This window comes from Strix uralensis, chromosome 4 (genome assembly GCF_047716275.1).
Source record: "Strix uralensis isolate ZFMK-TIS-50842 chromosome 4, bStrUra1, whole genome shotgun sequence".
Classification (NCBI taxonomy): Eukaryota; Metazoa; Chordata; class Aves; order Strigiformes; family Strigidae; genus Strix; species Strix uralensis.
In genome coordinates, this window is record NC_133975.1 from 25,011,483 (window position 1) to 25,299,840 (window position 288,358).

Genomic DNA, 288,358 nt, shown 5'->3' on the forward strand with positions numbered 1-288,358 from the left:
TCAGGAGAATGCTAGAACAGGATCACTGTCTCAGGGAGGCTGAATGCATTAAACAAATACATGTGCCAGTATCCCATCCACCCCCTGACCTGGAGGCAAGCTTTACCCAGGTACTGTCTTGTGCTTTGAATTAGTGCAACCTACAAGCAGTACATATGGAAAACACAGCCCATGAGATCCAGATCCTTTCATATGCTCTTCACAGGTTGTTTAGATGAGATGCTGGGGGATATGGTGTAGGGGAGAACTTTGTAGAGTAGGGCTGATGGTTGGACTCAATGATCCCAAAGGTCTTTTCCAACCTAAATGATTCTATGATTCTATGATTCTAAATTGCAGAACGCATTAGCAGCCCACTGTGGGGATAACCAGCCTCAATCCTGTGCTGACTTGGGTAGTGGATTTCCTAGCAGTCTAATAATGCCTTAATAGATAGATATTAATAATAAGACACTAGGTGGGTAATTAACTGGATTGCAATTTTACAATAGTGCAGAAAGTGAAAAACAGCAGAAACACAAAGAAACTGACATTCAGTGGATGGTAGAGACAGACAAATCAAGCTTGTGAAACAGTGGTCTGACTAGATAAAAGACATCTGAAATTTTAAACAAAAACATTTCTGCTGGTTTTTGATTCCTGCTGTGTACAGAAAACCACAAATGTATACACTTTCATTGTATATGTACAGGTTTGCATCATTAATTTATCCTCTTAAATGAAATGACTAACACACCAGAAATTTTGGTAATTGGCACAAAAATATAATTACATCATATAAATATTAGCTCCCTAGCTAATCTTTGAGATCCATTATTTATACATTTATATCGATTCCTTGAATTTCCATTACTTCTTGTTTTGCTGATCATTTGCTTTCCATTGGAAATATGCTTTATTTTCCATTACCATTTTTAAAGTATCAGAATAGCTGCAGATTTCTCATGTAAATCAGACCTTTAGGTAACTCATTACTATTTTAAAAACAAAGCCCGGTTTCTCAAAAAGGCTTGGAAACATGTTCTTCTACCCTAGATAATAGCTTCATATTTACTGGGCAGTTCATTTCCAGCCATAATTTCTGAAGGAACTTTAGCATATTTTGGACCATTCTGTGTGATGGTTCAATGAAACCATAGTTAATGTCTTGACCATCTGATAAAGAACTTTGGTAAAGGAAACTGTTTCTATGGAAACGCTGGGGCTGTGCAGGTAATGGCAGGAAGACGCAGCAAGAGGAGGAGGTCCCATGGAGGTGGGACGACACTTTTCTTGGGCTGAACTTCCCTATCTTTAGCAACTCTGTAAAGAGGCAATAGAGAAGCCATTTTCATGATGCATATTCCAAAAGGAAAGGTCTTACAATAGTCATACCTGCAGGGAAGGGGGTAGTAACTCCCCAATGACCCCCAAGCCCACCGACCCATTTCCAGAAGAATCTGAAGGTACAAACTACACATGTACCAAAGCAAGGAGAACTCTAGAAGCATAAACTGCACAATGCCTAATTAGCCTAATGAGTCCATGTGCCAGAGGCAAGGCAAGGAATTATAAATGGACACAAGTCAAAGCCCCAGGTGGCTGCACCCCTCTGGAACTGGACCCCTAGGCTGGCTGGACCAACACTGGAACCAGGGCTGGTGAAATCTTGTCTTTCTCACTCTCCTCTTCTCTCTTTCTGTCCTATTCTTACTCTGTATGCACTCATATAAGGCAAGGCTCATCGGGGCATGTTACAAGATCTGCCGCTAGTTGGTGTATGCTATTGCAGAGGTTGCAAAGCTTACTGACAAAATTTCAAGCCAATATCTGTTGTGAACGAATAAAAATTTAGTTTTGTGAATTGCATAAAAATTGGTGTTGTTTCACCTTAATCCTAACCTGAGAATCAGCAAATCTGAGTCGTCATCCTGAGAAATTGGGACGTGACACTCTGTAAGAAAGTGATGATGACAAGAGAACCCTTGCCCTGCTTCTCACTTGTACTGTACCTTACTTCATAGGCCAGATTCTCCCATGAAGTACCTCTGCTTTGTGAAGGCAAGAAAGAAATCTACTTTCATTCTCTGTAGCAGATGAACATATCACAATAGTTAATTAGTTTGTCCTTATAACACCATTGTTTAATAGAGGACTGCTCCTGGAAACTAAAACATAAAGAGAATGTGTGACTTTCTCAAGGTTATCTGCAGAGCCAGTGACAAGGACAAGAACTGCCATCTCTAAGTCTCCTCTGTTACCGCTGTCTCCAAGATCTGTCACTTCTCCTCCTATATACTTCAGTGTTTCAGTCAGAACATGTTCTGTCACAGCTCTACCTGAGGTAACCTAAGAACCAGCAGTTCTTTTTATAAAGAAGCATTATTCCCTTTCTACACATTGGAGAAATTATTGAGGCGAACTGATTTGCCCAAGTTCACAAGGGAGCTCAGTGACAGAAGAGGAAAAATAACTTTTTTCTCCCCTTCTGGGTCCAACTCCAATACCCCACTCTCTCAGCCACAAAGCATAACTTGTTATAATGGTATTGGCTCTGTTCAAGGAAAAAAATCACCTGGAGGCATACACAGAGGCTTGTTTATAATCATCAGGGACTAGGAGGCAGACTGCTAAACCAGCTCTGTACACAGAAACCTGAAAGATAAGAGAGAACGCAGACAAATTTCATATCTGTTCTCAAGGCCACTTGGCTCTTTAGAGGTTTAATTTTGCAGATTACCAAGAGGGCATCTTGCAAGCTGGGGTCACTTCAATTTAGCTCCCAGCAGTGTGGTAAATCAGATCCTGCCCATGTAACTGCAATATAAGCTCTCATTTGGAAGAAAAATCTACACTTAGGAATCTATCGTAGTGAAGAAAACACTGCAAAAGAAAATGCACACCGTGGTGCCTGTGAGAGCTGACAGTTCCGCTAGCAACAAAAGTAGATCTAGGAGTGAAGTACGCAAGTCCTCCATTCATCTCCCTGAGTGATAATTCTAAAACCTATTTTGCCACCAGTGAGTGTTATTTCACACTGAGCAGAGAACAAAAGAAAAAAGGATGGTAACACTATAATAATCAGCAACTTGTTTCTCCCCATAAGAGGCAGAGACTGAACTTCAGGCAGAGTTTTTAAAAATGCTCCCGTTCTGCTGAGTGAAATCCTGACCACGCCGAAATCAAGAGTATTTTTGCCACTGAATTCAGCGGGGCAAAGATTTTATCCATGATTTACCCAGTTTAATCTGTACAACAAGCATTAGTATGTGTATTTTCAAGAGCTCAGTTCTCAATGCTGGTTCTCCTTAAAATATGGCACTTTATTACAGTGCTTAATGAGAAATTAAGCCATTTATAAAACCTAGCTAAAATAGCCCACATAGTTCATTTTGATAAAAGCCTTTTGGCATTTAGATTCGTAGTATGTTAGATTAGATTGCAAACTACTGGGGTAAGAAGTTAAAAATGTCAGGGTAAATTCAGTGACAAGTATCTTGTACCCAGTTTTTTGATACCTAAATATCTGTAAACAGTAATTAAGTATTAGAGTTCCTTACTTAACAGAGTTGTACATCTACAGGCCAGTGTCAGGATGCTGAATTCCCTGCTGGTCTGTGGAATTATCTGAAGGGAAGCTGATCTCTTCTGATCATCAAGTGAAGTGTATAAGCATTAGGATTTCTGGCATGTAAGGCAGGGGCTACAATTAAAAAAAGCATCAGCATCAACATATAATCATAAGTAATGTTCATAAACCTTTTAGGAAAGTTCTGCTATGCAAAGAATAACCAGTATTAGAAACAGACCCCTTATCTCTGGAAAACACATTTGTTAGGCTTATAAACAAGATATAAATTATGTATACCCTTGCTGCTGTGACAAAATACAACAAATACATTAAAAAAACATTTCATTAAATTTTAAATAAATTGCAGTTTTAACTCATGAGGAGATTGTTTATTTCAAGAGTTGATTTTTTTCTAACCTTTTTTTATCCTTATATGGCAAAAGTTTTGCCAACTCCTTCAGAAAAAAGAAAAATATTACCATCAATGCTGTGAAAAAGAAAAAATAATGACACATAGTTGCAGAAAAAAAATTATTTTTTCAGTGCACAAGATTAATGGCCCTGTCCCCTGGCCTGCTGGTGTTAGAGCAGCAAATTGCAATGGCAGTCACCAAAAATTTTGCCCACAAATTTGGAATGAAAAAAGTATTTCTCAATAGTCCTCAAAGACATTTCAGTCTTCATGATTTCACCAGATAGTTGAAAGTTTTTTTCCCTCAAAACACTTGAGTTTTCCTCATTGCTGCTGTGGCCTCTGCTAGCATAAACAACGGTTTCTCTCTGTATCATTTCAAGCTTCTATGACAGTGATATTCAGGTAGCACAATACTTTATGCTTGTTTTTTCTTTTGGTTGATCTTTCTGCACTTTCCCTTTTCTCCTCATGTTCATCACTTCTTTTCATCTCCCACATTCTGTACCACTCCCCCCACATCAGACAAAATTCTCCTCTCTGCCCACACTCATAGCCTCTGATTTTAGGTAAACAAAGACTTAAGAGGAGCATTACAAAATGCGGTAGTGGCAGAATATTCTCTCTAATGACATAGTTTTTGCAAAGAAACCTCAGACAGCATAGCTACCCATCGACAATATTGCTATTAATATATCCTACCTACAAAATCTGTTTAATTTAGGAGGAAAGCAGGCAATGAGTGGGTTTTGTGTGTTGCATCAATTAACAAATCATTCTACCAATCAATTAGGTGCATTTGTGAAAGGTCAGAGTTGACTGGGGTAGCAGCTGAGTGGATTATCAGTTTGTAGAATAGTATGGTTGGCAGTCTCAGCAAATTGAAGCCATTTAAATCTTTTGTTCTGATAGATACTCAGAAAGAAATTCTATAGCAGCTGAAGAAAAATAAGGTAACTGGTTTTGTTTGAAAAAGCATAGCTGATCTAAACTATGCTTTCAAATATACAGGAGCTTTATCCATTTAATCTTATTCACTCCAGAACAGAACCTTTTAAAGCAGGAAAAAATGCAGGACTATTCAATGGAGTCAAATGCTTCCTCTACATCAAAGTATAATAATGTTTAATGATTCTCATTGTTTCAGTGGTCACGTGTACAACTGAAGAAGGCTAAATACAGTGTTTGAAGCTGGTCTTTTAGAATAAAGCTGGATCGATCAGGTGGAATGAAATTCCCTTCAGAAGGGATTTTCAAAACCACTAAGCATTGGCCTAATACTGTTTTAACTGAAGACACTGCAGATAGAGCAAAGGCATATGGTCTCTCAGATAGTTTAGGCTGATAGGCTGAAGAGAAGCCCATGGGAGAATGAAGCACTTAGATTTCAGAAAAGTGGGGGATTTAATCTCAAGTGAATATTGAAATAAAGTCCCAGTGATTAAATTATAATTACTTATCTGACAGAAGCATATCTAAGCATTGTTGATATAGTTCAAAAGGAAAATGTCTTGACCTGGTCAGTGGGTGTTACTACACGTGAGCAAATGAGTTATGGGTAAAATAGGGTGTTCCCACATTAATTGCAGAAATCCCTGGTGATTGCTACAGGGTAGTGACTGAGAGACATTTTCTAAGGTGAGAGCATTGCCATGTTTCAGAATTTGGGAAAGAAGTGGCTCGTTTTTATTTCCCCTGTTAAACTTTAATTTCGGATAGAAGTAATTTGATACTTCATGCATTTGCTTGGGTTTGTTAAGAAAGATGGACTGCAATATGTCAATAGTTGAGTTTTGAACAGTTCAGTAGGTATTTTATACTAATATTCTGAACAGCTACTTTGAGAGTTTCACTGCCTAAGGTAAGGGAAGATTTTCTGACAGTTTTCTTGAAAGTAGAATCAGATTTGAGACTGAAGGAAATTCTGAGTTTGGAGATTTTGAAGAAGAGGAGATTTCAGCACAACCCATTTTGTGGAATAATAATTCCAACTTTCAGTTTGACCGGTGGTTTAAGATCCCTCATGCTTTGATTCATTTTGCTAGAGTTAAAGAAAAATCTTCATGTATAAATGAGAAACTGTAATTAGTACCAATGTTGACTCCCTAATAAATTGAAATCCCATAGAAGACTGGATGTTCCTTCTAATGTGAAACTCACATTAAAAATGTAATTCTTCTCCTGGCCATAAAAAATCTTATAGAACAATTCTAAATTTACAGAGTAGCTGAAATTTCTTCCTGTGACAGTATCCAGGCTGACCTTCCATCCCTTCTACACCCTTCAGGCATTACCTCTTACAGGTCTAACTAGCAAATCTATTTTGAACTGACATTGTGCAGTTCTCCTACACTCAAATGCAATACACTGGTTTTCACCAGAGCAATCTTGACTTAGAGTCACAACATGGAACAATGAATATTGCTTAAATTATTTATTTAGGACAAAAGCATATACCAACAGAACAGAAAGAAGCAGTCGACCAAATACACAACCAAATTCATAAAGCAAGCCTAATATGTCTGAAGTGGATGGATGGATCTTCTGTAAGATCTTATGTCATTCTCCTTGATTTAGAAACTATTTAACATCAACGAGAGAGAGGGAGTGCTCTTCAGAAACTGCCTTTTTGCTCATCCAACTTCTTAAAGGATCACATCACTTTTTCAACTTTTCCTGCCATATCGATACTCATTTTCTAGCAAAGATTTTAATATTATTGGAGACAAAAAAACAATCAAAAATCAGTGAGGCTTTCCATTGAAGGCCTATGGGTCTTCACCTGCAACCAACTTTATATCTGTACTGTGGAAATTTAGTGGCATAGGTTTTAACGAACATCTCGATTTATAAACTTGTATCAATGTACTTGCAATGTATTCATTATGTTTAAAAAAATGTGGAATTTGCAAAATTCTAACACTACAACACAGTTAAAAAGCAATTTTATATAATTCACAATGGCAAATAAAAGATTCATACAAATTTTAGGTTGCTATGTATCAACTGTATTACTAATACTGGGATGTTTTTATGAAGACACATGCAGAAAAATTGTTGAGGTGGTTTATTACTAACAGCAATGTAGATAAGAGCAGAATGTTTACATTTATTTGGGGTGGATTTTAAAGAGACTATCAAGACAGCAGCAGTGCTGCATTGTCCAGCTATTTGTTCCATGTGCACATCTTCCTCCCAATCAGAAAATCAATACATGTGCATAAAAGCAGAGTCTTATCAAACTTATTTTCCACCCAAAGAGAATATTGAAAATTTTCTAACTTACTTAGTAATTTGACAATTATTACAATTTTAACTTGCAGAAATACAGTAATTTTTTTTCTACTGTGAGAAAAAAACGTTTGCAGTGTATGTTTTCATGTGAGTTATTTTTTCACATTCTATAAAACCTCCTTTCCTTCACATCAGGTTAGGTATAGATCTTAGTTTTCATTAACACATAGCTTCTGGGACTGCTCAGATTGAAACTGTATCATTTACTTATCCCAAAGCCTCCTCCCAACCCCAATATTACAGAATCACAGAATCATCAAGGTTGGAAAAGACCTTGAAGATCACCTAGTCCAAACATTAACCTAACACTGACAGTTCCCAACTACACCATATATCTCAGTGCTATGTCAATCTGACCTCCAGGGATGGGGACTCCACCACCTCACTGGGCAGCCCATTCCAACACCTAACAACCCATTCTGTAAAGAAATACTTCCTAATATCCAGTCTAAACCTTCCCTGGCACAACTTGAGGCCATTCCCTCTTGTCCTGTCGCTTGTTGCTTCGTTAAAGAGGCTCATCCCCAGCTCTCTGCAACCTCCTTTCAGGTAGCTGTAGAGGGCGATGAGGTCTCCCCTCAGCCTCCTCTTCTCCAGACTAAACAACCCCAGTTCCCTCAGCCGCTCCTCGTACGACATGTGCTCCAGACCCTTCACCAGCTTCGTTGCCCTTCTCTGGACACACTTGAGTAATTCAATGTCCTTTTTGTAGTGAGGGGCCCAAAACTGAACACAGGAATCGAGGTGCGGCCTCACCAGTGCCGAGTACAGGGATAAGATCCCTTCCCTGTCCCTGCTGGCCACACTATTTCTGATACAGGCCAGGATGCCATTGGCCTTCTTGGCCACCTTGGCACACTGCTGGCTCATGTTCAGCCAGCTGTCAATCAACACCCCAGGTCCCTCTCTGACTGGCAGCTCTCCAGCCACTCCTCCCCAAGCCTGTAGCACTGCTGGGGGTTGTTGTGGCCGAAGTGCAGCACCCATCATTTGGCCTTATTGAAACTCATACAGTTTTATATTGATCTAGTTGCAGTGGTAAAATACTAAAATCTTGCATGATTTTAAATCTAATTTCTTCCACCATCCAATTAATCTGTAGGTACTCAGACAGAACATATTTCCAGTTACCAATTTCAAGGCTTTGAAAGTTTGTTGGGGTTTTTTTTGTCTGCTTAATATATTTTCCTGCATTTTAGCCCTTATCCTGCAATGTAAGTAGACAGGGAACTGGTAGACAAATAGAAAAGCATTATTTATTATTTGGCCATTGAAAAGAAGATAATCAAAAGGTATAGTTGAACACAATACTCTACTTGCAATTTTCATTAATTTTTTGCATTAAGATTTTTTTTTCCTGTTTCCAACAGCCTGATCAATTTAATATCTTGCCTAAGACATTGTGTGTGTGCATGAAGCATAGACCAAGAAACAATGAAGTAATTAAAATCTTAAAATATCATTGCTAAATTCTAATTCATACAGTCCAAACCCCAGAAAACTAACTTCATATGAAATAGGAATCGTATTTCTATCTGCTGTTGTGTCTCTGATATTCGAAGTGTCTAAGGAGAATAAAACTTTTTGCTCATTTTAAAGGCTGTTTAATTTCTTAAACCTAAAATAAAGGAATTAGAATCATAGAATCGTTTGGGTTGGAAGGGACCTGAAAGACCATCTAGTTCCAACCCCCCTGCCATGGGCAGGGACACCTTCCACTAGACCAGGTTGCTCAAAGCCCCGTCCAACCTGGCCTTGAACACTTCCAGGGGAGGGGGCATCCACAACTTCTCGGGGCAACCTGTTCCAGTGTCTCACCATCCTCACAGTAAACAATTTCTTCCATACATCTCATCTAAATCTACCCTCTTTCAGTTTAAAACCATTACCCCTTGTCCTATCACTACACTCCCTGATAAAGAGTCCCTTCCCATGTTTCCTGTAGCCCCCTTTAAGTACTGGAAGGCTGCTATAAAGTGTCCCTGGAGTCTTCTCTTCTCCAGACTGAAGAACCCCAACTCTCTCAGCCTGTCCTCATAGGGGAGGTGCTCCACCCCCTGATCATGTTCGTGGCCCTCCTCTGGACCCACTTGAGCAGGTCCATGTCCTTCTTATGTTGGGGGCCCCAGAGCTGAACACAGGTAGGGTTTCACGAGAGCGGAGTAGAAGGGGAGAATCACCTCCTTCCACCTGCTGGCCACACTTCTCTTGATGCAGAATATGGTTGGTTTCCTGGGCTGTGAGTGCTCGTTGCTGGCTCATAGTCAGTTTTCCATCCACTAATACCCCCTGGTCCTTCTCTGCAGGGCTGCTCTCAATCCACTCATTGCCCAGCCTGTATTTGTGCTTGGGATTGCCTTGACCCATGTGCAGGACCTTGCACTTGGCCTTGTTGAGCTTCATAAGATTTGCATGGGCCCACCTCTCAAACCTGTCAAGGTCCCTCTGAATGGCATTGCTTACCTTTAGAGTATCAACCACACCACTCAACTTGGTGTCATCTGCAAATTTTCTGAGGGTGCACTCAATCCCACTGTCCATGTCCCCAACAAAGCTGTCAAATAATACTGGTTCCAATAAGGACCCCTGAGGGACACCACTTGTCACTGGTCTCCACCCAGACATCGAGCCATTGACTACAACTCTTTGAGTGCAACCATCCAGCCAATTCCTTATCCACTGAGTGGGCCACCCACTAAATCCATGTCTCTCCAATTTAGAGACAAGGATGTTGTGCAGGACAGTATCACATGCTCATTTTAAAGGCTGTTTAATTTCTTAAACCTAAAATAAAGGAATTAGAATCATAGAATCGTTTGGGTTGGAAGGGACCTGAAAGACCATCTAGTTCCAACCCCCCTGCCATGGGCAGGGACACCTTCCACTAGACCAGGTTGCTCAAAGCCCCGTCCAACCTGGCCTTGAACACTTCCAGGGGAGGGGGCATCCACAACTTCTCGGGGCAACCTGTTCCAGTGTCTCACCATCCTCACAGTAAACAATTTCTTCCATACATCTCATCTAAATCTACCCTCTTTCAGTTTAAAACCATTACCCCTTGTCCTATCACTACACTCCCTGATAAAGAGTCCCTTCCCATGTTTCCTGTAGCCCCCTTTAAGTACTGGAAGGCTGCTATAAAGTCCATTGTCCACCAATGATGTAACCCTATTGTAGAAGGCCACCAGATTTGTCAGGCATGATTTGCCCTTAGTGAAGCCATGTTGGCTATCACCAGTCATCCCTCTCCTTTCCATCTGCCTTAGCATATTTTCCAGGAGGATCTGCTCCATGATCTTGCCAGGCACAGAGGTGAGACTGACTGGCCTGTACTTCCCCAGCTGTTTCTTTATTCCCTTTTTAAAAATGGGGGTTATGTTTCCCTTTTTCCAGTCACTGGGAACTTCACTGGACTGCCACAATTTTTCAAATATGATGGATAGCGGCTTAGCAACTTCAGCTGCCATAAAAACAACAATGACAGGTTGTCATTTGGAGTTCATGGCCTGGATGAATCAATCCACTCCTTTGGTTTCTGTCCTGTCCTGTCCTGTCACTACACAGGAATTACCATTGCAGCCCTTATTAACTTGTTGTCCTAGCAGATGTCAAGACAAGTACTTTAAAAAATAATATAAAAAAATATGATATACAATGTAATATTCAATCATATCATGCAGGGAGATTTTTCTCTGATCTCATATTTTAAGACAGAGGATTATTATTTTATACTTTATCCTACATCTTATATATCTTCTGCAATTTTAATAACCAGTAACAATGTTTCTGTTATCCTCACACATGCTCAATAATTTGCTCAAAAAAAGAATTTGATATTAAAGTTCAGATTTGATTTTTTTTTTTTTAATGACTTTCAGAAAGGAAGTTAACCTCTCTCTGCTAACTTTTCCCAAATCTATAGTGGGTTAAATCTACTTTTTGTTTTCAGCCAAAGAATACTGGATAATTGAGTACAAACTATGAATTACTATATTCTGCAGGAAAATCATTTTATGTGTTATATTTTCTGCTTTGTTGATATTGTACAACATATAACTAAAAGATAAAACTACACCTTAATGGTTGTATGTTATCCATTACTCCACAAAGTTTCTTCGTATCTGAAAAAACACACGAGTGTATAGAATACCTTCATCACTGAAGTACCTTGTTAATTTTACAGCTAGAGACATGAAACATACCAAAGATGAGAACTGTTCCCGTTCTCTCAAGAAAGTTGTGGCCAAGGAGTTGGAATTCCCCAGAGAGTAACTTCACTGTGTAACAATTCTTCCATCTTTAGATATTCTTTCACATTTCTATTTGGTCTTCCCTTTCCAAAATAAAATGAAAAACCACATTTAGAAACTGAGGTAGTAATAAGCAAAATAGTGACACCATATTATTTTCTAAGATCTGTAACTTCAGAAACATCTATCTCATACTGCTCCAGGTTTCAGCAGCAGCACTACACTTCTGTTAAATCCTAACTAACTCAGAAATCATCACTTTTTCCTGCAGATGTGAGCAACTTCTTTTTGAGCATTGCATTATCATAAATATGTTTATGTCTTTTTCATCTATCATCAGTTACCAAATTATCTACCTTTAATATTTCTTTCTAATATTTCCCAAAAATCTCCTTAGTCGCAGGCAAATTGTATAAATGATAATTTCAGTAAAATTTACTGGTTCATATTCACACCTCTTTTATCCCATTGGTACTGATTTCTAATAACTGTATTATTTCAGGCTTTTTCTGTGATGAAAATTCATTCATATCTTCCCAGTTAGCTTTAGGGGTTTTTACTTTGCATGTTCTTACCTCTTTGAACTCTCTCACCAGTAAATTAGTTTTCTTTTGAAACACTGTTAAACAAATATACTGCTTGAAAAACATTTTTTTATTTACTACTTCTGTTGTTTACTGGTGGCCATGATATTAAACTGTGCATTTTCAAAGAGTGGATATTTGATTTGTCTAAACAGAAGAAACTACGCTGTATAAAAATAAGTACATGGTCTTTTTGACTTCACAACTATCTCTGCATTTTTCAAAATATGCTAAAGACATGAAAAAGATCAATGAAAACAAAACTAATGATGGATCTCCAACAAAACACTGAAGGTAATTTTTGCATCGAAAGAACATTTTGATTACACCCTAGTTACACTTTAGAAATTCCACTTGGAGATACTGTACCCACAGCTCTCCTCTAAATAACATTACTGAAACTGACAAACCTTCAGAGTGAAAGCATTGGCAAAATGTGATGTTTGCATGGGTATGTCACTTTGCAGGAATATTTCTCTGAAAAATAGCTCACAAAACAATGCACCATATGGAAATGGTCAGTTTTAGCTTCATAACAGCTCATACTCTCTTGTAAAGGTCTACCTATTATTACAGAATCACATAATCACAGAATCATTCAGGTTGGCAAAGACCCTTCAGATCATCGAGCCCAACCATCAGCCCTACTCTACAAAGTTATTCATATTAAGAAGATGGGTTTGTGTTTGTAGAGATTATACAGTGCTGCAATCCCCTGGTGCTTCCAAAAATTAAGAAAAAGAGAGAAAGAAAGAAAAAGAATTAAAGAAAGAGTAAGAACAAATTAAAGAAATACTTCTGGTTTTAAAATCACATTTCAAATTGTATTGCTTATGCTTCCATATCTTTAAAAAAATTACACAGAATGTAAAGCAATAGATGATGTACAAACCTGGGATGCAGGTGGAGAATAGGAAAAGGGAAAAGAAAAAGAGTTCTATTAGACTCTAAAAATGTCAGTTGTACTATTTCTTCTTAGCAGTAAGTATGCTGCAAAAGAAATATAAGAGTTCATAAACTAGACCCAAAGTGTTGTCCAGTTCAGTCCACATTATCATGCTGAAAGGAACAGGACATGTATAAACAAATTGTCAGTTCAAAAAGTTGATGTATAGAGGTTTCTGAGATATGTCCTTTAGCTTTCTTAGTATTTAACAGTTACTTCATGGAAATCAGTCCTCTCTTCAGGTATGGTTTTAGCACCTTCTTGATCTGATCAAGCTAGCAGATCACTAGGTGCAAAAGGGGTAAGGACATCATTTGCTTGAATTGTTCCTAGATGTCAAATTTGTTGAATATTTATAACACTGGTTTATTGACCTTCTGAACATGCAACTTTTTTCTACTTGACATGAAATCTGGGCTCATCTGGAAAAGATTGTAGTATGCCTTGGTGAGGATTTTGAATGGAAAGCCCTAAATAAAGTGAATGCCACTGAATATTCAGTTGTTTGCTGTGTGTTCTTTTATGAATTTATGACATTTGAATTCCATAACAGAACCCTGAAAACCAACCTTCCAATTCACAGGAATATAAAAATCATTAACATTTTGAGTTATCCTGAGGACACAAACAGAAAACTTTAACTTGGAGAAAAATATGATACTTAACAAAGAAAATTTCCTAGAAGTCTGATTAAGGAGAAAATTACAAAGTCATTGAGAAAGATCAAAACAGGAAGTATATTTAACATCTGTCACTGAAGTAACTTCACAGTATTCATTCTGCTATTTCTTTTGTTTTCAGTCTTACAACAATAATTACTCATTCTGTTAAAAAAATCCAGGCAAAAAATAAGAGTGTATTTCTCCATTTTTACATAGTACTTTACATATTCAATGTTATTTCACATATGGGCAACTTCACTGTTCTCAGTTTCCTCTGCTGTTTGTGTATGCTACACTACAAACAGCAGCAGCAGAAAAAGTCTGGTAAAATTAGGGCATGTGTTTGCAATACCACAAAACTTAGCAAACACTGTTATCATAGGGTATAATACATAAAAATCTCTTTCCTTTTTAGCTTTGACTCTACTAGATTTGAAATTCAGCAGATCACCATTCATGCAACCTCGACACAAAAGAGCTAGTAACCTCAGTTTTAAACTCAGTTCCAGTTTTCCATTCTTGTATATGTCTTTGGTGAGGTTAACTAGCAGCAAAGGTGGGGAAGAGAGCTTTCACCAGAGAAACAAAAAAAAAAAAAAAAGAAAGAAAGAAAGAAAAAGGTCATTTTCCATAATCAGACACTCTCCTTCTCTATAGGGATGTTCAAAGTTAAGAGAGCACCTGCTGTTCACGGGACGAGAAACATTTGTACCGCCAAAGTAAGTAGTTTGTATAGAACTGCATGGATCCACAGTGACACCCAGTGGCCAATGCTTTTGCCACAGCGATGCGTTTACTACAGCTGCATTTCCCTGTTCTTTTGTCTAGTATGCTTTCTGCATGTCAAGAATAACTCTTGAGCAAGTCTGGTTTAATAGGGTTAAACCAAATATTGTTTGGTGGGTTTTTTTCTTTTACTAATGTCTTTTAATATTATGAACAGTATTGCATGTATGATGTTTGCAAATATCAGTTATATATAGGTTTAAGACAGACTTTTACTAATTAATGCTAAAAGTAATATATGCAGTCACTGTGAAAGAAAAATGAAGTCCATTAATAAAGACAAAATGGCATCTTGGCCTAATACTGTGAAAGCCTTTAAGTTTAAGGAGTGCTTATGTGTAACATACTAACTTTAATTAATATTATACTAATAATATCAATATTTTAGTAAGATTCCATTATCTAAAAATAAGCACACACATGACTTTTAGTAAGTAATTATCTATATGGTTGCACTCACATTTCTTCTCCTTAAGCCCTGATCTTGCCAGCGAATCAACACAAAAGGACTGCAAATTCTTCCAGGCACGAGCTGTGTCTTAAGGCTTGTCGATAGGATTAACTGAAATAGAAGAAAAAGGATCTATTTAAATCTTATACTTTTCTTTCAAAGTGCTAGGGTATGGCTAACTAAAGCGTGCTCCCATATGGTATATGAGGGAAGGAATAATATCTAAATTACTCTACCAGTGGTTATCAGGCTAATCATTTCTAGGATTTTTTCCTGCCTGTTGTGGATAGGACTTTCACTTTCTATATGACAACACAGACCATTTATTTCATTGAAGATGAAGTGAATCACTTCTTCACCACAGGACTAGTGATTCATATACAAATCACTATATAAATATATGTATAAACATACCTTACTCTCCTTGGATCATTTATTATCCAAAGAATGTAAACATGATCCTGCTCAGACTGATGAACAGTATTTGTTGAATCACTGCCCTCATATGCAATTAGGTAGTGCAGCATTGATGGTAAAGCATAAAAATCATAACTGAAAGTCTGGAGTGTGGAAAACCAGGACCCAAACTTTGAAATGAAAGTGAAAAAACACGTAAATCTACTACTGGAAGGACCAAAACTACAGAGCAGTTGGCCTAATCCACAGATAAATTAGGCTTTCTAAACAATACAGATGCATTTGAAAACTTAAAAAAAAAGTCTTGTTTTCATCTAACTGTAGCTTTGCTCATAATGTGATGCTAAGGAAAGCTTTCCAATAGGTTTTCTAACATTCTCCTACAAATACTCTCTTCCAGCAGGATTTTCAAGTTCAGTCACACAGTCTTGGTTTTTCATTGTCTAAATGAAGTATTAACTACTTAAAAAAGGCAGTTTTGAAATATGAAAAAAATACTGTCTGATTTTTCTTTTCTGCATCGGTCAGGTTTAGAGGTACCACTGCTTTCTGTGAAGCAGATTCTAGTGTTTTGGCTGAGATTCCTAAAAAGTAGGGTTGCCTGCGTATTTTGTATTCCTTCTTTTCAGAAGTGGGAACATCAATACAGCAAGGCAGGCTAAGAAAATATCCAGATTCTTCTGACCAAAAATGATTTGCAAGAGGTCAGAATCTATTACTGTTTGACAGATGGTAAGAACAGAATTTTATGGCATGGATATAAGATTAAATTCTATATGGTTTCTTAATAAAAACATCTAACAGTCTACAAATCTCTATTAAAAGGTATATATTCCAAAGTACTTTCTACAAACAGGCTAGTTGCTTTTATACTTAAAACTTTAAAAACAAAAGGGTTTATGATGTTACCATTCCAAGGAGATACTCTCCTCCAAGCATTCTCTCCACTGCCCTTCTACCTGCCAAGGATAGTCTGATTAACACTTCCCTCTGGGAAGCATTTCTGCTAGACCAACACTCTGCTTTATCAGCTCCTTTGTAGTTTAGAGAAACAGCATCCACGACCTTTCGAAACCTCCTTGACGTTATATTACAGTTTTCCATGGCTGAGAAATGTGATCACTTCTTCCAAAAGAATATTTGACAGCTATAGTCAGTCACCCCAGAAACACTGTTGTCCCAGTTATTACTGGCACATAAAAATCTAGCAGCTAGCTGGTGTTTGATATAAACAAAGGGTTTATCCATGGCAAATTTCCTCTGCAGACTAGAAAGGAGAATTTTACATGTTAGTTCATAGCCACTTACACTAGAAAAATTACACTTTATACAAATGCAAATGGGTAACAATGAATGGGGCTCATTATTAGCTATTAAGAGAAAGAAAGATGTAAAAGTAATAAAACAACCGCAGTGGGATAGTTCAAGATGAGTGGACCTTAAATCTTTCTTGCCATGTTTCAGCAAATGAAGGCCATCAGAGATTGAGGACCAGGTGAGGATTTTTTGCATAAATTTAGTAAGAAAACATTTATTTAAAAAATACAAAAGGAGAGCAGATCCTCAAAACAATGAATTGTTCATTACAGTACAATATTTTAATTACAATAAATTTAAATTGAAAATGGAGATTGAAGAAAACATTTTTAAAAAGAGCCAGAGAAATTCTTCTCTTTTGCAGAGTTTGCTTTATAACAAGAACATGAGTATTTTCCTATACGTTGTAATTTGTGCTATAGCTGTTACATATATAAAATTAGAAATAATTCATTTGTACATGTTATTTCTGTGCTTCAGACAAGTTTTTCATTAACTGAGAAACTTACTGCAATTAATACTGCTCCATACCAGTTATATGGGAGTAACATACTGCATGATTTGCTGGACCAAGGAACTGCAATTCACAATATCACTTAATGCAATCCTTGGGGAGACATTCTTACACACTCAGATACCTTGGTTTTGTCATCACCCACTTGACAAGTCTTCTTACCCACAATAGAAGACATTTTACCACTGATATTTAGTACGATTTAACTATGCCATTTTGATACAACAGAGCAAATTATATACTAGAATTTGTCTCAGTGACATGCATTAAGTAAAAACATGCAGGTTTTAATTGAAAAAAAGTATTTTGTTTTCAGTAATTCAAAACAATTTACATGGTCGATAGTGAAGTCTTAGTTTCTGGGCATAAACACACAAACAACCAAAATCTGTGTTACAATATTCTAACAAAATCTACTCTTTACAGTCATTTACTTGTGCCACTGGGAAGGCAACAAATGGGCTTTTTGCTCAGGATAACCTTCTTCTTTCTCAGATACTACAGAAGATGCTTAGTTTGAAGAGGGAGGATCTATGAGTGGGAAATAGGAAGTGTCTGCTCTCATTTTATAGCCCTGCAGCACTATCTCCTCTGTTGTCTTGTGTAGGGAGAATTTTAGAAAATGGTATTTTAGTAATCATGGTCTTCATACTTCTTTCCAAGAGCTTCTAAATTCTGTTCCCAGATCTTTTCTCTCATCTTATTCTGTTGCATAGATGTCAACCTCAAGTCCTTTTTCCATTTTCAAATGATGTACACAGGTTCCTTATCCACCAACTTTGCACATGGTAAGATAAGGAATTTCTAGTCCTCACCAAGAAATCACAGATCCAGCTGATTGTTTGCCAGATGACTGAGTCTTTTATAAAACACTATATGCTGTCTCCTCCTTTCAGGTGGTATCTCTGGGAGTAGAAACACTGGTGTTATCCAATGGGGTGTAAGTTTCACTGTGATCATTTCCCCCTTTGCCTGTCAGCCACTTAGTGAAACCTACAGTTCTGGTACTTGCATTACTATGAAATGTAATGCCCATCTATAAGAAGGGTCGGAAGGATGATCCAGGAAATTATAGGCCTGTCAGCTTGACTTCAGTACCTGGGAAGCTGATGGAGCAGCTCATCCAGTGTACCATCTTACAACACATGCAGGACAACCAGGGGATCAGGCCCAGTCAGCACGGGTTTATGAAAGGCAGGTCCTGCTTGACAAACCTGATCTCCTTCTACGACAGAGCGACCTGCTTATTGGATGAGGGAAAGGCTGTGGATGTAGTTTACCTTGACTTTAGCAAGGCCTTTGACACCGTTTCCCACAGCATTCTCCTGGCAAAACTGGCTGCTTGAGGCTTAAATGATCGCACGCTTTGCTGGGTAAAAAACTGGCTGGATGGCCGGGCCCAAAGAGTTGTGGTGAATGGAGTTAAATCCAGTTGGAGGCCGGTCACGAGTGGTGTCCCCCAGGGCTCGGTTTTGGGGCCACTCTTGTTTAACATCTTTATTGATGATCTAGACGAAGGAATCGAGTGCACCCTCAGTAAGTTTGCAGATGACACCAAGTTGGGTGGGAGTGTTGATCTGCTAGAGGGTAGGGAGGCTCTGCAGAGAGACCTGGACAGGCTGGAGCGATGGGCTAAGGACAACTGTATGAGGTTCAATAAGGCCAAATGCCGGGTGCTGCACTTGGGCCACAACAACCCCCAGAAATGCTACAGGCTTGGGGAGGAGTGGCTGGAGAGCTGCCAGTCAGAGAAGGACCTGGGGGTGTTGATTGACAGCCGGCTGAACATGAGCCAGCAGTGTGCCCAGGTGGCCAAGAAGGCCAGTGGCATCCTGACCTGTATCAGAAATAGTGTGGCCAGCAGGGACAGGGAAGGGATCTTACCCCTGTACTCAGCACTGGTGAGGCCACACCTCGATTCCTGTGTTCAGTTTTGGGCCCCTCACTACAAAAAGGACATTGAATTACTCAAGTGTGTCCAGAGAAGGGCAACGAAGCTGGTGAAGGGTCTGGAGCACATGTCGTACGAGGAGTGGCTGAGGGAACTGGGGTTGTTTAGTCTGGAGAAGAGGAGGCTGAGGGGAGACCTCATCGCCCTCTACAGCTACCTGAAAGGAGGTTGCAGAGAGCTGGGGATGAGCCTCTTTAACCAAGTAACAAGCGATAGGATAAGAGGGAATGGCCTCAAGTTGCGCCAGGGAAGGTTTAGACTAGATGTCAGGAAGTATTTCTTTACAGAACGGGTTATTAGGCAGTGGAATGGATTGCCCAGGGAGGTGGTGGAGTCCCCATCCCTGGAGGTGTTTAAGGGTAGGGTCGACATAGCACTGAGAGATATGGTGTAGATGGGAACTGGCAGTGTTAGGTTAATGGTTGGACTAGATCATCTTCAAGGTCCTTTCCAACCTAGTTGATTCTGTGATTCTGTGAAATAGAGTGCTGTACACTAAACCTTTCTTCTGCAACAAGTGAAGTGAGCATCAAAAAGGTGGCTACAGAGAATACTTCACAACTACAGTAATAACTGTGTATTCATTAGAGCAAGTACTTCCTCTTATGCCCTCTTGGTGAGTTGGACTCTTTCTCCAGTCCTCCATCCAGCCCAGTTAATCCATGTCCTGTTCATTAATCTATTAAAAAAAGTAGCTTTATGGCTGGAAATAAAGACTTAAATATTGTTACGAGACTCAAGTTTTTAAGGAAGTATTCAGTGTTTGGAAGGTGCTGTAATCATCACTAAATGATGGGCAAGATAGTAAACATACACAGAATAATGAATTGCTTCTCAAATATAATAGTCCTCATGCTTTGATCACAAGACACATAAACTCAGGAGACTGAGTGACCTCCTGGCAAATCAATGATAGTGCCAAGGAAGAACCCCAGGAGTTCACAATTGCATTCTTTTAGTCTTACCCAGAAAAACAGTAGGCTCAATATTTTTCATCCTTCATTAAATTTCAGAATAAATTGGAAGAGGGAAATATGATATTCTTCATGGAACAATAACTTATTCAAGCATACCAACATTTTGTTTCTACATAAGGCAAACTTTCCATGATGGCTTCAGCTCTGAATTTTTTATTTATATTTTTAATTTAGTTTACTGTAGGCTGGTTTGCATTGTCACATTGTGATTCAACTGAGCTCAAGTTCAGAGTGTTGAATAAGCCTCCGAAGCAAGCTAAAGAATTTTTATGTCTTAGATCCAGTTGAAAAGGTTGCTGCATTAAAACCATTGATGTGTGTGAGCTAAACCTTCCTTCAGTGTTGGTGTTGGAATAAAATATTCAAGACCATAAAAGCTGGCCTCAAAACCTCAGGAACCTGCTTTAGCATTAAAAGTAGTATCAGTACAATACCATAAGGTCAGTGACACTTTTCGAGTTTTATTATTACTGTATATAAGTATATTTATATATTTCATATAAATTCCTTACCAAAAAAAATTGAATCTGACAGTCTATATTGGCAACATAAAGGCAAAATATTCTTGAACATTACTATTACATATCAGATGAAAAAAACACACATTATGGAAGGACAAGAAATTTAAATATACAAAATGAAGTGTCGTCTGACAGTACAGAAATAAAGAACTAAGATACCTCTTTATTTTAGTATCACACCACATTAATATTTTACCTGGCATGCTAGTATAAAAGAAGTGTTTATAGAATAATTAGAATATATATGAAATATCAAGAGTATATCACAGCTGCTACACAGTGTCATACTGTTGTTTACTTACTCTCCAGCAGAAACAGTAATGTATAGGAATTGCCTTGCTTTACTAGTAGCAAAGTATTTGCTGCAATTAAAGGGCAGTATTCAGAAGAAAGACAGCAAAATAGAAATATTTGAGCTCCCATAACAACACCTCCAAAAATTCTTTAAAAGTTATTTTGTATGCTCTGTATTTTCACTTACAGATTTCAGTTTTGTTTATTTTCTGAAAATAATAATCCCATCCAAACTAATGCTAAACAAGGTAAATACCCTGGAACTCTAAAATTGCAGCAGAGAGGATTTCTGTACAAAACTTTCTTAATTTTTGGAGCCTAGTGAAGTCAAAGAGAGCATCTTCTCTTTTCATTGACAAGGATGAAATCTGACCTAGACTACTCTCAGTAGAAGAACAGCTGTTGATGTCAGCAGGGACAGAATTCATTCATCCTTTAGTATTCCAAGCTGCAAGGAGAGTTTTTCTACATATTTACACAAAATATAAATGAGTATTGTGTTTTAGACTTTTAAAGCAAGCTATGACTTACAGAAAACACCCTTGCAGTCACAGGAAATTTTAAAAGTTAAAATCAAAAAGGCTGAGAGAGATTAATATTTTTAATAACAGCACAGTCCTTGTTGGGCTATGCTACCACAAGAAGTTGGAGAACACTGATTTAAGGAAGGTCAATACATTACAGATAGCACCTGCTCTTTCCACATAAACATGCAATTTAATCAGCTCAGGTTCATATCTAAGTCTTCAGTTACATCATGTTCGTTCTGTCTAGTGGTATAATTTGTAGCAGTTGAAATAACACCACACTTTAAAAAAAGAGGAAAAAAAAGAATTATTTGCATGATTGCTTGCTATAAACATTAGGCTTCTACCCTCTGGAATCCTAAGGGAAGTGTTAGGTTCTTTTTCTTTCAGACATGATGAATTTAAGATGCGAAACAAATTTTAATCTTGATTCTCAGGGATCTGAACCCTATTCAGCACTAGTCCCAGAGGGATGGAAAGGTGTACATTTGAGGTGTATGCTTCCCAATTCCCACCTGAGCTTCATCAGCTTCATCCCTCTTCTACTACCTATCAGAGATCTTTATCTGTATTTTGATGTCAATCAAAATAATCGTGATCCCAAGGATGATTTTAAAAGATGACTAGAATGTCCAGGCTGGCAATGGATATTCCAGTTTATTCTCTTTCCTTCAGACAGCCAAGGGGCAAACTTTGGGAGAGACAGCTGGTTTTGCCTTTTCAAGTATTTCCTTTAAAAGGTTTCGGATTGCTGGGCCTGCTGATGTTGCAGCCTTTTTACAGCATGACAGCCACTGAAAGGAACAGAAAATTGTCGATATAGTGTTTTTCCACCAAGGTGTAAACAGCTGAGCGAAACTGAAATTCTATTATTTGCAGATAAAGTGAAATCTCTAACTTGACCAGGCATATGCACCTTTAATATCCCTGGTTTTTTAATTTTCCAATATACTTTGAGTTAAATATTAATTTGGGGGAAAAGGTAATGTGCTCCATAAAATAGAGCTTAAAAAAAAAGAGGAAAAAAAAAAAAAGCTATCATCAACTGTGACTGAGTAAAACTAAAGATTGTGCCAGAGAGCTTAATAGCAGTGCAGTGGTCACAGAAGCCTGGTGTTTAAAAATTAATTTCTAGTTTGAAGCTCTTACTGGCAGTGCCAAGAGCATACAAAGTACATTTGCTCATCACCAGAGCTAGTTTCAGAGTAGAAAATTCAAGAGGAAGACAATGAGGTCTGTCCAGTTTCTAAAATAGATCTGGGAAATATTTTAAATCTCCAGGCAGTGAAAAATAGTTTTCCATGGAAGAAGAGCTAAAGGGCAAATTAGAGAAATATCTCATCCCCACATTTTACAAGGCCATAAACGTGTCTACTTCACAAAGGATGACCTCCTATTAATTTGATAAAAAGCTAATCAGATGCAATTTAGGTTTCTCTAAAATAGGTATTTAGGGAACATCTTCTGTTCTCTCTGTTCCCACTTAAAAGGAAAAAGATGTTTATCAGACCATTGACTTCTTAAAACAGAAACAAATATTACACCACTTTTCATGCTGTAAATGGAAAGAGAAACAGATTTGCAAATTCAGTCACTGAGCTGTAAATATATTCCTGAAGCTACTCACAAGCGTAGCAGAAAGACTTTATTGTACCCATCAAAGATGTCACCATGTGCACCGATATCAAATAGTTTGTACTTTCATCTGTGAACTGAAAATTCCTGAACAAGTCTGAGCACTCCTGACCAGCAGTCCTAATATTTTAACAGAGATACTGAGAATGTGTTTTATGTATCCAAGCACTATTACCTGCACTACTGCCAGCACCTCAGTGAATGAAAACAATGACCTAAAGAGATAAGATTGCACACTGCAGGAGCACAGAAAGCAAGTCAACACCAAAATCTGAAAACCAAGACTGTTCTAAAGACCAGTTTTTGATCATTAATAGCATTCTTCCGGTATCAGAAGTGGATAAAAATAATTTTGTATTTTGGAACAACTGAGGAAATTATTCATAGCAAACAATTTCTGTAGTGAGTTCTGTTCAGTAAACAAAGATTTATTTCTGTGAAAATGCTTATTATTTACACTTACTTGACAGATAGCCAAAAAATCCGGAAACATTTTGTGGATTCAGCTGTTTGCCACTCTCTATTCAGGGCATGCCAACGGTCATCTAATAGAGCCTGTTTCTGTTCTCTGATTGGTTGGTTGAAGTGCTTTAAAATGGAAAAATACAAGGACTGAATAATCTTTTTATTGTGGAAATACTTATTTGCATGCTTATATGTCTCTATATGTAGAGAAGCTATTCACCAAACATCATTGGGAATAATAACACATTCACATGAATATTTGTAAATAGCAAATAAAAAGGGGCAGGAATATGGTCAGAGAAGACAGCTGTTCAGAACTGCAATTCATGCTTTCCAGCATCTAGACAAAACAATTTCAGTGGGTCTGATTTTCCACTGCATGTACTTCACTTAGTCATTTACACTTGTGCAAAGCATGAACAACATAGAAGTTACTCACTAGAAGACCAGACTCATCCATTCTCATTCTAGTTCCACTTTTTGTACATCCAGTTTTCCAAGTAAATGTTAGGGTAGAGTCACACCCCAAACGACTGGCTGCAGTGAATAATGTTTCACATGACTTTACAGCATAGTTAGAAATGCCAGTTAAGTGTTTAATCATGAAGCAGCACCAAAAGATCAATTAAATTGATAATGGTATTGATAGTGGGCTTTCAGCCTCGCAGCCAGCAGTATGACAAGATCCTATGGTTGGCAGCTGAAGTTAGACAAACTCAGCCTTTTAATCAGGTACACATTTTTAACTGTTAGGGGAAGTAATTACAACAGGTTACACAGGTTTCTGCTGGCAATTTAAAAATCAAGACTGACTATTTTCTAAAACGTATGCTTCATTGCAGGTGGAAAGTTGACGATGACCTATGGCCTGTACTCTGAAAAGCAGAAACTAAATGATCACAGTGTGAATGTACCTGATCACTTATTCAGAGACTCCATCAAATTAACTGCTACTGGTTTTGCCAGCCACTAACTACCATGGTTATTGAGGTTGTAATGCTGCTAGAGTTGTGAAAGCCTAAGACCCAAGAGAAAGCAAGGTTTAAAAGGATCTGAGATTTTTCTGAAAAGGTTAAATGAGAAGGGGAAATGGGAATAAGGAGACAAGATTAGGGTCACATACGTGATTCTACAGGTTGAAACAGAAGCCACAAATTCTGAGACTGAAGTTAGGAATAGTTATTCTGAGTTTAATTTATTATGCTATTCATTTGTATCGTTTGAAAGGAAAAAGGAGGTCAACACCTGTAGAACAGATAGGATTTTACCAAGTATCAGAAGAACAGAAAAAAAAGCATTAGGCCCAAGGCTGCATTTTCCCTACCGTGCATGACTATTAGATGAGCACTCTACAAAAAACAAAATCTGTTCCTGATGGGTCATGTGTTAAGCATGCAATAATGCCACAAATAAATAAAATAAGCGTCTTTTGTATTCATTAGTTAGAAAATAGCATCTTTATCTCAGTTTTAGCTGCACAACTTTAACATGAAGGGCAAAGCAGGACAAAGAAGTGCCAATTTTATTCTACACTGACTGCATCAAGGTTTAGTACGCATGCTGAGGAGAGTGCAGATACTTATTAAAGATGCTGACACTGGCATAAAAAGTAATTACAGTATTGTGCCTCCCTTTATAACAAACAACTTTACTTCCCAATCTTAGAGGTGACTCAAAGCCTTAAATTAGAATTCTCAGGGTTTCCCACATAGGCAAACAGTGCAGGATTTGAACAAGTGGATATGCTTCCTGCTCATATCACTTACTGCTAACTATAATTATAGTATTTATGAATTTAAACCTTAATGACAACAAACACAGTAGCTCCACTGCTCTTGTCCTAGAGATGTCACTTCTAGTTTTTCCATAAGCACTGTGTTAAAAATGGGGGAGCATTCAGAGGGTATTAGAAAGAACTTTTTTTTTTCCTTCCCCCCCTCCTTTTTTCCCCTTTTCACTTCAGATGTAGCAGTACTTTGAGAGACTTCCATGCAATACACAGAAACACTAATGTAAACCCTTAAATATTTGTTAAATCTTTCTTGAAAATTAAATAAATAAATAAATGGAAAGGAATGGTTTGCAGCAATTTTTCCTATCACAAGATCTGGATGAGGTTTCTGGGAACTATAAACTGGTGACTGACTACCATCTTTGGTAAAAGGGAGGAATCTATAATAAAGAAGAGCTCTAGAGTCAGTATGGATTTTGTGAAGAACAACACTGTCTCACTAACCTCCCAGCATTTTATGAGCATGTAAATACATGCATGGATAAAGAGGATTCAGTGTACATAAAGCATCAGGATTTTTCAGAAACATTTGTGAAGGTTCACACTAAAAGCTTTGATAGGAACAAAGCTGCCACGCTCATAGTCTTTAAATGTAGGAAAGGTAATTTTATGAGTTGAAAGCTGGCTAAAAGATAGGAAACAAAGGCTTAAGACTTAATACTTTCTGTCTGGGATAGAGAAGAGGCAGAAGTGACATCTCCTGGGGATGACTGCAGGTACTATCTTTGTTCTCTAAATAACACTACTTTTTTGCCACTGCAAGAGGCAGGCTAGGTGGGCCATTGGTCTGACTTAGTAGGCTGGTGTCCTGTACAGCTATGTTCTTATTGTTTATTACATTTTTTCCAATACTTTGGTTTTAGGCATATCTTGAAGGACAAAAAAAATCTGGAGTAAAAATTAAAAAAAAATTGTATGAAATGTTGTAACAAATTAAGGACAGATCTGAATCGGCAAAAAAACCCCTGTCCAAGTGTGGGCATGTGCAAGTTATGTGGCCTGACAGAGGGCACCCCATGCTCAGCCTACCTGACCTAGGATATCTCTGAACAGTTTACAGCATTGTTCATAACCTCTGCTATTTTAAGTTGGATTGGCTTTTGCTTTGCTTTACTCCTAATATTGTGTCTCTGAGAGAGGAATATCCATTTTCTGTTTGCTTTATTTTGGTCTGTTTTTTAAGCATCATCTCTTACCCACCAGTAGCGGTTTAGTAAGGCCTATTACATTCTGACAGTCTGAAACATGAAGCTGTGAAGATAAGATGCTGCTATAGTGAAAAGGGTCATTTCTAGCAATGGAACATCAATATATTCGAATAGTGAAAGAGAAAATATAGTACAATCCACTTTTATTTCCCCAGCTTTTGTTTTTGTGTTATCTCCTTTCTAATGAATTTATCCCTTCTTTCTCTTTTCATATTTTCACACAGCTTTCGGTCCTATTGAGCAAAGTAACTTAAGAATACGTGTTAACCCTGAGAACAGCCCCACACAGCACTAACATCAATGTGGGATGATTTGCTGTGATGCAGCACTACCTGAGGTAGTCGTCATAGAGGCAGCCCCAGTCTTGGGAGATGCAGAATCAGTATGCTTTAGTTAGCTTTATACCTTACAGAAAGCATCTCTTGACCAGATAAATTTCCAGTTTGTCTGAGATTATTACTCCAATGACAGTACAAGTTCACACATTTAACAGTATTCATAAAATATCTCAGGTCTCTTTATCTTGTAAACTTCCCTTATCTCTCACACTGCAGTGTTATTTAGCTAGGTTTTGGGGAGAGAGGGAGGTTGTTTCGTCCTTTTTTTTTATTGCCAAATAAGTACATAACGCTATTATTATGAAGTGGAATTTTAAAAAGTTCTGCAAACATTTTAATGGCTCCTTCTGGAGAATTTCTTTGCCATTTCTTTTCTCCATTCCTAGTTCCATGTTTGCCCAGGTATCACGGGCAGCTAGGTTCAGCCACCTGCAGTAGAAGGGACATACAATGCGATCCCTTCCCTGCACCGATGTGCAATGAGGTCCCCTCACAAGATCTTTTGCTATCAAGATCATTGAATCCAGGACTGCAGCCACAGCCTGAAGCCTACAGTGGATGTGAAGCACCTCCATACTGTGAAGGTTGCCTGTTCAGTGATGCTATCGTTCTTACATGAAACGTACCCAGCAGCTTGTTAATACTTCTATGGTTCTGGCAGGAATACCTCATCTGGAATATTTTCCAGTTGGAATTAATCTTTTTACTTAAAGGAAAATCTGATTTCCTGGAGATCTGAGATTGCCATTCTATAGCACTAAATATTCCTAAAGATCCTAAAAATCTTCTATTCCTAAAAGGTCTCAGAAATAGAAAAGTTAGATACAACACATGAAAAATAAATAGAAAAACAGTTTATTTTAGAATGTTTTAGTTATATCATTTGTATATACAATAGAGTTTGAATGCAAAAAATAAAGCATATTTATAAAGATAATTTTTCTGCAATTCCTTAGTTTTATAATTCCTTGTCTTTATTTTGTACTTCAACAGATTACTTTGCATTACCATTGACTATCAATGCATCAAAACTTTCTCATCCAACTTTTGCTAAAGTATTTTGATTAAAATGGGAATATTTACAGTTGTTGTATTAATATTCCAGTAGGCATAAAAGTTTCACTAAATAATATTGAATAATTAAGAAGGAATACATTATTGATCAGATAGGAACAGTTTCATACAATGTAAAATGCTATTGTGCTTTGTGTTTTTAATATCTGTTATTGAAACCTCCAGTTGATATTGGTAAATGGCTTTCTACCATATAGACTAAGCAAATTTTAAATGGGCATCACCTAGTGTTATAGAAATAGAGGGCATTACCTAGTGTTGTAAATACGAACATGAACATCAGTCTTGTTTATTTCTCCCCCAAAATAGGGGTTTAAAATACCTGAAGATAGTAAAAAGTTAATTTTCTACTTCCTGTACTATTTATTAGATTTTCTATTTACTGTATCATTTTATGATTCCCTTTGGGTCACTACGCCAAAGGAATACCTTATCAGGTAATTTATTATGCATGTATGTTATTCTTGGTTATGTGCCTTGTGATATTCTTCAGAAAAAGCCTGAAATTGGTATTATGGGGCAACGTGATAGTGATTATGAAAAGGAGATCACATTCAGGAATGAGAGTACACTGAGACATTTCTCTTCTTCTGAAAATAGTCTGTTGATGTAGAATTTCACAGTTTGAATCTTCTGTGCAGTCTCTTGGTTTCTCTTCATAAATGTTTAAGGGGTAGTCTTTGAAAGTGCTTTCACACAGAAACTTTTCAGCCCTACTTTTCATTTTTGACCAGTTTCATGAAAAGAAATCTTACAGAACATCAAGTAAATCTAATATAAAGGCAATGCACTGTCTATGTTTTAACCTTGTTTCCTCAGGAAATTAAGTTCTTGTGATATTAGTTTTTCTTTTCTTTCCCTCTCCTCTTCACACATTTTGCTCTTGCTTTCCAGGTCTGACTGCTTGACAGAGGAGACCCAAAGGCTTTAGCCAAACTAGAGGACCTATATATCTGAGCACAGCCCAGCTGCTCACTCACTGGTCACATGAAATCCAGCTTGCACACCATCCTCTTCCCCAAGGGCAAAGGAAAGCTCCTGTCCTTTGCACTGTAAGGAGCAGCAAGTGACTGGCTATTCAGTGAGATGGGACAAAGAACACAAGCAGGATCCAGAAATATTACCAGAGTGAGTCAATGAAGAAGATTAAATATATTGTGGGCCTGGAGAGAGCTGGCTATATCATGATGGGTGTTTGGTAAGTACAGAGAACACAAATTGTTAAGAAGCTGGGGTTTGCTAGTTTGGAATTGTTGAACTAATGGAATTGTTAGTTTTGACTCAGTTGTTGTTGACATTGGTTATTATTGCCTCATGGAACTTTTATTTAATGTCTACTATATTTGTTCGAGAGTTCACTTTGAAGCATAGTTTATATGTTAGCACTCACAGCTGATCATTGGAGAAGAGGCTCAGATGTGAACGGCTGTGTAGATGTACATCCAGCACATAAAATACTGGCTATGAGAAACCGTGACACTTAGATCTAAATAAAACCAGTCATTTTAATTCTACTCTCCCATAGGACCAGGGGATACTTTAAGGAACCATCATATTCACAGTCCCTAATTAAGCATTATAAAACCTAGAAAAATAATGATGTACATTAAAAAAGAAGCTTTTTCTGAAGCATATTAGCTGCTCCACTTCCACAGGCTTACTGAAGGACTGCAAGAACAGGGAATGGCAATCACGTCTGGTGGTATTTATATTCCTACTGACATACCCATGCTTTATTACCCCATTACCATACGCCATAGGCCATGCTCCGGAATGTGATCCTCTCCTAAATCGCCCTTTCCAAGCACAACAAACACCAAAAAAAATCTTCAGTTACTAATGAAAATCTATTAGGATTGAGTGTGTAAAAAAAGAAGGATGGTAGTTGGGATATGCTGGATCAACTCATCAAGCAGAGGCACCCAGAGAACAATCACTCGAGCAATACAAAATATTCTCAAAGGATAAAAAGAAGTCCTAAGCTTGTAAAGCTTGCAGAAATCCTTTATGGTTCTATACTTTCCCTTTACTATTTGCAGTGTTCACCAACCTTCTTGTATACAGAGCTTATACCACAGTGAACAATTTGTATTTTATATTTACTCACCATAGAACTCAGATCTCCCAAGTCCCTAACATACATGCACACCACTTCTAAAATACAACCACCTCTAGTCTATTTGCAAACTATTCAGATAAATTCTTTATATTAACCAGAGTAGGAAAGATTGGATGATTTTTTTTTCATCTGACAAAGAAGAGCAAAAATGGAGCTGTATGCTTCTATGTCTAAGACCTAATGGCCCACATCAGTTTATCCTACTAGCTCTCATAGATAAAAAAGGGTTTTGCCTTCTATTCCTCCTGTGCCACTTAAAAAAAATCCCATATGTTAGTCCAGTCGGAGTTAAGGTCTTGTAGAAAACAAACATGACTAACTGAGAGATATACAGTGTCATTACTGCAAAAACTAAAGAGCTGAGCTGAAAATGTTCTGTTATTGTCATTTGCTATCTCTTCCCCCATCACCTAGTCAAAAAGAGCAGTTCAGCTTTGAAAGCTTTGTCAGGTGCTGTGCACTCAGCTAAGTAACAGATCAGATCAATATTTTAATCATGTGACTATACTCAGAATGATCTCAAAGTGCAGAAACTACTATGCTAGGGGCCTATTTAAAATGTACACAGTGGGATGACTTGGCTGTTTTCACAGCTTATTATATCAATTATTATTTCACTTTAAAATTGATAGGACTCATCATCTTGGAAATCATTTGTTTACTTCTGTATTTCCCTAACTTTTATTCAGCACATAAAATTGCCATTTTTTATTGTTTTATTGGCTATGTACTTTTTCAGTCTGTAAGCCAAACTACTTGATTTTAGAATTGGTGAGTAATAACTTCCTCAAAGTGTTACTATTTTTCCTGCAAAGATTCTCCTCTACCAGTGCTGAGCTCTCCCTCTCCTTGTCTAAACAAGTATCTATTAAGTGGCTACTTTACTTAACAGTATGCTCAAGTCCACCAAGCAGCAGTCTCAGATTTGTCATTCAATTTTGGAATGACAAGGCTGTATGTAGAGCTATAGGCAATGGGAGAATTTTGTTGCTGTTTTTTAAAAAAGGAACCCCCGCATACATCCACAAATAACACATACAAAATGTGGTTTGTAGTTTTGAGTTCTCACTCTTAAAAATTCAGGTAGAAATCCTAACTCTGCCATAGTCTTGATATGGACAAGTGGCAGAGAGTTAGATGCATGAAATAACATAAATGTCAAAAAATTAGTCAGCACAGTATGTTACCAGCAGTCCAGCTCTAGGAGGACTCTAGGATCAAAACCCTGAGATGCATAAGGACAATCTGCAGTGCACAGGGAGAGTTAGGCTGCATCTACTCTTGTTTTCCAATGAGCACTTCAACACAGCAGTTTACAGATCATGCAGACTACCACTTCTGTAGAGCACAATACTGCTCCTGCTCTTCAGAGGCTTTTTGTGCAGAAGTAGAGAAGCAAGCAGCATAACCATGCCCAGGTCTCCTTCTGACAAGGAAATGTAATGAAGCTAAAAGACAGTGGCTGCACCTGGGCTTAGGAGATGGGGTATGATCCTTGCTACAGCAATATTCAGCATAACCTTGGACACCACAAATGGAATCTAAAGTGACACTGATAAACAGTACTTCTTGCTGGCCAAACTGGAAATGTTAGAAACAGCTGTTCATCTGAATTCCTAATGCTTCAGCACCATATGAAAGCAGCACAAAGGTACCTCAATTCAGGTCTGGAAGAATGGTGATTCAAATAACTTTGCCACTCATTTTTGCCTGAAAAGGGGGTAATCTGAACTGCTCTTCACCCTAGAGGGAGTCAGACCTTCTACCTAAAAGTAACTGACATCAACAACAATAACAAGCATACAGAGGTAATTATAATTCAATACAGAAATGTTAATATATTAGAATGAAGCTTTTAAAAGGAACATGGACTTCCTGGGTTTTGAATCACACAAGTACTTACATACTTACTCTCTCTGCACTAAAAAACCCCAGCAATTTTCATTAAATGAGACGGCAGATATCTTATTTTACAGCTACTAGGTTTCTCTGCTTTGTTAATGTTCCATTAGAGTTCCATTTTAAGCTCTACTACTTTTAGTAAAGTATTTGATTTGGCAGATACAGAGAAAATACTTTTGTACTATCTAAACTACACACAAGAAAACATTTTTGATCTGTACCTCATACAGTATTTTTTGTCTTTTTTTCCAAGTTAGTTAACCAGTTATGACATTCTGTTTTGAGACAGGTACTTTGTTTACACCATGAAATTTGTTTTAGCAGGAATTACATACCTACGCTAAGATTTATATTACAGAATTTTAGCACCTAGATCGATGGAGTATGTCTGTAGGGGAAAGGAATGACATCTCTGAATATGTTTTTTGGTTGGGTTTTTTTTTTCCACTTCTGTTTGTTGCCTTATCTGGTGGAAGCCAATAGACTTCAGTTTTCTTGCATTTAATGAAACACAAGTCAGATTTCTCAAGATGGCATCAAACATATGAAAAATATATCAGGAATCATGCAAATATTTGCACTATGATGGAAATAAATCTGATATAAACTATAATAAAAGGTTAAATTTGATCTACACTATCAAGTAAATCTATAGAAATAAGTCACATCTCTTTTCCTATTCATCTGAATTCTTATATTGCCATAGTATCATTAAATATGCATGACCTTTTCAAAAGCACAAAAGTAGGTGCAAATATAGCACCAGTCAAAATAAATACGTTCACTCTTGTTGAAAGAGATGGTGCCGTTTGTTAAATACACTTGGCAATATTATTTCCTACCATACCAATAACATAATTTTATTTTAATCCCTATATATGTTTTAAAACACAGAAAATCGAGGGCTATTTTGTTATACAAATGGGAATATTCTAGACAGATTGGGTTACATAGTGTAAAATTGACTGCAGAGAAAATCGTGAAGATTTTTGCTGCAAGTGAGTCTTGGTGCAGGGGTGCGGAGGAATCATGAAAGTGTTTCTAATAAGGCATTTGCAGGTGCTGAAATGTTATTACTAAGCTAGCAACTGCTTTGAGGAGTCAGATGTGAAAAATTCATTTCTAGTATCAGAGGAGCCACCACTGAAACAAGGTAAGGAAGGATTTATATGTGAGGGGCTTCAGTTTCTGCAGAAATCCTTTGCACATCACAAAACCTGAAAGGCTCCTCATTAGGATTCATTTGTAGTAAATGAACATGCTTTGCATGAAATCCAAACAGAAACTCAGTGAAAAACCTGCTTTTAAAGAGCCTGAAAATGATTTCGCAGACATTGCAATGCAGCACCTTCCAAATAATTTATTTAAATCTCTTACTGTAGTTCACATTCCCCTCTAATTATGAATTGGAAACACTAGTTTTCAGCATGTCCTGGTAATACTGTGCTGAACCTGTAAGCTATTCAGTATGAAATTATAATGAAACAATAGAATACTAAGTATAATCCCAATTCAACAGGAACAGAATAACCTCAGGTGTTGGAAAAGGACTCCACATCCTCTCATTTCTCAAGAGGCAGTCTACTCAGCCAGGCTGGTAGCAAGACATTTTAGCATCTAGCTAAGATTTGACCAGGGAACAACCTAGCAATCTGAAAGTGCAGAAGAAACCACACTGGTGAGGAAGCACCGCAGCCCTCTCACCTTTCCATGGCATTATACGGTATTGAGCAACAGATGAAAAAATGAAGGTCCCACCCTGAAATAATAAACATAATTTAACATTAAATATTTTTAAAACAGGGAATTACACAAGAATGAACTGTATGAATAAACATATCTGTGTTTATCTGTCCAACATGTAGGCATCACAGGCAACTGGGGATTTGTCATTTCAGAGCTTAAGGTTAGTGGGATGCACACTCACGGCTTCCTGGGAAGGATATCACTGTAGGTAGTGGCATTTCAGCCCAGACCACCGACGTTAGCCTTTGTGACTTCAGATGTACTTACCAGGTGTAGGTCCCCAGGCGCTGGCTGTGGAGGTAACCTCTGGGAAGAGAGGCCGGGGCTACCCTATGCCGCACACAACCGCTTCCAACAGACACCTCGCAGGGCACTGCTGAGCTCCACAGCCAAGATGGAACACCCCTGTGAAAACATATTTAAGAAAGGGCAAAAAAACAGCTGCAGGGCAGCTGTGAGAGAGGGGAGTGAGAAAAATGAGAAACATCCCTGAAAACACCCAGGTGAATTCCATGGGGAAGGACGGGGAGGAGGTGCTCCAGGCAGCCCGTGGTGCAGCCCATGGTGAGGCAGGCTGTGCCCTGCAGCCCGTGGGGGTTAACGGTGGAGCAGATCTCCACCTGCAGCCCGGGGAGGACACCAGGCCAGAGCAGGGGGACTGTAGCCTGTAGAAAGGACCCACACTGAAGCAGCTCTTGAAGAACTGCAACCCACAGGAAGGACCCATGTTGGAGCAGTTTGTGAAGAACTGTATCCTGGGGGAGGAACGCCATGGGGGGCAGGGGAACAGCATGAGGAGGAAGGAGCAGCAGAGACAGTTTATTTAGTTTCTCAGTATAAGCCTATGCTTACCTTGCCATCTTCTCTTCTGTTTTGCCATTTTGCAGGCAAACATGACACATAAAAATAAACCTCTCCTTGCTAGAAATAATAAAACTTCTAAAGGCAGGTTAGCCTATTCTGAAATTCTGAATTAATTTTGTTTCAAATCATCATGTTTTCTAGCAGTTTTGAAGTAATACATGAGAAGATCATGATCAGAAATTAGCATTTGTTCAAGAGGATCATCTGTGTAAATGGGTTAATAGTTTTACACCTCTAATGGGAAAAAGAGAAATTAGTTATACTCTATCCATTCCTCTGCTTGTTATATGATCCTTACTACTGCTCTGCCTTGTGGGTTTTGGGGTTTGGTTTTTTTTTTTAATTTAATCAGTACCATCACTGAACTCACGTCTGTTGGCTAGATCTTAAAAGGTATCTCATCTATCATTTCTGATGTTTGGTTCTTGGCAGATCTATTTGCAAGCACTCAGTGAATGAGATGATAAATGTGGTATAAATATTTAGAAAAGCAGATGTAAATATAGCTCTGTTTAAATTCATTACTTTCAACAGAGTACTAATCCTTACAAAATCATCTGGATGGTGTTTTATGAATGCTATTAACAAATTTGTTATTGTAGAAGCCAAAAACCCAAATTAAAATGAGAACTATCTCAAAGCAATAAAGTTATTTTATTCTAACTGAAAGCCAAGTTCAATTTTTTCAAGTGGAGCAAAGTTTAGCAAAAAAAAAAAAAAAATTCTTAAGGACTTTTTTATGAAAAAGTTTTCCTAAGAATTTTACTGAATAAATGTAAAATTTTCTTTAGTGGTAGCCTTGGCCCATATACTCAAGTTCACAACAGTAGTAGTTAAGGACAGGTAATTTTACACATAAATTAAAAGATCATGGACAAGAACAAATCTTGGCTTTGGCATGAATATTATGCTGAAAATTGCATTAAAAATGCCATGTAGGGCATGAAAATTATGCTGTTTCTTAAACTATCTAATTCAAAAGAAACGAAAATATATGCCCTACATACCCCACCAAAGCAAGCCAGAAACTCTGGAGTTTTGAATACTAGAAAAATGCTCACAAACAAACTTTACCTCATGAATTATATTATATAAATTTTAAAGGAATAATTTGAAATACAGGAGAAAATAATACACTACTTATTGTCAAATTACAAAACACAGTTTTTATCAATTTATTTTATTATGCATCTATTTTTGCTGGTATTCTATACCTAAAGCTAAATGTTTCCTTTGGCAATTCTCTTTACCTCATTCTTTTGCAGTGTTAAAAATAATATGGAAATGAGCCAAAAGTACAAGTAAATAGGCTTTTTTTTTTTTTTTTCTTTTGCTGCATGCTATGAGTATGCTTCCTTTTGGATTTGAGCACCACTGAATCCCTCTGTTCCTCTTTAGACCATGGTATATAATAGCAACATTATGTCCATACAGAGCAGCAGAATGGGGCTAGAAAGATAACCTAGTGCCTCTCTGATGCAGGATCACCCTCAGCTATTTCATTCCTTCAGATCATGTTAAATGTGTACTCAGACTCCATAAACTCCTAAGACAACATGTTGTGGTGCCTCATGAGATTATGTTAAATTTCCTGACCTCTGAACTGAATCATAGGTGCTTCAATTTAGCCCAATATTTCTTGTTCTGTCATAAATGGAAATAAGATATTTTCCTTTTTTACTTTGCAGTAGCTGTGTTGGTATTTTGAGACAGTTTATGTCCTGCTCAGTGCTCTTGTGAAGCTAAACAGCGACTGTGTTTTTAAATCTTTCACACCAAAGCGGGAAATGACAAACTAAAAAAACATCCGACCGAAAAGGATGGGGAAGTTGGATTGGATCATAAACTTAATATTGTCGCAGATGGAGTGATGCACTTCACTCATAAGAGAGAAGCAGCAATATGTTTCTTGATATAAAACAGCAATTTAACAAAGTTTGATAGTAAATATGACAGTGCCTTAACAAGATTCAATGGCCAAGGTACACATGATTATTACTGCATAGAGGGCAGGGTCAGACAAAACTGTCAGGGAGACTGTTGAGTCACAAGGTTCAGAATCAATGCCCTTGCTTTCTAAACTCCTTCTCAGAGAAGAGTCTAGGTGTGGTTGGATCCACTCTTAGTCCAAGACTTGGTCAATGCCTTATGTCTAAAGGATTATATGTGCACAATCAATCCCTTATATCACTTAGTTAGGATTTCAAAGTTTAGCATGCTATTAATCACTTACCGAGAATCTGTTGTGGGAAGGAATCTCTCAGCCTCAAGGAGTAACCTTGAGAGGTGTCCCTACTCAAGGGGAGATCGTGGCGTGCAGCCTGCTGCCATGCAGCAGAGCTCAACGGGCCCTGGGCTGTCTACTATGGAGTAAGATCATGTCATATTTACGTACTGACTATGTACTACTACTAAGTTAGTTTCTTTCAAATTTGGCTTCAGTTGGACATTGACCAGCACGGTGGTTAGGTGGGTGCATTGTTCAAATTAGCCTCCTGCTATTGTACTGTTATCTGTCTCCCCTGAATCCACATTGAGTAGGATGCAGCCATCACAACCACATGCATCTCTTAACAACTGGGGGTTATCACTTGAATAGGGTTACGGAAAATACAGGTCAGGTTGGGGAGAGGGGGGAGCACACCACCACAAATATGTGAGCGTCACATTTTGACAATGGAATGGCCTGTAGAAGGGGGAAACATCATACTGAAATGTACAGTCGCTGTACTATTCACATCATTCACTTGAAAGAATAATAGTAAACGTCTTTCACCTTGCCTTCTCTGTTGATTCAGTCTGCACTTTCATCTCTTAAAGCAAATGTGTATGCTCAAAAGAATTGTCTTGCTTTCAAAAAGCTGAAGATAAAAAAAAAAAAATTCATGTTTCCTTCAGATTAAGGCCATCTGGTTTAAACAAACGTGAGGTTAAAAATGACCAAATAAGCAATTTAGCTTTCAGTTCTTTCATGATGGGTTTTACCATGCCAGTATAACTGAACCATGTGTTTTGCTGTACAGAGATGACTTTGGCACCATAAGGGTTTTCTGGAATTTTTTTTTTTGGAGGGGTATGTGTGTGTGTATATATGTATGTATATGTATACATATGTATATACATGTGTATGTAAGTGTGTGTGTATATATATATAAAATATATATTAAGTTATTGCAAATGTACAATTGTGTTTAATGAACTTTAAGTTTGATTCAATTTTCTCATTATCAACATTCAATACTGCTGGCCAACTCGTCTGCCATGCACTTCATGTGCATACTGAAGAGGTTTCAGTAAAATCAAAAAGTACTGAAGAGGCTTCAGTAAAGATAAAGAAGAGGCTTCAGGAAGACATTTCCTTTGTTCTTAGGTATTTCCTTATGATACAGCTGAAGGAGAAATTGAAAAAGAGTTCTCTGTGGCCTTTTTTCATACCATACATAGATGTAAATTATATCATCATATTGCGCTGCTATGACACATGCCGCATTCATTAACTTATCCTACTGATTAGTCCTTTCACACTTTCTATTTGTGGTTTATTCCAGCTGCAGAAAATACAGTACACTTCCTGATGGCACAGATTAGACTGAAACTACTTTTTCACTCCTCACCTTACTCTTCCTGGACGTATATAGAGCAGAAGTCAAAATCAGGTCCCTGGTTAGGTCAATGCATAAACTTCAACCAGCTTCAGTAGAATCAGGGTTTCCTCCCAAAGGACCACATTCAGGGTTCAGTTGCCTTTCATCTCTGAAAACTGGCAGGTACAGACAAAGTAAACGAAAGTTTTTATTTAATTGTTTCTTGAGAGGAACACAGACACCACCTATATTTTCACAGTATGGTGTTCTGCCTACATGGTTGAATGTTGGTTACTACACACATGTGAAGTGGAATAGTGTTACAACTCACAGGAAAACAAAAAATATTCCTAGTTTGCATCAAATCAACCGTACATAACCTTTCTTCCCTCCCACAAACACATATGCACTTGCATGCCAGAACCAGGTATCAATTCCTTTAAAGTTTAAGTCTGAAGCACCAATTCCCACTGCACATTGACAACAGTGAGACAGTGGGAAAGAGCAAGGCAAGGCTCAAAAGCTATGATTTTGGAAACCTAAGGAAATACATACAAGGCGGCTTATAATTTAACTCACTGGACAGTATAAACCAGCCAGCAAAGAATAAGACATACGAAGAATGAGGCTATGTGTGAAACACTGCCTTTCTTGATGCTGATGGTTTAGGACTCAAGGGCAACCTTTTATTTATTCACAGCTTAAAGCTCTGTCCTGGAGCAGGACACCCCCACTGTTCTTCACACAGGAGCAAACAGACCTCAGATTTTGCTTTTAAGACAATGACAGTAGAGACTGAACAAAAGGAGTCAGAAAGAAAGCAAAAAAATAGAGGAGGAAATTTTAATGAAAAGTACATAAATAGGCATGGAAATATGTAATAAAAGAGATAAAAATGGTGGCGCTCAATAATAAAAAAAAATAAGGAAGGGAAATAAGAAACTCAGAATAAAAACACTGTAAGAGAAAAACAACCTTTTAAGGAGAAGTAATAGGGTCATAACTCTCTATCTCAGGAGCCCTCTAGAGGTACGTACTGCATGCTGTGCTTTTGAGGCTGTCAGTCGGCACCACAACACGTACGCAGCCAAGGCTCTAATGCTTGTATATTTTTACCAAGCACAATAATTTTGGGAGCCAGCTGTGCAATTATTGCATATTGTTGAAAGACCAACTGCATTGCAATAAGAGATAAAAATGCTGCTATTTGACAAAAACATACTATAGATAAAAGTGCAAACATGTCAGAGAACTTGAAACAGGAGACAGTTATATCTATACTGCTGAAGCTAATTGACCTTTGTGGTTTTTTGTTGGTTTTTTTTTTTGTTAAAACAACAATGAAAAGTATCATTTCTTGAATCTCTGAACTTTTTTTAATATAGCCTGCCATTTTTAGACTGGTATGCTGTCTTAATGTCTGATAAGTGTATGGGTTTCTGCAGGAAGAATTTGACTCAGAGAATAAAGCCAGCAGGTGAAAATTTCTGATTCTCATTTAATTGCTCTGTCATATCTGACCATCTTTGAAAAGCACAAGGAGATATTCCACAGTTATCACTACATTTGAAAACCACCAGTTTTATTTCCACAAGCCTTGGTTGTCATTTTGTTTCAGTGACAACTTTATGCTTCTGAAATACTTTCCTCTTCCCTTCTCTTCCGATCCTGTATTCTGTAATTCACTTTTCAGTTGTTATGTTGATCTTTCAGTGTTATCTGAGTGTTTAGAAAATGATCCATCAGACATTCAGGTTATCACTAAGCTTGTGCACCAGTTAAGTCTGCACAAGTATGATACTACATAAAATCCAGACTATAAACTAGTCAATGCCTATTACATGAAAAGCGGTGGTTAAGAAAGCAAGTGAATTTGCCACTGTTTAGTGTACTTTGTAAAAAGCTTAAATTATATCTCTCTATATCATTCTAAAAACATGAAAACTTGAGGAATCTTACACTGATGGCAACATCAACCCTTCCACTACTAAATGGGCCAAAACATATCAGAGAAAAAAAATGGTGAAGGTATTGTACTCAACAGCATAGTAGAGTTCCTGTGCTCTGGCAATGTAATAAGGCCATACATCTTACAAACCCTGCTCTCTCCTGTGAGTTTAGTTAACAACAGAAGGAACTTTCTTTGGGTTTACCTGCCACATATATGATCCATATTTCAGTGAATGGAATTTTTCTACCTCATTCTACGGTGGTGGCTTCAGAAGGAAGTATTACTTCTAATTCATCAGTCTTGTGGAGACAAGTCATAAGCAGCAAAATGTAAATCTCTTTATAACTAAATTAATCCAATCCTTTTTCAGTTGTCATCACAGTGACAAAGCTCTATTATCAGCTGAACAAATCTACTAAATGCTTGCCTCTTGCACGTGTTAGAAGAGCAACAACTAAAAAGAGATAATTTCTCCTGATTAATACATGTCAACACAGAAGAATTCTTTTTTTGTTTAGTAATTTGCTTGGGTGTTTTGTTTGCTTTACACCAGGTGTGAATTTGTAGTACTGCTGGTATATGGAGGAAGAACCACAGACATATTACACCTTTTCAAATTCTAGGAACCCAAAGCTCCTTTTATGCCTTCGTTCTATCTTTATAACAAAATGCATAGAGTTTATGATCTCATAATGAAAGAACACTTGCTGAAATACTCCTATTAACATGCAAATGTTGACCTTCCACCAAGCCTCAAGTTAGAAGTTCCTTCCCTTTAATTTTTCTAGAATAGACATACTTTGCAACAGGAGAACAATTTTGTTGGTATACCATGTTTCTTCTATTTTTCTAATGATTTAACATTCTTTAGAGGTTTTGTTGTTGGTTTTTTTTTTTTAGAAAAGTGGAATATAAAACTTTGAAACTGAAAAGAAAGCATTACATTTTATTATTAGAAAATCAAAGATGAATAGATTAAGTCACTACTATATTTCTCCTGTGGAAAAATAACATAAATGCAAAAATAATGTTACAATATAAAAGTAATAAAGATATTCAAGGATTATCCTTGAATCCTAGCTAAAACCTATTATTTTTGTATTCTATTCTTCTACCTTAATCATCTGCAGGCTGTTCTAATTCTGGAAGATGCACCATAAAGTACTGATTGCTGCCTTAGCTTTGTTCCCATTGAAATACAGTCAGAACGAAAAGTACATCATCCAAACTAAGATGCCTAAAATATGTGAAGATAATATTGGAAATAATAACAATACTTGTACTTGAGTAAAGGAACAATATTGTACATTTTGCAAACACTCTTCAGAGTTCCAGTAGAAAGAAAGGGAACTTATCTGTCCAGAGCTGTTACATCCAAATTGCAGCTTAGTTTAAGAGGTCCGTCAAGAATAGTTCCTAAGAAGGCATTTTCTAGCAAAGCATTCACTAAGTCAAGAAGAAGTGGGCATTAGGTCGAAATAACTGATATTTTCAAACGTCCTCTCTGAGAGTCTAAAGCCAATCTCATAGCCTGTTACCTTCAAGAAGAAATTGAGCATTAACACTTTTCCAGAATCTTACACAGGCTGTCTTCCTTACCTGTTGCAGGCTGGTAATCCCTGGACTCTTCTGGAAAAATAATGAGTAAAGGTACTTGTGTATTCAGCAAGATCTGTCTCAAAGAAGAAAGCAAATACTAATAATGTTGAAGAATAATTAGCATTTGGGGCACCAAATGAAACTGTAGCCTCTTCATTCCCACCCTGTGCAACCAGGCCTTCTTATAGCCAGAAAAAAAAGAAAAAAGAAAGTCAATCCTAGTTGCCACCAATAAAAAAAGATGAACAAGACACTGAACAAGAAATTAAGGCAAATCTCTGGACAAATTCTGGTTTGTTTTTTTTTTTTTTTTGGGGGGGGGGTGGTGGTGGTGGTGGTGGTGTTTATTTTCCACAAATGAAATACAGTTTCTGTAATTTATATAAAGAGTTCTATCAGATCTAGGAAAACAAAATCAAAGCTGTGCAAGCTGTACTTGAAGTTTGACCACAAACTTCTGTTTCCACAGTAATCTGCACACAGACATAAATCCCTGTACAAGCATATTTGAAAGGATGGGGGAAGGCTGAAATCAGCCAAGGAAAGTTATGCTATCTCATTTGTTCTTGCAGCATGAGGGTGAATCTCTTCTGTGCCATGCCAAAAGATAACTGCTTGCATTGCAGGAATGATTCCCCTCCTCTTCTTGCTCTCCTCCAAGAGAAAAGGTTCTTATGAAGCACTGGAGATTGCCTATAGCTAAAGGCAGGTCAAGATACATGGTGCTACCAGTGGTTTTAAGATCTCTAGGTCATTACTGAAATTTCTTGGTCATGTAAAATTTTATTCTGGAAAAATTCTTCCTCCACCTCAGAAAAAAAGGCATTTTAAATCTCTCTTGGCCAGACACGGTATATTATACCTCCCACAGTCATCTCAGCATGTGATCAATTGGTAACACATTTAATTTTCTTTCTCCTCCCTTTCCCATTAAATTGCTACTTTTGGTTAAGCAGCACTAGTCCTTGGTTTACCATATAGTGTGGCCAGTGTGTGACCTCTAGTGTGAGTGCAAGAGAAGAAGATATTTTGTTTTGGATTTTGTTTTTTTTTTTGTTGGGCTTTTTTGCAAGAGTAATTTTAGGACACTGGATACAGTAATGCAGGAGGCCCATTCCAGTTCTACCGTCCCTTGTTCGAGGTATTTAAATATCAGTATGAGTTAACTGTCTTAATACCAGTAAAGTGACTACATTTGACTTGACTAGTTTTCCCTCTATTAGAGAGCAACTTGGCACTTCTGTAATGTTGAATTCACCTTCTAATCATCACTACTGCTGATCTTTCCACCACCACCACCATCACCCTCTACCCCCATGCCATGTATTGGCACATATTCTAGAACACTAACATTTCTGGGTAAAGCCACAATGTAACTAGTAATAAAAACAAATTCTACTCCTAAGTAAGAACACTACCCATAAATAAAGTAACAAAATTAAACACTGGCTGTCAGAGGCAAACAAATGCACACTTTCAATCTTACATGGTCACTTTGGATAGACAGGAAAAAGAAAAGATAAATCAATTTTATTTGTAATCAAATAAGTCAACAATATACTGCAATATGTAATGCTTCTATGTTCTTTTTACCACCTATTCAAAGTGAAAGCATATAATGTGGATACAGTTTTAAACTTATTTTCATTTGGCTTAACAGAAGGAAAAGAAGAGGAACAAAATTAAATATTACTGGCAGACCATCCATAAAGTACACTAAGCTCATCAATTCTTTGAAAAAAATACAGGGAAATGGCCAAGTTATTTAACTTTGCAAAACAGCTGCTTAGCGTTCACAATACTCAGTACCACTAAGGCTACAAACATCTCACAGAAGCTCAGAATACTTTTATTTGGGTTAAAAAAAAAGTCATTTGCAAAAGCAGTCCAGAAAAGAATGCTGTCAAAACACCTTTGAGAAGCCTCAAACCTAGCTCTGATGAATATACCTTGATTTCAGCTTTAATCTAATCCTAACTTTGAGAAATATACATGCTAACTAGAAGTTCATTTTCACTGCAACTTCTCGCAGTTAGTGTAACACTGGGGTGCATGCTCCGTCATTAGTATCACCATCTCTGCTATCCCAGATTCATGGAAACAATTTAAAGCACAAATGGAAAACTATACTCCCAGTTTTCTACCAGAGTGGTTGTTGTTTTGGGGGGTTTGGGGTTTTTTGGGGTTTTTTTTGTTTGTTTTTGATTTTTTGTGGTTTTCTTCTTCATTCTGTTGTTATTGAACAAGGATTCAAGAAAACTCAGCAGCATAATCAAAGCTTGGGCTTTTAGTGGGGGTATAGGCTAAAATACCCGCCGGCTTTGTCAGTGTAAGGAATAGGGAATTGTTTGTAACCTAGTTCTCATACACAGCAAAAGAGAATCCTTGGTTCTAGGTGGTTTCCGAGCAGCACAAATGGAGTTATGCTGCTTGAGATTCTGTCACTTGGATCAAGACTAGCAGAAAGGGTGGGTAGAGCCGTGCAAAACTAACCATTCACACATGGCAGGAGCAGGGAGGAAATATTACAGCAGATGATCTTCAGTCTTCTTGAGCAAACTTAGGAGGAAGGAATGGATGTAGAGTGTGGTGTAAGATGATGGTAATCAGTGGTAAGAAGGGCATTTAGGTGAAAATCTGAGCCTGTGAAACTTGCCTGATCTCACACCTGTGACTGTGATTTTCATTACTAGCCCTGCAACTTTGTGACATTTCTTAATCCTGCCACTAGAATCTACAATTTCCAGTAAAAACACAGGACTATCTATATTGTTCTGCAGAGTAACTCAATTCTCTCTCTCCTTTGAAAACAAATGTTTTCATAGTTCATAAAAGCATCTATTCCTCCTAAAATCTTCATCTGAGCCAATCCTTTTGGCAGAGTTCTCATGTTGTTAAGAACTAGATACAAACTTTTTTTTTAAAAAAATGTAATTTCAAAACTTACTCTGTTGTATTTCTATCGCAAGATCTACTTTTCATTCCATGGGAATGAAGCTAACCTTTCTTCTCCTGTGCTGACAGACCTGCAAAGCCAGAACAGAGGCCGCCACAGGAACTGGCTATCATTTGTATAGGAAACTTTCTCTAACACCTGAAGTTGTCAGTCTGCTCTGAAAACATGACTAATTTCTCATCACTAAAACTATAATACAAATCTTCCTATATCAAGTCTACAGAAATTCTCTTGTTGTTCTTTCACACTTTCCTTCACTTGCTTTTTAATCTAGATAGCCCAAGACTTCTCATTGTCTGTTTCATGCTTGTAGAATGCTTGTACTCTTCCCTTAGCTCTGTTAATGATGCTTTTTTTCTCAGTATTAGTTAAGCAAGCACTAGATCCATGGAAAAGCTGTCGACTTCATTTTGTAGCTACTTATTTTTTCACTTTATTTTGACACATAGTAACATTTTTATATTTTTGAGCAAGGTTGTATATTAAATTGAAGCTTATTATTCTTATTGCAGTACCAAATCTGTTTCCTGAGTGGCCTAGAAGGTGGCTTGCTGCCATACATATGAAACATTCAAACTATTCCTTTCAGTATGAATCACCTTACATTTATCCAAAACTGTGCACCGGAACTTAACACTCAGCTTTATCTAGCTTTGGTTAACCTACGTGATTCTGTCATGTCCAGATTTCCTTCCCTTCTCCCATTGTCTCTGAGTAAATTCATAACTGTATGTGTATTTCAGAGTGATGAGTGAACAAAAGCAATCCAGACAATTTTCACAGATTTCTTTTTCATGGCTGCTGGTCCTAAAGAGTGCTGCAGTGATTACTTTTTAGAAACAAAGTCAAGACAATACATATATGGATTATTTACTTACTCCACAACACTAGGCAAAATGAATGGGCCACATTCATATGGACTGTACACTGCATGGAAAAACTAGACTTCAATCTGAAATAACAACATAATTTCTCTAAATATCATTAAGTAGCAGGAAGTTGCTGTAGGCAAACTGCTTTGCATTCAGGAAGTATATCTGGTTTTCTGCTCAGTAAACCTTTTCTAAAAAAAGTCTTTTAATTGCCAGTAAACTTAAAAAAATGTAGAAAGCCACAAGGTATTGCTTGCTGCCCTGAAAAAAAATAAGTGAACGTGATGTTAGATTTTTGTGCTAGTCTCAAGGAGGAGTATTCAGCAGAGTCAGTCAATATGACTAAAATGTGCATTTATAAAACAACTACAAAAAACACTCCCATGCCAGTGACAGGAGGTGATTCAACTAGCTGGCTGGCAGTAAAGGTTGTTTACCAGGTTCTGGATTCCTAATTGGGTGCCTATCTTGCTAAGTAGCATCTGGTCTTTAATTAGTTGAAAAATTATTATCACTAAAAGTTGCCATAAAAAGAAAGAGAACAATATAATTAAAGCATTAGAATCCATATGGTGGGATACATATCTTCACTTGTCAATAGCTGTTTTTCCTCTCTTTTCCACTCAGCATTAATAAGGCAAAACTGTTCATTTGCAAAAAAAAAAAAAGTCTCCTTTTTTAATTTGCATTGAAAGTAATATTAAAATGGAAGTGTGCTGAAAGACTGTACATAGTGTAATGTTTCTCTTTGACTGTGAAATTATCCAAGATGTTACCTTCTACAGGGGTGAGTTAGGATTGTTGAGTCACCCTTGCCAATACACTTAATCACGGTAGGACATCATTATCTCACCTTCATTCATTACTTATAAAGTGAAACTGGATTAAAACCTCTTTGTATATAAGACTTGGTAAAATACAAATTTTGTGCCTGTGATGTATTAAATAAGACCATAGCCTGAATGGACATTGCAATCTTTACCTGGAAATCTGCAAGCAGTTGCACTATGATTATCTGAAAATATTTTATGCACCACTATTTCTAGAGGTTCACAGACCTTCTCTGCACTTAAGGAATATTTGCCAATGTATGTGGAATGATGAGATTACATGTGAGGCAATACAGTGTTAACGTAAAAGAATCTAGGCATATTTTTCTAAAATATTTTAATCACCTGTGCTATCAATTTTAAAATTATAAAGCATTACACTATTTTTATACTTACTGTATTTACTGATTTGGTCAAGGGGAGAGGGAGAGGGATATTGTTACTTGGTTTTCTAACAGCTGAATCTCCTCCAGCTCAAAACCTGATAGAATCATCTCCTCCATTAACCCTTTTTGTGACAGAGAAATTCAGTAGTTGGGAAAGGTATTTACTTATGATAGTGGTAAAGAAAAAACAGAAATAAAATATTAACTCTGTTTAGTGTCCAGATTAGCTGTGGAAAATGTATAAACTTTACATTGCTCATATTAGCAGCAGGTGACCTCCAATTATCTGCATTTGTTATTGCTTATATTACAGCAGAGAAATCTAGGAAATAAAATTATCTTCTACTCTACAGGAGTAGATTGCTTGTGTTCCAAGTCTAGAAAAAGTCTATTAGCTGGAGTTAAAACCAGGACATTCAGTATAAGAGAAAGGAACTGTTTGAAAGCGTAAATTTCCAGTGTCTCAATTATCCTGAACCTTACCTCTGCACCTCAAAGTTGAGAAAATTAATTTTAAAATAACCCTTCACCATAAAATCAATTGATTCTTGGCAGTAACTACATACAGTGGAAACTGCCTCTGGTAATTTTACATAAGCCTTCCTTTAAGACTGGGAAGTTGCAGGCAAAGAAGAAAATATCAGATAAGCAGCACATAGCAATATGCATCCGCTTCAGCCCTTCACTATAAAGCCATCCAAAGGCTAAGTCATTATTTTTTTCCCTGCTGAAGTGCTGTTTCCTATCAAGATTGTTCTACATTCAGGCCTCAATCATATTAGGCCATTGTAAGGCACCAGAAGAGATGAATGTGCCCTAAGAAACTATAATGCAGTAAAAAAAATGTATCAACTTTCCAGCTTAAAATACATCATCACCCAGTCTTCAAATTACATTGCTGAGATGAAATAAAAAAGCTATATCTAGGAATTCCATTTAATTTTTCTCTTGAACTGATTTTAATAGAATGCTAGTATAATTTTCTGTAATTTAAGATACAAAGATTTTTTTGGTGAACACAAAATTATTTAACACTTGTATGTCTATAACAAAGACATGATCTCATTTTGGTAAATAAGAATAATATTGGACTTTCATTTAGATTTAAGATCTGATCTGTGCTGATTTACCTGTTTGAAGAAAACACTTTGAAAATGCATTTTTATCAAATTACTTTATTACTTGTTTCATTAAACTTTAATTATTAAATTATATTTCAGAAAATACTGACATAATTCTGTGTTCAACTACTAACGGATTAATGATTCTTCTATAACACTTTAAGACAGGACTTAACACTTATGGAGAATTGAGACCAAATTTCTGTAGAGCAAAATTTCTTTTAATGTATTTCACAAACAGCTACTGCTTTTTGCAGGCAAGGGAATTTGGGGCAGGGTGAATTTGGTTTAATACATTTAGTTCTTCTCCTGTTCTTAATTACAAAATAATCTATTAATGATGGTTAACACTTCTTCTATCTCACTGTCACACACAGGTCAACAAAAATCTCTATGAGACTAAAAACATGAGTTATATACTTGACTTACTGTATGTTGAAAAAATTCAACATACTATGAAAAGACAGTGAAGGCACTTGTAACTGATCCCTGCATTACTGTTTTAAAAATACCACTGCTAATGTTTGTCCTCTGTGATGTTCCCACCAATGTTTTGGTAACAGCTGTGTGACCACTTCCCAGTCTGAGTAGAATAGAGAGGTAGGTCCTCACTGACAGTAGAAACCGGTCAGTGGGACTGGAGGGACCTCTCTCCCTGTAGTTCCACGAAGTGTAGGAAGGTGGAGCCTGGAGAAAGGGAAAAATAGAGCCAGTACTGAAGATCAGATTGGCACTCCACAGGAATGCAATCCACTTGGCTTGGACAGCAAACCTGTCATCAGGTTAACCACAAGGTCATGACAGCAGCTTTGAAATATATTTAATACACACATACATACCAACTAACAGAAGCAGAAGAGGCATTAGCATTAGAGAGATACTTGATGAGCGGCAAAGGGAAGTGCAATAACTCACAAGTGTGCAAGTACTAGCACAAAGGTGTGTGTCACCAGTCTGGTAGACAACCATTTTCTTCAATTTTATAAAATACATATAACATCAGACTGCCATTTATTTACACTTACAGACTGCTTTGTTGTAGAGTCAGGACTCCATAAATTTTCCTTCAATTAAGTTGAAACCGTATTTATTTATTTCAGTTTTTCTCTATTTTAAAAATAATTTTTATTTGAATCAGTGTGGAAAATTGTATCAAAATAAGGCATCCTAGCTGCCAGATTGTTGCTTGGACCTCGATTCAACCTTCATGTAATTTCCAGTGGCAGGTGATAAATGAAGAGATGGAAAAAGAGAACTGTTACAGAATTCTGATGAGCAAGCCCTTTCTAACTTCAATGAGAAAAAATGAAGATGCTATCTGATTTCCAGACTGTATGTTACAAGCAGCAGCTGGAAAAAGAGCTTATTAAAAACATAACTGTTAAAAGACGACACTCTTATGGTATCTATTTACTGTGAGGGCTAAGCCTCCCTGACCTGCCTCACTGAAAGTTCTTTAAACTAACTTACAAGGAGAGCAGGATTAAACGCAAAATAATAGCAGCAAAATAAAAAGCTGAGAAAATCTTTTATTTCTCTAATCACAGTTATCAAATACAATAGTCTTAAGCCAGCATTCTGTACTGCAGAGTAAAGACTGGTAGAAAAGGCAAAAAAAGAAATTTTTGATTCTCTAATGATATTTCATTAGAAAAAACTGAAAAGAGTGTTTCCTGTTGGTAGAGTCCCTCAATATAATTTCAACAGGCTAAAGAACTTTTCATTATTTTTAATCTTATATCCTATACTTCATAATTTCATTACTTACAAGTACGGACAAGTTTTGCCTTGGTAAGTAGACATGAAGGCCATCTGCAAGACATTTAGATGTTAAAACATAATCAGTTTAGAGAGGTATATTTGTAAAACAGTCTAATACGTATCGGTTGAAATATCTGCAATCTATTATTCACCAGACTGCTTTGGTATGGCAAAAACAAACAAGAAGACCCTAGCTGATCTTTTTGCTCTTTAGAATTTTTTCATTGTTTCTGGGTTATATCCTTCAACAAGATGAGCTGCCTGGTACATTTCTCCCTCACAGCTCCATGTTAATGAAAAGTTCTGAGATCAAGAAACTATAAGGGGCAAATATAAGCAACTTACAATAGCTTGCTTACATTATTCAGCATGTGGTATATGAGAACAAAATATTTACAAGGTTCATTTTACATGCACATTAATTATGTAAAATTAGAGACACCAAGAGAGAGCCATAAGTGTCGATTAGACAATAAGATCAAGAATGCTGGCAGTGCTGGTAATAAGAAACCTAGAGTTTACTTCCAAAGGGAAGACAGTGCATTAACATTTTAATTTGTTTCTCAACAGTTCAATTATAACATGCCTAATGTACTGGACATTAACCTTTGGGGGCCTGAACAAAGCGTAGATCAGAGTAAAATGACCTTACTCTTTTCATGAAGATGCAGATGTGACTTTCTGGGGAAATTCTATTGCTGTCAAACCAGTTGATCACCTTATTCTGAAACCTCTTTTAAGAGGCACACTTTCTTCACCTGTAAACATTTAGGGCAACACCCAATAAACTGATGAGAAATTTTTCTTTTCCACTGGAATCTGGAGCTCTACAGCCGAAAATAAAGTGCATACAAGTGTCAGGGAACAAGAGCAAACATTTGGTCCTAAAAAGAAACATAAAAAGTGGCAACATGACACTTTTTTCAATAACATAAAATGTATGGCACACTGAATGTGTTAGGTATCTTAGACTGTGCGGTAAAGCTTTCTCATGATTCAGTCAACTGTCAATTACCTTGAATTAATTGATTGCAAAAGAACTTAAGTAAACAATTAATTTTAAAATATAAATGTAGATTTCAAAGTTCGTTCCAAGAAACCTACAGCAAAGAGTTCTGATTCTGGGAAAGAAAACAGATTCTGGTATACACAGTAGTTCAGAAGTTAATATTAAAAGCAGATAGTGACATGGACTCTGGCTTCTTAATAAAACTAAAGTTATTATTTGAAAATGGAGTATATACATAGTAATGTTAATGAGATTTTTTTTCTCAGAGTAAAGCCTATATAAATTTTCTTGCATTCAGAATTCTTCCTCCTGTTGGCCCAGTAGTCAATTTATCTTGATAATAATAAAAAAAAAATAGGAGAAAGTAAGTGATTTTTGCAATCAAAGTAGCCTATAAACTTGCCCTCTGTTTAAGATCTAATCATAAATACAGCTGCATAGGTAGTATCCTTTTACTGTGCAATTTCTTTTCACAGTTCATTAATTTTGAAGAGATAACTTGAAAGAAAAAAAAAAGTTTGTCATTTTATGATAGTTTACTGTATGGCCATGAAGATGGGCTATCTCAGTAATGATACATCAGGGATTACAAAGGTGGACATCAGTAGCTAAGAAGCTGAAAACATAAGAATGGGCGGCATACTGTTCTTTTGGAGGCAACAAGGTGTCTGGCCTGCCTTTAATTTTTACTACTTATTTTTCAGCTCTAAACAGCTGACAACAGGCAAGGTTAAAGAAGAGTCTCATCATAGGTGTTAAGTAAAAACAAGGGAGCATGAGTGTGTTACACTCATTCTGTTAGAACACCTTCTGTTCTGTTCTGTTCTGTTCTGTTAGAATACCATTTGACCACTCTTTATTCAATAAATAACAAAAATATACCTTCAAAGGTAGTGAGGAAGCAGGAACTGGAAAGGGTAAAATAAGGTATGATAGTTCATGTCTATCCATTGCTTTTGCTTAGGGTAGTCAGGAAAAAAATTGAGTGCTCTACTTGTCTATTAAAATGTCTGCTTAAAAAGCCAAAACAAAAGCTTGAAAGGAAAAAATATTAATTTGTAAAACATATTTGAATTATTTTTTTATTTGTAATGAAAGATTTACTATGAAAACCAAAGTGATTTAAGTGCATTATCAAAAAAGGTTACTGATCAGTGACAAATGTGTGGTACTACTGACAGCATGCTTTAACAACTTTTTTTCTTTTGTTACATACCTTCAAACATACCGGGTTATGTTTTACCAGAGATCCAATCTGCATGACCTCCACTGCTTGATTAGCCAAAAAAGCTGAGGCATATGAAACCTCTAGTACCTGTAAAGAGGAAGATTCTATTTAATGTAAACGTTCAAAAAGAGTACTCACCCCAATATTCTGTTACAGTTAACTAAAATCTGACTATAAATTTTGTCCATTAAAAGTGTGGCCACTCATTTCAGAATATACCAAGGAAAGAAATTAGGTTACTTCCACGAAAATGTTATTTGGCTATAGATTTCATTAGTCTCCACTAAAAAGTCCAGTGTGACAATAAACTCTAACAAAGATCATTTACAAATAAGATACTTTTTGATACCTCTCAGGAGTGCAACTCTCAGGTACAGGCCAGAGCATATGCTCAAAGGTGGAAAAACACTTTGTTGTTTATAGAGCAGAGTTCTTCACCTTTCTTGTCCTAGTTGTCTATGCTAGGCATGACAGAGAAATTGTAGAACTCTGTAGATCGTTTTAGTCCTAAAAATGAAATTTTCAAAAACTACATCAAAGAAGTAATGAGCCACAATCAGTAAATAATGCATGACCAGATGCATACCAACACGACCTAAGTCTGGACTACAGTGGCCACAAGCTGGAAGGGAATCAGAGAAACTCCTAAATTCCACTTCCTTGAGCTACATTTGATGCCTTTTGATAACAACTGAAAAAAAATTTGGTGAAACCAGGGAAAAAACATTCATCTTTGAAGTCCTCAGCAAGACACAGATGCAATTTCTTTCCAATGACTTCTGACCTTGATTTAAGCCATTTGAAATATTTGCTTGATCACCTTAACCCAAGAAAGAACTATTCTAAGGCAAACAGCATTCACCTATTGCAGAACTGATCTGTATTTCAGCATGGGTGTCATCCCTCTGTTTTGTTATATGCCACTCAAAAATAATTTAAACTTACGCAAACATATTAAGGGGAAGGGTTATTTTTTTGTAGGTCTTTTTTTTAAATAGAATTTTCAAGATAAATCTCTGGCTGTACATTTGGAATTCTAAACTAATGCCTTTTTTTGAAACCTAAGGAGTTTGGAGAAAGAGGAGATGGCCACAAGAGACTCAACTGGAGATAAATTAACTGCTAACTGCAGAAACGTCAGATTCCCTGTAACTACTTCGTCATCATTGGCCATAACAAATCAAGGTTGTATTAATCAAGTAAGCAACATATTCATGGCTGTTGAATTTCAATAGCAATATTTTGCCTAATGCTGTCAGGTTGTTTTGACAAATTCCAATAGAAAATGGTAAATATCCTAAATTTGCATTTTTTATTAATTCAGCCATATACTGGAATCTTTTGAATTTTTTTCATGACTGACATTAAAAAAGATGAATAAACATCACAGGATATGTATTTATCCCAGAACTACTGTTCAGAGAGAACTAAAACAATGCTGCTATGATGTAGCTAGTTGTGTAAAAAAGCAAACCTTTATAAAAGGTCTTTTAAAAATATTTTACATTTAGTAACTTCTCTCAGTCAAGATTTAAGTCTTGGAAGATAAGCTTTCTAAATGAAACTCAATTACTAATATTGAAAATTCATAGAAAGTTCAAGTTAGTGAGAACTTTTCTTTAAAAGCTGGGAGGAAAAAACAATGAATCTGAATTTACTTCTATTTCACTATTTAATGAGTAAAAAAGAAACTTTCTTAAGCTAATGGTAGAATTTATTGTTATTTTACAGATATTTCATACTTATTTTTCTGTATACTAGTTCTTAGAACAGATCCTACGCCAACATATTCAAACCCATCTACCCATCCAAGCTGTACTATAAAAGATCAAAAAGTGACAGAAAGAGAATTAAACCAACAATCTCCAGGATATGGATAAAATGTATTGTTGTTTCACTCAGCAATTTAACCAAGACTCCGAGACATATTCTCCTACATGAAAGTTGTGTAATCTCCCATGAAACCTGGTTTCTGCTGAAAGGAAAGCCTGTAAGGATCCTCATGTGAAAAATGTTCTACCTGTAACAGCCTGGGAAGACCTCAGGATTGTTACATGCAGTTTATGATATTTATCATCCAATGAGCTTAAACAGTTCCAATGTATAAGATGAATGAGTAAACACTGGAAAAAAATAAACCCTGACAACAAACTTAAGTGCTGGACACCAATCAAAGTGTAAACTACTAAGACACAATAAATTAAAGGCTAATGGCTAAAGCCTATTTGAAGAAATCATATTTCAATCATGCTATAATTTTAATAGCCATATAAAGCAAAACTAGTCAAATACAAACACTTTATTAGCTTTTAAATGGAACATATTGGAAACGTAGATAGGGGAGAAAATGACGAGTTATAAAACTCATACATACAGCAAACTCAATTTATTCAGACCTATTAGTTCTTAAGCAGTCTGCAGTACTGGACAAACCAATGCTAATTAAATTTTGAATGAAAACGCTTTACTGTTTATGTAACCAAAGTATAATTTGGAAGAAATTGCATTCTTTATTACCAGGCACAACAGGTATTATAGGATCATTAAGGCACTGAACTAAAATAATTTTAAAAGGCAAACAGAGTACATTGCTTTAGTTTGCTTTCTGATTTGCTGAGAACTACACACGTAAATATGTAGAAGACCTTCAGGGGCATTTATAGAAATGGGTTACAGAACTTTGTAACACCTATTCGTCAACATCTAAACCTCTATCTGTCTTGGTCAGCTCAGTGAAATCACTTTCTCTATAGGGAAACACTGAGAAGATCTCTACCAGGATTGAAGATAAAGGTTAAGGCAAGCTTCATATAATGGGCTTGACCATAATGCACATATCATCTGCAAACCAAGCCAAAGTCAATACTCAGAGATGTCATGGGATTTAAACAGAAAGCATGCCTAAAGTTTGAGTCACAAATTAGAAAAGCAGAGCCAAAACACATCAAGGCAATGAGCAGAATGGGAGTGCATAGAGAAGATAACCCAAAGATTAAGATGCTCCAGAGTCTATGACACAGAACAGGGTCTAGAACAAAAAGCAGGAAGGGCTCAAGTAAGGTCAGGTAGGCTAAACAAGTACTAAAGCACCCCAAAAACCTGAACTGCAATGCAAGAGTATAGGTATGTAGGAAGATACAATTGCCTACTGCAACTGTGGTATTAACATCCACATCTTTCTCTTCAGTATCACAGGTTGCCATGATTTTCTAGTAAAATACGAGCAGCAAAGTATAACAGGAATACTCTCAAAGAAATTTCAGCAAAGACAGTAACTAGACAGTTAAGCTACAGCAGTGGCAAGAACTAAAATAGTTTTTCCCCTTAACTGAGCTGCAGGTGGATCCCATTTGCAGTGGAGTTGCAAGTAAAGCAGTACCACATGCAAATCTAGTGTGCACCATGAAGAAAACTTTGCAAGGCTTCCTGCCTTTTTTACAGAGAACAAGCTAGCCTCGAAAAACAAGTTTGACAAATACTTCTTTTCTGACAGCACAGAGAATATTTCTGGCGGGTCAGAAGCAGGAATACTGTATAAAGAATATTTTTGGCAGGTCAGAAGCAGGAATACTGTATAGACCATATCCAAGCATTCTGAATCTTCCCAGTCAATTTTGCTGCAATAGGCTGTTTTGCAAGTTAGTACATATCTTTTCAAATGATTCAACTTGCAATACTTTCCATCCATCCATCAAGGTAATGTTTCTACCCCACACATACATAGCTCAGGTTTCCCAATGTAACTTACTGAAAGTGCAGATTTGCCTTAAGTAACCCAAATTGAATGTATTTTTTAGAGCATGCTATGCTCACAAGAACTTGAGTCAGTGCTTTTTTTTTTTTTTTTTTTTTTTTTAATTCGGTTTCCATTTGGACTCAGGCACAACTGAAGTTGTTCTAATTCGGATGCCAGCAACAGTCTGATAACTGCTCTCTCCCACTGAAACAGCTTGCACTGGAAAACAGGATTTAAAAATCAGAAAGGTGATATGATAGGGTAGACTCATAACAAAGTGTCTCAGCCAATAAGACATGTACCACTTACCTTCAGACTTCAGCAGGCACCACCACCATCCCCAGCAGAAAGCGTAAGTTTTTTCCCAGCCTCCTTAATTTGGAACTTGAGATGTGGAGCTGGTAGTACCCTGGCAGCCCTCATAAGAACACAGACTGTGCCAGCACTGTATCATGGGAGAGAAGAATCATAGCTTTGAGCTAAAATTCCCGTAACTTTTACTCTCTGATAAACCTGTATCTGCAGAGCAGTCCAAAACTACCCCCATATACAACAATGGAAGGCATCCCAGGGGTGCCTCTGGCAGAGAGCCAGTGGCATCCTAGCAACTGGCTGTAGGCACAACAGCCCAGAGCTCTTCACAAAGAAACAAAAATCAACGATATGGCCAAGCCCTCCTCGTTAACTGAAGAAATCTTTAGGGATATCCTTCCCCCACTGGACAGATTCCTGGATAACATTTGCAAAACCTTACAATGCAGAAATTCTGTCTTGAGTCACACAGTCAAGGCAAACTCTGCATGAACGTGCTCTGTAGATCTCAGCTGTTCAAATCGACCCCACACTAAAGCAGTCTCTGTTAATCAAACTGCTCTTTTGAACTGGTAGCCCAAAATAATATCTTGGAAAAAGATCTGTTTCAAAGAAAAATTCCAAAATAGTAGCCAATATTCAGCTCAACTAAAGGAAAAAAAGAAAACAAAGAGATTCCAGCTCGTATTTTTCTTTGAGTTTTGGGTTGCTTCCCTCCCCATCCTAATAAATGTGAAAAAACCCCACACAAACAGCAAACTGGCATTATGTTAAAACAATTAGTATAAACAATGCTTAAATGTCAGCTTTACACCTAGGATGGTTGCAGAAGCCTAACAAGGTAAAGATGAACCTGAGATTTACTGAGATTTTAATCCTAGTCTTCACACCATTATAAAACCATACATAAAATACCTGTGTGTCACTGAACTTAATTTTGCAGATCGTAAAGTAACACTTACCAGGTTATTCAATAACATTCATATGGAAAGACGTACAGAAATTTTTTTTTAAATATTTTTACTGATTTAATTCTTTTTCTGAACAAAATCCATTGCCAATTTTAGAGAAATAGCATTTATCCAAATAATTACATTTTATTCTCTGAAAACTACATCCTTTACCAATCCACAATGTGACACAGGAACAATAAAATATCAGCAGCCATTAAGGTATTTCAACAATACACATTTATTCTGCAGGTTTTAAATCAGCCTGAAATGTGTAGTGCAACAATGATATGTCAGATAATTGGTCCAAAACTTGTGATACCTATTTGAAATAATTAACTGCATATGTAATTTCTACTTTTCCAAATAAATTTTTCTTGGGTTAACTGTGTCACCATTCCGCGTGTCTCTGTGGATGTGCACATAACTGTATGCACATATACACACACACAGTGGAATATTTGTGTATATACACATACAAAACCATATTTAAACATGTTTTTAGTAAACATATTTTCTTCTTGATTTTTTGGGCCTTTTAACAGCAGCCATACAGATACTTTATCTGTGATATGCTTTTGAAACAGAACAAATGTTTCTGTAGTCCTTAGATCTAATAAAAATACACAAAACATCTTCTTTATGGACACACTCACTTCAGTGCACAAAACCCTTCCATTGCTCCATTTATTCCATTAGTGTAGGGCCTTAAATGATGCATGAGGCTTTCAGCAGTGAGGTGAATGTCATTTTTAAGAACCCAATAAAAAGATAAACAATACAGCAACCATAACTCAATAGTGAAAAATATTGCAAATAGAAGTACAACTGTAAACAGTACATTCAGGTCCAGCATCAGACAGAAAGTAATTTCTCCTGATGGCATTAGGCCCCGATTCAAATCAGCATTTAAGAATGTGCCTATTAACATCAAGCACCAACTTTAGTCAATACAATTTCAGTTCAGGCTTATATGCTTTCTTGAGCCAGGGCCTCAATGATTAGTAGAGGCTCCATTACAAATTAAAGGTAGCAAAACAGTCAATAGTGCACTGGGAAAATTAAAATTTACAAACTCATTTCAGTTTTAACAACTGGTCAAATATGGGAAGTGCAAAGTCTGAAAGAAGAAACTTGCCTGTCAGTGCTACATTCCAGAAGAATAAATACAAAACACTATTATTTGAGTTTGATCTCATTTTCCCCATACTTCCTAGCAGAGTTGCCAGTTACACTATTTGAGTAATTTGTTTAATTTCTTCAATCAAATTATTTTTCCAATTAAGCTGCTCAATGCAATCAAGAACAGAAGTGATGTGAGAAATGTTACGGCACCTGTGGCTACCAAAAATAGAAGAGAACTTAAGTAAGCATACTGCTTTTGCATGGGAAGAAATTCAGTAGCAACATAAAGCATCCTCAAGACTATCCATTAATAAAAATCAAACGTCATTGATGCTGATTAATTGAATTTTTCCTCTGAAATTTTAAGGAATTAAGAGACTATTTAGAACAATTTCCAATAAACAAGAAATAGCTTAAAATTCTCTCATCTACCCTAAGAAGTCTGGCCAATTCCAATCAAACTTGAGGATCACTAAAGTCGTCAGTAAGTTCTTAAAAGGCTGGTGAAAATCTGTGGCAAAGTAGTTAATCAGACCACAAAAGGGACAGCAGCAAAATAAAGCAGATTATGTTTTTAATATCTCCCCTGAAGCAAAGGTGTAGTGTGAGCTCATTAGCTCTCTGCTCTGTTGGTCCTGCTCTTAACCAGGTATCATCTGCAACACCTGGAAAAAGCCTCAGCACACCAGTGCCTTTTGCCCATCCAGTTGTTATGGGACAAAGTAAAAACTGGTATATGCCATGAGAGAGGAAGGAAGCAATCCCATGGGCTAAGTGAAGGCGAGATCCACAAAACAGCTGTAGAAAAACAAATCATTTCACCACTCTCATACATTTTGTTCTGAACCCAGATTCTGATTTTTAAATTTAAGGAACTTGGGGCTTAAAAAACAAAGTAGCTGCAGGGCAGTGCATCATGTCTTCAGGAACTGCGACCTTCATACTCAGAATGCAGCAAATGAGGCTGTTGTCTCAACCCTGGGACCTCTCCTCACACTGAGAAGAGCCATGCTACACTTGTAGCACAAGCATTTCCTAGTCCCTGCCAACTTGTCCTCATGGTAAAAGGAGGGGTTAATCTTCTTATCCATTTAGTAACTGGCACTTCTTAATTTACCCTTCTGACAGATATGTTTGCGTGTGGACCATTTGTTCTTAAGGAAATTCATTTCTCAGATGAGTATTAAATATTCATCAGATGAGAGCAACTTTGTCAGCACTAAGCAAGCTCTATCCAAACAGTGACAGAAAAGTCTGCCTTTGTCACTCTGAGCTAACCAAGGTCTGTTCATAAAATTACTTCAGCCTGTTGAGCAAAAAGAGATTGTGCTACTCGTCCAATTCATACACCCTTTTAAATTAGATGTTGCTTTGAAGACTTCTTTTTGCCATCCTCAGTATTCTCTCTCATTCTCTTAGATGTCATAATCCGATGGACTCCACTATAGACAGAGTTTAGAGATACAAGAACTAATATATTGTCTTATCTGCTACATTCCTCTCCTTTTTGATTCTTTCACATGCCGCTCTGTCAGAGGAAAAATCTTCTATGGAAGAAGACACTAATTTTATTCTTAAATTAAAAAAAAAAAAACATGCAAAAGTCACTTTTCAAAGCAGATGTTACTCATTTTTATGGTGTTAGATAATTAAAAATATTGCAGGCCAACAGTATGAATTTCACCGTATATTTTGGCTTCCTTCCAAAATATCTCTCCAGTACTTACAAGATGGTGCAGAATATAAACAGAGCAAAAGGTTTTGATAGTGCTTAGAATTATTATATCAAACAAAATCTACAACAAAAAATAATCGACAAAAATCTGGTGTCATTGCACTGCACAGGAAAACTTACAAATTTCTGGAGTTTTACATAATCAGTTCTCTCAGTTCAATCTTAAATTATGACATGTGGCATATGCATATACAAAATCAACAGCTGCATATAAACAAATTATATTTCTTCTGCACTGTACAAACGACACACATCAAAAAAGACTAATTTTGCCCAGAAAATACACACACATACATGTGTGTGTGTGTGTGTGTGTATATATATATATATAAAAAAACCTTCAGACTCAGGAAATCAGCTGGAGGTTTCATCATTAAGTGCTCTGTTCTTCTGCAGCACTGTATTTAGTTCCTGAATCACATTTGATGGTAATTTGTTATCCAGCGCCAAAGCAGTCTTGTTTGCTTTGTTCTTATTTTTCTTCAGTGCCTTACGTGATCTTTGGCATAGGTCAGTCATTCCTGCACCTACATCCTCAACAGAGATCAAGCTCTGATGTGTTTTTGCATGGCTTTTCACTTTCTCCTCCTTCCGTTCCAAACATTGTGCCACAATAGATGCTTTTTCTTTCAAGTTTTTTCTTTCTTCCAGAAAGTCATTTTCATGATGCTCACCGAATTTTGGGTTCCCAGATTGCAGTTCTATATTCTGAGCAAACAAGCAAAGAGAAATAAGATCATTCACATTCACACAATATTCAATAATATTTAGATTGCCATTTTTGCTCATTAGTTTCACGTAACAGCTTAAAAGAAAAATCAATTTTACTCAAGAGCTGAGACAGCACAGTTAATGGTTTCAAATTCCCACAATTTGTGCTATTATCATATAGTAAGCATTTTTAGTGAGCATATTTTCTCAATGAATGATACTTCTGAAAATTACATAAATCTTTCAATTAAATGCACCATGACAATGAAGGCATTCATTTTCATATATTCACAATTTGATTTTTCATTCTACCACAGTAGACTAAATTTTAATGTTTTACAGCAGATCCATATACTCTTAAAAACTCTTAAAAACTCTTCTTAAATTGAACAAATACAACTGAGAATGTTGCAATTTTGATAACTTAATGACTAAGCTACATGAATGTACAAAAGATAATTTTACATGATCACATAAATATTTTCAGCAGCTGTTCAGTACTACCTGATAAATTATAAAGAATGTCTGCTTTTTCAAATTTTGGCTAGCAATTTTAAGTAACATACTTGGAACTGAGATAAAACAACAAACTGATGGCAAGGTAACTGTTCCATATTGGGGGCTGTTTTCAAGTTCTTAAGCTGTAGGAAATGAAAGGTAAATCAAATGCTGCATCTGAATTTGCAACTGGTGCAGCTCATTAGGAGCACATCTGTACAGAGAAAGTGAAGTGCTGAGAACCCGACATCCACACTAACACTATTTCAGGTCTGTTGTCTTTTTTTTTTTTTTTTTTTTTTTAATACACTTCCAACTAGCTTTAGCCTTCTCCTACTGGAAGAAGGCTTATCTTTAGGTGCAGTGCATTAGATATGCTCCTGCAGAACATCTTCAACTTCAGTTTCATCTGAAAGCAGTCCAAATTCACATGCTCCAGAACCACTCCACTCCAGCAAAACACCGTAAATGGGAAGATTTGCTCCTAAAGTGCACTCCTGATCCTAACTAGAACACTCATCTATATGTATCTAAACTAGCTCCTCTCTAATGTTTGAATATTTTTTCATGTTTACTTTAACATATATAAGGTACCAAGATTCCATGAGACAACTTGCTCATATGCTATGGATAAATAACTCCATAAAAATGCAGCTGAACTGAACAAGTGCCACACAGGAAGACAAAAAGAACCAGTCTCCCTCAGCTTTGAATATCTTCAGGTAGCCAACAAAGATGCCATACATGAAAGAATAACTCCAAGACCTCATTGTCTTCGAGAAAGGCTCTTCCACAAAAGGAATGATCTGCCTACTACCACACCAACTGAGCAGACAGAATACAATAAAACCCTCCACCATTCTTATTTGCCTTATATGTTTTACAGTGACATGTCTTTCTTCATGAGGACAGCAAACATAAGCCCATTACAAAAAATGAGTGTTGACGCAGCAAATTAGTTGCTGTGTAGGAAGAAAACCAGTAAATATTAAATGAGTTTACATTGAAGAGATTTAAGCTATAAAACAAAGTCTAAATTTGTGCAGTCTCTTGAAATTTCACCTGAACTAGCATCTGTTCAATAGTAACAGAAACAAACATTTAGATGATATAAATCACAGTTTTTAAAAGAGCAGATAAAGGGGTTATTTATTAAGATAACTTTTAGCATTAAGGAGGCTGGTGTTTCTATTTTCATTCATCAATAATGAAAATTACTCATTAATCATGAAGCACCTGTGGCTACGATATGAAAAAAAAGAAAAAAATCAGTTCCAAAATATCAATGTACACAAGAGTTCATACTGCTACATGGGTTACCACTGGTGCGTGTTATGCAGCAGATTTTAGCTTGCCTGAAGACTTTTAAATTCTACTGCCATCAGTAACAACTGCTATCAGTTTAGAATCTCTGCTATCACCAAACATAGCAAGAAGAATCCTAATATTTAATGTGTTCAGCTATATTCAGTGAAAAAAAGTTCAAGGCAACTGAGGAACTGTCCCAATGACTCATGAATGTGGGGGTTCTGTTCTGCCAAATATTTGAAAAAGCTGTAATTTTCCGTTTAAAATAATTTCTTTCCATTTAAAATAATGTTCTTGCATGAACAAGAAAACAGTGAGATTATCACCAGCGATTCATGTTCAATTAATAAAATAACAATAAAAGGACTATCTGTGATAATATACACACAATATGTGAAATATAAATTGTCATGCAGTATCTTTCAGAAAACACAGCAACACATTCCAAGCTATTCACTATTACTCAGCAAACCAATATATTAATTACTTGTGATATTCAGTCAGGAACAACCATCTTCTATTTACAGAATTTTTACATGACGTTTCAGTCTTGCATCTTTTTAGAAGCAAAATATCAGCTACACTTCTGAAATCAGTATAGTTCTGCTAACATGAGTATAGCAGGAGCCCGTGTTATAATGAAAGTAGGAACAGATCAAATACAGCACTCAAATTTGAAGGCTGCCTACTTCTCTGAAACAATCTTGTATATTAGCATGTAGCCCCTTAACACAGACTACTACTCAACATTTTGAACTTTTAAAGTAGATTCAGTATATACAAGAATCCTGATTCCCAGACATTTGCATTATAAGAATATTCAACTGATGGAGCCAAATTCTGTGGTTCAAATTAGAGCACCAACAGTTACAGTTTCCCTTATAAATAACATATCACAAAATGATGTGTGAACAAAACTGCCACATCAAATTTCTTAATAATATTATTTCTTAGTATTTGATCCACTGCCCACTGTTAGTCATATGCTATAAATTACACTGCTGGACTCCATACTTTTCTCCCAATAAGTCCTAATGTAAAAAGCAACAATTTCATGTTAGAAACAGCTGTTTGCTTGTAAGTTTCAGCCCCATAATCAAGTAATCGGTGGATAAATTGATAATAATATGCATATCTAACTACATTTTTTCTTTTTTCTGCACATCACCAGCAAAAATATATGGAGCAACTCTATCTGTTTGCATCCTCCATTATCCCCATGACACACTATTCCTTTCAAAAAGCTACACAGGTATAATGTATTATAAGTCAGTATGGTATTTGACCATGGCTTGAAAGAAAGTTTTTCCTCATTTCTCAATCTTCCCATATTTTGAAATAAAATTACAGACTTACTGCAGATATGCAGCAATGTATTTCTATTTCAGTTAAATGATTCTATATGATAAATATGCATATTTTAAATGCACTATCCACGTATGCAACAAGTGGTGCAGAAATAATGGAAATCTTTTGATTCTATTTGTTGTTAGAAGGATTCTTAGTTACACAGTGTTTTCAAACTTTCTGTATTATATATTTATCTTATTAGTACAGAATAAAACTACTTCCAATAATGGGAAAAAAGAAGACATTCAATATAGCCTTTTTAGCACAGAACATTAATATTAAACTTACTGATTTCTGGGTATCTTTGACTTGTTTGTTGGGTTTTTTTCCCCCACTTATCTTCACACCACAAAGATGTCACTTTTTTCACTGTTTGGAAAATTTTCAGTCTCTTTTTCTGCCTACATGAAGATAACTTTGATGACATTTCTACTAGATGTTTACGCACTGATCTGTAAACAGATGTCCATTTTTCATAAACCAGCATCTTTCAGAAAATGCTTGCTCCTGTTATTACTCTCTAATGCTTTAACATGGAGATATTTTTGCTTGTTGTTGAAGTACTAGAAATCCATGAAAAGACTGAAGGTGCGGTTTCCAAATGGGTATCTATTGCTTTACTGACTACACTGCTGTACAATATTTCTCCTCAATAAACCATATCATACACTTACTTTCCACCACTATTTTACTGTTCATTCTATTTTTGGCTTTCCATGTAAAAAAAGTGTTAGTTTTCATTTTTCATTATATAATTTTGTGTTAACCTTCCTAAAGTACGCAAATACCCTTTGCATAAAACTTCTCTAGATCTAGTCATGGCATAAATAATGAAGACTGTAATCTTTTAACTATAAATGCAGACTTCCCCTAAGCTGCAGTGTACAAAACATTAGAATCCTTCCTAATGAAGCACATTATCAACTAAAATAATAAAAAAATAAATAATTTTAGTACTATAAGGTATGAAAGATTTTAAATCATGAAGCTCAAAATCCAATAAACCTTTATGCTAGAATGTCTGAATTCGTAGCCATCTCAAAAAACGTATGAGAGATCTCAACTCTACCTGCATAAAGGACTGGTAAGAGACATACCTAAGGGTTATGAAGTTTTTTGAATGACAAGACCTAAGTTTAAAAATGCGAACATTAGAAGGAACTTATCAAAGAATTGCCAAAATACTTCCTGAGAGAAGGTTAAAATGAAAGGACAAAATAAACAAAATAGAAAAAACATAATCGCATTCACACAGTATTATACTCATTTGGTAAGGCAGAACAGAAATGCCTGAAGAAAGTGTAACGAAAGATGGAGTTGCCTTTTAGATAAAGCATTACTTCCATCTATGTTTTGGTTTGCTATGGAATTGAGTCAGCTTCACCAATCTGTACCTGAACCACTGTCTCTCTAAGTGGTGATAACACATACCATATTACCCACCTCCCTTCAAAACCTTCTAAAACATGCAAGAAATAACACTGCATGCACTCAAAGGACCAAGCTGGTTTATTTCAACACTTATTCTCTGCATTCAGATTAGTTCCCAAGCAGAACAGTGCCTCCACTACCACTCAGCTGGAAGCAAGGCAAGTAAGTCCTCCCCACAGGCATCAGTATCTCTATGTGGATACCAGAAATTCATCTCAAGCTAATATGGTAATGTTGAGACATAATACTAGTGCATGTAATGCAGTGCACAGCTCAGTCTCTGCAAAGTGTTGTAACTAAACCCTCTTGTTCTTCTTTGAGACTAATAATATTACAACTTAAATGTATCACAGTTCCATCTGAGCTTTTCCGTTACATTCGCAGAGCAGGTAACTAAAACAGTTCAGTTCTTTTAGATTGAAGAAAAGATAGGGTAGAATATGCATGCAGGACAGTTTTCAAGGACCTTATCAGAACAGAACTGCCATAAAGTGCATTGTAATAATGTGCATTCTATTTCCAGGTAACACTCCTATTTACTTCCAATGAACGATCATTGCTCAAAAAAACCCCAAAACACAAATAAAAAGCCACTACTGATTTACTGAACAGACAAAGAGGTGACACAAGTTTAGGTTACAATGATTTTTTTACATTAAATTAACCTAACTGTTCCTTTATTGATAAAACATTGAAAAGGACACTGATAACAAAAGCATCTACATTTTATATTTATCCAGCTCTAGAGAGTTCATTATTACTGGACTATTTAAAAGTACAGCATTGTGGTTAGAAGTTCTACACCAAGTTTAAACCCCACTTACTTCAGTACTCCCTCCGATTTTACAAGTGTTCTTCTCCTGATGAATGGGAATTAGTGGTAAGCCTCCAATCTTTGGACTTTTAGTTATAGACTGTTTTCTTGCTTTTCCAACAGGTGGCCATATATCTGCATGCTGAAGAACAAAATGATTCCGTGTGGATTTTTGGTGTGGAATTTTGTAAAAACACAACATTCTTTTGTATGTAAAACTCTCTTTGAAAAAGCAGTCTACTGCACAACACCATATCCTCCTCTTGTGGGAGAAGGGTGAAAACACTATGGTGCTTAAAATTATGTTAACATTTTGTAAGCGCTGCACAATACTGAGTGAAGAGAACCAAAATGTCGCTATACCATTTTCATGTATCAAACATCTTCCCTCCATATTATTATTCCAATTAGCTTCTAAGAATAGAAAAAAACAAACAAGACACACACATTGACATGATTCACAATTTCAAAATTCCACAGGATTCTCAACAAAAGTTTCTGAAATAAAATAAAATTACCCCAATTTGCAAACAAGTGTTTCAAAATTTATATTAATCATTTAGGAGAAAATAATTGCTTAACTCACAACAAAGACATGTGTTATCCAAAAGGAAATGGATTGACATTCCGAATGCTCCAAACACACAATCTACAAATAAACAGATTTGGCTTCGATAATAGCCTTTGCTTTAGCTCTACTGAAGTAGGTCAATTTTGGGGAGACCTCCAAAGTATGAAGCTTTACTCTGAGTGAAAAACATGACTGGGAAGAAAAAAACAACATTATCTGAATATTTCCAATAAAATGTTAAAACCTCTTTCTGTAAGAGGTCTATAATGAACTTTCATTAGCAGATCATGTAGAATTTCACATGTAGAAATTCAAGCACATGTGCTTGAAGCTCACAGAGTCCTTTGGTGATGTTAACAGTAACCAGAAAGACAGCTCTGAGGACAAGGTAGTGTAAGAGTATTTTCCTGAAAAAGCTTCAACATGAGATTCTGTGAATCAAAGAGGATGTACGAGGCCTACAGAAGAATACTTTCTAAAGCTTGGAGATGAGTGCACAAAGCCAAATCAGCATAACTCTAAAGGAAATGGGCAAGCCAGAACTGCAAATGAACCCTAATGAAAGCTAAGAATGCTTTGTGTAAATACTGGCAAAATACTTATTCAAAGCATCAGTTATAATAAATAGGAAACAGGAAATTCTGTCTGAACTTAAGAAAAAAAACAACTCTTTTTTACCATGGGAGTGGTTAAACACTGGAAAAAAACTGCCCAGAGAGGTTGTGGAGTCTCCAGTTATTCAAACCTGACTGGACACAGTCCTGAGCAACTGGTCTAGCTGACCCTGCTTTGAACAGAGGGATCTGACTAGATGATTCCCAGAGGTCCCTTCCAACCTAAACAGTTCTGTGACACTGTCCAAATCTGTAAGATTTCTTTCCACAGATGTCAAGATCTTCAGTGTCCTTTCTTTTTTTTTTAAATGGTATTCAATCTTCCAAATCCATGAAGTAAGAAGTCTCTTCAAGACTATCTACAAAAATCCAGTTGTGGTGCTGTGACCATACTTGCAGATGGTCTCCAAGTAAGAACAGCGTTACTATTAAGAAGCCATCAGAATCAGTGATTATTAACTTAGAATAGCAGTCTAGAAATCAAAGCCCCAATTCCAAATTTAGAAAAAGTATCTTATAGATTCACATCTTTCTGGAGTAAAAAATTCTCACATGTGGTGCTGACCAGTGTGATGTAAAAGTCAGTTCTAAGAGCTCTCCTCAGTGAACGTTAAGAACATTTTCTTCCAATGAAACACTGAGAAGGTATTATCTGAAAGAGCAGGTCTTGCCAACCAAAATCAGTTTACTGTGGACCAAGATACAAGAAACAGATGCAATTCAGAAAGTGACTGAGAAACTTTAAGCCAGCTTGTGAAGCAAACTGCCTCCTTTAATTCTCAGCAAGCCTAAGGAAACTATCGCTGTCAGTTAAGCAGACTAATTTCCCTTTTGTGTCTGTAACATTTCTTAAAATAGAACTCTGGGAATGTACATCAGAAATACTAGCAACGTATTAGGCCACATAATAAATGCATTTATTCATAGTTTTGACCTATCTGCTCAACCGTACTTCATGGTAATAAAATGTGCCTCTCTAGTTGATCAAAAGCAATGGAACTGGAAGAATATTACTGTGTCCACCTTCATATCAATTAATTACTTCCAACTGTATGCTACATATGCTATTAAGTGATTTTGTACAAAACTATTATAGAATTCACGAAACAAGTTTCAGCCATGCTTTTCAGGATGATTTTGCATAGAACTGCAAGAAACAATGGTCCTCCTTCAAACCCTCTTAGTATTTACCAGCTTAAAGTATAAGATTAATAACCTCCGAGCTAACTTGATTTTCTGTATCAAAAGTATTCTTGTTACTAGATTACAGTGGTACCTACACTTTGCTATTTATATTCTCCACACCATTTATACTACAGGAATAAACATTATCAGAAAACAGGAGGAAAAAGATAACAATAGTACAACTATTCTACTGATATTCATTACCAATAAAGTCTTATTCTGCTCAAGCACTGACGAGCACAGTAACATTTATGTCCTTCCTAATTGCACTGGATCATTAAATGTCAATGTCTTAACGCTTCAAAACCTACTTTATTTTTCAATTTGTAATCTAAACTATTCCACTGACAAAATGTGTTGTCTGCAGTCTCTCTAACATAAAGGTGTTCAAACACTGTGATAGCAGATAAGGTAAAAGATAAGGTGTCTTCCTAAAGATGGCTTCAATTTGAAAATTCTAGCTAGAAGTAACCTCAGTTGACGTTTACAGTTTTCTGGTTTAGAAATGGGATAGTGTGATAATTGTCTGCTGCATGATACAAAACATTTGGAGATCTTATAGTAAGCTTTAGCAACATGAGCCATTGCATTTTCAAGGAGAATTTCACTGTAAATTATATTTAAAGCAGTAGCTTGTAATAAGAACAATACAGTAAATCTGCATCGTTAGCACTTAATGTAATTCAAAGATGGACAACTTTACTGACGTCCAGAATGCTGATTAAAAAAACCCCCAAAACCAACCAACAAATTCCACAAAAAAACCCAAAACCAAAACACAAAACCCTCCTAATGTACCTCATTAGTAATGCTAGTTCACTGTACTGTTCATTTATTGGAACGCAGGTTTTTTTAAAAAATAGTATTAATTCACAGCATTTTTTTCTAAAAAAAAATGCACATTAAATTTCTTGTTAGAAAAAATATCCTGAACATTGAGGAGTGTCTCTCAGTTTTTTTATCTGTATTGTCAGAGGAACGTTCTACATCCCACACTACCTGATCAGAATCCTAACAGATTGCCCTTATTGTGATTTTACATCAAAAGGATTTCAACAGTTACCAAGCCTGTATGAGTTATTTCTAAGTAGCCTATATCAATAACCTCTGAGCCTATTTGTTGTGACACCGCTCATGTTATGCCCATGAGATGTACGACACGACCAGTGGCTGTTTCCATAGAAACTACAGTAGTTACTTCAGTTAAGGGAGCTGAGTAAGACAAAAATTTGGAAGTCTTACTTACAAGGCATGCATTATACTTCTAGCACTACTATCTATGAAGGTCAGATTCTGTTTTAGAAAGCCTCTAAGAAGCATGTATTGCAACAGTCTTGTGCCTAGTCCACTTTATGTAATATGTAAAGCTCACAGGTAATCATAAAACTAGTGATGTTTATTCATGGTGATATTCTGCAAGGTTCCTTGAACAACACAGGAAAGAAGAAAAATTGGACACAAATACAAAATCCTTTTAAAACCTTAAACTATGTTTCAGTCTCCTGTCAGGTTGAATTCTTCCCATTTCTCCTACTCCCACTTCCTCCTATGTAAATTTTAAACTCTATTTGCAAGGATGTGTTGTTATATGGCACTCAAGCATACACCCTCTGTACTCACAATCTAGTAGCAAGCAGATTACTTAATTCAGGATAATGCCTATCCAACACAATAAAATGTCAGTGTTAACTAAACTAACCTAGGTACCAGAGAAATACAACTGTATTGGCACAGCTCTTCAACAGGGCTAGTTCACACCACTATGTTTTTAAACAGGACACCCTTCTTTCATGACTGCTTTGCATGCAGCATCCAAACTGCTGAGCAGAGAAACAGCACTCAGGCGTTGTGGCAAACAGACACACTCTGTAGGTCAATGGCCAGAATTTCACCCAGAAGAGGTTTACTACTGCAAAGGAAATGAGTTCTCTTTCTTTAACCAGCTTCTCTACAACACAGCAGGAAAAAAAAAAAAAAAATGCCAGAATGTAATGTTCTTCTCCCTTACTCTCAAAGCACTCAGCTTTCATATGAAAATGACATTATAAATAATAGTCTTCACAGATTAAGACCCATCTTCTTGCAGTTTTATTAAATTGAGTATTCCGGAAACTTTACTAGCATTGCAACTTTATCTGTAACATATTCATAATACATACATATAATTGTTTAGTAGGATTTTCATAACAGCAGTAAAAGTTACATTTCTTTGATCAGATTAGTACCTGTGCAGTAAAAATGCTGATCATCCACTCCATTTGTGCATCTTGTCCATCACAACATATATACCTACAACGTAATATATAGTTAACAAGAAACATAACAAAAACTCCTATTGCAGTTAAACTATTAACCAATAGGCTTCTAAACAACTTCAGTGCTTACATTCGTTTATGAATACTACTATATTTATTAACATTCCCATAAAAAGATAGGGAAATATAAATCCTTCAAATCATCACTTTACCCTACTTTGAAGACAAAGCATGTGCTTCATTTAAAGCATGTGCATAGGTTTAAAATCTATCATTCTAAATTTATGAAAATCATTTGCTTTATGGCCACAAAAGGGAGACAGACACCCAACCCCAAAGGATTACCAAATCATATGAATTAAGATTTTAGTTAATTAAGAAAAACATAGCAAAAAGTCAACATCCACGCAAAATAATGCCCATTAGTTTTCAAACATTCTTATTTTGAAATTGAACATTTCAACAAATATTAAACACTGAAGTTAAATCAATGGTGTTTCATGTTTACCTACCACTGGTGCTTTTCAGAAAATACTGCAAGTCCCCAGCTGAAACAAATAAAATTTTCAAAAATTAGTTCCAGAAACTCAAGACAGAGATATATTCCTCAAACTGCAGAGACTCATTAACTTTATATAGTGCTTTTAAGTGGAAAACAAAATTTACAAAGTTTAAATGTGTACTCCAAATCTAGAATGAAATTGTGGTTGAAATTGATGATCGATTTTGCTCATTTTCTCACAGTTGATTCAAAGATATTGAACATTCAGTTCTGGACAAAGGGTTATAGCCAAGTCCTGCAAATGATGGCTAACTTGCCTCATTTGGGCTGTGGCTATACTTTCTGAAAGCTGCTGGAAGTAAAACTAAGATGGTGCCCAGCAAAGAGTCCACTACAGTGTGGAAGTGACAGAGGGAAGTATGCTTGCACTATAAACAGAAGTAATCACAAGAGTTTACAAAGATTTAAAAATTGCTGAAAAAAAAAGGGAGTAAGTGCACAATGAAACCTCTGAGATCCAGAAGAGACTTTGCAAAGTCTGCTTTTGGAAGTAGACTGAAAATAAACCTTAAGGAAACAACCTACCTGCAAAGACTTGTTTACATAATTACTCCTGTTTTGGACTAATCTCCTAGTCATTCTGTGCTTAACTGAAAAAAAAAAAAGAAACCACACCAACTTTTTCTCTAACACAACCAAGCTTTGAAATTTACAGACCTATCTGAGGTGTTCTGATTCACCAACTGTAAAGGTAAAGTTCAAGCCGATCGGTTTAAAGGCTACAGCCAACTTAGAATCCTCTTGGGATAGGACCCTATGTACACTGTCTCAGTGTCTCAGAGCTTTGACTGAACAAGTACTGGAGACATCTGAGAAAAACAGGTGTCATTTTTCACTGCTCTTTTCCAGAGACATAGTCACTGATGTTTGTAAAGGACACTGCAGTCTTCAGCTAGAAGAAACATCAAAATAACAAGAATCCTGAAAAAGGAAAATCCTCTACTGAGCCACAGGATCTGTCACTTAAGGAAATGACTAGTTGGTTTTCTCTTTTCTCTTTTTTTCTTGGTGCAAAGAAGGTGCGCCCACCAATGAAATGCAGGACACATACTACAAAACTAAGCGAGCTAGCAGCAAACAAAGGCACATGAGATAATACACCTAAGACTAAGAAAAGCCAATCAATAAAGTAATTACCTAGCACAGAAGAGTTAACATGGAACACAGAAAATAGAGATAGAAACAGAACAATAACATTATAGAGGGTAATTTAATTCAGCATATTTTCAAGTGGCTTCTTGACTTTTCCTTGTTCCACAGTGTTTTATGTTCCTTTTTCTTGACGATACTACAAGTACCTTGCCACAGAGTGTTTAAATTATTTTCTTTTCTATTCTTACTTTGTTGGTGGCTTCATTTTCTTTTTCACTCCAAAATAAAGCTTCAGGGAATTGACAGGTAACACTTTTTCAGGTTTGCTAGCCTGACAAAAAAAAAAAAAAAAAGATTCTAATTATTGTATCAGAAATGTGCAAAAGAGAAAATGCCACATGACTGTCTTCACAGTTAGGCTTCTTTCATGGGCTGCATCCCCCTTTTCCAACAGACCTTTTTGGTTTTTCTCTCCTTCTTTCCCATTAACAAAGTGTGACAATCGCTACTACTGGAAGCAGAATAATTAAGAACTGGAGGTCCACGTGAAGTCACAAAACTGTAACACAATTGGAATAATGAAGATGTGGTAGTACAATTCACAAAATTGAAGTGCTGTAATACATGGACACAAGTGCTTTAAGAGAGTCAGTCAGGGAAGATGAGGAGTGGGGTTGCCCTCTGTTAAAAGAGATCTTCTATGGGAAGGACAGTATCATGGTGAGTATTTGCTTCAGAACACCCAATCAGGATGAAAAAAAGTGTATCAAGTCTTTAAATAACCCAAGGAAGTCTCTGGATAACAGATCCTGACTATATGGGGCAGGGGATGAGGAAGACATCTGCTCTCCCTGGCACCTGCTAGTGGAACACAAGCAATCCAGGGATAGCTTCTTGACAGCAGTACTGGATGGTCCAACACGGGGTCATGCACAGCTGGATCTGCTATTCACAGACAAGAACCTGTCATGGTTTGAACTTGGCCAGCAGCCAAACACCACGCAGTGGTCGCTCACCCCTCCCCTGCCTGGTGAATGGGGAAGGAGACACAAGGAAAAAACTTGTGGGCTGAGATAAAAAACAGTTTAGTGATGGTAATAAAACAACAGTAACAATAGAAAGTGCAGACAGGTAATGTACAATGCGATTGCTCACTGCTTGCTGACTGATATGCAGCCCGCTCCTGGCCAGCAATCCTGACAGAACAAAGATCCTGCCACGCGCACAGACCAGAAGCGAGAGAGAACCCGCCTTCTTTATATATTGAGCATAACCTTGCATGATATGGAATACTTGAATGGCCAATCCAGGCCCGGCACTCCAGCTGTGCCCCCTCTCAGCTCAAGGAAAATCAACTCTATCCTTGGCCAAAATCTGGGTCGGGGGCTCCAGCTATGCCCTCTCCCAGCTCAAGAAAATTAACTCTATCCCAGCTGAAACCAGGACAGAACTGGTCAGGGATGTAGTATTTACCATAATTACCATGAAATAACAGAGCTCAAGATCCTGAAGGCAAAAAAGATAACAAGTTAGCAGAGGGCAGACCACAAAGTTTAGAAGAGCCACATTTGGCTTATTCAAGGAACTGAATAGGTGGGTGTCCATGGGAGGAGGCAACTCTGAAAGGCAAAGGAGCTCAGGAAAGCTGGCAGGTCTTTAAGGACAGCATTCTCCAAGAACAAGAATGGTTCATCCCAATATTCAGAAAAACAAGTAGATTTATCAGAAGACAAGCCCAGGTAAATAGGTAGCTCACGGTGGAGCTCCACTGCAGACAAAGGCAGTATACAGGACGTGGAAGCAGGGAGAGACTATGAAGGAAAAATTTAGAAATACAGCCCAGGACATGTAGATATGGTGTTAAGGAAGCCAAAGGTCATTTGGAATTGAGACCTGCTATGGACATTAAGGGCAACATGAAGAGTTTCTACACCAGTACCTTAGTAGTAAAAGGCTGAACAAGGAAAATGTAGACCCAGTGCTCAACAGGGAGGGTGAATTAGCAACTGGACACAGGTAAGGCTAAGGTAACTCAGTATCTTCTTTGCATCGGTCTTCAAACCAGCAAGGTTTCCGAGGCCTCTACGCTTACAGACAGGGTCCAAGGAGGAAAACAACGACTGCATCAGAGGAGCACTGTATTGAGTCAGGAAAGACTTGAGAGAATTAAAGTCATTCAAGTCCGTTGGATCAGACAGGCTGCATGCAAGTGTTCTAAGTGTACTGGCTGACATCCCTGAAAGGCTGCTCTGTGTCATCTTGGAAGTGGCAACTGGTAACTGGAAAAAGGAAAACATTGCATCCATCCTCAATAAAGGCTGAAAAGACAACTTGAAGAACTGGTTGCCTGCCAGCCTCATTTCAGTCCCTGGGAAAATCGAGTTACTCAAGCGTGTCCAGAGAAGGGCAACGAAGTTGGTGCAGGGTCTGGAGCACATGTCATACGAGGAGCAGCTGAGGGAACTGGAGTTATTTAGCTTGGAGAAGAGGAGGCTGAGGGAAGACCTCATCGCCCTCTACAACTACCTGAAAGGAGGTTGCAGAGAGATGGGGATGAGTCTCTTTAACCAAGTAATAAGTGATAGGACAAGAGGTAATGGCCTCAAGTTGCACCAGGGAAGGTTTAGACTGGATATTGGGAAGCATTTCTTTACAGAACAGGTTGTTAGGCGTTGGAATGGGCTGCCCAGGGAGGTGGTGGAGTCCCCATCCCTGGAGGTGTTTAAGAGTCGAGTTGACATAGCACTTAGGGATATGGTGTAGTTGAGAACAGTCAGTGTTAGGTTAATGGTTGGACTAGATGATCTTCGAAGTCCTTTCCAACCTAGATGATTCTGTGATTCTGTGAAATGTCTGAATTTGTGGACAAGGGGGGAGTAGGGGATGTCTTGTACCTCAAGGCTTCTCACACTGTCTCCCACAATATTATTCTACTCAACTTGGGATGTTACGATCTGGATGTGTGGACATCTATACCAGTAAAAAGCTAGTTGCACCATCACACTCAGAGGGTGACGGTTAATCAGACGTACTGTAACTGTGGAGCTATGACAAGGGGAGTACTGCAGGGGTCTATCCTGGGACCTGTCCTTTTTAATATCTTTATCAATGACTTGGAGGAGTCAATCGTCAAGTTTACACAGTGACCCAGAGGACCAATCAATATGCTTGGGAGCAGGGCTGACTTCCAGAGGGACCTATACAGGACAAAGAAACAGGCCAACAGGAATCTCACAAAATTCAACAATAAATACCAAGTCCTGCACTAGGGAAGGAAAAAACCCCTGCAATGACACAGACTGGCGAGCAGCTCTGCTGAGAAGGACCTGAGGATGCTGGCAGATGGCATGCTTGGCATAAACCAGCAGTGTGTCCCGGAAGCAAAGAAGGACTCCTGGGCTGTGTTAACAGAAGCACGGCTGGTAGGTTAGGGAGAGTGATTTTCCCCTTCTCCTCAGCATTCGTGAGACTGCTTCTGCAGTCCTGCATCCAGTTTTGGGCCCTGCAGTATTAACAAGCAAATCAGTAATCTGGAGTGAGTTCAGCAGAGGCCCACCAAACTGGCTGGGGGCTGAAGCACTTGCCCTGTGAGGAGAGATGACCTAACAGCAGCCCCTCAGCACCTACAGGGAAGCTACCAAGAAGACTGAGTGAGGCTCTTCACATCATTAGAAGATGACTAGATATAAGGACAAACTTTTTCCCGAGACAACAGTCAGGTATGGTAACAAGCTGCCCAGAGAGGTTATGCAATCTCCATCCTCCAAAGTTTTCAAGACTTAACTGCATCAAGCCCTGGGCAACCTGTTCTCACTTCAGTTGCTAACCCTGCTGTGAACAGGAAGTTGGACTAGAGATCATCTGAGGTTCCTTCCTTCCTTGTTCCTTCTTGAACAAACTACCTTTAGCCAACCTACAACAGACATGTACCCACACTACATGCCCGGAGGATGAAATGCTAAAAGGAAACAATAAAATTGTCATGTACACTACGACTAACATCTAACACAAAACACAAACATCCCTTTAGTAACCCTTTAGGTCAAGTGTTTTAGCTTTCCATTTATTTTTAAAAATAAATTTATAATTTTATAATCCCAGTACATAAAGATACTCCATAGTGTTAACTGTCTTGGATTCTCAATTTCTCCCTCTACAGCTTTCAATCTCTAACACTACAGTGTGGAGAAAAAGACAGAATTTGAGACGGCATAAACATTTACAAAAACAAAACAAAAAACCACACAGCAGTTTCATGGTTGGTATTCTATAACTTCCCGCTCAAATCAAGGATACTGCCAGGATGAAAAAACACTCCTAGAAAACATACTATCTAGTTAAACAACAGTATTCTCACAAAAATGTACCTTAAGGAAGCCATTTGTCTGTGTGTGAGCTTATCACTTAACAACAGTACATTAAAGTGGCGTGTTATTTCAGTCAATTAGCACAATATTGTAATTTAACATACAGTATCATGGAAACTTCATTTTTTTGCTAATTGCTCTTGAGCAAAAGAAACACTTAACAGAATGTATCTCCACCTGCATATGCAAACTTAATTTGTTGTTAATGAGAATTTATAAATTAATTAGTACATGCAGTCTTATTAAATACAATTTTCCATCTGCAATGTCAAGCTTTCCTACTATTCATTTCTAAATATGACTAAAATTAAACCAAGATTATTAGTGGTAGATGAACACCTCTTGAAAGAAAATAAAACAAACTGATATACACTGTTTTGTCAGAATGGTATTTCCATTTGCTTTTTTATGAAAGAAATGTAAAGCCATTTAAAACTAACGTTGTTCAAAATTTGACCCAAATTGAGGAATTTAATGTTTTATAAATCAGAATGGCTTAAAAAAGCAGATTATAAAGTAGTACAACAATCCTATCATAAACTCTTTCCAAGATACTAATTAAGGTTTTACGGGCATATTAATTTATTCTCACATATGTGCCAATTTGAGTTTTAGCACTAAATTATGAGACACTATTTTTGACATTCTGGGGTCATTCTAATTACAATTAAAACCACAGTATCACAAGAAGACACAATATTTCTTTTGCATTAGCTCACTTGAGCAATGGATTTGTCTTTTTAAAAAAAAGTACTTTAAGAAGGTCAGCAAGTATACATCTGTATTTGCTGGATGGGCAAAACCAGCAGTTGGCAAAAATAAAAGCACTTTAAGAGATTATTTGTTTTAAACTAGAAATCATCAAAACTAAAATGAAAACATAGTTCACAATGCATATTATTTAGTTTTATACTTTAATACAAGCTGCATACATCTAAAAACACTCTTTAAAGAAAACTCCCATGAAATATTTAAAACTGAACCCACCACGCTATTAAGTATGTCTACATTTGCTTCTGTGGAAATCTGAAGTATATCTAATTATCAATATTAGTTTTTGGAGGACTGAGAATACATCCGAAAACTTTTTGGGAAGCAGGGGAAGATTCTGCTAGTGTACTGAGAGTTACTGTTTCCTATAAGGTCTTCTATCATGACACTTGTAAGTATAAGAACCCTGCTGTTGTAATTTCTAAAGGCTTTTTGTGAGATACCAAGAAAAAACGGCATGCAGCTCACTTAAGCTCCATATTACTTCTACTACTGCTCTCTACAGTAGATTTTCAAAAAATTTAGTCACAGCATAAGCCGTAGGCATTCCTAAATATTGTTTTATTTTTATTTTTTAAAGCTTATAGTAATGCATAATTACTATAATAGCTAAATGAGCAACTGACACAAACTCCTTTTACTAAGTGTCTGTGAAATAGTAAGATAAAAATCTTGTACTTCAACCCCATACTCTATAAGCTGCCATTTAATACCAGAAATGTTGATATGTGATCTGATTGCCTTGCATTTCTTTTGTAGGGGAAAGAAAGCTTAAGTGAGTGCTTTAAGAATTGGGTGAAGAGTTTGTCTGTTATACCTTCATATCCTTGTAAAGAAGCAAGTTTCCTTCCTGCAACACAAAATAACGCTCCTGAAATTTGTTTCCGGACAGTAGTTTTGATGGTTCTTCTTTGTACTTCAGATTGCCTGCTTTCACACTACCTTTCTCATTTTTCTCTATCAACAAAATAAAAAAGCATTTTGTTAGAAGATTTTACAACACTGGAAGCTGGTAGTTGTTAAGTGCCCCTAGTATTACTGATTATCAGAAGACCAGAATTACAATTCAACTCATTTGTTAATATGATATATATATTAAAACAATAGAAATAATTATATAGAATATACAGGTACATTATATATCGCATTTGAATACACATGCTATATTAATATACTATAAATTAATATAGTATACATTACTGTATTATATATTAATAAGGTATGTATTCTTAAATATTGACACTATTATGATTTTAATTACTGGGGAAAAAAGGTCTTTCTGTTTCACTTGTAAGATAACACGGAAAGAATCCATCGACACACTTTAATTAAAAGAATCTTTTCATAATAGAATGTGCAATCAAGTCAAAAGTATGACATGGATACTTTTAATCTCTCTGCTTCAGAGAGGCAAAAATTTTCCACAAAGATCTGATTTTGTAATGAGTCTGTCTACATTTTTCTGTCTGAGTCAAAATACACACAGAAACACACATATATTTAGTAAAATTAATAAAAAAAACCCAAAACAAACCCAAACCACAACTTTGCAGTCAGCTTTATAAAGCATTTAACTTTGTACTGAAAAAGCTTTTATTTTAAAAAAATACCAGAACCACTGAAGTTTTTCAATGTTACAGACTAGATTTTTCAGTACATTCTTAGCAATTTAAAATTCTAAATAAAATAATACAAAAAAGTATTACTAGTACATATAAACTACTGCACCACCACTTCTAGATGTTTTTGGTTTTCCTATTCTGCCCAATATAAGTTTGTTTGGCTTTTTGTACTAGTTTATCAGTTTTTCCCAGCAAGTCCACTTTCAAATAGCAAAAATTCCTGACCACTAATTACAGTAATTACCATGCTGATATGACTCATGTATACCAAATCAAACCAAAACACGTTAACAAAGTAAGGAACAACAAACGAAAAAAGAAGTAATTCCTACTTGCATCTTATCAAGTCTTTATGAAAGAGCAGAGAATTCAGCAGAATTATGAAGTATTCTTTTCTCCTCAAGTTAACTAGTGCTGGAAGCAGACTGCCAGCATGAAGAGATAGCAGCTAGGCAGGAGATGAACTCTTCTCCTCCATTCCAGTTAACACTATTTCACCTCAAAGAGGGAGCCACACTAAGAGGGCTAATAATTCATTTATCCCAAAACACTACAAGTCTACTACTTATGCCATATTTTGGCTTTTACCCCCTATCTTCTTTTACTAAATGTAGGTATTTCCTGTAAGTTATTCACTTATTTAGGAAATACCAAATAAACTTGTTTAGGAGTCCCAGAATGATACTAGTTTTTCTAATATATTAATTTCAAGATAGTAAATAAAACTCTTGTGTAAAAGGAGTATGTGGTGTATGGAGCATAGCAGCCTTACCCAACTACTCAATTGGCTTTTTTCATTAAAATTCCACTTAGGATTTGAGCATCTGTTATCAAAACTCTATTATTAAGCAGCAGCACACAATATAATCTAAAAAAATAGTAATAAAATAAATCAACAATAAAAAGTAACATAAAACATATTTTTATTTAGTCAGGAAAGACATGAATACAGAAAAAATTTATTGTTTGCATTATTTTTTTATTTCTGAAGAATGGTATTACACAGCCATGGCTAACTACACCAATAGTCATGGTTTGGAAGCAACACTTGCTGTAACATGTACTAATCAAAATCAGGTATTTTCTCCATCTTCATATATTCTGCTAAATGAGCAGTCAATATCTTCAAGTACTGCACGATTTGCACAAAGCAAGTATGAGAGGTGACAAGGGAGAATTAAGAATTTGCATGAAACGTCACTAATGACCACAACATGCAGGGTCTAATATAAATATACTGCACAGTACTGTTTTTTGTTCTTCTTTTAAAGAACCTGCAGACAGTTATTCCACACATGACTATCTAGGAAGAGCCCCAAGATTTTAATAGTGAAAAATATATTAATGCATTAGATGCATGGTTGTGCATGCACAAAAAGTACATGAGTGATATCCAGTCTCAAACGTGCATTTATGCAAATACACTTTAAAGTGCATACAAAAAACCCCAGCTAGGTTATATTTTAAAACTCAGAGTCAGATTCTACTATCATTTGTATGGTGTAGAGAGACTTTGGGACTCACTTGAAAAGTTGTATCTGAATCCCATCTTTCATACTGGCTGAAAAACTGCTGTTTAAAGAGTCAGAATTAAATTATTCCTCCTACTAACCCTAATTATTTGCAAAAAAGAAGATAATTAAAAATTGTGAATCTAATTCCCTCTTGCTTTATATCTTAATACAAACTGAAATTATGAAAAACATTAAAAAATATAATGGAAATTTTGAAGATAATAAAATCCTTTGATTTCATCAAATAAAACCAACTACATTCTAATCAGCATGCTTGCTGTGAAAGGAAAATCTTAAAGAAAAATTCCCAGTATTTAGAGTTTACAATAGAATCTAAAGTCATAATCAATACATTTCAACAATTAAAATCAGAAGTTACTTGGATTGCCTCAGTTATAAGTTCAAATATACATGCACAGTTAAAAAAAAGCGCTAACACGTTCCCTGTTTGCCAATAAGAATATTTATTTCATGTTCAGAACAGAATACGAATCCTTATCCATACAATCACAAGATTTTCTTTTAACGATACCAAATGAGAGTAGCAGGATACTTCCACGTCTGTACCAAATTGGAAGGTTTTAAATATCTGCATATAGCTCTTGATATGACAAAAACTCATTCTAAACTTCACAGCATTCCTACCATAGCAAATCTATCAAACACTTGACACTTACAAAGATCTTAGAAAAGCCTGAAGGAGTAAAAATAATAATCCTCTAAACTGATGATATTCTATAATCTTTATAAGCCAGCATTTCATAAAGTAAATCTAAAATGATCTGGATGTGTCTTAATAAGAATTATTTTTCAGATACAAACTTTACAGAACATGCAAAACCTTCTAGAACTTTACAACTGATAGGAACTAGAAGAACTCAATCCATTCAGGATTGATCCGCCTATGGTTTAGAAGTCTGCATTTCAAAGAGTATCTCTGAATAATAGCCCCTGTTCTCAGAAATCAATACTTCCCACTGAAATTATACAACTCTTTACTGGTAAAATTTTAAGGACCTAGATACACACACTTTGTAGTGAATCTATTCTCTCATGTTCTTCTAACAAGTAAAATTTAAATGTGGGAAATTTTCAGGTAAGGAGAAGAAAAAGAGTCTTGAAATACAACTAAGCTATACGGAGTATCTCTTATAACAAAATATAAACGCATACCTTGCCCTTCTGAACAGCACTTGAATGAGTGCTCCTGCAACAAGCATGAAAAGCTATGGAATAAACTGCCAAGAAAGAATAACTAAAGATCTGGATGAAAGTGGAAAACTCTCAACGAATTTACTGGAACATACCAATACAAATATACTAACACTTTTTTTCCTTGAAAAGTTGATTTCTATACAAAATATACATCTAGACCTCAAGACAATGTTTGATACTGTACAACATGAGAAATGAGTTTAAAATGGACAAAATGAGAATAATAACTATGAAAAAGGAGAATGTACTATGTGTCATGTGTACATGAGAAAATTTGCACTGACAGGGAAGACAGTGATAAGTTGTCAAGATGAAATGAAGCTAATAGCGTTGCTCCTTTAGGCTCACTATTGAACCAACACTATTTCAAACATCATTAAAGTCTCTGGAAGGAAAAGGAGAAAAGTACTGAGGACACAAAGCTCTGAAGTAACATTAATAGAAAAAAGGTCAGTAATATCATAGTTTAGTCTGTAAGATTCTAACATAAATCAGAGAACCAAGGGAAATTAATGGAATTCTGTTATAAACATAATATGATCACAGCCCTATTAATTTTACTGCAAAAGAGGAGGACATCTATCTACCGAGTTAAAATCTGTTAAAAAACATACTTCAGATAGTAGTGAATAGACATCTGGCCTCAGCCCTACTACTCAGCGAGGAGGAATTAACCACATAGCGTAAAAGACTGAAAGATTAATGTCTCCCCTTCTTCCTTCAATCCAGCAGTTACTTCTTGTGCACTCTGAGATGGAGAGCCCCAGAATAACCACAACTGCTGCTTCCTCTAGACACTGAGAGCATTCCTTCCCCAATGACCTCATCCTGTATATTTTCTCACTCTGACACTATCTAGCGATGGAAGTACAACATTTATCTAAAAAAACCCATAGCTTTTTGTCCCGAAATAGCTGCCTACTTGTTTTAACAGTGTGTACAGATGCAAAATTAGAAATAGAAACAATAAACATTCCTGCAACTACAAAATGTGGATGAATGGTGCAGACTTTCTATGCATCTTTGCCTACACTTAATATATACACTGCTTGGCTGAAGCTAATGAAGTTGCTCCTCCAGTATGCATAATGTTTCAGAGTAAATTTACAAGCTAAAAGTGGACTCAAAAACTCTAACAAGATGAAATTACTACAGAACTGTGTTTATTTTAAACATTATTTTATTATAACAAGATCCAGTTAGAAAAGGTAACGTTTTAGAAATTACAGTATGTTCACCATGTAAAGTTCCTTAAAATGGCAATTCCACTCTCAAGAAAAGATTTTGTAATACATGAGAGATTACTCTGTCATGTAGTTTGCAGAGATCAACACTGTAAGTCTGCAATATGGCAGAGATTTTTCCCTTCAAACCACTAAGAAAACCAATATAACTTATTAAGTAAGGTTTTAATTATTTTAACAAAAAAAAAAAAAAAAGAGACAGTAAATGAGTAAATGTAAACATTCAGTCAAAGGCCAGTATGTCTAGACTAAGGTCAAACTGAATAGAATTGATGCAAACAATTACTGTGATGGGTTGGTAGAACAAATGGATGTAGAAATTAGAAGACAAGAAGGAGGGCAAACAGCAGATCTCCCCTTTTAAGTAGTACTACATTTTGTAAGCTGACACTAGTCTGTGTTTCTCAGAGCAGTGGTTCACACAGTCCTTATGACTCATTCCCTTTTCTGATTATACCTCAGCACATACTGATTGAGATGATGGGAGTTCATATTTCAAGCTTTTAATGAAGTAGGCTATTTCTCTCTGTTCAGTATCTGCTATGCCATGTTTAGAGGTAGTGAAACTCAAACATAAGTCATGAATATCACACTTGTTAAGGTTGGTTCATATGTGTGGAATATGCTTTTACAGGAATAAAAGATGATGAGAGAAGACTATTACTTTCAGAAGAATAAGGAAAATAGCATAACTTCTTGAAATCAAGACAGAAGAGATATAGAGATGGAGAGATTAATAACTCTGTGTATGGGGAAGAGAGAAAAAGAAAATACTATGTATTGAATAAGTCAGTAGATAAAATCAGATGGTCATTAAACCAGGCATCATGTGTCACCATCACATGTTTTACAGTGACAGCATACAGGATTTCAACTGCTTGAAAACAGGGTAGTAATTTTTCGACATGTTTAACTTCTAAATTCCTGCTTCCCTCAAAGCAAATACTACATATTATTACACAGGAGACCTAAATCCAGGTATTATGTAAGAAAAAACAAAATAGAACTGGAGTAGCTTGTAAATCATATTTTTCCACTATTGAGTTGTATTTCCTTTCAAGTGTCAGATCTAAATTCCTCATCCTTTTTAAAGATCACATACTCTCCAAGTCATTCAGTTGCTTGAGTATGTCATTCAAATTAGCTTTGTAGTTTGGAGGCATTGGGTTACATAATAGAAATTATTAGTAGTACATAACATACTTATATAATTATATATAAATTATATGTTTCATATATAATGTAATCATTTTAAGCTATATGTATATATAGTCCATGGAGAGAGGGTATAGTGTGGTGTATATATGTGGATGGATTGTGTAGAACTGCACTGTGGATAAAAGAGTAGTCTCAAGCTTCACAGCAGAAGTTCACAAACTGTGAACCAAATGCAGAGTTTCTGTGTACTTTTACATTCAAATGGGAGAGCTTATAGTTTGTAGAAACAAGAACATCCATAATGTCTATGTTTAAAAGGAAGTCAGCACAACCGTCAGTAAATCAGTAACTTTTATAAAGTAATTCAGTAATTCAGACATTCTGGGACACTTTGCCCCAGTGAAACAGCTATAAAAGAATTGCCATCCTCATGTCTCACATGAAATATCCAAGTTTTAAAAAAGATACATACCACTGTAGAATTTTATCATGTCTGCTGTTAGAAATCTCTTTATTATCAGATATGCAGTGCCAGGCTCTGGCAGTGAACTCCAGTGAAGAACTTGCTCTAGTACATTCTCTGTATAATGCAGAGGACGTTCTAAAATGTCGGAGGAAAAAACAAAACACAATGTTGAAATAAAAAAAGAAAAACAAAACCAAGGTTGCAGACCTTTAGAAGTTACATGTGTCTATACACAACAGTGTCTCACTTTGAGCTACAGAAGAAAAACACTGCTTTCAAAATAACACAATTAGGCACTTCATTGGCTTTCTGCAGCAACACCTTCGTTGGCAGGGCCTGCACAGGTAATGAATATCAAATTAAACAAGCAGTAGTCAAATGTTCAGCAACTCTTTTGTATTTAGTTATGAATATTTTCTTATGTAAAGACACTAAGACACTGCTTTCGAACTAAATACAAAAGTTAGGAACTATCACAGGGCATACCTAAATATACCTAAACAGAACCGAGTCCTGCAGCTATACTGGGCCTCACTGGCCTAAGCTCAATACAAAATGTATCATCATAGCTACCAATTCTCTGCAATCAAAACCCAAAGAATTTGGTTACAGTGAAAAAAATTAACCCAGTATAGATTATATTGTCTGTTAACGATCAAAGCAGACTGAGACAGACTCTTGGTTTCATTATATTCCTTTTACTAGAAAGGAAAAGTATGTGGTCTTATTAGGTCTTCCCCCTGTTGCTGTGGCCAGGGAATTTCCAGACTTGCACTTTTATATTCCAACCTAATACAAGGAGTACAGCAAGATTAAAATACCAACCGATGAAGGCATGACTAGACTGTATGTGTGCAGTTCAGCACTTCAGTTGCTCAAACATACATTTGTTCATAGGTATCATCCATCCTAAAAGAGAAACGCTGAGACCCTTTCACAGGACTGAAAAACTGCAGTAATAAGAAAGTTCAGGCAGTATCCATACAAATCCCAGTTCATATACCAAATGAAAGTAGGGAAGAACTTGCAAATAGTCCCTAATCTGCATTACCCGATCCGGCAGAAATCGGTGTGATATGTACTGCAACACAGACTGAGGTATCATACAAGGCAACACTAATGTGCATGGAGGGAGACTGTACAGTTCCCCTCTCTATTAATCCTTCTTCCACACACACAACCCCCACCTGAAGGCTTTTACCTGCTCAGCAGTAAGCACCTACTATAATTCATGAAAGCATAAAAACCTTAACGATGGCTTTGTGGGCTACAACTTAAGAGCAGTGGATCCAAGGGTCATTTTACCTCCAAAGAGAGATTTTTCCAAAAGTTCTGAGTTTCCATTTGCATACCAATTTATGTGGGTCAGGCCTTGAAAAGAGCTGGGTACAGCTCCTGGAAAGTCACACCTGTGACACTGTCATGTTGGGTCAGACAGTCCAGCCCTGTGTCTCTTGAGTACTGAAGGGAGAAGTATGCCACCATAATCTCATTTTTCATTTCTGCTAGGGTAGATGAATATGAAATGTCAACAGCTGCTTTGGGACTGTCCAGCAGTACACTCTAGCAGAACATATTTTCCTAAGCACCAGAGCTTCAGAAAGCAGCAGCCACAAATAACACTTAAGCGACAGAAAAAACTACCGCTGTTTTGGGATGCAAAAAACTACCTTACCTGTAGACTTGTTATACCACTTATATAAAGATTTTATTATTCAGACATGACATCAAAGCAGCCTAACAAAAATACCATTCTGTAGACAGAAGTTCAATCGCATTTCTTCTGGCCCTTCCGTTTTAAATGGTCAAACTTTTAAAATTTCTTTGCAACTTTTGGGAAACTGTGGACTCTGATGTGATAAAAATTAAAACAACTTGCTGCCTTAGTACAAGAGAGAAAACCCCATTTTAAGAGAGGAACTTTACAAATCAAAGGCACGAAACACTAGCAAATCACCACATCTTCATAGAACACCAGCACTCCCAGAGTAAACACCTACTGTTTTATTTATAGTTACATTTAAGACCATCTGTCATCATGGATTACACGGTACATAAATCATCATGCTGAAATGCATTAGCTATTTTACTGGCAACACACCTCAATTACAAAGTATCCATCAAGCACAAATTACTAAAAAAAAAATATACAGCCTATTTTGTAAAAGCATATGGTATTGAACATTCTGCACTAGGCTAGATAAAATTATCAATTATTTCAACTTTTCTATATGCAAATAATTTAGTTGATTTTTAATATTGCAATTTTAGTATTTTGAACAGCAAGCAGTCAAAACATATGTCCAATTACCCTTTTACTTAGGTCATCATATGCTGGTAAATATCCCAAACCAGTCATTTTCATCTTAAACAACATTAACTATCAGGAGAAAATTACTTTTTAGAAAATATAAGATTCTAATTTTCTTGCCTTCTCAGGGTTCGTTTTCAGGGCAGTGTATCTTAAAAAGTAAAATAACTCTCATAAAACTTCAGGATTCAGTGTAACAAACAGAATACCAACACACACTGGACAGGAACCAGACCGCCGCAGGAATACAAGCAGAAAATTAATTTCTGTCAGAAAGACACTGTGATCATTAATGTACATTGAAACAAATAAGCAAACTTTGTTTCTGTCATGACATGTCAGAATCTCAATTTACTTGTAAATGCCTTAGATTACATAATGTTCAATGGTGTTTGTTAAATGATGCTAGTAAGATCAACTTGCAGCAGCAAAGACTCAAGTAGGTTTTTTTAGTTCTTTAGTGTCACATTTGGACCAAAGACTGCACAAGACTATTTTTCTCTGTTGTTTTCTCTGTGTTTCAGCCTTTTGAAAATCTGCTAGATTCAGCCGTAGCACCACAGGAATCTTCCTGAATAAGTGCCTCTTACTACATGCATTATTTTTATTTTTCAACATTATTAATTCAGTTCAGCTGTTCTGATGCACAGATTCTTCCAGAAAGGGGTCCATGAAGCAGACATTTCATCAACACAGTCTCTACTGATTGGAGCCAGGTGAGAAATCAGGACCTTACTTAGTTTGCTTTTTGCTTGTTTGGTTTGGTTTTATAACACTGGTATGCCATTTCTACTTTGCATTGTAAATTCGTTTCAATAGGATACACTCTAATCCCTTGCCAATATTTATTGTCCTATATAGGACCTGTAGTGTCTCGCTCTAAGCTTAACTTTGCCGATCTTCCACAGTCATTAGCTCAGATAACATTTCTAGCCCACACTAAAATACTAGTTGTTGCACCCAAACACCTCAAGAAGTTGCTGTGAGGTCTATCTTTTTTATTCACTTTTATGTTCTCTTGGCCATTATCTAGTTTAGTTTTCATTTGCCTGTGTTATATATCAAGTTTAAGAAAATAAAATTCCCTCTTCAAATTTTTCCATACTCAGTCAAAAGAAACCGGATTTCTAGAGTACTTGTAGGAGTTATCAGGACTCTTCTAATAACAATAGATGCTAGCATTCTTTGTCAGCTGACACCCACATCTATGAATCTGGAAATGAATTCTATGTTACAACTCTATACAGCCTCACCAGAAGACTGCAAGATGCAAAGAGGGATCAGGATCATTTATTTTAAGACAAATGGGAGAATGTATTTCCATTCTCATTATTGATAACACCAAGGTCAAGACTGAGTATATCAGGAATATTAGTAAATCTAAAGAGATTACTGTAAGCATGCCTAAAAATCAAGTAAAACAGAAATATTCAAACAATCTTGGAACATTTAGTAATCTTAGTTTTCTCCATTTTTTATATTTTTTTTCTTAACTTGAAAATAGTATCTTCACTACAGAAATTAGTCTGCAGTCCACTTCTGTAACATGAAAATAGCAAGAGCAGAAACTTACTATAAAGTGCAAATAGATGTTGCTTTTTACTGAAAGCATATTTCTGTCCCCCATGTATTCTTCAAAAATCAGATTACATTAGTGAGGATTCATCAAACTACAATGTTTTAATTTTAAAAATCTCCATTTCTTTATGTTATTTTAAGTATTTCTGATAATAACAGGCAAGCTCCAGCACACATAAAGCACTCCCAATGTTAAAACCTCTTTACAGTTCATGAATATTGTGACTGTGTGACATTTGCTCTTGTTGACAGGAGAACCATAATTAAAACAAATGTTTCAAGACTCTCCTGGATATGCCATAATGCCACTTGCCATAAACACAAGGTCACACACTTTATGCCTCTTTTTTCATCTACACACATAAAATAATTGTCTAAATAATAAAAAAGATCCTTCCCTTAGGTATTACATGTATTTTCTAATTTCATCTTCTGAAAAACATTATTCCTTATAAAATCAACTGCTGACATTCTAATGAAAATAAATTTCTTCTTTTAAACTTATTGGTAAGACCTACATTTCTATAGCTGATAACTAACAAACTGCAAAGCAGAGTAATATAAAGAACATTTTTCAGCCCCCAATTTATAAGGATTTTAAAACAATTCATCACATTATTTCTGGCAAAGTGTAGAAAGAAATCATGCAGATGTCCCAGCAACCAAATGTAAAACCAATGGCATGAAGGCTAAATTTGTTTTGTTTCTATAAACGTTTTAGTAACTATTTAAGCTTTTGATTATGTTAAGTATAGAAAAATAAAAATAATAAAGTTTGATGAACATGCATGAATTTAAGCGTCACTAACCTAGTTCTCCATTTTCAAGTACTTCAAAAGCAGTCCAGATATCATCTTTGTTGGGAATAATATTTTTGATTCCTAAAACATCACTAGTTAGTTCTTCTGCTTCCATCAAAGGTGATACCTGTAATACAAACTGAGTCAGTTTATAACATATTACAATTACTGATCTCTGATTTATTTGTTCAAAATCTTTCTGCCTGCAATTGACTTAAAAAACCCACACAAAACCGCCAGCATTATTTGTCAGACTCCAGCATGCTTTCCTTATTTTGTTCCATGAAATCAAAGTTGGAATTTTTAGCTGACTAATAACGTCTTAACTTGAATTCCCTTTTCTCTACTCTTGAAAAATTAGGTGAAAAAAAGGCATCTTGTTATGTTACGGGTATATGGTATGGGAAGGTAAATATTACAGAAGTACCATTTTCTTATTTTAGCAATGCATATTCCCATTTTTATTCCTATAAAAAAGCATGTCTTATGTACATAGATGTATGTGTGTATCTATGTATACCCCATACCACATACATGTACAAACAAAAGTGTCTGAGAGTCATATGCTGAACAGAACAAAAAGGAAACAGATACAGAGAGGTATAACATTTTAAAAAAAGAAAAAAAGAATTGTCCTAAAGTTTCTAGTTCCTTCTTAACAATATCTGTCCTTTGCCGTTACAGAAATGAAATTTTTTTCCTCAGCATCCAAACAACAGAGCACTACTACATAGAGATCAGTGTGTTTAAAATACACTATGGGATACAAGGCTGAAAAATCTCAATTATAGTAAGTAACAAGCTCTGGTTTCTTAGCACTCAAGGAAAGCAGACAGCCACTGGCAAAAAGAGAAATCAGGAGGAAGGTCATTTAAATGGCCTTGTACTATTAAATAAAACCAGCATTCACTATTTACTTGTTAATGTTCTTGTGTGCTGCACCCATAGAGCTGTGAGAATTTATACTACTGTATAGTGCAGTAAAACTAAAGGAAGACATCTCCCCTTTAAAATTGTATCAAAACATTCTCCTTAAAAATGCATAATACTCAGTCTTTACAAAATTTAGGCAACACCGCGATTTTAAAAAGAAATACTTAAAAAGAGTAGTGATAGATATAAAATCTTACCTTCATTATGTAATTACATAAAAACATGTATGAAAACAAATTTGGTATACTTCATGAGAAAGTGATTAGTATAAACACTGTATCACTGTTATACACTAACCCTGATTATAATACTACAGTCTGGCTCCTTTCTTTCCACATAAACTTCAATAAGCAAATCTCCAGCCTGGGAAACCTAAAACAGAACAATTAAAAAAAATAATTAGATTGTCTTTAAAAATATTTTAACTATCCTTTTAAATAGGGAAAGTATAATTATTATCTAGTGGACGTGCTAGAACCTACTGAACTCAAACTTTTTTTTCCACACACTTATCTACAAAAATAGTCCAAATGTTGACACTAGTGGGAAAACCTGCACTACATTCAATTTTGACTAGTTTAAGAAGAAAAACACCCTATTCACAGATTCAGGAGGAAAATCCAAACCCTGACTAAATCCAACAGAATCGTATCAGACAAAAAGAACACACTTTACAAATATACATTCAAGAGCAGGAAAACTAGGGGAGACATGAAATAAGTAGAAATTTTAAATTTATATTTAAGACTGCAGTCTAAGACATGAATATACCTTAGTATCTTAAACTGCCAGAACTGTAACTCTGATTTAGAGGTTAGCCAGGCTCACTTTAGAGCCAAAACAGATGAATAGTATTTAAAACCATGAAAAAGGACAAGATAGAAACCGCAAACTAAAATGAGTTAGTTAAAAACAAGAGGAAAAATTACAAACAACAGAATATTTCAGTCATATAGCCATAGTACATGTCCAAATAATCAAAGTTCCCTGCTACGAAGACTACATTTATGATCATTAATCACAATGAAAACTTGTCATGACATATTTAAAAAAGGAATCAAAACAAATGCTCTTAATATCAACCTCCTAAATATAGCTCTTGAAATTTGTTGGTGATATCTAAACTTTATGTACAATGCTAACATGGAATAATTAGATGATAAAGCAAATGTATGACATAATATGTAATAGTTTAATATACTCAATACCAACAAACATAATTTAAGAATGTCTAATGATATGAAACTTACAAAGAAATTGGAAAGTCAGTAAATCCAGCCTTTGATGATCAAGGAAAAAAATCTGATTCATGAGAAGGAATTTAGTATTTTCTATTGTTAGTAGGATTGCTCATCTATGGCAATAAAATTATGTTCGTGGATGAGAAATTACTTTACTTTTCTACAGTCTCACATTTTGCCTGCTCTAATTTCCTTGCAGCATAGTCATAAGCATCTTCAAAAGATCGTAATTCATTCCAGTACCAAAAATATTTTCTAAACTAAATACATGGTGATGATCAGAGTATAGGAAGAAAAAATAAGGCAGAAAACTGGACCTTTCAGGAGGTGTACCCTTTTACTAATAAGTCAATATAAAGAATAAAAAATCAAATTAAGAATAACAATTTGTGCCTTAATTTTGAGAACAGTATTCATAGTGACACTACTTATTTATATATTACTACAAACAAAGGGAGAGGTTAAAAGAAGTAAAAAAACTGCATCATATACAGAGTAAGACATGGAGAAAATGATAGAAACAGTCAAGCTTTGGGATACATTTTGACTAATTTACAGAAGCTAAAACTACATTTCTACAGAAAAATAAATGGCAGCACTCAATTTTAAAGAACATTAACATTCTGAAAAACGGTGACTTTAAAGTTAGTTTAGCCTCTGAGAATAGAAAACTAATGGAAACATTTGTGAGGAAAAACATTACAAAACTACTTTGAAGAAAGCTGCTTAATTATAGTGGCACTGACTCAAAAAAGCTCATTTAGTTGTAAAATTTGCTTTTCAGATGATATTACAGAAAAAGGTTGGAAATAAGAATGAAGCTGACATTTGATTTCCACTGGGCTCATATAAACAACCGTATGGAGAGAAAATGTGATGTAAATTACAGCAGCAAACAGAAACAGCTGGCATAAGTATATGGTGGACAGAAAATGAAGAGCAGCTAATGAAGTGCCACCTGGAACGGAACTTCAGTGACATTTCAGACATGAGAGCTTCCAGGCCTTCAGCAGAAATTTGGTTCAGATGTTCTCCTCTGAACACTCTGCCTCACCAGCCTGGAGATAATACTACTATAGCAACCTGTATACTCAAATGTATTAAGTATCCACATCACTGATTTTCCCACAAATATGTATATGTTTTGATGCAATACTGTCAGATTATCAGATGTTAAATGGAAAGGATTGTTACACACAATTCTTAATTGTAGCTGCTCGAGGCCTGAGTTGCCAATCACCCATGCTGTTACATCACTCGGTCTGCACCATGTCATCAGTCCTAACAGTAACTGGAAGCCCATCCAAAAAAGTTCCCAAAGAGCTACCTCTCCTGCACGAGCCTGAAGTCCAATCTGCATGCTACATAGTCTGAATATGCAAGTCTCCCATATCCATGGTCTTGCAAACTGCTTAAAGGCTGAATGATTGTAGCTACTGACAGAGGGAGTAGAGCAGCTGAAAATGAGTATGTTTCAGCATACCCCTTTCTTTCACTGGAATAATGAAAGATACCAAGTTAAAGCTAAACCGTTCCATCTAACCACTGTTTCTATTTTGAAAATGTTTATTCTATTTCATGTCTGTACTGGCAAATACAGCTCATGACAATTGGCTGGGGTCTGGCTATTCTTTATATAGTGTTAATGAAAGCATCAAATGCTAAGTTGGACTTAACAAGAGCAATTTAAAAGAGGTTTATATGTCCAAGCCTCATAAAATATAGTGTAGGCACCCATATAATCTAATCTTCCAAAATTGTGAGTAATATGCACTTTATACTCATGACAGAAGTTATAAATGTAAAATATAACGAAGAGGAAGGTCAACCTTTTTCAAAAGCGCTTATTGTTAGTCCAGGTCTGGCTCTGATGTATTCCCCCAGCAAAACCTACTGACAACACCGTGCATAGTTAAGGAAATGTTAAATTCTCCTAGAGATTTCTGGTGGCTCTTTTTTCTGGAAATGCCATAGAGAGCAAAGATATCAATGATTTGCTAAGATCCAGAACCATTTTCTAACTCAAACTCTGCATTTCATGATGTCTTCAGATACAATATTGACAGAGATTAATTAATAAAATGCAGCAGCACAGGTACTATTGTCCTTATAACAGGTTGTGAAAACATGTACTGAGTATTAAGAATTCATGTTTTCCAAGTAGGAAATCTGGAATCACTTCAGATACACAATTTTAAAACACCACAGTGACCAAGTTTGTTCTAGGAATTCTGCATTACTTATTTCCTTGATATGGAGAAGAACATTAACGACAGCTTTAAGTTGAGATCATTGTACTGTTTGGGAAACAGGGAAGTTGACAATTCTCTATACTATTTTCCATTTTATGCCATTCAAGTCTATATTAAAGAATAAAGCCATAAAACAATGTACACAATTTACAGCGCAAATCCATTTTGCCCACACAATACAAATAATACAGTATAAAGATCTGATTAGGTCTTAAGAGTAAAGTATTTCTAAAAGAGAGTGAAAAAGGTGGTACTTTACTAGAATAATTTTTCATTAGTAATCCTTTTCACATTGAGATTTTCAAACATACGGATATTTTTGATATATTTTTCCTTTGTTTATGTAACTGTTCATATGGAAATCCAAAGTGTTTGGTCACATAAGGTCTTGAGCAATGCAAAAAGAGACTAAAGAGATTTTTCTGTTTAATTTCACAATAGCAATCCTCAAAACAATCACTTATGCACACGGGTACCCAATGAATTAGCCTTTTCTATTAAAACATTCTTGGTACCTAAAGTTTCTTTTCTTACTTAAGACTGGTGCCATCTTGGTAAAGCTGAGGAGCTCAATCTGTCTAACCATTAAACTCATCCAGGATACACTCTGAGCGAGCTCACTGCCAAACCCAATTATTTGAATTCACATTTCCAAGACAAGGCCAAAACAGATAGGCTCTAAAATATTCTGGGTGATTGTAAAGTTGTGGAAGGATTGTGAAGGGGTGGAACCAGACACAAAGGAACTAATATACTCCACTGTAGCTAATAAAGCTGTACCACACTGTAACCACAGATACTCAAGACAAGATAAAAATGCATTCAGGTGAGCCCTTACCTTGCTCAAGGAAGTATTTAGCCTCCTCATTCCTCATCTGCACATTAAAGTGGAAGAAAATGCTCAAGTTCTCCTTCAGAAAGTACCTTAAGATGATGGTTTGGGTCTGTGAATCAGCATCTGACACACATATGTTCAGGCATGCAAGAGAGGCTCCTTCCTTCAGCATCCCAGCTACTCGGCTAGGTCAGAAGGCTTCCTATGCACCACGCTGTTAAGACTCCAAGTCTCCCTTCGCTACCCGTTTCGCAAGTAACTTAAGCGCTTAATCTGGGACAGAACAGTACATCTGGGATCCAAGAGCCTTGAACTAAATTCTTAAAATGGAAATACTGCTTCATACTCGACACAATGCCTGAGTTTTTACCACCATAAACCTAACAGCACAGGTCTGCAAAGAACGAGGGCACACTCTAGTCAGGCCTCTGCTCTGAGCAACTGGGGTCCCATAATCATAGAATGAGCCAGGGAGTGCTTCTGCACCTCAGCTAGGGTTAGCTCTTGTGTACCCAAAACGTGTGGATTTTCACCACTCTTTGTGGTACGCAAACACAAGACCTCTAGCCAGTTAAAAAAAAAAAAAAAAGAAAAGCAATGGAAATCATAGCTGTGGTGTAATAACTTACTCTAGAAATGATCTGAGAAAGCACTTAATGAATACAGCAAAAATTTACAGATAAACCCAGGTGATAACACCACTAAGTAAAATTTATTATCAGTGACATGTCATACCTAGGAGACTCAGAAGGCAGACTCCATAATCCAGCTGAGACTCTCTCATACATCAGATATTTATTTATCACATTCTTTGGAGAACTTCTTTTCCCCATGGGATGAAAAAAATAGATTTTCAAATGTATGCATTTAAATACAATTCCTAATGCATTTCTTTTTATCCCTTTCTCTTTCGTTAAACTGAAGTAGGATGTGCCATTTTCTTCCATTTTCTTCAAGTTATACTTGTACAAACATCCTCTCTGAAACTAAAAGTAGTCACTTCTAGTAATGTGTTAAAAATTAATGAGAACAAATTTGACAGTTGCATACCACCTAATAAAATGAGAAGCCCTTTCTCTGCTGCCTTCCAAATTTAAAGTACTATAAAGCACTGCAAATCATCCTTTTCTATTTATGAGGCCTTGATGGATGAGCAAAATGCTCCCGACTGAACTCAGATGTACAAATGAAGCATAGGAGATGGAAGCAGGGGCAGGTGACCCACAAAAAGCACAGAGCTACTGTCCCATTGTGCAGAGATGAGGTTAGAAACACCAAGGTCGACCCCAAATTGAAGCTTGCAAGCGATGAGAAGGGCAACAAGAAAAGATTCTACAAGTACATAAACAGCAAAAGGCAGACTAGGGAAAACACGGGCCCACTACTGAACAGGGCAGGGGACCAGGTGACAAATCACACAGAAGAGACCAAGGTACTCAATGCCTTTTTTGCCCCAGTCTTTGCTGATAAGACTGACCTTCAGGAATCCCAGGCCCCTGAAACCAGAGGGAAGGTCTGCAGCAAGGAAGATTACCCTCAGTGGAGGAGGACCAGGTTGAGAAGCACTTCAAGAAACTAGATGTACATTAAGTCCATGGGGCCTAAGAAGTAGGACCCATACGCGCTAAGGAATCTCACTGATGTCACTGTAAAGTCACTCTCACTTATCTTTGAAGAGTCATGACACCTAGGAGAGGTTCCTAAAGACTGGAAGAGCACAAGTATCAATCCCATCTTCAAGAAGGGCAAGAAGGAAGATTTAGGAAGCTACAGGCTGGTCAACCTCACCTCAGTCCCTGGGAAGGTGATGGAGAAAATCCTCCTGGAAAGCATTTACAAACACATGAATGAGAACAAGGCGATTGGGAATAGTCAGCATAGATTTACAAAGGGGAAATCATGCTTAACCAAACTGATAGCGCTCTACAATGAGGATACTAGTGGATGAAAGGATAGCAGCAGATGTTTTCAGTAAAGTCTTTGACAGTGTGTCCCATAACATCATCATCGACAAGCTGACAAAGTACAGGTTAGATAAACAGACTGTAAATGTGGATTGAAAACTGGCTGAACAGCCAGGAGATCATTAATCTTCATCAATGACCTGGATAATGAGACAGAGCACATCCTCAAGTTTGCAGATAGTACTAAACTGGGAGAGTGGCTGATACATTCAGAAGGACCTTGACAGACTGGAGAACTGGGCAGAGAGGAACCCCATGAAGTTCAACAAGGGAAAATTCAAGTCTTGCACCTTGGGAGGAGTAACCCAGGTACATGCTGGGGGATGACCAGCTGGAAAGCAGCTTTGCTAAGAAGGACCCTGATGTCCCAGCATACAACAAGCTGATCATGAGCCAACAATATGCCCTCACAGAAAAGCATGCCAACGGCCTCCTGGGCTACATTAGGCAAAGCACTGCCAGCAGGTTGAGAGAGGTGACTCTCCCTGCTATTCAGCACTGGTGAGGCCACACCTGGAGTACTGTGTCCAGTACTGGCCTCCTCAGTACAAGAAGGATATGGAACTAGTGGAGAGAGTCCAGGGAAGAATCACCAAGATGATGAAGGGACTGTAGCACCTTTCATATATGAAGAGGCTGAAAGAGTTGAGACTGTTCAGCCTGGAGAAGAGAAGGCTTGGGGGGAATCTTATCAACGTGTACAAATATCTAATGGGAAGGAATGAAGAAAACTGAGATACTCTTCTCAGTGACATGACAGGAGGCAATTGGCACAGATTAAAAACACACAAAATTCAATCTGAACACAAGAAAACAATAATTATACTGTGAGGGTGGGCAAACACTGGAAGAAGTTGCCCAGAGATCCTTGGAGATATTCAAAATCTGATAGGACAGCCCTAGGAAATCTGCTCTAAGAGGTCATGCTTCAGCAGCAGTGTAGTTAGACTAGATAATCTCGAGAGGCTCCTTCCAACCTAGACAACTGGAATAAAACTGCATCAGGGAAAGTTCCAATTGGACATAAGGAAAAAGGTTCTTCACCAAGAGGGTGGTCGCTCAGTGGAACAGGTCCCCAGGCAAGCTGTCACCAAGCCTGTCAGAGTTCAAGAAGCATCTGGATGATGCTCTTAGCTGTATGGTTTAGTTTTAGGTAGTCCTGCTAGGAGCAGGGAGTTGGGACTGGATGATCATTATGGGTCCCTTCCAACTTGAGATATTCTGTGATCCTATGATAAATCTGTGATTAGGTAGCAGATTTTGTTTCATTTTTAAGGTCAAAGTGATATTACTATTTGTTGTAAAGAACTTAAAACTTAGCCACGTGTGTTATGAGAATCAAGCCAGAGTCTACTCACACAGTAGGTGTAACCATCAATTCAGAAAGCTGACTATTAATGCTGGAGACTTTGCTGAGACCAAAATAAGTACAGTTAATATACTGGTTCAATCTTTCTACAACTCCACCTCCCAACAACCTACACTGGTTTAGGGAAACCAAGTCCACGCAGGCTCAATTATTCATGAAGGTTCCAATTTGATTACAAACTTTAAAATTTGGAATACTAGCTTTTCAGGTGCTGGAAGCTTTTTAATAAAAATCTTACCAATTTTAGAAAGCCTAGACTTTTATTTTAAAAAATCAAAAGCAAGTCTCTCTCTCTCAACAGGCAGTCTTCTAAATACAATACACCTCATAAAGGTGATTTTGTAGTGATACCTGGGGTGGAAAAAACACAGAACAAAACCACTTTATTTCGGTCTTCACAGCTTCAGTTTTAGACAAACCCACCTAGCCAGCAGTTGCTACTATATTATTCAATTCATCAACAGCCTTTCAGTTTCCTTTCTACTTTTCTTTCTCCCTATCTAATCAAAATGTCTCCACTATCTCTTCCTCTACTGATGAAACTCCTCTCGTATCTCCTTAATTTTTTCAGAAGATATTACAAACATTTAACCATTACAGCTTCCCAGAGTTGCTTGGAAAATGTTAATAGTGTAACAAACATTTTTTTGGTTCTAAAACCATAGAAAAGAATGTATTTAAAAGTCAATGCATTTTCACACTCTTAGGCTTGAATATTTTATTCTTTAATCTCAATAAGGTCCTTTTCATGGACTCCAGAATTAATAAGTTCCATTAAAGATACTTCAACCCCTGCCTTGAAGAATTCTCATAGGGATATCAGATTTGGGGGTTTTTTTGCCATTACTAAGGCATGTGTTTCCATTCGGCAAGACAGACACTAGAAGCAAACCTTAAATTGTTTCCCAGGGACTTGGTCACTCCCTACCAGGCACCAAAAGGAGGAAATAGGCATTCTCCCTTCTGTGTGCACATTTGCAGTAAGTTATGATTGTCAGAAAGCTTCATGCCACTCTGACCCAGACAATAAGGGAATATGAGACAAAAATAAGACTTCAGATAGCAATTCACAGAACATGTAATTTCAACATGTATTTGCAAGACCCTGTATTCTTAATGATGGCTTACAAGTACCACAAAACTGTTGCTGGAAGGGGGAAGGCAGTCAGAAGACAAAGTATTATAGATTTTTTTCTGCTAGCTTTCTGTTAGTTCCTAAAGCCCTATAAGCTCCAAAATCACTGAAAGTTTCTTCTCCACTACTTTAGATTTATGAAAAAGCTTTTAAGCTCCCTATGTTTCCTTTTACCTCTCTTAATTCAACCACCTTGGTAATGTTATGAAACTTACCAATTTTTTCTTCAGTTAGGACTGGACACAAATACCATTCAGACAGTGAAACATGCTATCACGTCCCTGTTTCTTACCACTCTGAGGTTATTCAAAAGTTATTACAGGCAAGACTGGAACTCAAGATGGTAATAAGTGGCATAAGATCTCCCATTTTTTTATATTGTATCCCGAACTTCAGTTTGACTGTTAGTATGTGTCTGAAGCTTCCCCAAATAATATTTGTGCTTTGGGATTCTAGAAATGGTCACAAAACAGGATGCAGCTAAAGATTCAGGTGCTTTAAACTCAAAGGGATGGTGAAACTCTAATGAAGAGAGACCATGTATACCCAAAGCTCATGAAATAATAGAAATATTAATATACTCACAAAGGTATTTAATATGCAAGTTTAAAACTAAAAAAAGACAGGTCACCAGTTTCACACTTGCAAATGTTGACCATTTTCTTCTAGTACAATTTATGAACCATAGTAAAAGCATGTAACAACCTGTAAGTTATCCCTGTGCTCAGGACAGAAATGTAATGCCACAGTATGCTTTACACAGAACTGTTTTGTTTTATAAGTTTATGTCTCCTCTTTTATTTCATTTTATTTCCCTCAGCTCTGTAGTTAACAACACTGGTCACAATACAAACTTAGAAATTTACATTTAGAAATCTAGGTATAAAAACCTGTAAACAATAAAACAGTCTTTGTTAAAATTGTTTTCGTACCAGTTGATATTTGCCACTTACCTGAGTGTCTCTCCACCTGGTAATAAAGCTGTTCTCTATATCCATTTGTTTGACCTGACCTTCGTTTATCTGTTTAAAACAGATCATCGTTAATCAATTAATAAGTATAAGGAAGCTTGTATAAAAATTACAACATAAACTAGCAAACACTAAATTAATATAATAAACTAAGAAAAATACAAACACAGAGGAATGCTTACATCTAACACTAGCAAATAATTAATAATAATGTAACAATAACAAACATTGTTATAATTAACAATACTGTTAATCATGTTCTTAAAGAAGTAGCTATGCAAAATATCCTATCAGTCAGAAAGAGCACTTCATTGATGGGATTTGTTATTATAAACTTTACCAAATAATATTAGAAGAACAAGGACTCCATGAAAAACTGCCAAACATACATACTGTGCCATTTATAGTGGTACAGTAAACTCTACACCAAAAAGACTAATACGAGTTGCTGCTAGTAGTATCTTTTCCATAGCTGGATTTAAAGTTCCTTCTAGGCCTAAGGAACCAAACACCTTCTCTAGTCTTTATTGTAACCACAGCTCAGAGACTAAGAACACAGAATTCTTCCATGCTTCAGTTTTGATCAGGCCCATAAAATTTGAATAGAAGTATTCTTTTTAATAGCCATGATCTTAAAATTCTCTTAAAATTGGTATGCTGGTGTCAGCAAGAAGAATATGCACCATTGTGGAAAACAGTAGCTCACAGCAATCCTATAAATACAGACTTTCCTACAAAGGCTAAGCTAGCTGGGAAATAAAACTTAAAGCAGACAAAGAACAATGTTAACTGAATTAGAGTTCAAAAGCCCTGCAAATCCTTAGACAGTGTAACTACTAGGAAGATCATCTTTAAGAATATTTCTATACTTTAGCATGTCTAACAGCTGAGCAATTAGGATATTTTTATATAAAAGATACCTACATCAAAAAGTTGTACATAATTTTTAATTAGATCTTCAATTACATTGACTTCTTCACTAGTTTGGCCTTTAGTTTGAAATAAGCATGAGGAAAACACCATGGCTAGATTGTGAGGGTTCATATGATTGATTTCAGAACACATCTGCACCCTGTTGAACGAAAAATAAACATATTAGAAGGTTTGATTGTTCCTTTAATTGTCTGAGGCTCCTCTACAAAATCTGGAGTGCATTTCAAAAGGAATAACTACATTAAATGCAATGAAAAAATCTTATATTGTTAGTTCTTTTTTGTATTTATTTCTTTATATTATCTCACATCTCATTACAGAAATGAAAAGTTATACTTTCTATCTGCATCTCTAGTGATATCAAAATTATTTAGAATAGAATAAAAACAGTATAGAATAGTTCAGTCAGAAGGGACTTACAATGATCATCTAGTCTGACTGCCTGATCACCTAAGGTCTGACCAAAAGTTAAAGCATGTTATTAAGGGCACTGTCCAAATGCCTCTTAAACACTGACAGGCTTGGGGCACTGGCTACCTCTCTAGGAAGCCGGATCCAGTGTTTGACCGCCCTCTCGGTAAAGAAATGTTTCCTCATGTTCAGTCTGAACCTCCCCTGACTCAGCTTTGAACCTTCCCACGTGTCCTATCACTGGATCCCAGGGAGAAGAGCTCAGCACCTCCTTCTCCACTTCCCCTCCTCAGGAAGCTGTAGAGGGCAATGAGGCCACCCCTCAGCCTCCTTTTCTCCAAATTAGACAAACCCGAAGTCCTCAGTCACTCCCCATAGGACATTCCTTCCAGCCCTTTCACCAGATTTGTTGCCCTCCTCTGGATGCATTCAAGGACCTTCACAATCATCTTAAATTCTGGGGCCCAGAACTGCACACAATACTCAAGGTGAGGCTGTATCAACACTAACACAGCTTCACTGCTTCACTATATTATGTTATGTAAGTATATCCTGCAAACGTATGATCTAAGATCAAACAAAATGTGGAAAGAAATGAGATCCTTCTCAGTTTCTATATTTACGGTAAAGTTCTCATGTCAGTTCTGTTGTTTACATAACATGCCCTCTTTTAGAAGCAAACACTTTAAAGTATCACAAAATTTTGGCTGTTAAACACATAAATTCAAACTACTTTCGGAACATATATGACAGCATATTAATATATCTGAACTGGATATGCTTAGAAATACCATTAAATACAATACTTTCTATAATCTTTATCCAAATAATGGCACCAAACAATTTAATAATCATATAAATAGTTTTTAAAGGACATCTGCTATGTACCTGGGTATGTAATATAATTTCTGAACACAATACCCTGTAAAGAAAAGGTTCTACGCATTCTCTACCCACTACAATTTACCAGGAATATAATTTCACTTGTTCAATACACAATGTAATAAAGGCCATTAATATTTAACCATGACACTGCAAAATCATCAAAGTCACACAATTTTATATATTTGCTGCTGTTTATCTAGGAATAAGACATGACCTTTGTGCTTAAACAAGTTTATATTTTGGATATTCTCTACTGCCACTTCAGTTGAAAAATGAAGCACTGACAAAAAACAGAAAGGGTAGCTAATTCACAAAGTTATTATGTGCAATACAGATTGTGGAGAAGGACATTTTCCCTGAAAAAAAATCTTTTAATTTCAAGAATGATTTGCAACAATCCCCTGGAAGAGTAGCAGACTGGGATAGAATGAGTTCATATAAAGAATCTACATCAAAAATTACCCTACTTGGACACATACACGAGGAGCCCTCTCTCTTGCTGTAAGGTTGTTCCAACCCATTGAAATTTATAGATACCTATTTATAGATACCTATTGCTAAATATAAAATCAAAGAAAAAACACACTATAAATTAAAGGGTATCAAATATATTTAATTGTCACAACTAGGTAAGCTTTTGATGCTTACTAATTAATGAAACAAGTCACATTTCATTTATGGTAGAGTTATACTGAGAAAACATTACAAGAATTTCTCTGCTACTGTGTATCATTTGCATTGACCTGTAAAGATGTTCAATTAAAGCAGCCAAAGTTGCCCTATTGACTGGTGGAAGCGTCCGAATAAAAGCTCCATACTTCCTCACACGTTCCTTTTCATTCTGTGTATCTGCCGGAAAATAATAATCATTGAGCATTAGTAAGAATGCATACTAAAAACCAACGGCAGTTCTCATTAACTATATTGGCATCATCTACTCATTTAAAATTAACAATTTACCCAATCAACCTCTTCATAAATGCAATACTGACAATCTACTGTTAACAAAGTTTATTATTGTACACCAGTTCAGGGAAACAATATCAGCAATAAGAGGGCCAGTTCTATATTCAAGCACCATTTGCTACAGTTTAAGGCTAAATCCCAGGACAGCAGTGACATTTCCTCTCAAGGGATATTTAATCTGTAGTTTGTGCCTGCACATGTGTGAGTGCACCTGTGTATGCACAAGTGCAAATGCACTTCTAAGAGTTCTCAGAGATAAGACCTTTTCATCTTTTTTGACTTTTATCCGAAAAGTGTTTCAAGGCCCAAAGTTTAAAGATCCAGCTATGTAAGACTGATAAAAGAAGAGCAACAGGGAAGGGGATGGTGAATAAGTTGTGCAAGTTACATAGCTCAACAGTGGCAGAGCTGATGATAGGAATTCCAGTCTTGGGAATTATAGTATCTGAGACACAGTCACAGCTCTCTACCTTCAAGTTAAGTCTGCCTCCCTGTACTGCATAGATACTACAGAGCATAATCCTGCTCGGGACATGAGCAAAGTTAATGTAAATTTTATTTATTTCTCTCATCTCTCCAGGTGGTTGCTAGCACTCTCCACTAACTACTGCACTATATTTTGATTTCTTCAGTAATTGGAAGAAAAAATAAACAAACAGCAAAAAAAGTTTAAACGCCTTCTACTCTATCTTTCTCAGTGTTTTAGTTCTCCCACAAGTACCTTCAGTGTCACTTAAATGTAACAGGACAGGATTCTCTGCTGTAAAGCTGAAGCAGAACTTTAACCCCATGTACAAATCAGGAAGTTAAATCACTATAACACCATTATGCACTTTCACAAAAGAGCTAACTTAAATCTAAACTGCTACAGATACAACTTTTTCTGATTTATGATGAGACTAACATGGTAAGTGAATGAATTCTTAATATTCTTCTAGCTTGTTCAAATTAAGGTTAAAGTCAAAAAGTGTAATATTCATACTTGAATTTCCCAAATTTCTAGTGGTTCATATTAAAGCAACCTCCATATGTTTGAACTTGAGAAAAATCAGAGAAATACGCTTTTAGTTATTTTTTTAAGACAAATCTTGCCACACAGTAAATAGTCCTATATGATTTCAATGCATTAATGTAGAAATTCATGTTCTATCTTAGCTTTTGCTATGCACCTATGTTACTGCTACACATCATCTGCAATTTTGGGAGGGAAATACTGCAATATAGAGACAAACAGAAATACAGCTGTCTTCTAAGAACACTATAAAAATCATCACAATTTATGTAATGAGTAACTAATTAATGTATTGGTAGTCTTATGGTTCTGTTTCCAGCCGTACAGGGACACACATCCTCATGTTTTAAATACATCACAAGTTACAGTCTGGGTTAAAGTTACTTACATTTTCTTTCAAATTAGATTAATATTTCTAAGGAAACAAAAAGCAAGTAACAGTTTTTAATAAGTTTACACTGTTAATATACATAACTGTGTGAACGTTCATAAAGGGTATTTGAAGAATTTAAGCAGCAAGACTATCATTTAACTATCATGCAGATGATAGCATCAACGTTTTGCCACTTTTGAAGTAAACTTCTATATATGGTCAAAAGATAGAGTACACGCTTTTTTCCTACTCTGAAGTTTGTCTACTTACTAAATTCTACCATCAATGCTTCCATAAAGCATTAAACATCACTTCTTACTTTGGCTGATCCAACTATGACACAGTGCAATATTGGTCTACCGTTTACAAATGTATTGTCAGGGAAACATTGCTATTTGTTATTATTATTATTCTGTTTCATTTAAAGGCAAATCATCTCTAATTAACTAAGTCTATTGCAGCCAAGCTCTGAACATTTTTTTCCTCGCTAAAATTGTTCTGATGATTATCAAATAACATAGGTTGACACATGGCAAGTAATTAACAACTCCCTCAAATTTGATACTGAAAATGCACATACAACCTTTCTTGTATTGAATGTTATTGAATACATTACCTAATGCAGAGATCCAGAATGGATAAAGTTCTTTAGTGAGAAGTGCATCATCTATTTGAGAAAGAAAACTCTTCAATACGTCAGTCACATCTTCAAGCTGATGTTTTCCTGCTCTTAGTTTAACACTCCTTGCATCTTTTTTGAAGCTTTCCAGCAGTTCAGCCACACTGGAAGAATCGCCATTCTTAAGATAGATCTGCTTGCTACCTAAACCTAAGTTACAGAAATACAGGACAGAAAAATAAGTAAATGTAAAATCAAGTATTTTTTTAAAAATTCTAAATGTTACTACATGAAAAGCATATCTGGCTGTCAAACACACTGTATTTCCTACTAAAACCTCTCTGACCTTCTGCATGTACTCACTTTGTTAGTAAAACACTGTCAAGTCTGCTTACACCCAACCAGACCTCTTTGCAAAAATACACATCATAATATTAAGCAAGCCTAGGATAACAATTTCAGGAATACTTTACAGGCAATTCAAATCCCCAGATCTCTTCAGGATTTCCTAAAATAAATTTCAAAAGGCACAATAAAGAAAAGAACTTTTGATGACTGGTGGTGTATTACACTTAAAACACAGCTGCTTTCATGAGCAAAACTCCCACTATTTTATTACTGTACTGATCAACTCAACTTAGGACACTGTTAAGTGTTATTGTATTATTCCAACCTGAAACTTTCACTCTTAAAATCCTCAAGATTACTAGAAAGTATTCCTTTTTTCTGATTTTTCTCACATTTGGGAAGATATCAGGCACTCACTATTCTTATATTTAACAACTAAAACCACCAACGCCCAAGGCGAACTTAAAAGAAAATTCATAGTCTAAAACACACTCAAGACTACCTTCAATTACTGCATATGAGAGTAGCCAAAACATTTTATTTTTTAAAAAAAACTTGTGGAAGTTTTGCATAGATGTGCAATCTCGCTGCTTCTCTTTGTAGAGGTGTTTCCCACATTCCCCACATTTCTTGAAAGAGAATCATATTTTATACAAAAACCCTGCTTTTCTTATGTACCCGTCAAATTAAGTACTCTGTCAAAACCTGTGAAATCATGTCTTATGTTCTTGCAATTCACCTTTCCTGTAATGCCCACAAGCGCTACCATTTGATACTGCCTTTGTGTTGTTACTGTCAGGAACAGCTGTGGGACCCAATAGTGTCTACAGAACCTTTACCATGATGACACAAAAACATGTATGCATACAAGTAATGCATACAAATAATTCCTTCAGCTTTCAGGTGAGTATTTTAACATCCAGTAATGCTGATCCTGAAAAAACTTATTTTTCAATAAAGATCTAACTTATTTAAAAACATTAGGAGATTTATTTTTAATTTAGAACACACATGAGCAATTGTTCTGAGTGGAGGACATGATCACCCTGTTTTAACAACATTTCAGTACATGAAACAGTGTAAACTATATTTAGAATAATTCCTATTGCTAATGATTAAAAAATAATCTAGCATAAACATTTTTTTTCTTGATTTTAGGCAATAGTTGTAATCCATTTACCAATTTACCATAACACAGTGCTGCCATATTTAAAAGTTATTTAGTTAAACTTATACCACTGAAATACATATTAAGGTCTCTCATACTGACAGAGGTTACAGACACATCTATCCTGAAGACAAGTTTTGTACAGGGTTGATATATATTCAGCATTTCACAAGAAAACTGATGAATTTGCAGTAGTAAAAAGGACACAGACATCATCTGCATATGATCTAATGCTATGGAAAGTTATGCTGGCAAAATTTACTTAAACAGTAGCTGACTATACATCCTTAGCCTATTATGCTGAAAAAACAGCAGCCTTAAGATTGAGCTGGGTTCGACAGTTAAATCAGTTTCACAGAAGATATGCTGACTGGTCCAGGCCACAGCCTTTCCTGGTTAACATAGCTTATTTTCAGGGCTGAGGTGTTCTGCACTGAGACACTGGACCCCAAGGCTGAGCTACATCAGGCAAACAAGTCAATTTTTAAAATAGGAAGGTGTCTATAAAGGGCATTTACCAAGTTGTATTTCCCCAAATTGCCCATTCTCAGATGTGTGGCAGTGTACTTCATAATCGCTTCAAAGTGGAGAGGCTAACGAGGGGTATTGTTTTACTTTACGTAATACATAAACTCATTCAATAAAATCTGATGGTGTGGGGGCTTAGATATTATACAAATGATCTTAGGTTGGATAAAATCCGCTATACTTACCATACTGTGTAACAAATGCTACACAGCTGTCCACTATAATAGGAACATCATTTTTGCTGAGCTGCTGATCTTGTAATGCATTACCATCTGTACCTGCTGCTTTTTCAATTGCAGCATACCAGACCATGAAATCCAGCTTCGTATGGCCATGGATGTATAGTGTTCTGAAAAGTATAAAAATATTTTGAATGCAGGAAAGAAATATAAAAGTGATGTTATTGTACTACAGCAACATAGCAGATGTCTGGAAAAAATAAGAACTACTTAGAATAAGACATCAAGGCACCTTCCACCACATAAAGCTGTGGTGGTAGCCTTTTGTTACGGCATCTTTTTTTTTTTTTTCCAACTACATTTGTACCTGCACTCTCACAATAAATGAAAGAATATCCACAAACACTGTCACGGGCCTTTGAAAGGACCTGACCAACATTTTAATTACTCTTCTTTAGTCTTGCTCCTATATTGTGCATTCATAAATCCAAGTCCACAGTTAAGCGGGAAACAGAGATTGAGAGACAACCTTCAATACTGGAAGAGGCTTTCCTTCTTATCTATTCCTCACCACTCCCCACACTTCTGTAGAGGAGCTGAAACAAACAGAACTTCCCTCCTTCACATGTATCAAAATGATCACCCTCAAGAAATCACAGAGCTAAGCAACATGTATGATAAAACTAAGAGTTGAGGTAAAGTAAGTTAAAGCAACACTTTAATTACCTGTTCATCTCAAAGCATGGCCCTGTCCTGGTTTTATTATTTAAACATGCTAAAATCACCTCCTTTGTTTACTCTGACAGGCTGGCTTCTAAGAGACAATGCCAAAATTGAAGTTTAAGAGTGTATGTCCACCCATATGCACGTATGTAATAAACAACTGGTTTAAGTGTTAAAAAGCAAACAAACTTTTCTACATACATACTCTTTGTCTCCCACTAAAGAAATGTAAGGGATTCATTTTCTTTAATGACAATTGCTAATTAGGAAAAGTTAAAATGTTCTATTAAACTTCTATGAAAATACTTTCATCAAAATATAAACACTAATTTTGATTATTTTATTTAGAAAAAAACATTTTATATAATGATGGAATATTTAATCACATTTTTTTTAATAACATCTTTCAATTTTGCTTTTATAAACATTTCCATTCTAGAATTCGTATCTTGATAGGAAGTGAGGATGCAATGTACACACACAGACCCAGGATCTGAAGTATTCTCAGGATCCACCATACAGACTTAGCCATTCAGCAGCAGAGTAGGAAACACACATACTTCATCTTACTGAAGCTGCTTTTTTAAAAAGCCTCTACTTCATGACTTCAAAAGTCCTATTAACCACCATACATGCCTGGCTAGTAGAAACACTCAGCCTCTCTTCCATTAAGAAAGAAAAATAATTTGCATAAAGCTCTCAAGTTTTTACAGCAAAATGAGTGTGCCCAATTCAATACTTTCAACCATTTTCTGGAGACCTGTCAGAACAGATATCCTACATAGGTGGTTCTCAGCCAATGGCTTCCAAGCAACACATCACTCCGACATCCTCCAGAATTGCTGTAGCCATAGAGAAGAGGATATGAAAAAGTCTGAACTGACTGGAAGAGAGTCTGACAGCGCATGTTACACTATTCCCTTAGAACTATTATTCGCAGATCAGCAGAGGTTAGGACTATGACTTATAAAAGATTTATGGTGCTTCCCAACACAAGAGATGCACACACGTATGCGTGTTACTGTGCCTTTATTTTCGCTGCAGAACAGCTGGATTTGCATTACAGTATTATGCAAAAGGATAAATGGAAGTCTCAACAGATTATTTTTTGTTATCTAAAGAATTATGACATGTACAGGAAGCAGCATACTGTAAAGTGAAAATATTATTACTTCTAAACAAGAAAAGGGCAACTCTGCTGTATATCAATGAATCGATACCAGAGAGGAAATATAGTAGTGTATTGAACTTCCAAGGTAATTTGAATTTATCTGTATTTTTCACAGAGATATGAAAGTCTACATCATGTGCCTGTCAATCAACTGTTGTGATATATGAATTACCTAAACTATGTGAAAAAGACCATCTTGTACTCTATGGATCTTCCCATCTTCCCCTCAGTGCATCACATTAGAAAAGAAGTATCAGAACTACCAAGAGATGATGCTCTCACTGTTTTCTAAAACTTGAAAAGCTGTTGAGTTAAACTCAAATTACAGAGGAAGAGGTTACTTAATAACTGACAAAGAAAATGGGATATCTGTTTAAGTAGCAGCCCTATAGCACCAACACAGTCATGAAAGATAAATTGCTAGTAAAAAAATATAAATGTGAAAGAACTTGCTGCTATTGTGGAACTCGGTTTGCTCATGGAAGGTAACTAATTACTTTCCAAAAAATTATTAATTTTGCTCAGTCAAGAATCTCAGTCACCTAAAGAAAGTCAGGTAAGTCAGAGAAGCAATTTTAGCATTTACTACAGCACCATAAAAGAGAAGAAGGGAGAAAAGGAAATGAAATCAGTACCAGACACAGTTCAGAATTCAGTCAGTTTACTGTGGAAGTGGCTTAGAAAGCTCATCTCAAACCACAGTATTTTTGGCAGAGGGCACAGCCAGGATACATTTAAATCATAAAAACATACAACAGTATAGGAATAAGAAGTTTAATAATTTCTTCTAATTCTAACACTTTCAGCCAAACTTAACAACTTTTTTTCCTACTTGGAAACCATTTGTTGATCTCCATGAACGTGGAAGGTGGTATGAAAACAGTTACCAGCAGAAAAGCAGAACTTTCCTCAAAGCACACCAGAAGTCTACAGAACTTCATGAAGTAATAGAGACAACTTTGCAGATCTAGCTTCTGCTTTTCATGTCAGTATCATCATCTCTTCCAGTTTTCAGAGACAGTAATAATAACAAATACATGTATTTCTCACTGAACTAATTGCTATTATTAAAATATAAAGTTATATTAAACGCAAGGCTTAAGACTAAGCATATAAACACAGGCTGAAGTGTCCCACATACCACAAAACTGAACAACGTAATGTCAAGAATACTTCTAAGCTTATAGAAGCAATCATGTTTGAAAGAAATTTTACTATAATGTTTACAAAGATCTACCTATCATGCAGACTAACAACTACTTTCCACACTCTGAACTGAAATGCATTCCTACAATATAAATTCAGTGCCTTCTACAGTATGTTTATGCGTGTGTTACTTCTTCCAGTTCAAAAAATTGATAAAGAGCAGACACTTCATATCAAACAGCTAGCAATAGTGACTACACAGTGAATAATGGCAGAGTTTTTGCTTTGTTAAGTGCGAAGCACATACAGTCCATACTCAAGAAATTAATAATTTAAGTACTCAAACAAACAAGAAGGCCCGCCAAGGTAGATTTCTGCCTTAGTGAATTGAGGCAACTGAATTGGCACAAATGAGCAGTCCAAGATCACCTAGTCGCAACATCAAGGAGGCTACTGTTAGCTTTTCAACTTTACTGTGGACTATCATCACATCCTTCCGCACCAGTAGTCAGACAAACAACATACGTGAGCACACTTTATCAACAACAGTGCAAAGGCTTATCTTTAACCCATCTTGCAAAGTCTACTACCTTTAGCTATGTCTGTATGCTTTGTTGCACAACTCTGCACTGGGAAAGCAGTGATGCTAAGTGATTCTGGGTAAGGGTTGGGAGAAGAAGGGTGAGAAACAGGCATCAGCAGAACTCAGTGCCCTCCAGCAATATTCAAGTGATTCTAATAATCTGAAAACAGAGGTACCAAGAAGGTATGCGAATGTTATGAAATGATATCGGAATAATGAAATTGCAAATAAAGCATGGAAATTCAGCTAATAATTACAGATATATAACAAAGGTCAGCAATATTTCTTCAAAGGATATTAAGGGTCTTATATCCAGCACATCATACTGGAAGCACAAGTCCTTTCATTCCTCTGAGTCTTATGTTTAGGTTATTTCCAGATTCTAGAATTTTTTGCTCATAACTGCATTTTACAAGAAATCTTACTGCTGTCATCAAAGGGTTAAGAAGAAAGCATTGTAATTAATGAACCATCAGCATAGGGAAATTGTGCCAGTATGTAGGGAAGGTTTATTATCTATAATAAGAAAGAGCTAACTACAAGAAAACTGTAGCAGGGAAAAAAAAGCACCAGCTGGATTACATTATGGTCTGAAAACATTCACCTAAGAGAGAGCTTAAATGATTACAGAAAAAAAGAAGAAACTTTTGAAACTGAATTGTCTGCACAACTCTTTTTCCTTAAAGTACGGCATTAGAGATTTTGCATTACGTTTTGTATTGAGAAGATATACTTTAAAATTACTGTACACAGTTGTTTTCAGACACCTTTCCTCTCTTCAGTGTACAGATCCCTCTGTTGACCTCTGTTGAACTACCCAGGAGTAGCTTCTTCCCCTATCTACTATGCAACTTCTGTTTGGATGGCAACAAGAGATCAAGTATCACCAGTCACTTAAGGAATTTTACAAATAGATAGGAGAGATCAAGGGGGAAAAAATCCAAACTGAATATGAAGCAAACCAGAGGACATCTCTGTGTGCCACAGAGAAGCATCAGAGGCAGAAATCTGGAAAATGGTTTGCCATTTCTAGCAAGAAGTCAAGAAGAATTTTAACTATGAAAGCAGAACGTAAGAGAGGGTGAATGACCATCTGATTATGGCATAAGAAAACAGTGTTGTGAGAAGTTAGGATTTCCAGCTGGGTTGGAGATAGTTCTAACAGATTGACAATATGTTCCAACAGAGATCAGAGTGCAGGAAAATTTCAACAGGTGCTACACAAGGGAGTGTGTTGCTCTCTAATTTACTTTAGCAAAGATACCCAAAGACAAACATGAAATAACTTTGAGATCTGAAAAAAAATAATCTAGAATTAGAGAAAGTTTAGGATTATCGTGAAAATTTAGGAGGTACACTGATCTTAAAAAAATCCAACAATCTTCAAAAGAGAAAGTCTTTTTGCTTTGAAAATGTTTTAGCCTGGTTCAGCCTCTCATGATATGCTATTACTTCGCAATGTATAGTATGATTACAACCTCTTATTTCTGAGCTGGTAGTCTTCTTTCACTGAATGTGTCAGAGAATAAATGAACAGCAAGTTGCTAAGTAGAAAACAGGGTAGAGGAAGCGGCAGGGGGGCGGAACAGGGGCGGGAGTGGACTTGTGCTGGGTTTGTGTGGCAGGGTTTTTGGTAGCGGGGGAGGGGGCTACAGCAGTGGTCCCCTGTGAGAAGCTTCTCAAAGCTCCCTCGGCTCCCAAGTCGGACCCATTGCCAGCCAAGGCTGAGCCAATTAGCGATGGTGGCTGTGCCTCTGTGATGACATATTTAAGAAGGGGAATCTGGGAGGAGGAGTTGGACTTGTGAGTAGGAGTTGTGAGGAGGACACCTATGTGAACACCAAGGTCAGTGGAAGAATGAAGGAAGAAGAGGGGGAGGTGCACCAGAACAGAGACCCCCAACCTGCAGCCCATGGTGAGAGGGCAGGCTGTGCCCCTGCAGCCCATGGAGGTCCATGGTGGAGCAGATGCCCACTTGCAGCCCGTGGAGAACCCCACACTGGAGCAGGTGGCTGTGCCTGAAGAAAGCTGGGACTCTGTGGGAAGAAGCCCCCACTGTTGTAGTTCAGTGCTGGGAGGACTGCAACACACGGAGGTGACCCACGCCGGAGTGGCACAGAAATGGCTGCAGCCCATGGGAAGGACTCACATCAAAGAAAGTTCGTGGAGGACTGTCTCCCGTGACAGGGACACCACGCTGGAGCAGGGAAGAACGCGAGGAATCCTCCCTCTGAGGAGGAAGGAGCGGTGAACTGACCATAACCCCATTCCCTGTCCCGTGCACCGCTGCAGGGGAAGAGGTAGAAAGATCGCAAATAAAAATGAGCCCAGGATGAAGGGAAGCATTGGGGGAAGCCTTTTTAAGATGTGGTAATGCTTCCCACTGTCCTACTCTGTCTGTTAAGTGGTGGTGGTGTTAGTGTTTGAATTAAAGTGATGTTCTTTTTCTTCCCCTAATGAATCTGTCTTTTGCCCCTGACCATAATGGGTGAGTCATCCCTCCGTACCCTTATCTCAATTCCTGAGCCTTTTTACTTTATCTTCTCTTTACCATTCCTGAGGGGGAAGGGGTGAGTGAACAGCTGCATGATGCTCAGTTTCCCTCTGGGCTCAAACCATGACATGTATTCATAGCTAAGGCACTTCAGAAAAATCTCACAGGACTTTTGGTAGTATTCTCGCTTAATTCTTGCATTTTATACAAGCTGGAAAGCATTATGCACCTTGCAGCCCAAAATCAACTGTAAACACTTCCTCTGAGTAGTTATGGATCAGATGAATTTACATATCCCATGAATTTAACATACACATAAATTTATTAAATCTTTTTTGAAGGTCCAGAATTCTTAGATTTATTACATTATAATTATTTCAGCACTAAGACTTGGAAGTTTTTATAGTTCTGAAACTGTTTACTTGCGTATGAAATCACTCTCAAGTAAGAAGTCAGTTTGTAACAACCTAAGTCATTCTTTTGCCCACAGTAGCCAATGAAAAAGTGTCAAAGCAAAAGATATATGATACATGTAATGTATTATTTTCCCTATTTAATCAACTCAATAACTGAGACTTGGAAAAAAAAGGCATACATATCTGTAAGTAAGGGGAAGTTAGTTTGAAGTCAGTAACAAAAGTAACAGAACAGTATGAGCTTACTCAAGGTATTTTCATCGCTTCTTCTAATAAAATTTAGCAAGACGTTGTAACACATCAACAACATCTATTTCTTTATCCAAAGAAGGGGAGTGGTCTTCCGTTTTTTTCAAACTTTTCTTAATTCTGGAAAAATCTTGTTTTGTTTCATTCTTGCAATACTATTTTTTTTTTATTTTACCATTTATCCTGTGTTTTAAGTGACTAACAAATCAACATGAAAGTTGTCAATAAATCAGTATATAGGGTCTCCTCCAAGTGATCAATCTATGCCAAAGTTGGCATTAGACAAGCACTGCTATAAATAACAGACAAATAGGAAAACCTAGAAAGTATGATGCATTATTTAGTTGATGCTGATGACGTCTCAAAGGTATTAATTAATTTATCTAGGGTGTGGAGGGGCAGAAGGACGATTGCTGGTTTTGTTTCCATTTACAATAATTGAGTCTAAAGATGAGGGTGATTTTACACTTAATCATTTTCCACACACATATATTAAATTTCTTATCACTGCAAGATGCAATATCATGCAACTGTGCTGAACACCTGGATAGTTTTGGAGTAATATCCTAAGCAAGAATCACTATGCCAAAGCTTATATACCCATATGGGTTTTAATGGTTAAGATAATGTGAACACTATGCATTTAAATGCTTTATGGCAGACTTCAGTGAAGAAAAATTAAACATATTAATGGCCACCATAAATCAGCCAGTGCTCCCGTTGAAGTTATTTCCAAATAGTTCAGAATTTCCATTAAACTATTAAAGCAGCTCAGTGAAAACCTACCCTCGCTTGACAGAAATATTATTATGAAAGAAATAATAAAAACTGACTTGGAGCTAGAAGTTTTGCTCAGCACTGATAGCTCTGAAATTAGATGCACAGTTTGTATTCATCTACTGGACTGAATCTTGAATAGGATACCTCTGGTCCCCTAGTTGCTCTATGCAGCTTACTTAATGCTGAATCTTTTAATATGCTTCTTCAGAAAAAAAAAAAAAAAAAAAACAAAACACAACCAGAAAAAGTGTTTGTTTATGATCTGCATCACCTTAATGAATTTTGGAACTTAAACAGTATCTCAGGAAGAGTTAAATTTCAGAACACACAAGTTACAATGAGTTTATTCCAGAAGGTTTCTCCAACTCTGAAGAGATGTCAAAGCTATCTGTGTGTGGGGTTTTTTTGTTTCCCCAAACAGAAAAACAATCTTCCTTTATTAACCTATTTTGGGCTGTTATGAAGACTGTGTAAACACTGCACCACTTCTTACACAAACGTTTGCCCAATAATCTATCACTGAAATAAAAAAACTCCAACCTATTACAGAATAAGAATTATTTTTGATAATTTTACTTTCATCTTTAAATTTGTATCCATATATAAGGCAGAAATATCCTATCTCACTTCAAGTTTCAACCTCCCATATCACCGTATTTGACAGTCATCTCAGCAGAGTATTACCTATTTGGGAGCAGATATGGATCATGTTTGCTTCACAAGTATGTTTTTTTCTACCTAGTATGTTGTTAACTGAGATCAGACATAACAGTAAGACTAACCAGGGGACTCACACATACTCTCTCAATCCTGACCTACATAGATTGAGACACAGAATTCTGGGAAGTGATAAAAAAATTGACAAGTAAGTGGTAAATGCTCCAAAGAGGTACTCTTTCTTCAGAGGGTAAAAGTTAGGTCCTTTTGAAGAAACTGCTATTGGCAGACTAATCTGACTGGGAATAATTTTCTCAGTGGGAAAACTGCTTTTAATTAAGCAGTACTTGTTAGATTTCCTGACACAGACATAAAACATAATTAATACACAAAGACTTTCCCTCCTTTAAAAAGTCTGCAAATTTACCCTCTCTAGCAACTGCAAGTGAAAAAGCTCCATGACTGATCAGCAAGAATTCTAAGACATCAATATCAAAGCAGATCAAAGCTTTATTCAGATGGGAAATTTACCTTCCTTTTTCAACGAGCAGCAGGACATCTATTTTCTCTCCATTTTGCATCACACTACTGATTGCTGAAAACAAAATACATACTTATTCGTATGATCTACACAGACACATACATATAGACACATACATGCATGCACATATAGACATGTTTTTTCAAAACTATCTTCAGTGACAAAAGGAGCATGGAATTCTTAAACATTTCAAATAAAGAATACTGCTGATAATAGAAACAAAACTCTACAGAATACCACAACACACTCACAGTTACAAGAAAAATTAATACAGAAAATTATAAAGAGAAGTTAAACAGGTGCTTTTTAATGTGAAAACATGCTACAGTGTTATATTAAAATCAAACTTGTAAACAGAAGTTTCAGAAGACATAATGATTCAGAAGATGGATTTTTGAATCATTTACTTGAAACCTAATGGCTGCAGATATTTACAGTAACATAACATGACTTGTATGTTATATAGTGAAGATCACTGCCACCCTTCTTTATGTTACCTTATGATATTCCTGCTTAAAAAAGCTCCCTGAAAAACACCTACATTATACATAATACAGAAAATACATGTGGATAGTTTTATTAAGTAACAGTGCTTATAAAACTATACTATGCACTATACTAAACATGGTAAATTAAATGTAAGCTCTTTACTAATTCAAAATTCTTAAAAGTTAATTCTTTCGAAGTTTAGGTTTTATATATAATCCACATCTTATCTCAACTAATTCCCAAAGACAGTAAAGTCCTGAATATCAATGAAGCTCAATAAACATATTCTGATGCATGCTATATGATGGTTTTGTATCATATACTCCTTGCCTCATTTACATTTACTGAGTCAAATATCAAGAAGGTAAGTGACTATACTTCCACTGATGATTCATCGTTTTGCAAGTTTCAGTTACACAATTCAGTCTCAATAGTGCAGCAGATTTAATTTGGGTAAACCAGAAATCAAAGAAAAGATAGGAGTATGGATATATAATAATGCCAAGAAATACAAATCTGTTATACAACTAATACTTAAAAATCAAACCAACCAAAACCAAAATTCAACCAAAAGCTAAATGTGTGTTTTATTTCAATGCACAGGTAAACCCATCTGGACTGCTGAACTATGACAAGATATTGCTGCATGGGTAGACAACTTGGTTGTAAAAGTACATCACATAGATGATCACGTACCCAAGAGTCGGGCTGCTGAAGAACATCAAAACAACCAGGTGGATCAGGCTGCTAAGACTGAAATGGCTCAGGTGGATCTGGACTGGCAACACAAGGGTGAATTATTTATAGCCCATAACTCCTCAGGCCATCAAGGAAGAGATGCAACATATAGATGGGCTCGGGATCACGGGGTGGACTTGACCATGGACACTACTGCACAGGTTATCCATGAATGGGAACCATGCACTGCAGTCAAGCAAGCCAAATGGCTAAAGCTTCTTTGGTATGGAGGACAATGGCTGAAATATAAATATGGGGCGGCCTGGCAGACTGACTATATCAAACTCCCACAAACCAACCAAGGCAAGTGCCATGTGCTTACAATGGTGGAAGCAACCACCGGATGGCTGGAGACATATCCCCTGCCCCATGCCACTGCCCAGAACACTATCCTGGGCCTTGAAAACAAGTCTTATGGCGACATGGCACCCCAGAAAGAATTGAGTCAGACAACGGGGTTCATTTCCAAAAAAATCTCATAGACACCTGGGCCAAAGAGCATGGTATTGAGTGGGTTTATCACGTCCCCTGTCATGCACCAGCCTCTGGGAAAATCAAACAATACAACTGACTGTTAAAGACCACACTGAGAGCAATGAAGGGTGGCACCTTCAAATACTGGGGTAGACGTTTAGCAAAAGCCACCTGGTTAGTCAACACTAGGAGATCTGCCATTCAAGCTGGCTCTGCCCAATGAAAACTTTTACATAGTATAGAAGGGGATAAAGTTTCTGTAGTGCACATGAAAAATAGGCTGGGGAAGACAGTCTGGGTTATTCCTGTCTTGGGCAAAGGCAAACGCATCCATGGGATTGCTTTTGCTCAAGGACCTGGGTGCACTTGGTGGGTGATATGGAAGGATGAGGAATCCCGATGTGTACCTCAAGGGGATTTGGTTCTGGGTGAAAATAGCCAATGATTTGAGTTGTATGATGTTAATTGCTATATAATACTGTATATCATCACTACTATGGCTGCTATATGCCATATCAACAGTATTTCAGTAAAAATTACCCAGATTAATCAAGAATAAATTTTAGTGAGAATGGGCAAAGTGCAGCAATGATAGGACCAGACAAGCATAGCAGTGATGAAACTGGAACTGGCTTCAGCATGCAACAATCCAACACGACACACAATCTTTCCTGCCCTGAAGGACTACTATGACAGATGGAGCTTAAAGTCATGGACTAAATGAACTCAGCAGACATTTTAGAGGGATGGCCCATAGACTAAGGGAAGGATATATGTGTGTATATATCAAAAGACAGGAAAGGATGTATTGGAAAGTGTGGGACCTGGGCATGACATAAATGATATAGAATAAGGGGTGGATATTGTCCTGGTTTCGGCTAGCACAGAGTTAATTTTCTTCTCAGTAGCTGGTATAGTGCTGTGTTTTGGATTTGGGTCGAGAATAATGTTGATAACACACTGATGTTTTTAGTTGTTGCTATGCAGTGTTTACACTAAGTCAAGGACTTTTCCCCTTCTCAGACCACCCCACTAGCAAGTAGGCTGGGGGGCACAAGAAGCTGGGAGGAGACACAGCCAGGACATCTGACCCCAAGTGGCCAAAAGGATATTCCACACCATCTGACATCATGCTCCGTATATAAACTAGGGGGAAAGCTGACCGAGGGATGCTGCTCAGAAACTGGCTGGGCATTGGTTGGCTGGTGGTGAGCAATTGCATTGTGCATCATTTGATCTGCATATTCTAATTCTTCTACTACTATTATTATTATTTCCCCTTCCTTTTCTGTCCTATTAAACTGTCTTTATCTCAATGCACAAATTTTACTTTTTTCCCCCAATTTTCTCTCTCATCCCACTGAGAGATTGAGGTAGGATTAAGCGAGCAGCTATGTGGTGTTTATCTGCCTGCCTGGCTAAACCACGACAATTTGAGAAATACGTAGATTTTGGATGCTCATATGATTAGGGTAGGAGCAATTAGAGTTGAATTATCAAAACTAATATCTGAAACAGTTCTCCTACTGCCTAACTTTTTAATTCTGAATCAGGATCAAAAAGTATTCACAAGTTAAAAATAGCTAGAGGCATAAAAATACTCCTGATTAAAAAACACCTTCACAGCAAATATAAGGTGGCAGTAAATAAACAGTAGAAAGCCCAATGGCATTTAGGCAAGTTCCTGCAAAACAGTCCACAATGTGACAGCAGTTACAAAGAGGATCGTCAATAAAGAGCTATTGTCTTCTCTATGTTACTTTAATATAAAATCTCAAATTATTTCTTCTTTTCTCCATAACATATTGCCTTGTTCAATATAAAACCAAATAGGGCAGATATGCTTAAAGAGGATTCAGAGAATAACTGCAGACAATGATATAAAACTGGTCATAGAAGTCCATTTGTATAAATATCCTTATTTTTCTACGTCATGATATTGAGCAAAGAATATTTTTAGTATCAGAAAAAAAGAAAAGTCTATTAGTCTGTGAAACAGGTTTCCAAGAGAATTATTATTTTTCAGTACATTTGAGTATTTTAAAACTAGTCCTGTCAATCATCTCAAGAACACGTTCTGCAGTATTTCTGCCCTGTCAAAAATATGAGACAATAATCCCAAAAGGTTATATGTTATTATTCAATTCAGTACTCTTGTAAGAAAGATACTGCTGCAACTGGAACAAAAATTGTCTTCATTCATTATGAAGCTGTGAAAAAACCTCTCTAGCGTGTGCCACTAAGTAGGGAAAAAAATCCAAGATAGAACTTTATCAACTCCATATTCAGATGAGAGTTGGAAGAGCATCTGGCTCATGCAAAGGAATAGTTACTGAGCTCCCTAATGTTTTTGACTTTAAAATGTAATAGAAATGTCCTTAACAGTGAATTAATTCTGTAGAGCATTTCCGAATTCTAGATGTTAAACAAAATTCTTACTTAGTTCTTGCAATCTCCTTAGATATATGGAATCTTCTTCAGCATTCTCCATTTCAAGACAAAAATAAAGGCTTGACTTCTCTATAGCAAACCAGCCTTTTCTCCACTGATCCAGGTTCTGGCAATCTTTGTAGTACAGCTGGCCAATCAGGTCACAGTCTCTCTCTAATAAGCATTCAGCCACAGGGGGAACAAAATGCTACCAAAGAAAATGGGGTGAGTCAGATGAAGAAAAAAAACCCTCTTCCCCTAAAAAATAAAATCAAGATATTGCAAATCTATAAGATTCAAGGATGAAAGCCACAGTGAAAAAATAAGACTTTCAGATTTATCATTCATAAACCCATATATACACTAAATTTAAATTATAAAATCAAGTATAACATATTGTTTCCTTTCATACTCCACAATTCAAACATTTTTGTTTTTTAAACTAAAATTGATTTAATTAATAATGTGATTATTAGCATTTGGTACTGTATAAAATACAATACTGCTTTATGAATTCTGCTTCAGCAAATGACAGAATTGGAACCATAAACAACTTAGCTGAAATAAATTTATACAGTATATTTCTTTATACTAGAGCACCTTTAACATATTCTTAAGGTCAGCATTAAAATATTGCTTCAATACCTTTTCCATTTTATTTTATTATCTTATTTCAAACATTAAATCACAGGAGTTATTTCTTCCTGATCACAAGAAACCTTTACACACAAGCTCAATCAGTATTCATCAAGAATGGCTTCTCAGAGGATTTTAAGCTACCAATGACTATTCTTTGTGCAAAGGCTTCTGGCCTAACTGGAAAAGATAATTATCAGTATTACCTTAGCTATTGCCCAAGTCCATTTTCTTTGTGAATATGCACTTTCAGCTCCAAATAGAAAAACACGTTCTGACATTAAGTAGATTTCAAAAGTAAAGATGTCCCTAAAGCAAGCAATGGAAAAAGGCAGCTGTATTTAGTCTTTGTAACAGTAGACACACAAGGGTCCCATTTCTCTCTCTACTTTTTCATTATTTCATATCTATGGAATGGAATCCATCTCCATTTCTCCTCCAATCTTACAAGCACAACCCAGCTAATAACAGATTATTTTATAACACAACATGATCAAAGTGCTTTTCAGGTCAATAATATGTGGTTAGAGACTACTACATAATAGTTTTTTCAGTAATTTTGAAATTAATAAAATGTTTACATATAGTCATTAAAATTCACAGGTAATTTTTTGGTTTTGCATGTTCATGTGATTTCAGCAAGTATATTTTTGTGATGCATTCAAAACATTTTGGTTAGGTTTAACATAAGGAGACCAACACATTGAATGAGAAGTTGTAAACAAGGTACCACAGAATCACAGAAATCTTGGTTCAAAGGGACTTTTAGATGCCACTTGGTTTAATTGCCTGCTCAAAGTGGGACTATCACTAACCATAGATCAGAACAGCAATGAAAACCCTTGAAAACCTCCGACGATGGAAACTACCATTTCTCTCAGCAAGCTGTTCCTGTTCTCCACCACCCTTTCTAATGAAGAGGCTTTTCCTATCATCCAGCCTGAATCTCCTAAAGTGAAATGTGTGGTCACTGCCACTCTTTGTATCACCTGCCACCACCAAGAAGAGTTTGGTTCTGTTGTGTTTATGACTACCCTTTGAGGTTGCTGTAGCTCAAGAAATTCTTAAAAGTTTTTGGGGGGCGGTTCCTGTTTTTTTTCTTTTTAAAAAGTATACCATTATTTAAACAGATGGACCCTGCTTTTCCATTTTTAACTGACAAATAATAAGAATAATAAAAGAAGAAAGAGCAAACCAGTTGAAATTGGTGTGGAATTTGAAAAGTAAATATTTTGTTGGACTTAGGGTCACTCTTTAACTTATAAATTATGATTCAATTTATAGTATGATTTCATTTGTGACCTCTCCCTAGAATACAAATAGATGTGCTTTTTCCTTTCAGTGCTGGAGATTCAACTAAATCTGGAGAATGGAATATGAGTCAGTTCTCTCATTTTCAATAACCACTTTGAAAACTATATGTAAATACTTAATTCTGACTAATAAAATAGACATTTTAAGGACCGATTGTTTCATTACAGGAAATACCAAATTTAGGGAAGTTCCTCACTTTTATGAGAATTGTGTAGTTTTCTACCCATTTTCAGGTAAATCACAGCAGGAAGTTAGTCATTCCCTAAAAGTGAAGTATTCAGCCAACATGTTTTTAATTTATGTATTATCCTGAAATGGAACCATTTGGAGATGTAGCAGGCAACAGGTTAGATTCGATGACAAAAGAAGAAAGTGGTATTTTTCTTTTTTCTGGATATCACAAAACTATGCTACTGCAGAACAGTGAAGGCCATCTCCACTGTATTTTATAGAACGTTGAGACATCACCATGTTTCAGGATTTCTCCCCTCTGAACTCCCTTTACCTCTGTAGTAGCAAAGTCCTTTCTTCCCATTACCCTTTCTAGAAGCTTACTGAATAGACTGTTTTCTTCGCAGACACTTTTGATCTGTAACTACACGCATTACAGTATTATACTGTTGAAAGATCTTGCTATTTTACATTCACACACATAAAGGAATTTAAAAGGAAGTGTTATGGAGTTTGTTAGTCAGATCCAAAGTAGAGTGTAAACAAAAATGTTGTCCTAATAACAACTACCACTGAGATGCAACTCAGATTTAGGTGAATTTCCACATGCTGTTTTTAATGTACAAATGAGATGTGAGAGAGTTATAAAAGAAAAACAAGACCTCAAAAAAAAGTTGGTATCTTCAAACTAACACAATGTTCAACACAGTGTCCTCAGCTGCAGGACAAGGAATCGGTTTCAAAGACGGATAGATTTGTGACCAAAATCAAAAGCATTGTGGAGAACTCTAATCTGCTGCATTATTATCAGGAAGAAACAAAGCAAGTGCTTTGGCTTGAGGCAGAGGTCAATCCCAGAAAGAAAAATTAGTATTAATTGTTCAATTTATCATCATGTAACCTTTTAAGCACTGAGAATATGCATTACAGTTTTAATAAGAAACAGATGTATCTAATTTATGCTGCCCTTTTAAATCACCCTAACATTTTCATTATATCACTATAAAAAAATAAAATCCCCAAATACCACTTAGCACTTATTTCTTGAAGTCAACATAATTCAGTTTTTTTCTAAATTGCATGTTCAAAATTCAGGAACAATTGAACAGCTCTGAAAACCCAGAATAAAATCTTTGAAATACCTGAGTTTGTTTATTGAAATATTAATTTGGGAACCTACCCTCTATTTAAAAAGAAGTCTGACTTGTGCATTACAAGACAGATAACTTCACTGATGTCAATCATACCACTGGGAGTGGTAGTTTTATCATTTTCATAGTAGCTCAGAAAGCCACTTTCCAAAGTGCACCATCTTTTGTTGCAATCTGTAATTAAAGAAATAATAGAAAAGTCAGTTGGCATAATAATAAAAATTACCGCTTCCTATAGAAGTTGCCTCACAGGATGCATAGCCTGTTGTAACAGTAATACATTTATGATGAAATCTCAGTCGTGTTCATTTCAGTGGGCCAGGAATTCAAAGTCTGTTTTGATACTACTTAATCTACAGAAACTCTAGCACACGCTAATTTAAGAAAAGAGTATTTCAAATATAACATGAGTATATTAAATCATTTCATAAGTTAACTTTACCATTGTATAGGGCTTTTACTTCACTTGCTGTGGAACTTGATGGAGGAAGAGCTAGTACTCTCATGTTATGTTTAGCAGAATAGTTATGTCATGTTTAGCAGAACAGAGTTAAGGAAGCAAAAAGGAAAGATGCTCTAAAGGTAGAAACACTGAAAGTTACAAGAACAATATATTCTGACAAGAGCTGATAACAAAGTGAGCGAGCGAATGAGTATGCAGTAGCAAAAGAGGGCTACTCTTTCTTTCATGTTACTGGAACTAGAGGCCAAAACCAAGTCAATCTGTTTTCCATTGATTGGTAATGCTTGGGTGTCCACTCACTGTCACAAGATCAAGAAAAACAATTTAAGCCTTTCAAATAGTCTAGAAAAAACAGTGTCATATATGCCAGAACTTGTATCCATTGCATGCTGCTAGAAAACACAAGGAAAACACTATCAGAAATTGTTATTTAACATTATTAGTTGAGTTTTTTTAAAATATGCTACCAAAATAGTAGAGGATGACAAACTGAAGAACAGAAAAACTAACAGCACATCAGTGGTTGAGCTCAGTTCTCTCCTGATGCAGGCCCAAGTGCCAGGTAGTAATGATACTGTACAGAATTTATTCCTATATATTGGGGGGAGATAAATGGATACATAGTAGACAGGCAGTAGCTATAGCCATTTCAGGATGGCGTGTCCACATTAGAATGACCTGAAGATCTCTCTTGTTGCTATTCTCACATATACCTGGCAAGGGTAAATTCATTTAGCAACACTGTAGTTTACAGAATGCTAACATTTGTAGGCTGCTTTCAACATGCAACAATTTACAGTTGCTGAGCATGGTTAAATTACCTAGTTAAGAATTCTATCTTCAAATAACTGAATTAGATGTATTGGAGTATCTAGTAATTGCTATCTATACTTTTTAAAAAAAAAAAAAAAAAAACAAGGTGGAGGAAAAAAATCTGCAGAACAAATTAAAAGTATTATTGGGCATATTTAAGACCAAATGTCTGCTCCCTCTTATGAACCTAAAATATGAATGCAGCACATGAGATAGCATATTAATGACTACTTGCTAGTCAAAATATTCATGCATTCAGTCTAGCTTACATCTAGTTCTTAGAATATAATTTGAAGTGCATCTATTCCCACCACTGCAGGTCCAAAGAGAAAATACTGTTAATTTCTACAGTCTTAAAACTCCTATACAGCTGCAAATATTTTGGTAAAGTATTTGTTAGAATTTGGTAAAACAGCTCTGGAAAGAAACCACAAAAATCAAACAAAAAACCAAACGCAGTTGTAGTTAGCCAATATTTACTTATTACGTCATCTGATATTTCATCCAATTAGTTTTTCTGTTATCTGCTATATGATTTATACATGTTTTATAAATATCTTGGTACTATTTTATTAGTATTTAATTTGTATCATGTTACTTGCTATCTAGTTCTATCTAAATACACATTTTAAATACTAAAATAAACATAAGATAAGAGGTTTGAAAATGTATAGTTTTACAGGAGTTGAGCACCAAACTTGCAGGTTTTGATTGCTTAGGGGTTTTTGTCTCCCAGCTTTTCCCCTCCCATCCCCCAAAGACTTTTCTACAAAACAGCTCACTGCTTCAATTTTCATTAAACTGTTACAACTCTCAAGGACAATCTTGGAATGTCAAGGCTTTTAACAGGGCCCCATAAAACCTTTTACACTAAAAACAGAAGGAAAAAAAAATCAAACCTGAGCCACTAAATCTCTAACCTTTACTTTTTGATACACTGCATCAGAATAGCACCAGCATTTGAGCTCTCTTCCTGCTGATCATCAACAGCTGTTAATTAATAACTTTCCTCAAAAGTTATGCACCCCTGCTGAAACCACTGATGCTGCTATAATGAGAAGTACACACAAAGTTGGCTTACTCTCTCCTGCACTATCTGAAACACACATAATGAAAAGCTGGACTGTATTTCCAGGTGTTCCACCTGGTTGTTATAAAATCTGGGCCCAATTCATAGCACCAAATGATTTCTTGAGTGTCCTTTTACCATTAGGGCTCAGTCCAAAAAGGGATAAAAGTTCTCTGTGACAACAAACACAGCACTTAAATTTTCAGCCCTTGGCACTAAAGGCAAGGCTGACAACTGCCTCAGAGATTCGTAACACTGAGGAAGAACTTAACTCTGGTTTAATGGTTAGACAGCTTAACAGGATTCTGGCTTGCAGCCCTTTCCAGACATAGCACTAAAAAAAAATTTAAAAAATCAGTAGATCAAAAGCCCAATGTACTTTGGGACAGGGCCCAAAATTTAGACAAGTGCTGTAATCCTCAGTGAGAGAATGGTGCTCCCTCTCTGGCCCAGTGAGAACTCAATTAATTTGCAGCAAGTCAGAACTGCTTCAACAGGAGAGCTTATTGCTCTTCTCTAGAACTAAACAGCTAGGTCACTTTTTTGGGTAATGTAACCTTCTTACTTGAATCTTTACAGAGGAGGGATGTGAAACTGTATCTCCCTCACATTAGTACTCTAATCATAAAATTATTTTCTAAAGACAGTAAGAAGGAATAAAAAAATACTACCACCTATTCCCAACAATGTGCAATATGCATATCCCATATTACTTCATGTTAATGAGATTTTATAAAGGTAGAAACAGTTTTTGATGTAGAGAAAAAAAATCAACATAGAAGAGAAAAAAAAAGATTACACGTTTTATGTTTTAAATAGCAAAAAAACCCCTTTTGTCATAATACTTCTTACACATGGCTGAGATATATTATTGCCCTCAGGCAAGAGTAGTTTCTATTTCAAAATTGCAGAGGTTTTTTGTTGTTGTTGAAAGGATGTTATTATTACATCTTCCTCCCTTGTCCCATTTATCGTTTGTCTTCTTGAACTGCAAATGGTCAGGGAAGCCTGTCTTCCTATGTATCTGTAAAGCACCCATCCCAGAAACATCAGTCCCGACAAACACATGGGTAATTTGACATTAATGCAAAACCAAAGCAAACAAACACCATGAAAAAAATCCCCCAAAAAACCAAACAGCAGATCATCTCCCATCTGCAAGACACTATCACAATTTCAAAGGTCAAAACCTGAGCTGAGGGAAATCTGGTTCCTTTCCATTTACTGTATGTTCCTCCAAGTAGTAAGTGCAATGCTAAGCAATAGCCTACAAGCTTTCAAAGCAGCTTCATTTCTGTCCTCTAAAAACTTATGATGGAAGACAGTCAAATTTCATTTGTTTCTTGTCTGAGGGCTTTCCTCATAAATATTTTTAAGGCATCCTACTAGTGATGCCCAATCCTACTGCGTCTCCCCAAAAAACACTACAGAAGACAACTTGTGAGCATTTATAGCTAAATCTTGAATCTATACAGGTATTTACAAACTTATACGACACTTCTAACATACCACTGTGTTAGAAGAGACCAGTAGTATTGCCTTGTTTCTGCTCTCTACTTCTATTAGTGAGGTCTTTTTATTTTTTAAGTTTGTTTATGAATATAGATACCCACAGCACAGAAAACAAGGTCTGCACTTAGAGCAAGCAGTAGTGAGGTGTGCAGTTATTCCTTTCCTTCCTAAATAAGCTCAGTGCAGTTTCAGAACAATCCTCAAGAAAGTACTGTCGAGCAGCTGTCCTCTGCCACAACAGATGTCTTTGTTAACAGTTCCAAAGTTGCTGGGAAATGCCTGTGATCAGGCATTAGTTTTGTTCATCACCCAATGCTTTATCTCCACTAAGGATCTTAAAGGCATACACCATGAGAACATGGACATAATTGTACAAAAGTATGTATGTATTGACACAGGATGCCATGTCAAGATTTTAGGAGCAATAAACTCAACCATAAATCAGTCCAGATTTTAAAAATCCACATCATTTGTTTGCTTAGATGGAAGAAAATATAGGAACACAACTGGGGAGAAAAAGGAAAAAAAAAAGCTAAGAAAATTATCTCATAACATCTCTCTCTCTCAAAAAAAAAAAATCACAGAAGACTGATATACACAGAAAATCATGTATCTCTACCGTGATGTACACCCATTTTCACCCCACAAAGCTCAATTTGTTGTAAAGTTGTTGGAAGTGCTCATTTCTACTTGAAATACTTTTAGAATTTGTGAGCTTGAGAAATATCCTAGGGGTTAGCGATTTGGACTCTTACTAAAAAGTCAGTGATACTTTTAAATGATTTCTGGAATATTATCATTTCAGATGGAAACTAGTTTTTGACAATTAGTAGCATGCATCTAAATATAAGTAAAGTGAGAAGTGTTTCTAAGTGTTTTTTACTTATCAATAACTGTTGTTAACTGAATACTTTTTCAGTAGTTCAGTTTTCCTCTGTCAACCACTGAATAAAGAGATCAAGACGATCAGTATTTCCTTTATCTGAAAGAGATCAACCGAATCAAAAGAGGATATGTCATATCAAAGATATTTTATCTTTTTAAAAGTAATGCAACAAGTTAAAAAGAACCAAATTCATCCAAACCATACATATTCATGTATTATTCAAATGCATAAAGTAGAAGTAAAATACCTTCTTTTAATTTCTTCTCTGTAAGCAGCTTAGCAGTATTAGAAGAAACTTTGTATAAGAATTCACAAAGAAAGGTGGAATGTAAAGAATCTTCAGAGAAACCACTTTTAAAACAAGTATCGTAGTTTGGGAAATCTATTAAAAGACAAAGGAATAAGTAACATACAGAATTTCAGTTGTATCAGTTATAACCATTTCTCCACAGGTCTTCCTAACTACTTATCTCTAGATGCATAGTTGGTTTGTAATATCTTTACTACAACACAGATATATCTTAATGATTTATTTTTAAAAGTAAAATTCTTACATATCAAAAAAACCATTGGCTCACATTTGTTACAACATTGCCATTGTCTACCACTGCTTGCCAATGTAATCTAAAATATGGTTTTCTGGTGTACTAAGCTTTTGGTTTTGTCTCTTATGTAGCGTACTCAACAGAAGGGAATTGTTTCTCTCGAGGGCTTATCTAGAAGTTTACCACCAACTCTGGCAGCAGACAGACAATGATTCGGAGAATCTCTGTCAACTTGCAATGACCTCCCCTTCTCTGAAGAGAAGAACACACACTAGCACCAGCACATGGTGATGCTGCCTTGGCTGGAAACCTTAAAGTAGAAAAGACAGAGCCAAGACAAGCAAACCTCCCTCTATAGCCTTAGGGCTACTTGAGAGCATAGCTAGCAAAAACCCCATAGCTGCATGTTTGCACAGTGATGGAGCTCAACATCCTACAATCCAGTGTCTGGCACTTGTGATAGAGCAATGCTCAGGCAAAACTTAAAAGTACCATGTTTGCTCTAGGAAGACCTAAACCATTCCTGCGTTTCCCACTAAAACTTCTGTTGTTCAGCCTATGCAGTGTTACTTTGCAGAGTGGCACAAGACAATGGAAAGTTGGTCCAGAAGTCTGTCCACAATGCTGGCTGCAGTATAGCATAGCTAATTTTTTCCTGTGTAAATCTGTGTGTGAACTTTAATTCCCATGACTGCTTCAGATACTGTACAGCCCTTTCAAAAGGTACATTCAGGCACATCAATGCTCCACTATTTATTTATTTGTTTAAGAATAGCTTTCTGTTTTCAAGAGCCTCATAACAGTCACAGACTGCAACCAGAACTGTCGACTTTCAAGGCCAAAGTTTATCGCATGCTCCAAGCTGTAACAGAAGTTGTGATGTGAAAAAATTTGCTGGGATAAATCATATTACAGGTTCAAGAGGTGAGTTTTATTTCAGGAGGAAAGTTTGTGAAAAAGCAGGTAGGTCTGTGTGCAGTAGGGATAGGTATCAATTTAAATAATTTTTTAAGAAAAAATGAAGTCTCAGATAAATACTTGAGATACATGTTAAATGTATATACTCATCTTTTCTGGTAAAAGCCTGATACTATTGGCAGAACAGACGACATTCTTCTGTGTTATAAATAAGGGTATGAGGTCTATGAGTTATCACTGGCTTTTTAAATATTTTTTTAAGTCCTAAACTTGATGTCTGCGCAAAATAAAAGTAACTTGTACACAATTACACTGTTTGCTGAAATACAGTTAACACCATCACAACTCCCCCTCTGCTATACCACTGTTGTTCAACTCAACGCCAATTTTTCTTCTGAATTCCTCCTTCCTTTCCTTTTGCTCAATATAAAATCAGAAGATCAAAACAAAGAGGATGTATCCTACCTGAGAACTTATTATGGTACAGGAATTCCATCTGCAGTCTTTGTCCAGCTTTCTTGGCTAACAAGTATGGAGTACTATAAACAGGGTCTCCAGTAGCACACATAACATCAGCCCCACTGAACAGCAACATCAGAGTTTCTAGCACATCTTGTTTAACTACAGCAGCACACAGGGCCTTATCATGGAGAGGGAAAATAAGAAGTCTGTTTAAATTAGAAAGTTACTGGCAACAAGTACATGTAATTTAGATGCAAATCCTTTCACCTCCGATATAGTTCCCCTGCAGTTTCAAAGACCATAAACACTGAGAAATAGCAGGAATCATAAAGTATGGTCTGAATCTAGAAAAAAGCAACAACAACAAAAGAAAACTTGAAAACATCATCAACCCAAACCCTGCAAGATGTTGCTGCCACAAATTTCACTTGGAAAGGATAACATGAATCAATACAACTGGAGGGGAAGCTTTTTGTTTATGTGAAAAATTCCCCCTCATTTTCCTTCATACATCAAACTACTAAAGAAAAAATCTTAGTTCAGACCTTAGAAGTTCAACCAAAGAGACAAGATTTGTTCCTTAAACACTATTACTATGAAACAGACTGAAATTCATAGGTAGTTCTTCAAATCTATGACCACAGTCAATAAGGCAACTATTCTTCAGGGTATCTTGATACTTGATCATCTTCCTTAGGATTTAAAGATCTTGCTGCATCCTAAAACATCAGTTTCCTTTCATTTCTGTGTACACGAAGACAGATAAACATAACAAATCTTTTTATCTTTTTCCTTTCAAAATGTTGGTCCAAAACCTTAAAACTACAAGTAGCTACACAATTACACTAAGCAAATGACATCTCTCTGGTTCAAACCACAATAACTTTTAAATGTTACTGCCTTCCCACAGTCTCTGCAGACGCTTTTAATTTGACTCATGTAACTGAATACATTAGCGTTGTAATATATATGCATTTAAACTCTCCTATATTCATAAACCCTGAACAATTATGACTCAAAAATCAACAGGTATTAGAAGTCAGTCAAATAGATATCAAAAATTACACAGAAATTGGTAATTATAATTATAATTTTCCACTTTATAACTGTAAAGAATTTGTGTTATTTGTGTAAACGGAAACTGTGAGAACACCCAGTTTTCATCATTAATTTTAGCTTGTTTCCAATTAGCTACAAGCTACTACATAAGTGTACATGACCTACTTTCACCATTGATAACACTGAATCATCTAATGTACTGGAATGTTAGATGTCAGACATATAGGATATGAAAAACACGTAACAAAGGAATTTAAAGAACTGAAGTGTGAATCTGTATCCCTAAAGTGTGCATCTGAAGAAAAATAAAGATCCATATTCATTGACAGCTCTGGAAGACATTTACAGGCACCATATAGGTACCATAACCTTCTACAAACAAACTAACTGGGAAAACCAGGAAGTAAGAAATCATTAAATGAGACCTGTAAAGGCTCCAAAACAACCTTATTCAGCTCTGTGAGAATGTCACTCAGGTTTCTGAATTTCTTTCTCACCAGTTTAACAAGATGACCAAATTGCACACGGATACAATACAATACAAAAGGTATGGTACGGGCTTACCCATTCTAGTATTACCTTATTCAACTGTTCCTTGGTTTTGTAGGCAAAAGGTGCTTTCCTGAATTTTCCCTCTTTGTATTTTTGTGTAATGAATGCTATCCTTTTTTCTGCAGGGGCATCCATATGCAGCTCTTCATCTGGAGGAAGATTTCCTGCCCAAAAACTGTTTGCCCTCTTATTTCCAATGATGATAAAGAGCTGGATGATACGCAAGAAGAAAAATAAGTAAAATAGCATGAAGAATATGAAGCTAGCCTATAAATAGTTTTCAGCTGCTAAAAGTTGAAAAAGAAAGTTATTAAAGAAAAGAAAATTGTATGCAGGAGACAGAAGCCTCTCTCAGTCACTGCCTATGGTCATCTATAAATGAATAATAAAGTCTGTGGTCATCATTTACCATCAAGATCAACTAAGCTTTACACGGCTAACCAGTTATAATATTTCAATACATATTAGAAAATACCAGTAAAAAGTCAGATAAGACTAAGGTATGTTTTAAAGAAAATACTGATGACTCAACCGTCTCTATCAGCACCATTTTTTAACACCCCAAGCACCTAAACTGGTAGTGAGAAGTTTCCTTTCTTTTCCCCTTCCCAATATTGCCCATCATGATTACTCTCTCCAAAAGCATTTTATTTCTTTTTCCCCCAAAAAACTAGATGCTTGGAGATATACTAAGAGAGACTGTACAGATGGTTATCAAAACAAATGAGTATTTTGAATGACACAAAGGTACATTATTCCCAGAAACATCCAGTTTACTATAACAGCAGCATGTTATTTAGCAGTTATATGTTCAGTCTTCTTGTGAATAAAGCAATAAACAGCTATTCATGCAGTAGTTTTCAAGATGAAACAAAGAGTTAGAATATCACAACATACCTCAATAAGTTCATTGCTCCAAATGCTGGCATCCATTTTCAGACTCCGGACCTTTGAATCTCTTGGTCCTAAAGATCTGTGCTGTCCTGTAAGTCCAAGAGAATTTTTACTTAACTAAAGCACTTAAACTGGGATTCTCTTCTGCTGAGATAACAAAAAAATTTAATGAAGACAATTTTATTCTAATTGCTTTTTTTAAAAAAGGGTGGGTTTGACATTTGAACATAAAATAAAAGCACGAAAAAAAAACCAAAATTAAAAAAAAAAAAAAAAAAAGTGCATTTGGTAGTAATGAATAAACAAAGTAGACTGATGTAGAACACTTTTGGGAGGGTTTGTTTTGAAAGAAAGTCTAGAGTTATAAATTATTTCCCTGAATTTACTGCTTCAGCACATATTTAAATATAAAACTAGATTTTTAGTAATTTCTGAAGAAGCTATCCCTACTAGCAGTAAAATATACCCTGATGTAACAGAATATCCCAAATTTATACACTAAAAATTGTTATACTTTAGCTTCCAGGCTTGCAAAAGCCAGCCATTTCCCACAAGTGCTAGTGTGTCTTAATTTTCACTAACTGTGAAGGATTATTCATCTGAGGGAAACCAAACACCTTACAGACCTGTCATTTGAAGTGCTTTAGAATAGGGATGACCTTGGTATAAAATAAAAAAAAAAAAAGTTATGTTCACTTTTTGTTTGTCAAAACTTTCACAAGGATGGCACTGTAAAAATGAAAAAAGCCAATTCAAGGACACACAGAGATATGCAAATATGACATTTTGTAGAACCCACACAGCCTGTCATTAATTACTCTACCTGCACACTTCTTACAAATGACAACACAGAGATTGATGGATGCCCAGTCAGGACTGGGAGCTTTACAGTCAGCACAGCTCCTGTTGGACTCATTGAACCAAATCTTCTCAGCTACTTCATAATCAGACAGAGTTTCTGCTATCGATTGCTGCAGTGCTTCAATCCAGTCTTGTTTCTCTCTTTCCGACTCTGCTGTAAAGCTGAAACAATTGACTTGTCTGTGTTATTGATCTTTATTTTAAAGCCCAATTAAACATAGTCTGTAGTCTCTCTTATATTTACACCCAAAATCACAGTCCAAAAATCTTCCTCTACACAGATATAAATACGAAGATGGAATCTATTATTTTGTATTTTTAGTCAATGAAAACTCTCTGTTTTTGTATTCAGTTTTCAACAAAACCACAACTAGCATGAGCTACATAGCTTCTGTAAAGCTCAAGTTACGTTCCTGAGTTACTTTCAATCTTTTTATGCTACCACATCCCAAACTTAAAGCCTGAACTTTAACAAAAGCATAGAATAACCTAAGGAAACACGAAGACGTATTTAGGAGTAAAAATGGACTTAGCAACTACGACAGCCAAAAAATTATTTTCATTTAAATTGATCTTTTTGAAAAATCTGAATAGTAATGAGCAAACACCAACATGGTGATGGCTTAGAGAAAGTCAAAGAACTAGCTATCAACCAACTAGTCACAGATTCAAATCACTGATCAAGACTAATTTGCCTGCTACTCTAGTCAACTGAGAGCAAAAGGAAATTCTTTGCTAACATTTAGCAAGTCCAGGAGAACAAAGCAATTTCTTCTCGTGCATTACTGAAATTTCATTTAAGAAACACTACAACACTTAAAAAAATGCTTTTATTGGCATATACTTTTATTTTCTTAAAAACCATTACAGGTCAGAGCATCAGCCAAAGTGAAACTTTCTACTGATTTCAATGAAGGATTTTTACCAGGTATGGTCCAAGTGACACTTTTCAAATAAAATGCTTAATATTAAATGGATGCAGCATTATTTCATTACTGCAGTTTATTATTCTTTAACATGGTGTCAGATTGTTAGTTACTTTTTTCTTCTGCCCTTGCACACAATGAACAAGGAAGTCTACATAAAAATATAAACCTTTGCACATAGGATGTCTACTCAGGGAGGTAACAGATGAAGCACACAGCTAAACAAAAGGGAAGAAAATCTTTCTGGTTTTTAAAAAAATGCTGAGAATTCTTAATGAAAATATTCCCTTGTCATTCAAACTAGATAAGTCACTTTAGTACAAAGCAAGTATTTCTTTAGTGTATTAGTTATTTGCATATTTTGTAATGTAAATATTGAAGTTCTCACCTAAAGCTTTTATAAGGAGTAATTATTTCAAAGGATTGCTTTGCAGTCCGATCCACTTGTTTTACATTTGCCACATTCATAGAGATTAAAGTGATACCAAATCCTGTCTTAAAATCCTAAGGAAAAGAAATAAAGGTTCAGGGTTTTATCATTGAAGAATCAAACATGTACAGAACAATTAAATTAGCATGATCCAAAAATTGAAGGTCAGTAATACACATTTTGGCCACAACACGCAAGCTCCTTCTAATTCATTAATGGATAAAAAAAACTTACACTACATTTTGTCCAAACACTACGCTTCTAATTGCTAGAATGACCTTACTTGATAGAACGAGAAAAAACACACACTATAACTATTAATAAAGGGAAAAAAAAAGTTAAATAACATTGCATTAAAATGTGGATCCAAAACTATGGGAGCATCTAGCTTAAAACATGCTTTGGTGACTAAATAATGTTTATACATCTAAATCCTTCTCCTTGACAGCAGTTTTGCCTATTTTCATACAGACTATTTTAAAAAAATATATTATGTATAAAATTATTTCTTATATCTTTACATGCTTATGCTTCTGATGTATTACGTGAACTAAACATGTCAAATGTATTTTTAAAAAGTCCTATATAGCAGCTGAAATAGACAAAGGGTTATCTGTGACTTAATTATTAGAAATTTTAAGCATCTTTGCCCTAAACTAGGAGGAATTATTTTTTTCCCCCTGCATGGAACAATGTACTTAAAAATCAATCTTACATTAACACAGTTGGGAAATAAAATGTTCAGTGAGCTCTTGTGAGGCTCTCTCAAATGCATGAATTTTGGAAAAACTGATAGGCACATATGTTAGTTCTGATCCATTAAAACACCATCAGTATCTTCTTAACCTGATTTAGATGTTCATCTAACGGTAGTCACCTCCACAAGTTTAATTTCTGGGAACATTAGCATACTTCTTGGAAACAGTAACTGCATCAGAAAAGAAACAAACTACACTACCCAAGCGAAAAAACAAATCCACATGTCTTACCACCTGCAAGTTACCTCTCACATAACAAATAGTTGGGTATGGGCTGATAAAACACGAGCACTGGAGGGGAAGAGCTTCAGAGTTACCTGCCTGTGCAGAGGGGATTGTTATTCTAGTAAATACATATTTAAACCTGCATCACTCACAGTTTCTTTTCATAAGATTTTCAAATTCTGTGAGCATTAAAGCTCACATGGAAAAGATAGTTCTGTATTGGGTTTGCGTGGCAAGGTTTTGGTAGTGGCAGAGGGGGCTTCTGTGAGAAGCTGCTAGAAGCTTCCCCTATGTCCTACAGAGCGGATGCCAGCCAGCTCCAAGCCAGACTTGCCACTGGCCAAGGTTGAGCCCATCAGTGATGGTGGTAGCGCCTCTGCGACAACATATTTGAGAAGGGGGAAAAAGTTGCTATAGGCAACAGCAATTTCAGCTGGAGAGAGGAGACTATGTCTGAGAAACAACTCTGCAGACACCAAGGTCAGTGAAGGAGGGGGAGGAGGTGCTCCAGGCACCGGAGCAGATTCCCCTGCAGCCCGTGGTGCAGCCCATGGTGAGGCAGGCTGTGCCCTGCAGCCTGCGGGGGTTAACGATGGAGCAGATCTCCACCTGCAGCCCGGGGAGGACACCAGGCCAGAGCAGGGGGATGCGCCTTGAAGGAGACTGTGACCCTGTGGAGAGCCCATGCCGGAGCAGGGGGATGCCCAAAGGAGACCGAGCCCGTGCTGGAGTAGGCTCCTGGCAGGACCTGTGGCCCCATGGAGAGAGGATCCCACGCTGGAGCAGGTTTGCTGGCAGGACTTGTGACCCCGTGGGGGACCCACGCTGGAGCAGTCTGTTCCTTGTGGAAAGGGCCCATGCTGGAGCAGTTCAGGAAGAACTGCAGCCCATGGGAAGGACTCATGGTGGAGAAGTTTGTAAAGAAGTGCAGCCTATGGGAGAGATACCACACTGGAGCAGGCAGGGGAAGAGTGTGAGGACTCCTCCCCCTGAGGAGGAAGGCACGGCAGAGACAACGTGTGTGATGAACTGACCGCAACTCCCATTCCAGATCCCCCTGCACTGCTTGGGGGAAGGAGGCAGAGAAAACCGGGACTAAAGTTGAGCCTGGGAAGAGGAGAGGGGTGGGGGGAAGATGAGATTTAGTTTCTATTTCTCATTATCGTACTCTGATTTGATTGGTAATAGATTATATTAATTTCCCCAAGTCCAGTCTGTTTTACCTGTGACAGTAACTGGTGAATGATCTCTTCCCTGCTCTTATCTCAACCCACGAGCTTTGCATTATATTTTCCCTCCTCTGTCCAGCTGAGGAGGGGAGTGAGAGAGCGGTTTGGGTGGGCACCTGGTGTCCAGCCAGGATCAACACACTACAACTTCACAGAACTTGTTTCACTTCATTCCCGTATTTGAGGTATGAACAAATAAAAATATTATTTTAGACATGATTGATACAGCTAAACTTGACATAAACAATGCATATGGGTCTACGCACAAGTGGAAGTACTAATTATAGCACACGAGGCATTACAGAGAATTATGCCCTAAAAGGCATTATAGTGTCCACTTTAAGATGAGATTTTTAAAATGCCATGATTTCCACTAATTAAACATAGTGTGGGATAAGTCAGCTAATGCTTCCTTGCCAGACTTAAAAATTTTATTTTTTTTTACCTTCCATTACCTTTAACAGTAACAGTGTGGAACCCAGGTGTGGATTTCAGCACCAACCTTTATAAAAAGTAGTAACTTTTCAACAAGTACCCTGGCTAAGCCACTCCTCATATAATATATTTTTTAATATTTCTACCTTTCTTCTACCCTCATATCCTGTAACATAGTCATTTTTAATCTCCCCCCCATCTTCAGCCCCAACCCCATTTTCCTATAAATTAATGTTCTTCATACTGACACATCTGGCTAAGAAGAGAGCAGAGTTCTGTGAAGCCTACACAATCCCTAACTCATCCTCAAATATCAGTTCTATGGGAAAGGAGTGGGCAGAATAATCTCTTTTTGAGTATGAACTTGACAGCATGCTCTGTAGCAGTGAAGCAATCTTCAAATCAGACATCACCAGTGAGAGAAACAGAAGCATGAAATAAAGAGTTAAAAAAAAGATTGAGGATAGAAAAATACTACATTTTCACTTATATTTGCAGAAGTGTCTTAAATCAAATGACCAAAATGAAAAAAAAAAAACACCTTTAACTTTCTAGAATTAAATGGTTTGTGTTTCTGAGATGTAAATTGGATGCAGGTTTCAATTATTTCAAATAATTGGCCCTAAAAAGCCCTGACTTTTAAAAGACAGGTAATGAGACTATACTTGTACTTGAACGAGAGTGCAATGCATTCTTCATTTCTTAAATAACAGCTGAATGACTGCCAGAAGCCATGGTAATAGCAGTTCAATACACTCTTAGGCCCAGATTAACAGTTTACTGAAGGTAAATGATAAGTAATGAAGACAACTGAAATAATAACTACCACACTGAGACAAATCAAAAGTTCACCTAGCACGGTAGCTTCCCTTTAAACACTTGCTACTGATAGCATAAAAAGAATGTAAATAAGAAAAGGTACATTGTTATCTTCCCACATAAGCTGCCAGAAATTTAAGGACTTTCAGCTCAGAAATCATAGAATGGTATGGGTTGGAAGTGACCTTAAAGATAATCTAGTTCCAACTCACCTGACACTTTCCACTACATCAGGTTGCTCAAAGCCCCATCCAACCTGGCCTTGAACACTTCCAGGGAGGAGGCATCCACAACTTCTCTGCAAAACCTGTTCCAGTGTCTCACCACCCTCACAGTAAAAAATTTCTTCCTTACATCTCATCTAAAGCTAGAAATTAATCTGGCTTCAGAAGTCAAAGATAACAAGAAATGTTTCTAGAAGTATGTCAGTAGCAAAAGAAAGACCAGGGAGAGCCTCCATCCCCTGCTAGATGCAGGAGGAAACATGGTAATGAGTGATGAGGAAAACGCTGAGGTGCTTAATGCCTTCTGTGCCTCAGTCTTTAATAACAAGACTAGTTGTATTGAGGGAATCCAGCCCCCTCAGTCAGAAGACAGAGACTGGGAGAACGATCCCCCTGCAATCCAGGAGGAGATAGTCAGTGATCTACTGCATCACACAAACATACACAAGTCTATGGGACCTGATGGGATACACCCAAGGGTGCTGAAGGAGCTGGCTGGGGTGCTCACCAAACCGCTTTCCATCATTTACCAGCAGTCCTGGCTGACTGGGGAGGTCCCGACAGATTGGAAATTGGCCAAAGTGACGCCCTTATATAAGAAGGGTTGGAAGGATTGATCTGGGAAATTACAGGCCTGTCAGCTTGACTTCGGTGCCTGGGAAGCTGATGGAGCAGCTCATCCTGAGTACCATCATACAACACATGTGGGACAACCAGATGATCAGGCCCGGTCAGCATGGGTTTATGAAAGGCAGGTCCTGCTTGACAAACCTGATCTCCTTCTATGACAGGGTGACCCGCTTATTGGATGAGGGAAAGGCTGTGGATGTTGTCTACCTTGACTTTAGTCAGGGCTTTGACACCATTTCCCACAGCATTCTCCTGGCAAAACTGGCTGCTCATCGCTTGGATGGGCACACGCTTTGCTGGGTAAAAAACTGGCTGGATGGCCGGGCCCAAAGAGTTGTGGTGAACGGAGTTAAATCCAGTTGGTGTCCCCCAGGGCTCGGTTTTGGGGCCACTCCTGTTTAACATCTTTACTGATGATCTAGACAAGGGGATCGAGTGTACCCTCAGTAAGTTTGCAGATGACACCAAGTTGGGTGGGAGGGTTGATCGGCTTGAGGGTAGGGTGGCTCTGCAGAGAGACCTGGACAGGCTGGAGCGATGGGCTAAGGACAACTGTAGGAGTTTCAATAAGGCCAAATGCCGGGTGCTGCACTTTGGCCACAACAACCCCCAGCAGCGCTACAGGCTTGGGGAGGAGTGGCTGGAGAGCTGCCAGTCAGAGAGGGACCTAGGGGTGTTGATTGACAGCCAGCTGAACATGAGCCAGCAGTGTGCCCAGGTGGCCAAGAAGGCCAGTGGTATCCTGGCTTGTATCAGAAACACCATGGCCAACAGGGACAGGGAAGTGATCTTACCCCTGTACTCGGCACTGGTGAGGCTGCACCTCAATTACTGAAGCCTTCTCTTCTCCAGGCTGAACAACCTTTTAGACTAGATATTAGGAAGCATTTCTTTACAGAATGGGTGTGGTGGTTTAGCCCCTGCCGGGGTCTGAGACCACGCGGCCGCTACCCCTCCCCCACAAAGGGAGTGAAATACAAAGCCCCAAGACTGAAATAAGGAAAGGTTTAATACAACAGTGCAATAGCAACACAACAAACAACAACAATAACAATAACAGTAATAGTGATAGCAATTAACAGAGCAAAATAGCTACCAAATACAGCAGTGAGAAGCACAATGTACAAAACCACGAGTGCACCGCGCTCCCGCGCCAGGAAATGTGACCTGCCAGGATGTGACATCCGCATGGTATCTGAATAACCCGGCTAGAGCTCCCCCCCACTGCTGGGGAAACTTAACCCTATCCTGGTTAAACCAGGACAACGGGTTGTTAGGCGTTGGAATGGGCTGCCCAGGGAGGTGGTGGAGTCCCCATCCCTGGAGGTGTTCAAGAGGCGGGCTGACATAGCACTTAGGGATATGATGTAGTTGGGATCTGTCAGTGTTAGGTTAACGGTTGGACTAGGTGATCAAGGTCCTAGGTGATCCTCAGCCTGCTAGCCCAGGATACGGTTGGTTTTCTGCGCTGTGAGCATACATTGCTGGCTTATATTCAGTTTTCCATCCACCAACACCTCCAAGTCCTTCTCTGCAGGGCTGCTCTCAATCCATTCATTGCCCAGGAAAGTTTCTGAACAAATAGTTGCAGCAAGCCCATCATACTTACTAGCCACTGACAGACTCATCCTCAAGGAATTTAAACAAATTCATGATTTGAGGCCTCCACAGCATCCTGATTCATAAATTTCCCAAATGCTTATTGTACAAAAAAGTACTTCTTTTTGTGCATGTATGTTGGGGGGGGTTTTTTGCCTGATAACAGCACCTCATTACATGATGTTAGAGAAAAGAAATGGTAACTAAACTTTACTCATCTACCTAGTCCATACTGTTCCTTCTCAAAAATTTCTATCCTATATTCCCTTCAGTCTTATCTTTTTTATGCCTTCAAACGGCTAGCTGCAACCACTTTCCTTGGAGCAAAAAGGGAGCAGGCAGCATGAAGGACCCTGCAGACTGAAGATGGCACACATCTGTGTCTGTGAAGACAGACACTAAACTTTGTTGTACTGAACTTAACAATGCAGAACTAAGAAAGCACTCTAGAAATGAAATGCATTAATTTGAAAGTCTTTACCTTTAGCTGGAGCACCAATCCCCCAAAATTTGCACATGTACCCAGTGTATGAAGAATCTCACTGAAGGGAGAATAACTACTACGTTTTAAATTAAGTGTGTAAGAACTTACAGTACTGAATTTCAGTGTGAGGAATGTCAGAAAGATTAAAAAATCAGAAGTGAGGAATACACTTTTCAGAACTGAAGATGGTGGCAAATTAGCCAATTTCATTGGTACATTAGAGTGAAGCTATTTCTGTAGTGGTCCAAACTCTTTAGGGTAACTGTACAACACTTGGCATAAACCAGGCTTTGTGAGCGACACGTACAGTGGAATCTAATTTTCAAGGTTCCGAATTATATGCTTTCAGGAGTGCAGTCTTGTGCTCTCCTTCAGAAACAGAAGTGGGAATTGGTACAGAGAAGAAAGAAATGCTCCACTTCGAAAGATAAATTCATTCACTTTGAGTGCACAAGAGGACAATAGGGCCATTCAAGCACTATACAAAATGTACTGACAGCAAGACCAAGCAGTATCTTTTCAGAGTAAGAATTGTCTTGCTTCTACAGACTGAAAGCTCATTGTTTCAGATAAATTAAACTATGTTAAGACTTTCTGACAAAAGAAGAAAAGTTTAAGAAGTTTCAAAAATGCACAGAGAAAGCTGAGCGTTGAGGGTTTTTTTTAAATATGTATGTCTTAAATATGTCTATATTTATACTGCCTTCATGAATTTGAAGAAAGGTTGAAAAATGGGTTGACAATAAAAGCTTTTTTTTAAAAAAAAAACAATTCTTTACAGATATAATAATAGATCAAAAGTATTCTGTAAACAGCACAGTTAACTGAAGGCTAAGAATACTAATAGGGCAAAGTAGTTAACTATGAGTATTGGCTTTCTGGTAAGCTGTTGTTCCTTCCTGAAGGAGAAATGATTCTAATGTGTGAGTCCTGCTGTCATTATCAGCCCTGTCTGAAAAAGACATAACCTATGAAAACCTGTCATCTGTATATAAACTGGAAATTACATAACTTCTTTTTTTCAAAGATACCTTTAACATGTATATATAAAGTGCATATTAGTGTACAAAATTGCTTTCTCTTTATGTATTATAGGCAAAAGCTACCCTGAGACAGGTTTTACTAACCTTTCTTCAATTCTGTTCTGGATGAAATTCAAGGAGCTTCAAAATTAGTCTCATACCTTTTCTAACATATCACCACTGTTTACAGACACAGAAATAAACACCAAGGTTAGGGAAAACTTAAGTACATGTATGAATAAAATCACGCAGCTACATCTAAAATAGACTAATTTTCAGAGTTGCTAAACACATAACTTCTGGTATGTCATCTTAAAAAGACAGGCCTAGGCATCTTTCTCTATGGAATTCTTAAGCAAATGTAATCAGAGACTGAATCTTGTGGCTTTCAGCTAATGAACAGACCTCCTCTACAACACTACTCTTCTCCCTTGAAAGTATAATACTTTTTCTCTCTTATTTTTTCTCCTCCATTCAGTTTTGCAGTAGTAACACTCAGGCTGGCATTCTTGTTGGTTTAGTCAAATCAAAATTCATCTGAACACAGGAGTTTTAGAGCTGCTGCTTGTGTTCCTCAACTTCTACTGTTTTAGCAGTTATAATCATGTCTTTGGATGTGCTGTCTTCTATGACTCTAAGATTAATTCCACAATATATAAAGTTGATTAAAAAAAAAAAAACCTTGCCTCAGGAAAACATCTCGGACCCCCCCCCCCCCCCCAAAAAAAAAAAAAAAAAAAAAATCCAACCACAAATATAAGTTTAGCCTTATGCTTCACATAACAGTCCTTGGAAATAAATCCCAAGTTGTATTTTAAAGGTTAACTAACTATTATTTTCACATTAGAAATCAGTCCATATTTTTATCTCAGTTTTTTGCTGGAGGACTAAGGGGATAACAGCAACAGCAAAAGGAAAACTGCTGCCATGATTTCAAGAGAATATATTTCTACATACACACACACACATATACATACATATGTAAATATGTAGTTTTAGCTTATTTTGAAGTACAGAACTCAGAATTACAGAAATAGTACTGGTGTATGCTGGGAGCATAGCACTTTTGGAAATTGTTACATCAACTGAGTAGTCTCACTGCACATCAGTTTCCTTCCTGTGAATTAAGAGATCATGGTCCCTTTGATTTTTTTGTCTTTGGCTGTCAGATCTTGAGGTCACACCATATTTAAGGATGTGTGTGCCCACACGCACACATACGTAATAAGGGTCCAATTAAGCCTACCTGGTAAGAGGTACCAGATAATACAACAATAAGAATATACTACATATATACATACATGTGTGTATGTGTATATATATGTATATGTATATGTGTATATATATGTATATATGTGAATGTGTGTGTTTATATCTGCACACAAGTGCTTTTTTTAACATCCATCTTTCTTACCATCATACCACTAATTTACAAAAGGCCCATCCATATTTCTGACACTACTCTTGTCCTACTGCCCATACACAGAAGGTTCTTGACCTTTAATCACAATATCTCTGATTAGAGTTCCAAAATATGACCTTACACGTTTCCTTTAATTTATGTTTTCTATTTGCAATAGCTCTTTAGGTTTACTTTGGGAAAGCTACCACGAAGTTTGTGACAATTAGACTGACTTATTTCTGAAAGATCTGAGAATTCCTTTAAGAATTTAACATGATTTAGACTCTTCCTTCATGATAGCCCCATGATATTTGATTCCCTTCAAACAAACAAATTATTCCAGAGAGATGAAAAGCCAGTAACTAGAATCCTTCAGATACAGCACTCAGTTTCTCTCCTCTCTTTCTTAATTGGAGGTACATATTTCAGCCTTTCCAGCTATTAAGGAAGGTTAATTTCTGCAACAGAAAGATGGGAATTTCCATATTAATGAAAATTAAGACATATTTATGTATTAGTTTGAAAAACAGGGGCTAGTAATGCAGAGATTACTTTGTTGATATTAGTTCATCTCCACAAGTTTATACTGATTCACTCTCCTTTTAAACTATACTTAGGCTTAGCTTCCCCAGTTACCTTTCATCAGGCTTTTCAAATCTTTAGAGACTTACGTCCCTCATCACAGTCTAAAATATTTTAATATAGATTTTAGGTGATAGTTACATATCATGGATTGAAATAAAAAGTCCCACAAGTAAAGACATATGTAGTCTCTCTTACAGTCTTCCAAATGAGGTCTCAAACTGAAGCCGCAGTGAAGCATATAGTATATAATTACACACACAAAAAAATGATGTTAAAAGAACATGAAGTTTGCCAACTCAAGCCCTGATGAGCAAGGAGAAGCTAGAATTCAATCTCTCTGTGTATGTTAACCCTATAGCTTTGTGCTCATCTGTTATAATATGTGAGGTAGTCACATCATCAATTTTAGGTTCTTTACTTCACTAAGCAAAATTCTTGCATCCCATATAGAACCACTTGAAAGTGATTTGAGCTATTATTGCTATTATTGCAATAATATTATTATTACATATTGTAATGACAACCTCACATGCATAATTTTGGAGGTTTAAAAGAAGGGAGGGAGCAAAAGGTGGAAAGGGCCACTTAGTCAGTGCCATGCAGTCGGTTTGTTTGCAGTGGAGTGTATTGGATATGCTACTGGAGCACATCCCACTACATCATTACATTATAAAGAAATCTAGTACATGTACTTTGAGATGGCTCTATGATGAAAGCCAACACGTAAGAAGTGGGGACAACTAAGAGATTTGTTTCAAAAATGCATTCCTGACCAACACTCCAAGGTAGTTACAACCTTAGATGTTACTTTTCATACAAGTTACAAATCTCTCTAGTCACTTACTACAGAAGTAATTCAGAATCCTCACTTCAGCAGCTATGTTTGTATTTCGCAGTATCAATACAATTTTAAATCACTTGATGATGCACCATCAGGCACATGCCTTGCTTGTTGTATGGGATGGATCTAGGACACATGAAGATGAAAGCCCCCTTCCTGTATTGGCAGCAAAATACAAAAAAAGGAGGATCACATAATTAAAGTGACTGAATACTTACTATCCTGGAGAGTTAGCTCTTGTCTTTGCCTTTGCCAATTTCTACTCAGTGTAAATCAAAAGCCTTAGTACACAGTCATTTCACTGTATGTTTTTCATTTCCTAGTACCTGACTTTATGCTCTAGGGTTTGATTTGCAGAACTGCTGAGCAACTGGAACTTCAGCTGACACCTGTGAAAGCAGCATTTTGAGCAGGTATAGTCTGACAGAAAACTATTCCCTTCCAACCCCCCATACAAGACAGAGAAAACAGAGAGTGCAAAATATATGGATATTTCAATCATTCATACTGTTTCTTGTAACTGTGTGGTCATATACAGGAAACAATCGGGTTCCTTTACCTAACAGGAACTGATGAAAAATAAATTAATCATTGTTCCTCAAATGGCCAAACACAGCAATTACTGATCATTTCCTCAGAGCACGTTCCTTTACTGGTGAAGGATTCTTTCTGTAAGGAACTTTTCAACAGTGTGCAATAAAAAAGGCACAGGTTACTCCATGAAAAGAAATTAAAATTATCAAACAGTTACTAAGTAAACAATGCACTGAATGAGGTAGCGATCCTGTAGAAGAAAATAGCATATTATATTATTAATACCTATCATTAATAACTACTGCACAATATTAAATTGTATAAACTGGATGAAATTAAGGGTTTAGAAATAAGACTAGTTTTCCCATGTTTAGAGTGGGTGCACAAATCTGTAATTGTACTAATATTGTTTCACACAGGTCGTCTTTGTATTTTCACGTTTTCAGCTAAATTCTCCCCAAAAATGAAGTTTACATAGTCACAGGAACATCTGTCTCCCTACCTAACCCCAAGTAAATTTCTACTCCAGATAGATGCTTGGCTTCAATCCAAATCAACATAGTAGCAGCCACTGAATACCTCAGGTCTTAACAAGATTTAAGGAACATAAATCAGAGCAGAGGACATGGACTCTAAGTTTCCCCACTCCTCTCCTCTCCAGTCCCAAAAAGAAAGGCTTTTGTGTATGGTCACAGTTTATTAAGATTAAAATTAAAGATTAAGATTAAAATTAAGACAAAATGATACAATCTGGAAAGTTGTGTTCAGAGACAACAGCTACAAATACATACATACATAAATTAAAAGCTTCCATTTCTTAATCCTCAAAAATGAAGCAAGAAGACAACAACAGAGAGGAGAGGAAAAGATAATTCCAAATATTCACAAGCTTCTCACTTGTGCAGAAACATGCTGAAAGGGAACGGGGAGGGGGGGGAAAACATGCTGCAACCATGCCTTGTCATTACAAATAATTTGTATGCTATGCCATTTAGTGATGGTCCAATAACCTTTTTGTTATTTCCAAAACAATTTGTGTGAGCTGTTGCAGCAATGTAAAGAACTGAATTCTACATAAAGATGTACATTTTAACACAAAACAATTTAAAGCTATTACTGGAGAGTTCATGACTTAAAGGTCCAATAGTAATTATCATTGCTGCTTTAGAAAAATACTGAAATGACTGAATTCTTCAACTATTCTACAATTCAGAGCTCAGCTGAGGTACAGAAAGTGTGATTCAGACGGTATTCCATTCTGCATGCACATGCTTTCTTTTTCATGTCACTCAACATACTAGGAAAGCAAGTGTCTCACATCTAGGGCACACAAGACATAACCAAGCATCAAAAGCAAGCTGGTAACACTGCATATAAAACCTGCCTTGCTATCTTCCCAAATACCCTGACAGATACCAAGCAAGAGAAACAAAACTGCTCTCTTTGTTGCCAACCCTCCCCTGCCATGTGAAAGGCAAGTGCAGACAAAGCTCCAATTTGAACAATTACGGTAACTCCCTTCCAGCACGGTTCCTCTGCAGCGTGGAGCTCATTCAGAAATCAGCATCTTATTAGCTAGAGAGGATGAAGCAACTGCAGCCCGCCTGGGCTATGATCTTTACTATTGCAGCTCCATGAAACATCATGAGATGACATAAAGATAGTGCAGCTAAATAAATACGTAAATAAAATTCAAAGCCTGTCATGTGCAAGTACAGCCTATATTCATGACTTCCACCTTTATTCATATTCCAATGGCCATTTATAGCATTGCCTCATATTAAAAGAGACAATCATGTTCCTTAAGATACAGAACTCAATACATGGAAATTCATTCTGTATCAGAGTTCATTTCTTGCTACTGGCTTCACACATTTTCCATTCCAAAGTGATGCCAGTTTAACATATGTGAAACCTATTATTACTTGGAAATTCCTCAGGTTTTCTCACTGTTACTGTTTGACCCCTTCCACCTGCCTATGATTTTTTTTTTTTTTTATTTAGCTGACATAGGTATCCCTTCAGCCACCATCTCAAACTCAAATATAGTTTTAAACACTCCCCCTGGAGCAAGCACCTCTTGTTGATACAAGGCCATTTTAAAACATAACTATTACTATTAAAATTTTAAGTAGCCATTTGGACTCTTCTTTGGAAGTGCTTCACAACTGGAAAACTTCTTGGAAGATTTATCAAGACTGTTCTCTGGAGACCAGAAGGATCTGTATATTTTAAAAGTACCACATACAGTTATGGCTTTCTGAATTCACATCTTTGTAATTCTCTTGCTGAAGCTTTGCATACACACCACAGATCTTGCTACATATTCATAGTCTGGACAAACTTCTAACAAAATGTTTGAACTCCTAGAGGAAGGACAGATTGTGAACATGTTTGATATTTTAAAATCTAGAGCAGTGGTCACGCAAAATTGATGAACCTCTTTATAGACATTTTTGTACAGTTGTCACCGGACAATAAGAGAAAACTGGTATGATACCCCCAGTGGCAAAGATCACCTAATGAACCAAAAAAATCTCCAGATAATGCAGTTACTGCTTTCCTACTAATTTACCTGTGGAGATAAACAAATATGACATTGACCACTAAAAAGTATTATTGATCAAGGACAATGCTTTTACTTACTGACTGCAAACAGCATGGTGCTAAGACAATTAGTCCTCACTGTATAGATAAAAAACTTATTTACTACCTCCTACTTCAGTAAAATAAAATTTAACTCTATGATATCATCCTCATTTCAGCTGGGATAGAGTTAATTTTTCTTCTTAGCAGCTAGAATAGTGCTGCATTTTGGATTTAGTATGGGATTTAGTATGAGAAGAATGTTGATAATAGTGATGTTTTCAGTTGTTGCTAAGAGATCAAGGACCTTCCAACTCCCCATGTCCTGCCTGTGTGCAGGTGTACAAGAAGCTGGGAGGGAGCACAGCCAGAGCACCAGACCTAAACTGGCCAATGTAACATTCCATATCATGTAATGTCATGCTCAGTATATAAAGAAGAGGTGGCCGGGAAGGAGGGGGTTCTCTCTCGCTTCTGGGATTGTGATTGCAGGATCTTGGTATTTTGGGATCGCTACCTTGGAATGGGCTCATGAGTCAGTGTGTGGTGAGCAATCTCATTGTGCACTGTTCATTATCCAGTTCTACTTTCTATTATTATTATTATTTTATTACAATTATTAAACTGTTTTTACCTCAACCTATGAGTCTCCCTTTACCCCTCCAATTGCCCTCCTCCCCAGCCCCCGGGCAGGGGAGGGTTAACGGGCACCTGTGTGGCTGCCAGACAGGTTCAAACCACAACAGTCCTTTTTGGAACGAAAGGTGGGGCAGAGGAATGCAAGACAATAAGGACAGTAATTGGGAGAGGTAATGAGCAAAACACCAACTGAACCCTGTTAGCAGAATGATCTCTGGAATTCCTGTTGTAACTGTGGTAGAGGGATGAGGGGTGGATTCTGTGGATTGTGTTTCAGTATTGTGATATGTTATTTTTATTTTGTCATGGGGAAGGGGTTTTTTATGTCTGGTTTCTTGGTTTTGTGTTGATGTGAGTGAATACTGAGTTTGTGAATACTGTCTTATGTAATGACGGTGGATTTTAATGATAGTTCTTGAATATGTGATTTGCAGAGGCAAGGGGTGGAATGTGCTGGGTTTGTGTGTGTGGAGGTAGTTTTCGTTAGCAGGGGAGGGGGCTACAATGGTGGCCCCCCGTAAGCTTCTCAAAGCTCCCCTGGCTCCAAGTCAGAACCACTTCTGGCCAAGACTGAGCCAATTAGCGATGGTGGCTGTGCCTCTGTGATAACTTATTTAAGAAGGGGAATCATGGAGGAGGAGTTGTGAGGAGGACACCTATGTGAACACCAAGGTCAGTGGGAAAAAGGAGGGAGGGGGGAGGTTTGCCAGAGAAGAGATACTCCCTTGTGGCTTGTGGTGAGAGGGCAGGCTGTGCCCCTGCAGCCCATGGAGGTCACCAGTGGAGCAGATGCCCACCTGCAGCCTGCGGAAGACCCCACACTGGAGCAGCTGGCTGTGCCTGAAGAAGCCTGGGACTCCATGTGAAGAAGCCCCCACTGTTGTAGTTTGGTGCTGGGAGGACTGCAACACACAGGAGGGACCCACGCGAGAGCAGCTAGAGAAACACTGCAGCCTGTGGTAAGGACTCATGTTGGAGAAAGTTTGTGGAGGACTGTCTCCCATGAGAGGGACTCCCACGCTGGAGCAGGGGAAAGAATGAGAGGAGTCGTGTTCCCCCCCCAAACCTTGACAGTCCTTTTACACAAGTAAAAATAATTCATGATTTCACTTTCAGTAAGTATTAGCAAATGTAATACTACCTGATGGAGAAAGTTTTCCAAAGCTTTAAATATCTATGACTTTCCAAATACCTGGTGGTATTCCAAACATACCCCATTTTATCATAACTGGATACTATGGGATTTCCCTGCTAATGTTAATGAAACAGTCCAGATTTCTGATCCTATCAAACTGAATGGCCTTTCTCAGATGATAAAAATGCAACAGAACACAGAAAAAAAAAAACCTCATTAGGAGTATTTTAATGAAATACAGAGAGAGATCTGCATTGTGCTAACAGTCCTTTTTCCAGCTAGGGAGATTTTAAACACCTGCTGCTCACACAGTCATGAAGAGAAAACTTTCACTTTAACAAGTGACATTATTATCTTTAATTTAAGAGGAAAAAAAAATAAGCTAAAGAAAGCACAGACCCACACAAAAGCTTTTGGCCAGATCATATAAATTCTCATCTGTTTAAAAAATATTCACCCTAGCAGAAAGGAAACATTAAAACCCATGAAATTTCAGATTTGCTTAAAATTTGAATTCAGAAACTTTTGAAATATCTGAATCAAAAGAGCAAAATACATACAAACATATTTAGCAGAAGACCCGTATTTGGAGTGTGTGCATGCATGCCCAATAACTTGAAGAACATGCCTTAGACTCCATGGACATACAGACATTTTCTAAAAGCCAATGTAAAGCACAACTTCCCACCAATGCCTAGAATCAGAAACCTAAGAAGACCAAACTATGATTTGTGAATTCTTCCCACTTCTGTAATATTTATTCTAAAACAGTGAAGGGACAGCAGCACCAACAGTTTTGTCATACATTCTTCTGTGCCTGGACTAAGAGAGGGCTGATGCCATGACAACAGCAACGCTGCACAGTAGCTTTTGATAAGCAGGAATCTTTCCTGACCTAGTCAGTCATTTCAGCATTTCTCTCCTGGGAAGACAGGGAAGAAAACATTTAGTTCAACCAAAAATTGGGAGGGGCATGGGGGGTGGGTGTGTATGTGTGGTTTGGGCGGGGGGGGTGGGTGGGGGTGTTTCTTTTTTATTTGTTTTTAAAGAAAATGTTTTCTTCTGCTGGCTTTAGATTCACACATACTAATTTGTCTTTATGGAACAAGGATGAAAATAGCTGATGAATGCACAGAAAGTATTTTGATTTTTTGTAAAGCAAAATCATTAATGGACACATAAACAGCGACTGCTTAGTAGCTATACACTTTCACATTTGCCTAGGCTTTTCGTCATGAAGGTAATGATTCCACATAAGGGAAACACTGATAGTATAAAAGTAAATATGTAAAAGGGTTTCACAAATCAATGCAGTTTACAAACAAGCAATCTACTTTTCACTAAACACTGAAACAACTAGAGTATTAAATGCTTATAGAGTTTACTGAACTCCTAGTAAATCCATCGTAAATAACTTTTATTATGAGTTCATATAAAAGCCATTGCCATTGGTTTTTAGTGATTTTTTTTCACTTTTGATTTTACAATGATTAAAGCTAAGAAGGGCAATCATCACAGCTAGAGACAACTTAATCAAAGGCATTCACAACTCAAATAAAGAATAACCACATATAATGACAGAGAAGCTATTCAAATATTCTTATGATAGTCAAAAATAAAACAAGGGTCCAGCTCTAAAACATCTGCACTATACTCATGTTTCAGGACTGGGTCTAGAATTACTATAGCCTTACTGAACCAAAATGCCTTTGTCTTAATTAACATAACAGTCTAAATTTTTTATGAATATTAGTCTTCCAAAACTCAAAAATTATGAGCTAGAAGTGCCTTATGTAAAAATCAAGTAAATGCAATCTTGCAATGAAATTATTTTCAGCTAATGAGAAGGAAAGGCTAACATCCAACAGAAAAATACAAACTGTTTGTACAAATACCGAGCAACTATACTCTAAAGAAAATACTATGACAAGTTAGAAGTTAAAAAAAAAAAAAAGAAAAAAAAAACCACCAAAACCCCAATCTGTAAAAAAACCCAATACATACTCCTTTCAAATAACTTTCATACTGTGTTACTAACGAGAAGACTACTTGGTAGAAAGAACACTGAAAATTAAATGATCTTTAATAAATTATCTCCATTTATCATTTCTACATTTATCTTGTTTGTTTCACTGAGCATCCCACTGTCACACAATGAACAATACAGGAAGGTTTTGCAGGACCCAGAATAAGCTATGGACACGTGGCTCCCTTGTAGCACAATGATTCCACCTGTCTCCTGCATTCCTTTCACTTCTCAGACCTCTCACTCCCATCCATCTCCTTACACAAGGAAGAAATAAATCTTGCTCATCTGATTTTAATGAGAGACTGAAAAAGCAAAACTTGCCAACAGCAATGTTACCTCTGTTTCAGACCACATTCTTGGGGTGGGGCAACAGGCCTTGATCACTACTTAAAACTGTTATTCTAAAACCATTAATAAACTCTGAGTAATGCAGCAAATAGAAGCTTAACTTCCATATTTTGCAAGTTTAAAAATTTGTTTCCTCAACGTTCTATTAGAACAGCCTTTAAAATCATGCAATAATAAAGAATAAAAATTATTTTGAAACATACACATATTACTATGTTCAGATAAGCCAAGATACCTTACAAATCAGAGATTAGTAAAGAAGAGCACCTACAGCGGCATTTTGTTCACAGAAAGTGACAAAAAAAAAGTGAAGCAGTGATTTACAGGCAACATCCTGACCTAGACACCAGCAAACTGAAGCCAATTCACGTCATGATGAAGCACAGCTCTGAAAAAGCTGTTCTGGCTCATAACTGAAGCTATGCAGGTACATCTCATCACACAGAAGTTGCATCAAAACTGCAAAGGCTTGATCAAGATAACACTGTAAAAGAGAATCTCACAAACAGTAAAACAGAGCTAGGATCAGAATTATAAAATCGCTCCATTCCAGGATATTCAGAAACCCAGCAGCAGCATTTTGTATGAACTGTGGGTGGGGAGGCTTGTAACATGCTACAATGATTTTTGAGAACAGAAAATCTTCCAAAAAATCCTTCTATATTAGCAAGACTAGGCAGCTGCAATCTGCAAACACAGTGAAGTTATAAGAAGGTGTATTTTCCCAGCATGTGCATGCCATTTAAGAAACTAGGACGAACAAGAATTCAGGAATGAAACAAAATACTGGGCTAAAATGAAAAACTGCCAATTCTGACATTAATGGCAAAGCTCCAACTGACATTCACAGAGCTGGAGATTCACCCCAGGTATCTGTGTTTAGATCCTACAAGCAACAGCTTTCCTTAAACTGCCCTGTATATACTGAAAATGAGTCTTTAACTTTTCCATTTAGAAGGACAAGCAGCTAGAACAAAATCTGTGCAGGCCTCTTAAAGTTAATTTTAAAATACATCTTCATGCAGTGTAGGAGAATGAAATTTAGGCCTGCGGATGAAAGACCTGTACAATTAGAAGACCTGAACAGCCAGCACCACAGAATCATGCTTAACTGTAATGAGATAACACCTTCTGGTTTTGTACCCATACTGCACTCTATTAACCTTTATTTTTTCTTCTCCCTGTAAAATTCCAGTACAGCTTCACCTGCATATATTTAGGTATGTTTCTGACATTCCATACCTCATCAGTGAGAGAAGGATGAAAAAACAGAGCCTCTGAAACAGAGCTTTGTGTAGATGTAACCCTTTTATTTCAGCATTAGAATTTATTCCTGAGAACACCAATAAAGACACACAAGTTTCACACCTAAACTGCTAATTGTACACATTTACCGTAAGCAAGTGCAGGTACCTGGGATCATTATCAAATCAGGCTTCTAAGTTTTACCAATTGCATGCTGTCATTAAGTAAAACAGAAAATATGAAGCAAGTTATATATCATCCTTTTTTAGCTGTAGAAGGAAAGTGAGAAACCTGTAAATACCTGATCACAGGAATGATTACAGAGCACACAGGAAAAAACACAGAGAAACAGCTGATGTATTTATTCAGGGTGAAATAAGTCTTTTCTAGATAAGCCACATAAAAATGGCAGGTACCTCTGCTGTGTGGTTGGTTTGTTTTAAATAAAACAAGACAAAAGATGTTAGAACCCCCCTTGCTTCTCTTTGTGAAAAAACAAGTGCAAGGTGAAAGTCAGAATCCATCTCCCACCTGGGCATCAGTGATGACCAGTCAGCACTGTCTCCTTCTCTTCTCTTATGGCTACTCAGGACTAATGAATTTTGCCTTGATCAGTTTCTCAACTTTCGTTATGACCCCCATCTCCTGGCTCATCAGTTTTCTTGCAGCCCAGTAAATTGGCAGCTGCTCAGTTCCTTCAGGGGAGAGAAGCGAGAGTCAATTGTAATAATGGGCTGCAATTACTCCTGTGTTGCAGGAACTGAGCTGCTGTTGCTGACTGCTGTCATTTTATCTGCCTTTGAACTTCTTTATGACCCCATGGCAAGGAATTACAGCCCTCGGCTGGAAAAAACATCACACCTCTCATGATCACACAACGTCCTGCAGAGCCTCTCAAACAAGTGCCAGACAGGCTGATTGTGAAACAGGAAGCAGTATATAAAGCCATATTAATTATACCAATGCAGCCGCACTGCTTCAAGACCTTCTTCAAACCTCACTCACGTATCTCTAACACAGCTCTGCATACTGAACTTAGACTGTAGACATGTATAAACACGGACAAAGGCAGTATAGTGGATATAGACTGCTCTCTGCCTAGATGCAGAGTACAGAAATCTGTACAATTTGAAAACATTGGACGGTACAAGACTGAGACAATAATTTTGCCATAATCAGAATGGAGTCATATCCAATGGACAGAAGTATTTTTTTTATTAGCCTAACTCACCTTAAACAAAGAAATGGATGGGAGCTGTAATAGTCAGTTAAATATTAGATCTCAGAATCCCCCAAAGAATTAGCAAAGTCAATAATTAAAGTGTTTATCTCCATGAGTAAAGCACACTTGTCAGTCATTACGTTCTTTGGCTCAATATTTTTCTTTTCTGAAGCAACTTTTATTAGAAATACTGCAGAAGTACAACATAAAGATCCCCAAGAGATTAAAAAAAGAAACACGCAACCAAATAAAAGTTGTCTGAAATGCTAAAACACGCTAATGTCACTAGGCATCACCTAAAATACAAACAAGATTATTTCCACCTTTTATTTCCTGAATTATTGCTTTCCGTCTTCTGTCATTAAGCTGAATATATTTTCCTTCTCAACCACTGTCCAGGCCTGTTCACATGGTCCCCCAGCTGCTCACTGCCAACTTTTTGGCAACCTTCCACCTTAAGGGAAGGTAACAAAGCTTGATCTTTGTTACAATTCAGTACATGTAATATTTTTCAACTGTTTCTTTAAAAGTGTTAGATATCCATCAGTCAATCATTCTGGTGGATCTAGGGGGTGGAGGGGGAGGTCTGACCCACATGCTGAGATGGAAACAACTCTTGAGTGAAGTTCCCTGGAAATATCTATTGGATATTTTTAATGAATGAGTTTTAAAAATTGCCACCTCTAACAAGATATTATTTTGCATATAAAATATTTAAGAGAGATAATTTAATTTAATAACAATGGCATTGAAGTGTTTCATGAGGCAATAATTCAGTTTGAGTTGATTAAGTTCAAAATTGTTGGCCTAGCAATTTATTAACCATGGACAGAAATTACTGCTGAGAGAGCACACTGGGGTATTCCCCACATTCTTACTATGCTGTAAATCATAAATTCCCTTCCTTTTGCTGTAAGGATAGTTACTTTATTTAGAATGAAGTTTGTAGATACAAGATAGTGGAGAAAAGAAAATAATGCTTTGTTATTACGTGAACAATGCCACACCGCTCCAAACAACATAAAGAAACCAGCACAAGTGAAAAAGAATTTACTTAAGGTTCAAAAGATTAAAATGTCACTATAGCTATAAGGCTATTAAAGTTCTCAGTATTTTAAGGATCATCTTTATAATGCTTATTTTAAACCACCCCCTTCACGTAACTGATGAAAATTCAAATGGCATAATTATTTTAGCATTCCAACAGCAAATCCAACCTGCTCTCTCTCCACCGCCAGCACAGACTGTTCACATTTCCAGTGCACGCTGAGCAGAAGAGAACAGTTTTAGAGCGAGTGGCCACTGTTACGATTAACTATTTGTAACAAAAAAGGTGTGGGGTGAAAAAGAGTATGAAGGGAAAAAAAGGGGGGGGGAGAGGGATGAACACAAATTCTGGACATCTTAAACAAATTCCAATGGTCCTTACTCTGATGAACTCCAACAGAGGTTGAAGTGAGACCACCCAACCTTGAAAATCAAAATGAAGTAGCAAAAGAAACCCATGAATGCCAAAACAGTTTTCTTTATGATGAACACTGTGCTTTTTCTGCTTGTTCAGCTACTGCAAGCTAAAAGCATTATGATCAATCACCTGCTTTTAAGTGCTTTGGGTTCTAGACAGTTACAGTGTCAGTTACAAGGCACATTAATGAATTGCAGGCATACTCTTTGGTCTCCTGCTGGCGCATGCTAATCCATTTTATTTAGTATTGCAACCAAGGAGAACATTTTAATCATCATAATGTGACTGCCAGTGCTCATCTGATCATACTCACCATAGATTAGGCAAATCCTAAAGTCTTCAAGAATATTGCCTTTCTACTTCAGACTGGACAAAAGAATGGTCTCACTTCTCTGTTAAAGTTTAGCTTTCACAGAAGAATATCCATACAACTTAGGTCTTTATTCAGAGAGGCAATGCACAAAAAAATAATATCCTTTTGTGACATTACTTGTCTGAGCTCTGCCACACCAATCGAAGATTAAATTCATAAACTGCATTTAGTTAACTGACAGATTTCAAAAATAGCAAGTCAATAACAGAAGATATATGCTAAATAATTAAAAATTTGCAATGGCATATCATGGTATTTTTAACTAATCAGGAAATAGAATTCACATACACTATCATAACATATGTTTGTACCTTTCTAAATTTGTGGAATGAACGCTTCAGTGAGGATATGTTGTCTACACTGCCTCAGAAATGCTCTGCTCTTCACTGTTTAACCAGCTTTGCAGTTTTACATAAATATTAATATTTCAGGTATTAAACTAATTAGCATAGCTGAAGTAAAGGATGCAGACTGAGGGAAAAAAAAGTAAGCAGTGATGCCACTGGTATGTTTAAAGTTAACTCTGTCCCAAACATGGCAAGTGCATAGAAGTAACAGATGGATAGGAAAAATGTGTTTTACATTACCCTCAATTTAAAGGAGAAAAAGCACACCAAAGCTACTGAGCAGTTTTTCAGCATGTCTCCTATGAGAACTGATATGTTTACAATTAAACAGGAATCCACTAGGTGCAAAATAACATTCTAGCTGCTTTTAATTCCACAGTATATTGAGCTACTGAAAGAAGAGAGATATAACTATTCTTGAAAAACTTTTTTTCAGTTTCTTTATCACCTCAAATCTTCTTGCTGCACACACAAAAGAAAACACTCCATTATTTAAGTAAATATATATATATATATGCATACACACTGATTATTCAATCTTTTAGGCTGACTGAATGCAGAAATAACTTGTTCACGAGATTTAAAATAAATAAATAAATGCAGACCTGGTCTACCATTATAAAGGAAAGTACACATAATGATGCTCTGCTTTGTGTATGTAGGGCTTTTGATCCAATAGATTATTTTACCATGGGATTTGAAGCCAAGATAGTAGTTCTTACATGCAAGCAACATTTGTAGTGATTCCAGTACTCAAAGCAAAACAGAATAGTGTTATAACCTTATGACAAGTAGATCTAAAACATTCCTCAATTGTTTACACGTGCTGTGCCACTCTGTAAAAATCTTTTTTCTTCATAATATTCAAACAAATCCTACTCTTCTTCACTGTTAAATTTTAAATGATCAAGGTAGCTGGCTGTATACGTATTAGTCATCCAGAAAGCTTGACTGAGCATTACTGAGAAGCTGATAACTTTGTCATTTTCCTTCCTCCTTCCCTACCCTCCAACCCAATTCAAATTAATCAAGAAGCTTTTGATCATTGTGGAAACATTAGGCTTTCTACCATGTTTCATGATTGCTTTAGATGCACTTACATCTCAATGAGATCTTAATAGCATAATAACAAATGAACAATAAAAAAATCCTCATAGAGCCAAAGTTTAATGGCACCTAGAAGAGCTTAACATTAACTTTTTAATTTTTCTCTGACAGAATTCCTGTTTATGCCTTTCTCCGTGTTCTTTAATAATATATTCAATAGCCTAGAATAGCATCCCACGAAATTATTTTTGAATGTAAAATATAGATCTTTCCTGTAAAGGTGGTCACTGACAGATTTTTCTTGTTTGATTCAACCAGCTTACTTTGATAGCATATTATTTTAAACCCATTTTTAAATCTTTTTTGGAGTATGGGTGCAATTAGTTTAAAACTGAAGAAGTGATGGTCAGAACAGCAACAAACCCTTCCCCCACTCAGTATAATTTCCTGTAATCATTTTGTATTGCGCAACAAGCAAAAAAGAAAGTTTTTAAGCTTTCTTACTGAATTCAAGTTATTTCCTGTTTAGTTGTTCCTGATGTCATGTACAGTAATTGATCTTTGCCATGGTTTTGAGTGTGGAAGACTGGAATTAATTTCTTGCCAAGGAACTGCTGGAAAATCAGCAATATGACCTTAATCTATCATCCCAGCTATAGCTTGATGCAAACAACTGTATTTAAGAGAGGCTGGATCATTTGCTTTCACTTCAAGTCACCAACGTATCAGTATATTTGATCTTAAAACACTTCCTCATATTAATCTTTCCCCCTCCAACACATTTGATATATCTTTGGGTTGCTTTGGTTTTGTTTAGCATCTTGCTACAGATTTGTATCATTCTGAAGGAGAGTAAAGCCTGAATGAACCAGACAAAGGAGGACAAATGTTCTTTTGATTTTCTGTCATCTCCACCTATTTAGGGCATTCCAGGCCAGGCTCATTCATATGTTTGTTAACATGTTTGATCACAGTCTTCACCAGCAATCAAGGAGAGAACTCTTTCTTTAGAGAGCTTCCCAGTTATTATTACAAATAACTGCTTATCATCACAAAATCTACAAAAGGACAAGTGTTCTTGGGGCAGTGGGGACAAGGATGGGGGGACAGGGGAACACAATGACACAGATGACGCTGTTTCTTCTCATTCACATAAATTCCACCTTCCACTGGCCCACCCCAGCGCATACCAGGCATCCATCTCTCCTCTCACTTACCATCTATCAACTGTCTGAAAGGTCTTCCCATTCCTCCTCCCACTTTCTTTTGTTGCTTTTAATCCGCTACCTTTCTGCCTAGTTCCTTTCCAAAACTGCCAGTTGCTTTCTACTCAACTTGCATTCAACTCCTTTCCCCAACTCTTCTTTCATACTGCTGTTGCCATCACCTTGGACTCATTTCATATTCACAAATATTATCATGATAATACAACAAAGAATCTAAATACATTAAAAAGTATTTCTCATGCTGCTTTAGCATGACAAAATCATTACTACTCAACTTCAGGACTTCATTTAGCTACTCTTCTCTGTTCACCTTCCATTGTTTGACACTTTCTACTGTACTTAACAGATCCTTTACTTAATTTTTTTAAGGGTTTTTCTTTCTCATCCATCATGTTCACTATTATTAATCAGGGTTACATTTGCTCCAGGGAAAAACAGAATATTTTCTAAGGAATAATGCCCTTGCAGAGGATCATTATAAATTCCCATCGCTATATACCAAAAAGTCACAGACTTCTAAGTCTGACCCTGAATCCCAACCACATCGTCTCTGGCACTGTATTTCACAGAATCATACAATAGTCTGGGTTGGAAGGGACCTTTAAAGATCATCTAGTCCAACCCCCTACCTGTGTGGACAAGGACATCTTTCACTAGATCAGGTTGCTCAAAGCACTCCCCTTTAAGCCTGTGTTTCTTAATAGAGATAAGAACACATCCCTTCCACTCACATATCCGTTACACACACATCCCTTCCTCTTCCCTCCATGGTCATTCACATCAATTCCTCTCTTTTAGAATGCGAGTCTCAAGCATCATCTTTGACTTGTCCTTCCATCTATCCCCTTATCAGTTCTCTACGTTATCATACCCTTTGCCATCTTCTATCTGTTTAATATAGTTTCCTATAATACATCTTCTGATGTTGTCCAGTTTTGCTTTAAATGCACTAGTACTCTTAGAGAGGAAATGAAAATTACTAGGCACTCTTACTGGTTCACTCAACATGAATAAACATTTCCATCTGCTACAGAGCAAATCATTTCAATCTTTGACAAAACAAAAAACCCTCTGAAATCAGTAAGAGCATTGAGCCAAAATGAAACAAAAGGGTTTTGATAAGAAACGGATACTATTGCTTGTACATAACAGAGAGAATACTCATCACTATTCAAGCTTTAACTTGGAGTCATGCATGGATGAAAAAAAGTCACAGATAATTATGGCAAAAAGTCACAAATAATTATAGCACACAGCCATACATACTGTTTCCTAGTCTTTATATTTAGCAAAGTTTCCTCAAAAATCCCAGGTAAATACATCTATTTCGTAACCACCCAAAACAGTAACAAAAAGGATCCTGAATTCTCTTTATCAAAGCCAAATTCTAGGGCAAACACTGTGACACCTAGATCCTCCCTGACTTTAGATACCAGTGAATCTTAAATATACCATAACAAAGGGGGTATATTCTAGCAGGCCAGGGAAGCATCTGCAGAGCCCTTCTGACGGTCACAGAGGGGAGGTTATCACTGGCACCATCACAGCAGACTGACATTTCAAGCCAGTGTTTGAGCTGTCATGAAGGATCAGATGACATGTTTTTATTTAAGCACGAATGATTTTGAAATAGAAATGGGAATTTCACCAAGTTGCAGGTTGAACAAATTGATTCTGTACGATCCATTTTTCACTTTTGCTCCAGAGAGGAAGTTTAAGAAATTCACACTACATGGAGAGTCAAAGAAATTGATGGTTTCATACTAGCACTATATCACTGCCAGAAGCTCAAGCTAAACCAATCACTTTTTAAACTAGAAATGGGCCTGAGACATGATGTTCTGATCTCAATCTGAACTTCACGAAGTTCATGGTGGTTATGTTAGGATTTGGCATTTGACTTAGGATCTTCTCCACTTTTAACAATGAAGAAAAATCTTTTAAACCAACAGTGGACTCTCCTCTATCAAGTTTAATAGAAATCAATGAATCAGCTTGATCCGATCTCATTTCAACATTTTAAGCAGTCTAAATAGGTGCCTTTTAGCACTGCAGTTATAATAAACCTCTCTAAGTCTCCCCGGGAGTCGTTCTAGTATGGATGTGAATTCCAATATGAACAGGATTTGAGGACATCCCTAGACATATTTGCCTGGTAATTACTGGCTAAAGCACAAACTTGAGACCAGGAAAGATTTTCAGAACAACAGAGCCCTCTAATGGATTAATGCTGTATTACTGGATTTTTCTTCAGTGCTGCAGTAAAAATAATTCAGTTTTCAACTTGAAAATAAAAGACAAGAGGTACCAAGAGAAGAACTACAGACTATGAAAGCTTAAAGACAGAAACTATTTTGATTCCCAAATAGCCAGAAATTGCATAAAGAAAGAGACATTGTTCAAATGGAGGATCTAAAAAGAAACCTCTTAGGACCACTTGATATTTTTAAGTAAATAAGCTTTGGGAAGAAGCTGGTTTTGCACCATTGTTTGTAATATTCATACACACAGAAGAAGCTGACAGGCTGGCAGCACATCTAACCTTCATTCTGTTTCAGGGTTTGATTTTGGTTTGCCTTCTGCCGCACTGCAGTCAGTGATCCCTGCAGAGCATCCATGTAGTAGAAGGGAATAAACATCTAGTAGAAAGGCTGTGTAAGGGTGTGCTTTCATGATCAGCTAAAGCAAATCTGAAATCAATGATGTTGAAAGGGGAGCTGATACAACTTACCATACAGTCACACAAGCAACAGAACCAACACACACACGTACACACAAAATAAGTATTTTAAAAAAATCTCCAAGAAAGGAAATTGATTGAGGGGTGAGGAGCAGTCTTAGATTATTTTAGATAGTCAAAATCTGCACCCTGAAAACATGTACCAGAGCAATCAACAACCCTTCAACAGTGAATGGCTCTGGAACAGTTTTGTATCAACATACACAGTCAGAAAAACTGACTCAGCATGGTGGGTAGGGCTGGGAGTGCCCCATTATCAACAGAGAAAGATCGAAGAGCTACTTGAGGCAAAAAAGATGCTTATAATGCTTATATGCAGGTAGAGTAAGAAAGAAGGAAGAAAGCAAAAGTTAGATGCCTGGTACTGAGACTCTCAAGAGGGACATAGCTAGTTTCAAATGACATATCACTCCAGAAGAGAAATTTCTCCACAGGTCTGTATACCTCATTGAAGTACCACATTTGTCCCTTAATCAAGAAGCTTAGAACACCCATAAGGGAGCACTCAAAAGTATTCAGGGGCATAAGATGAATACAGTATTGATCCTAAAGCTAAAAGCAGCTCATTACAATGAATCCACAAAGAGAGGACTCTCATGGATGAGAATGCATTCCAGGGGTTCTCACTGATAAAATACCTGGAAACCCCATGACAGAACAGTAACATTTAGCACTGCAGCACAGTATGGGTAATCCCACAGGCAGAGACTGCAAAGTAAGTTGGTCAACTTCATTCTTTCTACGAGAATGACGTAAAACAGACTCAGTGAAGTACAGGGTTTGGGGGTGGGGTGTGCTGCATTTTGGTTTTTGTTCCGCCTTAAAGACCTCTAGCTGTAAACTTTACTTAAACTAACTGGCAGGTCACCTATTCATTACAATAATCAACACTGAGGATTTCAGTATAGCTAAAGCGTACTGTGCTCCACTATAAAGACCAATTTCTCTCCATGGTGCTCATTCAGCAAAACACATCCTGCAGGCTTAAATTTAAATTACATGTAGCCAGTACACTTTTGGTAAAATATTACACATCTAAATCATTTGTGGAGTTTTGTTGTAGCTACAGAATAGTACATATCCATAAACTGCACCACATTTTAATTAGTTGGTTGTTGACTAACCTCAAAAAAATGTACCTGACAAGTAAAACTTCCTTGGAGCACTGTAAGTAGAAAGAAAGAAGGAAAAAAAAAAAAAAAGTCTTTCTCAGCCTCAAATTTCCTGCCATACCCTGGGAAAGAATAGCAAGATCTAATGTTGGACATTACATGGTCCCTCAAGCCTACCTAAATAATTTCACACTTAAAAGGATAACAGGAGAGGAAGTAAGATCAACTCCAAAATGTCAAGTCTTACTGAAAGATCATTCACATTTGAAACAGGAGTTTGCCTGTACACAAATTTGAGAGAAAATAAGAAAAAAGCAAGCATGTAACAACACCTCCCCCATATGCTCTCCCAGGTTCCAGCTACGTGTCAGTCACTGATTTCCTCACGCAGAAACAATACATTCCATTTACTGTCCTGCAAAAGATTTTTCTTCCACTAGTTCACACAGTCATTCATTAAACCAAATCATCCCCATTTATCCCCTACCTACAGCATCTGAAAGAGTTCTACAGCTAACTACTTTATATCATAATGACAGACCTACTTCAATGTTTTTTAATACTGGATTTGTTTAAGTTATTACAGTGCACAACAGAAACTGGCCAATCTAGGTTCTTAAAAACACGAATGTCGGTTTTGAACATTTAGATGAAGTATCACTTAAATACCACAGTCTATTTCCGTATAACATGCTTTCCAGAGCACTGTATTACAGGAAAGTGAAACCAGTGCACAAAATAAGCCTTCTGATTTAGTAGAGTGCTTATGGCACACATTTTAAGAGTGAATTAATCCCAGCCCTAACACTAACTTGTTGTGACACTTAGGGCTTTTCACTTCACCTCACTATATATTAGTATTTTCCATTGTACAATAGACATAATGACACTTCACCTGCTTTTTGAAGCCTTCTGAGAACTGCAGCAATAGAGTACTACATAAAAAGAGATATGCATTTATATTGAAATACATCTATTCACAAAGAACCATCAATTTCCAACTCACCAGTTAAACCATCTTTATTAACACTCATTCACAAAAAGCATATGAAAAATTTACCTGCTCATTTTTGCAGATCCACACGGTATTCCCCTGAAGTAGAATAAAGATTTTGGCTTTGTATCCTTTCAGCTCAAGATACCCGCTTTTCTCAGGGGCAACAGAAGTTCGAGACTGAGAGTTATTATCAGACTGCAATTTCAAGGCACTGAGCATTGTATTAACCCAGTCATTCCTTTCTTCTAAACAAGAAAAAAAATTAGACATGGTTAAGCAGCAACTCCGTTCTACTCTACACACTGGTTTTCCTGTTCTTCCTACTATGCTATGCTGGTTGATGGTATAGCTATACCACATCACAGAGAACATCCACCTTGAGGAGGAGGTGTAAATAAAAGCAACATAAGAGTCTGTATAAGTGGAGATGTTAGGAAAGACAGCCATTCAATTAACTCCCAACAATCAACACACAAACTGAAAGTTAAACAAACTGATGATCAAGATTCTTAAAATTATGACTACTAGGTCTAAGATGCTTAATTCCAGAGAGCTTAAAGACTGTGGTGGTAGACAGGTGGCATTCTGGAAGCCAAAACAATGGGCAAGAACTACAGAAGTTTTGTAAGCAAAAACCAGGGAGCCTCAGTATCATCTGTCACTAAAAAGGAAAGCCATCACCAATGCTATTCTATGCTTGGCCATGCTTTTAAGCAAAAACATTTGTCAATTTACAATCTATTCCATTAAGGTGTAGTGGTTAAGCTTGATATTGTCAAGGGTACTGAGTAATCAAGAAAATGCATGTTTGAATATCTTTGCATGCATTATTAATTTAACATCTTACAAATACATGAACACAAGTAGGTGAAGTAATAAAGTTCCACTCAGTCTCATTCACTATGTTCAGGTATTTCACCAGACTAAGATCAATATACTTTAATGCTGAATACTCTGAATGAATTAGACTTCTCCCATGTGATTGGAACATCATGAATATTTCAACTCTTTGCTCTGAAAGATTCGGGTCATAAAATATATGGCAGGGGTGGGGGGGCACGGAAGGAAGCGCCTAACATATATAACACCGTATATATAAAGTTGACACCACGGTGCCGAACACTGCAAAGAACACCGTTAAAACAGTAACATGCTTACTTCATAAGTGTCATGTGCAACAAGAAGGAACAAATACACGAATTTAAGCGTCAGAAAACAGTTTGAAGAAGAGGAAGATAGCAGCCTGACAGACTAGCACAGGGAAGGTGATCCAAGTGCTCCTCTTAGAAGTTTTGTTTTCATATACGCTCTTTTAAAGTACTTTGAAAAGATCACTGGAATATTTCAGTACAGTTGAGGGCATCGAATTACTCCAGAAGATTTTTTTTTAATGGTGTTTCACTCCAATTAAACAAAATCTTGCTGCATCTGAGCAGATTCTGCTCTAATCCATTGCTATCCCCTAACAACTTAATTTTTTGTCCCTAAACTTTTCAAAGCATTATATACAGAGTTTTTCCCTCTAGATATTTAAATCAATCCAAAAATAGTGGTTTTTTGATATACAAAAAAAAAAAAAAAATCAGAGCACTGTAAGGAAACAAAACAAGCACTATGATCCAATGATTGCAGACCAACATTGGTACCAAGGGGCACAGGTCAATGTGTCATAGCATTCTTTTATTCCGATACTCCAGCAGAAAGAAAGGAAAATTAATAAATAAGGTCCAAGGATAAAATATGTATAAAAGTCTCCATTTCAAAATCTTTGAAAACAAGTTAAGTACCCTTTGAATAGTCCCAGAACAATTCCCAACCACAAATCCACAGAACAGCAGCATCAAGTAACAGTCTGCACACATAACAGAAAGCAAGCAGGATTATTTACATAATTTACTATGTATATATCATCCAGCTCGGATACAGTAAGGACCAAATTACTTGTACAACGCACATTTCTAAACTGAACAGATTTACAGACAGGCCACTATGTCCAAAGATGGTTATATACTAACTGAAAACACAATTTCATGTATGACAAGTGGTTGCTCTGAATGTATTATATAAGTCAGTGTAAGTTGTTAACATTTTTATAGTATTCAAAAGCAATGGTCCATAAAGCAAATTACGGCCCTACAAAACGTACTGCACTAAGATGGTATTGTTCCAATTTATAAAAAAAAGTAAAAAAAAAAATTTGGAAGAGAAAGGCAAAATAATAAAAATAGACATACTCTTTAACTCAGCTAAGAGCATAAAAATGCCTGAAATGATTTGAGCCAAACCTGATAAGAAGGATTTGTTCACTGATGCTGCACTCCTGTTACAGCCTACAGCGAATGTTTACAACCAAGCTATAACCCATAAAAATGGGATTTGATAATGGAAATGCTGAGAGACCCTTAGCTATAATGGGTCTGGCATGTACTGCTGTAAATACATATTGCATATCTTTTTTTTCTAGGTATTCCATTTTATTTGATTGCTTCCATAAATAAGTCATACATGCACTGATATTGATTCCACATATTACAGCTGTAGATTGATAAAGCATTAAATTAGAAGGCATATTAACTTCCCTACTACAATTTACATTTGTATTCTTTATCAATACATGGCTGAAAATACCGTATAAGGCAGTAAATACACACAGAAAAAAACAGATTTCCTTTGATCACAGCATCACATTCAAGCCATCAACTTCATTGTTACTCTTTGTCAATTTTATATCAAGTGGTGACTCGGAGCAGATGGCTGAGAGCACACAGGCCGTAAGAGCTGCTAGTGAGACCTGAAGAACATCCAGACAAATTCATCTTTTGGAAGGATGGGGGAAGAGGCAGAAGAGTTGAAAAATAGCATTCTCATTTTGATATTTTTAGAAGTCATTCCCCAACAATTTCAGAGGTTCTTACAAAGCTTACAGTTATCTCCAGTTTCACTTTATGACCCCAAACAGCTGGATTCCAGAAATATTTCTGGTAATATAACAAGTTATATTTCACAAACATAATTTAACAGCAGTGATTACATGGCTTTTTGTCAATCATTAGAATTACATGTTATACTTACCTTCCTTATCCACACGGAAGACGAAAGTCCTATGGGATGTGACAACTTCAAATTTATTCTCCCCATGAACTCTTACTGTTGATATAGCAGAGAGCAGTATTATTCCCTTTGAGAACACTTCCTATAATAAAAATGCAATAGAAATAGTTACTAACTCTCATGGAACATTAAATGTCTCTCGGGTAATGCTATTTGCCATGATGTTTCGGAAGTTCACATACACAGGTTTTGCTCCTAAAAGTTCACAATACTATTAATAAAACTGCATCAATAACTAAACCACTTCACTACCTACACATCACCGACTTCACTGTTCTGGGTCCATCCGTAAAATCCCATGGCAAGATAGAATGCATATATTTGAGATACCACTTCATAAATTGTCTCATGGCACTAATATTGCAAGATACCACACTCTCCTAAATTTACAATTTTATGCCAAAGTAAATTACATTGACTATCTCACAGAACCATAATTAAAAAATATGTAATTATTATACTTGTAGACTAGAATCAGACAAGGGAAAAAATTGTGCCTTCTCCAGGCAAAAAATTCCAAAGAATTTTTCTGTTCCTTCCCCACTCCTTCAATGGGTAGCCAGTAAGAAAAGTAAATTCACTGATTTTACCCCTAATTTTGAACTCAAAGGGGGTGACCACTCTCTGGAAAAATCCATTGCCCTGTCATTACTAACAAGAATCTTCCAGCTTCGGTCAGATATGTACTTTTCTGCTACATGAGGCAGAAGAACAATCCCTCAAAAACATTATTTGACATCAGAGCAAATTTTCCCAAAATTTGCTAATTTCCAACTATGAATTGGGATAATTGAACTGAACACAAAAGCAATATAGCAAAAAGGAACCGCTATAAGTACTTTATCCAAGTATCTTGTCTTTTAACCTAATTAACCAAAATATTCCGGGGGGCGGGGTGGAAAGGAAAGGTCAAGCAGACATACATACTTCTGCACAATTCCTGGATTCTGGAGTTAATGCTGCTGCTCCTGTCCCCGCTATGCTTTGATCAACTGGTTTTCTAACTAAGACAATTCAGATATACTGCTAAGATTTATGATCCAGATGCAATAACAGTCCAAGAGTCAGCTCCCCAACAGGATTTGTATCGCAGTAACTTTCCTCCTAAAGTATAAATTATTATAATAGACTTTATACAAGGACTTAAGGAACCACCGTGAATGCTAAGTATGAAGGATACACAGGATCATTTTTTTGTTTACTGAGTTTAATACACTACTGATTTGCACCAAATTCACACTCTTATGTTGTTTCACTTCTGTGTAATAATATACATCCGTGAGTGCAGTTTAGCACATAAATAGAAACATCAACATACAACTGAAGTGAATGTGTTACTATAATTAAAGACAACTACTCTGTCACTCAGAATAATCTTAGTATTGCACATCTATTTTCATTGTTAGAAGAGAGATTTTAACGTATTTGTTAATAAGGTTGGATATTATGTTAACTACCGCTCCTTCACAATGGCAAAGCAAACTTATTACATATTCAATTTCTAAAGGTGTCCAGATATAATTATATTACGGTGTTTGCAGGCATCTACTGGCTGTATTTGGTACTGTAAGACAATAATTCAGACTGCTGGAAGTCACAGCTATTTTATTTTATTTGCTTAAAAAAAAAAAAAAAAGTCAGTCTCCTTATAGCTGAGCATAGTTTTGGTTTTGCTGTTTAAACAATCATCCTTTCTAAGGCTTTGTTCTCCAAGGCATACGTACTTTCAAATACAGTTTAAACCATAGTAATTTCTCAATCTTTCTTCTGCTGCAGCTTCTCTTTCACGTGCAAGAAATAAAGCCTACTATTAAAAAGCTCTTGTTGATCAAGATAAAATTTCTCTCTTTGAAATACTCCAGACAAGAAATTAGGTGAATTATTTCATATAGAAAACAAAAACAAACAGAGTCAAGAACCTCACAGATATTTCTTCTGTTACTGAGAGGCGTACATGAGTTTTAAGGCTGCTAAAAAATTTTCTGACAGAACAATTTTCTAGTGGGGAAAGAAAAATTTTTTTTGCTATCAACACCCTGATGAAAACTTATTTTCAAATACAGCCCAATGTCACTCCTTGACAGTTGTGCTTCAGAGTTGGGCTAAAAGATCCTGGAAAATACTATTTTGCACTGCTTTGGCTTTCCTTCCACAACAGATTAAATATGACCTATTTCAAGAATGGCAATGATTCACCTGTTCTGCAGTGAATTTTGGTTTTTTGTTATGTTTACATGCAACATAACACAAGAAAATATTTAAGTTCTCCACATGAAAAGGCAAGACTTTTTCCTAAACCAGTAATATACTTGTTCGGGGCTCTAAGATGTTTTTAAATAAAAACTTTCAACATAAAAAGCTTTACTTTACAGCTTTTCGCTTTACTATAAAGTACATGTTAGAGCACCACAGTTCTGCCAAAAGTAGGAAGAAATTTGAAAGAAAAACTGTGTATATTGCGTAGCTGAGAAGAATTATCAAATTCTACCTTCCCCTCTTCAGTTTGCTCTCACTTCAGTTAACCACATTCTGTTAAGACAAAACCACACGGGATGTTGCTCTGACCACATCAATTTGCTCAGGACCACGAACACAGAAGGAATGAGCAGCGACACAGATTTGAACAAAAACTGTTCGCTGCTTACACAAAATGAAATTTTTTTTTCATATATTCAGATGAAAGGTAAAGAACAGATCTCTGTCAATTAGAAGTTGACATACAACTAGATCAAGGTTAGAGAAATATTTACAAAATTAAGGTTTAAATCATTCAGAAGTGTTCAGATGCGTTAAGTACACATTTTTAGGAATACTACCCTCTGTGTCTTCCCTATCCATCCTCCACTTGTTTCATTCTTCATTAGCCATGTAGCACACTTCCCCTTCTTGAGAACCTTACTTCTCTCAAGTTCCTAATTTGAATGACAAATAGAGCTATTTAATATTGCTAGAGTTTCTGGGTAAACTGAACAGTTTCATTCCACTGAGTCTACCCTTCTCTGCTTGTAATAATCAGAAAAATACTAGAGTATGGATTGGTTTCCTTTTGAGAACTACTTTTAATTGATATGGGAAACCAAAAGTATAACAATTCCTTTATAACATGCTTGTCTGTGTAGGAAGATCCTTGGACGAACACATTAGAATAGACAGAACTTGCTATTAAGATCTGAAGTTAAAACAACTTCCCTATTTAAATAGATAAAGATATATAAATAGCTAGCCATGTAGCTAGAAGGAGGGACCCGCTGCCTTGCAATGAACTATACCTGTCTTTTGCCAGAACCAGCTCCTGAGCTGCATGCAGGTCTTCACGGGTCTGCAAATAGTTGCTTACGATGTCAAGGTAACAACACCCAAGCAACAGCAGGAACATATTGGTATCCATGTACCAGGCAATATGAATACTCTGGGTGTGGGAGTAGTGATCCAGCAGAGACCACTGTATCAAAAACTCATGTTCCCCAGTGACACCACTGCTCCCCCAACACAATCCCACTGTACCGTGAGAACTACTGGTAGTCAACTATGTTTTCCTCATATCTGCAAGCTAGTCCAAGAGTTTCACCAAATCCTCAGTTCCAAGAATTTGCTTCAGGCTTCACAGTTCTCAGACATACAAAGTTCTTAGCATATTTGACTCATCAAGTTAACAAGTCAGCCACCCAGATTTGGTCAAACTGTATACACACACAGATCAACCAGCATGTCTTTCAATCTTAGGAGTGAGGTTTTGTACTCAGATTCCAGGAAAAGTGAGACAAAGAAGCTTCAGACCAAGCCTTCTGCAAGCTCCTGATAGTCTAACCAATCGCAGAGACCTTTTAAATAGAGAATATATAGTTGGTAGCCTTCTACACATCGTGTGACATACTAAATATTCCCCCGAGCAGAAGGGAAGATTTCTGGAATCTCCTATGACAGGCAAATGTATAACAAGTACTATTGCAGAGTAACTGACCTCCAAGTAACTTTTTCAGTGACCTTCAAAAAAAAATTAAAAATCCCCAGTGCAGATACAAGATTTAAAAGTCTGTATTAGCATTTCTTTCCCTAATTATGCTACAGACAGTGTTAAGCAAATCCCAACGCTGTATTTTTCAAGTCTTTCTTAATGACTAACTCTGCTTTTCTGCTCCTCTGAAGCCCTAGGATGAATACCACAAAGGGGTAACATTTTTTGTCACTGCAATCCAAATGTTATTCTTTTGTTCCCTTCATCTACAAAATCATCTTTTACTATGAGTGAAGCAAAATAAGCAAGTAAAACCAGATTGTTCCGTGGTCCTTATCAGTAGGGATAAAGATCAGTAAATAATTTTTTGACTTGGTTTTTAATTTCTCTGGCCCGTCAGGAAATAAAGTCTTTTCTCCACCCCACATAATCTGCTAAAATAGGGCTAAGAGTGTGCATGTTATAAAGCATCTATAGGACTCTTACTGATTACCACCACCCAGCATACTGCCAAGGAACTTTTACCTGCAATTGTATTTTGTTCCTAATTTAATGTGCATCTTCAACAGGAAATGCTTTCCAGCATTTCAAATAATGAACATGAATATAACCTCAGCTCCACCAAACACACATATTATATAATCATCTATTACTTTTGAGTTTAAGAAGTTCTTCATTTCTTCCAAGAGGAGAAATTAACTAATCACAGAGCAAAATAAAAATAATTTTGTAGTGCTCTAAATTGTATAAAATAAAAAGGAAAAAAAAGGAAAAAAAAGGTGGCAATTTTTCAAAAAAAAATGTGTTTAAAGACAGGTCTCCAAAAAAAAAAAGCCATTTCTGTTGTGAAAAAGTAGTCTGAAAAGGTCAAGTCTTTTGTAAGTCTCAGTTTCGCAAAAGGAATACATGTTTTGATTTACACCATGATTTACAAATCCGTTTTTGTATCACATATCAGAAGTGATCTACTTTAACCAAAGCAACTCATGAGTCTGCAAACATTTCAGTAAGATTCAGTCCTTAGACAAAGAACAGCCACTGACATCGCATTACTATGCTCATTTTAAAGACACATTCAAACATAATCTAGTCCAGTAATATGTGATTATTCCTAGAAGGCAAACAGGAAAGACACTTTTTTAATTAAAGAGTAAACAAGCGTATGGGGTTTTTGAATTTCAAAAGGTCTTCCATGCCACATTTAATTTCTCTCTCAAAATCTCCAACATGCTGCACTCCCATGACAAGACACTTTGCAACCACCATCAGAATAACACTGGATCTCTTAAATGTGTTTTGCATGACCCTGTTCTCTTTTGCAGAATGCAGCAGTGTCACTCTTTCAATAAAGTAAGAGGTTCCGATATCTCCCTGAAAAGGTCAGAAATACAAGCCTTTCTAGAAAACAAGAGGATGAAAAATACATGAAGATCTCAAGGACACCTTAAAATACATCCTAGTACTTTGCAATTGAAAATTATTTTAAGATGAATAATCATTTATAATTATTTCTGAATTTCTTCATGACAACATACATATTACAATGTACATATTTTTGTCCCAAATGTCCAAAACATGTCATTTACCTTTTCATTATTGTAGTAAGACATGCTGTCTCCATCAAACTTAACCCAGCGCTTCTGAAACACACGTTTGCTGTGAATCAAAAATTAATACTATTAGAATTATAAACACAAGTTAACACTGGCTTTTAAGAATGTCTCAAACACAAATTATAGAAAGGTCAAATCATGTGTCCTGTGTTTGGGCCTAAACATTTTGAAAATTAAAATATATCTTAGTCCTATCTTTTCAAAAGGAGAATGCTGATTTCAAATATAATAAAAAAAATGGACACATTTTTTAATCACTTCAGTTTCCTTTATCTCTATTTTCTCCTCACGTGTTCTATATCACATTTAAAGTGACAGAGGAAAAAGAACTTTCAATATTGTAATTTCGCTTAAAATGAACAAGGACGAGAACTGACTATTTTTATTGGAGGCAAAAGAATATTCTGAACACAGAGTATACCTTTAAGTGTTACAAGCTCTATGAGATACTTTCCAAAAAGGAAAGCTGAGAACCTAAAATGACCATCTCACTGTCATGTTTATGAGAAGGACATCTCTGTTGACGGGCTACAGCATCTCCAGTCATCAGCATCTCCTGAACGCTCTCTTTCCTGGCCAATGAATCAATAGCAGTCACACCAAATCACTCAACAAGTACAACATAAAATTTCATTTTCAATTTGTGTTATCAACTGGACATCATTAATGAGAAGCTCATTACACTATTTCAGTTTGCCATTAACTCATGCCCTATAAGGACCTCCTGAAATAATTATTTTTACATGAACCTGAAGTAGTCAGTTATACTCATTAAAAATCTTGACGGCCTATTACTTATCATCTATAAAAGTTTCAATTCTAAAATCTATTAAACGAGTTAATTAAGCAAGAATAAGACCCCACTCTAACATCTCTTTGCCAACATTATTTCCTTCCCTGCTAAATGAGTGATCTGCTTTAGGATTAGTAGACTGTGATAGTTTATCAAAACTTTAATCAAATAGCAGTTCCGGCTTAATTAACTTGTATTATATGACTACAATTAATCATCATTTTTCATAACCTGGAAAAGCAATCTAAAATCTATTTTCCATTAAAATGTCAATAAACTTCAAGACGATGCAGGGAAGAAAAACTGAACCTAAGTACCACACATGATGTGAGTAAACTGAATGGCTTTACAATTTATAGTGAGTTCACTAAAAAGAGAAGCTGTACTTTAAATGCATGGTTTGTAGCAATTTAAGAAAACAGTATTTATTCATTCCCCTGAGGAGTCAGAAAGTGCCAGGTGTAAAGAGGAGCTATATAAAAGGAGCAGGGGGGGAAGGCAAGGAGGGTAGAACAGAAAGAAACATTCAGCTGGCGGGGACTAAAATAAAATATGACAGTGCTTCAAGGGATGAAAAAAAAAAAAAAAGTGTTTTTTTTCCTTTGGTTGGTTTAATTCTTCAGATATTTGAGAAATGGTATTGCAAGAAGAGAACCAAAAAATGTAGCATTCATTAAACCACGCTAAAGAAAAAGTCCTTGAAATTTAGCCAAGGAATATCACTGGCTCAAGGTTGATGACCCTGCAACTGTTCTACTCAGTCCTAACCAGTACTAATTTTGTGGTTAACTCATTATCTTTTGCAAATAATACATTCTCACACAGGACTATCTAAAGCCTTCACACTTTTTTTGCAACTCTTATTCCTTCAAATAGCATAAGAGGAGTCAACTGGAATCAAGAACTACACTTTCTATCACTCTATTAGCTAACTGCCAAGAGTGTTGTTTAAAGGAAAAAAAAAAAAGGTCTCAAAGTGAAATAAAACAAAAGTTAAAGCTAACTGCAGCTCTGAGAAGTCAATACACTAACAATTCTGAAAAAAGATGTGCAATTACATATTATGCTGGGAAAAAGTCTTTTTACTCTGTGTATTTAATATAAAATATAAATATAAATATAAAATATAAAATAGAAAGAATAAAGAATTCTTTGATTCTTTACCAAAAGTAAACAATGACAATCCATAAAGGTGAATGAAACTTTTGAAACAAAAAAAAAAAAAAAAAAAAAAAAAATTTGAGCAGATTGACATTCCACGATGATAAAATAGGTTTATTAAACCAGGTTTATTCCTTCTTGTTATTCAGCTTCAACAATGTATCACTGTATCAACACAAATAAAGCCAGAAATCAAAGAAATTAAAACTTGCTAAACCAGAACTCTTAAAAAGGAACAACAAAAAAAAAATATGTACATTGCTGTACAATAGAGCTCCTTCCAGTAGGCTCAAACCAGATTGAATTCTCAACCATTTTAATTCAATAACTTTTTCACTAAACTGAAAAAAAATTAATTGCTGTACTAATTGACCAGTAGTGATGATTATTATAACCAGAAATAATGAAAGGCCAAACAGTTTTAACTACCTTTCAGTGTAGCTGAACATACAGTCCTAAGAGCAAAGAATGCAGTACTAAGGCTTGAGTAGAAGTAAAGTAGATGTATTACAGCACTAACAAGGATGACAGCTTTAATTTCTAGATCATAACTACTAGTGAAGATCAGAAATAGACTTAAAAAGTAAAACTGTGCAACTTTCAACACAAGAAGGAATTCAGAAGAAAGTCCTAACAACAACTGGAGAACTGAAAACTACAATTTAAAAGAAAGAATAGTCTATTCAGTTTATTAAAGAGGAGGTTAGAAGAATTTCATCAGAGTTTGCCAGTGTTTATGAAGGGAACGTCTGATAATAGAGTGTTCTTTAATATAAAGCAATTTACGAAGAGCTGGAATTTAACATAGGTTAAAATAAAACAAAAAAACTTTTTAAAATAACAGCAATTAAACATAAGTTGTTTTTTTTTTTTTAAACCCACAAATGTGGCAGTCTATTCTCTTTGTATTGCGTTCCTCTCTCTTCTTGATCATTTAAAGTCTTAAACCAAGACTTGGGCTCAGATGCCTCCCATCAAACTTGAGGCGCATCAATAAACTAAACTAGAAGACAATTCATCCTAGATGCATTTCTAAACTCACAATTCTGAAACTGACAGGATCTCCAGTCACACTAATTATTAATGTATACATCCATAGCCAAATTGGTAAAGTAGTATTTCAGAATCGGAGTTTGTTTTCACTTACTTTGTGGCCCACAGAAAATTAGCAAAAATGTACAAATTGGAAATACTGGTAGAAATTAATTCTGTATTTTTCTGCTACAGTTCACAAGTGGTGATCAACATTTTTAATAATAATATTTTTCCTGAGTGCACCTCCTAAATAAGCTTTAAAACAGGTAACATCATTAAAAACTTAAGAATTCAGAACTTGCAACATGCTCTTGCAACAAAAACAGTTCCCTTTCCCTTCCCACCACAAATAGTAAGCAGTGACCAAATACAAACTTAATATCGCTCATGCAAACATATGTCTTCAATCATACATCTACAATTATACAGTAATCACTGCAAATACCATACCCTTGAGGGGATAATTTATCCAGCCATCCTGCTTTAAACTTCTTTACTGATGGTCCATAAAAACAAGCATACGGTGTTATTGATTCATTCCCAATCGATGTTTGATCTCCATCAAAGTGCCGAAAATGAATTTGTTCACTGACCAAGCAATCTGAATCCCCACTTTGTCTCTTACTACAAGATGCTGATTGTGTTTTGGCTTTATTTTTCTTTTTCTTTAAAGGCAAAGAGCATTGTTCCACAATCGAATACACAGATTCACTTTCAGATTCTCTTGGTGCTAATGATTTGTTTTCCTGAGACAGGGATTCATTTTTTGCAAATTCCTTTGTCTTCTCTTCCTGATTATTAAAGGAACTAGAAACAAAAAGTGCATTTTAATCTTAAAGTATTGCTACAATGCACAAATTCGTAAAATCATTAATTAGAACAAATATTGGTAAGACATATTATAAACATAACATGTTCAACCATTGTGATAACCACAGACATGCTAAATACAATGTATCTTATAACTATGACCATACCCAATCCTACTTTCTCCATTCAACAGGACTGGTAGCAAGGTAACACTTGCTGGTTCCTTTAGAAGCCTGAACAGAAATTTAAAATTAATTCTCCTTCCTCAGAAAACTAGCTTCACTCATTTTAACATTTTGGAAGACTTCTAGTATCACCTCTCTCTTCCCTCTCCCACCCCAGTAGAAGACAGGTACAGACTGGAGACTTAATAAGCACATTACCTCCCATTTTGTCAAACCACTGTCTACCACCTCATGACAGGAGTAGAGAATGGTTTTTAGTTTTGTGTTTGGTTTTTTTTCTGATGAGGAGGTAGTATGAGAGTACTCAGAGATGGTTAGATAGAAGACATACAAAAATAAAACGTGTTTTCCTTGTTCTGACTGGGGAAAAGAGGGACATCTTCCAAATCCACGTAAGATTCTGAAACCTGGGTTAGACAATCTCAGGAGAGCCGCAAAGCCAAACTTCACCTCCTATAACATGGGGTAATGGCCCAAATAGGAGGGGGAAAAAAAAAAAATACAATCATGGTTGTGCCTTCAGAGGTAGAGATCTACTTGCGATATCAGTAAATAACTCTTTCCTCTTTAAATTTTTAATTTCTCTATAACTCTTATTTAATACCATAGATTCTTGCAAGAAGAATACTCTTCATTCATTCCTAAATCCAATTTATTTTCACAAGCCAGGAATTCATTTCCATGAAGTTCCTAGAAAAGAAATATGTTGTAATCAACATTTGCACTGATGTAGTAAGGGATGTTTAAATTACTGTAGACATAAATCACACACAAACAACAGCCTAACCAGCAAAGCTATTCTTTGACACATTTTCAAATATGCATTTGAAAGATCATGTTTTTAAAAGTATTCTAAGAAAAGTTATTTTCAATATTTCCTTTCTAAATAATAATACCAACATAAAACATTTGAACATAGTCCAAAAAATAAAAAAAAAAAAATCAATGTGTAGAAACATCAGTGCTCTGACTCTTCCTGAAGCACAACTGAATATTATTTTTACCCTGAAATTTTCTAAGCTCAAGAGCCACATGTTGCATGCAGGTTAAGGATACCATTTATGATTTGCCACTGCTAGCCTATGTTTCACATAAATACTTGTCCTGGTTTAACCAGGATAGGGTTAAGTTTCCCCAGCAGTGGGGGGGAGCTCTAGCCGGGTTATTCAGATACCATGCGGATGTCACATCCTGGCAGGTCACATTTCCTGGCGCGGGAGCGCGGTGCACTCGTGGTTTTGTACATCGTGCTTCTCACTGCTGTATTTGGTAGCTATTTTGCTCTGTTCATTGCTATCACTATTACTGTTATTGTTATTGTTGTTGTTGGTTGTGTTGCTATTGCACTGTTGTATTAAACCTTTCCTTATTTCAGTCTTGGGGCTTTGTATTTCACTCCCTTTGTGGGGGAGGGGTAGCGGCCGCGTGGCAGGGGCTAAACCACCACAATACTACTTCTCTGAATTTAATGTACAGTCTTCACGGTACACTAAAGATAAAATAGTAGTAAATTCAAATTCCTACAGTAATACTGAACTCAGTCATATCGAATCTATCTCTCATTTTCTAGCCAAGCTCTCCTTCCTAGAAGGCACATTTATTAATGTTTGTTTAGAAATCTTTATCACAAACTGCTTGCAGTGTACAAAATGTCAAAGTTAACACTTCAAGAACATTACATTTCACATTTCCTAAACTTGATCTGACAATCATATTGCATTACTAAGCTTCTCAATACTCGTCTATCTTCCTTTAAAAAAAAAAAAAACCGCCTTCATGCTTTTTGATGAAAGCATTTTAATTTACTCATTTAAGCTTTGATGCGTATGTCACAAAGCTGAAGGGTGGCAGAAAAAAGTGGGTAAGCTTTCACGATGGTTGCCATTTGTCTTCCGAGCAGCAGTGGCTCATCTTGTACTTGAGGACTGTACCTTGGCAACATAAAAAGGCAAGCTTAAAAAAAGCACATAGCCCAAAGCTGAGTATGTGTACATTGCAGCAAAAATTGTGGAAATCACAGGCTGCTGCTAGGATAAAAATAGGTCAACAGTCTGCTTTCCCTTGCCAATCAGATCCATCATAAAAAAAACACCAAAAACCAACCACCACCACCAGCCACACACCACACTATTAACTATGTTGTAACACCAAGAATTAGACAAAAAAAATAAAAACCACATCCATACACCTTGTAAACAAACTAAACAGAAAACTCAAAAGCAACCTGTCCACTGCTTATCAAATGCTTGGATTGACTGGAATCTCACAAAAGGACACACAATAGTCAAAAGGCTAATGTCATCGCCCAGGAAGCATCTTTAGAGTAAAAACGATCAGTATCTTTTATCTTAATTTGCTTATCGGGATGCAACTGCAAACACCATACCCACTGAAGCTATATGCTAGTATCTCTTCCTCCCTCTCATCAACCATCACGATAACAGTTTTATGCCCGTCTTGTGCCCACTCCACAATCTTCAGCACTTGGGCAAGTGAATTGAGGGAGCATGAGAACTTCCAAGCAATAATCAAGAAATGCATTTCTATTGCCAGTAGATTTTAAAATGTAGAAGTCCACAAAGACAAGTTGTGGGGACAGGGAATTCTATTTGCTCACAAAGACATATATTTCACCCAAATTAAGTCCCAAGCATTTCCAGTGTGCTGTTTACAGAACTACTCTGCAAGATACTCAGACTCAAAATGAGACAAAACTCTCCTCTCCCAATTCCTGCAAATCTGAGGTATTATACAAAGGTAGTTAGCAGCAGCATTTTCTCCTGCAGACACCTTTACAGATACAAGTATTTCTTAAAATATAGTTATATATATTACACAGAAAGTGTCTCTAAATATGTACTGTTCTTATGCATAGGAAGGACCTACCCTGGCAGAAATCTGTCTTCCGGAGCCCAGACAGATGGAACTGCCTACTTGCAGCCCTGTATAAAAATCCTCTACTTTCAGATACATTTTTGGTTTTAGCTTTTTCTAACAGGTAGTCTTGCTGACCAACAGCGAGTCGGGAAACCTAAATGCTAAAACACGGACTGCGTGAAGACTATCAGGACTGAGGCGACATTAAACCAAGACTGTCATTCAGGACAGGCATCTTCCTTAAGAGGTACTACCTTATTCTTCTGTTAAAGCTAATGCCACACAGTTCTCCTCAGGTTGGTTCTTGAATCATGGTTTGGCAATACAATTTTATAATAGGTCCATAAATTCCTCCTTTTGAAATATTAAGGGTTCTTATTTTAAAGTGATAAGACTTGCAATCTGGCCAGCATTCCACAGTATCAAAATGCTTAGGAGCTCACATAGTTTACTGAACTTAATATGCATATTTAGTCTGACAATCTACAGTAAGAAATAAAGCCAATACTTAACTCTAGAGGCCTGAACTCATTAGAATTCAGTTTTTCTGTGAAGGAATTCTAATACACTTGACTCTTCGGTTGGATACAACAACAAACCAGCTTTAAAACATTTGGATTTTTATTTGCGTTATTTTTTAATCAATATAAAAAAATGTTCCTTCTTCAGGTTGCCCTTTAAAGGTTTCTCCTAGTTGCCTTTCTTCCTGACCCAAGTCAAAGGTGTACTTTCTTTATAACTTTAATTCCATGTTCTCTCATGCTCACCTCCAGTCTGTAGTGACTCATTACCTATTTCTACACTCCCCTCATAAAAGCCTACAGAAGCCTTTTCTTCTTTACACCAGTGAAACAGGAAGAAGGGTAATGGCAAATTTATAAGCCCTTAGAACAAACTTCAGTCAGTCAGTATTACAATTTGCTACATTTTCTTATATAGAGAAAAATTATTTTCTCATGTGAAGTTATCTTTTAAAATGAAGCAGCAGTTTCAAGACCTAAAATCTCAGATACTTTACAGTGTTACTTAACTTTTTTATTTATTCCTAGGATACTTGATACCTACTGAAAGAAATCTGAAAGTCAAATCTGTCTTAGGACCTTTGTTTTTATGGTTCTTCTTCACAGTCTTTGCAATTAAGTTCTAATGGAACTAAAATAATGAAGTTTCCAAAAGGAATTTGATAAATATAACTCAAAAAACTGTTCACATACATGAAAGTGATAATTAAAATCCAAGTCTTCAGATCAGGGAAAGTATGTTATAATATACTGCATTAATCGTGATTCTACAACCTGCAGAAATAGTAATTTTATTTCAAGCATTGATCCTGTTTAACAGAATGGTATTTTTGTATTTGGTGCCTCTGTAAAATAAGAAAGATTGCTGACAACCTTCCTGGCTATGCTTTTTTATAATAAAATATTTTAGTGAAATGTACAGAATAATGCTAAGAAGTAACAAGAAGGCTAGGAAACTTTTTCTAAAAACCCTGTCATTGAACTAATTACAAAGAAGTTAAATTTTGAATTTTTAAAGGCATTGGTACAGACAACAATAACTGGCACAGACAAGACATTGTACACAAGAAAAGAAAACAAAAGCTCAAGTGTCACTTTTGTGTGCAGAAAACAAGAACTAGAAGGAGAAACAAGATACGAATTTATATGTACCTCCTTAAAAAGTCAACACAAAAAAAAGCAGCACAATATATTTCCAAAGAAAAGAAAGTACACACCAAAAATAGAGATCATTTTTATGCTTCTAAACCCACTCCCATTAGATGATGAAATCTGGAGCATTTACTTTTGCTGACCAATTCTCAACAAACTAAAATTGGGGAAAAAAATGTCATAGGCATCCATTTGAGTAGCTTTCATTTTAGACAATATTTTAGAAAGTGAAATATCAGAGTGAAGACCAGGACAGAAACTAAGAATAATTTATTGTTTTCTCTAGGTCCATGGCTTGAGATCGGCTGGGACAAGTATAAACAATCAGAGAACCAACAATTTCTGGTCTGCATCCTGCTGCAACAGAAGCAGGAGCTGGGATTCACGGCATTTGGCAGATGCCTCCCTAAGCTAACTTAGCTCTCATATCTCCATGTGATTCAGAAGTCTGTCCACATGCCATCTATAACATTCACACCATCAATTACCGACCCCAACAAAAATATTTGCTTCAGACAATCCTACAACAAAAGTGACTTTCTGGGCATACAGCAAGTTTAGGGGATGCATGAAAAACATCAGAAGTTCTGAGAACTTTCATATACAGGAATTAAAAAAGGGTATGACCAAAAGTGACCATTAGATCATCTAAGCTAACATGTAAGCTGCTTTCATAGGATATATGCAAGGCTGTGTAGAGATGTCCAGTCTTGATCTGCAATTATCAGAAGAGAGAAAAGCCACTTTTACCTTTACTAGTCAATTCTAATGGTTATCCACCACTTAACCTCATTTAGGCACAAATTATTACAATATATCACTGTACCTAAGAGGGTAAAAGGAGACACTGAGGTTGTCTGCAGTTGCCTGTAACTTACTGTTTTGCATTTGGTATGGCAGCTCTGGCATTTAAGAAGTCAGTTATCTGTCCTATGTTGTTTAAAAAAACAAAAAAATAACCAAAATGCACCACAGCTTCCTATTACTATTGAATAGTACAAAATGTATCTCAAGATTAAGAAAAGTCACTAATTCACAAATATTTACACTATAAACCTTTTGCATGTACCTAAATAGACAGAAAAGATACTAGGAACTGAAAAAGCAGAGTAAAAAATAATTAAGGGCAATATAAAATAGATAACATGAAGATTGAAGTGAAGATAAACCATTTATATCCTGACTTCTCAACTTACTTTAGCATCTTGAGGGTTGTCACAAATAAAGGTTTCTCCATACGGAGAGATGATGGGTGGCTTTTCTTCTGTGAAAGTTTCTTAAAGCGAAAAAACAAATAAATACAGAGTCATACAGTACAATGCTCTACTAAAGTATTAATGAAATCAACAAAGGACACAGATTTTTTTGCTTGTCATTTCTCCGTCCTTCTCAGAAAAAATTCTGAAGAATGAGAAACAAATTTCCCATTTCTAACCACTCCAGATACCTTTCTTTACCCCAAGACACTACCTACTCAGACACAACTACTACTGCTATATAATTTGGATATAACTTGTATACAGACATTTTCTTCTTTCCTACCCTGCACCAAGTTAAAAAAAAAACGACCTTCTATTGCATACTCTTAGGAGCAATAGCTCCAAAGTGTCCTTTTTTCTGACTTTTAAACCCGCCCCCAAAAAAACTCATTTGTGTACAATCTTCACTTTGTCACCACGTATTTGCTTGAAATTAATATGCATAACTTCAAACAAGACATACCTCTAGAATATGAAAGAACTTTTACTTACAACTGACTGCACAAGACTTCTAAACTCTTCCAGTAAAGTATTTAATACAATTAATTTCCTGTTATTTCCTGAAGCTATAAGCACTAACTAACAAATTAAGCAGCATTAGTCAGGAACATGCTCCTTGTATCTTTCAAGAAAAAGCTAACTCTGCTTAAAAAAATCTGGATCTAATCTTAGAAACTCTTAATACTGTAGTCTAAAAAAGTATATTAAAAGAAATGAGGTTTGAAGACTGGACTTTCCAATTTTCATTTTATTAGTTCATAAACAAAAACTAAGTAAAAATGCAGATGTGGTTAAACGTCCTGCTATTACATACATCATTTTTCCAACCCTTTCAGATGCCCAATATTTCTTAAAATAAGCAAGTCAATATTCATTTTAGACAACTTCTGCTCTGAGGTTTCTTTTTCCTCAATATTTAAGACATAAATATCAGCATGTTTAACTCACTGTTCTGTGAAATGTGCCTCCCAGTGCAAGAGATATTTACAAGATCCACATTTCTTCTTTTCTGAAGGGAACTTGAACAAAATAAAGCACAAAATGAAAACAGTAAGTGAATTTTCCCACAAATGGAGCAAAAACATCTTATGCAGTTAAACTATTAAAATTATATACAAATAGTCAATTTTAAGTCTCGGGAAAATTTCTGATTTAATTTAAAAGTCACCTAACAATGTGTTTTCCTCCCTCTATGACATGGACTACTTCTTCGATCCCAGCATACATCTTGAGTTTGGGGTTTTTTTGTTGTTGTTTTGAATTGACCTTATTTAGATTGCTGACAAGCATGGAGATCCCCCGCTCTACCCCAATCCTTTACCTTCCCTTCTTCACACTGATTACCAATGACAAAAAAGGATGCACTAAGAAAGTCCAACATTAAGCTCAAAGGGAGCCTGGGCATGGGAATCCAGACAAAGCATGCTCTCAATCACTGAAAAAAATTGCTGTAAAGTTTTGATTTCCTAAAGTGCATTTTTTCCCATAAAGTTTTCAATCTGAGACATAAATGGCATTGCATTGCAATGGCCTGTGACTACCACTGCACATTTTGTAGATAGGTAAGAATGTAACCCCATAAACAACAGAAATATTATTTTATTACTGGTGTTGTGCTGGCCCCTAAGTATTTCAGCAATTTCATGTATAGTGGCACTCATTATGCTGCTAAAGATCATATTTTTTAAATTATTATTATTATTGAGATTTCAGGCTGAGACAGCAGCTTTAGAATAACACCACAAGAACAAATATGCCTGAATTAGTACATTTCTAACCCATCTTCACTACTCTAGCAGCCTGTATTAGAGCTGTTTTCAGCTAAGTTCTGATTTCCCCTGTTAACATAAGTAACATTTTTTCCTCTTAATTTCATTTTCTTGCTTGAAATAAGTGATGCAGATCCTTGTGCATGTTTATAGAATATTCAGTAACTGATAAATGCCACACAAGATCCTTGAAGTTTTTCTAACAGTTTGCAGGTCCTCCATCCTTCGAAGTCAAAGACAAGTGTGTTTTAATAAAAATACCAATATTGCTAATTTTTGTTTCCCCACTTGACTTACTGAGAAATTTTATTCTTTTAAGATTAGCTATATTCAAAACTTTAGAAATACTGTCCCATGAAGACCAAGTTGAATTACTCCATATTACAGGCTGATGTCTCTCTTATGACAGAAGGCATACATTTATGAACTACTATTTCATATAATTTTTAATCCATGCCTAAATCTGCCCCAGACAAATTATTAGATTAAATTCAAGACAGAAGCCAAACCTTATAAACTTACTTGACACTTCAAATGTTATCCAGTTTATATCAATTAAGTTCCTCAACGATATCCTGGGTTTAGAAAACACAGGGTAAGTTTGGCCAGTGAAGGTGGATCACGGCCTAGCTCCCATACATAACTGTTTACACTCCTGAGTTATAATTACAAAAATTACACAGCAAATACTTTTAAAGTCTGTGTTTCTTCCTACATTTTACTGTAATTGATGTACTTGTATCTTTTGAAGTTACATTAGCAAATTCATGCATTTGTTCTAACCTGATTTTAAAGAACCTTACAAAAAAACCCTAACTTTTTCCACACAGACCAGATATTTTTGTTGTTACATTGGGTTGTTTTAAGGTTATTAATAGCATTAAAATAAATGAGAGATATAGATAAGCAGCTTTGACTCAAAGAGCTTTTAAAATAATGGTTTTCTTCCTTAGTAAAACAGCAAGTCGGTGGCTTAGTTTCAGGGTGGATGGATTTAAAAGTGAGTAATCAGCAACAAGTGAAGATAAATTCACCAGGAAATGAAAAATAAAAAAAAAAAAATCAGCTTACAAGGACCTGCATTTTTTTAATTTATACTTTTTCAGAACTTGTGTTTTAGGGTTTTTTTTATTATGTCCCTACATGTATGTGTACATGGCAAGAAAACCTGCTAATAAGCAAATAATAGGGTTTTTTTTCCAGCAATCAAAACCAAAACTTTTGTCAATTTTGGAAAATGAAGTTCTAACTTATGTCCAGTAAAAATTATCTGAAAATATAAAATAAATGAAACAAGTTTACTTTGTACATCTGCTTGAAAGATTATATAGAACAAACAATATACAGTGCAAGCTATAAAATGATAGTAATTTGTCAATGCTTAATAGACCAGAATAGCTAGCTAGTTGTTGTACAAATTGAACACCTGGATTAAAAGACAGAAAAATACTGAAGACTTCTTTGGGGGCAAATAAGATTGAAAAAAAAAAAAACCAACCTTATATCTACATCAATCTATGACTTTTCTTAACCATTTCTGAAATTTAATACCTCTTCAGACTAATGATCTTCTTTATTTTGCTCTTTAAAGAAAGGTTAGTGCAAGTCGTCTGCCAATGACAAAGTGTGCCAATTCTACAAGGATATAATAATAATTTCAATTAAATTATCACTTTGTTATAACTGTGGAGATTAAGACCCGCTATTTTCATATATTAAGAGGTACCATACGCGGGTCAGGCTGCATACTCTTCCTTACCGCCCTTTCCTTATGCATAAACAGAATGAAAAGGGTGTGAGGAGGCAGCAACTGGTCTCACAAAAGGCTGAGAGACTGGAAAGGTGAGAACTTCGAGCTGGGCTGAGCTGAGCAGTGTTAATCAGTATACTCCTGTCACCTCGCAAATAGAGGGAGAGAGGTCAGTGCAAGCACTCAGTGCCTCAGAGTCTTTACTGGCATTCATCTCCTAAATTAATGAAGCTTTTATTTTCAAACTCATTCAAAACAGTTTTCTATCTATCTCAAGACCTAACCCTCCCCTAGTGCAAACACGTCAAAAACGCTCTAGCATGCTGTGTTAGAGCCTTGGGGTTCACAGGTTGCTTGCAGAGGTAAATTAATGGTGATGCTTGGCCATAGGAAAAGAGAGGGAGAAGTGTCTCTTTCCTCAAAAAAAAATTGCTTTGTGTGACAGAACAGAGAACAGAGAGACACAGCAGCACTAGCTTGGACACCTCATCAGCAATCCTGACCACTTATATGTTACGACATAGAGTCTAAAGAATACTAGCACCAAGCAAAAATTTTTAACCATAGGATCTGCCAGTTGAAGAATACAAATAGTGCCTGCTCAGGCCAAGCACCCTTATCCATTTTACTTATTTACATTTTCCCACAAACGCAGTATGTTTTTCAGAATTACTTTTGGTCTATTTCCTCTTATTTCTCCTAATAAAGAATCAGAGCAATCCCACTACTGAGCAATACAAGTAACAAAATTGGGGGATACAAAAAAATCTAGCAGTATCTAGAGTTTATTAGCGTGACATTTCATCTGTGTAGCATTCTGTATAACACAGGTCTACCATGTCATAAATCTGCTCAAGTGTTTGAACAGATTGCTGCACTGAATGATGCAACAGTAGCTATTTCACCTAAGAGTGACTGCTAAATGACATGATCCAAAGCATTCAAAGCCTCTGAAATTATCTCTATACTTATTATCTTTAATCTTGTGCTAAAGGCACGTTGGTGATTAGGTCCATCCATTGCATTATTTTCACTGTTTTGTCTTACAAAAGCCTTAATCTTCTCTCCTGTCTGTATGGAAGAAGTCACTTAGACCAAAAGTATCAAGAAAGACCATGAAGCTTCCAGTCCACCCTGTTTAACCCTTTGTTCTGTTCCACATGACTGGGAACCATATTAAAAATTTAAGACTTCTCACTTAAATACAGAATGCAGGGTCTCAGAAAGAGTGATGACTTTGTCTAATAAAGACATTTTGGATGCAGATTATTTCAATTTTAGAAGATGATTTGCAATCCTCTCAACAATTCCAGTGCTTTTAAACACCTTTCGAGTGATCTTTATTAATTCTTTATCAACAGAGAAATCATGTTATAAGAAGGAAGAGTCTAGCTGTCAAGAATCTAGCATAACTACACATCACTTCAATACTGATCAACCAAAAACACTACTGAAATTTGCATAACCCTATTATCAAGAACACTGTAATTGCCAGTTTTTTAAAAAAAAAAAAATCTGCACCCCTCTGTACTACAGTGATGCCACATACACTTCAAAGAAGAAAGAAACTCAAAATATTTCAAACTTCTAAAATGCTATGGTGTCTTACCAGCTGACAGCATGTTTTGTTACAGGCAAGAGCCAGGAGCACAACTGAGGCACAGGAAAGCAGATATAATTGCAAGAGAGACAAGTACATTTTTAGTAATAAAAAGTGATATAGTCACACCACGACTAAGGGGGACAAGGAGACCCACCGTATGAACTTTTTGTGCCAGAAGGCAGATAAGAGATCATGAGAAAAGGACTTCCTTGCATGAAAATTTAATGACTAATATCCATGAACGACTAGAAGGAAATGTTGAGTTTCCCAGATGATTTCAGCAGGATTTCTCTGCCTCTATGGAAAAGCCTTCACACAATGTAATAAGGACGAAACCACTGTCTATCCATAAAAATGAGCTGAGAATGTCTGTCCATGCAATTCTGCAAGACACGCAGTCTTTCCTGAAGTTTAAAATGGCAGATGGCATCATCTTTAAGTTCAGTATTAATTCTTTGCCTCTAAAAAAGTACTCAGAATCACAGAATCATCTAGGTTGGAAAGGACCTTGAAGATCATCTAGTCCAACCATTAACCTAGCACTGACAGTTCCCAACCACACCATATCCCTCAGCGCTATTTTGACTCTACTCCTAAACACCTCCAGGGATGGGGACTCCACCACTGCCCTGGGCAGCCCATTCCAATGCCTAACAACCCGTTCTGGAAAGAAATACTTCCTAATATACAGTCTAAACCTTCCTTGGTGCAACTTGAGGCCATTACCTCTTGTCTTATCGCTCATTACTTGGTTAAAGAGACTCATCCCCAGCTCTCTGCAACCTCCTTTCAGGTAGTTGTGGAGGGCGATGAGGTCTCCCCTCAGTCTCCTCTTCTCCAGACTAAACAACCCCAGTTCCCTCAGCCGCTCCTCGTACGACACGTGCTCCAGACCCTGCACCAGCTTTGCTGCCCTTCTCTGGACACGCTCGAGTAATTCAATGTCCTTTTTGTAGTGATTTTTGTACTCGGCAAGGTCATCAAGAACATTCCTGTGAAGTTTAAGTTATGTTGTGAAGTTCTGGTTTACCCTTGATCTTCCTCTGACAGACTGTTACTTGTCCTGCAGGATTTCCATATTATTATAAATGGAGCATCAAGATGAAGAAAGGAAGCTGGAGCTCACAAATCAAAATGATGGGTAATGAAGTTAGTGACCCAGTCACATATTAATCACTAATTGACTGGGATTTGGAGGATTTACTTCAATGGTGGGAAGATTACAAATATAGCATATTCTCTCTACTGGATGATTGTTTCTCAAAAGACATTAAGAGTACTATTTTAGTAGCTAGTTATCTTTTAGGATGAGATTCCCATTTCACCTCAGCAGAAATAGCTTTATTTTATGAAGTAGGGATAATCACTCTACAAAAGTTAATGTAAAGCTACTCCTCACTGAAAGATGTTTATACTTAAGTTTCAATAAGCACATTTTTGGTGGTTTAGAAAGGCACTGATGAAACATTTTTAAGGCACACAAAAATCTGTTAAATGTTGCAAAGAATTCTTGCCTCTCCATCTGTTCAAACAACTGTATTACAACATTTAATATTGACTTCTTTCAATAATCTAGAAGTTTATAAATGCTGGGAAAACTCTGCATTTAGGACATGTATAAACTTGCTAATGATGTTTCTAACTACTGAGATATGCAGATGAAAAAGACAAGATAAACAAAACATTCCCAGACACGTCCCTTCCAGGCATAGTTAGTGGTTTAAAAAAAAAAAAATTACTAAAAAAAAAATGCAACGTAATGATTTGGATATGGCTACACCAACAAAACTCTGCATATGCCTTTGCATGAATTTTTCTTCTCCAAGACACTTGACCAGCATGATGAGTAAAAGCTTGTAGTTAATAGAACCAAACACATCACAAATTAATCTGTGGGGAAATATTCTTCGTTTACACAGCCTGTAATATTGTCATCAACTGCACATTTAGTGCCTATTATTTTTAACATTCAAACTATTACTTTTATTAAGATAGGCCTGGATTTAAGTTTTAACATCAGACCTTTTCCTCTACACACCATCATATTTTTGCAAGACAAGCGATAACAACTAATGCTTATTCAAGACAGTAAGTGCTACTCACTAATTTGTGGATTCAAATTATGAACTCAACAGACTCACATCACACACATATTTTGAAACAAATTCAAATTCTCCTATGCAATTTACTATAACAAATTTTATTGGATTCTATCCAATACTATCCTCACCAAAGCTGCACAGAACTATCCTTATAAAGACTCTATAAACTCTGAAAACCTCCCACCTCTATTCTTTTTTTTCTTTTTTTAGTTTCCCTTTTTCCACTTCTTTTTACCTGCTAGAATGCCTCAAAAATATTTTTATACTACAAGCATCATTAAACGCTAAGGTTTTGTTATGAGACCACCAGCTAAAGACAACACCTAATATGACAAACTGGTTGCATCCATTCCCTCAGTTAACAGTTAAATGACAACCAGTTTAGAAATTAATCTAAGAGCCATCTTGAAGAAAGTCCTTGCTTTAGACCGACGGTATAATGTAATTTCCTCCCCCACAAAATATCCTACTCTAATTTAAAACTACTCTAATTGAAAATTTACATATTTATATTTAGATATAAATTTTATGTGCTTTAAGGCTAAGACTTAATATTCACGTGTAATCATCCTGTTATGCCCATGCATGCGTCCAATCCTATCAGATACATCCTGCCTTTTTTACAGGGTGGCTACATCATACAGCGCACAACACAGACAAGAGGACTTTCTAAATTTTGACCCACTTTTTAGATAAAACTACATAAATGTGTAGGTGTGCAAAACTTTCTGGGTTTTTCTTATCATTTATATATATGAAATAATAAACTTGTATTTTCCAAGAACAGTATCTCTTAAAAGGTATGACCTTAAAAGTTACTAAGATACAACCTGAATATTTGCGTTTCACAGTAATTGTTATCATAAAAATAGATTTTTATACTTAAGGGTGAATTTTTAGCCATCCTGAAATCACCATTTTATCATCATTTTCCTGTGATCGATCAGAATTTCATCAGAAACATTGGAGCTAAGGTCTAATTAATATCATTACCAATGCTTTGGTTTGGAATAGATTCAACAGCTTTTTCTGTTATTTTTCAATCTTGGTTTTGTAACACTTGTGTATTTCCATTCTTCCCCATTTTAACAGAATACGGATTAAGTTTTAAAAATGCTTGATATAGTTGTTTTTAACAAGGGTTGTATCTAAAGCAATAAAGATTCCTTTATTTGAAAATAAGTAGACGTGGAGATTGTTGGGGAGGTTATAAGGAAACACTGTTCTAAAATTTGCCTTTATACTCTCATTTGCACTTTTAACTTGCATTGAAGCTTAATCTGCCTTCGGTTAATTTGGCAACATTCATACCAGATACAGTGTATTTACAGCACATACTTAAAAAATCCACCAAAAAATTACATTAAAAAAAAGGGAAGAAACCCCAAACCATGATTTCTACAATGATTCTACAATGATAGCAAGTCTTCATTAAAAGAAAAAGCACAGTTACCTTGATGAAGCTTGAACTTTACTTGATTTGGGAATTTCCGGTACAGGTCGATGCCGTAATATAAAAGACCGGCTTACTCTTGGAAATACTTTCATGCAGTTTTGTGTATAAGAACCATATAAGTCATTGTCTATCATTTCTCCTTTAAACTTAAAGAATGGAGAATTTGGCTCACTGTCAGATGAATCATCCTCATCTGAAAACATCAGATGTTTGTTTTCATTGTATTTTGTCCCACATGAATGAGCAAATGAAGAAGAAGGATCATGAAATGCCAAACAGCCAGCCAAGGGCTCATCAGCTTGGTATGCAGCAGCTTCTTCCAGTGATGTATCTGCCTGAGTATCTGTCTTAATACTTCCACGTGGATTGATAGCTTTTAGTACGCTGTCTGAATTCTGGTATAAACTAGAAAAATCCGAAGTTGTAAAGCTATCATCATTTGCCTCCAATAAGTTTTGCTCTGCAAGTTCAAACCTTTCTTTATCAATGTAAGCTTTATTAATAAGTTGTTCTGACAACGTTGCAGGTATCAAGCTAGTCCCATCTACACTTGAATTGTTTATTGGAGGCTCCTGATCTGAGGACAAATAATGCTTCTCTTCTAAACCTTTCAAGTCTTTGAATTTTAGATTTTCACGGAAAAGAGAATTTCCTTGCATTTTTGAAAGAGTGGTATCTAATTGCTTAAGAATCCTTCTACGGTGCCCTGTAGGCAACACTCCCATTTGCTGAAGCACACTGTTATTTATTCCCACACAATCTGTCACAATGTTATAGCCATATTCTTTAAAGTTAGGAAGATATTGTCCCAAGTTAATGTTGACCAAGAATTCTTCAATATCAGTGCAGTTGCCTGTGGATGACATGATGGCAGCTTCATTCCGAATACTGCCCCACACAGTCATGTAGAAATATAGTCAGGATGCGTGCATATTCACTAGCAAGAAAGCGCTCTAAATTTGGTGTCAGCCAGCCAATGAAGAATATCAGTTTCTTCAAGACACTTCTTCAAATTTCTTCAGTTCAAACTGATTTTTTTTTTAAAGACTGCAAGCCTATGGGGAAAAAAAAAAAAAAAAAAAAAGGGCATTAAAAAAAGTTCCCATCTGAATTCACATTAATCTTGAATAAAATTCTGAAAGGCTTCCTGTCATTTGTACAGTAACATTTTCAAATTGCTTATACATGAAAATTTCAAGGAGGGTAAACAGCATAACCTCTCCTTCCTTTTATCTTGGCCTGTATAAAGAGCATAGAGAAATCAAAGTCTTAACCCAGCACAAGTAATACAATCTTAAAATAGATAATCCTAGTAGTTAAGATGAACAGTTAAGAGATGAACCACTTATCTACATACACACATATAAGGGGGACATGGGGGGGGGAGGGGAGTGATCTAAGACCAGAGCTGGAACCCAAAGCTTTCTTATTCCCATGCTAACACTGATAAACTACAGCATAGGGCTTCTACTCCCTTATCTTCTGAGCCTTAAACTCTTTTTAGCACAGAAACACACTTTCCATGGGAAAAAGGAAGAAATACTGTCTAGAGCATTCTCTGTGAACTGTGGGTTCAATCCCTCTTCAACTGAGCATCCAACTGAACAAGTACCATAACCAATAAAATAGTTCACAAAGGTAGATTCATTTCTGAGCATGTTGGGGGGGGGGGGGGGGGAAGTGCCTTAATTGTTTGAATAACTACAGTCAGAAAGCTATGGAGGTGATCAAAATATGTCTTGCAGATCAGGCTCTTCAAAGAACTGTCACAAGGGAAAATAGGAAACAGGTAACTACTAGCTTTTCAACTCTGTCAAGGAAGCAGTTTTCCCTTGGCCACAAACAGTAGCAGAGGCATAACCCCACAGGCAAGTTCTGGCCTCCACACTAGAAACATTTGGTATCTCAAGTGCCCATGACAGTTCTTCCTTCATATTTTCCAACACAGCCCTTGCACTCTCCAGATTTCACCTGAGTTCCTCCTTCTTTCAGGGCTGTATCCAAATTTATGATTTACAAAATCTAAAGCTGACAGAGAAGCTACTATTCAGAAGGTGTTTGAGACAGCCTGAAATCACATCTCTTTAAAGAAGGTTTAAGATCAGCAGCAGTCAACAGGTTCTTTCACCTCCCTCTTCCTGTGTAAAGAGTAATTTGGCCTTAGGGAAACCTGCTGACTGTAGCAGCTGTCCTGGCATGCAGGTACTACTAGCCTTAAGCAGCCTGGAAAAGAAAGAACAGCTTCAGTAGAACAGTGCAAGACCTAAGTTGCAATTAGAAAGAAAAGAAATCGCATGCCCAGAATATATCCATGGTAGTAGGTGTTGATACCTTATTCTTCAAAATATTTCCTGACAAGAAGGGCACTTCTTATGACCTAGAAATGAAGCTTAAAAGATTACCTACTTTTGTACTGTATCAACTCCTCCAAAAAATTATAAAACCTCTTCCTGTAAGACTTCCCCAATGTCTTCTGAATAACTAAATCAGTATTCAGAAAAGCAGTCATAAATAAATCTTTATGTCCCTCCTCATTCCCCAAAGCTGTATACAAATAAATGTGAATTTTAAATCATTTACTGAATGGAGCACAACAGTTATGACTGCTATTGGCAATTATACTTTATTATAATGATTAAATAATCAAGACTTCAGCAGAAGTCTTTTCTTGGAAAATTTTGTAAATATCTTTATTACTCCCACACTTCCAAAAAGCGGTAATCAGAAACAGGGAAAAAACAAACCTCTTTATACTTACACCATACATATATATATAGATGTGACATTATAAGAAAAAAAGATGAACAAACCTACATTTTTCTGGAAGATGTAAAAATCAACACTGCACACTTAACTATAAATGTTCCATTATTGAAAATAAATCTTTGTATTTGTGTTAATCTCTTTAACTTCATTTTTGGGGCAGTATTTTTATCAGCTTCAATCACAGTCCACAAGTCTGAGAAGTGACTTCTTATCTTGACTATGAAATTCATGCAATTAAAAGTTTTTAGAGAAAGAACTCTATAGGCCAATCCTATATCAACCTCTCAGGAGAGATGAAGTTTGTTAGGGAGTTAACCCTCACTAAAAGATTCCCAAGTCATTTAAATTCAAAAAGCCTTGGATTGAGCTAAACTGATTAACAATCAGCTTTTAGATTTAACTTTGGCCTTTCCCAACCTAAGTACTTATCTAAACACTCATCGTTCCTTTAAAAATTTCAGACATCAGCATTTCCTCAAGCTTTTCACGTAAGCCTCTAGCCATAAAAGATAAAATTCAACAGTATGGCCTCCACCCATCTACAACCTTGAAAAGTACAAATGCAAATACATAGTCTCTTAAGAAGTTGAATATATTGAAGTTACTAAAGAGGGCAAAAAGTATCAGGCAGGCACTGTTTGTGCCAGAGAATAGTCTTTCATGTACCCATTAATGAAAAAAAAAAAAGCCACAAAACAATCCAACATAAAAAAACCCCCACATGTTCAAGCATAAAAAACCCCTACAATGGTAGTATATCAGTCTAACTGTTCTAAAGTTGGAGTTGCAATTGGTTATCTCAGCCATTTCCACCTTCCTTGGCAGTTCTGGGGTTCATGGTGGTGTCTGGATATTTTTTCCCCGAGGTGTGTTTATTTTCAGCCAGTATCATTCCCTCAATCCCTCCACCTTCAGCAGTAACAAAAAAGACACTTAGGAAAGTAGCTTTTAGTTATGTGTTTATAAATATATATTTTTTATATAAACATATATATTTATACCCACACACACTCTTCTCAGGATCTAAATACTGCTTTTTTCTACATGCAGTAGCTTTGCCCACACCTTATTCTGGAACACCTCCAGCGTCGTTACTTCAGGAACTCAAATTGCTATGTATTATCAGTTATTTAGATCCTAACCCACCTCTGTATAAACCACAAAACAATGCAGAGGATTACCTAGCACAGAACAAACTTCTTCCAAATTTGCATTACTTTGTGCAGTATATTTTATAAATAAAACATGTAGCAGACTGAGAAAGGAAGAAACTGCTCACTGAGAAGACATTTTGACTACAAAATGCCAGCACTGCCAGAAGCTGAAGTCCAAGCCATTTTCTGTTTCTGTAGTAATCTACGGCAGAATCCATAGAGATGTACGGCAGAATCCACCAAGAATTATAAAGACATGCTATAGATCTGGCCTAGCTATACAGTTAGATACCAGTAAATTCACAGTCACACATTTTGCCAGTCTGAGCAAAGGGTTATACTGAAACCTGTTCTGCTTTGACTACTCAGACGAAGATTCAAGTAACCAACAGCTGAACAAATCTACATACACTGCTGAATGTTTGTATCACAGGCTAGAAGATAAATACAGAATCGTTTCTTACAATGTTTTATCCTTACTAAAGGCTTAAGCTCAAGAAGTATACAGAAAAGCGGAACTCAAGGACCACCTTATCCAACATATTAATCTATTTCAATGTAATTAATATCAATTAAAAAAAATCATTTAATCTCCTCCACGGCTTTAATTGTAGAGTAAGTCATAACAAACCTTAAAGAATGTTTGTACAGCATTAGCTATGTAGTGTACATATATGATATATACACATTTGTATCATTCACATCCATATTTGTACCACCACAAGTTTAAGTAAACAATAGTCTTCAACATTAGTGCATGCATCCTGTAAACCAAAACTTTTTCTCTCGGCAGCAAGGCCAAATAGATTTTTTCCCACAGTATTTGACAGAAATAAATATCAAAAAAGAAGATTAAAAAAGATGGGAATTTAGTCTTGCTTAAATACAACTGATTTGTGCTGTGCTATCACATTCTCCAATATAGAGTAACTAAGACAAAAGTCATCATTCAACATGGTTACTAAAACCAGGAAAATGCTATAGCAGTTATACAAAAATCAAGCTTCTTGAAAGACCCTTAAATAGAAATAAGGGTAAAACATCTAAACTGCTATATGGAAAAAACAATACAAGGGAAACCATCTGGGCTTTTCTTCCAGGAAAATGTTTTGGCAGGGGATGAATTGCAATTTGTGTTGCACATCCCAAGCCTTATATGGGATCATCCAACTTTCTTTGATAGAAGATAATGCTTCTCACACTTCTTCTCAAACTGATTTTCACATTCTTCCTTTTCCCATCTTATGGAATGGGCTTAGAGAAGGAGGTACAACAACTCATAAGCGGCCTAACATTGTTCTTTCTGTTTTACTAAAAGCAACAGCTAAATAGCACCAAAGAAAAACGGCAGCACTGGCACAGAAAAACATACGTAATTTTCAGGACCTCTCCTCACATGGAGGGTACCTGCATCTAACATTCCAAAAAGCCATTACCAGTTGATTCTGTATTTCTTCCATTTTATGATTTTCAAGTTGAAAAGTTTTCAATACAACACTAACTGGAAGATAGACGAATATGTATTGAAGCAAGCAAGCAACTCAACTTTTAGTAATTAAATGTGTGAACAGGAGGATACAGCTGAATATAGAAACACTCAATCGAGACTCTTTTTATCCCTTTTTAAGATGACTACAGAGATTAGCCTCAAGAAAGTCTCAAACCTTTAGAAGATAATCACACTTTAAGCAATCAGTTCAACAAACTCAAGCAAGTTCAGGCTTGCTCCCAGCTTCTACTAAACCACATACTAGAGTAAGATCCAAATAAACAGGTAAAAAACCCAGAACGAAAAAAAAAAAAAAAAAAAAAAAGACCACTACAACAAGACTTACAATGGAGCAGAATGAAATCTGCCAATAGTGAATTTCACCCTCCCATTGTACTTCATTGCATACAAACTGACAAGATTAACAGGCCTAGAAAACGTTGTGGATCATTAAAGATCTTTCAAAAAACCTACATAATGCAATCAGCATACTGACTGCATGTTAAAAAAAAACTCAAATGACCTTTTTAAAGTGGTTACTTAATTCATTACCATCTGGGTCAACTCAGAGCAAGATAACTGATTGCAACAATTCTGACAGAACTGTTCCCCTTCCAAAGGCAAGGAAATTACTAAGTGTAGTTCAACGCACTGAATAATTACGAAATACCTTTAATCACATCCTCTGTCAAAGTTTTTTTGTTTTTTTTTTTTTTTATTTCAGAACACTTCTCTTCCAGAGAAAAGTTCAGCCACCTTCACTACCTCGGATTCAAACCTCATACTGCAAGAAATTCCAGTGGAACAACTTGCAGAGTCTCCGGAGTAAGGAACTGCATGGCATGAATAAGCAAGCTAAAGGTGGAATTGGTCGAGTACACTTTAGCAAATTGCTGTGGCAACACCGAGGGGATGTATCATTCACTTTTGTCTTTTATATCTAGGACATCCTAGCGGCTCTTTGACTTTCTCGAAGTGAACTTAAAGCATTCGCTGGTAGAATTTCCAGAAATATACTGGCAGCTAGCAAAATGTCTATCTGTGTCTGACTTCACAGAAACAACTCATAAATAATAGAGCACTGTTCCTTAGTATGACATTTACATACAAACCGTTAAAATAATTTAAACTAAAAAGGAAATAGGATGAAAGAAAAAAAAAAAAAAAAAACCCACACGCCTTATTTTCTACCTGCCTACAAGCTATTTCTTGTTAGATTCCAACTTCGGTATCTGACGCTCATCTGAAACATGCCCTGTACCAACCACTCCGCCTCGCCCCTGAACTCGCCGGTAACTCTGAAGTTACTCCCCAGCAGTGCGGTTTTCGCCGGCCGCCACGCTGCCGGCGGGACCGGGACCTCCCGCATCACCGCAGCGGCCCCCGAAGACGCTCCGTGCCCGCAAGGGCCCGGCCCGGCCTGCGGAGCCGCCGGCGCAGGCCGCCGCGCACAGGGCAGCAGCGGGCAGCCCGTGCCCTCTGCCTCGCAAACTCCGCACCCCGCGGAGGCTGGCTTACCTCTGGCAAAAAGCAGCGGGTGAAGAGAAAGGCGGGGGAAGGAAGAACAAGACTTTAGATGGCTTCAGCTTTCTTTACTCCTCGCTCGCTTTCTTGCTTTCTTTCTCTTGCTTTCCTTCCTTCCTTCCTGCCTCCACACCCCACCCCACCCCACCCCCGGCAAGCCGCGCCCGCGGCGCGGAGCTCCCTCCCTCCCTCGCTCTCTCCCTCCCTCGCTCGCTCCCGCAGAAGGCGCCGCACCTGGGCGCGGGCGGGGAGCGCCTGCCGCTCCGCGCCCCTCCGCGCCGCTCCGCGCGTGGGCCGCCAGGGCGGGTGCTCAGGGCGTGCTCGCCGGGCAGCATATTTTTGGAGGAGTCCGGAGGAAGCTGGCAGTCGCAGGCTTCGGCTGCCCCAGCGCATCGCTTCGCGGCCGGCCGCCCACCTGTCTGCCTGCCTGTCTGTGTGTCCGTCCGCAGCCTGGCCTGGTCCCTGGCGTGGCGTGGGGTGGCGGCGGGGCTCCCCCTCTGCCTGCCTGGGAGCTGTGAGGCAGCCGGCAGCCCAGTCGGCCCAGGGCTTCCCGCCGGCACCAAAGGGAGCCGCGCACAGCGGTTGAATGATCGCTCGCTTAAATAAAAAAATAAATATTACTAAGCTTTCAGAAGTGCGTGTAACTTCCCACTTCTAGGAATTCACCCACATCTGTGAACTACCGTCACTCAGCTGAAACTATCCTTTTGCTACACAAAATGATACTGAGAAGTACTTTCATGTACTCCATCAGTGTACACACATATCTTCCTCTTGAGGTATCAGTTCTGATTTTTTTTTTTCTAATTAAATCCGAGGGCGTACCAGAAGGCTCACACTGTTGTGACTGAAGTCTGAGGTCAGTCATTGGGTTGAACCAGAAACGAAGCAAAAACTTACTGAAAAAAAGAGGACAGTAATTAAAGTGCTCATATAGGAGCAAGTAAACCTGGGTTCTTTTCCTGCTTCAAAGACTGCTTCCTACATGCTAAAGACAAGCCTTACTAAATAGCCTTACTAATAGTAAGGTTGTTAAAAACCGCTGGTGCCATGGTAGTAAAATGAGATTTCAGGATCACAATTTTGAATGTAAACAACATTTTCACTCTCCAAGTCAAAACAGTTACAAGTCTGAAGTTCAGCATTACAGAACCAACTCCACCAGTGCCCAAGCACTTCTGAAAATCCTGCTGCAAGTCCTAATTATTAGATGCCAGCATCTAATTCTAATTATTAGAATACCAGTGTACCCAAAAATACAGCTAATTTTGCCTCTTAAACTTGCATTATGCAAGCAAATTTTGTGGCAAGAAAGCCCCACTCCAGTGCAAACTTTTGGTTTTGAGTTTTTCGAGAACCTGAAAAAACTCATTTGTGTTCTTGCTTGACTTACTAATGTTTTTGCTGAATCTCACTCAGTGTCATTCACACTTATTTGCAAAGGGACCCATATGTTTCCAAACCAAGTTAGTGCACAGCTATGATTCAGGTAAGTATACTAACACCCTTTTTGGTCATAGCATTTCTGGATTGTAACCTAATGACTCACAGAGTCATTCAATCACAGATTTGCCAAAGATTTCCAGCTAAGCCTAGCTTCCTGTCAGAACAGGAAGAATGCCAATGAAAGATTCAGGCCTTGTAAACAACAAAAGACCTGCCCCCTTTGTGAGGCTTACCCTGCCATGCGAAAACCCAATTAATTAGCAGTTTATGCTGGGCTGAATTTTTTTCCTGTAAATCTTAAGGTATGGTCATTGATTAATACCCTTGAGCTTTTCTCTCTTCTCTGTCAAGAAATTCCCAAGTCCTTTCTGTAAAGTCCACCTTTCTTTCTTTTCCAGGAGACCCATGTGATTTGCCCATGTAAGTGGGCCAGCAGTAGAGACTACAGGTAATGGTCCCCTCAGTGCTTGTCTTTAAAACAGACATCAGTCTCCCACGGAACTCACTAAAAGGGATTACCCTCAGCACATTTATACCTGTGCAGTAGTAGCACCTCCCCTCAGAGCATAACATGACACTGCACCCTGACACACTGTGTCTCAACCACAATTATCTACTTTTCTTGGCCACAATATGAGACCACAAGATCTGAGATTTTTTCCACACATTTGGAAGGGGTGGGGGAGCTGGCAAGGAATGGAAGAAATAAACATTAAACATCTGAAACATCTACTCAGTTGTATTTACATATTTCTGTTTGCATTTTGTCCATAAAAACTGAAGTATATACAAGTTCATTTTAAGCCATGTTGTGCTTTTGGGGGTTTAGGGGGTTTTCTTGTATTTTTGTGTGTGTCTAAATGACATTATCAGTATCGGGCAAACCTATATGCTGTTTTACTCTTTGTGAGAATTAAAGTAGCATAATTTATCAGCTATACAGCATATAGTTCTCTGTCAGAGCATGGAATGGCAGCTTTCTACCACTATGGTGAAAAAAAGACCAACACGAAAATCTAAAATGACATTGCATCTTACTAATTCTGATGCAATTCAGATATGACATAAGGCGCAGTACTATTCTATGGCTTGTGGATAATGCTGAGTTTTGAAAATCTGCTGACAGGCTTGAAAACTGCAGAGATTTTATTATCTGATAATTTCCTCTTCCCTTGAGTTTCTATGTTCCTGAAAAAATGCTAGGAAAGTAATGTTTTTTTAGTAGGTAAAGTTAAAATTTCAGTTTAGAAATTAATTATAAAAAGAAGTTGCAAGACTGTTGAAAAAGAAGTTGCAAGACTGTTGCTATATCCTCTGAAAGACATTAGGGCCTTTTGTGTCCTAAAACACATTTGACCACACAAGAAAGTCATTCATAGTGAACATGCTAAGATTGCCTTCCAGCCCAGATTTATGGTTACAAAAACCTTTAAAATAACCCTGTTTTCCAGTAACTGATATTGGACTGATTTTTTTTTAATGTTATCAGTCCATAAGAATAACCATGTAAGTCTGTGTTTAACTGCAGATGGAATAACGTTATCTAAACTGTTCAGGAAGTACCCTTAGAATATCAATCTACCCCAGATTTCTACACTCTATCTGTGTGGTTTGTCATAAGTCAAAGTAGATGTTTGCCCACATTTTTTGTTGTTCATTAAGCTAGTAATGTAACTGATTCGAACTAGTCAACCATTTTCCAATTTTCAAATTCTGTAATTTTTGGATGTGTAGATCTTTAAAACTATGGATCAGTTCTACTTACTGCATATTTATTGTATTTAAAATCTCCAAAACTAGCTGCACAAACAGCAAATTGATAAGATAAACTCAGGAAAACAACTGCTACTCCTTCCTTTATGGATGGCCTACAAGTAGCTCTGATATTTACATGAAGTTTGTCAGCTATATAAAAATACACAGAAGAACTAAGTTAATTTGTGACTTTTTATGAGATTATTTCTCTCTCTGCTGTAAAAATAGCACATATTACCACTGAAAACAGTCCAAGCTAGGTAGCAAGGTCTAAGTTCTAAACTTGGTCTTCTGCAATCTTTTCAGTCTCATTTGTTCCTCTTTAAGGCAGAGGTAATAAAATTCATCCACCAGTCTCCTCAAGGTGTTGAGAAGGTTAAAGGCATTTATTTTTTGGATCTTATGAAGCATTACAAGAAATGCTATGTTAGCTACATCTCAGAAAAACAGCATGTGAATATCTAGACCTTTTATGATTTGAGCTTCACTACTATTGTTATAGTATAGCATCAATATTATTAATAAAATGTCAGGAAAACTAACCTTGGAAATTAAATCATGCATTATAATTTTCACAAGCAGAGTTCTAGCATGAGGTAACATTTCACTCGGGGTAAAACAAAAACACCGCAAAGCTTCAGAAAAACAATTGGACTGAATCAGCACAAGAGTTGAGATATCTAGGTTCAGTTTTTGCATTTGCTATCAACTGTTTATGTAACCTTGGGATTCCTCTCGGCCAGTTACTCAGTGCACTATAACTCAAGTTACTTTTGTATGCCTCACTGGATGCCAACCTACATTTTTACTCAGACCTGTAAGCCAGTTTGACCCATACCCCATATTTTAATGTATCACAGTCAGTGTGATTTCCAAGAAGCATCATAAGATTGTTCCCTGTACCATAAGATGGATTTGTATTTTTAGACTATTACTTTATAAACTAGTTAATGTTCTTCTTCACAAGTATGACAACAGAACAGTTGTGGCTTTTGACACCTTATTTCCTTTAATGGCTCTATGTTTGACCTTAATGCTGTCTCTGTTTTCTTAAAACTACTGAGGTAGTCCCTTTAAGGTATTTTGGTATTGATATATGACTTTTGAAACAAATAATATAAAGCTGGTGTAACAGGGTGTTATACTGTTTACTGATTACTTTTACTGATTTTTTTTTTTCTTTCCCTTATGAATTCTGGTGACAGCTAAGTCAGAGTAAGTTTTCTGGCTTATGTAGTGTGTATTGCACTCAACGGCACGTGCAAAATCCCCTAAAGGCAAGTTATTCAGATCAACTGAAACACTCTTTCTGAGAATAAAAACACTTATAAATTAATAGTAACATTGCTCTAAAAGCACCTCTTGTATAGTGGTGATGGGTCGGTCATAAACATTGAACTTGACCTCACTCTCAAGGGGAGTCTGCAAAGATGGCAATTCAAAATACATTCCTGGGACAACAGGAGGATTCTGGAAATTAAGGAGGGTCTATCTACTGCCTTTTGCCAAAGCACACAATACAGTACTTCCCTGGACTAACCCGCTCCTGTCCTGAGCCAGGACCCAAACCTGTTGATACAGCCCTATGGGCTGGTGATCTCCCACTTTCATATACATTGATATGTGTTTCAATCTGCAGACAACCTGAGAATTTTGTCTGCAGTACTACTTTATTTGAATTCATTGCTTATGGGGATGTGAAAGCATGTCCTATGTATAAGATTCACCTGAGTTCACAAGCCTAGAAATGAAAACAGGAAATTTATTCTAGTAAGGCAGGGGGTTAAGCTCTTGCTTCAAATGAAAGGCATCTAACCAGGGAAAAAGACCCCAAATTTAAAAAATACCTGACATTAATCTCTCATTCTAGCTGCTGCTTAGGGTTTCTTCAATAAATCTGTCACTAGAAAATCTAAAGGGGTGGCTTCAATACTTTCTTTTCAGAGTACCTGTGTTCAGCATGGGACCTTATCCCAGCACTTCTGTCTCTCATTTGTATTTAAAGGTTTTCAAGTTGCTTTTGAATACAAATGCAGCTTCAAAGCATGTAGGAAGTTCGTTTTTATTTCTTTGTCACTGCTCTCACTTAGGGGACCTAGTTACCTTGGCATAACTTCCTGTCATCTTTGAGAAGTCTAATGTAGCATTCTTTAACTTATTTGAAAATAAATCTCTCTGAGGAACATTCCTGCACATCAAAGTGCTAAATTTTTCCCATATTCATCTTTTGCACAGTTCATTGAATTATAATGAATCACACCTCATTAAGGTTTTATCTACACAGCATTGGCTTGCTCGCATTCTACAGAAACCACATATGACACATTTAAAGATGTTATTACTTTTAAAGGTCACCATCTCAGAACCTCCTTCCCTCTTTCATTTTACTTGTTGCTTGAGCAAATTTGGCATGGAAAGTAATGAAACATAACAGTCATCATAGAACTATTTTTAGAGAAAAAAGTTTCCAAAGAACAATCACAGATAAAATTGTATATAGTTCAATATAATTTCACACTGTTACTTAGGTCTGGAGAAACACATTATTTCTCTTCTGTTTTCTCCTTTCCTCATTGCTTTCTGCCCAAAGAAAGCAACTCATGATAGTTGGCTCACTCCCCAGGATTCTGATGCTGTTAAAGGGACTAAACTGGAGGCTTACTGTATGTACAAATAACACTTTAATAGAAAACTCATAATGAATATACCCCATCTGTCCATGAATAATTTCCTGTGAAGTTACTAGGTTAAGTTAGAACCTGAGAAGTATCAAGTCTTTGAAGTTTTACTGCATACATCCCATTTCACATACAGTTTCCTTAGTTTTCAGACTCTTTTCTAAGTAACAAATAAAACAACAGCATGAAATGTAAAATGCTAAAAGTAGACAAGCCATCTGGGGAGTACCAGGTGGTACTGGAAGTACCAGTAACCTTAGCAATTTTAGGTAAACAAAGGATAGCATAAGTATTCTGCCTACAACTTTGAATTAGATTGCCATTTAAGAAATCTCATTCAAACACTCATTCTACAAACTGCTGAAATTGCTAACACCACACCATTCTATATGCAGGTAGTTATAGTTCTCACTCTTTTTCACCTTCTTCTACTCAGAAAATTTCATATTTCCTTCAAGGTTTGCTTTGTACTAAGAGTATCTCTTAAGAGCAATGAAAGTTTAACTCCATTATTGAGGACAGGAGTATAACCGAGACTAGGACTTTGTCATTAGGAAAACAAATACCATCGAGTGAAAACAACACTTTCGTGTCATGTTTCTACAGCCTCTCCCTTTCTAAAATCTAATCAAAATTGCAGTTAAATAAGTATCACTTCAGTATTGGATAGAAAAGCCCACAGTTTTTCTTATATAATCAAACACTAATGTGAAAACAACACCCATAATGTTTAATAACTACAAAATACTATTGCTGATCACATCAAAAGGCATTTTTCTTTCAAAAATTAGTTCTTTCTGAAGTTTATAATTAGGTTATTACTTAATGTTTGAAAATGAGATAAAACAGCAGAGAGGTTGTGGAAATTATGACTTTCTCTGGGTAAACAATTAATCAAGCTTCTGACCTTTCAGAGACACTGTGGTAATCTTGTCCTCTCCCTACAAAATAATTGGAAAGCCAATGTACCACACAAGGGCTTGATTCAAGATAATTCAATTTTGAATGCACAAAGAAAAAAAACTCTATGCAAGACCAAAACCTTAACTAAATATTTTTGCTTTATGCACAGTGGTATGGATTGCAAATTACATAATCTGTTCAGCTACTGCAATACAAAATTTATCACTTGTTTATGATCAGAATCCTGGAGGCCTTCACAGTTCTTGCATACAGAGCAAAATTAAAAGGAAATACATTTTTAAACAAAGTAAATTCTAGTTTAAATTAATGCACTACAACCATTCATTGCCATTTCTACTGTGCACCAGTGGTCTAAATGAAAAAAAAAAAAGGTAATGAAAAATGATTAGGGTATTTCAGTGCTAAGGAAAGGCCACTTTTTCTTCATATATGTCATCAAAGCTCACTTCTCTTGTGCCTGCAAGGAACTGTCCATTGTAAGAGAAGCATCAGTAAAAGTGGTTTCCATTTCTTTCATAAAAGGGAAATACAGGAAATGCATATTACACTTCGAGCTGGATTTCAGGCAGAGTAGGTTTTCAGCTAAATTAAGATTATCTCCTGTAGAAGAATATAAATAGAATAATATAAGGATTTGAGAGTATATGTTGATTTTTTTATCTTCCCCTACATTCTTGCTATATTTTGTAGGTCTATGCTCAAGTAGTAAAGGACAGATTAGATGCGCTAGAGGTTTGTCTTGCCATTCCAAAGATGAGGACCTTGCCCACCAAAAATGAGTCCCAGTCTGCAATTCTTTGTCTTTGATCAGTGCATAGATCATTATTTGTTCCCCCAGAACATAATTCAACTATTTACAAATAGTTAACAACAATTAAAGAGAACACACAAAGAATGTAACCTGTTTACCTGCCTCCCCCGCCCCCCCCCCCCCCCCCCCCCAACAAAGCTAACCAAAGGTTGTGCCTATGCAGTTTGGCATATATCAGGCTCAGAAATGAGAAAAACACAATTATCACCCCGATCCCATGTTATGTGTGTTAGCTCTATTCCAGCAGAGCTCAGCATGGCTTGTTTTCTCAACACTGCTTACCTGAAACCTCCACAGAAGCTAACTTAAATATAATGGCAAATTCAGGCCAACACCACCATTCCTCATTTAAGTGAATATAGGTATATAGGTGGCCCCACACCAGGGTTTAGCACAGTTTCAGATTGTCTTTCCTCCTGCAGCTTTGCCTTTCCTAATGTGAGGCTCATGCATACTCATTCATAGTTAAGATGGCTTTAACGTCAAGTACTGTGACTGCGCTAGAAGTGATACATCTTTTCTAACCATGTTATTTCATAATTATGTATTTCAAGGGGATTATGACTTTCTGCTAAACATGGAGCCTTGGTCAGTATGGTATAGTGCTAAATGAACCATTCACATGAGCATATAATATAATTTCTATGGCACAGAACATCTATAGCACTTTCTTTGTTTTTCTTATGCTATTATTGTTTTCTCAATTGGGCCTTAGAATACCAGAAACAGGAAGAAAAAACATTACACATCTTTTCAAATATGAATAGATCAATAAATGCACCAAAATGCATTTATTGTCACACACTGGACTTTGCATTATACACAGAGGATAAAGATAGAATTTACTGGGTATGCACCATACAGTCTAATCTCTTCCTAGCAGAGCAAAGTCCACTTCCTTTATTATCAGCTATGCAACAGTGTTAAGGTATTCGGAAAAGAGTATGTACATCTGCTAAATGGTAACTTAAACGTATACTTTGATACCTATTTTTCTAAATTTGGTATTTTGTTCCTCCTACATCCAAGGCCACTATTTAATACGGATTTGAAAGCTCTCTTTTTTAAGGACTCTTCGAATAGTTACAGAATATAGTTAAAAGTGAAAGTAGCCCAGGAATAGGAATAGTTTTAAAACAAAATAAAGCACAGAGCCAATTTTCCACTTAGTTTTTTTGCTGATGTAGTTTTGCTGAAGAGTAGGATCGCTCTTCAGAGAGGAGAAATTCAATGGGAACAAAGCTCTCAGGTTGAGTGCAGATCTCTTTAGTTATTACTTCTTTCACACAAAGTAAATAAATAGAAAACAACCCAAGACCTGAAAAGATCCAATCTAGTAACGATTCTACATCTATTACAATTTTCTTGCACCTTTATTTCTTACACATTGTCTCTTAATTATTTTCATTTTCTTCCCTGTATATTACCTACACAGGCATAGGGCCCTATTTTGGCAATCGGGTTGCAGGACGCCCATGTCTCTTCCTCTGAATGTTTTTTAAGACTAATTAGCTGGTGTCCATATGTAATGGTAAACATGATAGTTTGTGTCTTCATCCTACCCCTATGGGCCTGATTCTTGCTCAGTTAAAGATATATTTTAGGAAGGGATTTCCAGGGAGGATGAGGATTCACAGTGGCAAATCTGTGAGTTTTTTCTGATACAATATCCCAGAATTGGTTTTCTTTGAGTCTCTTTTTGTGTTCTGTGTGTGTCTTTCTTCCTTCTGCTCAGGATTTTGTAGTAAAAGCTGAAAGATCAGACTACAGTTTCACTGTTAAAGTTGACTCTGCTGGAGAATGGAGTAATACTGTCCTTATCAAGTCTGCTTACTCGTACTGTCTCAAACTCCTCTTTGTAGCTGGTGTGCTGCATAGTAAACGATCTCAGATAACTAATCCAGGTTGAATTTAACTTCACAAAAGTACAAGCTTAAAGTGATTGTAAAAGTCCAGCATTAACTGTATGATATAATTCTATTTAAATAACCTTTGTACTAGATTCTTTATCACATTGCATTGAAAGGACTTCCTCTTTCACATGTCATCTATTACAGTATCTTATCTTCTTCAATATACTCTATACTATATATTAATATAGGGAGTCATATATTTTCAAAGAATATACACTCACTTTTCTGTAATATTTCTGAATGACTCGTGTTCTCCACCTTCCTTACCCTTCGGGTTTTCTGGTTATATTTCACTCATTTCAGCAACATATACTTTTACAATCTGCAGTGTTCAGAAAGCTTCAGACATGGCCCAACTAATCACCTGCACTCACCAGGTGAGTCTGGTGTGGGCCATGAAGACCTATGGGTGCATGAAGGGCCCTGAAAGCTACTGCTACAGTTGGATCACTTTGGGCTTTGGGCAAGAGCTTGTGTGAAGTAAAAAATGTCTGGTTGTTCCCAAAGACTCTATCGTTACATCTGTCCAATACCTGCCAGTATGTTACATAAACCTAAGCCTTAAGTCATACGACTATCCACTAAACAACATCAAAGATTAAGAAATTCCACTTACATAATTTATCACCACTCTCCAAGTAAGAAGAAATGGTGAATTAGTAGCAAAGTATCACAAACATTCTCTTTACCACTGCGGAAGAGTAAAAAAGCTGGAAGAGTCAACTGTAATTTGAGTGCCCATTACTGCCTCATTTTCTGTCATGAAATCTGATACATAATCATGTGTTTAAAATTTAGGTGTCTCCCAGTAGCAGTGCTTGTGTAGTAACTATTTCAGTAAGAATGTAGCTTATCTAATTGCCCCTACAATAAATTCTTATACAGACCACTCTATAATTGCAGACCCTTATACCATGTAGCACTTCATAGTTTTACAAAAGCTTGGTGTTTTGCATGTTTCACACAGGTTAACAGAGAAGGCCAATATAATTTTTTTTACCTGTAAGGCTTGAAATTGTTTCAAGTACCCATTAAAAAATCAGAATAGTTTCCCTTCTCCTACTGAATATGTTTTAGACAAATGTATTTTCTAAACTAATATCTTCTTTTCAATATGCAGACAATTTATACAGATAGCATGTATTAACTTAAGCAGGAGTGCAATATATAACTTTTTGACAGAAAAAACCAAAACAAAACAGTTTGTTTATATCAAGGAACATGAATATAGATCAGTTCTTGTCATATCTTCAAAACCGTGTTTATAACAGTGTGTTGTATAGCTTCTCGTAAGGTCTTCACCATTCAGTGAACAGCATATTCTGATAACAGGTCCATTTATTATTATCTGTTTCACACACAAAGGTTACTTTTTAAAAATCAGATCTTCTTTTACCTTTATTCAAACTGATGTCTTTTTTTCATAACTCACATCTGCACATCACAGATTTAGTCTGAAGCAATCCTAGCAAATATATACATTGAAAAAGATCCAGAGCTATGAATCCAGCTATACTATGGTGAGGGGAACAATACAGATTCACACTGAGAAATTGGTCTGTGCAATACTATACAGTAAATATATAATAATGCATTTTTGCCTGTCTTTTTTTCACTTACACATCCCAAAAATTTTGCTTAGAAAGATGACATTTTTCACTTCCTGTACATGAAGGTATATGTTCTTTTCAAAGTTCCCTTTTTACTAAGAATGATTTGGGAAAATGTGGAGATGCTGGACCATCAGAAAGAGTAAATAGGTTAATAATTCACATACCTTTTTTTGTTAGCTGTGTAGTACACTTTCAGTGTGATCAAGCAAACAATAATGAGTCAAAAGGAACCTTCCTTTTGAATTTAGTCATTACAGCTGGTTTCAGCCCATATATTTGATTAAAGACACTTTATATCTTTCGTTGTTCTTTTAACATTTTACAATGCTTTACATCTTCAAAGTACTCTGCTGACATTACCTTATTAGTTCTTGTAATGCTTAGATGCAATTTTCAGTATGCTTTTATATCACAGTCACATTTTAATTGCTATTCAAAGCTGCATTAGTTATATTTATAATGGGCCATAAAAAGGAATGTTTAGTAGGAAAGGCACTGTACCAACAAACTGTGTAGTACATTTCTTAAATTATAAAATATTTCAGTTTGTATGTGATACTTCAGATTTAGCCCAGTACTGAACTCTGCTAATGAGGATTTCAGGCCTGTCCTCCCCTAGCACAGCACAATGCAAACTAGCATCAGCAAGAGAATGTCAGTGTTGTTCCTTCACTTGTTTTCATTGTTGTCTTGGTGAGACTTCTTTTCCTGAACTTGCTGGGTGAAATGGAAATCATTGCAAATACTATCACTGAAGTATCTGTGCTCACATTTCACCCACTGAAGACAACGAATGGCACAGGAGCTCTGCCAGACACCGGCTCTGCTTCCTCCCAGGTTGCCTCCAGGAGCACATGGATGTGAGCCCCTGTGAAAACAGTGCTGCCTGCTTTTGTGGGTGTACTCTCGAGGACAGTGCTTTTTCCCCATGAACCCCATACAGTCGATTCTTGCTGCTGCAGTTAAGTTTAGTAAGCTCATGTTTTTCTCATAAGTTTGCTTCTTCCAAAGCAAAACTTCCAAAGTATCAAACAAAATTTCAGTTATTAGTTATTTGAACTTTTAGCTGTTACTGCTTTTTTCTTTATGTTTCTTCCTATTACATAAACACACCCCATAAAACACTGCCAGGTTTCTTTAGATGTCTATTGCTAATAAATATTTTTGCTAATCACAAAATTAGATTTGTGGATTCTTGTATTGCTGAAACCTAGGTATAATTCAAATACATCATCCAGACTGCATAGCAGCTTGGACCTGTCCCACCTATTTGATGTCTCTGAACAACAAATGAAATACAGTTGTCAGAAAATGGTGTCAAGTGACCTACATCATTTAAAGTTAGCTTGCAATGAAAACACTTCCATGTTGTTGGTGACTATATGGTTATGAACTCAGTTTTGATCTTGATTTCATAGGTACTGATCATGTACAGTCACTGAAGTGAGAAATTGCTTCAAGCACCTGAAATTTAAGTCACTGCTACATAACTGAGTTACATAACCTCCCTTAAAGGTGCATGGTGTACATTGGCATCTCTTGGCAATCCTTGCCTGTAGTTACAAGAGAGCCACTCCTTTCTGTCACCTAGTAACTTTTTAATAGTCAACATCAACTCAGAGATCCTGAGCTAGAGTTTCATTTGGCAGTGTGTGTAGAATACAGTACTTTTTTAAACGTCGTTTAGGCTACGAACCCTAAACTGTGTAGTAGTCTGAACGAAGAACAACATCTTGTAGAAGTGTTTGAGCAGAAAAAAAAATAGTAGTATATTCTGAACATAAAATGGAAATGGCTAAAGGTAAGCTTACACCTGCAAGCAAATTAGGCCAACTCCTGGAAAAAATCTGGCACCTGAACTTGCTAGCGAGAGATGTGCTTCTGAAAAGTGATGTGGAGAATGAAGGTATAGTGGAGTATGTGCTTAGACTGATCTCTTTAACAAAAGAGCTGAGCAGATCTCTCAGCCTGCAGCTGGAGAACGTTACGGAAAGCATTCAAGATACCTGCCACTTGCTGAGTGCTCTCTACGACAAACACAAGGAATTGACTGCAAGTCCAGGCAAGTATGGAGGGACTTACCTGTAAACAGAATAGACTGGGTATACTGGATGCTAAGTTCTTCCATGTGATGATGCTGGGGACCTTACTTTTCACTTTTTTAGTATTTCAGTACTTGGTCATTCATTAGACCAAATTAATTCATATTTCAACAGTTGTATCGCACTGTTTTCGAGTCTATTACATGAGATTCAATATGAGACTCATAATTTTCATTATCTGAGAAAAAAAATAACTAAACAGAATGGTTTCAAAGTTTTATGTGTATTATACTTCAGTGGGTGTATCTTGGCCAGACACCAGATACCCACCCAGCAACCTACTCCTCCTCCTCAACAGGAAGGGGGAGAAAATATAATGGAAAAGTTCATAGGTTGATATAAAAACAGAGAAATCACTTACCACTTACCATCATGGACAAAATGGGAAAAAATTCATTTAATTTATTGCCAATTGAAATAGATTTGGATAGTGAGAAACAAAGGCAAAAACTTAAAACAACACAGTCCCCCCACCCCTCTTTTTTTCCAGGCTCACCTTTACTCCTTCATTCCCAACTCCTCTACCTCCTCCCCCTCCCAAGGAGCGCAGGGGGATGGGGAATGGGGGTAGCACTCAGTCCATAACAGTTTCCCTCTGCCACTCCTTCCTCCTCAGACCTTTCCATGCTCCACCATCGGTCCTTCCCATGGCCCACTGTTCCTGTCAGGAAAAGCTGGGCTCACCACAGGCTGCAGTTCCTTCAGGGAATATCTACCTGCCCCGGTGTGGGGTCCTCCACAGGCTGCAGAGCAGGTATCTGCTCCAGCCTGGTCTCCCACGGGCTGTAAGGGCATCTCTGCTCCATGCCTGGAGCACCTCCCCCTCCTTCTTCTCCAGCCTTCCTTGGTGCTCACAGGGCTCTTTCTCACACTTTTTTCCTCACTCCTCACTGTTCTCTGGTGTTCTTGCCCTTTCTTAAGTATCTTTTCACAGAAGCAGCACCAGCATCACTGACAGGCTCTAACCAGTCCTGCAGTAAGTCTGCTGTGGAACTGGCTGGAACTGGCTGTGTGCTGCAGGGGGTAGCCCCGGCCTCTCCTCACAGAGACAGACCCTGCAGCCCCCACTGCTAGCACCTCACCAGGGAAACCCAATATATATAGTCTACAATCCTCTACAAGTAGCATCATAGTTAAAAAATGACAATAAAAATGAGAAGCATTTCTGCCAACTTAGTGCACAGGTAAACACGTGGAATTTAATTTCTTGCATTTATAATAACAGTGTGGATATAATAATGATGTTATTTCTTGTGAGGACCAAATCCAGATTTCATTACTGAAAAAATGCAGGATTATTTTGTGATGAATGAAACAACTCTCTTTTCTCAGAAACAGCATCTTAATGAATATTCATCAAAGTAGAAAACTAACATTTCTGCCTTTACTAATGGTCTAACAACATGATGCATAGACAGAGAAGGAGAGAGACTCCAGGCAGAAATCTTTAGCTATGCCTGCATTTATGAGTCTTTGTTCTATAGGTTTATGAACTGTCCACAATAATAAAAGAACTTTTTTCTTAAAAAAAGGACCTGTTTCCAGGCTCCAGGAACAAGCTAACTTTGCCCTGTTGGCCTCATGGCCTATGTAATTATTTTGTTTCATTTTTCAGATTTTTAAGTGTTCACTATCATTCTCCTTCCAAAAAGCTACTTTTCCTCATCTGACACTTTCCCATAAAACAGTCAGCAAAAAAGTTTGAAGACAGTTAGATAGTTGCATATAAACTGCCACTGTATTCTAAAGCTGTGTTATCAAACATCAAAAAAGCACAGAAAGCAAAGTGTTAGGAAAGCAATGGTGCGGGGAAGGGGGGGGGGGTGTAACACAAAAGAAGGCTTCTTTTGAGGTTAACCTTAGAACAGAATGCAAAAATGGTCTTTTCATGTGACACAGTTGAGTAGTGTGAAGTGTCTTTGCCTGGCTTTAAGCACTGCAGTATTAGAAAAGTCACATTCGCAGTGTAGGAAAATGCCATTGTTTTGAATGACCCTATTATCTTCAAATTTGATTTTACATAAGTTTAAAGAGCTCTACAATTTGTTTTGGGATTTTTATTTAAAGAATGTAAAATTCAGGGAGCAAACAATTTTGTCAGATTTGCCACAGCTTGAACTTTGCTTTACAGTGAGACTAGGAAGTGGTTTTTTACAACCTCCTATGCAAACGAAGCTATGTTATTTCCAGTCCTTTTGTTTTGTTTCTAGTCCTGTTAACCTATTTAGAAGTTCTTCTTTACTATTGTAAAAGTGCCCCTGCAAAAGTAGCAGTACCTTAGAACAAACATATTTTTCTTTGAACTATCAGTTGAAAAAAATATATAAAAATGTTTCATTCTTTTTTTTTTTTTTCCCCCAAATATAGTCAAAATCCAATAACAAGTAATTTGGGAACTGAGAAATTATTGCAAAGGAATAATTTTTAGACTGAGTTCAACAAGAAAAAATGTTATTCTGAACTGTACTCTTTGTATGTTTAAATTAATCAGATGCAAATAGAGATGAAAGGCCTATCTATATCATATAACATCATACATTGATATGTGGTGGCATTCTTACTCAATAAAATTATTTTCCAAGTTGAAAACCTTGAGATATTGATTTACCTCATATGATATTATTGAAAAAGTGAACGCAAGCCAGTGGTTTCCCGTAAGACTTGTATCAGCCCTTTCTATTGTCCTTCCCTTGTGCTTCTCTGTACATTTTAAGTGTGGAGCACACTGTACTGTGTTTCATTCTATACAATTTTCTTATTTCTATTGACTATCACTGGATTTAACCTGCAAAACAAAACTTTCCAGGATCTCATGCAGCAAACAGAAATAAGCAAGACATTTTCTGAGAGGTTTGCAATATACCTAACTAATGAAGACACAGTTCCAGTTATAGAGATTGACAGCATAAGTTGAAGGGAGAGCTTAAAGTAATACATCTGAAATACTTGGAGAGAATATCTGGAGGGATTTCTAAGAAAAGGTGTAAGATAAGAAAAATGAGGGATCATAAAATAAATAGGTTAAAGATAAAAGTTTACATGAATGGCACATAGTGATTGTGTGCTTTTTGTGCATCCTTCTTCACCAAGTGATTTTAGTTATATGCAAGAGCAACCTCCACCATTCCTATAACTGAATCCTACAAACTGCTGAACTTCAGTGTTGTACGAGCTGGTGTTTTTGTGTTATCCTCTATTATCCATAGCAAAAATTCAAAGCTGCTGAGCATGTTTAATATTGAGCCCATGTATAACAGCTTTGTTAGAGACCATACATTAGAATCTTGCAGGATTCAATTTTAGGAAATGTTTAATGTTTAGTTTTAAAGCTCTTCCCAAACTGATTTGGCTATTATTGACCAATTCCAGGCTTTAGAGACTGATTCTCATTAAGAATTTAGCTAGTGTCTGATCATTATAAAGGCATTCATTAGAGTTGCCACAGCAGTACTTCGACAAATACACAGTTGTACTTGGACAAGTACTTGTCTGTATTCAATTCTTCAGAAATTGACTTGAATAGCAATAAAGGCAAAAATATTAAATGAAAGCCAGGAAATACATTGTGCTTCATGTATTGAATGGCACTATGGAATTAGGTGTATAAGAGTTTTCACATTTTTGGCTAGCTTTCATTCAATTGGTTACCTATTTTTTGCCTCAGAGTACAATGGCATTATAGATTGCCTGCAGAAAGTGAAGGATGATTTGATAAACACAGTCTCACACCTTCAAGAGGCCGAAAATAAACTTTATGCTGCTAGCTGCAGACAAGACAATTCTCAGATCCAGGCTGCTCAAAATGCTTCTGGAGAAACAAGTGTGTGTTGTTTTGAAGAAGTAACAGAGTCTGTGGAAGCATCTTCTAGTCCCAGTCAGCAACCCCAAAGAACTCTTTCCCTGAACCAGACAGAAAGTCAGAACGTTAATCAAATCCAGCCAAATGAAACTGTGGAAAAAGACATTGTTGCATCATTAGCTGAAAATGTATCTGCTCGAGAACTGGACTTTAGCAGAGAACCTCCAATGAAAAAGGAAGATGGTAAACACAGACTACTAATGAACTCTGTTACAGAGAAAAAAGATTGCAATGGAGATGATAAATCTCATGGAGGTAGCTCTGTTACTAAAAAGTCTCCAGAACTGGCTTTTCAAGGTGCTCTTACAAGCAGCAGGGAAGGCATTCTATCTGGCACATTGAAAGACACTTATGACAGAACTGCCATGAATCTTTCTGAACAGGAAAAAAAGGCAGTAGTCAAAGAATCTTCAAAAGGGGTGGAAAGTGAAGAACATAGACTGACAGAGCAAATGGAAGACAGTAAAATGGAAACAAATCATGAGAGTTGTAGGAATGACCTAATTACCTTCACATCTTCAGCACAAACATGTGATCCTACTGCTGTGAATCCTTCTATGAATAATTCAGAAGAAGTACAAAAATATAGGTGCTGGATGAACAAAGGGTAAGCACATACTCTTCTTTTTAGGAACAGATGTACATAAATACTGTTTATTAGCACATAAATAAACACCTGTAGACCCAGAAACTCAATATGCATGTATTCAACAGCTGCTGGTCATGCACATAATAGTAGTTTACAACTTAAGCATGTGCAATGAAGATCTTCCATTTGGTCTAAAAGTAAACTGCAACTTTCCATTTGACTGCCTTTTTTCTTTTTTTCTTTTTTTTTTTTTTTTTTATGCCAGAGAGGGACTGAGTCACAGCCAGTAAAGTCAATAATTCTCAAATTGTTGGAAATTACTAGGAAAGAACTCCAATTAGTCAGTTTTATAATAATTTGTAAGCTGTTCTGAAACAATCTAAAAATTTTCATGATTTTCCCATTCATAAACATATATTTTTACTAATGATCTGTTTATGCTACAATGTAGCACATCATTATAATAAAGTATTTGATTAAAGATACAAGACACCACCCCACCCAAAATACAAAGAATACTATTTTATATTCTTTTTCTCCAGATTTCTAGTGGAAGAGAGTGGTAAGAATGAACGTGAAGTAGCTTGCTTTATTAAAGCCCCTGCAACTGCTCTGGAGAATCTGAAGTGTAAGATAGTCAATGACACTAGTTCCTTGGTGGTGGATGATTCTGAGGAGCTGGTCAGCAATGTCATCAGTATTGAATGCTCTGATTATGAGAAAACAATCCCTTTCCCTATCAACATTGCAATCCCATTTACTTCATGCTTCAGAGGAAATTATCGGGAGATTATGGTGAAGATGATTGATATGAACTTTCAACCAAACTACTTAACTCCTATTGCCTTGGAGGGGTATCAAGGAAACCACAAGGTTGGTAACCTCTCATCTAAGCATTGTAAAAACATCATTCCAGGTTCTAAGTTAAGCCCCTCTGGAGTTACACAACTGAAGTTGTCATTATTAAGCTGTATTGCCCACTACATTGGGTTAAATTGAACTTCCTACTTTCTCAAGAATCCATTCTATTTGAAAACTACTATTTAACAAGGTCCTTTTTTTCACTTGTAATGTTAAGGCAAGTGCTTGATCCCACAATACTAATGATTGAGTAATGGTCCATGATTTTTGTAAATAAGTCTAATACGTTGCATTATTTGATAAAAATAAAAACTTAAAGGGAAATATTTTGCATTCAGATCACAGAGAAGTAACGCAATTCTGTGTGTGTAAGTCCAAACTCCACCTCAAAGAAACACAGGATGGTTCTTTTTTTTAAATGCAGAAGAATTGCATTGGGTCAGATTAATCACCCAGTTTATGAGTTTATTTCATTTCACCCCAATCATACATGGGAATGTTAATGACATCACATGATGACTAGAGATCACCAGATAACTGGGTATTCAAGCAGCAATAATATTCAAGTTATTTTCATTTCACACCTTACTCTATAAATAATGTTGCCTTCTCAAAATGCTACTCCACTGCAGAACACAGCTTCCTTTCCCTCAGACATACTCTAACCCCACATTCTTTTTATGCAGGAAACCTTTGCAGAAGTGAAAATTTATCAGCTGGGCATTTTTTCTGTGTTGTCATGCTTAAAGAAAGAAACATTTACTGTTTCAAAGGCAGGACTCTCACAAAAGCTCAGTCTGGATTCTAGAATCTCTTTCTGTTACCATCCAGAAACATTCAGTTCTCCAGCACCCATGCAGTTAAAGGTGAGCTTGAAATACACAATACTTGTTCCTTAAGTCTGTTATCTGATCAGTTCTGAAGCAAGGATGCCAATAATGTTGAAGAGCAACCTGTTCCATTATTAAAAGTCTATGAAAAGTGGTTGCAGCTCCACATCCTGCGTACACAGCAAATGATTTCCTGTCAGCTTTGTTAAAACCACATAATATCAGTAGTCAACGATATCTCTAGCTAAAAAGAAGAACCATCTACCTTTGTTTGATATACTTCAGAAAATATAGTTGTTTTCAATAATGACATAAGCATCAACTCCAAACTTCGACTGCTTGGCCCAGTGTTTAAGTTAATGGAACAATTTTTCTCACCTGACCTTCAACATTTGTACCAGGCAGTGCAACAGAAGCTTTTGTCACCTCTTAGTCTTAGGCTGAGAATAATCTCAAAATCTGCTTCAGTTATAATGTGTTTCTACCATCTCCCATAAAAACACTTATTCTGAGATACGGAGAAGTTAAAATTAACAGTGAAAAAAACACATATTTGAAAAATCTTAGAAAATTATCAAAATCTGAGGGAGCTCAGGAGTTTCAAAACTTGAACTCAAAGCAGGAACAAAATAATCAAAATATTTTAGTCAGTAAAGGTTCCAGTTTTTGATGACTTTTCACACACTTGGTTGTGCATTGTACAAAGTGCCAGTATGTTGGTAGAGTCATCCCTGGGTTATAGTGAAGACCCTAAAGCTTCTGTGATAGTCTGATTCAATTCCAAAAGATAAATCAGTTTGTAAAAAAACAAGCATGTAAGAGAAGATTTATTAATGTACAAATTAACTGTACAATTGCTTTCCATATTTAGATTCAGCCAATTGAACCATCATTGGTTTCAACATTGAAAGCAAGACACGATATGTACCACTCAGTTGTATCTACTAGTGCACTGGTTTATGTCCAGCATCCTTCAGCCCAGCCATTTAACAGCTCAGTCACTATCACTCTACCCTGTCCTCCAAACCCAGAAAAAAAAAGACAAGGAAATGAGACAGAACGTACAAGAGCCATTAGTGCTACAGTAAAGAGGGCTGCTGCAGCATACCATCCTCGGTAAGAACAACTTCACTACAAATTCAGTATTTTCAAAACATCAAAATGAATTAATTTTAACTGTTGATTATTAATAATTTTTGTATTAAAAATATGTAATTCCTTAATAGAATCTACTATATTGAGAAACACTAGAGTAAATCCCCACAATTCTCCTGCTATAGCTTCACCAGGAAAATTCATATAGTGATTGATGTATAATCTTTAAATATTCTGATCACTATATTTCTATCAGGAGTCAGGATGAAAAATGCATGGGGTTTTTTTCAGCAAGAAATGTTCAGCCATTTTCACCAAAGCCAAACATTGAACATAGAGAATAACTGTGTCTCAAAGCTGCTGTGATCATTATTTTATCAGTAGGTGGTTTGGCTACCCCGGTCTTTGAACTGTCTGATTTCTACTTCTACACATTCCAATGGCTACCTAAGTCAACATTTATGACACAGTGGTTTGGTCAGTTTTGTGGTAACTGCCACACTAGATGAAGACCCAGATTTTCCCAAAGCACTCACTACAAAATTTCTGAAATTTAGACATTTTGGAATGTCTTAAAAAAACCATTAAAACATGGGGACTCTTAAAAAAAAAACAAACCTACATTTCAGTTGTTAACTGGCAATTCAATGAAATTTATCCATCATGCTCATGAGGATATGAATAAAACTTTTTGGTGGGAAAAAAGGCCAAAGATGATCTCATCTACTTTGACAGTCAGCAAAATAAATGGTGTTTTTACCATCTCATGCAGGAAAAAAATCAATCTGGAGTTACCGTTTGATTGTTGTCTTTACAGTTCTGCTACCATGGGCAACTCAAGGTTCAGAAAGGCTTACTGGGATTTCTTGGTAGGGACATTCTTGGGACAAGAGTCATCTTTGGAATACTTCTACTTTAGGTCATTAAAGAGTTAGCTTATTCCTACTGTGCTAAATATTATCTTTTTCAAAATTCATCTACATGCCAAGATTATGATTGTCTTGAAAATAAGCAAGGTACAGACAGAGAAGGCAGACAATGTTCTAGCTTTCCATTTCTGAAAAACTTCTCAGATCATGTTTTAAAGAACTCTACACTCACAGTGGTCTCTTAGACTAGACATCCATCTTTATCACAAACTTCAGAACTGGGAAGAGTGCCCGTGTCAGTTTACAGGAGATTCAAATTTCATTTCCTGTACCAGAAGCATTTTATTTTGTGGCACTACCCTCATGGCGTCTATCTGTTCTTAGTACCAGTCTAAATGGCACTTTAGATTCTTAGACAAAGCACATCCATGACAAGACCATAGTTTGATTGCTTATTTCTATACAAATTCCTTAGAAAATTATTTTCCTGTATTTCCACATAAGCTGAGGCTGTACGCTTAAGAAATGCATAAGCTTTTCTGTCTGGAGTATTTTCTTTTTTGGATTGTACATAGGGTATGCATTAGAGGTGAATGGGTTATTCACATCCAGTTTTAAGAAACTGATAACTATGTGTGTGAGAGGAGAGTTATGGGCTTCTGTAAAAAAACCCTCATGTTTCATTCATTAGAATAAATTAGCCAGAACATACCATGTCACAGTTGCTTGATTCTGAGTGTGATAGCAAAGTCATCACCTGGTTTGAAGAGAAGCTACTTTTATTTTCTCTGTTGAAAGAGATAATGGATAGCAGGCATGTCTGATTTTCTAAATTCCTTTGTGGTTATTGAAAAATACTTGCTTCTGGAAGAAAAGGTGGTTGTGGTTTTCTTTTTTCCAGATATCTACTTCTAGAGAATCTAAATCTTGATGAATGACTAAAACCCAATCCATAATAATTACTGTACATTTTATTAAATGGTAGATTAAACTAAATTCATTTAGATAGAAACCTTTCTTTTTTCTTTTTTTCCCCTTTCTGGAGAATTGGAAAAAAAAACCCTCTAACTATTATATCACTTCCATACTCTGGAATATAGTTGAAGATGTAGATTTTCAGCAAGGTGGGAAAAACACATGTTGTTATCAAGAAAAACAGAAGGGAAAGCAGAGCTACAAGTACAAGCTTACTCTTTCTGCAGGATCTATTTTTCATTATATTTTTTCCTATAATTCTTTGGCTTTCCAGGTCTGTGAGTGCTTCTGTGAGAAGAACTGGGGAGAATCTCAGTGATACTTTGAAATTATTAGGTCAGAGAAACAATGAAGATGGGTGGAAGGTGTTTGATGATGTTATTATCCAGAATGCACGGAATGGTCTTGTATCATTTGAACTAAATGAGCATTTAGAAAGGTAATGTATGAATAATTTAATAAAATTTTATTTGGTGTAATATTTGCTTCCAAGTATACAGATCAATGGAAATTAGTAGAGCTAAGAAATCATTCACTATTAATTAACCTGCCAGCATCTCTTTCTTCCACTTTACAGTAGAAGATCATTTAGATTTGCGACTCATAACTACAGAAAATATAAACTTGTTTAAATATTTCTTCATCTATAGACTGTACACAATGAAGTATATACCTAACTTGAAACAGGAAATGCAGATATTAATCTTAATTTGAAAATGTGCTTTAACTGTCTAACTACAAAACCATTATCTTTTTAAAAATTTCTTATTAGGAAATATTATCTTACTTTCATCTAAAATTTGAATGTATTTGAATTCATAGATAGAATCAATATATTCTACACTACAGAAGCAGGCAATTTCCACCCTTTCATGTGTTGAAAACAAGAATGAAAAGGATGGAGCAAAAGGTCTGTTGGAGACCAAGCCTTGTATTATTTTGCATAATAAATTGTTAGCAGTTTATAAAATGATTTAAGATAGAGGTATTTATTCTCTTGCCTTTTTTTTTAAATACAGATTTGTGGTCATTCGCCTTTCACTCCTCTTGGAAAACACATACCTTCTCCTCTTTGCTCAGGCTCTGGAAGAAGCTCTTTGTAGTACAATGGCTAATGTGATACTGTATCGGAAGAGAGAAAACCCATATAAAATAGTAGTTTTGCTATCTGCATCCAAAGAATTGACCTGCGAACTTCAAAATCTCCATGAGGAGGGCTACTTTGGTCCCCCAGAACCTACGCAGCAGTTCCCATTAAGAGAAGGAGAGCAGATTCATTTTAAATTTAGAGGCAATATTTTTGCTTCAGGTAAGGTAATTAATTCATGCATCTGGATGAACATAATCAATCTCTTCAGCTATTCAGAAATACTGTAGATTGTGGTTAGTCACAGAACATTTAGTTATTTCAGTGGGTTTTTTTCCTGTAAACTATAGGCTCATGGAACTACATGGGAAACTGCTCCAACTGAAAAATAAAATGTACTAGCTGAACAAGATCCTTAGCAACCTGCTCTAGGTGACCCTGCTTTGAGCAGCAGGGTTGGACAAGATGATCTACAGAGATCTCTTCCAACCTCTGCCATTCTGTGAAACCTGGTCCCTCAGAAACAGCTGACATTTTATCTTTTATTTCAAAAGTACAGGATTCCATCAATGGCTTTTTAGGAATTAAACAGATTCCAAACAAAAAGAAATAGTCTGCTCTTTTATCTGTGTGAATTCACTTAAAGTAGGCAAGATTAAACACTGAAATCCAGGGCAAAATGTTGCTTTTTGTGAGTTGCACTATAAATTGAAGTGATCAGAGAGAGAGCTGTTATGTCGTTTCCATTAGCAGCCTCGAAAATTCCATGCAGTGGCTGCCACCATTCAGAGATTTACTTAAAAGTGAAAAGAGATAAGAATCCTCAGAAAAGTTTTCACCCAAAATTACTTATAGTCTCTTCTGTCAGTTTTGGAAAAAACATATATATTTGGCACTCTGAACATTTTGCACATAAACTCTCCCATTGAAAACTCCATTTACCCTAATGAAAGGATAATTCTTCAAGAAGATAAGTGTCCAGCCCCCGAGGAATGCCTGCTCATATAGGCAAAGTGTCGTATATGTCGATGTATCACTTAAAATGGAATTAGGCACCTGCCTCTCTGCCTCCATTCATTTTGTTGTTACAGGTAGACAGATATCCATACTGAATAACCAGAAAGCATATACTTCTAATTCCATTCACAGCACCAATTTATTTTTGTTTCTCTCTGTGTTATGTATTTTATCCCCTTCCATGTTCCTTACTTTTCAACTTGTAGCATAGCCTTCATCACTTATTCTTTATGGCAGCAATTCAGGGCCTAAGACAGCTAACTATGAAGACATTTCAACTACTAAAGCAGGCTGGCAGGAGTGTTTGGATCCCAGATGTTCAATATGAAGTAATAATTATAATAAAGAATAACCAAATGTTATGTGATTAGCTCTATTTGACTCACCCTAATGAATTAAAACCATCTAAATACAGTATAAAAAAGTTTCTGTTTTGTTTTGTTTTGTTTTGTATGGATGGCAGAGAATGGAAAAGATTTTGGAAGAGTCTACAGGCTGATTTTTCATTCACAAAGAAAAGCCAGGCTGGAGCTGCAAATTAAAGAAGTGGATGAATTCGGTAACCACAGTTCACCTCATTACAAAGGAACAGCAGTGTTTTATAAAATTACCAGAGAGATGATAACCAAGAAATGGGAACAACCCTTGCCATGTAGTGAGTATCAACGCCAGTCTCCACTGTGTAAATTAGCGCTAACTTTACCAAAGGTGGGTTTCTCACTTGATAATGTTAAAGTTCTTTCCCTTTTTTCCTTACCATATATTTATTACGCAAAAGGATCTTGATATGATTTTCGCTTTACAGATACACACAGGAGTCACTGATGGAGCAGTTCTGATCCATCAGCAATGTACAAACACCCTCAGAATTTCTCTTAGCAGGTGGGAGGGACCCTCATCCAAGCACAAGCATGGAAAAAAAGTGTTTAGCACAAGTTTTTCACCCATTTGTTTTCCCTAAATGATATGGTCCTGAGAAATTATTACTTAAGTTTCAGTTATATACTTGTATCCTGGTCTTGGGTGTGCAGAATTTCAAATTGTAGGACTATTAAATAGTTCATGTAATCTATCTTTCTCCTATCACCTGATTCTCCTATTATGCCTGATAAGCCTCTGCAATACAGCCACGTGGGCCATTATCTCCATCTCTGGTGAAAGCTATTGCTACATAAATTAATCTTTAATATTCCTGCAATGAAATCTCATTCTAATCTTTTCAAAGAGTCTAGGTATCAGTACCCTATATTCTACAAAATGCTGATGCTAGACCACTGCTGTCAAATTTGCATACATTTTAATATCAAAATATGTACAGTAACACTTGGTCTAAATCTCTGGTGACAAGCAGTAGCATCTCTCTCTTCTTAAATGAATTTAATTGACTTCACTCTTCCTTAAGCTATCACCTGCAAATACATCTTTTATTTCATAAGCTTACCTCTTGATTTCTCTCTCATCTCCATTCTCCCAACTAAAAATTAAGAATAGTTAACTGCAGATTTTAAGAGGAGATGTCATTTAGTGACAAACTCCATATAAAATGTAAATTTTCTTTTGAGAATCACATGCTTTCAAGCACTTTGCTTTTCCACAGGGCTAGCATTCCATGTGCGGTATTCACAGAGAGGGAAATACAAACTCTTGAGGTCCAGTGGGATGATTAAAATTAACAATTTTAAAAAATCTGTGACACACCCTAGCATCAGTTAATTTTCTTCCATCCACCTTCCTAGCTTCCATCCCATTGTTCTACGTCATTAAATCTTACTGCGTAATAAGATTTAAAGGACTGAACTGCATTTCTATTAAACCATAAAGGTAATTATCAAGTGTCTTAGATGTGGGCTGGCATATATGGTCTACTGCTATACATATTAGTCCTCAACTGTTCTATTCAGACTTTTCAAAACAAATATTTCTGATTACCCCTTTCTCCTGCTAAATTTAAGGCTGTGTTTCCTCTTCCCCAGTGTGGCTGAGATCTTGACATCTGGTCAGTCTGTGTAAGTGTGTGAGAACATGTAATATATGTGGGTACACAGTAGCACCCAAGGCAGCCTACTCATTTAAATGGAAATAAACAGAGGAACTGTAAAACATGATCATTGCTGGTAAATTAGAAATGAAGTCAAACCTCAGGAATGGTGATAGCCTTTAGGAATATTTTCTCTGACTCTGCTTTCAACTGAATCAGTTCAAGCACAGAGAACCCAAGTTTGAGGCACAAAAAGTCTGCTTAGAGATACAGTTACTATATCACTTCAGAAAATCGGTGTTGCAGCATCTTGCAAATAATTTTTCTTTTGCTTCTTGTAAATATATTTCAAGAGGTGCATTTCAAAGGAGTCAGAATCTTCACTAAATGCAAATATTAGGCCAAAAAAAACAATCAAAATGCTTGAAAACATTTGCACATTGGTAACTTTCTCATTACATGATTTGTACTTTGTCTTACACAGAATGAAATACCAATCTATAGAATGAAGAACAGCATCAAAATAACATATTCCCTTATGTTGCAAGTCATCTTAGTACACAAAATGTTATACTTTGCAATGGTTGGTGAACCTTCCTACTTTTTGATCTATCTTCCATCCATTCAGTGTAATAATTTAAAACTGATAATGCCTAAAGTCAGGTTTTTTAAATAGAGAAGAATATTCTTTAATAATTCTTTTTGTAGAATTATAAAACATCAGTGAAGCTAATTATTTGACTTTAGTGAATGATTAGTTAACTAAATAAAACATACCTTATTATTGGCATATAAATACATAAGGGAAATGGGAATTTCACCCATGCCACTATCTAGTGGTATGTCGTATTCATTAACACAAAGTTATAATGTTGTTCATTCTTTTGCTCTTCATACCTTCTTACAGCCAAGTAAATCTTGAATTCCATACTGAAAAAACTCATAGAAATTTTAAGAACAAAAAATATTCTCTTTTGGGTTGTTTGGTGGCTGAAAGATAGGGAAAAAAGAGCAGGAAGAAGCAGCATCCACACCATGACTGCACTCTGCAGTTCTGGTCACAGAACTCAGAGGACTTGAAAGAAGAGGAAAGAAAGAAGGTGATCCATAATACTGATGTTGCTAGGCAGAGAGACAATGCATTGATGACAACACTTCAGGCAGTTTCAACAGAAGTTGAAATATTACACACACTTATGAATATTATGGAGGAACCGAAAAACGAATTATTATATTCCCTTTCACAGGATATAAGAACAATGAATGACATTGGTAAGTGGCAGGTGTGACCAGTAATACAAAAGAACATACTTTTTACATACAAAAATAATCAAAAGGTGAACTAATTTTCACAGGATATTTGCAGCAGTTAAAACTGTCTTTGAACTAGAAAAGGAATTGACTGGAAGAGAGACAGAACCATATATTAAATGTAATGATCCAGATGCAATTAAATGCCAGAGCAATGAAAAGGAAATTCTAATTAATTACCTTATCTTATTATGTGTTCTAAAATTATTAACAGTGATGAAAGCACTGACAGTAAAAATTAAGAACTCTTATCCTGTTTCTACTATCCATGATCTGATCAACATACTTGAATCAGATATATCTTCACATTTAGGTGGGCTTTCTAATGAATAAAAGGAATAGAAGGAAGTAGTTAAAATTGGATGAGAAAATGCAGTTAAGGAGAAATTTAATGCACTAATTAGACAAAAAACTACACCAGCCATCTGTCAAATGCAACTGCTATTTACCACTTCATTAAAGTACAAGTCTTGTGTTAATATTCATATAATAGGAACCAACACTGGCACTGTCCATAATTTGTCATATGTTGATGCTATTAATATGTATTGCCAAAGCACCTAGAACTATGTGACCACATTCCTGTGTGTAGACCATACACTCAAGAAATGAGCCTTCAATTTTGCTAGTTTCTATCGCATGTATACTACTACAGTACAGCAAATAAGCTGCCACAAATCTTGCAACTGTATCAAAACAAAATTCTCAGTGTTCATATCTGACCTATTGATAATGCTGGGTTGTTTATAGTATTGCTCATGCTAACACAGCTGCTTACAGAATTGCAGTTGCCACAGTAGGGCTCTCATGTCTTAGTTGTGAACTAGTTGACTCTAAGCTGTGGCGTTGTTGATGGACTTCTTACTTGCTCCCAGAATGCTAGGGGAACCTTTCATGGTTTGGGAATAAAATCCCCAAAACAGCAGTAAATGCAGGGCAAGAACAGCAAAGACTACATTTCTACTGCTTTGTTGCATTAACAAATATCTTAAGTTTAATCATGTTAATGGATTAATTTTAATACACATGAGATCACAAACAGTCCGTGTTGCCAGTAACAACAGAAACTTTCTCAGCAAAATGAATTTTTTTTTTTCCAGTTGATAAAATTAGTACCATCCACAATGCCTGGTTTTTGTTGTGACAAAGACAGATGGAATCTTTTTAAGGCAATCATTCTGACTACATTTGCACTCATTTCTGTAAAATTCCCACCTAAATTTCTCTTGAATTGTGGAGAGAAGACAGTAACTATATAGATTATAAACCACATTATCCACTCTCTTACAAATAAATTTCTGAGAGTGGTCAAAGCAGTGGTTGTTAGTTGGTATGCAAGCATTCACATCAGTGTTTAGTTTAAACAAGCTACACTTGTACAGAAATAAGCTGATCTTCACTAACAATTCCTATTTATGGAACTTTCATTTCCTCAGCATGTCAAACCTGTTGTTTTCAACACAGTTAAATACAGTGGGTTAGGTTCTGATGTCAAGTATGTGTGTGCGTATCGCATTTATGTGAAACTGGGCTAAAGAGTTTAAAAGGTTAATTTCTCCTTTTATGTCTGTCCTGTTTGATATGCTACTAGAGTCTGGTCATGTCTGAGAGGTCCATTTGACAGAGCACTTCAGTTTTACTGCCTGAAATCAGAATGCTTTGCATAAAGAGATTGTTGTAATACATACAAGTGTTATCAAATTACTATTCTGCTGAAGTTTTATGTCTAATGACTGTCTAACAGCAAAATAGCATGTGATCCTCTGCTTCAGAAAGGCAGTTGCTTAGCTAATTGAAGGGCCTTCCAGACTAGAAAACTGCTTTGACCGCTAAAAGTATTTTACTTACGCTACCAAGCAGAACAGTGGAACCACATGTCAGTGCAGCTGAACTATGAGTGAATTTAGCGCTTCACCACAGATATTTAATCTTTAAAGGCAGATTTAATGTTTTAGATCTAATGCATTGTATATTATTACACTATTTCTAGACAATACTCATTTTTGATTCTTATCATTTTTACTACTATTTTAACATCAAGCAGCAAAAAGTAGTTCAGATTAAAGTCAATGCATGGGTAATTGAGTTCATCTACAATAACTTTGAAAATCTCTTGCAGACCTTTGAGGTCCTAAATTCTCATTAATGAATGAAAATAAGTTTCATTATAAATGCATAACTAAACGAAGCCAAAGAAAACTGAGTCTTGGAAGAAAAACAATGCCCCCTTCTGGAAAAGCTTTATATTCCCTTTATTTTGAGGGCTTTTTTTAGACACGCTATGCTATCTTCGCACTAGGGCACGTGCAGTGACAGAATTGCTGTAGAAGTACACAAGATGAGGCAGATTGAGATCTCAAGATGAGTACAGCACAGGATGGGTTTGCAGTGCCAAGCATTGTATACTGTGTGCATCCTGTGCACACTGAAAACCCCTGCCGAGATGGCTGAGTATAGGCCTGATGAGAAGTCGTTTAATTCACAGGTGAATAGGTAACAGTTATGATTATACTGAGCTTTTTGATGTGTAGCTCAGTACATATGAAACACTCCAAACACTGGACAAAATATAAAACCTGTATTATAAAAGTATTTAAGATAAGCTCAGCAAGGCTCTGGCTCAGTATGCCCAGCAGGTAAAGGAGAGTAATTTATCTAGTCAGAGTTTCATGCACTTAATTCACAAATGGAAAACAGAAGCTCAGTGAATAAACCTGGAGCAAGTCTCACAGAGAAAGCTGTGCATAAACAGCCAGGTAATACAACTGAATGTGTGACAAAAGTAACATGGTCACTAAAAGAGGACAATTACACCTTTTAACAAAAAAAAAAAAGCTGAACAAATTAATTGCTTGATACAAAGTAGTCTCTTCTTGTGCTCAGTGCTTATGTAAGTAATTTCTTGTTCTATATGGAGCAGGAATCAACAGTAAAACCCACAAGACTTTCCTCTTTTGCAGTCATAGGGAAAAAGGACAAACTGTTTTTTTCTTTCTCTCCTGTGTTCAGAGGAAGAAAGAGGAAGGATTCTGTACTTTCTAATGGAACTTGTCTTTTGAATTCTGATGATTTTTAGTGATTTATAATTAAAAGTTGAACTGTGTAAAATGAACAACTATAGCTACAAATGTAGGATGATTTCTAGACCTAACAACAGCTACTGCATACCTGGAAACTGTTATTTTCCTTGAAACAGTATAGTATGCACACAATAATAAGAACACAGAAACAGCAAGGCAAAGTTAATGCAGTATACAAAATTAGAATCCATTTCACGTACAAAGGTTTCATACAGATTTTCTATACACCCAGTTTCTATACACCAGTCATGACATAACGCTACTGATGAAACATTTGTAAAATTGCATAAATTATAATTTTTTAAATAAGATACAATAAACATCCATTTGGTATAAACAGATTTAGTTTCATTATTTTAATAGCTGTGTACTGATTATACCCGCTGATGGTGTTACCTGGTTTTCAATAATGACACAAATCCTCTGTGTACGTAGAGGCAATCTGAAATGCTGATTTACTGCAATCCACTCCCGTATCCTACCCCTCATCCCTTACTCATTTAGTAATTTCTCTTTCTTCCATACATTTTCTTTGATAGCATGAAAAGTTGATCAACCGTCCACAAAGCACAAAAAGAACTTCTTCTGATTCATCAGGTAAGAATACATTCATAATCTATTAATTTCAATATAAATAACAGTTATATTTGCTATTTACTTTTTTTAAATGCCAGGATTTGTTTCAGCTGTAACTGACATTTTAAAATGCCATATTCAGGAACCAAAGTAGTTAATTTGTTAAAAGATATTCAAAGGAAAAAAAAAAGTGATCTGTTTACTAGGAAATATAAAAGCTCTTGTAAGATAATGTCGTGGTGGGGTGTTTGAACAGCATATAATTTTCTGTATAAGGAGATTCAGTTTGTACTGGAAAGCTGAGTTATAACTGATGTATGTTATAGGAAATGCCCAAACCCTTTTATTTTATTGCTAGCTTTCCCCATACAGTTCCAAAAGTTATAGATTATTGCCAAATCTGCTCTTGACTAAATTCACTTCATGTCACAGTGCAGTTACCAAAAATTGGATTAGAAATAAGAAGTGATGATGTTTCCTTTAAAGCAAAAAACAAACCATATTCAATTGGGGAGTTCACCCACTGAGCCTTCACCTTCAGGAAATTTTTCAAAAGAAAGAAAGATTTACATAGCAGAAGAATAATGCTCTTAATTTACTAATTTTTGCCCTTCAGAGGCCCAGTGGGACAACTTGCTATACTGGCTTGCAGAAGAGCTTGCAGAAGATAATACATCATTGCTTGCTTTACACTTACCTGTTCGGCGGAGCATACTTCAGTTTGTTAGGCTGAAGTGCCCTGATAATTTAACACACCAGATCTATGAGCTGCTTTGCTGCTGGAAAAAGACCCTTCCAAGGTCAGCTGATAAACAGCAGCTCCTGTCTCGCTATTTGCAGAAGAGTGGCAGAAGTGATCTTTCAGAAGAACTTCGTTTTAAGTGGCAAAATAAAGTGTTCTCTTGACAGAATCACTGGCAACTAACAGCCCAATTTCTCTTTGTTCCTGTTGAAAGGTGTGAATATTTCCGTGATATCTTTGGATGAAAAAGTGACAGGGATACCGGTCAGGAATCAGACTGCTTATTTATTTGTATACTTTGCAACCTCTTTACTAAAGCAAAGTATAATAGCAATGCCCTTGCTTGTTAGAAGTGAACATTTCTTCTGTGGAAAAGTGAGATATTGAAAACACAGGTATGAAGAATTATAGACCAGTCTGCATAGGTTTCTAAGGACTTTAATTGTTTGCACATAACATACTCAGTTGACATAGAATCATATTTCTACATACTTTAAACACTAGGAATTATTCACTATACTTTATCAAAATCTTACAAATCATTCCATGATATATGGATTACACTACATCCAGTAATAATAGCTAGCAGGTTCTTCAGATGAAAGCCTAATAGGTCATTATAATGCACAGACAGAGGGAATTTCTTCTTAATTTCAGGTTTGTTAGTAATTAATCCCGACTTACATTCTCAGTGAACGTTTTTTATCCTTGTGAATCTCATAGCAGATTTCAGTGTTGCCACACATGAATATTTAATCTGTTTGCACAATTTACCAGATTTGTTGCCTCACTTCTATCTATCATGGTAATGGTTTTCTTTCAGGTTACCATCACATTTGGAAAAAGAAATATTTCTTCAATAGAAGTTTTAAAATTTATTGCTTTTAAGTTTTATTATTTATACTGAGTTGTTGTATTGAAGGTACATATAGTAAAACAGGTGTATTTGTGCCATTCCTTAGCCATGTATTTTAATCTCTAAAAACTCATTTCTTTCCAGAATGCAAAGTAAGACTAACCTAATTTTTAAAAGTCAGAGCAATAGCAGGGTTGGGCTTTTATAACTGTGTTTCTACTAAAATAATACTATAATTTACAGTCTTCTGTTACGTGCTGCTATATTGCAATCCACCTCATAAAACACACCAAAAATTTCTCTAAGTGCTAAACTTTGACATTTCTGTTAAAGGCTCAAAGTAGCTGGCAAGAGCCAGTGAATCACACAATTCTGGAAGAAAGCTAACTGCTTGGTATTTACACAGACAAAAATCAATTTGTGATTACACAGGCTGTCACATCTGTGTGATTTCCCTACTGCTCCAGCAATGTGCAATAGATGCAGCTCTTTCTTCAAGTCCCCCTGTGTACACTTATATTTTAGTTACTGTTATTCTTCTGGTTCCAATGCACCAATTATTTTCCTCTTTCAACCCCTTCCTTTAAGAATATAAACTTCAAATATTAATCTAAAAGTTATTAATCTAAACTTTATCAGTATTTAGACTATTTAGAATCCCTGTATGTCCTGATGACAAATCTTAATTGTGATACATATTGCTAGTCTGGATATTTTATTTTTGGAGGTTATATATTTGCAACATTTCCAAATCACTACTATAAATGAGATATACTGAGGAATTTAACCCCTCCACTCTGACCTAACCATCCTTTCTTTTTTTCATTTTTTTCTGTAAATAAAGATGTTTTTTCAATGTAAATTGGCTTCTTATCAGCAGAAAACATTATCAGACTTTTCTCAGTGCCCTAAAACATTTTGGCATCAGATCTTTTAGCATCATGCCTTCTCTTTAGGAATGAATATTCTGCTGCAGGCTCAGCAGATATTGTCAGCATGTATGTATGTTATGATCATGCTTCAATGTATGATGGTACTACAAATAATACTGGAAGTATTGCAACAAATTGGACTTCATTTTTCCATCTAAATTAAAAGTATTTTAATACAACTAGCAACATTCTGCCACAAGATGGCCTCTGTGTCTAACAAAAAACATAATGGCTGTATTTCATACGCTGAAAGATATGTGAATAAAACACTGCTAAAAACTAAAAGCCATCTGTAAAGACCTGATACTACATGGTACAGTATCATTAATATTAGTGCAAAGCAGCAAGAATTGTAGGCATTTCAGTAGCATCTATACAACAGAAACAACTGCATTCAGCCTCCTCTTCCTAGGAAGTTAGATTATGTTTACATTAATTGGATGGTAAAATTATATTAAATTTGCTCATGTTAAAAGCTCATTTTTATTAGTAGCAAACCCTAACCAAGTGACTAAATAAACCATATATTTTATTAAAGATTGGGAAAAGACTAATAAAAGATTAAAAAATTAACAACAATTTTTAATATAAGAATTCATGTTCTCCTCTGAGGCGGTAACCTTTAGGCCTAATTATATTTCTCTTCTTGCAGTAATTCTCACTTACAGTCTGAAACTAGTAACTAGTCTTGCTGTGGCCCAGCAGAGCTGAGCTGGCTGGTGATACGCTTTTCCTCTGTTCCTCTCCCTTCTCATCTCTCCCACCCATTCAGCCTTGTGCTGGGGCTTTCCCTGCTAGCTGCTCTAGGTAACCTTCTCAGCTTTTTGTTCACGCTTTTTTGTTATTTCATCTCCTGGAAGACCAGGGTTAACATTGAGCACACGCTTTCCCAGCTCACAAAAATATTTTAACAGAAAAGCATATTTAAAATGCACATTTTAACAACAAAAAACTATAAATGACACATGCAAAACAAACATGCTTATGCCTGCCCACTTTGTTTCTTTTGCTCTACCAGATGTCCACAGAAGCATCTTTTTTTGTCTAGGTGTCCCTGGTCCCAGGGACTCCAGGCAGGAGGAAGGAATATGGGGGACTTCCCTTTGTGTTAGGTCTCAACCAACACGTTTTTATACAGATACATTTTTTTAATTCCAATTTTTTTTGTCAGAGAAGAGATTCTGCCCCCTCTAAAGTTCATAGGCTGTAAACAAAACCTCCAAACAAAACAGATTTCGGACCAAAATGTGGCCTTTTGTGCAACAGAACAATGACATCAGCAGCAATAAGATCCCCAGCTCTTTACGGCTGAAGTAAATTAAAATTAAGCTGTAGCAGAATCCAAACAGACCTTGTCAAAAAGGGAGGAGCAGTGGGACATCAACTGAGATGGCTCTCAAGCCTTATGGAATGAAGAATATCTGACTACTCTGCTTCTTTCCAAATAGCAAATGCCAGTCACAGGCTGATCTGACTGAACTATTGCTGTGGAAAATCCAATTTCTTATCTAGCATCAAATATGTCATTTGCTTTTCATTCAGTCAAATACTGTCTCCTAAATGAAAGGGTTCCCTCAGTGAGATTTAGACTCACTGAACTGCAATTAAAACGTAGGAAAGAATGTAGTCTGTGTGGGACAAATCTGCTGCTGTGCTACCTGGTTTTATTGGCTGTAAAAATTATGCAGGACTGAGAGCAAAATCTGAGCTTTATTGCTTAGAATGGGTATGTTTTCTACCCCTAAATAAAAGGTGATGCTGCATATTTGTGTTAAACAGTGAAGGCAACTGAACGGAAAAAGGAAGCCAGTTGCTCATAAAGAAATCACCTAGACAACTATAATTTGGCTGACTGAATACAGAAGCTAATTATTTAAATGCTGAACAGTTAAGCAGAAAAGAAAGGAAGAAACACATGTATTCCTTTTGCAGCATTGTTACAGGATGGGTGGCCGACAGCATCTGAGACTGATGAAGTGCAAAGGTATAAAGCAGACTTTGCATGTTCAACATTTAAAATACAAATTCTCTTAGTGAAACAGAATTTAATAAGTAGAATCAGTAAGCTGTTGAATAAAACAGATGGGTTTAATTAAAAAAAAAATTAAGATGGCATTTAATCAATATCCCATTCAAGCCCCTTGCAAAAATGAGCTATTTTATCGTTTCATTTGTCCTGGGAGAAGTACCGTTTTTACAAAAATAACTATCTGTAGCAAAATCATCTTCAAGCATGAGAGTCTCAGCTTCAAAGCTGCTCCCAAGTGAAGTGGGAGGGAGCTCACATGCAGAGCTGTTTGGCGCGAGAGCCTCGGTAGAGGCTCCTTCCAGCTTTTCTCAACAACTCATTTCAGGGAGCTGGTCTTAAGTGCAGTGAGCTAAACCCCTGAAAGGGCAGGGGCAGTCAGGAACCTGGCATAAAATAGCCCAGTTGAAATCGTTCCTTCCTTTCCATACAGTCTCTACACTTTACCCTAAGGCACAAGTCCTTGAGCATCTCTGATGCATCTCAGAAAAGTTGTCAACCAACAAAACGCATTATCTGCAATTCTGCTGGTTGTAAGAGGCACAGGGGCTTGAATGTATGTCTGAATACTGAGTACCAGGTACCAGCCTGTTCTGAGACTCCTTCAGTCTCCTTTTTCATGAAGATGCTAGAATAGTTTCTCTAATGGCTCTGCCTATCCATTAATTATGCAACCATTATTAATATATCAATAAAATGAGGTCCTTGCATGATGCTCTAAAAATATACTTAGGGGGTCTCCTAATAACTCTAGATAGTGTAGGCATTTGGAAAAGCACAAGCACACCTGTTTCAGCTGATCTGAAACTGAGTTGAATTATACCATACACAACGAATGTTATGGAGCTGAAAAAATTTTAATGGCAAGTTTACTTGTGTATAGACATTTTCCTCAGAAAATAAGAATTATTAATATGATTAAAATAAGGATCATTATTAGATAAATTCTAAAACAGAATTGCAACTTTAAGGTTGATTCCTCCTCGTATTGCATTTTTCTCCCAGGAAACATTCAGCAGTCTTTCTCAGTCGTCACAACATAATCTACAGTGAAAAAAAAAATCTCTATAAAACATTCCCCCTCTCAAATACCCGACTCACTTTTTGGAACAGCCTGTATCGTTACAAGATTCGGATAAACCAAAACACATTGCCTTAATACTTCTATTACTTTATGAATGTCTTAATAAATACTCATTTATAATTTGGCAATTGGAAGAGCTCCCACTGTTAAAACAGACAGATATGAAAACAATTTTCTTATGTAGTAGAGGTTAACAAAAGACTTATTATGAATTCGTAATCCACTGTTATATTGTAATAAATCATAGCAAAGCTCACAATAGAAAAACAGAGTCCATGATTCATCCTTTCTCCCTGAACAATGAAAGTATCATAAATATAAGAAAAATTATTCTATAATACAGTATACAAGTGTAAGACTGTCCTTACCTATAGTCTAAGTGAAAGACAACGCTTCGTCATTACTATTGTAACCTTATTCGTAGTTTAAAAAAAAAAAAATATATACTTTTGAACTCCCCATTACATTTATAAATTCTTTATGTCACCGTGGATATATGCCCTTGACGGAATATCTTCCAAAGCCATATATTGGGTCTTACATGTCTAGATCTCTGGCCTTTTTGTCCATTGCATACCTACCACATCATTGTTCCCATTAAGACCTTTTGTACTATAGCTTCCCAAATGAAAAAATGGTGGCTCTTCGACTGGTTAAAATACTTTAAAATCCATACATACATAACCTTTAGCATAATTGCATTCTATTTAGGAGTCCAATTTTGATAGTATGACTTTCAGAAATGTTATCACTCATTTTAATTTTGGCCTTTTGTCAGATTGTGGCCAGAGCAGACTAATTACATATCAGAAGCTGAAAGAGTTTAATAGAACTGGAAGGATTCCAGCAGAGATTGTTATTACATGCCAGCTTCATACTGCAAGTGCCAATCTAGCCAGCAGATGTCGCAGAAGAGCTTCTACAAAGATACCATTTCTAGTATTTTCAAACCTGAAATCAACGTATAAAAAGTAACTTCAGTAAGATAGTGGAAGAGAAATTCCTGAAAGATTATGCATTATTCACTTGTCTCTTAACGAATTACGCCCTTTTAGAGTCTTTTGAGGTGAAGGGATGCAAACATTTAAGATGCAGATATTATGTAATTGGAAATAGAAATGCTTTCTTTCTAAGTGTCAACAGTAATACTTTGTTAAGATCCATGTCCATGCTTGAGGAATTAAAGAAAGAAATAAATAAAGATTTAAGTGTTATAGAATCAAACGTATAAAAATATTTTGGAGCATTTTATTTCTAGAAAGAAAGAGGAAATTATTCTGTGCTCAAGAAACTCGTATCAGAAGAGTTTACTGTTTCATATGCTTCCAAACATTTTAAAGAACTAACAGACTTTTTGGGGTAAATGAATAATTACTAATGGAGATAGACAATTTATGTTTGGTTTTTTTTTTCTCTTATGGAGTTTTGATGAAAATTAAATTCCTCAGAGAAAACAGAGAAAACATGGGGGTTTTTCTGTCAAGCATTAAATTAAGCTGATACAATAACAGATTTTATAGTACTTATAAAACTAAATCCAAATGGTTTCAGGAATACTGTATATCATCTCCCTGTTTACACAGAGAATCTCTTAAAAGTCTTGGATTTTTGTCAGTCTGCAATAAAACAGTGAAAGCCTTCTGCTATTTTTTTTAACTATATGGACATCTTCTGAGATCTTCCAGAAATGAATGACAGCAAGAGCTATGCACAGAGCTGAATGGTTTAGACCAGAACAAAGAGAAACACAAGGTAAAACTACATTGACTCAGCATGCAAAGTCAGCAAAGCTACTGTGGGTTTACTGAATCATTTCTACTTAATTTATTCTGCCCTTAAGGCTCTGCTTGGGAGTCTTTTTGATTCATTTGTTAAATACTGTATAAGTACTGTGAGTTTTATTCAAGAGCTTCACATTTTTTCTCATCATTGCCATGGCAAATGTAAATACAATCCCAATAAATACCGAGAAAATATTTCTAAGAGGGACAACAAACAGTCAATGCCAGTCTAGAAGAGGTTGAGGAGACCTCCTCTGCAGCATGGTGGGTAGTTCTGCCCATGTATGTTCAAAGAGAATGAACTTAAAGTTCTGAACCTCTTTGCTGAACCCTTCTGCAGAGGAGGAATAGTTAAAAGATCATGGAAAAGGAGAGGAATTTTGAAAGGAAACTAAAAAAAAAGCTTGTCTAGCTAGAAAAAAGGAAAATTAAAAAAATTATTTTCAGTTAGATAAACACAGTACTGGTTACTGAACATTAAATATAGGTTGGAAATTTTCCTAATCATCACAACCTTCCAGAAGGATTAATAGGAGCAAATACCTAAGGCATTTTAAAATGCAGTTTTTAAAGTTCATGAAAGGTTTTATAACAGCAGTCTTCAACAGTGGAGAACTGAAGCCATGAGGAGAGGCATTCCCTGTCCACTTTTGTGTTCCTAGATTATACAGACAGATATAGATTGGACAGGAATTATCAACATATCCTTTATACCAGTTGCTCAATCCACTTCGTCTCACAAGTGGGCTCCTGCCACTCCTTGTCACGTTCCACACTGTGTATGTACATGCACAGACACACATAACACACGCCTAAACCTGACAAGCAACTAATAGCCTCAGTTCATGCCTATAAAGGTATAAAATTAATCTGATTTATGGTTTCCTGGCTGACAATAAACTGCTGTCAAGTCTTTGTCTCTTTCCTTTTTGAAGGACTAGTAACCATGGCTACACAATGTAATAAAGTTAAGTGATCCACAGTGCTGTAATACAGGGTGTGTTTATTGTAACCAATTTTGTTATAAAACCCCAAGAAGGTAAAACTAGTAATTCAGGGTGAAATGGAAATTAGCTACTAGTTAAAATTTTGCTTGTATTTTAATAAAAAATGCATGCTTTTTTGAATGGCATAATTTCTTTTCCTGAATAATTTATGACAGCCAGTCTGTCCCATTGTAATGTTCATATTAATTTTAATGAGCTTGTCAAAGCTATTCTAGCCATTTTATGTTTAATAGATTTAGCTGGGGTAATATTTTAACCCCTTGCTTCTTTTAACCAACATAAAAATCTGTTTTATACAAAATAGCTTATTTTTTAATGTACAGATTAGCATCTATGGTTCATTCAAATAGTAGTAACACTATGATTCTCTATACTACAATTTATACTTCCATATTGATATAGTTTTCCTCTGTAGGAAAAATTAATAGAAACTTGGAAAAAAGGTAGATTTTTAGTTAATTGCCCTAGGAGGGAAAAAATGTGTTTCAATTACAAGTTTTTGGAGGTAGCATTTGCATTTACAATAATGATTTTTCCCATAGTTTAAATTCAAGGTAGCTAAACATTTTCACTTTATTCTGAACAGGCTGGGACACATCTGATGTACCTTTTGGTTGTTTTTTTTTTTTTTTCTGTTTACCATTGTGTAGCTGTTTATGCTTCCATCCAGTAATTCTCTACTTGCAACTCCTTTTCATCACTAAAATTCATCTGAACTATTGATCAACAAGCAGTATAAAAACTGATGGTTTCCAATTTCAACTTTTCCTTGAATGTCTTCTTCAGTGCATTCATGCTGGGCCTCTTGGAACATCAGTATTTACCTGCGAACCTTTTGTTATCTCTACTTACCTGGGTCAGGGCCAGGACCAAAGTCTGGTGTAAAAGATAGAAAAACTCAGTTTCAGAACTAACCATAGCAGTTTTGTGTAGAAATATCAGAAGCAGAAAACAAAATATTATTACTGGTACATCCAAAGGGACAGGAACATGCATCCTTTGGCTGAAAAATGATCCAGTTTGGATTAGGTGAATCAGTTCTTCTCCCTGAGAACTGGTCCATTTCTGTCAACTATTTCTGAACTACAGAAACATTTTAACAACTTATTTGTATTTCATCATTCTGGTCATGAATGGAAATAGTCTTCAAAAGCACACAGAACTCACTAAATGTTTGGCTTGGCTGAGCTAAATTCCTGTATCTAAAACCCTAAAAAAGGGCAAGGAGCTAATTTCTACTAGTTCCCATTTTATCTATAAGAAATTAATTCAAAATCCTCTATCTGTACTAGCCTCAGAACTGCAGTCTTAAAATCCGAGGCCAGGTTTTGTAGACGGTATCTACCTCTAGCTTATTCTTCTACTGCTAGCTTTTAAGATTTTTTTTAAACTCAACACATAAATTTACGATGTTAGTTCATGACAATGATAAACAAATATGTTTGGGGTATGAAGATTAATTCAGCAAACGGATGTTTTGTTACCTAAAAATAGACAGGTGAGCTAGAGCTCTATTAAAATATTATATTATATAGTGTATCAGTCTGAAGTTTTTAAAGATTAAAAAAGGTAAGAAGATTAAATTCAGAGCAAGGAACTAGTATATTTTTAGATGAATTAATATTGGAAAATGCAAAACTGATTAATGCTACTTCAGTTTTAATAGGTTTGGTAACAGCATGGTACAGGCTCCAATATTAGAAGTGAAAAAAAAACTTTCTTTCTTACAATAGTGGTCCAATGTGCTCAGCAGTGGAATGTGTTCATTAAGGGGAGATTCTTAAGAGGAGCAGAAGACTTTCTATCACACATGGTGCTGTGGTTTGAGCCCAGAGGGCAACTGAGCACCACGCAGCTGTTCACTTACACCTTTTCCCCCAGCGCTGGGAAGAAGAAAATGAATCAAAAAGAGTTACCATATCTTAAACCAGCCCCCCCCCCCTCCCTTCTTTCCGGGCTGTTTTGTTCCCGGTATCTCTACGTCCCTCCCCAGCAGTGCAGGGGCAGGGGATGGGGGGTGCTGTCAGTCCATGGCTTCTCCCTCCAAGGGGAGGAAGCACTCTTCTGCATTCTTCCCCCTGCTCCACGTGTCATCCCTCTCACGAGACAGTCCTCCACAAACTCTCTCTGCCGTGACTCCTCCCCACAGGATGCATTCTCCTCGAGATGCTCCGGCGTGGGTCACCTCCACGTGTTTCAGTCCTCCCAGTGCCCAACTACAACCGCGGGGGCTGCTTCTTCCCACAGAGCCCCGGGGGTCCCCCACAGGCCACAGGCACATCTCTGGTCCTCGGGTGACCTCCATGGGTGGCAGGGGGAGTGGCCCTGCCGTCTCACCACGGGATACAGGGGGGGGGTCCATGCTCTGGCGCTCCTCCCCTCCTCCCTCCTCCTTCCTTCCACTGACCTCGGTGTGCGCATAGGTGTCCTTCACTCGTCCTCAAAGTCACCCCCCCTCCCGTCTCAGATTCCCCTTCTTAAATACACTATCAGAGAGGTGCAGCCACCATCACTAATTGGCTCGACCTTGGTGCAAAGATGGGTCCAACTTTGAGCCAGAGGAGCTTCAAGAAGCTTCTCACAGGGGCCACTGCTGTAGCCCCCTCCCCTGCTACCACAAACCCAGCACACATGGTTAGAAAAAATAATCTAGAAATATCTGTGGTAGAGGGAGGACAGGATGTGATTATACTACCATATATCTGCAACCCCCAGTAGCCACAAGAATGGTGGTTGTTGTTACAGTACAACCCATAAGTACTTAATTTTTTAACTTTTTAAAATCTATGTAATAGTGGAAACAGCTCTCAGAAAATGCTTCCACTTGTGCTAAAGTTCAGCTAGTATGAGTTGTGAAACAGGACAGAATCTCTTATTGACAGCAAACAAAATGCTGATTCCTTGACAAAAAAATTATTACAGTCTTCTAGACACTTGGGGCAGGGAGAATAGAACTTACTTTTAACAGACAAAAATGTCTTGAGAACATGCTTTCATGAGATGCTTCAAATATGCATGTGTTGTTATAAAGATTTTAAAATTAAAAAAAAAAAAGAATGATAGCATGCAATGAGATGGCAAGTATTTATTTTTTCTTCTTTTCCATGATGCTATTACACTGCAATAAAGAGTTTAAAAATGTTTTGTCTCTACAGGCCTCTAAGTCCAGTCCTGGGCTACAGGAGGGTTTCTATTATAAAATGAAGTACAAGAGTAAAAAACATAGATCTACAATAAGTTGCCATAGAATTCTGTATGATATGAAAGAAGGTGAATTTATCTTCACTTCCACAGTAATTTTAAACTTTGAATCAAGAAAAAAAAAATAAAGCCTGCAGTTCTCCCCTTTTCTCTGAAAAATTTAATTTACATCTTAACATGTAACCTCTAAGACAAAAAAGTTCAAGTGAAATCTTTCAAATGAGCTTGAAGCCAAAGCAGAAGGTTTATTCTGGCAGCTTTTACACTTGCAATATTTTTTGCTAAAGTACAATTCTGACTTATTTTTTGTGCCCATAATTGATGCTGTTGGGGCTTCAAAATCTGGTGCAGACTTCCTTCTTTTACTATACTCAGAATTATGATGGGATTTCAGCCAACTTTATTTTCTGTGATGGGTTTCTCTTTGTAAGCTACATTTGCAATTTAACTACCAGTGTTTGATGGATCTCCAATACTACAAAACCTCTTTCAGTCTTACTAGATAGCCAGAATTACAGCAACTCTGAAGCTGTAAAACAAGAGAGCAGTTTTGTGGCTTGCCTTAAAAAAAGCAAAGCAAAGCAAACCAAACCAAAACCCACTATCATCTGAGAAAACTGAGATTTAGATATTCTGGAATTTGATTTTCCAGTGCACTGAAGATGCTTGGTACTTGGAGACCAAGTGCTCATTTCTGGTCACTCCTCATCCATCCATGCCTCATGTTCACAAGAGAGTGGTAATGCTGTGGAGGGTGACCTCAGTCTGTAACAATAACTGGGAGGCTGGGCAAACTCCATGTGCCTGTGCAAGTTGGAATCATATTTGTTTGCACTCCCATGATGTTACTTAGAAGCACGAAAAATTAGTGTCTGCAGGAAGTAGACCAGAATTTTTATTTCTTTTATGTACTCGTGGCACTAGAGATAGTAAAAGGGAGCATTTTAGGACAAATTTTTTATTATGGGGAAGATGGGAAAAAGTGAAAAAAAAAACCCTAAACTATAATTGCCACAATAAGACTGCCAGAGACAACAGTGAAGCCCCACAGGCCTAAGATGTCCACATGAATAAGAACATCATCCAGAGTTACATTTGGGTAAAATAAGATAGCCTAGAACATGACTAGTCCATGCCTCAGAGCATAAACTATCCCACTAACAGCTTTGCATTAGGAAAATATATCATCACAGCATGCCATAGCAATTCTTTCCTGGAGCAACAGATTATGGCCGCTGTCAAATTAGACCAGATGGACATTGGTCCTATGTTGTATGTCTGACATTCCTGACATTCAAAAAAAAAAGAGTGAACTTGTAGATTCAAAAACTAAAACCAAAGCTGAACTACACTGTATTTTGCACACCCTTTTACATAGCCAGGCAAATATCATTCAATTCAAATTTACCTCAGAGAAGTGGGATACTACTCATGGAATAAACTGATGTATAGTATCTGCCATTCCATCAGACCTGTCCTTCAGCATTTGGTCCATAACATCTGCACTGGATATTTTTTTTCTTTCCTGAATATTTTGCCTGCATTGTACTTCATGGAACCAGTACAAAAACAACAGTATGGTTTTGCACATCAGGATTGCATAATACTGGATATGCTTTAAAACAGCAGAGTAAAGGCTGACAGTAAAACCATACCTTTGTCATCTTCTGGCTTGAATGCTTGTCAATAAATGCTAAATATACCATATAAAAAAAAAAAAACCCAAACAACTACAACTGTAAAAGAAAGTGGAGTAAGGAGCAACCACTGTAGAGTGTTAATGTAAAGCTAGCCAGTCAATTAATGTCTAGGAGGGCTCAGAAAAAGAGAAGGAGAATCCCCAGGAGAAAAGGAACTGCCTAAGGGGTAATAATTGTCTTGGAAAAAATCCCTAAGGAAAGAAGGAAACTAAAGGATCATAAATACAAATTAAGATGATGAAACAAATGAAATGTGACAGGGAGCAAGAGGAGAAAACAATCCAGGATCAAATTCTTTTCCACACTTTCATTAATGTTGTAAAAGACATAGGAAAGAATACACTCTAAAAATAGTACATGACACCGAGACAGGAAAGGTTATAAGCACAGCATCAGAATAGAAAAATTGCCTTAGAAAAGGTATGGTATAACTCACTGCACAAGTGTTATATTTGGGAAAAAGAAATAAAATGTAAAACTTTAAGAATGGAGGGAATAGCTATTAGGCATAAAAATTTAAATATATATATTTTTGATTGCTATTTTAATTTTTGAATGTTGAAAGGAAGACTTTTAAATTTCAAATCTTATCTAGTGTGAGCAATTCTATTGCATTTTTATTCTGAATAACTCAAAAAAGTCTTCTCTTTTGAGAGTAGTGAACAGAGCAGTTAGGGTAATAAATTTCCTTGTTCATGCAGAAAAGAACCTGCTTTATGGAAAATTTCATGAGCAAGTCTAATTCTGCCTCTTTCTGATGGTAACAATGACTTCAGCCCTATTTTGCATATCTTCAAATTCTCTTGTACAAGCCAGTCTGAAAAACTAGCTGAAAGCTTCATTTAAACACACATATTTACATGGCAGACAACTCTAAGCAGGTCATCATATGCCACTGCTGTAGATTACAAATGTTGTGCCGCTGAAGCAAATTCCTTCTTCCTGGAATTTTCTCTTCGAAAACACAGCATCTTTACTGAAAACTGCAGTGAAAAAAGCTTCTCCAGATGGCAGTCCCATCCATGTACAATATCTCTTCCTACAGTGTTGCTCTTAACTTCCTACCACTTCTATTTAAGGGTATAAACTAAAGCTTGTGTCTGAAGAACTAATTACGCACTATTCTGCAATATAAACACAGAATATTTCCATTTTGAAACTCCTAATCTCCCAGCACTGTCCAAATTACCCTGGATGCCAAGATTGGAAAATGTTCACTGAGCAGCTCAACCTTCTGCTACTTCTTAAGAGTAAGAACCCCTATTTATATACATAGGAAAGTTTAACATCATCGTTGACATACAGATATTTTGCCATGGCACGATGCTGTCACTTGGCCCGTTCAACTCACTTTATACTCCAGTTGAATTTAAGAACATGCATGAACCGCTATGACTCAGCAGCAGTTGCCTTGCATCTTTATAAAGTGTTCAAACACTTGGTATGGGAATGAATCCTCCCTGTACACCAAATTCTGCCACCCTACTAAAGGGATGTTCAAGGTACATATGATCCAAGCTGCTTCAAGGGTTATTCAATGACATACACTTCAGCTTGAACTGAAGTATTGAATTTTAACAGCCATTGCAAAACTTAAATAAATATTTTCTTTCTTCCTACCAGTCGTTTTCTCTTTAGAAGTTTTGCAGGGAAAAAAATAAGAAAAAGAATGTGTTAACCACTACATAGCTGTTTTTCTATACAAACATTGTAACAGGCACAGACTTAAATTTTCCCTTTTGGAAGCATCACAGATAGATGTGCTACTCTGGATTCAGAATTTAGAAAGACTAACATCCTTTCCCACCATCTTTTGAAAACAATTACATGAAAAATAAAAACTTTCCAAATAATACTTGAGAGAATATAAAACCACTCAGTTACCTGATTTATATATAGGGGTTTTTATCTAGGACAATGTTCCTATCAATCATTGTGTTCCACTAGTAGCTAAGGATCTAACCCATGGCTCTTTTCTTTGCAATATGCTTTACATTTTGCTTCCTATGTATAATTGTAGGTCTTTTGTATCTATAACCAGGCAGGAATTCTGCCTTTGCATGTGAGAAACTTAGCTATCAACTTAATTTTGTATGACACCAAACCACTAAAGATCAAGGAAAATTAACCATTAAAACATGAATATATGTCATTCGCAGTTCAAAATCATTAAGCACCATTACCTTAGAGCACTCACATAATTCCCACCTTCAGCCCAAGCTTCTGTTCACATGTATCTCTCAAAGATTTCACTGAAATACAGAATGCTAAAAAAAGTTCTTAGTGAATACAGAGGTGATATAAAATATTACATTTATTTCTTCCAGATAAAAATCCAGCAAATCATTCCCCAGATATCAGTACCAAGAAACCACTTATTTTCTTTATTTGAGAAAATCATTATTATTAAAACAGTAGCAGCTTGGCCAGTGATAACCACATGACAGAAGCATGGATGTCCTTCATTCCTTTAATCACACACTTAAGGCCTATCTCAGAAAAAAAAGATCATTTTTCAAGAAAATATTCCAAATTAAAAACAAAACAAAACAAAACAAACCACTTAGAAAAGGATATTGCTGATCTTTAAACAAAAAACTTCAAACAAAGTTGTTCAGAAAAAGAAACAAGTATCCCAGAAACAGCAGCAACGTTCCTGATAAACTGATACACATTCAAGTAAATTCAGATACTCTTTTCAAAAAGTCAGGGGGCATCAATCTACAGGCTCAGTAGTAAATATTTTACATTTATTTTGGCCTTTCAGATATTATAAATCACATATAAAATCCAATATCACTTAGGGAAAGAGATGTATTAGATTCAATCTTCTAATTAGAGCCTCTGAACTTTGCAAAGGCTTTCATATATCCTATAGGTACTGATTTTCCACCATGTTCAAAGGCTTCTTACTATTAGAAATGCTATGACTTCATTAATTAAAGTTAATGGAGTGTGATAAACAAGGCAAAACTGATCATATTGTTTTATTAAAATAAAATAATAGCAAAACAAAATCAGAAGCAGAAGTACAAATTCGCTTGAATATCAGTTCCTCAGTCATCTAAAGACCTAGGCTATTGCAAACTATTTCACTAACTGGAAACAAAACAATACAATTTTTGGACCAAATTAATCCCAACAAGTACATGGAGGATAAAAATGTCTAGTTGACTTTGTTCTTTAATTTATGAATTTGTTCTTCATTGTGTTATTTACACAGGTATGCCTTTGGTATTCTGAATGCCAGAAATGGATGTCTGCTTACAAAAAGATATAGAAAAAATATTTTCCTGTCTACTGTAGGTATGAAAATATAGGTAATTCTTGTTTCTAAATGTATAGCTGATGCAACTATGTTCACTGAACTATATTTCGTATTCAAAATGTACCAGGGACCTGACACTTTTTAGACAAGTAAAATCAAATTTTCAAAGTACATTCTAGCTACTGAACACATTAAAATATTAAACTATGTATGAAGTCCAATAGTGAAAGTATAATAAACCTTAAAGTCTTAGAAAAAAAGAAGGAGATGATAGGTAACCCAAGATACCCTTCACCCCCCATCCTCATCTTACCCCCCTGCTTTAAAGCCTGTTGTTTTTCCTGGGAGGTGCATCTGAAAAATATTAATGAAGGGTCAGTTTGAGTTGTAGTCCTTGCAGTAAGGGGGGCTTTTTTGTTCCTCATGTAGCAAGTGCTTGCACAAAAGCAACATAAAATCTAGTCATTGACACTTTCAGATTGTAACTTCCAATGCAACAATGTAAGAATCCTCAAGAATAATGAACAAAGCCTGGAATGCATTCCTTTGTTGGGAAAAAAATTTTTAGTGTACTGAATATGAAAAGCCCCAAGTTTCCAGGGAAGTGACAACTCAGACTAAAGTAATTCTGAACCTTCTGGTCAAACCTTTCACGGAATAAAACATGAGATAGGGTATTTTTCAGTTCATTATTATGTTCACACTACCATAACATTTTAGTGAATGGGATAAATACATATTTAAGCACTTATCTGGAATATTTAGAGGAAAGAAAACATCTTGCATTATCATGGGGAAGATAATCTAAGTGTCATCAGTGAAAGGTCTCATGCTGCCAGTATTAAGAGATTGTTGTAATTATGTAAAGCCTGATATGGGATTCAAGTAATAAGCAACTAAAGGAGGATAATATAATTACTGCTAATCAACATGGTACATGGAAAATAGGTCTTGTCAAATTAAATTGGTATCATTTTTATGAAATTATAAATTCAGTTGATAAAAATCAACAAGGCACATACTAATGGAATTAACAGCTGAGTAACAAATAGATCTCAAGATGCAATGTAAATGGGAAATATCACCAAGTGGCTATTTTTCTTTCATCACCCTTTTTTGGGACTGACTTTACATTTATTTATATTTTTACAGAGCTGAGGACAAAAATAATTCAATCAATGCTGATAAATTTAGTTGTTGATTCAATGAGTGATCAAGGTTCAATCAATGAAGAAAAAATTGAATATGGTAATATGAGTATTTAGGAGCAGAAAATGGAAGCTGTTCTTACAGTATGAAAGAAAGAGTTTGAGATTCCCCAGGCAGGAGTCAGATAAAGGAGAAACAACTCAGTCTCTTCTCCTTTGCTATCCTCCTCAACATCTGAATATTTCCCCAGAGATCTCGACACATGGTGCACAAGAGCAGTTCACTGAAACACACCTGGACCCTAGTCCCAATGATAATAACAGAAGGGGGTGCAATGGTGACTGCCAAGGAAAAGAGGTGACCCACCAGTGCTGTGGGGGCAGTTCCATAGAGCTGAGAGGCTGGAAACATGCAACTGTAATACTCCCATATCCCATGAGAGAAGCTGCTATGGTACTAAGCTGAACTCAAAGCCCCAATTCTGAGTAAGTTACAGTAATAAGGATGATGGATGAAAGAAGCACTAAAAGTATTACTCAAAGCAGTAGAAGACATAAAATGTGTTATAGAAAAGAAGCTCAAGAAGCTCTGTCTGTTTATCTTAAAGGATGAAGACAAGTTGAACATCTAGGAGAGTGCTTATACAGCTCTTCAGTTTAATTCACTACAGATGAACACAGAAATTCAGAGAAAAAAAACAAATGTCTTTGTGAGTGAGGATGGTTAACCACTGAAACAACTACTGGGAGAACACTGCAGAGGAGTATCATGGTGGATTCTGAATGTTGCATGTACACAGAAAACTGTGATTTAGCTCCAAGTTAATGACTGTACCTGAAGGAACATGTTCTAGAATCCTAATTCCAACATTACATAGAAAGACATGAAGCTACAGTCTCTTCTGTCTAGAAGCCTTTTTGAGACACGAGCCTTTTTGCCAAAGAAATACCTTGTTCTATATGCAATTTTTAGGTGTATTTGTCATATTCTAGATCAGAAAATATCTTATCCTCTCTATTCTATCCCAGCTCATTTATGTGAGATGATCCCATCCTAAATTTTCAGAACATACTTTAACCTTTAGGCATGAGAATTAGCAGAGTAATATTTATGTCCACAAAAATATTTTCTTAACTGTTCCATTGCAAGTCACTGAAACACAGTCTGAATGTACTGCATTAAACTACATAAACTGTGTTTGCTTCAGCCTATAATCTGGACTCAACATGATTCCAGATTTTCCAAGTTCTTGGGAACAGTCAGCTATAATTTTTTTTTTTTGTCTTATTATTCTACGTATATCATAGGACTACTTGTTACAGAAATAACTAGGAGAAACTTACAGGTTTGTAGAGTATTTCCAGGTTACAAAGTAATGCCAGATCCTAGGAGGGAAATATTTCACTATCAGTTAAAAAAGGAGTTTTAAAAGAACTTTTTCAATATTTCCTATTCGGTTTTATATCATTATCTTCCATTGACTTTAAAAGGGAGTAAAACATCCAGAAGGAAGGAGGACTGTAAGGGACCTTCTGAAAGTGTGACATGCATCCCGTTGCCTGCAAGCACTCCTAAAGGGCTAAAACATCTCAGTAGAAAAGAGGTAATTTGCAGTTCTACATGCACATCTGTATTTTGGAGGAATTGGAGACGGAAACATATGGTGGAAATTCACTTCTTCAAGGAACGGAATATTAATTTTCTTTTGTAGAAGAGACAGCTTTAAAATTCTCTGTGAAAACACTGTTTCCTTTTTTAAGAGGAAACAATAGTTTCATAGATAATTTTCTCTGTATGACTGAATTTTACTTCCCCTTTCTGTTTTACCACAGCTCAGTCCATAGACCAGATCAGAGATAACAGTTTATTTTTCTCTGTAACAGCACTTCACAGACATTCTTCCTCCTGTGGGAGATGTCCTTAAGGATGTCCACAAGCTGTCCCCATGAATAAAAACTGGATCTATTTTTAAGGGGAACTAGGCAAATACGCTCTTTTATGCAAACATTTTGGCTTTTCTTAAACCATTTGTATTATTATCTATGAATTAGGAGATAAAATCACAGTACAAGGCAATATGTGGAATAGAAGACAACAACATTGAAAGATGGACATACTAGCATAGGATTTGTGTAATTTTCCAGCCATATGAATACTACAGAAACAACTTTATCAAGAACATAGAAACATTCTAGGAAGTGAACCTATCACCAGGCTGAGGTTGAGCCATGAGCTGATAAAACTGAAGTTGTACAGCTTCTACAACTTTGGGACATGTTCAGCAATACATCCCACCAATAATTTTGCAGCAGTGAGTTAATCTGCTGTTATCATTGAAATTGATGTAATAGAAATACCTAAAGGAATTGGAGTAAAAAACTTATTTTTCAAGCATGCTCAGAAAGCACAGCTTGCTTAGTATGAAATACCATAATGGCATTTCAGAACTGCGAAGGAAAATAAGAACTGCAAAGAGTTTTATAATCACTGAGATTTTGGGTATGCATGGTATTAAAGGCTTTTCTGGAAAATGACGAACAGCCCTCTCACCCTAAACTTTGCCAAAAGATGCATGCACATACACTTACAGGGCAGGATCTTGCTAGCCTGGGCCTGTCCCACCACCCACAGTGAGGGAGCTGGGCTGTGGCGGGCAGCCCACAGCCCCTGTCACCAGGGATGCTTGTGGTGGAAGAGCAGGGCCAAGATTCCGCTGGCACATCAAGTCAGTGGGCCAGGATCTGGATCAACAAGGGCACAGGCAAAACATGGCTTCAGCATAGCTCAGGTGGGGATCAACCACAAGAGCCTCAGAAGCCCCAAGCAAAGGAGGAGGGAGACCCAGCTCAGTCTTCCTAGCAGAGCTGCTTGGAGCAAGTTTCTTGCTTGCTCTTTCATTCAAGGCCCTCATCTGTACTGTTTCTAAGTTGGCCCTAAGTTCAGGCAGCCAAACCCCCAGGAAGGTCAGGGGAAAATGACTCAGGGTTCTGACACCAATCTCCTAAAGTGACTCATCACTTAGTACAAATGTTGGTTTAGGCTTTACAAAGGGGTGAACAGTTCTACTGCTATTTTGCAATCTTTACCTTAGGCAACTTGCCCAAGTAAGGATTGTGTGGAAATTGCAGTAAGCAGCTGTATCTCTTTCCTGTAAAGGTTTTTCATTCATTTTCTTAACTCCTACCTTTTTATTTTGTTTTCTGGGCAATAGTATTTTTCTGAGGTCATGAGACTGATGACAGCTGTAAGGTATTGAAAATTTGGGGTCACACACAGGAGGCTAAGTTCATTTATTAGCTCTCATTTCTTGTCATCAAAGGTCCTAGTTTAGAAAGTGTACCCATTAGCAGGTAGGATCTGAATACTAGATGTAACATTGAATAGTTACAGCTGGGACTGATACTGCTGTTTGTCATTAAGATGCTCTTAGGTATTTTGATTATAAGAGCTCATCTCAGTTGCCAAGCTCCAAATATCAGTGTGAGCTGATATTTTGCTTGTTAGATTCCTGCCACTAACAAGTACTATTTAAAGGTATTCTATATTTTCTGGCCAGGTTATTTCAGAGTTTTTTTGCTATTGCAAAAATAACTGTAATCTTGAAGAATTTAGAGAATAAAAGAAATTCTGATGACCTTTTGCTCTGAAGTCTGGAATCACTATGCTTTGGAGAAGGGAACACAAATGTTTGGAGCTCTGTCTTGGACACAAGAAAGTAAATTTCTGTTCTAACAAAAGTAGTAATGTCATATAAAATTCCGTGTAGTATAAAATGTGTGGGAAATGAAATCACAAAGGGAAATACATGTGGGTAACTGGCAGATGGAATCAATGATTGAAGCTATGGGGAGCCTAAGAGCCCACCCAAATCACCCAGTTTAGCTGAGTGTGCTTAGCTGCGAGGAAGCTACTGTCTACTGTTTAGTGGTTCTTAGCTGATATAGCAATATCACAATAAAACTTAAAGAGTGAAATTGTGAGCATCAACGCAGTGAGACAAGTTGTCGAAGTTGTCTGGGAGAAGGAATAGCCTGGAGCCTAGACTGGAGTTTTTCTGGAAATGAAGTAAATTTTTTTGTTGCAGTATTAGGTATAGGGGATTCCCTATGAGGTGGGAGTTTGTTGGAAAAGAAAAACAAACCCATTGGTTAAAATGGTTTACTGGCAGTTTTGGAATCTCCATCTGAGAATGGTTCTCACATGATACTAGGCAGTTTATTTAGACTAGACTGTTCTAGGTTGTGTTCATTCTACATTGCCTGAATAACACCCATAGTTAAGTTTGCAGAATTGCTCAAAAGCCAGAAATCGACTTGAAGTCAAAGAGATTTCCATTTCGGGCTTACAGAATACAAGTACTCTGAAAAAAATTACATCCTAGACATCTAAAGTTAAGTATTCCTTCACCAAGCAGATTTGACACTAATGCCTTTGCATCTTTGATCCACAGCCATAAAATACCTTCTCCCTTTACCATTGTACATGATCATTCAAGAAATACACATTCTCCAGTGAAGTCATTCATAGAAAAGGAAGCTAGCAATTGCCATGTTAGAGGCAAATGTTGAATAACATGATAAATAAAGCATGGGATCATGGGCTGTGGAATGAATAAGCTGGACTATAGAACAGGTGCTTGTTAAGAGACAACTGAAGTGTGAACAAGTACACTGCAAAAATAGAAAGCATTATTTTAAAACAATATTCTAATGCACACTTTCAATGTTGACTTGTGCTAAGGTCTTAATGCTGGAACTTGCCAATTTGGCAGGGCTTTACTTTGCAACCTCTTTTTCTAACAGTTTAATGCAGATGTTATTTGTACAAGATGCAGCACACTTACAGCTTTATTCTAGCTGTTGTGATTATTTTAATTAAGTTAATACACTGGGGGAGGAGGAAATGAAGTAATCAGTGGATTTTGATCTCATTTCTGTTTGTTTTGACAGCTCAGTTGTTGACAGCTCTGTTGACTCCAGCCCAAATAGCCCAGTGTTACTTAAGGCAGCAGGTCTCACTGTTGAGCCAGATTAATGCCAAACAGGGTATGCTCAAGCACAGTAATTAGGAAATTACAAAGAACTAAAAGATTACAATACAGAGAAGATACTAGCAAGCACCAGACAAATTCCTTCTCTGTTTAGCTGGATATTAGCAGTGATTTGTAGCTGGATTTATACTTTCATAGTACTCTTGCCTTCTCCCAACCTTATTTTACAGGGATTGTAATTAAACTACCTGCACATGCACATTTGCCAAGATTATTATTTTAAGATCTTTATGATACTCTTGTCTAAAAATCAGATTTGAAAAAAAATTATTTACAAATGCTCTGAACAGCACCCTGGAGAATAACTACAGCGCCATGCACGCTGTTTTATGTAGCAGCCAAAACCTCTAAGAGCAAAAGCATGAAGAAGTAGTAAGTGCCTTGCAACAAAATAAGTTAAAAATAAGTTAAATACATTTAATTGAAACTTTCCAATGTTCTTTTCTCTCAAGTGACTAACCTTTGAAGTTGCTGGAAATCATGCAGAAGATGAAGCCCAGACTGATCGACTGGTATCTTGAGCTTCAAACCTACATGTAAACCAGCTGCACATACATAGGTGGAGAACTTTTCCCAAGAGCAAGTACAAATGTGCTATTTGAAGAATATTTATAACTCTAATCTTGTAGCAGAACAACATATAACAGCACACCTCTAAAGATCTAAACAAGCATCTGTTATGGTCCATGAAGAAACAGTACACAGATGCTGGATATCATCTGGGAGGCATGATTCACAGTTGATAAACTAAAATAGAAATCAACCCATAGGGAAAAATAGAGAAGTGGGCTTTTTCTAGAAAAACCTCTTAGAAGCTGCAGTGAAAAGGGTTTGTCTTCTGAGCCCCAAAGAGCACTGATGCCTAACTCAAGATTATCAGTTTCTTTAAAATTGAATAGCTAGTTACTTCTATTCAAGAAGGGAAAATATAGTTTCTGTGACTAACTGTTAAAGGACTGCCAAAGCCCCACTTGTTACCTGGACTAGAAAATAACCAAAAGATACTTGATTCACTTGTCCACTAAACCTTTGTGTTAGCCTAACACAAAAAGTAGCTAGATTATCAAAATTTTACCTAAAACGTAACATGGATCTGTTACCTATAGAATTCCTGAGGCTTATAAATTTTGGTTATTTGGTTGTTTTTCAACAGCGAGAATGCAGACACCATCCCTCTTTCTTCTACCGAACTACAACCACACTTACTTTTTAAAGAGGACATGACTTTTCCAGTCTTTGATACATTCCCCAACCTGCAAAGGTTCTCATAGATATCCTCTAACTGTATTAAAAGCACTTCATCCATTCTCTAAGCATCCTGCATAAAATTTCATCAGGCCTAGACTGTGTAAAACTGTCTGACTTCAGATTTTTCCTGACACTATTAAATACTTCACCTGTTTGAAATACCTAAGCTTTCTTTTTTGCAGCTGCATCTCAGCAGTAGTCACTCCATGACTAATTAGTGCACAGAGATGCTTTCAGCTGCTGTGCTTAGCTGCAAGGTTTTGATGGCAAGGCTGTTCCTCACTGATCTGCCAGTACACCACCTTGTACTTTGAAACTCTATACTCATTTCCTCAGTTGTATTATTTCTGCCTTCTGTGATTATTCTTGATAGTGTTCTTTTATTAGTGGTATTTGTCATTAGTCCACTTCTAATTTTTCTGTTCTATTCTGGAGCCACCAGTAGAAATGTTAAGTAAGATCATTATTCAGAACGGGTACTGGTGACTGCTCTTGTGATGGTGACAGAATACTGTAAGTGCCTGCATTCTCAGGAATGTGTTAGCCACAGCCCAACCAGTCTATTCAGTTTCTTGCCTGCTAGCTGCACAGTTGGACAGGCTTGATGTGGGATAGTCGCTGAATCAGTCAAATGCTTAAAGTCAGTGTGCCTTAAGACCTGCCTTATGACAAGTGCTATATCACTGTTTACTTACTGACCTTCAAAGGGGTCAAGATTTGATGTTGCTTTGCTCCTCTGCTCCCATGGCAGCAGCCACTAAGGCTTCTTGTAAATTATGCCATTTAATCAATTTCTTCATTGTACTGAATCAGAGAAGTCTTTCTGAAATGGACTGGGAGTTCATATAAGCAAAGGTCAGTAGCAGGTGTGCAGGCTGTACCTTTTGTGGATGTGCTGGCTCTCCTATAAATGTGTGTCTAGATTTTGAAAAGTAGATTTGAGGCACTAAGTCTGTTCACTGGAGAAATAGAAGATGTTAACAGCCTTGAACCCTACCCTGGATTTTACAGCTTCACAATGAGGTTGATGCTCCACTACCCTTAGCTGCTAGGAAGTTGACTTGTCTCAGTTGGTTTTGTTCTACACAACACCTGTCAGTTTTGACACTCCTTGGGTAGCAGGAATAGGACTCTGGCACTGGGTGTGAACAGCTTATATTTATTGCGATAAACAGAAAAGCCTTTTTTACTTTATTTTAGTATCTTGGCAAGGTGTAATTCTCCTTGAATCTTGGCAATTCTCATATTACTGTTACATATGACCTCTGAGAGTCAGTATTTTTTCTCTGATCACATGATTTTCCTGTTTCATGTAGGTTATCAGCTTGTTAGGCACTTCACAGATGGGAATTCATCAGGTTAGACCCCAATTATGTGAGTTCTCCACACTGCTTCTGCCTGAGATGCTGACTCCTCATAGGTCTATCAATTTTTATAGTCTTCTTTAACTATTTGATTCTACTAATTAGTTCCCCTGATGAATGAAAGATTACCTTTTGAAATTGAGAACCTCATGGAATGGGTATACAAGTAAGTATAAATTATGCACTGAAATCCAGCATGTCAGCTGCTCCACGGTAACCACCTGTACAGTCCCTTGTACCTGTCTAATCTGTCGTGGAAAGAAGAGTAAACTGATATGACTTTACAGTGTGACTGTATGTACAACTGACTACTTTGCAAGTTTTTCCTTCATTCCACCATAATTTGTATGTCAGAGATTTAAAGATCCACTGTAATTGATTTGTATCAACTCCTAATCATATTCATATCATTCTGTGATGTTGTCTGCTCATTCAGTTGTGATATTTAATGTTGAATTTTGCTAGAAAAATCATCAGTATCTACACCTATATTACTAATTACTAATTCTACTATCTATGCAATGCTGCACATAAAAATTCCTTATAATATTTCTCAAATAGAACTACAGAATCATTTATTATAACCAAATGTGACACTGGAATACCACAAAAAATCCTCAGGTTTAAGTAAAATCTTTATCAGTACTTTCCTAAAATTATATTAACCTTAAAAAATCTTTCTTTATCCCTTTCTGTTTTATTTCTTAAGTAAGTCATTACAGTGTCCTTAACATCACCTTTATTTTTCATCTTTCCTCCCAGTGGAACAAAAGCTTCAAAAGTAAGAATGATGATTATGTTTATGTCACATTTTAGTTACTCTTTTAATAAAATTCTTCATGTCATGCAATATTTCAAATTTTTCCAATTTTTTTCCTGGCCCAACCATTTCATTAAGATGGAATCCATTTCACTACTGCTTTCACCAATATTAATACCCTTTTGGCTGTTGTCTGGCCACCTACTCAGGGAAATTTATCATCCATTTGTTAAACTTTTTTTTACCAACTTTTCTCTCACACTAGCCCTCAACTTCTTTAATCTCTGAGCTTAATGAGGAGAAGGCAGTTGGAATATACTTCTTCATCATATCTCTTATAACTTATACAGGGCAGTGAACATACATCCAATGGTAAATATTATCTCATTATTTAAGCACACTGCTAAGACTGAAGGTAATAAGAAAAACTTTACTTCAAACTTACATGGTCACTCCTGCCAACATGCAAAATGAATAGCTGGGGTTTGGCAGAGCCTATTCTAATTGCAGGGCTCTGCAAAACTGAGAGAGGTAGGCTGTGAGCTGCTGCCAAGTCAGGGGATTATGGTTTATGTGTAGTTTTACCTGTAATAAGTGTCAGTATTGCTAAAGATGGACTGAGAGCTAGAAAGAGGAGAAGGTTGAAGAATTAAATATCTTGCTAAATAAGGTTACTAAATAAGTTATGACCATGTTTTGTAGGAAAAGGAGCTGACTCATACCAGTTCAAGCTCAGCACTGTGCAGCTGTAATGGACAAGCTGTGATAACTTGCTAGGAGAGCAGCTTTAAACATCCAATAGTTTGGCTACCCCTTTTCCCAACATCGTTTAAGACCACTGAACTATCATTTTAGCCACTGCAATGACTGTCCATAGACAAAAAAGGAAGGTGGCAGGCACACAGATATCATTGTTTAGCCCCTGGGTGTGTTGCAGATGCAGTTACATGATCTGTGCTCTCTATTGCCTTTGAGGGACATATTTGTGCACATGGTATCTATATAAAAAAGATGCAATTGACCTGATTCTCAGGTTTTCTGTGCTTTCTGTGTTCATCTAAATTAGGAGCAAGTGTAACATTCAGATGAATCTGAGGAGCAGTGTCTAAATGCAGTTGGTACTGTAACGGATTATTATAAAAGCACCAGAGCAAGGCTAAAAAAAAAAAAAAAAAAAAAAAAAAAAGTGAAAATTGCTTCATTTTTTAAAATTAAGACACCTGGAATATAAAACGTTATTAATATGATGCATAATGAGTATCTTTCAGAGTGAAAGATTACTGGCCAAATCTGTGATTCAATTAATAACATTGTTCCATTTAAATATATAGAAAAGGCAGTTTAAAACACTGTTTCGGTGGCTAGTGAATACTGGAGCAATATTCTTTATTACCACAAGGTGTCACCTTTATAACTCGGGGATGAACAACAAATTTAACAGTAAATTGGAAAGGGAACTATTAGATAGCATCATTCCCTACTTTCTCCTGAACTTTCTATGTTAACTTCTCTAGTTAATTTATTTAATTTTGTATGAAAATTGAATTTTCTACATATTAGATCTGAGCAGACATCTCATAAAGAATAATCTATTTAGTTTAGCTGATGTTTCTGCTTTTGAAATTTTAGGAACAAACTACAATTTCCTTCAATTTGCTAGTTATTTAAATTTGTACAATATTTGTCATATAAACATTGTGAATAATTACAATTACTCCACATTTAAATACTGCACACTGGATATTGGCTAGGTAATACTGCTAAAATTTCTGGTCTTTGGCTAAGCACTCATAGCACTTACAGAAAGATAACTCAGACATAGCTTTGAATATTGTTCTTTTTTATAAAAATTTTAGCAGTAATCTTTTTTTCAATGTACTCACTATAGAAATTCACAGACTCACATGCTCAGACTCACTGTGAGCTGGACCAGGGAACACAGAGCTGTAGCAGACTCACCCCTGCAAAGCTACTGAATTTGGCAACCCTTAACAATTACCACAAAAATTTTGCTAACTGAAGTCCTAAGCCAGTGTGGGTCAGTAGAAACATTCTTATGAGCTTCAGTAGACTTTAACTAAACCATACCTGAAGTAATAAATAGTTCTATTTTATTTAAGATCATGGAAGAGCCTAAGTAATTTCTTAAGAAAACCTATCTAAATAGAGACACACTTTAGAAGTTGAAATTTTAGTCTAAACCAGAAAGACAAGTATATCACTATTGTTATTGTTAGAAAACTGCTAAAATAAATGTGAAATATGCAGAATTATTTTCAGGGAAGGCCTTGATCTTAAGTGGTCCTGTTGCTACAATACAACTTTAGTGGAAAAAAACCAGTTTAATTGTAAGTTCTTTCCTATGATTTATCACCAAAAAAAATGCAAGCAAGAAATGTTTTGAAGAATTTAAATGTTCCTGTTTTTACTATAAGCAAAACTTGTTGATTTTCTCACTGCATACTTTGTAAAATTATCAGCTACAGTGATACTTTTAACAAATCACGTATACACATAACATTTCTCATCAATTTTAATAAGCTGGTGTGATTTTATAATTGCCTTGTAATCACTGATGTGGTAAATATCACTGTTGCAGTGCATTTCTACCTGGTAAATGAAGTTCAATTACTTATGAAAACATTTACTGTGACTTCCTCTTTTCTAAACCAGAAAGAATTGTCCTTTCACATGTATAGAAGTAAAACCAGTTCATTACAATAGGACGTTTAGCTTTAAAAAAAATCCCACTGTCATTTGTCTCAGAAACTGCTACTCCATAAAAATTTGCCCCCAAATTTGACTGAAATATCTGAGGGAAAATGCAGACTAAACAGTACCTGTCATAAAATAGTTATGCATTAATAGTGCATAATGTTAAGTAAATCAAGTCAAGGAAAAACTCTTCAACAAAAAGAGGCAACAGGGATCATGAAAGAGGAAACTAGTCAAGTTTGTTTTGTTAATCACATGTCTTCAATGCAATTTAGGATTTTTTTAAACAACTACTTCAAAATATTCAATTATAAGCTCTTCTTAATTATTCATGTACCTTGGGTAACACTCCAGGGTGACTGAGATCATTAAATGTACCGACAAAGACTTAGGGGAAATTAAATGAAACTGACCATTTTTCCATAAGTGATCATCTAAATTTAACCACAAAGGTCATTTAGCAATATGTATATTTGCACAGTTATACATAGCCTCAGACAACAGGCAGCTTAATTCATAGATTAGTACCTGGTTTCAAAATTTGGCTGACAAAGTAATTATTTCTAATTGATAAAACTATGCCTTCTAGAAGAAAAATAACTGCTCTTATGTTAAAAATTCAGTGCACAAGGAGACCTTTTTTTAGAGTATGATGGTTTGCATTGAGGTGCTGCTGGTGAGAAACTGCTAGTAAGTCTCAGACTACACTGTGAAACTCTGTCTTTGGAAGGACACAACCTTTTAATTTTCTCCCAATACATATGCACTGTGTTCAACATACACTGTTAATATGTTATAGATTACCAATCAATGCAGAAAGAGCAACAGTGTGTGCTGAAGTTCCTCACATTTGTATTTTACATATTTCACAGGGTTATTTTGGAATAGGTGCAGCGTGGTTCTTGGACCATATGTCTCTACCACACTCGTGGTTTGAAAATTTCCAAAACCACTGACCTTGATTTTGTAACTGTAGGCCACTGGGGGTGGAGATTCCCTGTCCTTTTCTCCATCTCACCTGTTACTGTCCTCATCTGTGTGTCTCCCATGACTCATATGAGGCCTCATATGTGAAGACTGTCATACAGTGATTTCAGTTCCAATATCTAATATATTTTAATCATAGTTCAACACATCACACTGCTGTCTCTTTGGGGCTTAAAAGTTCAATTACCCTTCTCTCCCTGTCCTCACAACTGAACACAGGACTTCGTTCCAAACCAGAGATTAAGATCTTTTATGGATTAACTAGGGGAATATGTAAAGAAAAGTTTTCTATTCAGCAAAATTTATTTGAATTAATAGAAAATGTTATTTTTTCACATCATACATTGACTGAAAAGGTATAAATGTTTGGTTGGCTTTTTTCATTACATCGTGAATGATTAATATCAATTTAGACTACAAGTAATGGCAGTAGCAACTGACAAACTCACACTTTCAGTCAGATGAAACATTTCTGCCAGCATGCACAGTACTTGTTGGGTTAGAGGAGTTGGTTTTTTTAACGCTAAGCTTTGTATTGGAGAGCTACCAGACAGAGCAGTCAGAGGAACGACTCTGTGACTGAGATATTCATTTGGGAATCTTACATCTTTTCCAATCCTCTGTGATACGCATCTGCATTCAGCAAAGTGCTGATATACATGTATAAGTATATTCTCAAATCCCACTGTAGTGGGTGGGACTTCAGCATGCAATTGCAGGTGCCTACTTGACAAGGGCTACCAGGTTCACCGTTCCCTTGAAATACATAGAAGTCTCTGTACTGATGTCAATTAGACTTTGTCAGCATCTGCTTCTGTTAGCAACATTTTTATTTGTATTTCACAGAGATATTATGAGCATAAATTTGCTGCTGTTTGTGAGGGAATCATATAGAATGGTGATAAACACATTTGCAGAGCCTCTGAAAAAATAATTCCTATTTAATGAGAAAAAATATGGTCACCTGATGGTAGCTATAGCTAATCTACCATGTGATAGTAATAGATAAAAACAGATTTTTGAATGCTATGCTCCTGTGAGTCTACTATGTATGTGGATAAGAAAACAAATATGATGGGCAACTAGAACACCAGATTGTGTCTGAACGTACTCTAATGTGTGTTTTCTCTTGCCTCTGTGTTACTGATTGCAATGAGCACCTTTGCTCTGAATACGTGTGTGTGTGTGTGTGTTGATTAATTTTGTTCTACCCCATGGGCCTTTCCATCTGCAAAAAAATACTTTCTTCTCCATGGGGATAGAGAAGGGAGAGGGATGAGAGGAGAGATAGAAAGACTGAGTTAAATGCTTGTGGTCATGGTCATATAATATCTGTAAACATTTTTTTATTAGTAAATTGTTTCATTGTATAATTTCTGCTAGTCTCAGTGATATTGTTAAAATAGATTTTTGTACTAATTTGATCATCTGACTGTAGGAGATTCCATTTATTAGGCTGAGGATGCGATTAATCTCTCCAAATCAAACTCTCTGAAAGTTACGCATCTAGTCTAAATTCAACATCTGGATACTCTAAAATCAAAGGAACACTCCACTGATTATATCCAGGCACTCAGGAGATTTATGACAATTACGTCAGCCTTTAGAAGATGATTAATTGTTCTTTGGGACAACTGAGTTCTGCCCACTGACTACAGAAGGAGTTTCATCTAGATATCTAATATACCTATTTAAAAGACAGGTGAAGTTAAAATGATTGGATAAAAACTTTTACTTTTTCCCTTAATTATCTGATCTTTGACAAAATATTATGGAGAAAATACAGACAAAATAGGTAGATTTTCCATGCAGTACACTATCAGTGTCAACAGTTAAAGTATTAAAACAAAATTATATTCACTGTTAAGTAAGGAATCTTTTTGTTTTCACATATTGGTAAGATCAGGTCCTTCATCACCTTTGAAGATGACACATAATGTGTAGTTCTAGAACTATGAAGCCACTAGGCATTAAGGTACCATGGACCAATGAAATTATCATAAATTGTCTTAGTTTATTAAAATTTGGGAAAGTGTTGGTTGTATCTTAGCTTTGATGAAGCTCACTGGAGAAATATAGGACATATACATTAAAATTCAAGAATGCCTGTCAACTTTTCACAGGCTGAAACTGTTCAGATCCTTGGTTGTAAATTCAGACCCATTTACACTACCAATAATGGAGAGTTGTCAGGCAAGGAAGAGATAATTGAACACTCTCATGTAAAATATTTGTATATTAAATTTTCCAGATGAAATTTTTAATATGTGTTCTACCTTTGTGAATAGAACTGTCCAATGAGTCCTTTTTGTTTTAAATGAAAGAAAAAAAAAAAAAAAAAAAAAAAAACACAACAAATCAACAAAACCAAGAACCTCCTCTTTCAAAGGGTAACAGTGGAAATTGCTATTGTATAAAAAAAATTTCATGAAAGATTTTGGGTTCGTTTCTGTATGGTTTACTAAGTGCAAACATGAATAGGACTATATCATTCAGATTGCCATTTTTAGTTTTTCATAGCAAACAAAATAAAAACCTAATATCTTGGAAAGATATTGGATCACAAAACACATACCAACTTCAGTTCTTTCAAATGTGAAGAAAGAACAGCCTGTATTTGAATACCGAAGTTTTCCATAGCTCTACATCAACTGTGTATGTGTGGGGGAAAAGGGGGCAGGGCATCTCACTAACCCTAAATTGTGGAGGGAATTCAGGAAAAAGAGGAAAACCATTAAAGGGATGGAGGATTTGATCTGGATATTTAAGAACAAACAATAACCATGCGTGTCTTTGCTTAACAATTACAAAGGATGAGGTAGGAAAGACTGCTTTTAATATCTTCAAAGCTCAGGACTTCAAGAAGTTTTATTACTGAGGGTATATCACCAGGTTTAGATATAATAGCTCAAAACTTCAGAGCTAAGTTTTGATTTACTAATATATAAAAATAATCTGTCAGTAAAATATCCTATAAATTACTTTCTAGGCCCAAGTATCCACTCACATTGTCAGCTGGAAGACTGGCAGCTAAGACTTGCTTATTTTTCCCAGTGAACACCATATCCACTAGCCAAGACATTTTTAAACCATGGTTTGCTACTGTCACTGGGAGCTCTACTTTAGGGCAGTCTTTTGCCCTTCGAAGGATGAACTCATGCCAGCCCTCTTTAGCACTTACTTTTAATATTTGTTAAGTTTATCCTTTTTCCTTTCTTAGGATAAGTTCTATCCATGCTATTGCCAGCAAAGATTAAAAGGAGTCCATAGTGGTCTGTTACTTTTTCAAGCAAATGTGTCCATCCGATAAAGCTCTCTGCATTTGTACTCCTGTCAAACAGTGGAATTAGATAGAAGCCAAGTACAGGCTGATGGTTCACACCTGCTCCTCTACTACTTTGTCTAAATAGCAACCCAATACTATCATAATCTGCTTCACTTCCTCCCTTCATGCACAGAAACCAGACAGGTTTCGTTGTGCTTCAGGGATGAAAGACAGAGTAAATTTTTCTTTCCACTGTAATACCTATAAATTAAAATAATCTCTTTAAAACCCATTTGTGATTTTAGCTACATTTGTTCTTAAACAAATCTTGAAACTGGGGTTACAAGTCCAATGAATCCGTGTTAGCACAGTCAAAGCATTCCAGCATTTCTAATGTACAGAACAGTCACTCATATTCAGCTCCCCACTGTAAGGATAAGGTTCACTTACATTCAGGCACACAAGCTATACAGACCCTACACAGGGAAGCATATTTAAATCTGTAGTTTAAATGCAGTTTAAATCTGTATCAAGATGACTTAGCCACTATGGCTTCAGGTTACTTTTTCCCCTTCAAATGTAAACTTAGATCCTCATCGCCTCCCATAATTTGTTTCTTGCAGCAATCATCAAATAGGTTTTACAGGAGTGTACATAAACACTTCCAACTAAATGATGAATTCAGTCTCAAGATCCTTCCTTGCTCATTCAACAAATGATTTACACAGAGCTTTACTCACTAGTCTGTGGCTTTATTGGCACTGATGAAATAATGAGCTTCTAAAAGTTATTATACTGGAATGTAAACACTGAAAACAGGGATCAGCCAATTGAAAATACATAAATTAGAAAGACTTGAGAGCAGTTTTCCACGAGTATTTTCTTTTCTCAGTAATTCTTATTTTAGAATAGGTTCTAATAGGATGAACACTTTTCTTGAAATTAGTATGGTAGCAGTTGCTTTCCTTTCAGGCTTACTGAGTCTTACAGCATAGAGACAGATTCCTGGTTATGAGCAAACTGGGACCTCTGAACTTGAGCAAGCAAAACAGTTTTATGTAACAAATCTGTTGATTCCATCAAATGTAGAAATAATTTTAATGTATACTAAAAACAAAATGACAAAATGTAAAATGCTGATTTTACTCTTAAATTCTACAAAGGCAGACCTATAGGCATTTAAATGTATGTAGGCAGCATGAAAAAATAAACATGAGCTTTAAAAGGAAAGATAAGGCTTTCACAGTTAGTAAATCTCTTAAAGCATTTTAGAGACATCCAGATATTTGTATTGCAAAAAGCCTTTAATATCACAAGATAAGAAAATGCTTTTTTGAAAAAGCTATAATAAGAATAGAGTATATGAATATACAGGCAGGAAACTCTACCTTGAAAAATATAAAATAGGTCAAAATATATAGTATGGGATAAATTGTATAAATTTTATAAATTTTTAGGCATTGGAATGGGCTGCCCAGGGAGGTGGTGGAGTCCCCATCCCTGGAGGTGTTTAAGAGTCACGTTGACATAGCGCTGAGGGATATGGTGTAGTTGAGAATGGTCAGTGTTAGATTAATGGTTGGACGGGGTGATCTACAAGGTCTTTTCCAACCTCGATGATTCTGTGTGATTCTGTGTATCTATTTAATCCTAAAGAGCAACCAAGAGATTTTTCCAGCCTTCTACCCCATCTTTTAAAAACAATTCAGGTAAAACTATTTTATATCATCCCAAAATTCTTTTGTATGTTTGAATACAGAAAACATTTCATCATAGTATTATGAGACTAAATTCACTGATAATGTATTCATAATGTAAAATATGCACTTAAATTGTGTAATGTGGCAAGCGAATGTTTATTGTGGTAAGTGAATGAAATAGTAGCAATGAGAAGAACACAGAGAGGAGTATAATACCACTTGTTTCATTTCAAACAAAGTGTGTATTGCATTCACTGAAGTCAACAGCAACACTCAGTATCTTTGGATTTGACTGCTATCTTGCTTGCTTGTGTTGTGATTCTGCCATCAGCAAAATTAAATTTGTAAAGTTTTCATGTTTTCATGATAAATATTTCTGTTCATCTTCTGCTTCGCTCTTGAAGGTAACATTTCCATCTGCTTCTCTCTAGAGGCAGCAGAAAAAAACCCATCTTTTTTCCACAGATGGTCAAGAAGTAATGCAATTTGTATCTTAAAACCTGGAATTCTGCATCTTCATAACTTCATATAAAGAATCTTCAAATCCCTCATTAGCTTAGAAAGATTCAGTTTCCTGCCCCATTATTTAATTTCCATCCAAACATCTTATCACCAGTGGTGCGGCTACTTCAAGGTTTCTGTCCATCTTAGAACATGGGTTTGGTCCCCCAATCTTTTTGAGACTATGGATATTTTTCAGCTTTGGTCCATCTGACAAACTAATTGCATTCAACAGTTTTTCATGTAGTACCCTTTTTTGGCCAGCTGATCATCTGAATCATGTTGTTCGCAGTTATTCAAACTATGTTATTGAATTCAGAGGAACTTATACATCCTCAACAGCAAGACCAAATTAACCCTTTTCTTGTAGCTTTGGCATCTGTTTCATTCCAAAATAAGCATGGCTGATTTATAAGAGCTGAAGATTTGTCCTGTAGCATCTATTAAAATTTGTGCATAAATTCAGACTGCTGGTTTTTATGACTACTGAATTCATCCATAAACTTTGATGTCCTACATTTCATATCCAAGTCTCAGATACCAACTGATTACTGGAATTACATCCCCCAGCATTCACACCAAAATCCCCAAAATCCCAGACTCACAGAAAATACTTCGCTTTGGTATTTGATCTTTTAGGTCTTAGATTTTCTCGTCTCTTTGCAAAGAAGAAAATCTTTACAAATGGATGACCAATTATTTCCAGTGACTAATATGAGTAACTGCAATAGGTAACTGACTGCAAGCTATTTATGATCTTACAGTAAGCAATATTTAGATAAGACGTAGAAACAGTCCTTGGAAGACAGAATAGTAAAATGAACAAAGTAAATTTAAAAAAAAAGCATAAGCCAGAGCTCCTACAAATAGTTTTGCATTTCTGTTTTATAGTAACTTCAGTTATATGTCTTTCATGTTTAATTTAGTAGCACAGAAGTTTTTGTTTTAATCCTCTACAGATAGAATTCTTGTTGTGTATTTGAAATGCTTCATCACTTTACATTTAAGTCAATGTTCTCTTCTGTCTCTGATTCTACAATAGAGTTAGAATCTTTCAAAGTATTTTTTTTTTAATGTCTTCCATCACTCTATCTTTTATCACTGTTTTTTGATTCATTTTCTTCCTGTTCATTTACCTGGATTTTGCAGGGAGGAACTTATATTAATCATTTTAAATGGAAATTATTTATTGTGGCTGGAGTAGGATGTCAACCACTTCCTTCCATGCTTTGTGGTCGTGATTCTGCAACTATTGAATTTTTAACCCTTTGTAAGTGCAACAGTGATGAATGTGTCTGAAGTCAATTTGACTTATAATTCTCATTTTTTGCTCAGATATATAAACTGAAACATTCTGGATGAAAAGAAGTCAATGTGTAGTGAATACTTGAGAGTTCAGGCAGAGGGGAGAGAGGAATTTGAAAATATGTGTGATAAAGGAGCAAAATGACACAGAGAAGAGAAAGCAAGAGAAAGTCTTCTGGAGAGAAGAAAAGTTTAAAAGTTTCCTACATATCAATTAGCATAGACGTTTCTGATTCCTCACTGAAAGACTGCTGGCAAACAGTTCAAAGAAGTGAAAACATCTTCTGTGTGGAGCCCTCAATATGTATTGAAAAGAAGACTCCAAACCCATTTGAAACAAAACTGAAAATGCATTGAGAACCATTCAGATGCAGAAAAAAATGCTTAGAGAAAGGGACAGTAAATCATCTTGTATTACATTGCTTTCACAAATAATTGAAATTCACATAATCAAAAATGAAAGTTACATTGGAAGTTGTTTTCTGATTAAAAGCCATTTTATCTGTAGGTATATTGAGATTATTTCTGACAAGACTGATTAAGAGAACAGTTCTACCCACAGATTTACGGACGATTAGATGGGACCGTTATGATCATCTAATCTCATTTTATGTAAAATAAACCAGAGAATGTCTACCTATTAGTGGGTAGATTAATGATTAGTCAAATAGCCTTTGACCAAGAAGAATTAATTACTGTTATGGTTGGACAACTTTTTCCATTGACCAGTTTATTAAGTAACTTCCACCTTTCATCTATTCAAATTACTAAAAGGGAAACTAATTTCTAAAGTTGATCAAAACTTGCAATCAGCCTTGGAAACCTAGTTTACCATTATTTCAACCTACATTAATGTTTGTTTATAAATTGTAACACCAACTTTCATAAATTCTGTGCTAATACCCTCTGTAGGTGGAACTGGACATGAACACAATGATTCCTGCAGCCTTAGACTTAGGAAAGCTTCCAAAAGCAGGAGGAAGGGGAAAGTGTTGTCTAAATGTGCAAGACAACTTTGAAATGTGTTTTACATTTCATGTCACAATCTGCTTATATCAGTGTAAATTTATTAAAGACAATAGATTTATGCTGTATTGGAACAGAGCTGGACTTTCAGCAATATCTTTCCTTTGAAGAGATAACATACTTGGAACTAAACTGTCATCTACTCTACTGAAAACACTGAGGCAGTATCAGTATTAATGATTAAATATAATCTCATGTATGAGTTGCTTAAAACCTCCAATAGAGACCAGCAACTGTGTGTTTCAGGTGTGTGAGACATCTGCAATTTATTCTAATGCTGTATTTCCTGGGACATGACTAAAACATAGTTGAAGTCAATGGCAAAATGTGACATTTCTGGATCTGCACAGAGTTAAGTTTTATAAGTTTTTCAGTACTTTTTCCTTGTAGAAAACATTAGCACCTACCAGAAGCAATGCTTTCCCAAAGCTTACCACATGGCTAAATCAGCCCTCACACTTCATTACTTAGAGCACTCTTAGTTAGAAGGCCAGCAGTTTAATCTCTAAGGCACAGATCCCATGGGGTGCCTTGAGCTGGATTCATCTATGTAGAAACCTTCAGCTGACCAATTCAAGATCTACCTTTCCCTCAGCTACAGCTAAAATTAACAGCTGACCATAGAAAAGATATTTAGTGGCATTCGATGATTCAAAGGCTAGCATTCAGGCTAAGCACTGTTTTTCTGATAAGTTTTCCAAATAGAAAAAGACCAACGTGATTTAACTCAAGCAGAGCCTTTCACTGGAGACCTGTCCCGGAAGTCAGCATCAGGGAACCATCATTTCAGGACAGACAGAGCCCTCAGCTATGCTGCAAGTTCTGAATCTGGTATTTCTTCCCAAGGCATGTGTCAGCTTTCAGAGCCCATGACATAATTTCCGTGGATCAGTTCTGCCATACCCACTACCTGTTCCAAAGTGACTTTCATCTCTTCCTAATCCTGCTTCTTTTGTTTTCAGTGCTGGGAACACCATGCAAATGTCCTTGATGTCTTTGCATCTGTGTGCTATTCACTCTTAAAGGCATTTCACATCTAGTTAGTGGTGGCTAGCCAAATATCTTTGACGGGTTCCACTGATGGACATACCTCATATTCTTATTCCTTTTTTTCTTTGTTGGGCCTGCTTCTCATCAAATCAAATGTACCCAATGTAAGGCTGTTAAATACCACAAATGTATTCTATTAAACTTATGACTCCTGTTGTGTTACAGGCTCTCTAGACATACTACACACAGGCTGTATTGCTCATAAAGATATGAGGCTCTGCAATTTTCTATGCTTACATCTGAAATAAGATTCTGAACCAATCTAATAGCTTGCTACTAACCAAAAAGACATTGTACTGCCTCTTTTTTACCAGGTACTGTGCCCTGGAGCTCATGCAGCCGATCTGATGCTGTTACCTACTAGTTCATCTAGGTGCCTGAAACCTGGCCCAAGAACAAAGAAATAGATCCAGGCAGCTGACAGTGGGACAGAAGGAGATTGGTGTGAGCTTGCTCTTTTGGTGTCGATGAACTCTTAGATCAGCTATGCCAATCTTAAATACTGACACCAAGAAAACAGGTTCCTTTTTCAGCTTCTCCCTGGCTCCTGTATTTCAATCTGTGCCCACTGTCTCTTGTCTGGTCTCTGGGCACCACTGAGAATTTACATCTTCCCATTAGGTATTTATACACATTGATAGGATCCAGTTTGTTGATTACAAGTTCTGTCTTGCCTGCATCATCTTGCACACTTTTCTTGCCAACGCAGTCCACCTCTATTTCTTTTTACTCTTAAATTTTAATTCTCAGAAGTCTTACCCCTAAAAATCATTATTTCATTTTACTCTGGAAAAAATTATAATGGCTGTGTATTCTTGCTCCTTAAATGCTCATTCATAATGAATATCAGTAAAAGGCTTTTGCCTTTTGGGACTAAAATAACAGAGTTGTCAAAGGCACAGGCCATTTGCATTTGCTAGAAATATCTTACAGGTTTGAATAAAATAAATTCTCTTTCGTATGTTTGATTTGACACTTCCTTTACAGGTTATTCTTCTATGTGTTTCCATTATAGACAGCTATTTATCAAAACTTTCTATACCTTTGTTTTGTCCTATGACTGCTCTTCTAGTATGAAGTATTTTATTTTCATAACAATTGAATTTGATCAAAAGATGGGTTTGGTTATACCACTTTCTTTCTGAACTATGTGTGTGACTGCATCTCATGAGGTGTTCTCTCCATACAAGAGGACATGTGCTTTTTTTCCTACTACACATTGAAGATAGACTGTAGATAAACAGACAAACAGATAAATACACAATTTGATGATTGTGTGAATGTTGCTCATATATTACAACACTCTGTAACAGAACAGAAAATGAAAAGATCTTCACAATAACTATGAAAACCTGCCAAAGGGACAGTTTTAGACTGAGATGAATTGAGGCAGATGCCAGACCTGAAAATAATACTATAAATGACACAGAAGCATGGGCTTTTAAGCTTCCTGGATCTCACACTCAAGAGAGATCAGTCACCTATATAAATGCAGGTTTCTCCTAGGTGTATTTACAACGGAAAATTGAAATTTTTGCACTGATGCATCTGCATCAGCAACAGCAAACGGGGAAAAAAAAAAAAAAAGAGTTGTAATAACAGCATTTATCTTAACCACATAGACACTGAGCAATTTGTTTTGTTCACTGTGTATCTTTCATCACTGCTCTTCACTGGCACAGCTCCCTAGCAAAATGTTTGATCTCCAGATGACACTCTGAAGTCCAAAGCCATGAACTGACAAAACCTGTAATAGTAATAGAAGGCAGTGATAAAATAGCAGAGGATCAGATAATGATGGAAAATAATCTAAAGTACGATCTAATGGTAATTCCTTCTCCTAGGAGTGACAGAAGCAATGTATTTGCCAGAAAGACAGAATCAAGTTTTTGCATGCAAAAGGATAAGAGAAAAATAATTTGTAAATTAATACAATTCATGAACCTAACCTGTATGGGTTATTGGTCATACATGATCTTAGACTCCTGCAATTTTAATTACCCATGTAAGTAATAATCTTATTTTGGCTCAGCAGAGGGAGATTCAACTTCATTCACTCTGCTTTCCTCTTTCTCCTTAATGTACACTTTGGTTTACAATTCTGAGCTATCACCTCTCTCCTCCTCTTACAATAACACCACTGCCACCCAAGACAAAGTGTTTGTATGGAATGCCTAGAAGAAACACTGTCTCAACCTGTTGGTTGAGATAATGAATATGAATGCACAACCAGCAAAGATTATATTAATTTAAAAAATTTAATACAACCCACACCTTGCACTTTGCATGTTATCCCAGTGATATCAGGAATTACAGTATTTTGTACTCTTATCAGCAAAGGAATTAAGAACAAATACAAGCACATTATTTTATCCAGTGACATTTATATCCCAAAGATATTCTAGTTTTAAATTTTAATTAGTGGAATTTCTTCTCATAGCTGTAGTTTTCCCAAGATCAACCTAAATTATGATTTTCATTTTACCCATTCTATGCAAGTGTAGCCAAAATTTTTCCTGCTAGGAAGGGAAACAAGGTGTGGAATCCAGTTTCTTTGTAAAACTGTGTAAAAGACAATGTTTGAACCCAAAGATCCATTTTCTAAGCTTTTTCCAGACAATACAATGGCATTAATATGTGATTATCAAGAATACCTTATATCTTTAGCTATGTACAAATCTGTGCTCTTTGTGTAAACATATATACACAACGTTTTGCAAAGCAATAATAAACCTCTTCCGCTAGAATGCTCAAACATCTGAGTAACTTTGCATTTCAGGATCTGTACTGAATTAATAGTATTCATATTCACACTATAAATTGCTCAGTTTCTAATAAATCTGTCTGTGGCTTGTTGAACTGATTCAAAAGCCACCTACATATGTGACATCCACATATGTATCACCCAATATGCTAAATTAAAGAGATGATGCGAAACAACCTTAGGACTCCTAGTGCACAATAACACAAGTACAATTTAAGACAGGCCAGACAGAAGCTTTGTTAGCTGTGATCGTAGGGAGAGATGATTCAGGCAGGGTTCCCCCTTCTGCTCTCTTGCTCTCTACCAAGTGTTTGCGGAGAACCCCACTTATATACTGTTTCAAAGAAAGGAAAGAGGTGAGGAAAATCATTCTAATGTTAACAAAACTAGGAGTGCATTTATGGGAAAAATGGACTCCAGACAATAATTTATATGCTAATAAGCACAAGTACGCATGCCTGGGAGGGATGGACTCCTTAGGGAGCTTGTTAACCACCACAGTTGACACTATAGAGAGATGGCTCCTGGTGGAGCCGGTGGGGGTGGCACATCCAGCATTATCTTAGCTCAGAAGTGGGGGTTGGAAACCATCACAGACTGCTAGCTTTCAGAGGAAAGGAATTTTCCTTTTATTAGGATAAACTTAGCCAAATATCTCGAAAAAAATATTAATAATTTTTCACCATATCTGTAAAGTCAGTTTTTATTGGAAGATTCCTGACAAATTGCAAGGATGATTTTATCACGCAAAAGAGATAGATGTAAGGAGAATGATATCTAATTGTATAATAAAAGGTTTACCAAGTTCAAATGCCACTAGTCTTATTAGCTCTTCCTGAACAGTGTATTAAGTGAAAATTAGTTTTTAAAAATCTTGTATATTTTATCTTATTTGAAAAAAAAAGATTAAATATAGAACAAATTTGATTGTAAGTATTGGATCTTGGAAATTTTTGTATTTTATTTTTGTATTATGCTGACTGTAGAATAAATCTTGATAGTGCAATAACTAATATTCATATCAACTGATCCTGAGAGATCAGCTGCTGCTTCCATTGCATGAATAATGGCAATCTTCATTATCAGCTTGTTTCACTTTCAAACACAGTTCCTTTCTCTGTCTACAGTTGTTTTAGGTAATTAGAATGAAGAGATGAAAAATTTAAGCAATGAAAAATATCCCTTAGGATAATCCTGCCATTCCAGATGCATACAAGGAGGCAGAATTAAGCCTCTACTTCTAAACAATCCATGCAGTTGTGCTACCAATTTTACATACCTTTGCTCTAACAGGAATATATATGAAGAATACACTGGCATGGTTATGCACTAAGTTTTATAGGATTTCATTTGACAAGTAAGCATGGCATGATGCTGATTTATTTTTCTTATTAGTGACAGAATAACCGCTTATAATTGTCTTTTGTAAAACCAGGCTCAGGGCTATTAGTAGACTATATATGTGTATACAAACATCTGCCCTTTAAGCCTTTTATTATTATTATTATTAGGTCTACTGGAACATATATTAATAATACTTTTTAAAAATTATTTATTTAGTCAGGTAACATGTATGAACAATCTGCTGGCTTTTTACTTAAAGCTGAACAAATTTAGTTTGTTCTGCGTTATGGTACTAGAACAGATCCCATTTAAAAACCAAAGTGGCACTTTGCCCAGGCTGAGGTAAAACTGGTTGGAGTATACAGATTACTCAGTCAGAACATTTGATTTAAAGTTTATATATAAATTTACTAATCTATTTTTCTGCATAGTTTCACATTTTGTTTTCACATTTTGATTGTTTCAGACACAAGATTTGGACTACTTTTAAACCCCAAGTGCAAGATGATGAATGTTTAGTTACTGTTATACTCCAGCCAGTATTCCAAGACAGACAGACTGAAATATGTAAATATACTTTTCAGTTCCTTTCTATGTGTGTTTGACATAAAGTTTCTGTGAAATACCTCTGAAATATTCCTACCTCATTATCCTCGTGAAAGTATTTATAAAATGGTCTCACAGTTGAGGGGGAATCATTGTCTGCAAATGACATATTTTGGATTTTATCACAAGTCTTCTTCCCTGTCTCACTTCCAACCTTTATTATGATTATGAGAGCTATGAGTCTCTTCTCTGTATGTTTTTCAACAGCTTGGAACATTACAGATCTATTGTTTTCCCTGTGTTCAAAACAAGCAGCTGCAGTGATTTATATTCCTTATTCATAGAATCATAGAATGGTTTGGGTTTGAGGGGACCTTAAAGATCATCTAGTTCCAACCCCACAGCCATGGGCAGGCACACCTTCCACTAGACCAGGTTGCTCAAAACCTGGCCTTGAACACTTCCAGGGAGGGGGCATCTACAGCCTCTCTGAGCAACCTGTTCCAGTGACTCACCACCCTCACAGTAAAGAACTTCTTCCTTATATCAAATCTACACCTATCCTTTTTCAGTTTAAAGCCATTACCCCTTGTCTTATCACTACATGCCCTTGTAAAAGATGCTCTTCCCCTTCTCTAACAGATGGACCCCATCAGCCCCCAGTAGACCAGGTTTCTCAAAGCAAGTCCCATGGTAGCTGAAAGGAGATGTTTTGCCTGTGACAGAGAGCTATAAAGCAAGAACAACTTCTGTCCTGCAGAAGATTTTTACTTATCTCATAATGATCTAATTAAGAGAGTGAAAAGAGAGAAAAGCAGTGTCTGGAAAGATGGAAATCCTTAGAAAAATTGCTTTCAAAATTGGCATCAAAAAGATTTGGAGAAGGAATCTGTTGCCAGAACAAGGTTAGGGAATTTAAGGGAGAGAGACTGTTGGGAGCTATCACAGATGACTGGTTGGACCGGTCCAAGAGAACCAAGTACCCTGAATCAGGTCTTTTTATTAGAGGGTGGAATTTATTACTGTGAGAATACAGAAAAAAAACCTGCTGTATCCAAACATGATTCTCCTGCAAGAGGCTAAGTGTGCAATTACGTCAGTGTTCTAGGTTGCATCATCACTGTACTTTTGAATGTACTAACCACCCGCACTTACCATGTTTTTAAGTTTCATTGTGGTCTTGGAGCAAATAAATGCTTTTCTTTCAGTTGAAACTGGAGGAGAAGCTATGATCCAGGAGATTACTTATTGCATTCCAACCATTCACTCCCTAGGATCAGACTAGAGCGAGACCAAAATAAACCCTTTTAGTCTGAATATGAGGCCTTCAGCACCAACTGTTTCACTCTGCAAATCTATCTAGTAGACACCCACTCCATTTCCATACTCCCAGCTACTTTTGTATCTGTATTAATGTCATAAAGAAAACAAAATTGAATTCCTGAGATTGCATTTGAAACTACTTTCTAATAACATTTTTACATACACTTAGCCAAATACTGTGGTGTTCATCCTTGAGTCTAACCTGTAAAATTAATTTCACAAGTACCTGATGAATACCTTCAGTGTACCAGCAACCCTCCTCTCTGATTTTCAGTGTAGTGACAGATCAACAGACTGCTCAACGAGTACAAGGTGTCGCACCATCAATTATGGCTGAGTTATCTACATGGAGGAGGGAGAGAAAAGTGCCTTGTGAGTTTTTCAACCAGCCTTTGTTTGTTAAAAAGAAAGGTGATTCTCTTTGTCTTTTGCTACATAGCCAGCACTTTACTATCAATTTTATATAAAAGTCATTTCAAGTCTAAGGATATTGCTTTTTTTAGTGTTTTTATACACATTTGAAAGTGTGTGAAGAGATAGACAAGAAGATTGAAAACTCTTTGTTACTCTGTAAATGAGTTTGGTAGGAAATAGGAGACAATTCACAGCAAAAATAGCTAGTAACTGTCTGAGAACAAATAGCACCTAGATTAAACAGCCCTTGGCCTAGCTTGTTTGTGGATATTTGTGGTGCTGTAGAACCCATCTTCAAGACCCATCTGAATTTCGATGGGTTGATGGTTTTCAGGGCTTATATTGAGAGATGCTCAAGTCTAGGTTTCAGTTATAAGATGTGAAAAGCAATAGCTTAAAGCTTGAACAGGTTAAGTCTGAGGTTTAACATGCAGCTATAAACCCTGGTTCTTTCCACAGTGTTTAGTCAATTTAGAACCTCCTGTTTAAAATGTTGATTTTACTTGTTTTATTTAGTATCCTGGTCTCTGCTGCTAGCTCTCATATTCTAGAACATCTTTTCTTTCTGATCTTTTCCAGCAGTGTTAGCTATTTCTTACTAGTTATAACTTAAACAGCCAAATACCATTGAAATATATTTTAGCATGCAGATCGAGTTACAATATATACTGCTTTTACTTAACATTCAAGTTATCAGAGAGGAGAGATGCAAGTATGCAGAAAATATCTTCTTTTTTTCTCCTTCCAAATCCTGACCTTTAATTTTTTGCAGTCACTAACTTTCCAAGAGACCTCATCCTAATAATTAAAGTGCCATCTAGAAGGTATTGGTCTTAGATTCTCCACAGCCTGAAGAGATTCACACCAATCCATTACCAAGGAGATCCTACCCTCAGAGCTGCTGTGTCATCCAAGAGGGAAGAAAGGGAAACACAGGAACTAAGTTTACCTCCTGTCTGACAAGTTCTTTACCCACAAAATATAACAGCACCACCACTACTCTTTCCTTTCACCATGTTTTAAAATAAAACAGTAAGCCGCATTCATATGTTTGTAAGAATGGCTGCAGATGCCTACTCTAAGGAGTGATTTGGGGATCCCAAAGGGGTGAAGGTGCTTTCTCAAAATCCTTTCTGCTATGCAGAGAACGGTAGGGTTTCAAACACACCTTTTTGTGCTTTTTTTCTTTGACTAGCTACAAGAGACCTGGCATGCAGGTTTTCTCTTCTGTTCAGAGCCCATCCCTATGTACCTAGCTCACCACATTTGAGAGCCTCACCAGTTAACAGAGGGAATAAGTAATTCTAGAGGTCAAGAGCCTGAAAGGTATACCTTTTAATGTTTAAATTATAGCTAAGTCTTTCCTTCAGGATTTTCAGGAATCAGACCAGTTACATTTTCAGCTCTACTTTATGTGTTGCCATGATGACAAAAGGATTTCAAATAGCAATTACCCACTGGGAATTTACTGTCTTTTGGTATAACACAGAAAAACTAACATTGTGGCTTCACATGTAGACAACAAGCTCATTCCACTTACAATTGGTGTCAAGGGATGAAATAAAAATTACCCAAAGTAATGAGGTACTACAATTTACTGATTCATTATCTCCACTAGCATTCAGAAGCCATGCCAGTCTTTTCACAAAATACAACATTTTTCTTCTGTACTAAAAGATTGTTTATATAAATGTCTGTTCACTAGTTTACAGATTTATTTGAACATGCTGCGTTGTAAGATCTGGTAGTAAGATGTTGGGTTATCAACATTTCGTATGAGTCACTCCATATTTCTTTCAGAAATTATTAGAAGCAGAAACTTTACTGGCTAAAATTCCCTAGTGTTTCCCAAGGGTCACAGGATACAAGACCTTCAACAGCACAAAGTGAAGTTCAGAAGTAAAGAAAAGAGACTTTAATTTCTGTGATTTTTTTAATATGATTCTCATCATTATAATTAAGGTAAACTGGACATATATATTCTAGTTAACACACTGACACTGGTATAATGAAGCCAGACCAATTACAACAGGATGATATCAGAAAAGAAAGTGATCTTTTTCATATTGGAACAAAGAGGAATAAAATCTCAACAGCAGTTCTAGGTACCGTATGGCACAGATATTAGAGACATGTATTTTATACAGCATAGGAACCTCACCACAGTTTTTAAACTTAATTAATTCACAAATTTGGTTTAGAATTTGTTTTTTAGATATGTCAAACAGATATAATGAATGAAGTGACTTCTCTGAAGTACATCTGGTTTGCAGTAAGACCAAGTCTGCTTGATTCTTCTTGATCTTTTAAAATTTCCTCTAAAGTTACAACTGAGGTCATTAATTGTTTAAAATAAAAAGTATAATATAAGTCTACTCCACTTAAAACATCTGCTATACCAAAACATCAGTGCTCTGCACTCCTCATCTTCATACCATAATATCCAACATATGAAAATAGCTCATTAGAAATATATACATGTTAAAAACCCTCAACCTTTTCATTAAAACTTATTTACAGTATCAAGTTATATATAAAATCGATCAGCCACAAACAGCTTAAGCATAAATTTGTAGCTGCCTGAAAACATTCATTTGTGTATACTTATTGTGCCATATTTTTGTGTGTACTTACATGTGTATATTCATACTATTACACTAAGTAGCAGGGCAATTCAGACAGAATTGAGTACTGTTATCCACAGATTTTTCTACTTGTCAGGCACTATCTAAATAACAACATACAAATCTTCTATATTTTTTAGAACATATTTTGAATAGTTTTTAACTGTAAAATCATAGAAAATAGGGCTATAAAGAACCTTAGGCAATCATGAAGTGTGCCCCAAATAAAAATAACTATACGCAGACTCTTAAAAATCACCAGTGATATTCTCTAACTCATCTCATTCCCTGTAATTATTGTAGCATCTAGCTACCTGATTTTGGATTTTAATGCATATATATGAGAAGAGTGTAAACACGTATATGTGCCTGTGCACAGCTGATGGGAAAGATTCTGACAGAAATGCTCTTGGTTTAATAAAAAGTTCCCAGTTCCTCTATCTACTGGAGAGAGAATCCTCTTTCCCAGTCCATGGGATGATGGTTTGAGTTCCCTGTGAGAATTCTGCCAGAATTCATTCATATGAAATTTATTGCACAAAGACAAACATGTCCCATTATACCTTAGTTGTTCTCTTCTATTTGCTTCTTTCTTTATTCAGCTCTATCAGTTAAATCTGGAACCAAGTGACCAGGATTTTAAAACTTAAGGAAACCTCTTTTTGTGTGTGTGTGCTTTAATATGTTTCTCCAACCAAAATTGAAAGGATGAAAAACAGCTACACTGATCAGCTATATGAGCTGTTACGTAATTTTTGCATAGCTCAGTTGAGAGTCATAAGCAGAGTAATTACCTGTCAGCAGAGCTGAAGACAATTCATATTATTTTGGTATTTAACACTTCGTCATTTCACAAAAGACTTCCCAGAAAATAGCCTAAAATCTATCTAGTATCCTTCAGGATTAAATCCAGTATTTCTGTATTCAGTGATCTAGACAGAATACCTAAGCAATAGAACTCCGTTTAATTTATTTTTTTTTTAACACTAAATTTCCCCAGGAGTCCAAAGTTATACTTCTGTACCTACCCAAGTCTACCTCAGTCATCATGGGCATTTATAGAATTATAGAACCATAGAATATTTAGATGCACAAAGCTTTTTTAGGCCAATCCACCATGTTCTCTGAACATGAACCCTACAAAAATAGCACCAGGCATTTTTTTTCAATTAAATGGTGATAGTGCAGCTCCCTTTATATGATAGTCACTTATCAAGATTTTAATAAGCCAAATACAATTTCCTTTCTGCCCAGAGGTATGCCAACCCACAACTTTCACGTCTCAAATAAGTGCAAGAGCAATGGTCTCACACTCTTCTGCACTTGACAGAAAAGGCATTGAAAAATCTGACCATTTATTTTTGGTGCCTAAAAACAGACCTGTTTTAATAGCTTGACTGAGTTCATTTTAACCCACCTTTATAAATTTGGTTTTAGATCCACACGTCTAGAAAAAGAATTGTGCATTTAAGTTTTAGGGTTTAGTCAGTATAATCATTTCATCCCCCAGAAGAAATTCTGTGTTCTCTGGAAGAAACCTTCGTGAGTGACTGTACAGTATTTCAGCACTATATAAGATTTCACCGCAGGAGTTCCTGGAAGTGTCTCTGAAGGTTATGTTTTATCCTCAAAACTCATTCTTTACAGAGAAATCTTATGAAAAATATTGCATTCATAGTAGCTCAGCTAATGGTTTTTAAAGCATGAGGAAGTTCAAAACCACTATATCCTGATTTCTTATCATTGTTAAATTCTTAACAACAAAAAATAATTTTGCCTATTAAAAAAAAATTGAATCATTGAGTACTTCATACAGGATTTTCTACAAAGAGACAGGCTTCTAGACTCAAACACCTAAAACATATCGGAATTAAAAGCATAATCATTAAAGTCTTCCAGTGTGCTAATGGAAAGAGAGAAGCATGTCTGGATCACCTTCATTTGGTGATCCAGAATTTTGGAACCTAAAGTGTTTGTGCTCTTAACTTTGAATCCTAATTTAGTGGAGTGGATTTGGCCTCTGGCTCCTCAAGTGCACTCTATAACCCTAAGTGCCTTATGTGTATACCTTAAAATACATCATATATTAGCTGAGGCAGCCAATATTGATGATGAGGACATATGTCTTAAGTCTTGCGATTTTCTGGGCATGTCTTGGTTATCTCTGTGAAGGTCTTAAAGCCCTTCTTCCCACCTATGTAAAAAACAATGGCCAGATTTTTCAGAATATGGTCTCTCGCAGAAATCAATGTCACTGTAGCTAGAACATTCACCTAAGACGAAGATCATCCAAATTCAACTCATTACAAGAAATTGTTTCAGAGAATGAAACATATTTCCAGCCTTCCTGCAAGGTTTTCTAAGTATCTTGGTTCAATCTCAATGGCAAACTGCAGATTTTTGGGGGTGAAGCAGGAGGCACATTTAAACAAAATCTGCATAAACAGCAGCTGACACGAAAAGTAAAATCAAGCCTCTCTGCCCAAGATCAGGGGCAGCTCTTATCTTGGGGTCAAACCAACAGAACTGTTCAAACCTCACTGACATTTCTGTCCTTTTGTGCTACTAGTGTCAACACAGCAAAGGTAACTTGTGATAATGAACTTAAGATGTAGAAGTGACAGCGATATGCGATGTGTAATGATTTGTCACATGTAGCAGGTTTCTGTACTCCTCTTTCCATTAATGCTCACATTAATGCAGCTTTCACTAATGCATTGCAGAGCTTTTGTGCAGAGTAAATCTTAGTGGGAATTTCTCTGGCAATACAGGCTAAACAACAACAAAAAAAGGCAGGGGGACATGTAGGATAAATTTACAATGACTTTCAGTTTTCCAAAGTACAGAAACATTTTTTTGTTTTCTTAGTACTGTCTTGATAACAAATACCCTAAACTGTTCCTGCTTTTTATGATATTGTTTTCCTAAATCTCCAGTGCATTATACAGAGACATGCATAAATACAGGCTTACTGCAAAATACTCCATGGAGATCCCCAGAAACTAAGCAGCATTAGAGCTGCTACTGGTTTACTCCCTGGATGGAGCAGGGAATTTGACTAATGGCTTAGCCTACAGTTAGGTGGTGAAAGAAAGAAAAAGTCCTCAGCTACAGATGTAAAACAGCCAGAGAGGGGCTGTGAGAGGAAAATGAAGTACATAAGAATGACTCTTCTCTGTGAGGAACTGAGGAAGACAAAAGGTGTTTTGCCTAAGTCTCAGTTTAGGGTTGAGAGAAAGGGAAAGCCCAGAGCTACAAAGGAAATAATGGTAGAGGAGAGCTGTCAAAGGAAATTGGGGATTTTTAAATAACTAATATTTTGTTTCTGGATGAATCAAAGGGCCCTGGCTTCCTGTGGCTCAGCCTAGGGTGAGGATGAAAGTTAAAGAGAGGGAATGCTTGGAACTACATACATGGCTGGGAACTGGGACTGGGAAGAATTATGTACAAACAGCCAAGGGCTGGTGCTAGAACTCTCTGGTGGAGAATATTCGGTTCCTGGAGGGAGAGGGATCCCCTGGAATAACCTGGGATCCCCTGAAGAGTGATAACCTACATATGATTAGAGATGGGGTTCAGAGCAAGAGAGAGCACACAGCTACAGCTGAAGGGACTCTGGAAAGGAGATGCCAGGGGACAGAAAGCTGCCAGAAGAAATATCCCTGAAGGCTTTTTAGCCTTAGGAAGGGAAAGGTACCTTGCCCAAGGCTCAGCGTAGCATTTGTTTTGAGGGAAAGAATAAGCCCAGAGCTACATTTCCAGGGGATTGTAGAGTGCCTTTCAACATAAACTGAGGGTTGATTCTCATATTCTTTTGTAACTATATCTTTTCCCAACAAGATAACATATCAAGGGCATATTGATGCTGTGCCACTGGAGCAAGGAAACTGCCACAAATATCAGAAAACTTTCATAATAGCAAATGATGTACATTCTACTGAGATCAGAGATGAAACTGAGGAGGCAGATTTTGCATTTAATATCTTTAGGAGAATGGTATTCTGTTTGAAAGTAGAGTTAACATTAACAGAAAAAAAAGTCATATATGTAATTGATGCTTCTTTCCTGGTTAAACTGTTAAACTGTCAAGTCTCCAGCAGATGTTTCTGGGACTTCAAATTCTGCTTCTATAGAAATACAGTAAGGTTAGGAAGCAAGAAAACAAAGCAACAAAATAACCATCAGTAACTGAAGAACACCTTGTTTATACGGTGGCCTGAAAGAAAGAGCCATTTTGTAGTCACATCACGGCAGGATCCCACAGGCTTGTTCTGTCACCCCTGTCAGTAAGATAACTGGGGACATATTTAAAGGAAGGAGAAATGACATGGGCTTCCTCCGTGGTCGAGCAGGAGTGGTGAAAAAAATACAGTGGATCTGGCCATCACCTGATTAATCTGCAACCATTTCTGAGAAATGAGAAACTCTTTAGGCAACCATACATTTTGTCAATAAAGAGACTATTTTACCTTCACTAAATAACTAAACTAAGCCATAATATGATTTGTAATACTACAGATGAATCGCCATTTTAAATCCCTTCTCCCTAGTGATTTTATATGAAACACATAAAATTTAAAATTTTTTCACCTGCTATTAATATATCTTCTTCCTATATATTGCATTATTTCAAAGCACTTTGCTATTTCCATCTGAATGTCACTGAATTTCTAATTAATTTTCTTCTGACTTTTAAAAGTGGTTTTGCTACATAAAGACAGTGATAAACTTTGGACCATGATTGCTAGAATTTTAGGAAATTACTTTATTGGTAGCAACTTGGCAGTCCCAATCCCTGAATCAATTGTAAAGTGACTCATGCATTTTGACTTCCTCTTTGAAAGGCAGTGCAGACTATTAATTTGTTGGTGCTGCAAGTTATGAACACTCATGCATATGGAAAGGACATTCAGACACACATAAGAAGATTATATTCCTGATGAAAGCATAACACTTTAGCCTAATTCAGAGCATAGAAGTGATCTGAATTAAATTTAGCTCATAAAAACATCTATATATTCTTTTAATAGTAAATAAGACAATAAATGAGTAGGAAGGACTACTCTTTATTACTCTTTCTGTACCTGAATTCAAAAGGCCACAAAATGCATTAAGTTTGCACATTGTTTTAACTTCTGGTCCAATTGAACAATGGAAATTCATAAGAAAAAGTTTTAAGCATTTTTCTATTTTTTACCAGGAATAACAGCTGAGTACAAGTACTCAGAAATGGACAGAGGAAAATGATAATCCTTTGTATTCTCAAACTGGTTACAGTTTAACTTTTCCTACAATTTAAGAAATAATTATCATTATCGTTTGGATTTGACTTCAATGGTTTGGGGATAAAAATGCAATCTTTTATTGTATGCATTTTTAATATGCTTTGACTGACTACTAAAAGCAGTTGTGTATCTCCAACTCTGGAAGGCACCAACAGATGTAGGTAAATAAAGTTACATAAAACAAATTCACAATTCTTAGTATCTGTTATACTCATCTACTTATAATGATTTACACTTTCAACAATTTTAATGAATATGGGGCAGCTTCTCAAATTTTACCACTGAAGTCAAAGCAGATTCAGGCAGATACAAGAAATTCCACTTAGGATTCAATCTATGTACTAGAAAAATACTAAATTAAACTATAGATTCTTAGGTGAATTAGTTAGATCATTCACCTCTTCGGAATTAATGTTTTTAATTTTGATGATATGGAAAACTTACAACTGATATTTTCTAAGGGGACAAAGATCTGTCTGTAATTCAATGGAAGAACTTTCAGACTGAAGACCAAGAATAGAGAAACAAATTAATCTGTTCTCCTTCATTACATTTTGACTTTTGTCCAGGAAGAATATTTCTAAAAGCTTTTAAATATGCATCTTTTGGTTTCCAACTGAATTTTCTTTAGGTCATGAATGTGAAGGTTGGTAGAACTTTGTTACACATTTTGTTAATACTTGCACACTTGATGAAAGTGCAGACAATATTTGGTTAGAATAATCTACAGATAGCAGGTATTTTTCAAGCACAATCAAAGTGACAGTGCAAGAGCAAGCAGGGAAAAAATTGATCTCAGTAAAAAAAAAAGTACCTGGTATCTTTAGCTGGATGATTAATAGGGCGTCACAGAACTTGAACAACAGACATTTATTAATGAGGAGAGAAATGGAAATGCCAAACAGAAAAGTGAAAGGAATACTAACTCTTGAAAGTAGAGCTGTGCCAGGAGACAGGGGGGACATAAGGGAGCACTGCCAGGAGAGAGGAAGGACATACGGAAGCTGCTGAAGTAGTGGCACATCTGTCATTATAAATGTTAGAGGACATTTGGAGTTACAAGTAAGGAGAGATTAATGTTCAGAACAGAAAAAGCTGTTGGACTAATGTAAGACAGGGCAGCCTGGGAGCTGTGTATTCTGTGCTGTGTAGTTCATGTGCCCCATTAACAAAAACACATTCAAAGACAGAAATGCCCTTGGGCTGGATCCTGCATTTAATTTCTCCATCAGTAAGGTCTAAGGTAATCCACTTAGAGATGCTCTAAGCAGGGCCAAACTCAAGCTAGGCAAAGGCAGAGAGAAAGTACAGTCTTCCTTCCTTTTTTGGACTGGAAGAGCTGTTCTCTCCCCAGTTTTTCCTCCCTTGTCGCACTTCATCTTAATCACTGACTGAAAGAAATAAGTAAGTTTCACTAACAGACACAAACCTACAAAGAAAAGTGCAAGATTCACTGAGATCACACCCTGGTTCCTGGAAGCCCAGGGCAGAACTGCAGGATTCAGAGAGGATAGGTGTCTGTGTCCAGACAGCTTTTAGCTCATCCACACAGCTCCAGAATTCACCTTGGATGGATGAAAGCTGGGCTTGACACAGGACTTTCTACCATAGCTTTCCAGGCATAGCATGTATGCAGCGCAGTGCTGAGGCTGAAAAGACACATCACCCAAGGCCACCAACGATTTCTAAATTTTCTATCAGTGTTCAGTATCCTCAAGTTTTATGGCGAAAGTATTATAAAAAGTTCTCATAGAGAGGAAGTAACACTTATTATATGACATCTTTCATAAAGTTTTAGGGGCTTTTTGCATGTTGTTTCCTTCATGTTTGGGACATCCAGTGTGAAGTCAGTGGGTTGATTTTGTTTGTTAGTGACTGGTTTGTGCAGACCATTGCCCTTTCTTTGTGGTTCATAAGGTACTGCGGTCCTATCCCTGGAGAACCCTTGAACAGTTACTACCACTTGAAAACAGGATGATATCTATGCAACCAAGATTAACAGATTCTGCTGGCTCACCACACACTAAGTCCTATATTTAATGTTGGCCTTCATGTCACTGGTTTGGCTTTGGCCAAAGACTTCTTCTCCCCCCAAATTTGTGATTTATTTAAACCTGAAATTACGCAGGAGATCAGAAAGAACCTATGCCTCTCCAATTCTAGTGATCTACCAATGTATTAATAGCTTAAGTAATGTAGTCATCTAACAGACTATCTCAGCACACCTGCATGCAGAAATGAAATAATTCTGTATTCACCTGCTTATCAAAGTACAAAGCAGAAGCCTTGGTCAACTTATCCACAAGACACTTAAGTCACGCCACTTCAGACCTAAGTCCCCTTAACTGTAGCTGTCATTCATTTCAGGCAGTCTCTTCTGTGATGGAAAAAGCCCAGAATGCCATTCTTCAGAATGCTGGAATTTATATTAAGGTAACTTTTGTGTACACAACAATTTTAGACTTCAGATCATTTGAACATTCATACCAATACATGGTATTTGTAAGAACAAAGTAATCATTTAATCCTTGATAATTGTTAATGTTCTTTTACCAGAATTGGAATGGATAATCAATATTTATGATTATATATTATATTATATTATATATGACTCAGGCTGCTTCAAGAAAAGGAGCAACAGACTGATATTCTTAAGCATTGCTTCAGGGAGTTTTAATCTAAGTGAGTAAAATATACACATGTGAGGGAAGGCTACACAAGAATTTTTCAAAAATGATGGCAGCAAATGCAATGTTAATTTCATAGGGGAAAAAGAAAAGAAAATACAGTATGACTTTGCCAAAAAAATCAGAAAATTATTATTTGAACTGAAAAACTGTAACAAGAGGTATTGGAATAACTTATGACATATAGTTGAAATCCTGCTTATAGATGACAATATTTGGGTTCATAACCCAACACCTGCATAAGAGCTTGATTTGGAACAGACAGAATCACAGAATCAAAGAATCACCAAATCACCCAGGCTGGAAAAAACCTTGATCATCCAGTCCAACCATCAACCCAACATTAACAGTTCCCAACTACACCATATCCCTCAACACTATGTCAACCTGACTCTTAAACACCTCCAGGGATGGGGACTCCACCACCTCCCTGGGCAGCCCATTCCAACACCTAACAACCCGTTCTGTAAAGAAATACTTCCTAATATCCAGTCTAAACCTTCCCTGGTACAAGTTGAGGCCATTCCCTCTTGTCCTATCGCTTATTACTTGGTTAAAGAGACTCATCCCCATCTCTCTGCAAGAGACAGAACTGAAAAGTTGTCTTCTGAGAAGAGTCAGTTTATAGAATTCTGTACAATAATCTCTTGAACAATCTGATACCAATTTCTGACTTTTAAGATTAAAGTTCAAGGTGATTTTGTTTGTATTAGAACATAAATGATCTGTTCTTGCTCCATCAAGAGCTCTTTCTTCAGATCTCTCCCACTGATGACCCTGAGGAAGGGTTTGTGTCTTTTTTATGTGTCCAACTCTTAGAATAATTTTGATTGTGCAACAAACACCCAAATTATCAAAATAAAAAGGAAACTACTATTTGGACTTTTCTATAACTATGATGCAAAGGATGTGCCAAATGACTCTCAGTACAGAATAGAAAATTTAAGAGAAAGGAACAAATAAACTACTGAGGTGAGCTGGAAGGTGAGAGCTTTGTCTGCAGCATGTTTTTGTTACTAGAGCTAAATAATCCTACATCTAAAGAACAGGGCCAAATGGGAACAATGGCACCTTAAAGCATGCTGTAATGGCCAGAGGCAAAGACTAACCAATTGCTTCTTAGATCCAACTGCCTTGGAAGCACCTTGGGTTCAGGAGTGTGGTGGTTTAGCCCCTGCCGGGGTCTGAGGCCACGCAGCCGCTACCCCTCCCCCACAAAGGGAGTGAAATACAAAGCCCCAAGACTGAAATAAGGAAAGGTTTAATACAACAGTGCAATAGCAACACAACCAACAACAACAATAACAATAACAGTAATAGTGATGGCAATTAACAGAGCAAAATAGCTACCAAATACAGCAGTGGGAAGCACGATGTACAAAACCACGAGTGCACCGCGCTCCCCGCCAGGAAAAATGTGACCTGCCAGGATCTGACGTCCCCATGGTATCTGAATAACCCGGCTAGAGCTTCCCCCCACCACTGCTGGGGAAACTTAACCCTATCCTGGTTAAACCAGGACAAGGAGTCAGGTTTCATTCCAAAAATCAGGTGGACAGTAACAGTGGTCTGGAAGATCTATTCTACAAAAGCTGGCATATCAAAATGCTGTGCAGTATAACTAGGTCATTATAATGGTCCAAATACATCCATTAGAATTATGAAGCCCCATATGGTTGAACATCAAGGTTTCTCTGCCTTTTTTCCCCCTTCTTAAGAGTAAAAATTATTAAAATGTTTTTATTTACTGAGCATCCTGACAGATTAGTTTATTTGAGTAATTGAACATAATGAGACCTTGAGCTGAAGGTTTCAGTTTGTTTGACCTCTCTCATTAGGGAATTTATAACTTGTTTTCTAGCATGAATGTTGATGTAGTCTTCACTGCTACATATAATTGTATTGAGCTTTGGGGAGCTTTTTAATCCTGACAGAAGCTAGAACTGGGTATACTAAAGCTCACTACAGTTACAAATATCAAAGAGGACAAAAAGATCTTTAAAAATTACTAAAATGTTAGAATTTTCTTAGTGTCATCCTCAATCTATAAGTCCATAGTAAATTCTCTGAGCGCTAAATCATATCAGCTAAGATCTACCAGTATTTTATAATAAACTGATAATTTAACATCTACGTTTCCAGCAATCTGTGTGTACAGTATTTTGTTAAAGCAATCCTGCAGTCCTTCCATCAGAGATGCTATATGAACCCTTGGTGCGATGAAGTGGTTTCTCTGAGTGAAATCAACCGTACTAACATATGTATGGATTCATTCACTGTAGGAGTTCTTCACTGATACTTGCCTGCAGCAAAAAAAGTTCTTTTAATAGATACACACCTGAAGGCTTCAGGGATAGTAATTATGTTGTAATCACAACTCAAATACTTCACTATTCAATTAGAAAATAGTAAGAAAAACTGTCCCAGTGTTTTTCCTTCAGGAGAGAACTATTGATTATATTATTTTTTTTCTTGGTGACTGTTTAGTACAAATACTGGCATTTCAGTGTTGTCATTTCAAACTACAGCTCATAGCACTTGCACTGATTAAAGATCTCATTACCTTTTCATAACAGAATAATTTTTTGCTTAAGAGACTGTTTGCCAACAATAGAGTCTTTCCAGGTCTCATATATAAGCTTGGGTGTGATCCAAGGCCAGGTGAAGCTGACCAAATATTTTCTTTTCTCAGTGGATTTTAATTTGGATCCTATGTTTCTCAGTGTCTCAGTTCTGCTTTTGTATAATAAAGTTAATCATACTACCATATCTCAATGGTATTGTGAAGTTAAATCCATCAATGTCCAGTGAAGCACTTAGACATTACAAAGCAGTAGGAACAAATTAACCATATGGCTGAATGGCCCTCATGAAAACTTAAAGGTGATAATTACGCTTTATTCACCTGAAAAATCATGTTGAAATTCACATTTGATGCAGCATGCTACAGTATCTGTCTCAAACATATTTACAGAGTCATCCTGCATGGACAAACATCCTATTTCACTATAAAGAAACTAAGTTTCAATGGAGTGAAAG

The 288,358-nt window shown here is 36.5% G+C and overlaps 2 protein-coding genes across 2 annotated transcripts; one reads left to right on the plus strand and one right to left on the minus strand.

Annotated features, from left to right (window-relative positions):
• Positions 1-56,944: 56,944 nt before the first annotated feature.
• Positions 56,945-198,338, minus strand: ARAP2 (ArfGAP with RhoGAP domain, ankyrin repeat and PH domain 2). Its single transcript, XM_074865959.1, has 33 exons — positions 198,241-198,338; positions 191,311-192,368; positions 183,582-183,652; positions 182,571-182,650; positions 177,429-177,514; positions 176,280-176,636; positions 172,814-172,883; positions 167,234-167,354; positions 164,225-164,406; positions 134,822-134,937; positions 133,470-133,669; positions 132,650-132,735; positions 131,780-131,962; positions 130,145-130,319; positions 128,464-128,598; positions 123,503-123,647; positions 121,044-121,146; positions 120,211-120,409; positions 116,061-116,124; positions 107,317-107,480; positions 105,085-105,297; positions 102,861-102,966; positions 100,813-100,960; positions 99,871-99,939; positions 90,419-90,493; positions 89,198-89,315; positions 84,506-84,634; positions 78,098-78,237; positions 72,391-72,473; positions 71,001-71,036; positions 70,459-70,522; positions 65,874-66,005; positions 56,945-60,459 (listed from the first exon to the last, which is right to left on the minus strand). The coding sequence occupies exons 2-33, from the start codon at positions 192,216-192,218 to the stop codon at positions 60,106-60,108; spliced, it is 5,112 nt and encodes a 1,703-aa protein (XP_074722060.1). The 5' UTR covers positions 192,219-192,368; positions 198,241-198,338; the 3' UTR covers positions 56,945-60,105.
• Positions 198,339-211,177: 12,839 nt separating this feature from the next.
• On the plus strand, positions 211,178-230,521 carry DTHD1 (death domain containing 1). Its single transcript, XM_074865051.1, has 10 exons — positions 211,178-211,448; positions 215,153-215,954; positions 216,479-216,809; positions 217,484-217,663; positions 218,499-218,743; positions 220,841-221,005; positions 221,586-221,875; positions 223,134-223,378; positions 229,579-229,636; positions 230,232-230,521. The coding sequence occupies exons 1-10, from the start codon at positions 211,178-211,180 to the stop codon at positions 230,519-230,521; spliced, it is 2,877 nt and encodes a 958-aa protein (XP_074721152.1).
• Positions 230,522-288,358: the final 57,837 nt, after the last annotated feature.

Bases quoted from the DNA above. Each gene is read 5' to 3' on its own strand.
- ARAP2 (XM_074865959.1), bottom strand. From the start codon at position 192,218: ATGACTGTGTGGGGCAGTATTCGGAATGAAGCTGCCATCATGTCATCC. The intron at 89,316-90,418 runs GTTAGTGTATAA...TTTGTATTACAG, and splicing joins ACTGTAGTATTATAATCAGG to GTATCACCTTTGATGGAAGC. The intron at 84,635-89,197 runs GTTAGTGACGCT...CCGACATTTTAG, and splicing joins ACTTGAAAATGGAGAACTAG to AACGTCCTCTGCATTATACA.
- DTHD1 (XM_074865051.1), top strand. From the start codon at position 211,178: ATGGCTAAAGGTAAGCTTACACCTGCAAGCAAATTAGGCCAACTCCTG. The intron at 216,810-217,483 runs GTTGGTAACCTC...CTTTTTATGCAG, and splicing joins GGTATCAAGGAAACCACAAG to GAAACCTTTGCAGAAGTGAA. The intron at 218,744-220,840 runs GTAAGAACAACT...TTGGCTTTCCAG, and splicing joins GCTGCAGCATACCATCCTCG to GTCTGTGAGTGCTTCTGTGA.